The sequence below is a fragment of the Siniperca chuatsi genome, linkage group LG7, assembly GCF_020085105.1.
Source record: "Siniperca chuatsi isolate FFG_IHB_CAS linkage group LG7, ASM2008510v1, whole genome shotgun sequence".
NCBI lineage: Eukaryota > Metazoa > Chordata > Actinopteri > Centrarchiformes > Sinipercidae > Siniperca > Siniperca chuatsi.
Genome location: NC_058048.1, coordinates 6,001,018 through 6,289,375, shown reverse-complemented (window position 1 = coordinate 6,289,375; position 288,358 = coordinate 6,001,018). Strand labels below are relative to the sequence as shown.

Sequence of the window (288,358 nt, the reverse complement as noted above, 5' to 3'; positions counted from 1 at the left end):
CCCCAGGGATTACTCCTCCAGGGGCAAAAGAAAAGACGGACGCAACCTCATTGCTGAGTGGCAGAGCATGAAAATTGGAAAGGTACCACTTCTGTTTAAACAGACACAGTGACCAAGAAAACAGCCTCAATTATAGCAACAGCTTTAGAGAGGAGTCTCATACAAAGGGAGGTTGCAAAATTATAAAATAATGGGAACTGGAAGGCAACAAGGTGTGAAATCAGAACACTTAAGAACATGTACATTTTCATGTTTTTTAAATAGCAGGGCTTAGGATATCTCCCTCAAAGAGTAACTACACCCAGAGTAAAAGCTCTGCTGCCATCTAGTGTGTGAACTTTTCACCTTGCTGCTCAATCTGGCCCCACCCCAATTGTGATGTAACAGTGCACTCTGGTATTAGTGTTCTTGGTTTGTTGTTGTGTGGTTGATCTTCTTGGAGGACTACTACTACTGTACGACACAATGTCTGCAGTTGTAAAGCAGACAATTAGCTAACATTTGAGCTAATTGAGTTTTTCAATAACTTTATGCCACTAAATGATGACATTTAGTCATGACGTTTAATATTAATAATATTAATATGGTTGCAGTATCAGCATCAATAAATCTGTGACATGTGACTTAAACGTCCACTGAAGCTTCCACTCCACTGAAGAGATGAAAACATCAGATCTGTGTGGAGCGATGAGGAGACTCTGACCTTCCTCACATTAATGCATGAAACAAACATAAATGCCATTTTCATAAGTGCATACATTTTTGTTAATTGTTAAGCAAGTGTGTCATTCCTGACTACCACACATGTTTACATGCAAAACACTTAATGAAAGGAGCTGTTTGACAATTTAATCATCATAATGACTTTCTACTTTGGTATTCCTAAATAATGACCACATTTTAAAGATATTCAGTTGCTTATAGAGTGTAAAATTCTCAGCTTTTTTTGTCTTTTTATGCAATATTGATATCAGTGTATCACAGATAATTTAACAATAACATGTCATGGATTTTTAAAATTGCTACACATTAATTCACAAATTGTAAACAAAACACTGTCAGGTGAGAAAACTATGAGGACAGTGTACACTAGAACGTGACTCATACAGCAAAGAAAAGCTCATGAGGTGACTCACAACAAGCACAGTTACTTTTACTTTCTTCCTCCCACTCAGTGTGTGAAGGTTTATGTCTTGTGTGTCACACAGATAGCCCACTATGTGTGGAATAAAACTGATTTCAATGCTGTTGACCCTGAAACTACAGACTACCTCATGGGTGAGTTGTTGTTGTTTTACCTCTCTTTGCCTTCTTATGCTTTTCTTTCAAGCAGAGCAGTATGAAAGCAAAGCACTCCCATCAGATCCTCGAAGAACACAACATCAACAGACCTGTACTGTCCTTGGTTCACTCACCAGCTTACTCATTTCATCCTGTATTAGTGATGTCAGTCTTGAGTACACTACTAATGTTTTATCTCAAACCACTGTACCTGACCTACAAAATGTTTTCAAGGTGCAAAAACATTCACAGCATGAGTCTCTTATTAAATCTGTGGTCAGTACCCAGTTCTGTTTACTATAACAGACATGATGACATCAACATTTAGCTGTTAATTTCATATTATTATGATTGCTGTATTCATAGTATATCACAGTGACTGCATGGGACTGTACGCTTAATCACTTTCTTGCAGAGTTAGATGAGAAGATCGATACCACTCTCATGCCTGTCCATTTGATATGAAGCTGGAACCAGCAGCCGGTTAGCTTAGCTAGCATCATGACTGGAAACAGGGGGAAACAGTTAGCCTGGCTCAGTCCATAGGGACCAGCGACTACCAGCACCTCTAAAGCTCACTAACATGTTAGAACTTGTTTGTTTAATCTTTTTTTTTTTTTACGGACTGTACAAAAAAGTTACTGTTTCTAGTCATTAGCTTCATATTTATGGTACAGACATATGAGTGGTATTGATTTTCTCATCTAACTCTTGGCAAGAAAAGTACATTTTCCTAACTTTATCTTGTGAAGCAACTCTAACTCAAGATACTACTTAACAACTTATTTTAAAAAGCAATTAGTGACTTATTCAGACCATCAGGGAAAAGGTGAGAAATATATTAAAAATATATTATACTGTAGTTCATTCCCATTGTGGCTCTTCTGCCAACAGTGTCTCTCTTCCTCTCCTCTTGTGCTGTGCGCAGGCAGTCAGTGTGTGGTGTGTGGGGCAGCTTCACTCTTTCTCTCCAGATCTCTGGATCAGGATGTTATAGCTTGTAAATATGTAAATAGTTCGTTTGTGCTTCTTTCTCACTCTTTTTCTCTGGATTAAGATGTTACTACAGGTTGTAAATATGTAAATGGTTCGTTTGATCTTGCAAATATTTAAATTGGGCCACACACACACCCACACACGGAGCACAGCGGTCTGCAGATCAGACAGGAGATTACTCGAGTTGACAACAAAGCTCGTTACTGTAAGTGCAATAAAACCTCTGTGAGTAAAAAACTCTGTTCAACAAGCATAACCATGTCATGTAGAAAGCAACATTTTAAACTGCTCTGTCCGCAGTCTCTCGTGTTTTACACAAGCACAGCGTGCTAGCTCGGCTAGTAGTGAATTGTTACAAACAAGCTAAAACGAAGCTGTCTGTATGTAGTCTAACTGTTTATCTTAGTTTGCCACGAATCTTAAAATTTGGCAAATTCTTGTAAACTTACTGAGACAAAGCAGCCCCTCCTACCTCTACCAGGTAACTTACCTGCAGTGAATCACAGCAGCAGCAGAGGGAGGAGGACAGAGGACAGGAGGAGGGGCTGATACTGACTGATGTTTAGAAAGAATGAAGAACACAGACATCACTCTGTATTTTGAATATGATTTATTTTATTAACATTTTAGATTGGTTTCCAGTGAGATATTATTGAGTTTATATAGTGACTTTGCTGTTGTAAACACTGTTGCTGCTCTAGAAACAATGTTTATATTATTAGTTATATTTAAAATATTCCATTCTAATCTGTTCTGAATTTATTCTTTATTTAAATAAAATATTTTTTAAAAAGCAATTATTTAGTAATGAAATAGAACTGATAAGATCATCAATAAGAATAGCAGTATCAATAAAATCCTATCGATACCCATCCGTACTCACGAGAAAATGACAAATAACTTCAGTTTTTGTTGTTATTTGATAACCACTAATTAATAAAATAATTTGTATAGGAGCAAGTAAAAATTTACTTCAGGCAACTAGATTTCTGTCCCACTTGCCCGACTGGGCAAAAAATCCTTAACGTTGAATCCTGGAATGCAGACATTATTAAGGTTATGCATTACACCTGTGCTTTTCCTGTTTTGACAAACCAGAACAATAACCTGGTTTGGTTACCACATATTTGTGTGATATAAATGTGAGTCCAATATTCACTCTCCTTTTTGCTCCGTTTTGGTCTCTAACAAGTCCTGAGGGAAATATCTGAAGCTGGACAGGAGGAATTGTCGGTTTGATGTACAGTATCATGATGTCAGTAAACTCAGTGTCTTCTTTGTGGTGTGTGATGGTGTGGAGGAAATGTAGAGATTCAATCATACTTTTTCTGGACTCAGCTCACTTGCTGCTGTAAAGAATCTGGATTTTACCCTTACACTGTGGTTTATCACTTCCTTGTGTGCTGAAAATAGTAGCAGTAGGCGGAAGATAGGACTTTCCTATCCACTTCACCTCCAGGCTGATAAAACTGGCATACCATATTTTTAAATTAAAAAGTATAGTTGTTGCATCTTTTTATTTGACCTGTCCTTCTCTCCCCCCAGCTCTGTTTGAACCTGGTGATCTGCGCTTTGAGGCGGAGAGGGATCCAAACATGGATCCATCCCTCGTCGAGACTACAGAAAAGGCCATCCGCATCCTCCAGAAAAACCCTAAAGGCTTCTTCCTGCTAGTGGAGGGTGAGGACAACAGCTTCACCCACTGTCCATACACTCCCCATCACTTAATCAGACAAAGGTTGGATAATGAAATCCCCAGAGAGGTGGCGGATCTGCTAGAAATAGGGAAAAAACACGTGGCTGGTCTAGGTGGATCAATTGAATCATTGATCCTGTTAGAATCACAAAGGGGGACCAAGTGGCAATTAAATTACTACACTGATAATTGTTGTGGTTTGCTAAAACATCGGTATGTGTTTACATTTATATTATAGCGACTTCAGCACTGATATTGAGTTTGTTTGAAGTGATCGTCATGGTATCTGCAGTAGCGACAACCTCCAGAATACACCATGTTAGAGAACAGTGTGTACCTGCAGTGGATCCGGTGATTTGACATTGATTCTGCATACAGCTCAATGAGTTTGCCGCAGTGTGTGCTAGCGGAGTGTTTTTGGCTGACGTGTTTCTGTTCCACACGGCTGCCTCACCGACCTCCTCATCCATCTCTCCTTTAATCTGAGGCAGCCGCCTGGGGACTCCATGGTGCTACTGAGTGTCTTCACAATGACTTTAAAATAACAGGCAAATGTATAAATAGAAGCAGGCATATGGTGCACCCAATCACTGACAGCTCACTGAGACCACAACTTATTAACCGGCGTCTACTTCACTTTCCAATATAGCTGGTGGAGAGGACATGAGCGTTACCCCTTACCCTCAGCAAGAGGGTTGATTTAAAATTCTCTGCTAAAGAAAGTGGGTCCCCTTCCCCAATTTTATGTTTTATTCCAAGTGATATTTTTTAGACTCTCTTCTATATTAAATAATTTGTCTGCTCACCTCCAACAATGTAAAGGGAAATGCGTTGCATTTTTAATTGTTCAAAGGGTCAACTTTGGTCAAGTCTAAAGTCAGAGTAAAGTCTCAAGTAATTCAAAACATGTTTGGGTCAAGTCTCAAGTCAAGACAAGTCAGAGTCAACTTTCGAGTCTTGGTAGTCCCCAGCATGGGCGCCTGGTTATGTTTTAAAATGGGGGAGCAAACTTGGAAAGACACATGATTGGCTGTGGGTCTTCCCCCCTTAAAAAATATGGAATTTAAAACAAATTTGAAATCTGCATTTCTACACCACCTAACCTGACTTATGGTAACAATAGAGGATAATTTCCAAAACATAAAATAAACTATAAATGTCCGCTGGCTAAACTGTCCAGTGTTAGGTAATGGTAAACTCATATAAAGGTTGCATTTGAAAAAGATGATAAGTGTTTATGTGCGTTTACCCTCCGCTACATCCCAAAAAATATTGAAATCAACAGGGCTAATGCAAATTATTAATAGTATGTTACACTTAAAAGAGCCGTCTCTTTGATTTGGCTGCTTCATGAACATCCTATCTCCACAGATCGCAAATCGGTTCACCATTTTAGCAACATACCAAGCAGGTTCATTCAACATACGCTAGCCTATCTTTTCCTATGTTCTATTTTCAGCCCATGATTGCAGTCAGGCTAAATGGCATGTTTCTCACCTTTGTAAACAGTCAGACTCCTGTGTGGATTGACAGACTGTGACTGACTTACAAAGCTTACTGTGGCAAACGATCAGCGACGGGTTCAACCGAACCCACTCAAAGGGTGGTTCAAAAATGTGCGATTTTTTTATTACTTGTTTTTGTCAGTTGCTGAAAATAGTAAAACAATCATTGATGTAGGCTGCTTAAATGTAATCACCTGATTGCAGGGACTGTATGATGATAAGTTTATTTCCAAAAAGACAAAAGGTGGTGTAGCAAAAGCACAACTTTGCTCCCCCTAACTGAATAATGGGGATGCATTTGCTCCACTTGCTCGATTGCTCAGGCACCTATAGTCCTAAGTCACTGGAGACGGGTCAAAGTCAAGTGTCAAATCAAATGAATTGTCTCAAGCAATTTCAGACAAGTCCGAATCTAGTCTAAAGTCCAAGTCCAAGTCAGTTAATCAATTAATTTGAGACAAGCCCAAGTATAGTATAAAGTCATTCAAGACAAGCTAGCTGGTAAACATGTTGTAGCATTTAGCTGGTGAAGAGCCAGATATTTTCCTCACAATGTGGTAGAGAACAAAACAGAGCTAAAAGGGGGTGAATATTGGACTCATATTCAGATGTCAGATGGCCAGAAACATGACTCCAAAAGAATGCCCCATGTTGCCCCATGATAAGCAACTGTTACTGCATTTGCACAAGTCAGAGTCAAGTCTCGGGTCTTTCAAGACAAGTCTGAGTCAAGTCTCAAGTCATTTGAGACAAGAACAAGTCATTTAAGTTTAAGTTAAGTTTGAGTTAGGTCTCAAGTCAAGTCCCAAGTTTGTAAGAACAAGTCAAAGTCAGGTCAAAAGTCTTCAGATCTTTTATGTCTTTGAATGCTGTTCATTAAAATAACAGACATTTAAACGATTTCGTGAACAGTGTTTTTTACATAACTAAGACAAAATAAAAAAAGTCAGAATCAGTTGTCCTCTCTGTCACTTAAAGTACCAAGCAGTACCAGAAGCCTTAGCTTCACCATCTCTCCTCATTAACCCCTCCCTCTCTCTGCGGTCAGGTGGGCGAATTGACCAGGCTCACCACGCTGGCCGGGCGTACATGGCGCTCCATGAGACGGTTGCTTTTGACTACGCCATCGCCAAGGGCCTTGAACTCACCAAAGAGCATGAAACTCTCACTATAGTGATGGCTGACCACTCCCATCCTGTTACCTTTAATGGATACCCATTTCGAGGGCAGAGCATTCTGGGTAATTATGAACTGATTTCCTGTATGCAGTTCTTTCATTATTTTGTAGAATGGAATATATTGATTTGGTTAAATCAACTCACTTCAACCCTATGCCTCCTTTCTTCCCTCCATCCTTTGCTCCATCCATCCATTCCCTCCAGGTGTGTTTATATGCCATGACAATAGACACCCAAGGTGGCATTTTGTGCTTGTTGTGTGTGTGTAATGCCTCTCTTTGCACTGCCTGCTTCCTTTCAGCTTCAGTGTGCCTCTGCTACCAGCAGCTTGACATTTCCTCTGCCTTCTCTCCCCTGCAATTACAGCATGGGTAAACACATATAGCTGGCAGCCTTTCTCTCCCTCGCCTTTCTATTTCTGTCCCTCGCTTTCTTCTCATCTCTCTTCCTTCTGCCTGTCGCTGACCATCCACATCGACGCCTCTCTCTCTCTCTATTACATTATTCTCTCTAAGTTCTTCTTGCTCTATCGGTCTTTCTCGCCTGTTAATCTCCCTTTGGAGCGTCTCTTTATCGACCTTACTTGCTCCTTACCTCTTTTCCGTCAACTCTCTGTCTCCTCTCCATCACTGTTCCCTTTCCTTTACCTGGAGGCTTAAAACCTGAGATGAACCAAACACATTTGTGGAGGGACAGAGGGTGTTATCAAGGGTTAAGCTGATTTATTGGTTTGCCTGTATTATATTAGATGTCAGATGTTCACTTTTTATATGATGGACCAGAGCACATGTTATGTATTATGAAGACATTTTAACATTAGGACAGTAGCACAGATGTAAATAATAAAATGAATGATGGTTGAATTTAATTTAGCTGCTTCAGTTTCAGTGCCCTGGTATTGTGCATGCAAATATGACAAATATGTATGTACAGGGGTAGAAGACGGCAGGTTATAGAATAAGTGGGTAATATCTTATATAGAATTAAATGATATTGTGAATATTCTTTAAATTACAGAATACCTATGTAATGCCAAAGGTACAGTAATAGTGTTACTGGGGAAATTGGGGTAACAGTGCCTATACTGCAATGAAATTAGTCATGGTATCATTTATTTTATAATGATGGTGTACATTATTGTTGCTACATAAATCATCAGCTAAGCCTTGGAAAAAGGGTGTACCTCGATAGCTATAAAAAATAATTATGTTTTTAAAATGATGTGAAAATAGTGGGGAACAGTAATGTATATATAGGCTAAACCTTTTGGTGCCCTGTCTGTACCCTGAAAGGCTTTAATATGTACAAGGTAATTAAAGGTTATATTGATAACATTTTTATGTAGACAAATATAAAAAAAAAAAGTAATACATCCACAGAGATTTTAGAAAGGTGCGGAATAAAAGTATCACTTTCCCTAAAAAATATATATTGATTGTAAATTAATCATTTTAAAAAATTTTACGTGTTCAAAATTAATGTTTTGTTTATCATTGTATGAGATGTCTGACGTTTGGCTCCTGCTTCTAACAAGGCTTGTGAGCCAATAGTATAATGTCGTTGGTATCATGTGGTATAGTTACAGTTCTGTTAGTTACAGTTCTGCATATTTAAACTAAATAAACAACTACTACCTTAAATAATGTGTTGTCACCGGTTAGATTGTCAAAATTAGAAAAATGACAGCTTCAACTCCTGAGGAGCTCCGTTAGCATTAGTGACTGTTGTGTCCAGTTACCTAATGATATAATTCCCTCAAACAATGTAACGTTATAATGAAGATGCGTATCAGAGGTAATTTAGAAGTGGGCCAGGGTCTGACATAACCGATGGCCCGGGGCCAGTACAAGTTTATGCAGGGCAAGTTGATTGACCAGTCACTGGTCCGTCCAGACCAGACTTTAAGAACGGGGGGATGTGGGATCCCAATATATTACCAATGTGTCATGTCGAAGGTAAATTAAAGTTAACCTTCGACTGAACTACTGTAAATCTGCTCATTATACAGTTTAGACACAAATCGTGACTGTTATTGAGGGTGTCATCTCATATAGCAGTCTAACGTTAGCCTTATTATGAGACACTTAGCTGAGGTATTTGTGGCTAGCTAGCCATGTAGCCAGCTGCGTTGAGCTCAACAGCTACGGTACTCACATTAATATAAAAAAATTACTGACATGATCATACAGATTTGTTTTCAGCAAGAAAACACTTCAACTAATGTTAGTGTTAGCGTAGTGTTGACCTAACGCTAGCTAACGTCAACTTTTACTGTAGCTGTCTGTCTAATGTGGAGCGCTGTGGGTTTTACTAGCATCCCTGCAATGTTCTGTACTGTACTCTTTGACTGGATTAAAATGTAAATATTTATCTAATGTCTTATAGTGTAAGGATGATTGAAATGTCATTTTATGGTAAGTGTTGCAATATAGGGCCCCTACTAAATGATGGGGGAAAAAAGGGTTACCTAAAGCTAGCTAGCCATATCCTAAGATTACTATAGATAACGTTACATGAAACACCACCACATAAAGTAACCTAAATCTATAACTAATGTATAGTTATATGGTGCAACATGAATTCATTACTCTATCACGAAAGATTCATCACTTGATATGACTGAGTCTGAGTTTCACTCCACTCGACCATGAAATATGCAGGTTGTGCAAAGAACTGGCAACCACTGGAATGGAACGGAAGGGGGCAGGGGGAGTGCATCATCTAGTGGCTGGATGTTATCAATGTTATCAATAGCACCTTTAAATGCTTGCAGTGTAATTTGTTTCTAGGTCCCTCCTAAATGCTAAATTTGTTACCCCCTTACTCCATGTACTTTTTCCTTACCAGTAGGTACCCAGTAAGTATTTGATTGGCACCTGGTATGTACAAAATATTTACACTGTAATATACAGGCTGGAATCTAAAGTGTTACCAGGATTTTTTCTTGTTTGGTTTTTAGTGAAGAATTTTAGTGTCTCGTATAGGTCTAAATACTGTTTCAGAGATTTTTCCACCCAGAATAAAACCCTGGGGAAAACAATGATATTTCGGGGATTTTTAGGCATGAAAATATTCACTTTTAAAGATTCAGCCCACAAACACATCTGTATCAGCCTTCAGAGCCTGTATTGACTACTACTTGTGGTATGTCGTGCTGTGACCACCTTTCTACTGTTTCCTGTCATGTCTTTATTTTACCCTCTTCCTCCTCCTCCTCCTCCTCCTCCTCCTCCTCCTCCCAGCGGTGCAGCAGTGATTAATGTGCTTGTGAAACTCTGAGCTCTTCATCAGTGGGGAGATTCGCCAGACTAATGGCTCATCTGGAGAGAAACACTGAGATACTCAACAACCTCCTGCAGCACCCTGGGGATCAGAGACCCCTCCCCTTGTGTGTGTGTCTATTCATGTGTGCATGTGTTTAGCACTTTGAGGCAGAGAGAAGATAAATCAAAGATGATGTTTGATGGTCTTTCTGTATTTTCCAGGTAAATCTCCGCTATGGGCTACAGACATGCTGCCTTTCACCACGCTGATGTACGGCAATGGACCTGGACACAAAATCACCAACGGCAAGCGCCCAGACATCCGCAATGTCAGCACTAGTAAGACATGCTCAGTATTTCTACGTTTTCCTTACAGGACTATCACAGACTTCAGTTTATCAAATTCCCTGACCAGTTACAACACTCCTTAAACAGTCAGTACTATAAAGTTACTCATTTATTTTACACTGGAAACACACAGTGGGAAAGAGAAAACTATTTCAAAACAATTGGAATGACCTTTAAATTTCACCTTACTGTGTTAAGATCCATGTCCTATAATACAGTGTAACCTTTCCTTATAATATAATCAGTTGTACTTTCTCTTTCTCTGACATTTTTTCTGATTTAATTTGCATTATGTTTTTGTAAAACAAGAAAGAAAATGACAGTTCAGTCAAGGTAATATGACAAAAAAATCAATAGAAAGGAGTGTAACTGTTCAAGTAAGAAATGAAAGCAGTATTCCTCTTTTTACTTTCCCCACATGGATGATTAGAATTTCACCTCTTCTTTTCAGCATTAGTAAGAAATATTCGGTCACACTTCAGTTGCCCTTATAAAGTTGTTATGGTGAACGTGTTAGCAAACACTTGCAAATTTGCCTATTCACACATCCAGCAGACATGGTGCAACATTAGCATACATTTGGACTTGTGGGAATTGTGTAAGTGTGAATTGTAAGTCCAATATTCACTCTTTTAGCTCTGTTTTTGGTCTCCATCAACTCCTGAAGGAAATATCTGGCTCTCACGCTGCTAACTGCTCCACCATGTTCTCCAGTTAGTCACTAACTGTCTGTCTGCTGTTTGGTGCTGAGCTGAGGGGAACAACAGAGTTGAATAATAATCTGTGTGGGTTCATCACAATGACTGACTGCTTTCATATACACATAGTCATTAGATCCATTGTTAATATAAAAATAAAGTCAAGGAAACCGTTGCATGCAGTTGTAATGTAATGTAAGTGCACTTGTTGTGAGTTGGTTGGGACAAAAGAATCTGCCAAATGCATGTAATTTAATATTTCTGTCTCTTTTCCAGAAACTAAAGACTATGTCCAGCTGTCTGCCGTACCCACAGAGTCGGCCACCCACAGCGGAGAGGATGTGGCAGTGCTCGCCCGCGGACCCATGGCCCACCTTTTCCAGGGCGTACAGGAGCAGAACTACATCGCCCACGCCATGGCCTACGCTGCCTGCGTGGGCGCCGACCTGAGGCACTGCCAGGGGCAAACTGAAGCACCTGTGGTTCACACCACGTTCACCAGGGACAGGAATGGAGCTGGGGCAGCTCGTGGCTCAGCAGCTTTGCTCAGTAGCATCCTCAGTGCGCTGGTGGCTCTTAGAGTGCTGATGTAAGATCCCCTTTCTTTGGTGACCCCGATTAATCTCCCTACACTTGCCACATCAGGGAGGTCAGAGGTCAAGCTCATAGAGGAGTGGGCAGGGATTCAGTGACTTGCTCAAGGACACTTCAGCACTGCCACTGCAGCTTCTTGAACCAGGGTTATGTTGTCTCTAGCGGAGCATCTTGTTAAGACAGAGAGAATTAGATTATCAGAAGTCACAAACTAAGATATGGAGTTTTCCTTGTTTTATAAAATCAGAAGAGTAATTATTTAAACTTCGCTACAAAATGAAATCAAATTGACTCCAACACCATATTAATAAGAACCTGTTGAAAATCATAAATCATGAATCATCTTGTTTTTACTTTGGCAGTTTGTTATACAATAAAGCAGTCCTTGAATAGAGAGTCGGTTTGTCACTATTCAGTATAAACTGATATATACATACTAAATGTGTCATGTCATGTATTGACATTTATGGCTCCTTCCTTCCTCCTTGAATCTTTTAATCAGATCTACATTTGTTGCTTCTTTGTCTTGTGAAAAACATGTATCTCCAAACTGTCCATTTTTCATGATCTAAGAACAGCCCTGTTTCCAGCTTTGTAACAATGAATTTTAATCTAATCTAATGGGTTTTTAAATGGTTTATTTAGTTTAAGAAGTAAAGTAATCTTCTTAAACCATAATGGAAGACTTCAATTTATCGTAAAAATCCAGAAATTGGGGATACATGGTTTTCTTTGGACTGCTTTAACAACAAACCGATTCCATTTTATTGTTTAAGTTTCACATGTTTAAACATGCATATAACAGAATCCCAAATCATACAGAATTCTCATTCCCTTGCACATTTGAAAGGAAGAGTTTGGCATTTTGGGAAATATGCAAGTTAGTTTTCTTGCTGAGAAGAGAAGTTTTATACCACTCTCATATCTGATCACTATAAGTATGAAGCTGGAAGCAGGAGTTTCTACTTGTTGCTTGGCAACCTCACGGTGACGGAGAAGAAATAGTTCCAGCACATAACTCCTCATAAAGTCACAACTTGTTTTTACATTTGTGTACAGATTAAAAAAAACAAGATGTAACCACACTCGCCTTTATGTCCCCGCTTCCAGTCTTCATGGTAAGCTACGCTAACCTCCTGTTGGCTCTGGCTTCATGTTTAGCATACACACATGAGGGTGGTATCAATCTTCTCATCTAACTCTGAAGAAAAGTGAATGAGCATGTGCTTTAAGCTATGTTTATATTTATTTGAAATTTGAAATATGAATCTATTTCAAGATACCTTATTCATCACTATATTTACTGATATCTTAAAATAAGTGTGTTCATTCCAGGATGCTCACATACATTCATTTCCTCAGGCTTCACTTTGAAAAAGCTAAGTATATTTTCAAATACAGCATACTGTATGTCAGACCATATTTGTAAGATCAAATACCTTTTTATATTTGCCATGTAGAACAACACAGGATGCTGAGATTTCAGTTTATACAAACTATAATTGTGTGATAAATGTGATACAAGATGAGTGTAAAAATGACTCTTTGATCCTCTCTTCCAATATCTGCAGTGCTAATTGAGTTTCGAGGCGACTGCGTTTGATGACATTACTACAGCAGTCCATTAATAATTCAAAATATTTAAAGATCGCCTATTTTTATCTTTGGGTGACAGATTGTGGTAATTACTTTGGACATCTGTTGGGGTTTGGAGTGTATTAAACCTGATTTTGACTCTCCCTGTATGCATTCAGACTGGCCGGAAGCCATCAGTTTTGTTTGATGATGGGCCTGTTTTCATATTTTACACACATTCAGTCAAGACTCGTTTATAGATCATATGGTGGAGTGAAGCTCAACAGCTTGAGAGGAGATGTGTTATCTCTTTTGTCTGGTACTGAACTTATATTTAATAACTAAGAGGAAGCAATCAGGAACTGGTGACTCTTTGACACAGGGTCACTTTCATCATTTGATCTCATTACTCCATTTGCACACGCAGTAGCCTTAATACATAAACGGAAGAGTATTTTCATTAAAACGTTACACAGTACATCATTTGCAGTGGTGGAAAGTAATTAAGTAGGTATTTCATGCTACTTTATTCCTTCATTCTTTTTTTTTTGAGGGAAATAGTGTTCTTTTTACCCCGCTACATTTATTTAACAGTGCTGTATAGCTACTTTTACTGAAGTAAAAGAAAAAGATCTTCTTCCACCACCGATTTTAGCACGACATGTCTACATTTTGATCTACAGATACTGTATATTCACAGCTGGTTTATAGATCAGGTAAAACACACAACTGCCCTGGTGTCCTGGGCCAGAAAACATAAAAAAAAGTAATAATAATAGTACTACTGAAATAGCAAAACCACACGAGCAGGTTAAAAACAACTGAAAAAAACAAAACACACAAGAAATCAGGGAACACTTATGTATCATTACCAGCGTCAGTGCTGGGTGAAAACACTGTTGACTGTGGCACAACTTTAAATTCTCTGTGGAAGTAATAGTTATAAAGGTAGTTCTTTGCTTTGAAAATATCACGTATACCTCTTTTGGGGAGAAACAGAAAGGAGTTGGATTTGGGAAATAAGGTGGAAAAATATGTAATTTGTTAATTAAAATAGGTTCTAAATAGGTTCAGAAAGGGATGGGGAACTCTGGGGACAATGAGATGGTGGAGGGCAATAATATAGTTAATTAAAACAAAAAAAGAAAAAAGGTCTAGTTTGGTATTAAAACAAAACCAAAACCTATTTACAATACTAAAATGTAAACTGAAATCAATATGAAGAACTGTAGGAATTTGTCAGAAATGCTCCTTTATTCTTCTAGCTGTTTTCCTTCTTTTGGTTGGACTCAAGATTCCTCCTCCTTGTTTTCCACAATCTCCTGCTGCAGATGAACACTCCTGTCCATCACAGCTCTCCTGTTCAAGTCCCACAGTTTACTGCTTCTCCTCCGGGCCTTCTGGCTCCCGTTTGAAGCCCTGAGGGGACAGGACGTCTCCTCCGGCTTTCCAGCTGGTCCTCAGCCTGGCTCAAAGCATCTGTCACTCTGTTCCTCTCTTCTGTCCCTCTGCTCAGCCAAGCACATCTCCAAAGCCACTCGTCCTCATCTTCCTTCATGAGATATTCCTCCAAGAAGCCAAGACGTGGAGGAGCTCGTTCAAGATCTCCTTCTTGTCTGCAGTTTCACCACTGAGACTCTGGAATAGATATTAAGGCCTGAGACGGCTTCAATCTCACTGCTGGCCTTGACCTTGTTGGCTTGATGTTCTATGGTGTTCTGGGCTCACTGGAGCTAGTTTGCTCAATTTGGGTCAAAAGCCCTCGACCATTTAGCTTGACAGGCTCCAGCTCTTGGTCCTCTACTGCTGTTGATGGCTTAACTCGGAGGGTTTGCTCTGATGGCTTGCGCCGTCTAGTCAGTCTGGGTGTGCTGGCTTGTTCTTCAGCTGAGGGGCTGTGGGCTTGAACGTTGCTTGTAAAAGTTGCTATGGCAATGTAGATGCAGCGGCTGGTAGCTCATTCTAACTTGCTACATTTTTGTTTTAAATTGTTGTTTTTTTCGGCTTTCTTGCTGAAACCTCACTGGATGATGTCTGAGTGGATTTGATTTAAAGGGTTAAGCCAAATGTTTCTAATCGACTGGATCAGGAGATTTTGACGGCTGCGCATCCGAGATGCTGCGGCCTGTAGGCTCGCTCCTTCAAACTCCGCCACATTTTTGTTTTTATCTGGTAACATATTGTTTTTTATTTCTGAACCATGTATTACCTATTCATCGGAAAAGGAAGCCGGGTTTTGGATTAAAGAGCAGCAGACTTTGAGACGATCCAGCCAGCCAGATCAGCCGGACCAGACACCACGGCGAGTGCTGCGTGAGGAGGAGCCGGGATAGGAGCCATGCTGGCCCAGTTTGGATTTAAGGCTGCTCCTGCCTTAAATCCGGTCTGGATGAAATCGGACTCAGGATGGGCAGGATGAACTCTGAGACTGTTGTGCCCACATCTTTGCAGAGACCTGCTCCACCAACATCCAGGATCAAGCACTCGACGAGCGGACCGTGTTGCGGGCTGACTCCGGCGGGATGAGGGGAGGCGGACTCCGTGTTTCCATGGATGGTGCCTGGTGCTCAAACGCAGTCAAAGTGGATGGACACTGCTTCCAGATGTCAGACATTTTATGTGACAATAAGAACCACATTATTATCCTCACTATCTTGTTGCTGCTGTCTTGCATTCCCCCAGACGCAAATTCAAAAAATGAGTTCCTGTGTGTATACGTATATGTGTGTGTGTGTGTGTGTGTAAATAACTGTAGGATATATATATTGTATGTGTGTAGCACGAAGGGACTACTAACTTAATTTCGTTGTATAACCGTGGATTGTATAATGATATGATGAAATATAGCATACCATATGTGGCTGTGGATGGAGTTGGTCATCAGCGTGTGGAGTGTGTCAATGTCAGTGTCAAATTTATTTATAGCCTATAGCACATTTAAAACAACCACTTGACCAAAGTGCCGAACAGGATAAAATGTCAAATAAACAAACAACAATAACAAATAGCTTACATAAAGAGACAAGAAAACAATAAACATAACAAAAGAACAGCAGCACAGTAAAAAATGAAATCATAATTGGATTTTTTCCCCCACTTTGCCAAACGCATAGTTTAACTGGCTGTAAAAACTGAACTCTCATGCTCAGTTTTCAAGCTTGAAGAGGGAGAAAGATATATTTTGGTTGGATTATCCCTTTAAATTCTCCTTGACTGAACTGCTTTTATTGTAAATAGCTAAATAATCGCAGAACTAACGAGTATGTAAAACAATTATTTATAAATACCCATTTGCTGTCACTTTCATACGCATATATTATGCATTTAACCCGTGCACACTTTACTGAGCATACTTGAAAATGAGAGACGGCTTGTGATCTCATGGTGGCTCCACCATTACAAACTATATTAATATGCAAAACATTACATTTTGGCCAGTTTTACATGCTATGTACAAGTAAAACTATTTCTAAACACATGCCAGTAGTAACTGCACATGCGGATTATTTGCTTTTCAAATGGAACCGGTCTTTGTTTTACACAGCCTTTTTCATGCTCTCATGGGAGCAGGAGCCATGAAGGTTTGCGTTAGGCTCTGATGATGGCATCTCCTCGTGTTCTCCCAGCACAACCACGCGCTCTCAGCTTTGCAGTCACACACTGTAGCTACTGCGCAACAGGCTCTCCGCACTCCCGTGGCTCCCACAGCTGCCGGCTCCACAGCCTTCCTTTCGGTGGCGCTAGAGCACCGGACAAAGTAGCTTACCGTGTGGCATAGGGAGGGCTGATGGAGCTTCATAAGCTGTGGCTTTGCCGCAACTTTGATCTGTTATGAAATGGGAGTTGAGTGCGCACTGCAGAAAAAGAGGAGGCACAGAAGATTACAGTCAATACTGCTGCCCCCCCCCCAAATTGGTGTCTTGCATTTACTTTCAGGGTGTTTACTGTTAATAAAGTTTGTCATTTTTGACCACTAAATGTTCTCACGATGGCACTGAAGGATGCATTCACAGTGGGAAAACAGCAGTGGCACCAGCGACTTTTCATTCTCACTCTACTTCTGTCCTTTTCTGGCTCTGTCGCGCGCATTTACGCACACACAACGTCCGCTGGAGCGTCGATCCAAATTCTCTTTTGGGATCTTCCGGCACCATCGCCGACTAAATATCTTTAGGTTGTATTACTGTACAGATCAAACTGGTCTAACAAGGGGAAACATCTTTAACTGGTGCCACACATTGCACCACACTGCGCTCAGGATCAAAGTAAATAAGATAGCATCAGTATTGTGTGCGGGCAAATGTGGGGAATGTGGTTCATAGTGTCTTTAAATGTAACCAAGCACCCACTGAGCACCCATTCAGAGGCATCATCCTGTTTTGGGGATGAAGTGAAAATACCTCTCAGACGACCCCGGATCTGTCCTCTGTTAACAGATAATAGCCGTAGTGGAGGAGCGGCCGCGTGGGTCAGCAGCTCTGCAGATCTATGTTTAGAGTCCTGGTGGGCGTTAAGAGAGACGGAGGGAGAATGGAGATACTTAAGCGCCGACGTGCCTGGAGACGAGAGTAGTTGGCTTACAAATAGGCCACAATAGGCCTTCCTTTTTTTCTTCACGCCCTCTCCGAATGCGTTGCGCTATAATGGGTAACTTTGAATGAACATGCATGAACAGAGAATGTCAAAGCTCTTTTTTTTTTTGGAAACCTTGCCTATATTCGGGCGCATGGACTTTGAGGTCGCAATGAGCCTGCAGCTAGGCCACTACACAGTGTGGGGGCATGAAATTAGGTTCTGATGTCCTGAAAGATGTCAGACTGCGTGTGAAAAATGTCACTTTCCTCACATGTGCTTTTGCTGCCATAATCGGATGGTCATATTATTGCATCACTGCACAACAGCATGTATAAAGCCTGTGGGCATGTATAGGTCCGACACGACCTTTTCTCCCTCGGACTGTTCGATTGTTCTCGACAGGAAGAAATGAATTCATATCACACAGTCTTCACAAGTGGGTTTAGTTGCTCTCTTAGTATTATTTCTCAGCATCATAACCTGCTCCAGGCTGCCATCAACTCTGCTATTTTCCTTTTTAGACCTGTTGAAATGTGCAGTATGTTCCTCATTTTTTCAGCTGATGTATAGATGAGGAGAAACGCAATCCTTAGTTCACAACTTGCTTCTATAATGTGCGCACCGTTAACTCCTCCCTTCTCCGTATGTGGCATGCAAGGTGACACCAGCCAATCACATCTCATTCCGCTTCTACCTAGCCGGGGGAAACAGTACGAGGAGGAGGAAAGTCGTTTGGGCTGTATATAAGCAGTTGAACTTGGGGTTTTTGTATCAGTGTCACCATCCAGTGATTCACTGTCTGACCGGGCGACAGCCAGAGCGCAGAGAGCGCACGGGGTCCGGAGTTCCTTGCTGGTTTGTGGTGTGGACTTGACCGTCAGTGACCGAGAGGGGAAACCCCAGCCCCTGCAGCTGCCAGGCCGGGACAGAAACCCATGCTGCCGGCGCCGCTTGACAGAGCGCTGTCCGTCCGCTGTGGTGCTGAACCGCAGGACACGACCCTTCAACCGGTGACGTAGAGCTGAGACTCATCCAAGAATCACAAGACTCAAACTTCTAAAAAAATAAAAATAACAAAGCTACACAAACATTCTAAATATATATATATATATATATATATATATATATATATATATATATATATATATATATATATATATATGGATTCGAAGCTAATCAAAAACAAAGAAGAGTCAGAAAGCACGGAGCTGAAGTGATGGCTGGACTCCCCCGCCCTCGGCGTCACTCCGGCGGTCTGAGCACAGCAGCGCGCTGCCGCTTCCTACCGGAACCCAGCGGAGCCTCCGTAGATGAGGAGAGTGACAGAGGCTTTCGATCAGTGAGGTACGCTCTTGCACAAGGGAATTAGGGAAAGAAATGAGATAGATTGCTCTTCTAAAAGGCTCTACATGCAGCTGCGAAAATGGGCTGTATCAGCTCCAAAGCGCCAGTTGGTAAGAGTTGTTTTAATCTGCTCTCATTAAAGCACGCTGGAGGAAGCCTGACATTTTTTTCGCATTTGTTTTGCTGCAGCCTTCGCGGGTGCAGAGGCTGCGAGTGAATTTGGGTGCTTGTAGTGCACAGCATGCTGTGCCCGAGATGTGAGACATATGCGCTGCTGAGTCATATGCGTAGGAATAAGGAGCCTTACATATAACGCGCATTTTAGATAACTGGAAGTTATGACATTTCAGTCTGTCGGAGGTTACACTGTGTGTATGTGTGCAGGGGGGCATTTTAGTGGGGTGGTGGGGAAGAGCTCGAGGGGCTGGTATCCGCAGCCTAAACATCGCGATGCTACGAGAGTTGCAAGAAGCTTTTTGGTAAGCACGCCAGTCAGAGAAGACAGAGGTGCTCTTGACACCACTGAGGGATGCGCTGTTAAACGGCTTTTATATTAATGACGAGAAGACTCATCCAGACAAGATGGTTCTGACCGCGCTGACCCAGTTTAGTTGCAAGGTAGGACACCTCTTTGCTCGTATCCTCACGCATGCGACCGAGCAAAATCCTCGGCTTTATAACTCGTTATTTCTGAGAATGTCGGGATAATCTCTGCTTGGTATAAAAGTAAAATACATTTAACGATAACGATAACTTCGCAGTCGCAAGATGTCCAAATTTAAACGGACTCCATCAGTGCTTCAATGCGCACACATGCAGCAATAGATCATTATGCTTGTTGCCAAGAAACAAGCTCCCTGTTGCCACCGCATATATCTGCTCTCATGATTGTTTACACCTTTGCTGTACGTGTCTCCCAGCCGCTGCGCTGGCGGCTAAATGTCGCCGAGGGCCCCGTCCTCTATGTGCTACCCCGACCTCTGACGCGTGTCTCCCCCAGATATCCCCCCCATCCCGTTATTTATTTGACTGGGTCTCCTCTGTAGTCTCCATAAATCAAACCTGCCCCACATCCATCCATCCATCCATCCATCCATCCATCCCCATCTCTCCCACACAAACAGACGTGGTCGCTTTTTTTCTGGTGACGTAAATGTTACATGCAACCTTTCAAACTGTGATTTATTCATGCTCACAGACCCTCTCTCAGCCTCTAATTGGTTGTGTAATCTGTCGCTTCAGTCACTTGATGATTATGGCGCCTTGTCCCCGTCTCCTTGTCGCGGAGTGCGTAAGGACATGCCCTAGTCCCATAAACCCCACTTAAAGCGTTTCTGCACATCTATCAAGAGTGTAATATACATGCAGTTCAACAGCAGCCACCTGTTTGACTCTCATATTTAGCCTGTATATGTGTGACATCACACTGCTGCAGGTCTTGACCTAATTGTGTTGATTCGCTCATAAGTCTCTCAGAGAGCTCGAAAGCCATGAGAGAGAGAGAGAGAGAGATGCACGGCCGAGGTCTCCCTATCTGCAGTTTCCACGACAACGGGAACTACAGAGAGAGGAGTGTGTGTGTGTGTGTGTGTGTGTGTGAGTGAGAGAGACCTAAGTAAAATAAATAAATAAATAAAGAAGAATAAAATGAAGACTGCAATTCTCATTTGCTTTGAGGGAAGACGACACACGTTTGGAGCTGCAGCTCCGTTTTAGAAAGCTCACAGTCAGGGGAAGGAGATTAATTAAGATAAAAAGACGTCGACCAAATTAACAAATTAGCCACAGATGGAGGATGGCCGCAGGGCCTCGCAAGAGAGCCGCCACAAGTTTCAGTCTCAAAGTAAAAAGGCTAACTCAGTCTGATCAAGCCCATTACGGTTATATGTGTCACGTGTTTCATTCAGAATGCAACTCAGTCCCATCAATTTATTCCACTGCATGTGTTTATTTCCATTCCTGTTTGATCTATAGCCTACAGCATGTCACTTAAATTGCATCCTTGGTCCGGCTCAGGGTCATTGCTGCAAAACCACAATGACGTACCGGACTTGTGCATTGCAGACGTGAATGCAAAACATTTCTGTTGAAGTGCGCGCAGTGGCGTTTAAAATCTATTAGGCTACTGTGTGTCGCAGTAAAGGGCGATAAACTCGTCGACTGATAGGAAGAGGCTGTGGCGATCCACGCGAAAGGTGAGCATTTTCTGACCAACACTTGCTGACGTGTCGCCAGTACCCCTCTGGGATTGGGCAAACAGCGGCGCTGCAGCTTACCTGTACCGGGCTCAAATGACTGTCACATTCTGGACGTCAGTCTGATGCTATACAAAACACGTGCGCATCTTTCACTCCTCTTAACAATACTTTCATTGACCAAGGTGGCCTAGATTCAACGATACAATACACCCCGGGCATCTGATTTCATCACACCCAATTAAACAGCACATATTGAATTCTGCTGGTGGGCAACTTGAGCTCGGCGCGCTGAACTGCAGGTCTTTGACCCGGGGGTGAGTGATTGGTCTTGATATTGGACTCAGTATTTGAGATGGGTGCCGGCGACTAATCGAGCGAGCCCTTCTTTTCACAGACAGTAACTAGAAACGCCTCCCTGCAGTGGAGGGCGGGAAAGAGGAGCCAGGCACTGACATTTAGAGGCCCACCTTTTAATCTCGTTTTACAAATCTGATTTGAAGAGTGTCGAGCAGGCGCAGGATTGCACTTGTGTGTGTGTGTGTGTGTGTGTGTGTGTGTGCAGGGGGGGAGCTGTCCAGCCGCTGAAATGTTCTGCTGCGCTCTTAACTGTGCGAGGCTTCATCCACAGGGGCAGATTTATAAGCACCTTTGGTCCATCGTGGTCCACGAGTCTGTCAGGTCATGAGGAGGGCAGCTGTTAGAAAGGTTAAACTCATGTAGTCAACCTAACAGCCCTATAAGCAGTTATGTGACGTTTGCAGCCAGGAGGTTGCTTAGTGACATTTGCGCTCCTTGTAGCGCCGGTGTTTGGTTGTGTTGATGACGTGGCCTGGTCACGTCACATATTGTGTATTAATCAACAGGGAGGTAAACATTGCATAATGTTATCACAGGCATGTCCCTTATTCTATGCTTTTTGTGTCTTATACTGCTTCTCTCACTCCGACAAAGCAGAACCAACTTCATAAAATATCAAACAGGCTTGGGCTGCTGCCAGGGCCTGACCTGCATGACATGGCATGGCTTTAAAGAGCATGGAAGTAGGCCTCCCCCCCCCCCCCATGTTATCTCACTACAAGTAGTCTTTACAGAGTAAGCTGCAATAAAGGGCTCTGTGAATGCTGAGCCCAACACTTAGACTTGTACCATACATAATAAAAAAGGGTGCTCCAGAACTATTATATAATGATTATAGGCACTCTCTGAAAGTGCATTGTACAAGCCTAAAGACGCATTTTAAGTTCTATAGCACCCAGAAATAATACCCAACCTACATCTTGATGGTGCTGTAAAAACTATAACTAAAATGAAATCTTCAAACAACATCCTATTGAAATATTGATTAACACTTGATTTTTTTAAATCAGACGGTTCTTTGAGTCTTTTTGCTTCACAGTTGCCGTCAAACTACTCTTTTTTGTATGTGCAGCCTGTGTATCTTTTTACAAGACATTTAAGAATTGGCTGGGAGGACACCGTTTATTTTGGGGGGTTGCCAATTTCTATATTTTATGTAGGTGTTTGAATGTGGTTTTCTTTGGGGGAAACTGCAGTGAGATACGGCAACATTACATTCCCTTGTATGGTCATCGCCCCTCAGTGGATGCCCTGAGGTCCGCGTGGAGGCATGGGTTGGCATGGTGACTGCAACTTTGACCATAAAGCAACACGTAAGGATTATCCTAATCCTTAAAACTCATAGTTTGTAATTCATGCTCCAGTAATTAAACACAATTATGAACAATAGCATTTTACTTCCACATTAAAGTGGAAGTGTTGTCATAATATTAATTTTATTTCTTTATTGCCTTATTTATTCATTTTGGAGCTAGAATATGGTGTGGAGCTACTATGAGTTTTACGATTGTTTATTTGTTCTAATCTTCACGTGGCTCTCTTCCTCCTGACAGTGGCAGTTGACGGTTCATTGCGCGTGGACTGGAGCACTGCAAGCTCCTTGTCTGACCTCGCGCTTTTGGGGAGTACGCGGACCTGCTTGGCACGCAGACTGATTCTGGCAGCTCCTTTGGGCGCACTGGACTTCAGCGAGGTGCCCTTAACACTTTTTTTTTTTATTATTTCAGCTTGGTCTGGTTTTTGTTTGGAAGCAGAGGAGAGGACACTATTAAAATGATAATGTAAATTTGAAAATGAAAATGTAATTCCAAAATAGCACTATAATTTTCCACATATGTATGTGTTATTTGAGTAAAAATGAAAATGCAATAATCCAATTTGCATTGTCATTTTCACATACTGTATGGGCGTTCTATGACCTGGTCTCGGAGGATGTGTTCGGTCCAGTCCAGCCTTGTTCACTGAGAGGCTGCTGAGCCTAGTTCCGTTGCCTGCTCGCCCGGCTCCAGTTCTGGTGCCCATTCTGGCACCACACCCGGCCAGCATTCCCCAGAGCTGAAACCTCCTCCACCCTGCGGTCCAAAGCTCCTGTGCTAGAGGTGTAAACACCAACACTCCCCGGTGCGCCGAGATCCCAGTCTGGGCAGAGTCAGCTAATAGGACCACTAGCTGCACGGCTAACTGAGCTAACGGCAGCTACAGTTAGCGGTTACTTTAACAACAAGTAAAGCTATCTGTCCATCAGGAAACTCCGTAAATCACAACGAGTCGAGGCAGAGCAGCCGGAGTACATCAGCGCGAAAACCAGAAAATACTTTCTCCATGAAATATGATCCAGTTTCTCCAAAATCAGTGAATAAAGTGTTACATCTGTGTTTTTGTACAAGTTATAAAGTTGTGTTTTTGCACTGTAATCAGTGAAGCCCGGCCCCAGGAAACACTTCTATCGTTTTTCCAACCTAATTCTTGTCTCATGTGTGGTCTGACAAACAGTAAATTCATCTGTCATATGCCGATAAGGCTTTCCTCGTACGGAAGTGGGCGTGGTTTCATCTAGCTTAGGTTGGAAAAACAAGAGATGCGTCCAGGTTGGTAGGTAGGTAGAACTTGTAAATGACCCGCCTTGATGAGAGGACTGACAGATTTCATTTTCATTTTCATTTTGATACCAAAAGAGTGTGGTGACATGTAAATGTAAATGCAATAGACTGTTTCGCTTATTGCATTTGAATACTGTCCACTGTACAGCAGGTTAAGTCTTTGAAAAGGAAATGTCAAATGCTGTTTTCATTTTCATTTTGACTTAAATATTACAAAAAATGAAAATCAGGTTACATTGTTTATATTGCATTTTAATTTTCATAAATAAATAAACATATGAATATTGTCCACTTTACAGCGGGTACGACTTTGAAAATTAAATGTCAAACAGCTTTTCCATTTTCATTTTAATATGGTCAAAGAACGCCCATACAAGATATTAGGTAAGAAAAGAGGGGGTTTCGGGGACACTTTGGTGAGGGTGGTGGCTCTACAAAGAACCATCATAACCTAAGAAGCCCCCAAAAGGGGTTCTGCTGCGGTACACGCCATTTAATGCTACAGTTGACAGCCTGCTGTATTTGTGTCTAGACATCCTGGACCTTAAGGCAATGTACTGCCTGGGCTTTTTAAACCTTGGCTGTGGAGCTGAAGTTAGTGGGATGCTTATAATTGGCTCATAGATGATGAGGATGATGGTAATGAGGATGATGAATCCACCTTGCCTTTTTTATCCATCAGTGCACACAATCTGGGTGTGAATCTGATGTGTCGCAGTGAGCCAGCCAGGTGACGATTAGCAGCGCCTAAGTGATCCATTATGAAATGCAGCCTTTCACTCTTCATGGGCAGGCTTGTTATTGAACACTGGGCACTGTGAGAGACAGGTTGGCTGGAATGCTGATCTTATTACATCTCTTTCACAGAGGAAGGACTCCAAGGCGTTACACTTCAGGGACTGGGGATTTTGTATCAGGAAATAATTTGGAGTTTTGTTTTTTTGTTGAAGAAGTATTGGAGCAACAATTGATAACCGACAAAATAATTTGGTATTTGGTAAATTTGAAGTTATCAGACCTGTTGGTCATAGAACTGAAAGAAATTCAAATTTTCAAATAGATATCTGGCATTTTTCTGCTTCATATTTAATGCTACCAAAGAGATAAAATTTGGCTATGATGATGCAAATACCTAATCTCTGACGTGTTAACATCGCTGAGCAGCGGCGTCTACAGTAAATGAAAGGAGGAAGGCACGTGCAAGAGTCATTCATTTGGCTGTTGTGGCTAGCGTGTGGGACATCATGTGCGTGAATCAGGTGCGGATACCAGGAGGAATTGCTCCATGGTGACCAGTTGCCATAGAAATGTTCCCATTGTGGAAAAGTTGAGAGACAGAGAGAGAGAGAGGTACGCACATTCGGGCAGAAACGTGGCATGTTGAAGGAAGACAAGGATGTTCAGGTTATTTTCCACCAGGGAAGCAAATATTACAGCAGTCTGTTCCACTGAAACCATTCATGGCTTGCATTCTCATATAATTTTGTATAATGACTTCCGTGTATGCCTGTGTGTGTGTGTGTGTGTGTGTGTGTGTGTGTGTGTGTGTGTGTGTGTGTGACAGAAGAGCGGGCTACTGAACAAAGAGCAACCCAAGCAACAGGCAAAATGTGTCTGCACCATTGTGTTTCACAGTGTACAATTGATAAATAAGAAAAGGGTATTTGACTTAATCTGCTATACTGGCAGATTAAGTCAAATACCCTTTTCTTATGCCACAAATTAGATTCCTGCTGTAATGTAACCTCAATCAGCCCAAATAATAGAGCAATAAGTAGCCACTTAGGAAACTTGTGGGATTGAGTAACCACTGTACAATAACAAAAAAGGTTTGATGGAGCACTAACATTTGTTTTTCAGGCTTAATCGTGTCATGTTAATGGGTATAGCTAAACCTGAAATGCTGGGTTGGGTTATTAAATTAGATTTTTCAATTTTATTTTAACAAATCTAAATCCCCGATTTTGAATAAAGCCACAATCCTAAAAGACCCACACCCAAAAAACCCCTAAAATCCTTGAAGTGTGCTTTTTGTGTGTGTGCGCAGGCTTCCAGGTGACGCAGACAGGGAGACACCAGTTTTAAGTCACACACCCACTGTCTGCCTGCGCTCTGCCTGCTCTCAGCTCCTAACATGCGTGCTGTGTCGAGGAATCTGTTCAATCTCTGCGCTGTCTCCAGGCCGCATTCGTCCACCTGCACTGACTCACGGAGACAACAGTTAACCAATGACTTAAAAGCCAAAGGTGAACCTGAGCAGTATCATGACAGCCTCTCTACTGTCTGTGTTCACCAGACCAGGAAGATTTATGACTTCTTGACTTTATGTGTGTGTTTGTACTGCCATTCTTATGAGGGCTAAATATCTTGACTATAGAGATGAATCTTTCCTGATAAGTGTGATAATAAGTGTGCTACTGTGGGATATTAAGCTTTCTATTTAAGGGTTATAATGTTTAGGGTCATATTTGAGACTATTTGTGTATTTAATTTACATATGTGTATATGGATGTGCTGCATGTCGTTGGAATGTATGATGGAAAAGATGCGGCACAGCAGTCTAACTGAAGCACTCGGTCTGTTCCGAGTGCTGCTCATGTGTTCCTCTGCGTTCGCTCTGCTGTTCAGGCAGTGGCGGAGCAGAGGAGGGAGGGGAGCAGAGCCAGTGCTGTTAACTGGAGCTGTGTGGCAAGGTTGGACCCAGTTTTTAAAAGCTCATACTGATATATTTTGAATAAAATACTTATTAACATTTAATATAATATGTAACATTTACGCATTAAAATGACTAAAAACGACAAAATCTATGTTATATATTTTGTTGAGTTGTGTACTTACACTATCCCGAATGTTTCCAACAATGTTCAAACACAGAGAAATCCGTAATTTTATTCAAGGTAACAGCGCGTTTCATTTGGTTGCTTGTCAGTGTCATATCCCCTCTACTCCCTTTAGTTGCTATAACCTCCGGGTGAACATGAGATACGTCAGCGAGTGAGGAAGGAAGTTGTCGAACGCGAATAAACGTGAATAAAACTTTAATCTGTCACGTCAGACAGATTTTCATCAGCAATGGTGGTCGTTTAACAATGAAGACAAACTACGTCTTTTGTTATTGTTTTGCTGTGAGAGACACCTAGCGCCAGAAATTACATACTGTGCGTTTAAATTAGAACATTTTGTGCCTCAAAACTCCAGAAATGACAATTTGTCTTCCCAAATTGTATTCTTGTCCGGGTAGAATTGTCTCTTAAACTGCATTCATTTCATCATGGAATACTCCACTGGAAAAAATAGTAATGAAATCGCATTTAAGGGCATCAGGCAGGGTGAGACAGGAGTTTTTCAGTTGGATATCCCTGAGGATGTATAAAATCATCCCACACCATACTGAAATGATTTCTCTGGGCAACTATTTGAAAACAAATAAAACATATTCAGCTGTGGGTGGACAACATTACCTGCCTGACGTTTTATTTTTAATTTAAGTACCAACACAATATATATTTCTAACCCTCCTCGAGGGTACATGTCACATTATCTCCAGATTATCTTCCCTCTGATTTGTGAGCTGCTCTGCGGCACAAGAGGATTATCACGCCTCGTGGCAGCCGTTGATACCATCACAAGCTCGGGATCCCCCTTCGCTCTTGCAGGGCCCTTCTGATAGATCATTTTGTTGTTTGTTTGTTATTCAGGACGTTGCTATTAAGTCAGGACAAGGTCAGGACAAGGTCAGGGTGATGCTTCTGGTGTGTTTTCGAATTCACTGAAAATCAGATGTGGTCTGTATTGAGTGGTGACCCATTAATGAAAGGATGGAAAATAGGAAGATTTGACTTTAAAATGACTCAACAATCCAAACACCTATTATGTTCACTAGTGGTTCACTTGTTCTAGGGAGTCAAGTAGCTCAGTGTTGTTCCTCTAAATGAAAGCAGGTGAAACTAGAGCTTCAGAGAGCTGGGGTCAGTCACCATGGGACACAATCTGTACCTGTTGAGATATACTTGTCTGCCCAAAACCGTCATCAAATTGCTCAGTCAGCCAAGTGTGTTGACCCATATTGAGTAACAACATAGTAGCGTCAGCTCGGCATGTGGACTTTGCTGCTGACGTGCCCGTTTCCTACGTGAGTACAGGTACAGTCGGGCTATAAAAAGAGTTAGCAGACAAAGGAACTTGTCAACACCTGATACACCCTCTCTTTACAGAGCTGACAGATTTGATGGAGGACAGTCCGGGAGGAGGGGGTCCATCTTTTGTCTACTGTCTGGTTCTGTTAACTCCCTGCGGGGAAATTACCTGTCTAGCCGCCTGGACACAGAGCTTTAACAGTTTCCTTTCAAGAAGTTTCCCTGTGTAATTACTTGCATATTTGCAGTTGCATCAGAAATCTCCTAACAGCCACATCTAGTACCACTGGAGAGGTCCACTTGGGTATTGGTATGTGTAGATAGTGTGCAAATATACAGCAACCAATCTAGAACCAGAGATTTGTGCTTGTTTTTCTTTCTATGCTTTCTTGTCTGCAGCCCCAGATATAAAATCCTCTGAGTTATAGCTTCAACTCGGATAGCCACCAGGTTGACATGTGGCTACAACTAGCCACCAGCATCACTGGCTTTTTGTTTTTTCAACTTTTGTTTCTACTCTCCTGCATGAAATAATATGCAAATGAGATGTGTTTGAAAAGACAGCAACAATTAGTTTAACAGATGTTAGATCATAATTATTTATAACTTTAAAGGAACTGTTCAGCATTTTAGGACGTCAAACTAGCTGTTGTCTCCGCTGGTTGCCTGGCAACCTCCCGGTGACAACAAGACTCCAGGAAGTCACTGCACCCAGCTAAGAAGTAGTCCAGCACATAATACCCCGTAAACCACAATTTGCCATTTTTAACCTTTTGTTTTACGGATTAAACAAACAAGATAAAACATGTTAATTAGTGACGTGAGAGTGGTATTGTTTTCATCTAACCCCTGTCAAGAAAGTGAATAACTGTATTTCCCAAAATATCAAACTATTCTTTTAACATGCTATAACATGCTACGTAACATGCTTAGCTTACATGATTTAAACTTAAACATAGTCCTATTCAAGAGTAGCTGCTGAAATAATCATTGTTCAGCACAAGTCAGTATGTGCACATGCGTGCATGCACATACACGGTAAGTGTGTGGTTGTTGGCATACAGCTTGTGACTCATTAAAAGCATTGATTGGTGTGTAAAGAGAAAATCCTTCACTTTTCCAAGGCCTTGAAGTACACAGGAGTCCCTTCTCCATGAAAAGACAACAATTGGGGTTTTCTTGTGGGTCATAGCAGGATGTATTCAGAGGCGGGCTCACACTCATGCTGAGCTGAGCTACTGTACCAGTTTTCTCCTGAGTCACACTTGTTTTTCTTGTCGTTTCAGGTGAATGTTGATGACACCATTGAAATGTTACCAAAATCAAGACGAGCTCTCACCATTCAAGAGATTGCGGCATTAGCGCGATCCTCTCTGCATGGTGAGTGTAACATTTAACACATAAAAATGTGTAATCATCACAAAAGTTGTGCTGCACCATAACCCCTAGCTTTTTCCTTGTAGGTATTTCCCAGGTAGTGAAGGACCATGTGACGAAGCCTACAGCCATGGCTCAAGGCAGAGTGGCCCACCTGATAGAGTGGAAAGGCTGGTGTAAGCCTATAGACACTCCAGCAGCCCTGGAATCAGACTTCAACTCTTACTCCGACCTCACTGAGGGAGAACAGGAGGCGCGCTTCGCTGCCGGTAAGACTTCTGTTGTCCGTTTGTTTATTACATCAATATTACAGGAAAAAAGACCTGCTACACACTTTGCTACACACCTCGGGCAAGAGGGCTTGTGAAAATGTGCGAAATAATGATAAAAGATCACAGAGGGGGTCCTAATTAAATGAAAAACCATCATAACAAAAAGGTAAACATACGTAAAAAGGAGCAGATGAGTATTTATATCCCATGATCAATGTCAATTAAATCAAGATGTTGCAAATACTGAGATAATTAAAAAATGTATAATTCCAGCAAGCATTTGACAGAAATGGATGAGCAGAATTTAGCTTCAATCTAGCTAGTTTTTTCACAATATACAGCATATGGTGGATTGAAAAATCATATTAAATGCAGCTTTGGAAATAGTTTAGAACTGATATCAGAAAAATATTTAGATGCTGGTTTCAGGCAGAAAATTTCAGTTTTTGGATATTTTATATGGATAAGGAAAAATGCATGTTAATGTTCACAGAACGCTTTGCAATTAGAATACTGTCCACTGTACTGTGCTAGACCACACCTGGAGGTTGTTTGGTTCACACTATGATCCGATCTTCAAAACTGAAGCAGCAGAGGCTAAAATATCCTGACTTTCAGTCCCTAGTATGGTTCACGCTCCAAAGACACTGGATCCTACACTACTCATAATGCAACTTCATGGCATCTTTCAAACACTACATAAACAGTTTGTAACTTCTGTTATAAATCTGTTGTCTTCAAGCCTAAGCTGAGATAACCCTAATGATATCACTCTGACATCATCAGGGTTATTTTCTCAGACTTGACAAAGCTTCTTCAGAGCCACAGAAGACATTATACAACTGTTTCACAGGCTCAGTAGTACTCCTCATGACAAATAAACTGACTTTGACATGTGAAATAGGTGGACTGTCCGTTTAAGAAAAAATCCACCCAACAAGTTGAAAGGTCACCTAACTCTACGTCTTCCTGCTATCTCAGAGCTTTGGACAAGCCCTTCCTTGGCAAAGGCAAAGCAAGTAGCGTCCATACAGCTGCATCGCTGTCCGCCTACCGTTTTTTGAGATCTGATCACAAAGCAGGCAGAACCAAGATAAGAATATTATTATTATTACCAGGTGTAAGTGCAAAGGCCCATGATCAGATGTCATTATCCAGATATAGTTTCCAGATACAGATCGTATGTTAATACCAGGTGTAAATGGGATGTTTGATCCTGCAGCTACTGTATGCAGCCATAGTCGTTGCCCTTAATTCTTCTCCTCCACACATACAGATGGTTTGTTCCACACAAAGCGCCGCTCACCCACAGCTCCTCTGTCTCTTCTATCTTTCACTCACTCACCTCATCTTTTACTTTTCTTTCATTCACTCCTGGCCTCTCTATTCATGACCCCCTTCCTCTTATTCACACTGCCCCCTCTCTTATTGTTCCTTTCTGCCCTCTGTCTCTTTATCTCCTGTCTTTTTCACCCTGTCCCTGCCGCCTGCTCTCCCTTCAGTCTCTCGCTCGCTCCCTGCAATGCAGACTCTCAAGGTTAATTTGCACTGTAAGGTTTGCTCCTGGCTAGTGCCACCGTGACTGAGCGATTTTCCTCTGTGCCTCCACTCTTCTCGTTTCTTTTTTCTTTCCTCTTTTATATCTTACTATTTACATGACTTCTCTTCTCATGGATCAATTTCAGTATTCTTTGGTTAGGACAGTGGCTTTGTGTTCAACTGTAATGATGATTCAAACAAGCTGAATTATTAAAATGACAAAGTTAAAAGCACCCAACATTTTTTTGAATCAATCATTTCATATATTCTTTAAATCATTCTTAACAGCTCTATAGATGGTCTTTTTAGAACTGTTTTAACCTGGCCACCCACTGCATGCACTACAGTAATCTATTAAGCCTTGCTTGGTTGTAAATGGCACATAAACAGGGTCTAATCCTTGGCAAGAATTTCTGATGCTTTGCACACCCTTTTGTTGTATTCAATTGGTGTAATTTGACTGTGAATTTAACAGTGGGGTGGGTTGGGGAGTCATTACTATACATTATACTTCTCCTTGTGTCTTCATCATCAGTGTGCGTCCATTCCATCAGGGAGCTGCCAGTTTGCTGACTCTCTCGGTGATGGTGTTACTGTGGGTGACTGGACACACTGTGTGAATGTCAGCGAGCACGTTAGTACATGAAGTGAGCACGTGCGAATGTGTGAAGTGAGTGTTTGATGTGTTTTGGTGTGTGCAAGCTAGTTACAGTAGAACACAACTGTGTGTTTATGTGTGTGTGTGTTTGTGTGTGTGTGTGTGTGTGTGTGTGTGTGTGTGTGTGTGTGTGTGTGTGTGTAGGAGGCATCCTGAGAATTGAAAATGCAGGTGGGGTTGTCCTATTGATAGGACTGATTTCTGCCAACACACACGCACACATTCTTTGAAGTTAATCCTGCAGCGTCTCTCCGTAGTGCACTAAACTGGATGCCAGCCTTGACCAACACAGAGAGAGGCTTATGTTGTGTGTGTGTGTGTGTGTGTGTGTGTGTGTGTGTGTGTGTGTGTGTGTGTGTGTGTGTGTGTGTGTGTGTATGAATGAAAGCAGGAGACACAATGCAAATACCACCTAGAATTTTTAAAATAGTAATAATCTAATGGTAGTGATAATGACAGTCATAGGAACAATAATGACAATATTAGTAACAGAGCCAATAACAACAGCTGTAGTAGCAGTTGTCGAGCAGGAACATGGGGGCAGCAGGTGGCCCACAACCACAGATCCAGACTCTGCAGCTCCGGAGGCAGAAATACCTGCTGAAAGCAACAGAAGGAGAGAGGAGAGAAACGAGAAAGCACAGAACTACGGGAGAGAGAAGATGTCGAGTTAGTAACATGCAGAAATGGGATAAAAATGCATACAGATGGAGAGGAGTAACAGCACAATATAACTGCAGCAGAGTGTGGCAATGGTGAACTTTGACAAAGCCACCTTGTCAACCTGCATCAGTTTTTCTTAAAGTGGCTGTAATCAATATTTTTTATTAACAATGGATCACATGACCATGTATAATGTGAAAGGAGTAGCTCATAGGGATCAACCCACAGAGAATTATCACCAACTCTGCAGTTCCCCTCAGCTCTACAGAGCATTTTAACATCTGTTGGCTCACTGCTTTGTTTCTACAGCCTTCAACTTTACTGTTTTGGTTCACTCTCACTGCTCTCATCAACCCAGTTTCAAGCTGCAGCAGGCACTTGTCTTCAGCTTTGTAAAAGCACCAAACTGACAGACAGACAAAGTTAGCGGCTATACCACGTGCAGCCTGTAGCCTGCTACAATATATCCAAACTGTATCACTTTGTGTACACTTCGTGGACACGTTCAGAAAATGTAATGTCTTAGGTCTTAGTCGTAGTAGAAATGTAGCAAGGGTGCGTGTGTTTGTATGTGTGTGAGCGAGAAAGAAAGAATCTGTTTAATTTTCAGATCTTCATAGTGAGCACAGTTTTGCAAAGTTTTGCATTGCATTTAGTCATATTTTCATGTGAGACATTTAACTATTTCATTTTAATATTAATGTGACAATTTGAACCAATGAAAGTTGAGACTTCAATGCTATTTGTATTATGTAAAAAAAAAAAAATCTGAGAGCACAGATGTGGTTTTGTGTGTGTGTCTATCTCTTTATCCCTATTTTTGTGTGAAGTATGTAAGCAGGTGAAAACTCTCCTTCGTCAGTTAAAGGAATTTAAAAAAGGCTTTCAAAGGGGATCTAAAGAGCAGCCTGCACTATTAGATTTGCCGGAAGATGTGCCAGTGTTTGTGAGGAGAGTTCAGGGCCCAGCTACAGTGGAAGATGAATGAGAGCATCGATCTCTCTCTGTGGGAGACAATGCATGAATACTGAGCATTGACCAGGGAGTCAGAGAGAGAGACATAAAGAGAAGGAGACTGAGGAGAGAGTGTCAGAGAGATAGAAATCAAAATGAGAAGTGAGGGACAAGGCTGAAAGATTGCACGGTGAAAGAAAAGGGAATGGTAGGAATCAGAAGAGTCAGGTGAGTCGATAAAGCGTTTTATTGAGAGAGACGATTGGAAGAAAGGCGTGACATGAAGGAGTGAGTGGATGAACAGGGAGGAATACAAAACAGATGGATTGAAAGGAAGAGGACGAGGCTGGGCAGAGAGATGAAGAGAAAAAGAGAGAGGTAGTCTTACTCTCTGATTGGCCAGCTCCTGATGATGATTGGAGGTGATTGGTCACTTGGATCTTGTGGCTTACTGGTTCTGGCACATGCTGAGTCACCTCAGTCAGACACACACACACATACACACACACACTGATGTCCTCTCTGTGGCCTTACGTGAGCATGTTTTACATGCACATGTATGTGAATGTATGTTTGGTTACTTATAAAAATGTAGAAATAAGCAAATAAACACTACAGTAACACAGCCACCGATAAAATCAGCTGACTTTTTCTAAGATTGTGACTTAAAAATCTGTGGATTTACATACATACATACATACAAACCTTGTAAATAAGTACGGCTACGCAAACAGTTCACAACAGCATACAGCAGATTTTGAAATACATCTGTGCCTTACAGCTCTGCAATAAATCTTAAAGTCTTTTTGTGAAGCATGTAATGTTTAGTTTTTGCTGACTTTTAACAGAAAGGTGTTGATTTATGTTGTAATTTTTGAGGCTGCACTTAGTAAATGTATTGTTTTAGACTGCATTATACTGAAAGGTGCATTTAATCCCTCTCATGGATGTAATTGGGGTGGACAAAACAGGAAAGACCTAACACACACTAAATCAGCAAATACCGTAAATTCTCAAATACTGGCCAGGGCCTTTATTTACCTCAATTGCTAAGAGAACAGGCTTATGTTAGAGATAGGATTTCTGCTTCTCTGCACACACACATAGGGGCTACACAGAGGACATCAATGTGTGTTCATTCATTTTTCATTCACCAATTAATTCCAGTTGTTCCACTTTGCCTTTTTTTTTAATTGAACAGCTGCCGTGAATGAAATGTATTCCAGCCTTCCCTCTATCGGTGGGTTTTTGATGTGAAAGAAAAATTCAGGATGTGTTGAATCTTATTGTGAGTAGATTAACATCGATAGAGAAAGATGTCAAAAGACAAAATGCTGGCCAAATACTGGCTTATATGGTATAAAAACTTGACCTGATGTTATATCATCATTATTTCATTGAAAATGTCAATACTGATTACTTTACTAAAGTATTTTCTCCTGGTATTTCCATTTTTCTTTACGCTTCTACTAGCTTACTGTCTTCTGTCTCCTCTGCACTGGCTGGAATGCAACCTGCATAACAACACTATCAAACACTCAGTGACAGCCATGTCACCGGCCAAATGACTGCTGAAGAACAATGATTGTAATGGGAATGCTGTCTCTGTCCAGTCTAATACTACGGTGTGCACTTTGTTCCTCACACAGACCTGCCAGTCAACAACAGCTACATGACATGGAGACCCAATGGCCCGCTGCCTCCTTGTTACCATGCCAACCATGTATTTGCATGTGTACAAGTGCAGCTTATGTGTGTATGTGTGTGTGCACAGGTGTGGCAGAGCAGTTCGCCATAGCGGAGGCTAAGCTGAGGGCCTGGTCCTCTGTGGACGGTGACGAGTCCAACGATGACTCATATGACGAGGACTTTCTGCCTGCCAACGAGCCCACCACACAGAGCACAGGTACACACACACACACAGTGTACATCTACACCACAATAGCCGTGGTAAAGTCACATTTATTTCCTTCATATTGTCCTAATTCCCCATCACACACCCTCTTCCTCACCCATCTCTCCCTCTCTTACTCTGTATCTTTCATTGTCCCAGTGCCCTAGTTTTCATCGTCTCCCAACATTATTTTTTTGTTCCTCAGCGCAATTTGATATCCCTCCTGCAAGTTTAATATCATTTCCTTTGCTGCAGAGACAGTGTCTGTGTGAGGATGGCGTGTGAGCGGGTTATAAATACACCAATACACTATGGCTGAGTGTATGCCTGTGGGTGTGTATATTCCAGAGCTTTCATCTTGATTACACTGAACCACCCATAACCTGTACTTCAGCTCAGTGTTGCTTCTCTATCTTCATATATTCATCTATGGCTTCTTACCTTCTGGCAAAGGCTGATTAGTGAATAGAGCCTCAAACGTGCCAGCCTATATATGATATTAATCTCTCCAAATAAATCATATCACATTTTGCAGCTAGTTTCTTAGCACTACTGTAATTAAATAGTTTATTTTGTTACATATATCTTGATATTTTTGCATTTTTCCACTTAACTGTATTTTGCAAAAAATTCTACTTTGGTACAATGTCATATTGTATGTATTTCATATTTTATATCTTTATTAATTGCTTTTTTTTCTCATAATTTTCAACTGCTAGTATTTTTCACACTTGTAATGCAGTAGATGTCTTTTTCATTCTTTTCATCTACATATTTCTCTTAAACACATTTGACTGTGGACTTCGGTAGTTGCTACTGTATATACAGTGTTTTGCAGTTACAGTTTTTTGTGGTAACTAATACTTTAACATGCAAATTTTTCTTCCTTAAATTGTGTATTGGTTGCTTATTAAAAATAGAAAATTAATATTATTTTCAACAGTGGAAACTTAAAAGAATTCAACTATATCTGTTTGACATAAATTAGTTTGGCTTCCTATAGCAAAAACAGAGTAAAATTATCATCAAAGGTACCCTGTGTAGTACTTTACATTCAGTGTTTTTCAGCAAAACGCAGTGTGTATATCTTTGAGGCCTAACATAACGTGTTAAATGACATTCCTTCCTCAGAAATTACCTATAAACCTGCAATGTTTACATCTGTGTTTGCTAGCTAGCAGGCTTCTTTTTCCCTACCTTTTGCTGGTGCATTGCTATGTTTCTTGTTGTGTTACTGCTGCTAACTATTGACTTGTGGAAGAGCATGAAACTGGTGGCAGGCACAGGTGTTAGTCAAAACATTGCTCTGTAGCGCCACTAGTGGTCAAAAACTCCCCAGGGTATGAGGGTAGAAATGTTAATACGACTAGAAGGAGTAAAGTTTTTCAATGTAAGGATTTGCTACTGTATTTCCTACTAATATTTGATGCTGCAAACACTCAGTGACCCCACAGGAAACATTACAGTTTCATCTCATATTTCTTATCGTTGTTCGTTTTTCTTCAGGACTTCATGCTCACAGTCTGTATCATTTCTTCTAGATGTGCCATCATATCCTCCCTACTTGAAGGACCTGATCCACAGCCAGCTTTGCCAACACCTGGGCCTGCGAGGGCCCTGTTGCGAGGGTGGAGGAGGAGGCGGCGAGGGAGGTGGCAGCGGAGAGCCCTCCCCCACGGCAGGCTCCCCGGACACCCTGTGCTCCAGCCTCTACAGCCTGGACGAGCACCACCCGCTGCTGCGTGACCTGGGCAGCCACCGCGGCACCCACTCCCACAGCAACGCAGCCGAGCTCGCCGCCAAGATCCTGTCGGTGCTGCAGGGAGGGGAGGAGCTGCTGCTGGCTCGACTTCAGAGGGTGGGGCAGAGTGGGCCTGGTGGGGGGGACAGCGGCTTCCACAGCCTGGGTGGGGAAGGGCGGGGCATCAGGCCCTGCGGGGGTCAGGACTCTCCTTGCTACTCCATGTCTTACTCTGAGACGTACCTGTCACCTGGCGAGGATGACGACAGCCCCTGCAAGGACTATGAGAGCACCGTGTGTCAGGTGGAGGCGGAGGGAAACGGAGTGGAGCCCAACTACGATCCACGCAGGAGGGTCTCTGACGTGGCCTCCTCTGGGGTTGTGTCTCTTGATGAGGAGGATGAAGAGGAAGAGGAGGAGGAGGAGAGGGCAGGAGAACCAAACAACCAATGACTCCTCTCATCTCACCTGAGTGTTTAATCCCTCTAAGTTCTTGGAGGGTTTTCTTTTTCGCAACAACTTCCACTCTCCTCCATGGCGTCTGAAAAGTCTGAACCTCTACGCATGTTGCTTTTCTTTCTCCTCTGACTGAAGCATAAATCATCCGTCTTTGCCTTACTTGCAGCATTTCAACTCCTCCTTTCCACCTCGTAACTGCTTTGTCCCCATTCGATGTATGAATTCTGTTTTCTTTTAAGGCGTCCAAACAATCTTTTTTATCAGTGTGAAAACAGGTGTGCTGGACTTGCTACAGCTGTCCAGGGACTTACTTGTGGGTATGACGCTCACAGTTTTCGGCTCTGTCCCTACCTGTGAAGTGACTCTAAAAACGGACACCTCCAACAGGCAGACAGAATGACTCTGAGTCCAAAACTCTGACTTATCTTTGCATGTGTTTTGCAAGTGCTGAAATTGATGGGCTGACCCAGTCTTGAGCACGGTTTGTAATCTCAGCTGTTCTGTATAACCCCCGCCCACCTCTCCAGCGTCTCCCATGGGAGGGAGGGTTGACACTGCATCCCAGGACCTGCCCTTACCTCCCCCTCCCCCCTCCCTCCCCCCCCCTCCTTTGCAAGAGACAAAATAGCATCCTTTTGGGCATGGCTTGCTGAGTATGCCAAACTATTTAACCCTGTCACTACCAATTATGAGCAAATGCTGGAATGTCTTCAAAGTGACAGGACATAGTATGTATTTTAAAATAACAAAGTTTAAAAAAAGATTTGTCACAAATTATATGACAGAAATGATATGCTTTTATTGTACTAGTTTTCTATCACTCAAACATGTTGTTGTTCACATTATTCCAAACATCATTATGATGGACATCTGCCATAATGATCAACTATAGCTACTGGAAATGTTTGGGGTTCTGTGGAAGACACGAGAACATTGGTTGTCTTAAAAAAAAATACACAGCAGCAGCAACGACGACAAATAGTGACAGAATGTTCCTGAAGTGACCCTTCAGCGCTAGGTGTTCGGCAGGAAGTGGCACAGCTGTAAAAGACAGAAAAGTTTTTTCTGTGAAGAGATGACTTGCATCGGAGATTTTCTATATTTTTGTATGCGTTGTCTTGCTTTGATCTCTTTGCCTATGCGGCGTGCCAGTGTATGTGGTTTTTTGCACGAAGCTAACGTGGCTGTAGATTTCTCCTTTTCTTCGTTATCACTGTGTGATATAGTTTAATGGGAAAAAAATAACCATACAAATGTGAACAAAAAAGTTTTTATTTAATTTTTTATTTCAAAAGAGGATACTGTGATACGGTTTGTTATTGCCACATGTCATGATCCTCATGAAGAGCTCTTGTTTTTTCTTTTTTTCAAATTTCAAAATGCTCTTCTTTCTTTCCTCTCATACTGACTCCTGAAAAGCTATTGCCTTTTATTCTATATTTTCTCTTTTTACTATGATGTTTGCAAAATGGCATGTTTATGTGACACATGCAGAAACTCCCATCTCCATAGTGATGTGAGGAGCCCTGTTGAGGTTCTCCCAGAGGGACTGTCATTCATACAACTCAGGAAATCCCATTGGACCATAGCATCAGTGCATCCCGTCTGCACGCATAACACCACTCTTCTCTCATCCTCCGTGTGTGTGCTTGTGTGGGTGCATTTTTGTGTGTTTGTGAGACAGAAAGCCTGCCTAGTTATTTTCTACAAATAATTAAAGCACAGATTCAGTCCCCACATCCTTCTTTGATGTTGTTCGACTGTTTAGAAAAGTCTCTTTGTGCGAGTCTGTATGTTTGATGTTTTCTGCAAATGTGTGTGTGTGTGTGTGTGTGATTGTGTGCGTGGCTATATTGTAAGATGTCAGCAAGCTCCGTAAGCTTGCACAGTATATTCATTCCAAAACCCCTCCAATGCAGCGATTCCCTTTAAAGCAGTATCTGGTGTAGCTGAGCTCTGGTTGGAGGTTGAACTTTTACTGGTGCTGGAGATTTTAAAAAAGCATACAGTACATACATCTGGAAATTATTTTGAAAATACAGAAGGGATGACATTGCTAAATCGGCTGACTTCTGAACTCAAAACTACATGAAAATGAGGAGTCCCAGTCAGGAGAGTTGGAAAAGACAGCGACAACTCAGGGGGAACCATTGAAGCTGTGCCTTTCATTTGTCACCTTTGACCTCCCAAGTTGTACCATCATCATCATCACATCCTCCATGCTGTCACTCAGGCCATAGCTTGGATTTCTTCCCCTTCTCCCTTTTGAAATGAATGCAGTGTAAAATGCTACTAAAATCAGTTTGATAGTGGCACCAAATATCCTGTTGCATCTCCTGTGTGTATTCTCCCGCTGTAGCTGGAGGTTACAGCGGGCCCATTTGCGTCATTGTCCTTTTGGTTGACATTAAAAGCTGGGCGATGCTGGCGAGGCGAGGTTGTGCTTTTGTCCTGGCGCGGTGACGAGAGCGTGCCATTGTTCACCGCCCCCCCCTTCAACTTATCAGCTCACTCTGACCACCACAGTGCATTTGCTGTGTCTGTCTCTCTGAGTGTCCTCGTCCTCTCCCTGGGCAGTGTGTGTGTGAGATGGTGTGAGTGTGTGTGCAACTATGTCTGTGTGAGAGAGAAGACGGGCACCTTGGTGTGATACGTTTTTCATTCACCCAGCTATCTTGTTCTCTTTCTCACATGGACATGAGTGTGTTTTTATTATTATACTTCTGAGGACCATGACTACATTCATTCATACAGTTTTAACCTTTACCCTAACCCCATCCTAAATCTAATCTTAACCCGAAATCCAATTCTTAATCCCTGGCACTTTGGTGGATTTCCTCATCTTTCTATCCTTGTGAGAACATTTTGTCCTCATAAGAGTAGAAACAGAAGAATTCCCGCTGACACACACACACAGACAGCCTGATGAATGTCTACCCTCTCCATCCTTCCTTCTCATTCCTGTCATTTCCTGCGCCCTCAACCCTTCTCTCATCTCCTCCCACCCCTCTTTGTCTCCGTCCTTTCCTCTTTGCCTCCACTCCCCCTCCTCTCTTTCTTTCCCTCCCTCCCTCCATCTATCCCCACAGGTGGCTCATTACATAACCAAGAGGACGTCTGAGTGCTACCTATGCCCACAGGCAATCAGCCCACGATTATAAATCCGCCTGACAAACAGGAGATGCGTATCTCCCTCCTGTCTGTCTTTTTTTTCACCCTCAAGTCTTTTTCCCCTTCACTCCATCTGGACCCTCCCTTCCCTCTCTCTCTACCCCCTCCTCACCGCCACAAGCTTTTTCTAAGTGACATCTTTTGAGGTTAGCTGTCCCAGAAAACTCCTAGCAGTTTTTGGAAGCATTTTAGCGTTTCTCCCTCGCCTCTCTCTTTGGGAAGTGATTCGTATTTTGTAGCCCAATAACAGAAGAACACTCCGCTGTCAGACAGGTGTCTTTAGAGTGTTCTTTTTGTGTGAGTGTGTGTCTTTGGGCAGTGTGTTTTAGTCTGTTGCTTCAGACAAGTGCTGACATTGGATAGGCCTACTTATCAGAGAGATGTGCTCCAGATTGTCTCTGTGAGTGTGTGTGTGTGTTTGTGTGTGTGATAGTGGCAGGAGAACCCAGTGCTATAAAAAGACATCAAAACATCTGTCGGACAGTGTCAAGGCAGGAGGGCGTATGAATATTCAGTTGGTGGTGGCGCCCCTGTTACCCTATAGTCTACTTACCATTTTAGAACAAAGCTGAAGGGCCCGGGGACCGCTCTCACCACACCACCAGCCCCCAGTGGTGAATATTAGGACAAAACCTGTGAACATAACTGAGACTGAGAGCGTGAAAACTGGTTAAGGAACTGAAAATAGACAGTGTAATCTTCACAGAGAGCGAAGGTCTGTGTGTAACCCACATTAGCCTCCACTGTCTTAATTAAAACATCCCACAATCCCCGGGATGGGGGGGGGGGCTCGTGAGAGTTCAGACAGTAAAGCCATACAACTCACAAGACACTATGAACTAACAGGGAATAAGGAAAATAGATGACCCAAAATGAATGTACTGTCCCATCTACATCCTAATATCACCATCAGCATCGGTCAAAACACACACACTCAACCTTCTCCTCCCTCTGAAATTTGTTTGATCTTTTTTTTCCCCATTTTAATACTTTTCTTCCTCTTTTGGCTGAATGTAATTATTTGAATATTGCCACCTTGGGTTTGAAAACTGAATCTTTGTTTGCTGCATCTGATATTATTTCGAGTTAATAAAATATTGTTATTGTTCTTTGCAAAAATCTGGTGTGATGTGATTATTATTTACGTTATATGGACAAGAGTTAAAGGTAGATGGGAGGAGAAGTGTGGAGAGCTCCATTAATCTCACTGGATTCCATGTACTGTTTTATGGTTATGATTAGATAATGAACTGTTACATTCACCTCTTTCAACACCATTTACTACTGGACATTCACTGTGGTACACACACCATAAAGCCTGCTGTAATTAGCTCCCTGACATGACGACATCATCATCATTAAGTTATTACCAGTGCAAAGAACAGCAGTCAGAGACACAGCACAGAGTCGAGTGATTGTACAGCAGTAGGTATTTCATTTTTCCATGAGATCATGGGCCCCCAGGGAGCTCAGTCATCCATTTGGTGGGTCAGAAAAGGGAGGGGAAGGAAATATCAGAGCAGGATGTGATGGATTTCGAACTTGGGCTGGTGTGTGTGATCATCAGGGTTTTGAATCCTAGAACCCTGCAAACAGGTCTGGTTTGATGGAGTGTAAATAAGATGTTTCTTGATGAGGTTTCTAAAAATGTGAAAATGAAAGGAAAAAAACTCTACATGAAAAATCAACCAAATAGCACATGGGAGAAGTTTGCCCTCAGGGCTTTCTGCCAGAAAGCCTTACTACTTGGTTAGGTTTAGGCACCAAAACTACTTGGTTAGGTTTAGGAAAAAAGAAAAAAGCCCTCAAGGCAAAAATCTCCCACGTGCAACCAAATAATGGCCTGAAAATGTATCTTGCTTCACTTGAGAAAGTGTGTGAAAGTTGAAACAGCCAGCAGGCCTCTAAACAGACAGAAGCCTTGGTTCTTACCCAGAACGATAATTCAGATATGTCAGGGAAATTAGCACAAAGATTTCCTTTAATGATCAAAACATTTCATCTAATCTGGGGTTTTTAATACAGCCTAAATAACTTAATAACTCTTTTCTTCGTGGTACAAATCTCATCTGGTCATGGCTGTGGAAACAGGGTGGAACCACATCTGATCTTCCCAGCTCAGTCAGCCCTGAAAAGATCAGATCTCTGTCACAGAGAAATCCTAATATCTGAAGTTTTATTTCTGAAACTTATGATGTCTGTGACTGTTTGAATCCAATATATTAATACAGGACATAGAGCTATCTTATGTTCTGTATGTAGCAGTTTCATGTCAATAAATAATTCCTTTTGAGACGTTAGTGTATGCAAATGTGAACATGGCTAAAACAAGACGGGTCTACGGTTTTGTGAGGCTGTGCACAGCGGTGCTTTAAGCTAAATGCTAATGTCAACATGCCAATGCGCAAGACAATGCTAACATGGTGATGTTTGGCAGGTATAACGTCATGTCATTCAGACCATAACTACAAGCAAGTGAGTCAGAAAAAACATTCAAGTCAGCCTCCCAGTTGTACTTCCAAGTTGGAGATATCAGGAATTTGACAGTTACAATATCTCCCAAATTTTTTTGTGTCAAAATAACCATAATTGCAGTTATATCTAAATAAAATCCAATATTAGCACTAACACAATGGATTCAGCAGAAGTTAGGAGTTATATACACTTTCATTGCATCTGTATGTAATTTAGACTATTGAAATGATGTTGATACAAAGCTAGCAGTGTAACCATCTTGGGATAGTAACAATGTTGACGTAATGATGGCCGGGATCATGAATGTCTGTACAAAACTTCATGGCAATCCATCCAATAGTTGTTGAGATATTTCAGTCTGGACCGTTTGTTGGACCAACTGACTGACTGACTGATATCCCTGCATTTTACATTATCTCAAGGATTCAATTGAGAAGGAACTCCGCTGGATTCACACATGGATCAAGAAAAGTTTTTTCCAGCTACATTTCCAGAATTTCTGCCATTTGCAACACCCTGACAGCATTAAAAAAAAACATAGACATAAGAAACAGCAGTTGCTGGTCTTGACCATGGAGGATTTTGGCAATGATGGTTGATTTGACAATGATTAATTGATGCTCAAAAACGCTAATTGGAGCTTCTTTGATGTTCTTTTTCTCTCCTCAGCTGTTCTAACATCATTTCATCATTCCTTCTCTTCTGCCACTGTGTACCTCATGAAGATACATCATCTGTTAGAGGTCAGGAGAGATACTGTGTTCTGGGCTCTAGAGACCACAATGTGCCACCCAGAGACTAAAACTATTCCCAGTGGAGACACTGGACCTCTGGCAGGAGAGCTGAATAGATGTACTCCTCTACTGCTGACTGGGAAGAGTCGAAAGAGACAGCTGAGTCTCCACATTTTAAAAATGTGTCTATTTTCTATTACCCTGCACTTTTATTTTAGATCATGCCGTGTCATGGGAAGATTTTTAAAACTATGTTTTTTTAAAATATGCTGTGGAAGATTTTTTTTACGCATACTATTTTATAGTATTTCACCTCAGAGCACAAATTAAGACTGTCATATTGATATATGCTGCTTGTATTAACTGGATTGTTTCTGCTTTGTAGCTCACATATGAAGTGCCCCTGCTTTGACTGAGGTTACATTATCCTGAAGGGCAAAATGACATGCTGCTGAATGTCATTTTTCACATCCTAGAATGAAAAACATGCAGGCACACATACCATAAAAGTTTTATTATGACAGTTTTGAATGTCATCATTGACATGCAGCACTGCTTGGAGGACAACTGTGTTGTCAATAGGCAAATGTCACTTCAATTAAAGCTTTTAAAGAGGGAATGTAAAGGTCAGCTGGGGCTGTATATACTTTGGTTTTTATCAGAGTAAAAAACATTTTACACATTTTGTGATTTTGGCCTTGAATCTGTTCTATCAGGAAGCACTCTCCATTTCAGATTTGAACTTTAAATGTACCTGTTATTCCATTAGCAGGTTAGCAGAACTTAAATGGCCAATTTTCTCTTGCATTATTGATAAGGTGTTTCCATTGTGTGCTCGGTTAGTCTAACGGACAACCTGGCCACTCACCACTTTGCTATTTCTGACCACATGCTAGAAGCATCTCCAAGAGGCCCCCTTCAGCCTTATCTCTGCTGTGTGTGTGTGTGTGTGTCTGAATCAGAAGGGGTCTCCACTCCTTATCAGTCTGTCCGTTACATTCTTGGCACCAGTGGTTGGATAAACTGCCATTTATGGCTAAAGGAAGAATGCTATAGAGCCCACGCTGTGCTGTACTTACCCACAATGCACCAGGGCTTTATAAAAACCCACAACAAAGACCCCTGGACAGTGAATGAGAGGTTAATAGCTTTTGGTAACCTACTTCTTTGACTTGATTTTGCCAATATTTATTCTCAGGAGGCTTAACAGAAATCAAATCTGAGAAAAGGTCTTGTTTTCTTTGGCTAGGGTATATTTTGAGTGGGAGTGTGTTTTCCAAGTGTGTGTGCAAGTGTGAAAGGCTACTGCATATCCTCTGCTATGGCATCCCTGACATCCTCCAGCCGCAGATCCTCCTCATCCTACCGCTCATCGTCACGTTACAGCACCTCCAGTTCCTATCGGTCGGAGGGCTCACTGGGCGGATCGTGCGATTCTCTGGAGCCCCTTTTTGAGCCATTTCTTGACTCTGCTGATCATTCTAGTCGGTTTGGAGAAGAGGGCCCCGGGGGACCCAGCTGTCTGGCCCCCTTCAGCAGGCACAGCAGATCCTCCTATGGACACACTGGTAAGGGAACTGACTGTTTGCTAAGCCCTGTCCCCATTAGTTACTGTAGCTATGTCTATCAAGCTTGCTGTTATCTCACTGCAAATGCAGTTTGCAATGATAACGGTGGTGGATTTACCACTCAAAATTTGTAGTCATTTAATTACATGTAAGCTAAAGTTAGCTTGAATTGTTTGAAAATGCCATCTCCAGCTGACTTTTTAATGTTTCCATGTGACTCGTTTTAAAACAAGACTCCCGTAAAAGGGTCTTAAATATGCACTTGATGGCTACACACATAACATTGTGCTAAAAGTCTGCTAAAGCTGCATGTTCCAGGCAAAAAGTCAGCATCCTCACCATTTAGTGATCCATGTACAGTATATAACAGTATATTTTCACTTTTATTGTTACAAGAGAAAAGGCTTTTAGGACGAAGATGTGTTTGGCAAATGAAATGTTATTTTGGTTCGTGTTGGCTGGGTTGCTGGATTGTAAACGTCCCCAAATCCAATAAAGAACAGAACAGAGCCACTAAAGTTACCCTAAACTCTGATCCAGGACCAGCCTTCCACACAGTGAGGAAATACCAGTGGATTCTTTTTTTAACGTGAGCCCCACATAATAAGGTAATGCCTTGGAAGACCTTGGAAGTAACACACAGTTACAACTGTAGGTAGTAAGCTAGTTAGCCCAGCATGCTAACGTTTGCAGCTTACAGACAAACATACACATTCCTTACACTTTTCTTCTTGTGTTTTTGGTTTTGGAAAGGCTAAAAAAAAGACACCACCCTCAAAACTCTTTACATCCAGAGCATCACTCTTACTAGAGCCGCCTGAACAACAAAGCTTGACAGGCCTGCCGTGCCTAATTACGATTGCTAAACTATAACTGAACAATGTTCTGTGGAGGTCAAGCACCAAGGATGAATCACTGATCAGAAGGGTCAAGGGGTCAAAAGGCATCTTCGGAAAATCTAGACTAATAAATGTTATTTATTTTTGGTTATTATATTGTGAAAAAGTTACAGAAAGGCTAACTGAGTCTTTTTCTAGTGTCATCATGCTTAACCGCTCTACTGGAGCAGTTGAAGCTTTGGTACCTTGTTCACGGGCATCTTGGCAGCATGTTTTGAGGCATAAGGTGAAGCCTTTTTCATTCATTTTCTCCACCAGCAGGAAAGAGGCATTCGTTTCTCACATTACAGTGGTGGGTTGATAGAAAGAAAAATGCCGGAGAGAAGAAAAAGACCTGAGTCTCTTACGAGCCAGAGTCGTAAGAGCTTCTGTGCTCTGTGAGAAAAAGATCCAGACATTGTCTACTGGGCCACATAAAGAACTAATAGCAAGGTTAAAAAATAAAATAAAAAGTGCAAGTATGAAACACAGGAGCTTCTAATGACTTAATATGAAGTGTTACAACAGTTCTGCTGCCGCACAAAGTAACTACAATAAAAAAAAGGTTTATTACTGTTGTGACGCTAGATTAAAGCATATTCAATAATTGGGCTTAAATTTTATTTCACTGAGCCATTTGGAATATGTCACTACTCAAAGCAAATAAAAAAAGAAGACCCACAAGTGTTTGATGCTCCTACTGAATCTCTTCTTTAGTGAAATGTTTTTTCCCTCCAGACCGGCATTAAATCACATTTACAGCCAAACCAGAAGCTTCAGTCTCTCATGGCTTTTAATGGCCTTTGTGTTCCAGTCTGAACACAGAGTACAAAAACACCCCAAATAACTGCAATAGTGCTTGGCTTGAATATATATAAGATAAGACATTATGAAATACATAATTATGTGAATAAATGGAATAAAATGTAGAAATGAACCAGTAATTTGTGAAATAATTTAAGAAAACCATTATTATGAAATGTTATTTCATCATTCTTATTTTCATAGTAACATAATTTTATAGTTAAAATTTTCTATAATGAAATAAGTTATTTCATGATGTCCTTTTTCAAAAGTTCATAATGGCATTTCCCCCAATTATTTGATGTCGTTTTTTATTTCATAATGTCACTTTTTATGTCACTGATGCAACAACATCAATGCCAAAGTAATTCTGAACCAACCAACTAGAGGCTGCAATAAACTCCAATAAAACTCATTCTCATACTGTTATTATGAAAATAAGAATGATGAAATAACATTTTATAATGAGTTTTAATTATTTCTTAAATTAAATTCTTAAATTATTTCTCAATTTGTTGTTTGAAATGTATGAATGAAATTATATTAAGCATTATAAATTGAGTAGAAGAATTGCTTGAGAACATACTGAGAAAGAAAATGTTTAATATGTGTACAATGTAAATGTATTCCAAAAATACAAAATATTATGTAATTTATGAAAATAGATCCCACACTTATTCATATGGTGCCATGCTGTACATCATATTTCTCATACTTTTCATTTATACATTCTATATACTTCTCAAAATTCCCATTGACATTGCCATAATATTCCATTCATTGTATTCTTATTTATGTATATTTCTGTATGTATGAGCTGAAATGTTTGACCAACCATGTAAACATTCTTTCACTGCTCCAGATGTTCTCTCAAACCTCTGGATGTTGTTCTAAGCCTCCTGTGTTGTTTCTCTGCACCTCCTGTAGGTGGCGCTGTGACAGGCTGGCAGAGCAGTACAGGTGGTGCGGTGCGATGTCTGGGAGACAGCTACTACATGTCAGCTGACGTCAGCCAGTTCGAGCCGCATGACGTAGTGGTGATGGCCTACAACCACCATGTTGTCATTCACGCCCAGAAGGTGTGTGTGTGTGTGTGTGTGTGTGTGTGGGTGTGTGCATAGCTGTGAATATAAATGAGCAAAGGTGTGTTTTTGTACTTATGAGGGTGTGAGCGGGAACTAGCAGAGCATATGTGAAAATGATTCAAGTGTGTTTTCACACACACACTATAGACACACAACAGTTGTCATATGACTGCTGAAATGAATCAGAGGGAAGAAGGAACTTACTCATGTCTGCTATTTGACTGACAGTTTTAAGGGCAGTCAGTTGCATTTTGGATTGATCTGCAGCATTGACACCACTCAACATCATTCAATTTTACCATTTTCATGTAAAAATAAATCCAGGTAATCAGTGTAAAACCTTGGAATAATATTCAGACCGGCAAGTGAATCATCAACCAAATCTGCTTAAAGCCATTATTATATTACAAATACTGCTGATGATACTAAAAATACAAATACAACCGCAAATGCTACAAACCAGTGTCAAAATGATTAGTCATTTAATTGGTTAGTCGATCAACAGAAAATAATTCAACAAAATTTTCAATTTTGATTGATCACTTGTTAAAGTCATTTATCCCTTTTCTCTGTTTTATATAATTGTAAATGAATAGATGAATCAAATGATTACCAACTTGGGGTCACTAAAATGTGAGTTCACCAGATGATTAAGGGGATCAGAAAAAAAAAGTTTATTACAGTTATGTTTTATTTCTGGATTTTCTCTAATTTCTCTCGAAATTTTTTCTTGTGAAATACTGAACACTTTCACCTCCTCTGATCTCTAAAAATCCTTTAAATGTAACAATCTCCAGTCAAAGTGCTCACAACACATGTCCATTCTAAGGCCATAACCTCTGATGAGCAGTGGTTGAAGAATTATTCTGATCCTTAAACTATAAAAATTACAAATGTACTCTACTATAAAAAAATGACTACTATAATAGTACTTTACTACTATAGTCATAAAAATACTGTGTTACAAGTTAAAGTCCTGCATTCAAAGTTTTACTCAAGTAAGAGCACAGATGTTTTGACAGCAAAATGTACTTTAAGTATCAGAAGTAAAAGTACAGTATGAATAGCAAATTCCTGCTATTATGTTAGTTATATTATACTGTGAGATTTTTATTACTAATGCATTGCATGCAGTTTGTAGCATTTTAATGTTGCTAGAGATATAGCTAATATTACCTACGTTATATAATGTTGAGTAGTTTAATTGAAAAAACATAACAGATTTTAAGTTAATCATGTGTTTTGTAAGTAAAATCTGCAAAGTAACTAGTAAAGGTAGCTGTCACATAAATGTAAAGTACAGTATTTGCCTCTGAAATGTAGTGAAGTAGAATTATAAAATGGAAATATTCAAGTAAAGTACAAGTAGCCTACCTCAAAATTGTACTTTAGTAAATGTGCCCAGTTAATTTCATCCACTGATGATGAGGGATCACAAGTAGACATTACTTAATTTCTCAAGGTCACAAGCCAAAAAGGTTGGGAACCACTGAATTAATCAATAATGAAAATATCATCAGTTGCAGTCCTACTGTATATAGCATTGCTGACAAGCTGCAGCTGGCTGCTGTCCTGCCTTCTCTCTCGTTTCCCTCACAGTTTGACGTTAATCATGTTTAAAAGGTGAGAGAGTAGAAGAAGAAGGAGGGAGAGCCTCTGCAGCAGTAGCGAAGGAAGATCATTTTAACAGGGGTCAGCTGACAAATTGGCAAAAATCCACAACCGTTCAACTCGCCTTGAAGGAAGTTTTATAGAAGAAGAAAGACCACGCCTTGAACACATCCCATTTTCGTGCACAAGTATTTAAGCACACCCTATCCGTTCACTTGCCTTTCGACTCAGTTTTCACGATCGCTCGTTTTGGCTTAGATATACACGTTACTCGAGTTATAGTAAATAGTTCTTTGCTTACCTCACCATGGTCTGTGAGCTGGTACTCAGCTCCTCGGACCGCGATCTGTTTGGTGATCAATCCGTGGTCTCCGAATCTCCTCCGTTCATAATCACATCCACTCTTACGCAGCCAGCTACCCAGCCATCGCGCCCGCGCCCCGTTATCCATGTCCCTCAACACTGCATCACCATTACTCTCCATCCAGCAGCTACGGCCAGACACCAGCGAACTTACACACAGGCCGTAGTCGACATCGCCGACCTTTGGGAGAAACCTGCTCTTCCAGAAGCCTGGCTTCCGACCTCTTCTGGACCCACTCCAAACAAAATGTGGTTGGGGCAACGTACTTCGTCTTCCTGCCACCAGTTGGCTCCGGTCCATCATCGTACTCCTCCATCCATCTGTCCACAACCCAGATTTCTCCCCTCATCTGTTCACCACTCACCCTTCCTCCCCTCATTCCTTCATCCCTCTATCCCTCTACCCTCAGCCCCTCATCTGTTCATCCCTCGACCCTCACCCCCCATCCCTCGTCCCTCCCTCCAGACCCTCAATCCATCCCTCCTACATCATCTTGGCTCGCCTCCATCCGTAATACACAATAAACAATTCTAAATCCATATCTATATTGGCGTGGTCTTTTGTTAGAGAAAGGCCTGTAACAGCAAAAAATGTCTCCAGAGAGAACTAGTCAGAGTTAATTTCCTTCCCCTCTCCTCCCTTTCCTTTGTTTTCTTTTCTTTCTCTCTCCACAAGCTGAGCACATTGACTCTTTGTCTCTCTCTCTTTCACTGGCTCACACCCTCTTTTCTCGCCCTCGCGCCTTTCTTGGCCCTGTTGCTCTTTCTCACTTTCTCCTGCCGTCCTCCAGTGCTCGATGACCTTTCTTTTCATCGTCTTTTCTTCCCTCTGTTTACCTCTTTCCAACAGCATTCCCACAGCTCCATCTTTCTTTAACATTCTGTCTTTGTCCTTCAGGTACTAGACGATGGAAGCGTCAGTGACACGTTCACCCATAAGTCCCTGTTCCCTGAGGATATGGACCCCCTGTCGGTCAGTGGGACCCTTAACCCCAATGGTACCTTGGTGGTGAGTGTCCGCCGGACCACCCTGTCAGGTGGCCTGGAGCCACTGGGTGTCAACACCTACCGCAGTGAAGCTCACCTTTGACCTCTGGCCTTGTAGCAATTCTCACTGTATTTCAGCTACTCTTGTTTAGGATGTATATTTGATTATACTGTAGTCTTGTCAGTAGGGTTAAACTCATATGAGGCAGATAATAGCATAAAAAAATATGTGAATGAGGAATTACAGCTGAATGGATAGTAACTATTTGACCTACCATTCTGTCCATCCATCCAACGACTACTGGCCAGCTTGCTATGACATTTAGGATTAGTATTCATGATCCCCAGAGGCTGACTCCTCATGATTATAGTGACACCCTGACCTTTTGTCTAGCACCACTGTCTAATTAAAGTTTTCCTTTAATTTCTGTGACAAGGTATCTCATGAAGTAATGATCTAACAGGCAGAATGTTAAAAGATTGGTTGTCTGGAAACCTCACGATAAAGGCAAGTCTTTGCATCCGTCCAAGAAACTTGATGTTTTTACACTTTGTTTTTGTATGGATTAAACAAACCAGATGTTTTAATTATAGAGGTGCTGGTAGGCTGTTTTTCTTACCTTTGGACAAAGCCAGGCTAGCTGTTTTCCCCGGTTACCAGTCTTTGTTCTAAGCTAAGCTAAGCTAATCGACTGCTAACAATAGCCTCATATTTACAGTACGGACATGGGAGATCTATTAGTTTATTAGATCATGGTGTCATGGTGGATGGAAGGGGGGAAAAAAGTAGGTGCTTTATGTGAGTAGCATTGGTTGTATTATTTCTTTTGCTATGACAAACTGTATGTAGACTATTGAAACTGTCAGAAAATGCAATGAGTGTATGTTTAATTATTAGTTAGTATTTAACTGGTAGACTAAATACACTTTAAATTTGTGTTTTTATTTTTCCAATACAGTTTATCTACTTTTAAAGCTCATTTTATGTTGTAAATTCATAGTGTACATTAAAGTGTTAAAACTGATGTAATATGAATGAAGATTTGGTTGTTTTATAGATAAGCAATACATATGTGCATTTAATAAAATCTAAATAACAAATATATATAGATCTTGTTCATTGAAATAGTTTGTTTGATAATAATCAAGATAATTGGATTGACGCAAGGCTTTACACACAGACAAAATTAAATCTCATGCCTGTCACCACTCGTCTCCTCTACCTGCATCTGCACACACACACATTTGAATTACTAAACCTGTTCCATTATTCGGTCTTCAATTTTAGGCAATGTAATGGGGCGATCAGTATGAGGTCAGAGAAATTACGGTGGGTGGGGACACTTTTTTTTACCCTGTTATTCCACAGAAAGTGGGACAAGTAAGGATTTTCTTGATATTCTCTCTACAGATCAATATGGCAGGTAAATAAAATGTGTGTTGGGTTCATCTACTAAAGGAATTGTCCCAGCAAGTAAGTGTAGCAGGCCAGAATAAAGGAAGTATTAGGTTTTATTTTATATCAGAAATTTTGATTCTGATGCACCAAAATATGTCTTATTGTGGGGGGAAAAGGAAAGAAAAACATAAATGGACGAATGAAATAGCTTTTTTTGTTGTAATCAAGACCCCAATGTAATAATAATAATTCAAATGTAGACTATTTAATGACCTTTTAAAGCTTATTAGTTATAAAATTTAAATAATTTTAAAGAAAGCTTTAAAAAAAAAAAAATCATTTTAGATCTTGCTGAGGAGTTTATTTTCATTGTTAGCTACCAGGCTAGCCAGCTAACGCTAACTTCTGGCAGCTAATGCTAACATTAAGAGGCAAGCACTAAAGGATAGGTTTAGTTTTTGAAAGTCTATAACCTTTGTTTCAGTCACGGGCAAAAGGGTTATGGGCCTTTTTTTTAAGCTTGCGTTACTTTTTTTGGACAATGCACATTTGTTTCTTCTATATTTACATTACATTGTATGTTTTTTATTGTTCAGATAAACCTCTCTCAAAGTGTTCCCATTTGTTAGTTAACATTTCTTGGTGCAAGCAACCATTTTAACAAATTATGCTTTTAAAAAGTGATGGGGACAAAATTGGACATTTCAAAAAGTGGTGGGGACATGTCCCCAGCGTCCCTAGTGGAAATGACACCTATGCATGGTATCTGTCTTTTCATTGGTCTGAAAACCAGGTGGCAGAATGAATCTCTACGTGTTTGGCTGACATCTCAGTGGATGTCTGCTCACCAGCTGAAGCTCAACATCAACAAGACCGAGCTGCTCTTCCTTCCAGTGAAGGCATCTCCCCTCCACCAACTCTCCATCATTATTGAGAACTCTGTGGTGTTCCAGGCTTGGACTGCAAGGAACCTGGGTGTGATACCGGATGACCAGCTGTCCTTTGCTGCCAACATTGCTGCAACAACCGCTCCTGCAGATTCATCCTCCACGATATCAGATAAATAGGTCCGTTCCTCACCGAGGACGCGGTGCAGGTTCTGGTCCAGGCCCTTGTCATCTCACGCCTCGACTTCTGCAACTCGCTCCTGGCTGGTGTGCCTGCATGTGCCATCCGACCTCTGCAGCTCATCCAGAAAAGATTCTCCCACACTACACCGATCCTCCGCACCCTGCACTGGCTACTGGTGGCTGCTCGAATCCTATTCAAGATTCAATTTGCCTACCGTGCTGTGAATGGCTCAGGCCCATCCTACATCCAGGACATGGTCAAACCATACACCCCAGCCTGTTCACTACATTCTGCTACCACGAGTCGGCTTGCTACTCCCTCACTATGAGGGGGGCCCAGCTACCGCTCAACAAAATTACAACTATTTGCTGTCCTGGCTCCACAATGGTGGAACAAGCTCCTCATTGACATCAGGACAGCAGAAACTCTAGCTTCCGTTCCAGACTGAAAACTCATCTATTCCAATTGCACCTTGGCTCATAAAAAAAAACAAAAAACTTTTTCTGTCTCTTAGTGTTTCTAAATGTAGCACTTGAAGCAGTTCAGCATTTTTGATGAAGTTGATGTACTTGGATGATTCTTGCAATTTTTGGATTGTATCCACATGGTTGAAATTCACTTATTGTAAGTTGCTTTGGATAAAAGCATCAGCTAAATAAATGTTATGTAAAAAAAAAAAGTAATGGTGTCGATGTAGTACAAACAACATATACAGTACAATAATGACAAGACAGGGCCACCTGGCATGAATGTACATCATAAATGAGTTGAACAAAGGTAATATAATACCTTTATTTAACTATGAAGTCACATTGAGATTAAAACCTCTTTTACAAGTGAGACCTAGCCAAGACAAGCAGCATCCGACACATAACAGAAACAACAACATCAGATCACAACGGCAACAATAGGTACGACAAAGAAAAGATTACATAATACAGTGCATCAACAAGGCAGCAATATTTTGTCATGTGTTAGTTAGTTAATTAAATGAAGTAACTGCAGCTAGCAGTGACCACATCCATTATTCTAAGCTTAAAATCATTTAAAGAGATAATGGTGTTAAGCTTGGCCTGCAGATCGTTTCAGGACCAAGGACTGTAGAAGAACAGGCTTGTTTTGCCAGCCATTGTCCTTGTAGGAGGCACTTTAAACTGCAGCCATTTGTGCGACCTAAGATTATGACTTTTTTGCAAAAATAAAAATTTCCTGAAATTTGCCTGAAATGATCTTATAGACTGAAGTGTTCCAGTGTTGTAACCTACGCAACGTGAGGGATGACCATCCTACCATGCTGTATAAAGGTACAATGATGGGTCCTGAAGCTGTAAAAAGTATCACTAAAATTGAGTCAGAAAAAGGCCACCAACAAGGTAAATATTCTTCAAGAAGGTACCTATTTTACAGTACATATAACAACACATTAAGTTAAAGTTCTATTCATTTTTTTTTGGCCACTTCAGTCCAACAGATTAAGCTGAAAACACAAAATTACCTATTACGTTATTTAGTTGTTATGGCGAATGTGTTAGCAAGCAGTCGCCTATTTTACACATCGAGCAGACACAGAGCAACATTAGCATTCATTTGGAGTCTTGCTGCTGGCCACCTGATGAATGTAAGTCCAATATTCACTCCCCTTTTAGCTCTGGTTTGGTCTCCACCAACTCCTGAGGGAAATATGTGGCTCTTTAGCTGCTAAATGCTCCACCATTTTTGCTTGCACCCTCAGTTTGTTAAAAATGTGCTATCCAAGATAGGAAACATTATCTCACTGTACTAATAATTCAAATGTTAACCCATTACATCTACATGGAAAACTGCAGACAGCAAAAATGTACATAATATACTGACATATATGTTTTGACATTTTTCTATCCTTATTAGGAGATGTGGCATTGACACACACACACAGAGAAAGAGAGAACTCTGGATGTCTCCCAAGGCCTGTCTGCACCTCTTACCAGCGAATACATCAATCAGTCTCCAAGTGCGACAAGCACTTCCTACACTGTAGCAGTTACTGGGAGGCAGGAAGACTTTTTCGAGTGACACCTTTATTTAATATTCATCAGAACGAGGGCCGCGTCAGCACGGACAGATGGTAATCTGCTCAACAAGGCTCAATGCTGCTCAAGTGTTTCTAACCTCATTCATCGCAATCCAGATGAGCGATTGCAGCAGTGTTTTGTTCCAACTCATGACTTGACTTTTTCTGTCTCTGTCTTGGAGAACTTGCACAAGTTTATACCATTGCTCTCTCCACCCATTACCGTCCAGATGCTCTCCTCTCATCTCCTCTCACACACAACAACAGAATAAAGGAGTGTGTGTGTGTGTGTGTGTTGTGAATGAGGACGCAGCAGGAAGGGACAGGAAAACACTGACAAAGAAACAAATGCAGCCACAAAATTGAGAGTGTGAAAAACGTGTGTGGTTGCAGATCATTACTGAGCCAACTGTTGCAGTTAACCCTCCCTTAGGCTGGCAGTATTTTCTCCTCTTAATAGACTGTGATTATATAGCGGATTTCTACCTTTATAATTCCCCTCTTCTCTCACACACACACACACACACACACACACACTGATGGTGGCGGAGCTGCCACGCAAGGTGCTGGCCTGCCATCGGAAGCTATTTGGGGTTCAGTGTCTTGCTTAAAGAGAAGCCACCGATTTAACGCATCAAAGCCAGTTTACAGGATGTGAGGAGTACTACTGCATATGATTTAAGGTGTATAAAGCCTTTTGTCTCCAGAGGGAGCTGTGTGAAGTCTGATCAGTTGAGTCAGCTTCGCTTTAAAGTTTGAAAATGAAAAAAAAAATCTGGGGGTGTGGAGTTAGAAAGAGGTGAACCCAGCAGACCTCTGTAGCCTGCTCCTCATCTCTGCTTGAGGCTCCCGGCTTCATTAGCCACTACTAGCATAACACACCCAAATCTTTGATCGATCGGTCGGTGGTCGAGTTGCATTGCGGGTAATGTAGGCGGCAGTTTTTGACAAGGAAGAATAATGTGTGGAATAAAAAAGACGATACGTCTGATTCTGTTGCGTTGATTTTGATCCTTTTTTAAAAACTGTCCCACAATGTTGTACAGGTGATGAATCTGTGGAGTACTCCTTTAAAGACAGCACACTGGGTTCAGTTTAACAATACTGATTTCATGTGTCCAGCTTTCAGTGGACGGAGCACTGCTCACTGCTGTTCAGAAGACCGTTTGGGATTTTCATTAAACTGTATTAATGTTTGTTTTTGTATTTCAGCCTGTACATTTGTTATCTGTCGGTCAGCTGATGGCCGAAACACATGAATGTTTTTTCATTACATTTTTTTTCTGTCTTTGTTTTTGCATACAGTTACTATGGCTGCAAGTGCAATTCATTGTGAACCTTGAACCTACTGTATGTCACTGGTAGATACAAAAAAAAAAACACACACTTTATACACACTCCAATCAACAATTTGTAATGTGGATAAGATGCTCTTTTCTGTTCGTGTCTGCACATTTTCATAACAAAAAGGTATTGGCTAGTGGAAAGAAATAACCTTTGACAGGAAATTAGTTCTTCAATAGTAAGAAAAATCTTTCATTCAGTGAGCTGGTTTGGGGCAGATTGAATTATAGGGTATAAATATGGATACTGCAGTATTGAGTATTTATGGAGGACCCCTCATCCAATCAAAATGCAGGGTTAGGAGCAAATGTTGTATAAAGACTCCCTGTGCTAAAACATTTGGGACAAAATGAACTAATTTGAAAATGATTGTGGCATTACTGTGTTTGCTTCCCCACTGGGAGTATCAGCGGAAGACAAAAACAACACTCCAGGTGCTTTGCAGCTGTTACTGAAGGGAAAGAAGAGGACAGACAAGAAAGAATCACAGCTGCAGAATAACACAAGTCCTGGGAGATATGAAACAGAAAGTCATCTTCAACAAAAGACTTGTTTGTTAAAATCTCATTTATTCATCCCTGATATACAAAACAATGTTTCATTTTTCTGTGTGAAAAATAGCTCTGGATTTTGTTCAGCTCTGTCTGGTTTGGCCCTCAGGGTTTGCCGTAGAGGCCTCCAGTATGTACAATGTACAGTCCCTAAGAGCCCTAAGGAGTGGATAAAAGATAACCCTCAACAGCTGATGCGAGGATCAGGTCTTATCAAAGCCCCTCAGACTGAAGGAGAGGATAGAGGAGCATGATAAAACTGACTCTGCGTCAGTGCTTAAGGGGAGGCTTGTCTGAGAGCGCTAGCTACAATCCATGCAGCAGGATTCACCACAGAGCCTTTAAAAGACCAGACGGGGAAGGTTTCCCAAAGCCAAAATGAGGAGTCTAAGCTATTCTTCTTCTTGATCAAAGGCTAAATATCTTAATGCTGATTCTGATAGCTTTTATTGAGGCTTTTGGGAAACCTTCCCCCATAAGCCGTCATTCAAAAATCACTTTATCACACACAAGCTCCTGTGTGAGCGTCAGCTCTCCTCATATACATATATCTTTTTACTCTTTTCAGGTTTCTTTACAAAAATAAGGTTATCTTGCATTCATGTCATCAATTAAAACTGGGTTACAAAGTGAGATGAACAACCGTTATTGCACAAATTGATTACCTACAAGAAGATCATCCATAAAAAGAATGAGACACACAAAAGATTTTACAACTTCTACTTTGATTAATACAGACTAATAAATATGCATCTACCTCGGTCTATATCTGTCTGGTAGCAAAGGAGATAAAAAATTCTGAAATGTCTGCGGAGGGGAAGGCTCTGGCAGGAGGCAGAATAATGAAAATCGATAAAAGGCACAAACAAATGAACAGAACCAAATCAGACAAATGGATCTCAGTCGGTCCCTGGGGCAAGCAGATGGGCGAGGGGAGGGGGGCAACAACAACAGGTTGCCTTAGTGATAATTGCACACACCACTGACACATCATCCACCTTGCTTACATATTTGTGTGTGTGTGTGAAAAGTGCCTCTTCTACATGCGTTGAAACCAGATCCAAAGAGGTGCAGGCACTTGTGGAATGAACATATCACCAACAGACCACATGCTGGTCCCTTCGACATTAACTTCACAATTACATTTTTTTTTGCCTTCCTATCAGGCAGCCATTGCGAGCCTCCACCCGTTAGTGTTATTTGCACTTTACGAATGTCTTAGTCGAAATGACAGCATGTCAAAACATAAAAGACAGCATTACAATCAAACTGTAATATCATCAAATGTGAAAAAAAAAAAAATACAACAAACATCATACAACAACCCCCCAAAATCTCTTTCAAAAAGAGAATAGTCTACAATTTAAGATTGGTTAAGATATTAAATTATGATTTTATATTACAGGAATGATGTTAATGAATATATTAATTTGTAAGTATAACTTTGCTGACCCCTAGACCCCATCCCGTTCAAAATCAGTCCATGAATAAAGCTCATTGGATGAACGAAAGATGCCAATCAAGGTTAAATAATCTGATGCTATAATTATTAAATAAGATATTGTAAAGACACAGAACATACAGGCACAAGATGGCAAACATACTAAGACACAACATCATTCACTCGTACCATATTCATTTCCGTCAAGCTTTTGTTTTTGGTACATTTTGATCATATAAAACACATCTCACATGCACTCTGTCATGCAAAGCCATGCTGTTTTACTGTGTGCATTATATTTTCAATGGCGCGCAGCAAGACAAGACACCACCAAAAATAAAATCCATGCGATGCATCAAATGCTGGAAACCACAATGAAGTTGGGTATGAGTACATATTTAAGGCATCCAAACAGTAGAGCTAATTCTCTAGGTAGTAGTGGACATCCTTGCCTGGTCCAAAAAAATTAAATAAAAGATAAAAACAAAAAAAAAGGAGTGTCTTATTTGGGGTCAGTAGCCCACATAAGTAAAAATAAAAATGGAGGTGGAAGTGGAAAAGCTGGAGGAGAAGGAAAACATATCAATGTTTTTCTGTCGATGAGCACAGAGTGCACAGACAAGCCTCAAGCATTATGGCAGACATGAATTATTAAATACACAGTACCTATACATTATCTGTCATGTTAGACTGCTTACTGAAAAATGCTGTCATTAAAACATTAATGGCTTGAGTTCCAGGTTGAAACAGTCAATCACATCGGCCTGGTAGATGGAGCGATAATTTAGTAATGCTTTGGAGTTATAGTGGTAAAGGAGGTACATTTTAAATGGTTAAACTACATCATCGACCACTCACTCTGTCATTTATGGATTTCCTTTAGTGTTTTTACATTGGTTAATCGCACTGGATCATGCTTTTGTTCACTCAAGCTATTGGTCTGCATTAATCAAGCTGATTCTGCTCACATATTGTCATCTGGTGCTGTATATGTTGACAACAGTGTCTGCCTCAGCCCTGGACCATTACATCATATAGCTGTTGGGGGGCTTCTGTGTCTCTGATAGTAATGGAGCTAACATGGAAATCAAAGGCAGATTGATGAGAGGGCCCAGAGCAGCTGGTTAGGTAATGATGTCTTCATTCTTTCAGCCATCCATTTGCTCCCTGTTCTTCGTCTCTCGCTCGCTTCCTGCCCTCTCCATCCGCCCCAACCTTATCTGGAACGGTTATTAAGAGCTATATTTAGATAAGCAGAAAACCTTGACTCTGAGTGCATCGCCGCGTTTGTGTGTTTCCATGTGTCTTTGTAATGTAAGGCTATAGCTACAGTATGAAAGGAGTGTACGTACATTTTGAAAAGGGCTACAGGTGCTTCCGCCACTGCCCACAGCCATGTCTGCTTGCATAGACTGTACTCTCAACCTGCCCATTAAGACTTGCAGTGAAGAGATGAGAAGAAAAAAGACAATGGAAACAAGAAAAAACAGAAAACTAAGGCATCTGTCCCCTTAGTCCAATGCTTGTCAATGGGACACTTACAGGGTAATTTACAAAGAAATGGTGCCATGGCAAATTCCAAAACAAAGACTGAAATGTGTTCTAAAGGCAATAAAAAAATCGTATAAGAAATAGTCGTTTGCTACCTCCCTCTTCAAGCACACTCACATTTTTCATACACTCATACTTATAGTACACGCATCCATTATTCTTCCTTGTCATCATTGTTGAATTTCTCTACTCAAGTGGAAGACTTGTTCGAAAGATAACTTTTGCAGGTCCAGAATTTGATCCCAGCTCTAAAGACACACAAAGAAAACAAAGTATGCTAAAAAAAAAATCCCTTTTTAAAGATTTCAACCCATTCCCCCCCATCCACATTCGCTCTGCCGTGGGTTCCCGAGGGTAAATGGAGAGCAGGGCACAGGTTGAGTTGTGTTCCACTCCCCCGTGAAGTGTCTGGCTTGGTCAGTGCAAGACTGCTTGAGAAAGCACTGGTGGGTCCAAAGTGGATGGTGGAGAGAAAGAGGAGTAGACGAGGAGAGAAATGAGGAGTTATGAAGAGGCTGGCGTAGCAGTAGAACTCTTTCCAGAATTAAATATTGATCCTAATGGCCGGGCCACACTGCCTAACTGAGCAGCACGGGTGCGTCGCGGAACCTCTTGCTTTTCATTTCGGCGCCCATGTTAACAGGTTGGAGCAGCCACACAGCCTGCATGAGCAGCGTGGCTGCAGCGACGCTTCATCTAGAGAGTCAGAGTCTCGCCTATTTTTTCAGCGGGACGCGTGTGGTTCTCAGCAGAAATAGACAGTGAAAATAATCTGTTCATAGTCATATGGACATCACACCAGCAACATTTCACTACAGTTTCAATGTCTATATCTGTAGAATGTCACAGACATGAAAAAAATTATTATTATTATTTTTACTCAGATTAAAAGCCCTCTAGCATTTCTGTGGACAGAATCCCTTCATTTGTTAACAAGGCTTTTATTGTGTTGTATTCATCAAAGGAAAACTCTATGTAGAAAGATAGGGCTGGCAGTAGCAGCACTGCAGCAGCAATGCTGTCTGTGTGGACACCACACGAGCAGCAGCAGTTCAGCAAGGTAGCCGTCATGCACAGTTAGAGGTAGGCAGTGTGGCCCAAGCGTAAGCCCTGAGGATTTTTGCTTGTTTGTGGCTTTGGGGGATTAAAGATCTCAATGCCTCCTTCTCCTCCTCTTCTTCCACCTGCTCTTCTTCTTCCTCCTCTACTTTCCCTCACTGGGATTTCTCGTCGGACTCGGAGGGGGTGTGTTCGCGGGGCAGCGACATGCTCTTGTGGCGATCCCACAGCTTGTGGAGCTCGGTGGCTTCGTTCTCGCTGCTGCTGGTGCCGCTGTCCCGGAAGCTGGCCAGAGGAGGACGCACCTTCACACCTTTAACTGTCACAGAGCCCTCGATGGCCTTGCGAAGCTGGATGGAGAAAGACAAGACGGTTAGAGAAGAAGGCACAGAGAGCCAAAGTCTAGGCACTCACGCAAATAACACCCCAATGAAGCTATGTATGATCTTTATGCCTTAACCAACCACAACTTAAGGCTTTTAAGATCCTAATCTAAAGGGCCTGGACAGAGCTGTTTGTGACCCTGGCTTCTAACAGCACCTGCGGGTTGCATACACCTGCAGCACTTTTAAGGGGTGAATAGTCCACAAACAAGGGCAGTGGGACAGTGGGAAGCTAATGATCCTACCAGCACACTAAATTCCACAGAGAGCCAAGGAATCCTGGTCACAGCCCCCAAGCCGAAAGCAGTAACAGGAAGATTAGTGACCCTGCATACAGCAGATCAGGGGGCAACTGCTTGGCTTGAGGACTTTGCATTCGCTAACTAAAATAAAAGTGCACAAACGAACATGAATGCAGATGTGGACACGGTTCTGTATATACTACATTGGGTATGGCATACACAGACATGTTCAAATGCTTGTCAATGCAGTTGGTCCTCGCTTATAGTCCGTGCAGACCCTCGAGGACATAGGTAGATGACGAAATTTACATCACGCGGACCCCTGGGCCACATGGATGTGGAAATTATCATTTCTGCTTTAGTGTTTCACCAAAAAATTGCCAGTGGGGTGAGATGATGCATTCAAGATTTTTTTTTTGCTCGTTTGCAACAGTTTTCTGGTTAAACAATATTTTATCTCCCACCAGTGCAAAAGGTTTTGCAACAGCCTTTGAAAGATATTCGCTCACATTTCTTGGGTGTGTCAGAAATGAAAACCAATCTAACACACTGCACCAATTTTCATTAAGAATGTCTCTTGGTATACAATAACGTATGCATTCAGAAAAAAAAAATCCTATAATGCTATCATCACAAAAACTGTACAGATTGGGGCTTAAGGTAATTATTAGTTTTTGCAAATTGCCAATGGGAAATTACCAATTTTATCTCCCAGCAGTAGAAAAGGTTTTACAACAGCCTTTGAACTATACTTGCTCACATTTGTTGGGTATGTCGGAGATAAAAACCAATCCATCCATGGTGAAAACCCAACAGTTTATAAATAGACAGTTTTCCATACATCCATCAATGCAAAATGCCGCCAATTTTGGAACTGTTTGGAAATGTTTCCGCTAGGAGTCGCGAGTATCATAGTACGAGTGGACATAGTACAGTTTATTTTGTCTTGTTTTAAGATACTGAAACTCAGTTCTTGCAAAGAATTGAACTGGGTCCCTAATCCATACTACATACTAATTATATACAGTATGTACTACATACTAATCGTCACAGTATGTTTTAGCAGTTTGTGAACCAAAAAAAAATAAATTAATTAATTAATAAATCAACATACTTAAGCATTTTAGACAGTAAATTATACTATATGTGCAACGTCAGATGGCAATCAAACTGCAACTTTAGAAGTCCAATGCCAACTTCACATTGGAACATAAAAATGTCTTTCATTTTTTGTTTTCCCAATACCTTTTTGGAACTGTTTCACAACACCTTTGAGCATTGCATTGTGGTAGAATAGTGTGCATCACTAGTACACTAAAAAACTGACCGCATTTAGCATGCATACTGTCTTGTTTAAGTATACTACATATTTAAGACCTGCTTAGAATTAGTAGGTAGTATGGGTTTGGGACACGTCTTGTTTTAAGAAAAAATAAAGTAAGGCTCTTTGTGCCTACAATTGTGCTATTTGGTACAGGGTTTCATTCACAGTGCCTTATTATGCTGTGCTGCATACAGTTTTGGCATGGGTGGCCCCAGTGGAAATAGAACTGCTAACCCCAATGCTGTACTGGCCTTGCTGTACAGTGCAAGATAATTTCAGGAGTTTACAATCTGATGCAGAGGCACACAAGCTATTTTCTATTTTGAACTGGAATCTCTTTTCCAAAATGTAATGGAGGGAAAGATCATGGTCAGAGGGCAAAGTACACTGGAAAGTGAGGTCAGAGTGCCTTTGACTTTTGCTGCTGTTGGCTGAATCATTTCACAGAATAAGAGGAGAGGAGAAAGGAGAGGCGGAACGTCTGCACATGTATTATTCTCTGCAGCTCCCCTTGCCACCTACACACAGCAGAAATTAAAGTAGATCAAAAAATGTCCACTTACAGGTTCAGACCTGCTTCTGCCACAGTACATACCGCAGTCTGTCTTTTAGAAATGTTCCTAAAAACCGACTATTTATTAGAGGAAATCAAAGTGGCTGAGACTGGCAAAGACAATTCTTTTCGTTATTGCCAAAGGATTAGACTTGGTCTGGCCAAACAAAATTACACATATCGTTTTGTAGGACTTCCTGAAGTTCCTGACAAGAGTAATTGAGTACCAATTATAGGGTAAATAAAGACATGGTTCTGAGACTAGCTATACTAGCTATCTATTTTAACCATTTATCCATTACTTCAAGCTAACTGTTTAGACTAACTAGTTTTTACACACTCTCAATTACAACATGTAGTGTTCATTTAGCAGCTAACACACCAACCTCCTCCTTTTTTCCCTATGTAAAGGTACAAGGTGCTCCCTGTTTTGGTCCAGAAAGAAAAAATAAAATAAAAATGTACATCTTTATTTATTTAAAAAGGAAAAAAATGACTATAATTTTTAAGAATCGAACACATTGGGTTTATATGGCCTCTAAAAAATAATTATCCATACTTTTAAAAGTATAAAAAAAAACAATCTTAAATCTCATCAACACATTGGAGCTGTGAGAAAGTTTGTTGCGATTCTCTACAATCTCTTTCATCCCATCTCTCTCTGCTCCCTGTGTGAGAGACTATTATTGAATTTTCTGTTTGGCCAGGCCAAGTTTGTCATTTGGCTGATAGGGTGAAGGATTTGGGTGCTACACATCCTGCGGCAGCACTGAAAAGAATTGTGTCCACATGCTGTAGGGTGGAAATAATGCACTATAAACACGAACACAAACATCCTTGCGATTCTTCTCTTCCATATGGACTAGCGAGGCTGTGATATAACAGCGTGTCTGTGTGACAGACAGGCTGACTGGGAGAGGCTGGGCTTTATCTGCCTCGGCTGGGTTTTTGTCTGCTGGTGGAACGCAGAACAAAAAAGCCTAAATGTCAGGGACAGGCAAGCAGCGCTGCACTTCGCAAAAATCCTCTCACCACTTCCTGGCCAATTCACAAAGAGCAAGGGCTTTTCAGCTGTTTGTGAGGCAGGAGAGATGGAAAGAGAGGGAGGGGGGCAGAGAACAGACAGAGAGACAATAGATGAGACAGCAATATTAAGCAACCTTTTGTCTGTCACAGTACATAACAGGCAGAGAGAGGAGGAATCATTAATGTTGAAGTGCTGAAATGTCTTTGTGTGTGTGTGTGTGTGTGTGTGTACGTACAAAACAGTGACAGCACTCCTGATGATATTGACAGTGATTTCACAGTTATGAGAGCAGTGAATGTGCAGCCTGTGTAAATTATGACTTTTTACATGTGGCTAGGTGTCGAAGAAAGTGACAAAAAATTGATCGAGAGTTTAGGTTAAAGAGGTATGAAACCATTAAAACGCCCATTTAAGTAATAAAATATGCACAGTGATTATGTGAAAATGCTAAAGACCCCAAAATGACCTGTAACAAGGCTCTTACCTCTTTGAGGGAAACCACCCCGATGAGGCGTCCGATGCTGGTGACGTAGGCGTGGTCGAGGCCCAGCAGGGAGAAGATCGTGTGGGTCTGCAGGAAGACAGCAGAGGTGATTGGAAACAATCAGTGAAACAATCCCGTGCTGGGTGCCTACTTTAAATGGAAATTTAGACCACTGCACCACTGACAACTTCATTCACAATGAATTCATTCAACTAGTCAAAGGTTCAACTAAACGGGATGATCGCTTTGGCAAATGTGACACAGGGACATTCAGAGTGTTCTAGTTGCTCGAATATCTGCTTACACTGACGAGAAATAACTGAAGCTCCAGATGAGGGAGGTTCAACAGCTAATCAGACACTGGCACATTAGAGTGCTAGTCAACATCTGATATCAGTAGCTGATAGTGAAATGACCAAATAATCAAGGCAAAATATAGAAACAGAGGCTTAACAGAATAGGAACCTAAACACAAATACAGGGAGTGAGATAAAAAGTACTCGTGGTAACATGGAGATTGTAAAATAACACTAAACTATATAGTTTTACTGTGGCTATGGCTAACTCTAATAGTAGTATTTCAGGAAAGTTGGATGAACATTGTGATAACAGATTACCAGGATATTGTTCTCCACAATCAACCGGCACATCTCTCACTTCATGTTGCCAACGTTTTAACATTTTTCTGGCTACCTGGCTGATCAACTGTACCTGAAGCACAGCTTTATTTGGTACTAATTTGTAAATGTATGTAATTATATGGTTTAGCAGGGATGTGTTTGGAACTAGTTGCAGACTTGAGTCTCTACTAACGGTAATGACCACACATTAAGCTGTGACAGCTGCCTCGTGAATGGGGTCAAACGCAGGTTGAAGATGTTAAAGCGCGCTGAGTCTATGAGGGGTATAAATTTCAGGACCAGTTTCTAATGATAGTGTTGAAGTAAAGTTCATCATTTACATCAGTTCAGTTACAGGCTTTAAACTGGCAAATCCAGTTTTTTTTCCTGTTAAATAACCTTTCAAGCCAACCCATACTGATGGTGTAATGTGTTCAATATCCACCATGCAGAGAAGGACTGCCAACTGTCAAACTGTTTTTACATAATCTTTTTTGTAGCTGTATTTATGTGATTCATTTGCCTTTTAAAAAACAATTACTAATTTCTATGCAGTCAAAATAACAAAAAGTTGTCATGTGCTATTAGAATCATACATGTCTTTATTATTACATTTCTGCTTTGTTTTTCAACTTCTATTCTGTTGAAAATGTAGGTTTTGCATGTATATGACCCTGTTTTGCTCTATTTATCCGCTCTGCCCTATTAGTACTGTATTTGCTGATGCAATGACTCAATTTCCCCACGGGGATCATTAAAGTTTCATTTAATCTTATCTCCACTACTAGAGTTACCGTGGAGGAGTGTGGCTCTGTGTGGCTAAAAGCAAAAAGATCGAGAGGTCAAAAACTTCAATGGTGGATTAGAAAGGTTGCAGGACTGATGCCAACTGGACTTTTTGTTCTCGACCCTTTTAGTGTTTAATGGGACTTTCTGCTTCGCCAGAATGGGCATTTGGAACGTCTGAAATTGATCCCACTGTGCCAAGCAAACAGAAGCTGTGCCAAGAAAAAGATTGTTAAGTGTTTTTAGGCCAGGGCCAGTCGTAATGTAATCTGTCAAAGAGTTTCCCCACAGGAGGATATAGTAGCTTCTCTGGGGACAGAGTCAGCTCACCTCTAATTCAGTCCATTCACATCTATTTAAACTGTAATTCACTGATAAAAAGGTGCTGCAAATAGCATTTTAATCAATTGATCATCAGCACAGTAGTGTGAGACATTAGAGACTCTAAACAAACACGAGCTAGACCAGTAGAGCCCAGCTTCTGCAATGCATTTTGCACTGAATTATTGAGTCATATTTGGTTTGTCTTCTTCAGTCAAAAAGTGAAAACCTTTGGCACAGCGGAATGGGGGTTATGGGAAATGTGGTCTTAATTTGGAGAAGCACTGCTAGTACCAGAGGCTACAAATAATCGAATATGGGTATTTTCCAAAATGTTCAACTATTACTTAAATAACAAAACAAAAAAAACCCCAGCAATATGTTTTTTCCTGAAGAAATGTTGCTGTCACTCTGTAAAAGCCACAGAACATGATGCCAACATTTTTTACTGGAAAACTACCTTTAACTTTAATGAAGAAAACTGTTGATGTTGAGTTTTGAGGATTATGGGACATTGTTTATAAAACTGACAAGTTGTTGGTAAAAGTTTTAAATTAAAATTTTCAATGCTTTGAGTGCCACTTGAGTCCCCTTAAGTTTATTTGGGTGGCAAAACACCAAATAAGAGACTATCTTGGACAATCCATAAATATCTAAGGAGCATTGAAGCTGTTCTGGAGGCTCGCAGTGGACCAAAACCTTACTTAGACACCTGGCTTTATAATTTGTTATTTTGGGTGAATCAATACAATTTGTAAATAATATATGCAATAGCTTCATGAGTTCTTTTCTTTCATGAACATGTACAAAATCATGGAAGTGTGGGTTGCTTTGAGTCTTGTTAGCCACTACCTCAAATGAACTGACAGCGGCCCAGGGCCAAAACCCAGACCACAGTGACTGTAGAAAGATATTGTCATGTAAATATTCCAAGAAACAGATTTGTCCATTACAAAAGGGCCTGCAGACAAACACAGAACAACAACAACAGTAAACAGCATGGGATAAATGGTAGCCAGATCCAAAGAGGCTGAGCAAGAGAGCAGAGCAAGATGTAGAGAGAATAACTTCTCACACACACACACACACACACACACACACACACACACACACACACACACACACACACACACACACACACCTGCATACAGCAGAGGCGGCAGGCGGTGTTTAATATGCTGAAGGAGATTGTGCGTGGTATTGGGTTTTGGCAGTGTGCAGTGGAGGGAGGGGAGCGAGATGGATTGGTGCAGGATCCCTCTCTTTAATGTTTAAAGAGTATTCACACAGAGCCCGGAGGACGAGGGAGGGAGGGAGAGACAGAGAGAGTGAGAGAGAGGGTAGCATTATGAATGGAGGACATTAGGCGTTGCTACAGCCGCTGGCGAGCCAGAAAGAGTCAGTGTATGTGCGTTTGTGCGTGTATGCTTGGTAGGAAGTGAGGGTTTCAACGCTGAAATGTGTCTGTGCTGGAGACAGAGCCTCTTTCAGGTGCCACAGTAAAAAAACTAAAATAACACAAGCTCTAAAGAGCTAAAGCTCCTTTCTTTACGCTGCACTTTTACTTTCTCCTTCACTCTGTGGGGGAAAAACGAGTGTGTGTGTTGTTTTGGGTTGTTTGCATACTCCTTCAGTGTCACTACACACCACAGGAGCGCCGAGAGTATCTGGAATATTAGAACTGGTGGCAGTTCACTTTCCAAGTGCTGCTGTTCGTGTAGGGGAATCAAGATGGCCTCACACCAATACTTACATGACATAGTCTTTAGTGTAATAGAAAACTTTTCTATTGGGAGGACAAATGCCGTGATATAAAAATGCTGAAGATCTTTTGTTAACCTTTTACCACCCACAGGATAATAGCACTACAGAACTTTCATGTTGGTAGTATGAAAATGAATATCAAATATATGTATTGATGGATTACACTTATTTTTAAAATGAACATCACGCTGTAAAAATAATCTGGGTACAAACTTATTAGTACAAGAAGTCAGTGGTGCATTTCTACATGGTCCCTAACAGTCTATTCTATCTTATTAAGTGTGTGAATAAACTGTTTGACCACTGTATAAAAACACAACTTGTATCATAACTTCAAATAATTTGATTGTTGACCTAAGTGTATAATTGTAATCACATAAATCCTACTTAAAGGATAGGTGTCTACTTTGTGTTGTTCAGTAATTACACATCTGAGTTCCCCAAGGATCCATTCTCGAGCCTCTTTGATATCATCAAACGACTACAGTAAGTGCACTGAACAAATCAGGATTTTTGAAATGTGTCCATGTTTTTATCTTTAGTAGGCTCAACTACTGTAACAGTGTCTTTACAGGTCTTTCTAAAAGGTCTATCAGACAGCTGCATGTAAAAATCTACAGTTCTCACAAGAAAGTGGAACACATCACTCTAGTTCTCAGATCTTTACATTGGCTTCCTGCGCATCAAAGAGCAAAAGAACATCTCTGATCTGCTGCTACAGTATGAACCATCTTGACCTTTGTGGTCATCTGGGACAGGCCTGCTTACTGTCCCCAGAGTCAAAACTGAACACGGAGAAGCAACTTTCTCTATACACCACATATCTGGAACCAACTTGAGGTTTTGCTCCAATTGTCAGTTCTTTTAAATCACAGCTTAAAACTTTTGTGTCTACCACTGCCTTTTAATAAATTAAATTTGGAAGTACTTGCACAGCACTAAAATTTTTACTCTCCTGTTTTATCCAGTTCTGACTTATTTGTATCTTCTATTTGAATATTTTCTAATCCTATATGTATTTTTATATCAGCATATTTTCTTTTAAATATTGTCTTAATGCCTTTCTGTCGTATATAAAGCACTTTGAATTGCCTTGCTGTTGAGAGGTGCTATACAAATATACTTGCCTGCTGATGCACTTGTTCCCATATTGAAGCAATTGTTATGCACCAGGAATCACTCAATTCACTAAATTCAGAGGTATTTAGCTTTTTATCAGTGTGGATAAACTGAAAGACAGTACTAAAGTCACACACCTAGTAGCAAGAATACACATTTGTGCTCCGGTATGAGAGACACACACAGCTGTATTTACAATCAGACCTTATGCAGCGACGTGCGCTCCACCAGCTGGAACGGTGCAGGGTCGATCTTGCAGTTGCTGAAGTTGACCTGCTCATCGAGCTGCATGTCCTCCCACTCCGCAATCTGCAAAACACACAGAGGAGCAGGGAGTTCAGGGATGAGAGATAAACATCATAGATTAATTGCAAAAGAGGAACAAAAGAGAAGTTCCTTTGTAGCATTTAAGGACTTCCAACAGCCATTTTAATACTGATCAATTAATAAATAGGTAATAAAGTAAACGGCATCATATCCAATAATACCAGAAGTAGATGGCACTGACTTGACTTTAATCTTTAATAAAAGGTTGACTCCCATTGGCTTCCATTGTTATAGCCTGGCTTTGTTGGCCAAACATTTATTTTTTTTGACTGTCTGATTTTAAAACTTGAGTGACTGCGTGCGTAATAGATGCTGTTAACAGATGATGTCTTTATGCCTGGTGTCAGTCACTAATCAGAAGGCAAAGGCATCAAATCATCCCATCCCACCTCCTGACAAATCACCCCCCTCTGATAGACAATCAATGGAGCGGGCACTGCACTGAATGACTCTATAAATCATACAAAATCTACAACGATGGACGGTGAGGAAGGTGAATGGCGAACAAGGAAGGGAGACGTAGTGAGAAGCGCCGACATGGCAGACATAGGAGAGGTGAGCGATGAGTGATTCTGAGAGAAAAAAGAGGGGATGGAGGGAGAAAGTGGGAGGAATGTGAGGCTGACAGAGAGGAAATGAGAGGTGCTGTTGATGGATGAATTATGAATGATGTCATATCCAAAAATATAAGACTCCAGGGTAATCGGCCCGTCTGGCGATATTGAGGAATCTGAAAAGCCAGGTCTGTCATGGTGTGATGTCATCAAGTGCAAAATGAGATTCGAGTTGGACAAATATAGGTTTTTGAAGACTAATACGCATACCAAGAATCCAATGTATTTGATATCTGATATAAAGGAAAAGGCTGGTCATAATCTATCTTTTTCTGATTGTCAACCAAAACCAACAATGAACTGACCCACTAACAAGTACTATCTGTGTATCCAAAGCCCGATATCTTATTCTTCTGTGCCATAGAGCTCCATTGTTGTCTAAAAACTATTAAAAACACATCAGTGAGCCACACTGTTGCACTGGGTCACATGTTCCTTCATTACCATGAACACACACACTGTAGTTTGTTTTGAATCCCACATACACCATCCTGCTGCTGGAAATACTCATTAGAGCACCAAATGTGGATTAATCCACCAGTGAAAATAGTCCCAAACAAAAACACAATTTACTCCTATTTAAGTTATGTTTGTTTAAAAACTACTAAGCTGATTTAGGAAATAAGAGAGCCTTTAAAAAAATGTAACTACATATTTGTGACCTGGTTTATGTTCTCAGCAGGAACTAAGGGCTGAGGGCAACAGACAGGGTAGGGAAGTTAGAAAGCATAGATCAATAAACTGATGTATTGAAATTAATACTTTTAAATGTGGCCATTTTCAAGGCCTCACAATTGTTCAAGGATACAGAGTTGGCACCAGAAGTTTGTTTTTGGGCTAGGAAAAAAACCCAAACAGCATTTAGACTGTCATGGGGTTTGTGATTGAACTTTATCAGCTTGCAGCTCTTAAAAGCTTTAGAGCCACATTTTGAAATAAAAAAAGGCATTTCAATAAAAAATAAAATAATAAAAGGGGCACTCCAGTAATTTAGTATTGCACTTTGAGAAGGCTAGAGGAAGAGACAGTACAGTACAAGAGACAGTTTACAAAAAGAAATAGTCAAAATTCAAGCAGCAGAGGCTGAGATATCCTGACTTTTAGTCACTTGCATGGATCAAGCTTGATCTGTGACAGAGTGTAAGGTTTAACTGTATAAGCTGTTTCCTGATTGGCTGAAGACTAAGGCCTTGTTGAGACTGCCAGCCCAAATCCATTTTTTGGCATATCCAGATTGTATTCAGACTGAATTTCGAAAGTCTGGACAGCCAAAAACCACATGGAATGCGATATTTGCAAATCGGATCCAAGCTACATTTGGAGGTTTGAAATGTGATTCCAATCGTATTTCTACAGATGCGTCTCAGTCCGGATGCTCTGGCCGCTCAAATAGGATTTCATTTTGCGTCGCTTGCAACACGACACACAACATATAACATCAAATCCAGAGTGAAGTAAGGGCATCAGAGCGGCTCATGGATGCTCTTATAGTACATCCATGGAGCGGCTGAGCAGAATCCATGCTGCACGCTGTCAAGTCTTGACAACACGATTGTTTGGAGGGCGAGACGATGGATCTCCATAGCGTACGTAATTACTGATGCCTACGTCCTTACCACAGTAACCCATACAGATAGGTTGGTGATGTCTGGACACACAAACCGACCCGATCACTTGCAAATAACAATACGGACAGTCTGTCTTAAAGATCTGATTTGCCTGCAGTCTGAACAAAGCCTAACAGTCTCTGATAGCTTTTGATCCCTTGCTGCTGTACTCTAATTGGTTGTGTATATATCTGTTGTGTGACTGGCTGTCTGTCTTACCTCTCTAATAGTCATGTCATCCTCCACATCTCCATCGTCCTGTAGATAAGAAGCAATAGGAGAGCAGTCAGTACACAAAACAAAAATATTCAGTGTACACACTAAACATAGTAAAATGAATAAACCAAATGTGTACAACGCTAATACACAAGCAGTGATGGAATGGTAAACAAATGACAGATAAAACAGTGGTGTCCAGTCGGTTATTATCTAAATAAACATTTATTTGTACTTTTCAACTGCGCCCCCAGCACTACATCTGGGCACAGAAGGTAAAATGACATACTGAAAACACATAATCACCCATGCATCACATCATAAGTGTTATACAGCGCAGCCGTCTTGAGACAGATGGACAGAAATGGAATGAGTGACTAAAGGAGCGACTACAGTAGATTTAATGAGTGCGGGGGATGTGATGTATGAGATGTCAGAGCAGATGATCATTATAATGATGGATCTGCAGCGCGCTCAGAGCTCACGGCTCATAACTGACAGGCACTGATACACTGTTTGACAAGCTGGAGTCAAACTAGCAACCCTGTGCTTTGCAGTGGAGCAGTGAGAATAATGTAACAGGCTGGGTGATGGAAATATACAACTGAGTGTGAGAACGTTGCTGCAGGGCATATCCGCAGCTCTGTGTGTGTGTGATGGGCTGTGAAATACGATTTCAAAGTCTTTTGTCATATGCTTGAGTAAAGGTTTACTTTCTTAGGATTGAATGCAGGTAAACGTGCGCGTGTGAGTGTGTGTGTGTTAGAGAGAGAGAGAGAGAAAGGCAGAGTGAGTGTGACCCAGGGGCTGATGGGAGCCCAGAGCTCATTTATGCTCATTGCTGTGGTGGCCGACCTGTCTGTAACCCTAGCAACTGTTGCCGTGGGGTAGAAAGAGGTGCCCTACTGTAGCATTATACAAGCAGAGGCCAGACGTGCCTGGAGTGATGAGACAAAACACACACACACACACACACACACACACACACACATCTACAGCACTTTATCTTTGCTGTCTCACTGATCATTCTGCTTGTCACAAGGGCACTCTGAATGTTGCCAAGACTGTTGCAGCACTGTTGTTCCAGGGGTAAAATGTAAACTACAGAAAAACAGGAAGATCAAATCTCTTTGGTGTGCGTGTGTTTGCAGAAAAAACGTTTTTTTGAGAGACAAACACACACACACACAGAAAGAGAGAGAGGTTGGACTGTGGATGCAAAATAGGTGCTTTCAGAAAGATTAGCTGCTCTATTAAGAGAGCAAATCTTTCCTTCTGGATACATGAGTTAGGTGGAAATGTGAGTGTGTGTGTGTGTGTGTGTGTGTGTGTGTGTGTGTGTGTGTGTGTGTGTGTGTATGGGAAGTGGGAGAGTAAACTTCATGCATGTGACTGACAGTGAAATCAGAGGAAATGTGTGGACATATTCAAATGAGATTTGAATGAGCATGTGTGTGTGTGTGTGTGTGTGTGCGTGCGCGCGCGCGCAGAGGCATGTGAAAGGCAGAGAGACTCCAGAGTGCTGACAATAGGCTGATGAAGCTGTATTGCTTGCTACGCTGTTTCTGTGACCAGACAAAGATTAGAAAGGTCCGTTGCTCTTCTTTTCCCTCCCTCCTTCCTCCTGCAGCGATCCATCTTTATTTCCATCCAGCGACCCGATCACCCAATCAGTGGCAACCATCCAAGGCTTGGTCAGTGGGGAAAACACACAATCTACCACCAGAAACTGCTGTATCACACACTCACACACACACACACACACACACACACACACACACACACACACACACACACACACACACACACACACACACTGTAGGATTATGCAGTCAGATATAGTTTAGAATGAAGAGAGTTTTATAATTGTGGAAAATAAGGAAAAAAAGCAGCCTGCCCTTCAGGATACTCCTTCCTTTATTCAGACTACAGTAGATAGAAGGGGTGGTGGTAAGGCTCACTTACAATTTTTGTTAAAGGGTAGGCTTAGCATCTTTGTCCTCCAATCTAAATCCAAAATCTGCCTCTAGTTTAAAGGGTTGGCTCATCCAAATCACAAAAAAACATCTTTTGTCAATTACCCCTAGTGGTGTCTAGCCATGCAGAAGGTTTCGATTTTATGTAGCCAGGTTTGGTCAATATTCTTCAAAAATCCCATGTGCAACTGTGCGTTTCGGCACAGGCTCCATCATCTTTGCTGAATAGAATTTCATTTGTGTTGCCAAAAGTATTTAAAAATGGCTTTTGAAAAACCTTAAAAGCAATGTGTTTCTCCAAAACCAATGTCCTGGTTACTCAGGATAATCCAGAGGCCTTATTGTGGACAGTTTGTTTTTGTGACTATTTCTTTGGTAACAAGACTTAAGAGTCAACAGTCACGCCAGTGGCTCTGTGAGGCTGTATTTAGGCACAGTGGTGCTAAATGCTAACATCAGCATGCTAACATGCTCAGAATGATAATGCTAGCATTATTTTAGCATGTTAGCATGCTAACATTTGCTAATTAATACTAAACAGGCTGATGGGAATGTCATCAGTTTTGCAGATATTAAACCAAAAGGTCATAAACCAAAATATTGGAAAAACAGACATTTTGACCTGATGATGACGCTAGATGATAGGTCATGGGATCAAAGTTTATACAATTCATCCACTGGGGACCATGAATGACTGTTACCAAATTTCATGGATATCCATCCAAATAGTTTGAGATAAGGAAAAGCCAGGTCATCACCAAAGTCAGTAGGATTCATCCTCTGGGGAACATGAGAACAAACTAAATTGCATTCACCTCCATTATAATGGGGTGGCGGCAGAAATCTGAGACAGATAACTCAAAACCTTAGGAAAATTAAATCACAACCATCTGCAGATACCACTAGTAGTAAATGAGAAAATACGGAATTTGAAATCAATATGATAGGTTTTTTGTGTTAGGACACTGTAATATTTATTCTTTTACAACAACATCTGAGATTATTAGTTTTAACTATCTGTGCTGCTGCTGCTGGGACAACTCACTTCAACTAACTTTTATGTAAGGTAAAGCCTCCAACATGTAATGTGGGTCCTGCCTTGACCTTCTTTGACCATGTTCATACTAGAGCCTTACTGATATGTAAGGCTTTTTCTGTCAGCTGATATAGTGGTGATAATCCAGTAATATCAGCTGACCAATATAACACAGATGATCTCAAACACAAGCAAAATATTAGTGAGAAACTATTATTGATGAGGCTCTGATGCTCTGCAGTGCCTGTTGGATGCAGCCTGTCTAGATGTGGGTGGACTCAGTTGACATCAGCATCATTATCATTAGGACCCTACACTCTGCCCTCTGAATAACTGTTTCAATTGGTACAGCCATGACAAAAGATACTATCAAGTTTATCTCTCATGCTTGTGCCTAATATAATGATGTCTGTTGTTTCTCTAACTGCTGCCTGTATCACTCCAGTGAATGGTGCAATAGGGAGACATTGCTACAATAATTACATATCACTCATGTGCAGGCAGTTAACTGCTGATTTCCTTGCTGCTGATGCTCACTTTGCTCATTGCTTTCAAATTTTATTACTGCCTTATCCATGTATCTGATTAGATTGCAGAGACTTTAACACAATTGTGAAATAACATCATTAATGACTTTGTTCAAACTACAGTGGTGTGAGCATTAATGATGCTGTGCTGTGATGCAGTCACAACAGCTTTGGGAAAAGTTGTGAAATGGTGGGTGGTAATGTTAACGATCCATCGCGCTGTGACATTGGTCACCGTTACGGTTTGGGAAACACACCCAAGATCACTGGCTGCACCTTAGAAACATGAGAATATCTAAGTGAAAACCGTCAAAAGCCCAGACTTCTTTTTAATATTGTAAGTTCTATCATTGATGCTGTGACAAATTCTCCACCCTGAAAGTATCTGATGTCAAGCAACAGATCAATTCACCCTCAAAACAAATTATAGTCAGTATGTCACACTCATCATCTCTAGATAAGTTCACTCTCTCTCCTGTGTATCTCTTCTGTGTTGTCTGAAATGATTCAGGAAATGAAAACTTCATCCTGTCCCCTGAATATTCTTCTTATCAGATACCTGAAGGGCACTTTTAATGGAGTCAGTGTCTTTGTTTTGCAACTTATAACTTGCTCTCATTGAACCTATTCTGAAAGTGCTAACACTTGACCCTAATCATTTCAATAATTAATGCCCTATTTCAAAATTCCCTTTTCTTGCTATATAGTTTTTGAAAAAAAGTGTCCCATACTGTAATCTCTTCTATTTTATGTACGAGGACTGTTTCAGACAGAAAGAGATCATCACAAGACTGAGACCTTTAATCTTCTAGCCAATTCCGTCATTACTCTAAGCATGGCATTAATATAGTAAATCATTCTACCCTCTTCGACTGTCTTGAGCACTAGGTTGGCCTGGAGGTGAGTTTCTAACGCAGGATCTCTTGTGCTTTGGGGACTACAAATTTGTTGTGCTTAGTCTGGTTTTATCAGAGTCAGAAATACTTTATTGATCCCCGAGGGGAAACTCTTTTGCTACAGCAGCTCACTATCATGTCAGTGCACACCGGAATAGAAGTACTAGGCAAAAAAAAAATATATATATATATATATAATACACTATAATACAGTTATAATATATATGTATTATATACAGTATAATACAGGTCACGTTACGAAAATAAAAATGCTAGTTTTATCAGTTGGTTCAGTTAGCTGCACAACATTTACACCTGGCTAGTCTTTGTGGTGCAAGTTTTAATTTAGTGATGTGTAAATCTCCACTTGCTACAACTAGGCTATGTTTGGAACAGCTGGTGCAAATCCAAAACAACAACTTCCGCTGTTATGCTGATGACACTACAACATATTTGAGCTGTGTTCTGAACAATGGAACGAAAGACATTGCACTTCCTTCTAAACTGCACATTAGCCATGTAAAATTGAATGTCCCTTAATTTTGTGCAGCTGGATGCCAAAAAACACTGAAATGTGTGTAACTGGCCTCTGCAATTGGAAGCTCCAGATGTCATAGCGACTTAGCTCATTATCTTCCTGCATCACTGATAACTGTGACATTCTGCAGTTATTTTTCATAATAATGTTGCATAAACACATCAAAACAGTTGTGCAGTTCTGCTTCTTTCAGCTTGGAAAAATTACAAAGATCAAATCATTCCTCTAAAGTCATTCATTATTTCCTTTACATCCATCTTTACAACTCTGGTGGCTGTATTTTGTAAGAACATAAGAATGTAACAGGCTCCAAGATCTGCTCTTTTGTCGATAAAACATCTTTATCAGCATTTTCTTTGATTGCTGTCAAAAGCTGGACACCTGAAAATATGCATATCTATTCAACAAAACAAACAAACAAACAAACAGTTTCTTCACTAATTTTTGTCCCTGGGCCTTCTCTCACTCTCCACAGTGGGTGATACTGATGCAGTGGAGTGTGAACGGACAAACAGCTACTTAGAACTGAATTTAGGCGCACACACACACACACACACACACACACACACACACACACACACACACACACACACCATTGTTAAGACGACAAGCAAGGAGGACACATATTCCTCTACCAACACGTTAAGGCAACTTGTCTTTTCTCTCTTGCATCATGTGTACATATGTGTGTTCCCATGTAAGTGTGTATATGCCAAGAAAGAAAGAATGACACATATTCCCCAACGATCTAAAGAAACAAAAGAAAAAAAAACTAAAAGAAATAAAGAGGGAGAGGCGAGGTGCCAAAAAACGGAGCCCACAAGCCATCATAAATAAAGCATGGAGGCATTACAAAGACGCAAGAGTGGGGGGAAAATAATGAGAAAAACAGCCAGGAGAAACTGAGAGGCTGGGCGGCATCATTTCTCTGAAACAGACTACTGATGTCATTTACTCTGCATTAATATTTCACAGCCTAGATGGACGGAGAGGAGGGGTGTGGAGGGGGGAGGTGGACAGATGACAGAGATACAAAAAGGGGAAGAGGGCTTTGGAAAAGTCGTAAAGATGGACGAAGACAGTGAAGCAGAGTTGCAAAGATTAAACCACATCCAGAAACAAAGAATGAAAGAAGAACTGTGAGAGTGGAGCTGAAGGAAAGGGAGGGGAGAAGTAATAACTTGATGTCTCTTCTGCCGCGGGCGTGTAACTCCGAAGTCTTGGAAAAATTTTTTTTTATAAATTTCTTTGTCCATATGCCTGCTCGAGCCCACAGAGCAACGCTGTAATCAGCATCGCACTCTGCCACGTGCACTTATACACTGTTGAATGTTAATAACTCCTGATGACAGGGGAAACAAGCCCACAGGCTTAGTGTACTTTAAATGCACACACACCAAGTGCTGCAGGGGTTCATTACTAATTAGCTCACTGCAAGGCAATAATGACTAACATGCTTCTAGGCCCACATAACACATCCAAATATTCACTGTGCTAATAATGTACCATCTGTGTCAGCAATGACCATACAATATGCTCCTCATGGGTGCACTTAACAAATCACTGTACTTGATTAAATTACAACCAGCAGTAGCAGATGAAGGCCGTGAGAAACTTGACTTATGTCCGCTAATTAATGCTAAACACTATAAAAATGTATAGATAGGGCATAAACTCAAATACAGCCATAAAAATGGGGTGATTTTTTTTATAGCCTTTCACAAATTTGCCCCCTGAGCTTAGTTTGTAATGCCTAAATCATGGGCTATATGTTGTATGTGACAGAGGCCCAAACAGTTACAAACTAAAGCCACAGATTGATATTTTATATTTTCCCAGGAAATAAAAGATTTATACCGAGGCTGATCTTGATTGTGTAACGCTTTACTCAGGGATAAAAAGTGCCAGTATACACAGGGGATGAAAGTACTGAAATGAAACCTAGGATTAGAAAACTTATTACAACATCTTTCATGTCAACTATTTTAGGAGACAGATTTGTTCTGAACGTGCTTAATCTAAAATATTTCATGCACAGTTTGTCTCTTTCTTATTAAAAAGCTTGGTTTGGTTTGATTGTAGATCAGGGGATGAAGGTACAGCACGAGTGGTGATGAACAAGTGTGTGACTGCAATAAAGTTTGATGCACTTATCTATATTACCAACACATATACTGTATACTATACATATACTATATATAGATAATTATCCCCCAGCAGAACCCAACCCACCCAAGATACTAGCCACTGACCAAAACTGTACATTTTATTTATTTATTTAACTGTTCCATCATATTATTATTTTTTCATTCAATGTTTTATCTCCCTACATTATGGCCTCGTGCAAGATATTTCTGATGGATATAAAATTAAATTAATTTAATTAATTTAATTTCTGTCTTTTGTCCTAAAATGGCCCAAAGTGGTCTGAAAATATTAGAATCGGCCTTAAAAAACCTCATTTGTGTCATATTTGTGTATTTGTACAACACAAACTCCTCTGAGTCTATGACCCATTGTACTCAATGGATGGTACTGCCCTTAATGCACCTCTAAAAATGAGAATATACCATATACACATGTGACTGACTATTTGTCATCTTAAACTCAAACTACGTAACTGGGGCCTCCTTGTCCTAGTGGTTAAGACACATACCCTATAGCCACAACTGGCCTTTTGTGCTCGTCATACCGCCCTCTCTCTCTCCCCATATTTCCTGTCTGCATGTCCACTGTCACTCTAAACAAAAAGGCAAAATGCCTGCAAAATAAGATAGGTAAATGCCTTTTAGCTCTTAGTATCTCAGTGAATTGAATTATGATTCAATTACACAATTCCTGAAATCCTATTCACAGCCACAGACCTCATTTGAGGTGAAAACCCCATTTCTATGTTTTATATTCACACTTACTACTCTTGTTTTTCCTCAGATTTACTAACCAAATCCATTTAAGTATTAGTATTAAGTAGTACAGTTGTCCCAAGAAGTTTGGATTGAGCCTGTTAAGACAGAATGTTCCTTTATAAAATGCCATGCATGTGACTGCATCTCATTATCCTTCAGAATTTTACACTAGATTTCATTTTACTTTCTAACTGAATGGGTCTGTGTGCTGAGTATGTACAGTAGATGGCCTTCCTGAATTTGCTCTCATAGCTCTCATTAATAATGTCCACTGCAGCCTAAATTATTCTAACATATATGAGGAAGGAAAAAGTTGCAGAACCCCCCAGAAATCCCTGTTTAAAAGAAAATATGACACTAAATGACAAAATGATGAATCAGATGGATACTATCAGATGAACTGTGAAACATGTTTGGTAATTTGCCGTGCGGTTTTTACCTAACAGATAATAGAACGGTGTCTTGAGGATTATGAGGTCAGGCAACCTCTGCAATTGTTACAAATCACATGAGGTCCCCATGTAATATCAGTTCTGTGTAAGAAACCCCCCCACAGGACTCTTGGATGTCCCTGAACCCCCGCTGTACTGTGCCTACTAACTAATCGGCTGAATAAAACATGTCCTGTTGTAGGAATAATGCAGCATGCTGTGGCGAATCAATAATGAGATGCTTTACCCCTTTTGAATTCTCTAAAATTAAAAATGTGGTGTAACAGTTATGGCTTTTGAAAGTTTTTAAAATTCTGACCTTCAATGTGGCACCCCATCAGGACAATCGATGTGATTTTTAACTGAGAGTGCAAACGTGCTGTGTACTTGCACAGACATTGCCTCAAAAACAGATGGACCATGTAACGATCAGTACTCCTGCTGTATATGTGTGGAACTAGTACATTTTGTTTGGATTAATCTTTTTCATTACTACAGTTGAAGAAATGTGTTTCGTCATTCACCTCAAACTGAAGTTCCTCCAGTTTCATACAGTCTCTGTGGTCTTTTGCTTGCCACACAACTCAACATGGGCACTGTGTTGTCATGGTGTGAAATACACGCCTGAGGGTTCACGTTTTACGCCACCAAATGAAAAAACACTCCCAGCGCGCCTCCTCTGTTACTAATTTAAAAAGTTCCTCAAGGCAAGTCTGACTTCTGCTGTGAAATTGGGCACCATGGATTGAACCAAAGTGCTGGATTTTGGGACCATTTTTTGTGGGATTCATAGCTGAGGCTGGTCATTTCAGAAAACAACAGATAATAGAAAAATAATGCTGGATAAGGTGCTGGGGTTGAAAGCCCTTTGAGATCCATTCGACTAATTTGATGGGAGCAGTGCAAGATTTGAGAACACAATCTTGTCAGTGTTTTTCCTTACTTATCAACAAGATTAGGACTTCACAGTGTAATTCATCAGCTGTATACCACGTGTTTACACACGGGCCTTGGAGCGACAGATGAAGAATGACCTGGTACCACTCTGTGCTTGTGAATGATTTAAATACGTACGGACTTCAATAATTGTCACTGACAAGTGAAACTAATGGAGCTCCTTAAGTGACTCATGAAAAAAATCATTAATAGTGCTAATAGAGTTACACTGACACAATAATGACTGGGATTCAGAAGAAAGAATAGTGTGTCATTATATTTATATTCAAGTGATGGTGGGGACAAATAAACATTTCCATTAAAAGGTGTGTGGTTCAGACCTGTAGAAAAAGAGGGCTGCAACACATCCATAGACTTCTGTTGTAATCGGTGGAAGCAACATGTGTCATGAGCACCCAATAGTTCCAAACACTGAATAGTTCCAGCTTTGAACCCCATTCATCTTCAGTGTTTCCCAAGTACTCTCGTTGGTAAGTTGATGAATTGACTGCATTTTTTTTAAATTTAACTCATTAGCTGATCTCTCATTAATCTAGTCAATAGTAGTATTTTATTTAGCCAGCTTTAGTTAATGTTTATCGTAAGATAATAGCTAGTTAGGTTCTAATTGCAGTTAGCTAACGTAAGCAACACTTCGCTAGGCACCATAACCAGATGTCAGTTGGCCTACATTTACTTTAAATTACTTGCAGTTACTGGCATTTGTTGGCATACAAAGTTTATCTTGGGTTATTAGATTTATTGTTAAAGTTAGCAATAGCTGTGACCGTATTAGTACATCTGATTACAATGAATGGTAGCTAGCTCAACTAGATAACATGGATAGCTTGTATCTAGCAAGGTTGTTCCTTGGTTAATCCAGTCATTACACACATGGTTTGTTAGGCAGTGCATCAATGACAGGTGATAAGATCAGCAGCATAAATGCAAGGCCCGGATCTAGCACTACCAACAACGGGAGTGGAAGACCATGGGTGGGGGAATAGAGTGGACATGAGTGCTCGGTAGTGGGGGTGAGGTGTAAACGCCAATGAAAAGGGATATGCAGTAAAAGCAGCTAGTGGAAGAACAGATTAACAGCGCAGATTTGTTTTGAACTATTAAGAGCTACATGAAACACATGACTGCATGGCAGCGAGATCAAAGAGTTTCACAACTCTCTCTTTCAGGGGGTCTGGTGTGCTTATTTGTCAGAGAACCCTGCTACTTAGTGGATACAATAGCTTGATAGCATGATTTTGAAAGTAGCTACACTACTCGACACCTACCGGGAAATGTAGCTGAACTAGCAGCTTCGCTACATGTAGTGTCGCTACTCCCCAACACTGGATGTGAGTGGGCACAAACAGACACAAGTTTGCTGTAGGCAGTGTGAACTGGGGCAAAAACCCATCTGCAAGAGCTGAAAATCACCTTGAGTGAAAATTTGGGGCTTATCCCAGAGAAGAGAAAAAAGGGGAAAGGAGAGAATAACAGAAACAACTCAGGTTCCTGTTAAGTTTTGATATCAGTCTCATCTCAAATCAGAGTTTGAACCATCACATAAACTCAAACCGCCAAATTCAACACGCACACACACACACACACACACACACACACACACACACACACACACACACACACACACACACACACACAGTCTTTGCTAGCTGATGTCTGTACTGTTGATGCATTGGGTGTTTGGGGTGAATAAACACGGACTGCAAAAACAAAGGGCGAAATTCACTTCGGTTTGAACACACCTATGTCATTCTAGACAAAATGGAAGTACCAAAACATGTCTCTCGAATGTCTGGATGGTTAAGTGGCACTGAATCACTACAAACGTGTGGCGACACTTAACAGCTGTGACTTTAACAAACAGTATAAAACATGATCAAGACCAACATCCAGATAGTAAGCAAGTTTTAAATTGAAAGTCTTTATCTGCCTTTGCGTCTTAATACTGGATTGAAATAGAAGTAAAATGTTCACAAGAAATGTGGATAACATGCACACCTCAAAAACACTCTTTAAGCTGGGTGGTGGCTCCTAGTGAATGTGATGAGTGAAAAACAATCTCATGATTATTTGTAAACTTAATGTAAGAAAAGCTAGATTAAGAATAAATCACTGATACTGATAAACGGACAAAGATCAAATGTGTGAATGTATTTTGTCTGGATGCATGATTATGTAATGCTTAATAGTGTTTGATTTTCAGGAATTGATATTGTCATGCAACGCTGGATGTTCTTGTATCATGGAATTATTATTATTTTTTTTTTTCCAATTCACAAATCAGACGCTTGTTTCATTGATTGCCATGCATTGCTGCTGGAGCGTATGTGGTTGCGGATAATTGGACAGCAGGCTACATCCCAGTTTGTGGTGATATTTTCCAATACCTCCCAGCATTTCTCATGCATCATCATTTCATCTGAGCTGTTGCTGGAAGGCTGTCATTCAAATACCTGCCTGTTCCTAATGAAGAGATATGATGCTCCGATCCGGATATTTAACGCTGCATTCACAGAGGAACTCGCCCCTTCCCTTACACTCCCTCCCTTGCACATTAAACACATGGAATATCACAGTTTCTTTCATCAATTACAACAAATGCGAATTTGGGTCACTCCAGGAACAAGGTAAGGCCTGCCCTGTGAGGCTGTCACTGATTGGACACCTCGGGTGACACAGCTGATGATGGACAGAAACAGCATGCTTGGTTGAACAGCCTAGTCCTTGTAGACCGCAACTCAACCACATCTTGATTTTAAAATGACAGTAATTTGACCATAGTTTTACCAGGTGAAAACTGCTTTCTACAGGGTATCCTCAGGTTTGAGAAAAACTAAATTTAATAAGACTCAATCAAATCACAGTCATATTGAGTGTACAAATGGCTGTCATAAACAACAGCTTACAAAAGCTAAAACATATTCAAGGGTTGTATTATAAAAAGGGACATTGACATCAAGACTTTAGGGTCATGATGATCAATTCTTGATTTAAAGTGTAAATAAGGATATATAAATAACTAAACAATTATGAAATATATAATCATATGAAATAAATAGACAAAATATATAATCTAACCATGAAATTGTGAAATAATCAAGTACAGTTTTAAAGCTCATTATTATAAAATGTCAGTTCATCCTGCTCATTTCCACAAATCCTGCCATTTATATTTCACTCTGGCAAATGTTAATACAAAATAAGACGGTGTAGTCCCTCATTCGTCCAGGAGTGTTCTATCGTAGAAAAGGTTTCAGTCGTAGTCATCTGGACACTGTTTTCAGAATCAAGACGTTTCCAAGATGGCCCAGTAATCAGTAATCAGGCCTATTGTTTTCTGGCTGCATCTGGCTGCCTGATTACTGATTACTGGGCCATCTTGGAACTATTAGGTCAGTTTCAGGTGAAACTAGCTATTAACAGATACTCAGGTAGATTCCTTCCTGAGGGCGGGGCTTATGTAACTCAGAGTATCTTAAATTTCTAGTTCCCGTCCCATTTCTTCACAATTGAGAATGACTTCCGGATGGGAGCCGAAACGTCTTGATTCTGAAAACAGTGTCCAGATGACTACAACTGAAACCTTTTCTATGTTATTTCAAAATGTCCTTTTTTCGAAAGTCTGTTTTATTTCACAACAGCACTATCCCCAATGAGCAGAATGAAATAATAAATAAATGTAATTTTAAATTTAATAAATTATTTTTTGTTTATTTCATTATGAAAATGAGCAGGATGATATAACATTTAGTAAAAATATATAATGAATATATTTTCACACTTTCATGGTTACATCATATATTTTGTCTGTATTTATCCATATGAATAGTTTTTTCATAATGTCCTATTGATTTATTAAAGGATAACTTAACACCAGGCAGAAAAACTATTTCACCTGTGAGTGCGTTTTGTAACCACACCCAACAGTGATGTCACAGTGTCTTAGAGTACACTTTTATATGACTGCATCAAGGTGAGAAATTAAAACATTGGAGGTCAACAAAAACAAGATTTTCAGGGGGCGATACTATAAATTACTCTTAAAATTTTGAACACTTTGGGTCTCCATAACTAGTCGTCATATTGCATTATCTCTTGTTTTATATAAATTTAAGGTTGGTCAAGCATATGTTTGTGGTTTTATCATTATTTAATTTGCCTCTCCTTTTCAATTCTGCCTTTACTATATATATATATATATATATTAATAGGCTTCACAAAACATCTTATTGGCAACAACATTAATATGGACTTAAATATAAACTAGCCACCACACGGTAAAAAATAAGTCCTCTAGCAACAATATTTAGGTATGTTAAAGCCTTACATTTGGTCTACAGCGTCTTTTTTTATCCTACCAGTAGGAGAAGCAAATTTTTAAATTCTACACATAATGGCTTTAAGGACCCAATTATGAAAACACATGATACATCGTTGGCATTGCCAATTAGCAGTAGTGGTATTTCAGTTGTCAAATGTTCTCTATAACCTAAAAGCAACTAGAGGCAGTGGAAGGTCAGTAGGCGGGGTTACAGGTTGTACAAGGAGAAGGGTGTTCAACACTTTTTGGCACGATGGCACAGACGGGCTTTGGCTGAGCCTGGCCCAGATCATAGTCCATCGGCATTGGGCATTAGCCCTGGAATGGAATGGCGGGGTGACAATCAGTTGATTGGCTGATGAACCTGTTGCCGGGCGAATTCCAGGCATTTGGGTAGCCCCGATCGGTGGCTCTTACCACGACGGATATCCGGACTCGTTTGGACGGCCTCCTGAGCTCAGGAGACATGGAGCTCTCCATGTTGTTGTTTTTCTTCCGGGCGACCAGAGACAAGCACACAACATTAACAACAACCTCAATGTCAGTTTGACTTTGCAAAAAAAACCAAAACAACTTCTTTGCAATGCCGCATTGACGTGACTAAACTTCACTGCAATGCTGGGGGGAAAAAAATATTTGAAAAAATTATTTCTATGAAACAAGCCATTAGTGGGGGGTGGTGCAGGAGTGAAGACAAAGTGAAAAAGGTTTAATATTGAGGCTGACTGAGTATGTGTGTTCTGTATATGTGTTTGTTTGTGTGGGAGGTACTGTACTGTGGAGCGTGAAGGACTGTATGTGAGAGATAACATAGGACTGAGTGGGTGTACAGAATGTGTGAACGACAGGATGTGAGCCACTGTGTGTGTGTGTGTGTGTGTGTGTATGTGTGTGTGTGATGGTGGTGTTGTTGGGTGTATTCGTGGACATGGCTCTCTTACCTCCAGGCCTTCTGTGTCTGGACTGGCGCAGAACAGGTTCTTTAAAGCAATGCCTGAATTATCATGTGGGCCTGAAAGAAAGGCAGAGAGAGAGAGAGATTCAAAAACAGTGAAATGGACAGAAATCCTTGGTCTATGTTAGATACTCAAATTATGTGCCTTCTGTTGGCAGACAAATCTAGAGAAGACCAAGATCTTGATTTTCCTAAACAGGTTTTTACCTGGAAAATCAAACCAAAACCAATGAGCAATCAACTTTGTGTATAGTCTAAGTCAGTATTATCATTGCTGCTAGCCGTTTCTCACTGGAATGAGTCATGTTAGCTAGTCGGAGGTGACAGGCTAAGAGGGGCGTGTGGTAAAAAGTTTTGAAAATGCAAGGACAAGTGCTGCATACAAATTTACCTTTCAACAGTATTTTGACTGGTTTTCAGCAAGTTGCTTTATTTTTGAATATTGAAAATGTTCATAATTAAGCTATCATGATATTGTGGCAATGTGTTTTATACTCCCTTGCTGCACGCACATCCTTGATCGTTTGTAATTGGGAAACCTGCCAATATTCAAATCCATAATTGAACCAATTTTACTATATTGTAGTCAAGTGTGAGCCCCCTGACATACCTAACAGAAAACCCAATTGACAACTTGCATATTGGAATTTGTAAGACAGTCCACAGAAACACAAAAAGCAACGGATGCTGCACTGAATTAGACCAATTTCCATGGTAAATCATGATCCAAAAAAGAGCAAATAAGATTCTACCAACACAAGCCAGTGACCCCAGATCCAACTATTACAAAGCCCTGTGTTGCCAAGGGTAGAAAACGAGCAAAGTCTTCTTCACCAGTTCCTGGAACAAAATTTCATCATTGCAATGCAAGTTCTGGGTATTTGCATCTCACAACAAGGATGACTACAATAAACACAACAGTAACTACCCATGTTAGTACTGCATCTGTATGTACGGACCAGGACAATGGATAAAAAACAACAAAACAATCAAGAAAGCTTAGTAAAAGATCACAGTGTGCACAGTGGAACAAACTGAAAAACTACTAAGTGGTTTGACACACTGGACCGCTGGATGGCTACTGCTGGAATTCCAGCAGTGCCCTGGATTCACTGTTGGCATAAACTTGTTCATGTAAAGTGAAAGAAAAGTAATACTAAAACCATTTCTTCATCATTGTCTATAGAGCTGGAATGATTAATTGATTGACAGAAAATATAAATCAGCAACTATTTTGATAATTGATTAATAGTTTGAAGGTGGCACATCCTGTTTCAAAATGATGCCGAAAAATTAGTGCATGCATTTGTTACTTCTAGGCTTGACTACTGCAATTCCTTATTATCCGGCTGCCGCAAAAAGTCCCTTAAGGCTCTCCAGTTGATCCGGAATGCTGCGGCACGTGTACTGACAAGAACTAGGAAAAGAGACATATTTCTCCAATATTAGCTTCTCTGGACTGGCTTCCAGTAAATCCAGAATAGAATTTAAAATCCTTCTCCTCACCTACAAAGCTCTTAATGGTCAGGCACTACCATATCTTAAAGAGCTCATAGTACCTTATTACCCAACTAGAACACTGCGCTCCCAGAATGCAGGCTTACTTGTGGTTCCTAGAGTCTCTAAAAGTAGAATGGGAGCCAGAGCCTTCAGTTATGAAGCTCCTCTCCTGTGGAATCAGGTCCTAGTTTGGGTTCGGGAGGCAGACACCATCTCCACATTTAAGAGTAGACTTAAGACTTTCCTCTTTGATAAAACTTATAGTTAGGGCTGGCTTGGGTGAGTCCTGAACCATCCCTTAGTTATGCTGCTATAGGCCTCGACTGCCGGGAGACTTCCCATGATGCACCTCTTTCCTCCTCTCCATCTGTATGCATTTTTATCCCATTACTACATGTTACTAACTCGACATCTTCTCTCTCCCGTAGTTCTGTGCTTTCTCGTTTCTCTCCTCCCTCCTTCTGTCGCTTTCAGCAGGTATTTCTGCCTCCGGAGCTGCAGAGTCTGGATCTGTGGTTGTGGGCCACCTGCTGCCCCCGTGTTCCTGCTCGACAACTGCTACTACAGCTGTTGTTATTGGCTCTGTTACTAATACTGCCAATATTATTCCTATAGCTGTCATTCCTATTATTACTAATGTATTAATATTAACACTACAATTACTATTCTACTATTTAAAATTATTTTTTTATTTTATTTTTTTTTATTTTTTTATTCTTGCCACTGTCGCCAAATGCTTGCTCATGGAGGGGTCTCTGTAATTAGTATTATAACAGTCTAGACCTGCCCTATAGCAAAAGTGCAATGAGATAACTTCTGTTATGAATTGGTGCTATATAAATAAAATTGAATTGAATTAAATAGTTTGTCATTTCTTGAGCAAAAATACCAAAATATCATAATGGTTCCAGCTTCTGAATTATTAATTTTTGCTGCTTTTTATTGTCTTATGTGATAGTAAACTGAATATTTTTGGGCTTTGCACTGTTGGTCAGACAAACGAAGCAATTTTAAGACGTCATCTTTGGCTTTAAGAAACTGTGATGGGCAGATTATCTGGACACTGTGAGTGACCAGAAACTGAAAAAGACAGACTAAATGCAGACTGAGTGACCCCAGCCTGGCCATTGAGACAGACAAACAAAACAACCCAGAGAAAACAGACAAGCAGAGGTAGACAGGGCAACACCTCCTGCTACACTGCAGTCTGAAGAAAGACACAAAACCAAAATCAAATTCAATATTTACTTCGAGAAAATACTGACATTGCCATACAGCAGAACCTGTCAGAGCACGTCACAACCAGGGCAGAAAACAACACTTGAAACTGTGCTGAGCATAGTCTTGTCTGTACAATTAGTCATGTTTCCCAGAGGATGAATCCCTCTTTACCTCTAGTGTCACCAGCGTCACATTTTTGCTTTTTAGTGAAATATCTCTACAACCATTGGATGAATTGCCATGAAATTTGGCTCAGACCTTCATGTTACCCTCAGGATGAATTGTAATAACTGGTGATCCTCTAACTTTTCTTCTAGTGCCATCGTCAGGTCAAACTTTTAGTTTGTCCAATACTTTAAATAGCTGCAAAACTAATGACAATCCTATTAGCCTCAGCTGTACTTTGTGTTCAGTGCTAATTAGCAAATGTTAGCATGCTAACAAGCTAAACTAAGATGGTGAACTTGGTAAACATTATACCTGCTTAACATCAGCATGTTAGCATTGTCATTGTGAGCATGTTAGCATGCTAGACATTAGCATTTAGCTCAAAGCACCACTGTGCCTGAGTACATCCTCACAGAGCTGCTAGCATGTCTGAAGACTGAGTCTTGTTTTTACATGCTGAATTATATTTATGTTGTAAACCTTGTATAACCTGCTTTTTTGATACTGTACTTAATAATGCATTATGGTAATTGTTAGTATTATCATTATATATTATTAGTTATTACCGAATTTCAAAAAATGACACAAATTTGAATGTGAGAGATTGAGAGACATGTACTGTGTTGAGGTAAATTTGAGTTGGGCAAACAGATTTGTTTTTGGTCTTGTTTCAGTTAAGACAGTCGTAGTCAGTAAGTCATAAAATATTTACAGACAGAAAAACTAAGAGGTGCTATTATTGCTATGTTAGTTTAGAGACAGAGAGGCCATTACAGACACTCCTTTCGGATCTATTAAATCTCCTTTTCTTTTCCTTTTTGATTGCCTCATATGTCTAGTGTGAAACTCTCTCTAGTATGTGTGTGTAAATATGTGTTTCTTACTGGTGGGGATCTCGGTGTGTCGCTCCACCACAGAGGGTCTCTTCAGTGCAGGTTTGAGGGGCTTCTGAGGAACTGGACGAGCAGGACTGAAGGTTGACTCCTCAGTAGAGATCTACGCGCACGTGCACGCGCACGCGCACACGCACACACACACACACACACACACACACACACACACACACACACACACACACACACAGAGAGATAAGAAACAGCACTCAAAATACCCAAACCCCAATCCTGCTTAAGAGATCAACCCCTCTTTCTGTGGACTCATTAGACAAATGGATGTACTTCTTCTGTGATGAGATGAAGGCAAATCAAAAGGGGGAAACAGTAGAAAAGAAAAGAAAAAAACCCCAAAAAGAAGAGAAAGCAGCTGGAGTTGAGAGCTGAAAGACGGGTTCTCATGTTGGCCTTGATGTAAAATTCCATGACTTCAATGCCTTTCCATGCTGGTATTTCCATGAGCTAAAAAATATTTTTGCTGGGTTTGGCTATGTTAATGTTTTTCTGAAGTAGGGGAACTTTCTGGTTTCAACCATAAAATGTTCCACAAATGTTTGTGTGAAACTAGTTAGAAATATATTCTGTAATTCTGTGAAGTTGCCCATTTGGAAATTCATTAATATTCCTGATATACTGGGCTGATATTGTCTTTTAATTGAATATTGGACATCAGCTAGCTGGCGTTTCTGTAATACTTTTCCCTTGTTAAATTCATTCAGTCTTCAGTTTTGTACACAGCGATCCCTAAATTAAAGTACACACGTTTTTATGAATGTCTGTTTTCAGCGAGTAACAGTGGTGAGTGAGCATTGTTAACACAAAAAAACCCCAAAAACATTATTCTTGCTTTAAGGAAGGGGTTGGCAATAAAGGTTGGTATAAATATTGTTTCAGAGGATTCTCCACTATGATAAAAATAAAATACAGCTATCATGAACCACTTAAAATCATTGATGAAAGCAGCACAGGAAGGAATGGAGAAAGTGGGGGAAAAAGAGGGGAAGAAGACACGGAGTCAGAGGAATGAAGAAAAAAGAAAAGCAAGAGAAGGTAAATGTGTGTGTCACACACACACACTCCTTCCTCCCACCCCCACATCCATGCCTGAGGGTGTTCTACTCAGCCACTCACTGCAAACTGATGAAAGAGAAACGAAGACAGAAAAAAAGAGATAAAGCGACATTTTGAGCACTACAGTGCAGGACCTGGAACCAATTCAGACATCTACATTAAACCACGACTGCCTCTTTCGTTATATAATAACACATGTTAATAATGCTTTAAGCATCTGTCACACACACACAAACACAGTGTGTTTCTGAATGAATTTAACACTTTCAACATCCTTCTTGTTCCAAACTTCTCTTTAAGTGCAACAGATAAATGACGCTGAAACAGACCCTGTAATGTTGGTCTTGATAGAAACATTCTTCTCTTATGTCTTTGTTTTCCTAAAAGATCTTTCTCAATTTTCATTGTCAAAACTTAAAAGTTCAGGTAAACTAATATTGGATACTAACTCGCTACTGTAGATGGTGAACATCACCATGTTAGCACTGATATTGTGAGCATGTTAGCATGCTAGACATTAGCATTTAGCTCAAAGCACTGCTGTGCCAGGGTACAGCCTCACAGAGCAGCTAGCATGTCTGTAGACACTTAGTCTTGCTTTAGTACATCCACATCACATTTACTTTAGAGACTGAGCATCTGAAGAATGCTTTTTCTTCTGTTTTACTTGCCAGTCAATGGTGAAGTTTGAGTTTATATAGGTGGTGCTCCTTAGCTTGTTTTTTTTGAGTCACAGTGACCTTACTGCTCATGCTAACCCTGCAGCTGTGCTTTACTTTGTCTTTTAAAACATGTCTAAAAAAGCATCTAATCTTAAATTTTGAAGACATTTCTTCTTTTGGCTTTGCAAATAAAATCTGGAGAAACTGAAAAGCTTGGAATGGCTGGAATCATCTTTGACAGCTAATGTCTAACATTTCTGGGCAAACAAGCTTGTTGACCATCCGGCTATCAGCCCAGTTTCCTGGTCACTTATGGAGCCAATGTTTCATTTTGCACTATAAACAACGTGTAAACAGATATTAAAGCCCAAAATGTTTCCAAATGTCACTTGTTGTCCCACCACATCTCCTCTCTCCACTCGCAGCGACCTCTGACCTGGAAGCGGACCTCCTGACTGACCCGCTGGCTGCCATCCTCGCTGCCCGGGTTTGATACGACCGACAGGCGCTTCTTCTCCGCGACAGCTCGTTCCCTGATGTACTCTAACCGTCTGGGGCGACCGAGCTGCTGGGAGAGCAGCGACTGGAGCTGGGCCCGCTCGATGGAGCCCAACAATATCATGGACTCTGGGAGAGGAGAGACAGACAGAGAAAGGAGTTGAGGAGAAGAACAAAAAGGAGAAGGAAGAGAGCAGAAGAGGATGGAAGGGGTGGAGAGCAGTTTTTTGGATGAGAGGGCTAAGTAGAAAAAGAAGAAAGGGGAGGTGAGCAGACTGCAGGAGATTCCAAACACATGTTGCAGCACTGCAGAGAGCTCAGCTGACTTACATAACAAGAACCCAGAATGCAGTGAATGTGTATTAACTAGTGTGTGTGTGTGTGTGTGTGTGGCAGCTTGCTTGCTTTAAGTAATTGCTTTTGTGACAGTGCGTGCTGATTATGTATTTGGTTAAATGCCGCAGCTAATTGTTCCTGCACGATTGCATAAGTGAGACAGCATTGGAATACCAAATTTGCACTTCAGTGAGGTGGCGAGTGCAGCGCCATCAGCACACTGTGCCCTGGCAAGTTTGTCAATCAATCAATCAATCAATCACTTACCAAGGTCACTGGAATTTGTTTTTGGTACAGACTGGAGGGGACGCTCAGTCCAACAGCATCAGCAACATTGAACGCAGACATCAATATTACATCAGACACAGTGATCAACACACCACACTGTATTCACACACGGTAAAACTACTGTAAAAAACTGATTTTTGTATGGTTGATTCTTGTTGTTTTCACAATTTGGTGGGTACTTAGGACAATACACTAGTTTTTACTTCTTCCTATTGTAGCACATTAAAGATACAGTTTAGGGAGTATTAATGTTGTCAATCAAGGAATAAGTTATTTCGACTACTGTAACATCCTTCAAATATCTGATGAACGTTGAACTACCTAAAGATTAGAAGCTTAATAAAATGGCAGGAAAGTCAGTTTCCTGTAGTTAGTATTTCATTATACATTGATTTAATCAAGCAAGGTGATAAGGGTCAGCACTGTTTGGTTTGCTCTGAATCCTTTACATTTACATGCAATGTAAATGAGGGTTGAAGGTAAGATCTATCTGTGACGGTGGAGGTTTGACTTTCTAATATTTCTTTTTATTTGTGTCACACATCAAGCAGTAGTTCTGTATACAGACACCATAGGGCAGCACAACAAGCTGTAAACACAACATTGACATACTATGACCGTATAAAGTTGTTATGGCGAACTTGTTAGCAAACAGTTGCCTATTCAGACATCCAGCAGACACAGAGACATCATTAGCATAACTTTGGAGTCATGTTTCTGACCACCTGGCGACCCCATTTACATTCCACATAGTAATTTAATCTATTGTTAATATAAAAAAAATATTGATTAATTCAGTTTTAAAGAATCCATAAAACTGACCACCCATCGATACCAATAGTGTGAAAATATGGAAATCCCAAAAAGTTTGGAAATTATACTACACTTACAGTAACACTTTACCTGTGTAGAAATAACTGTTGTCTTCTAAATGATTTCGATGTATTCAAAGGAGACACCGTATTTGTACTTTACTTAATATTTCCATTTCATGCTACTGTATACCTGCACTCCACCACATTTCAGAGGTGATACTGTACTCTTTACTCCACTATATGACGGTAACCACATCTATGGTTACTAGTTACTTTTCAGATTAAGATTTTACATAAAAATCATATGATCAGTTTATAAAATGATACATTTTTATAGATCAAACTGCTCAACAGCATACAGTATGAAGTAGTTAGCTTCACATCGTCCAACTAAGTTACAACATTAAAGCACTGCTTACATATTAATGCATCAATAATGATCCAATGATACAATTTAAAACTCAGAGGGGCCATTCTGCATAATGAGTACTTTACTTTTGATACTTTAAGTACATTTTGTTGCTAATAGTTCTGTGCTTTTACTTAAATAACATTTTGAATGCAGGCCTTTTACTTGTAAGGGACTATTTTTATAGTTTGGTATTGCTACTTTTACTTAAATCATTTGAATACTTCTTCCACTGCTATTTCGGTGTCCATTAAACACCTCTTTTTCTCCAAACTTGATTAAATAATACTTAATAACATAATACATTCTTAACATTTAGAAACATTTAGAATCCATTTGATGATGAAATTATTTATATCTATATATGTTCCCATTTATTTATTTCCATGCATTTGTTTATGTCTGTATGCACTCGTTGGCTTTGACATCAGACCTTGCAGATGGATCAATACAGTGATGTGTGGTTCCTTGTATAGAAAGGTTGATGTAGTGATGAGTAAGCATTAGTCAAATTGGAAAGGAGTGTGTATGTATTGCATATAGATATATCGTAGACATACAGTGAAGGAAACTAAAAAAGTACAGAGAATGAGAGTGTAGTGAGTTACTATTTCATGAGTATTATACAATCTTTAATTTTTAAAGTTGTCACAAATATTTAGTAATACTTCTCCCTCTGTACAGTATGTGTACGTATGTGTGTGTTTGTGTCTCACCAACTGATTCCACCAGTGCCAGAGTCTTGAGGTGGCCCGGCAGCAGGATGTTATGCAGGTCTCTGTAGCAGCAGTTGAGTGTGATGTACCGCACGTCCCGTACCATGATGTCCTCCACACGAATATTATATTTCCTGAGAAGAGAATATGGAAAGGAGGAAAAATAAATGCGAGGAGGAGGAAGATGACAGGAATTTATCAAGTGGTTAGAAGAGATAAGGAATAGAGGGAAGTTGAGAAAAAAGGTGGGAAGAAGAAGATGGATCCATTAAAGAATCAAATAACATTTCCCTGAATAGTCTGAACATATACATTGCTGACTTGTGAAAATGTTCATTGACTATAATGTTTTGGTAATACTTTTTCTAATGAATTATCATGCCACTAAAGTCATTGAACTAGACTTTCAGCTTGGTCAGTGCAGATTCTCTGCACGGATCTATGACCACTCTCCTTCATAGCTGATGCTGACAGCACATCCTTCCATCAGCTGATCGGTCAATCCAATAACACTGCACATTGTCGACACGTCATGTGGATGTTAGCGGCAATTACGGCATGGCCATGTGTACAGTAGGGGGAAGTGGGTGACATTGTGTGAGCAGATCTTGCCTCAGCAGAATCGTACGCCCCGGTACACCAGTCATAAACACTCAGCTTTCTCTTCCTGCCTGAGCTTGCCAAAACCTGCAACACGACAGCAGCCGCTCGATGGTTTCTGCTGCCAAGCCCCGTAGCCATACCAGGACATAGGCTCCGGCCAAGCCTGGTGAAAACAATACACTGACCTCTCTTGAAATACAAAGTTAATTTGATGACCATCCTCCCCCATCTCCATCTCAATACAACAGAGCACAAAGTTGATCTAGGATGCCTGTATGCAGCACCAGAAAACTGCACCAATAGAATTCTACACTACAACAAAGCCTTATAGAAAGAAACCCCAATTATAAAATAGTGGTATCTTAACCCTATTGTAAGACAAGGACATTGAAATTGGTTCTGTAAAACCCCCAATTACATTCAATGACAGCATTTTTCTTTCAGATCCAATGCAGATGCTTTTAAACTTTCTACGATATCTGCGTATGGAAACTACGATATGGTTATGGTTAGGGAATTTTAGTCTCCCACATAAAAGTAGAACTCGCTACACACCCCTCCACCAACCTGACCTAAAGGCTGGGGTATGCTTGAAACAACCAGTTCATAAGACATATCGTCAGACCACGGCTGAATGGCCACACTCAAACGTGGGTCGAACGAGATGCGATATTCATGGGGATAAGGGCGCACACTTTTCTCCTCAGAAGTATTCATGATGTTGTCGTTTGTACATATGAAAAGTGAAAGAGCTTGAATAAAAAGTTCTAATCCTGCATACTGTACATTCTCCCCACTGCACACTTGGGCAGTCGCTACACGAAGTGGACGTGCTTGTCAGATTGCTGGTTTCAGTTACAATGATTGTCAGACGCAGTCACCCTAATTTCTACGTCACAAAGTTGTGGGGGGAAGGCGTTTTATATGCTGGGGTAGCTGGGCTGGGTGTCTAGCCTTGCAGACAGTGTTTATTTGTCTAGGTTTTGAGATATTTGCCTCCACCCCAATTCAATGGGAGTGATTGAAAAGTTTGTGGTGCTCACAGCATTGAAAGATCACATCACAGTCAACAGCTTTCATTTTTCATTGGAGCTACTTTTGACAGAAGAAATAGTCCCTATGTAAAGTCTTCAGTCAGGTCTGTGGATTTTCCAGAGTAACAGGGACACTGTTTCTGGAGAGCGATCTTGCTGTTGTGAGCACCACAAAATAAATTCCATTTACCTTGATTGTTAGAAACTGCTGTACTGAAAATCTCAGAACTCACCTGTCAATCAAACAGTGTAGGCCAAAACTTTTTTCATTGGATTTTCTGTTGACCAAGATTGAACTTTTGTAACTGCTGCTCTTTGTCTTGTCGTTGCTCATACTAACTCCAAAGTTCTTTTTCTGTTTTATCTAAACAAACCTCAAATGGAAAATATATTACTTCCTGGGCATCAGAAGATATCTTCCTCCATGACAGATCTACCAGACACTTATTCTTATCAAAAGCAAATAACATAGATTTAATGAACTGGATAACGATTGAATCACTACTATTTTCTATCAGTCTGTGATGGAAAGTAGAGAAATATATATGTAAAATGAACTTTTGAAAAAAACATAACAGTTAGAGAAAGCTCCCTTATTCTGGTGCATTGGCAACCTCTTTTAATTTGCTAGTGGAACTGAAAGAATAATGTAATGCATGCCTCTGAACTGGCCACAACCACTGCCAAGACTAATTTCCCTTGGGATATCAAAGGCAGTTGATGAAATCTGATTGGTTTCCTCGTAATTGAACCTTCCTCCCTGCAAGGCTCGGCAATACATCTGATCAGTTTGAGCTATCTTGCTTTAAGCCCGAGCTTATAAATTTGAGCCAAGACAAACAGACTTATAGGGTTATAAATCCAGGCTTACAGATCATCCATATTGTCCAGAGTGGAGTGGAGAGGCTGGGGGCGTTGATATATGTGTGTGTGTGTGTGTGTGTGTGTGTGTGTGTGTGTATGAGTGGGGTTGTATGTAGGGGAAGGTGTGGAAGCCAATAAAAGGACGCTTGTAATAATCCGGAGAAAATATGATCATCTCCTGTGGCTTCGCTCCCTGTCAGACGAGCAGAGACAACAGTGGACCAAGGACAATACAGCAAAGTGTAATTGGCCATTATGAAATGCTAACAAACAGACTGACAGAGAAACAAACGACACACACACAGACACACAGACACACAGACACACACACACACACACACACAGTGATGTTATGTAACTATTCCAACACTTTTTTTTTTGAATGCCACTCAATTGCTGAAGATGGATCCGTCATGAGAAGACAAGAGATGGATCTGCCTAAAAGAGGTGGAAAAGGTTTCATATGTTTTGCTGGGTATGAATAGAGAGAAGAGTTAGATAGAGTTTGTAACAGCAAGCCTGTAGTGGAAATATATATGTGATCTGTGTGTCTGTTTTCATATCTGCAAAAGCTATATACAAATACAAGATAAGATTTGGGTGGGTGAGCAAATGTACATGCCATCATATGTGTTTATTGCAAGGCAGGCGTTACACAAGTGTATCTGTGTGTGTGTGTGTGTGTGTGTGTGTGTGTGTGTGTGTGTGTGTGTGTGTGTGTGTGTGTGTGTGTGTGTGTGTGTAGGTGGATGGTTGCGTAGGCGTGACATGGATAATTTCCAGTTTGAGTGAAAAACACATTCAGCTTGGAGGGGGCCACGCTACCTACAGCGTCTCATTTCCCCCCCTCAGCCGCCTCCTCCACTCTCGTATGCTGCAGTAATATAACACACACACACACACACACACACACACACACACAGAGGCTTGGTGAGAGGCAGAAAGAGGTAAAAAAAAGTGAATGAAGGAGGGAGGGAAGTAGGAGCTTTCTGCACAGTGACTTAAGTTCATATAGTGTGTGTTATTAAATATAAATGATTCAAGGAGATTACATTTTTGAGTGGACTGAATGTTTACACACTAACGCACACACACACACACACACACACACACACACACACACACAGAGATGAGATTCTGGCAGTTTCATCATCTTCATGCCTCGGCAACTTTTAAAATTTCGAAATGTATGTCATTATGTCGACATAATTTGATATTTTTTGATGATAGATGATCATGTCATGATTTATTTTCACTTTGCATGCTTGCACACACACACACACACACACACACACACACACACACGAGAGGCTTTCTGACAGTTTCTCAATCATCTTTATGCCCGGGCATCTTTTAACATTTGGGAAACTTTGTGTTTATCATCAAGTATAAATGATTTGATTGTGTGTTGATGATCATTTCATGTTGTAATGACAAACCAACACCGAAGATTTCTCATGTTTCTAATTCAATTCACTTGAATTTGTTAAAGCTTCAATCATTAATATCTTATTAAGTCAAACTCGTCAAATACGGCTGCTTGGTCAGTGGCCGTACGCTTCAAACTATGACGCTGTAGGCACGGTGTCAGTTTTGCACATGCAGGGCTCCGCGGTCAAGTTAATAAGCAACGTCCGGTTAGACTTTCAAAATAAAGCTTGCTAAGAAACATTTCGTCACACAAGGTTAACGTTGTGAAAAGGTGGCGGTTTGGTTAGGTTTAGGCACCAAAAGTACGTGGTTAGGTTTAGGAAAAGGTCATGGTTTGGGTTCAAATTAGTACGTTAGTTGTGTACTTAAAATAAGTATGTTAGTTATATAAGTTATGTAACTTACATATGTAAGTTAAAAAGAAGTCAACGTTGACTATTTGTTTCACACGGGAATGAACAGCAGTCTCCTGGGTTAAAGTCCTGTGTTTGACCCATCCACCCCGACCTCCTCCCTACGCTGACTTTTCTCGCTCTTTAGACTACGTCACCTGACTTTTACGGCACATCAAAACAATACACTAGATGGGCTCGTCCGTAAACGACGCTAAGGAATAACTACAGTGTCATAGTTTGACGTGTACAGACATTGACAAAGCAGCCATATTTGATGTGTTGGAAGAGAGAGCGGGCTGGTTTAACTGACCTGGAGAGATAGAATTACAGGAAAGGTAAAGGATAATTCTGGTTTATTACAACTTTGATCTTAAAAGGTCCAGTGTGTAGAGTTTAGTGGCATCTAGGAGGTGAAACTGCAGTTTGCAACCCTTTGAAAACCGCTCGCATCACCCTCCCCTTCCAAGTATGTAGGAGAAACTACGGTCCTATCTAGAGCCAGTATTTGGTTTGTCCATTCTGGGCTACTGTAGAAACATTTCTGCCAATAGCTCCGCCTAAATGTTACACACTGGACCTTTAATATTATACTTACCACATGGTGAGTACAATGTTGTCATAACTGATATAATTGATTGCTTAACCTATGAAAATGAGTTGTAAACAAGTTGTAATAAAAACGAAAGATCCTTTAAAGCAAGTACATGCACTTATTAATATACTATTAATGATTTTGTAAGGCCTTTGGAGCTGATGTAGTCGAACCTGTGCATGTGCATTGTGTCCACAGTGTGAAGTATTTGCTACATTATATAATCAGCAAAGAGACAATAACCAACCATGCAACAGCTTATTGAAAACACGGCCCACATTACGCACAGCTTTCTCTCTTCTCTTCATTCTCTCAGAGACACAAAGGATGGGATGAAGAGGCCATAAGTTCGCAGTAGATAATAAGGAGAGACAGAGGAGAAGAGAGCAGCAAATATATAGTGAGAGAGGAATAGATAGCGAAGAGATGGATAGTGTGGGTCAACTGAGGTGCTGATGTAGAAAGTGAAGGACTCAAGTAGCAGACAGAGACAAAACTCATCAGGGGATGGCCACAGAAACTTATGAACAGATGGAGGGTGGAATAAAATGTTTCCTCATTACTCCCAATCTGTGGATGATGCATCCAAACTATTATCTTCACCTAATGATTTGCCAACATCCATAACAATAATCGGCTCAAAACAATTAAATGACAAGTGCTTCTGTGTGGTTTCACAGAGCTTGAGAACAGCAAGCAGCTGGTAATCCCATTCAGTATTGTGTGGTTGGTATACATTATTAATGGGGGTGAAAGCAATTAAAAGCCATGTAACGCTGAACCATTGAGCCAGGCAGCTCCAACATTCTTTGACTTTTTGTAAAGCAAATTCCTCTCTGTGATTCCACGTGTACCCTGAAGGTAAGAAGGCGTGCTATTTGGAGTTCTAACACCTAAATTAAAAGCAATATTTAAAACCATTAAGACTCACTGTGCACTCAGCTTTACCTATTAACACATTAGATTAAGACTGGCAACATTTACACAGTATCTAAGCCATTATGTGACTAATTAAAATTCCACAATGAAAGAAATAAACCCCTGCAGAGCAAACAAACAAAGACTTTCAACAACAGTCAAACAAAACTAAGAGGGCTTTAGTTAGAGATTATAGCTAACATGGCATTTCAACATGCTTAACTTAAGCTAGCTAGCTATAGCTGTTAGCTATAATCTCTAACTAAAGCCCTCTTAGTTTTGTTTGACTGTATTTTAGCAAACAGGAATACATACCATATATACTCACTAAAATACATGCAAGCTAACATGCTAAAAGTTTCACATGTGCCCTACAGATAGCATTTTTACATGTTATCATGCTAATCATCATGCTAATAAAAGCTAAATATTAGCATGTTAACATGTAAAAATGTTGCCTGTGGGCTAAGTGAAGTTCAGCTAGCATATAGTAGCTCTGTCCAAAGGTTATAAAATCTGCTTAGTATAACTTCTAAAGCTCCATCTTTGTGCTAAGCTAAGCTAACTGGCTGCTGACTGTAGCTTTATATTTTTCTAAAAATGTGTCTTATTCTTCAATAATTGGAAATTTTAAAAAAATCATACATTTTCTTAATTCACTTTTCCTCAGAATGATCTTCTGTTATTTGCACATCAATAATGCTGTAATTAATTCAGAAAATTATTATCTATTCTATTTAATAGTCAATATTTGCAATATATATAGACAAACGTTTTGTTTGCTGTTTCCCATTACTTGCTGCTAAAAACAACCTAATATTTGTAATGCAATGTAATGTTATGTGTGATGATAATGGTGCACTAGTGTTTCTCCAGCATGTTCCACTGTACGTACTCGTGGTGTCCCCAGCCCAGCTCGGGGAGGTAGGGCAGCTTCTTGATCCTGATGATGGAGTCGTAGAGGGAGGGCTGCAGGGACTGGGCCACGGCGTTGGCCAGGATCACTGCTATCATCACCGGCAGGATGTGGGAGATCTGGCCAGTCAGCTCGAACACGATGACTGCGGTGGAAACTGTGTGGGTGACCGCTCCTGACAAGGCCGCCGCACCTTTGGGTGGGGGAGAGGACAGTAGGGTGAGCAAAAGAACAGAGAAGTACTGTAGAGAAGCAATGGTTCAGATCAGTGGTTTTCAAGGTGGGGTCTGGTGCTAAATAAAGGAGGTCCTTGAGGGGGTTTCAGATCACCCATCAAAATGAAAAACTGTTAAAAATAAAGGGCAAATTATAGTTTTACTACCCACAGCATATGATAGAGAGGATGTTGAACAATACCAGCAGCTCAAGATCTTGACTACTACTGCTGATATTTCTCACTTTCAAACCTCACTTTCCACCAGACCTGCTAAATTCTGAAAACAGAAATAGTCTCAGCAATGGAGCATAGTGCCAAGAGTGACTAAAGTCGAAACAGATTTTGTTCTCAAGTTAAAAAAAATTGCATGGTGATATATTACCTCTTCACAGTGACAGAAAGCAACTAAGTACATTTACTCCTGTACTAAAGTTTAATTTTGAAGTACGTGTATTTTACTTGAGTGTTTCTATTTGATGCTACTTTTTTACTTCACTACATTTATCTGAAAGCTACTGTTAGTGGTTACTTTACAGATGAATACTTTACATACTCAAGTAGTTAAGATTAGCTCCAACTCCACCACCTAAATCCAGTACTAATAATAATCAAATGTTATTGAACATTGAAAAGGGCCATTCTTCTGCATAACAAGTACTTTTACTTTCAATATATCAAGTACATTAATTCAATCAATTTTAAATTTTCTATCTTACATTCTTTTTTAGGGCGACTATGTAACATCTGTCCAGGGACTATAGATGAAAAAAAAGCCTTTTGGTTAACTCTGGCACATTTACAGCAATGCTTATTAATGTGCGCTGTCCCTGTTAAATCAAACTTCAAACACATAAATAAAAATACATTTTGCTGAATTCTTCTGTACTTTTCTTTACTTAAACTTGGAATGGACTATTTCACATTGTGGTATTGCAACTTTTACTTAAGTAAAGAATCTGAATGATTCTTCCAACCACTGCCTCTTCACTACACAGATCTCTGATTTAATTTGTTTGCACACTCCTTACTGCGGTGAATATGTGACTTTATGACTTTTGTCTCTTATATGCTGCTGTAAGATGTACCACAGACATTGGGATGGTCACTAATAGTTTAATAAATGTCATATATAAATTATACCATACCATTACTGTATGAGAAATGTATAAAAACAAATGACTATCCTAATCATGGGTTGTGGTTTCATCATTATTATTTCCCCACACACGGTACAGGTGGTCACGCGGTTCAGTAATAATGCTACCAAAATAAAAAAAAGTACACAATATCAACATTTCTATAAATCTGTTCAATACTGGAACATTCCTGGTTCAGATCATATACACAATATACTGTATATACAGCATTATTGATCCAATCCACAAAACCACACTACAACTTTGGAAATCGATTTACTCGAAGATTGTAAGTCATCATCTTGTTATCAATTTCCTTGACCAGACCAAGCACTCTGTCCTTTATCTACTCTGAGCCCAACAAACTGAATTCACATTCCTCTCCACACAATTTCCTCTCATATGCCCATAAGGCAAAAATCGACTTATTCAGCTAATTCAATCCAAAAGGGAACCTCAATATTTCCAAATCTTTTTGCCCCAAATAAAGTGGTGTGAAAAGAGCAATACAGCAGCTGAATCAAAGCAGACAGAGCAGCATGAGGCAAAGTGAGCCTTCACTGCTCAGAGAAAATGGATGAGTCCAATCCAAAGAATGAGATGAACACTAGAAAAAAAACAGTAGAGAATGAAAGCATTAAAATAAAGTGAAAAGAGAGAGGAGAGCAGAGAGGAACAGATGGTGGGTGAGAGAGTCTACAAAGGCAGGTTTCATTGTTCTTCCTCGTAACTTAATTAAGCCTGTGTATGTCTGCCTATCCTCCTCAGATAAATGCTTCTGCTCCCTGTGCCCATCCCAACATTTAGACCATAAAGTGAGCTCCGCTGTGAGATGAAAGAGGCTCATCATAGTGTCAGGCCTGTAAAGGACTGAGTCATCAGCAACAGTGCACCACAACAACAACAGCAGCAGGCCAGAAAAACAGCCACCACCAATCTATAACAAGGGCATAATGAGCACGGCTGTCAACAAGTAGCACAGTGGAGGGAATCACAACACTGCATCTCATCGGACATGCAGCTTCACTAGCGATGGAAATTACGTGGTTATGACGCTACAGCTGGTGTTTGCAAGACATGAAGTACATTAAGGATTTTTCTGTTATAGGCCAAAAGCATCAAGATAAAGTCTCTTTTGTTCACAAAAATGAATAAGAAGAATAATAACACTTCTGACTGTATGTTCTACCTGTTACATAAAACCAGAATTTTATCTGATCCAATGTAATGGTACATTGGAAAGAACTTGTATATATCTGCTTGTATGTAAGTATCGCTCACTTAACCATTAATGCATCGCTTCTGTAGACTAACAGCTTGTCTACACAGGAGGCGTTTGGCGCAGCCAATATTAGCTTATTCCAGAGATATCGGTATCAGCATATGTTGCAGATAAGTAACAAGAAATATCAGTACATAAAAAGATATGTTTGAGGTCATTTAGAAACAGTTCCTCCATTACATAGTTTGTGCACCAGAAAGCAACTGGAAAGTGTATTTTTCAACTGTATCCTCTATATCTGAATGTTTGTTTAGGTTAAATAAAACAAAGCACTACTGGCTGATATTGGTATCAGCCTTAAAAATCCAGTATCCGTCAATCTATAACTTTCTGACATTTGAAATTTCAGTTTTCAACTTACAGCCCAATGCTGCTCCGGTTTTTTTTCCTGTCAGCTGTGTTTCACCTTTGATTGATTTAAGCGTCTGAGACTAAAGTCATGAAGCAAAGTAATGATGCCAAAAGGCTTTTACTGTGAAACAGCTAATCAGGGACCATTTAGAGTCTCAACCTGGAGCTGTAAATTGAGGCATTGGGCTGTAGTAAATATTCATCTTGATTCACTCATTCTTGAGTGGTGGCAAGAAAAGGTAAAATATTTTGGAAGTAATATAAGTGGAAGCACTGATGCCTCACAGAAACCTAATGAGAAGTTAAAAAAAGTGTTAAGAGTTACTTAAAAGCAGTTGAGTTGGTTATGAATGAGACATTTTTTTGTGCAGAACTGCCACAACCCCCAATTTTAATGATTTGAATGTGATAAAATGGTTTGAATGAGTGAGAGCAAAAACTAAAAAAAGAAGAGTAGTCAAGAAAGTGAGAATATAGAGAATGATAGGTGCAGACTCACAGCACCATGATTGTGTCTTTAACTTACCCACGACAGCGTAGCCTCCTGGCACTATGGGGTAGATGGTGCCATCTGAGTGAATGCCATCTGGGAACCAGGCTGCCATGCTTTCCCCAACCAGACGGCCGAAGGCTGCCCCTGACATATGTACACACACGTGCACAAAGAAACAGAGACTACCATCAATACTGGGCTTAATACTGGGGGCAGTAATTAATACTATTGTACTGTATCACTGCTCTGAGGTGGCAGCCGTATTTCCTCCTTAGAAACAAACAAAAAGAAAAAACAATAACTCCGCTCCCTCTCTTGTGAATGGTCACAGAAACACATTAGTCCAATGTTTTCGCATTACTAAGGTGTGCATATATTTAGACTTAGATAAAGTAAAAATGACTTGTCTCCTCAACTAGCTTGATGTTTAAAGATGATAGCTATTTGCAAGGAGAAACACTGCGTTGGTGGCGAGTAGTGATGTAAGTTTTTCATTGAAGGAACGATGCTACATTTTTGGGAAATAGAAGTTAGAATAAAAGTTTTCTTGCAGAGAGTAAAATTTTGTAATATTACAATTAATTTTAAAAAGTACATTTTCTAACTCCTCTAATGTGAATGGAATAGTTGGATGTTTTGGGAAAAAGAGCTTATTTGCTTTGCATGTCTGTCTGTTAAATATGAAGCCACAGCCAGCAGTTGCATGCACAAACACACACACACACACACACACACACACACAGGGCCAGTTGCTTCTTACCAATGACAAATACTGGCATGAAGGCTCCGCAGGGCACTGGGATGGTGGTGGCCAGGGCAGACATCCAGAACTTAAAGAGAAAAAAGAGGGAGAAAAAGAAAGAGAAGACATAAAAAGAAAGAACAGGGTGGCATTTCAATTAGCTTCAGAGTACCATCCTGTGTGCCCCTACATGATGGGCAAGGTGAATCCTACACCAGCAGTGAGGAGGCAGCCATGCGGAGCTTATTGCTGAGGTTCGATTGAGCTGCCACTTTCACTCTTCATTTGACAAAAACCCTGAAATGAACCCTGGGTAATGAGCGGGCTCTGCTGATTGGCCGACACTGTGCCAGGCGAGCGCAAGAGACTGCTAATTAGGGAAGACAAACAAAAAGGGAAATGTCACCACTGACACTGTGCGAGTATTATCGTCAGGTGTGTGTGTGCATTTGTGTGTGTGTACCTAAATTTAAGTTCATCAGATATGAGTCTTAAAAAGCTGGCATGCTTGCATGCACTGATACAGTATTAAAACTATAATGATCAAAAATGATGTTCACACATTCTAGTGTGGACTCATTATTAGATTAGATGTCTCATTAAAATTCAATTCAAGCTCTGCACAGCCAGTCTAATATTGATCAGTTCTGCAGTAAATATATGATCAATCAATATATCCTTGACATTGGAGGTGGACAACACGGTCTAAGCCAATTTTTAGTACATGATCAGGGTCTCACGATGTGTTCAGACATAGCTAACTTTAACGGCAGCTCAACTGCATATAAAGTCAATGCCAAGACGTGAGCTGGCATGAATGGACGCAAATTTGTTGTAGTCAATGCAAATTAAGGTGACGCTGCATCCATGCATGTTGAAAAATGTTTTAACTACCCAAGGTTTTATGACTCCAATGGGGCAAATACACACAAACCGCAAAAACAATCCAGCGGCCAAATTTTGTGGCTAGTGTGAGGAAAAAATTTGCTTCATGCTCAATCTGAAGACACCCGAAAGGAGTCACTTAATACCAGGCTGAAAAGCAGTGTTTCACTGTACAGCCAGCGTCACTGATGAGTGTGGTTGGGTGTGTGTTGGGTGTGAAAAAAACGACACATCGTGGTTTAAAGGGGGTTTTGTGCCGGACGATTTCTTGGCCGGGAACAGTGACTTGACGGTAGATTGAGCTGTTAATCTACAACTCAATCTCCTCATGGTCTTGTCAACCCTGAGACGTAATCATCAGAGACTCCAGGCTTGCTGTTTTCCCCTGCTTCCTGTCTTTATGCTAAGATAAAGTAACCAGCTCCTAGCTGTAGCACGTACAAAACATGAGAGTGGAAAGTGAATAAGCATAATCTCAAAATGTTGAACTATTCCTTTAACACACAGCCATCTGTGCACATACAGAATATACACACTAAACTGAAACACTCATGCATGCATGCACGCACGCGCACACACACACACTACAGGATTCAACGTTAATCGGTCGGGCAAGTGGGTCAGAAATCTACTTTATTAGTGTTTATCAAATAACAAAAACTGAAGTTAACTGTCATTTTTAATCTTTATAAATAAAATAAATGAATCAGAATAAAGACACTGTGTGTCATAGATGCAAAGCAACAAACATTCTTGCATATCGAAAATGGTGTGACAATCACTGCAGGTAAGTTACCTGGTAGGGGGAGGAGGGGCTGCTTTGTCTCAGTAAGTTTACAAGAATTTGCCAAATTTTAAGATTCGTGGCAAACTAAGATAAACAGCTAGACTACATACAGACATCTTCGTTTTAGCTTGTTTGTAACAATTCACTACTAGCCGAGCTAGCACGCTGTGCTTGTGTAAAACACGAGAGACTGCGGACAGAGCAGTTTAAAATGTTGCTTTCTACATGACATGGTTATGCTTGTTGAACAGAGTTTTTTACTCACAGAGGTTTTATTGCACTTACAGTAACGAGCTTTGTTGTCAACTCGAGTAATCTCCTGTCTGATCTGCAGACCGCTGTGCTCCGTGTGTGGGTGTGTGTGTGGAGGAGCTCAGCCCGACACAGGCATCAGGGGAGGCTGCAGCGGGCGTGATAATACTACAGTCTTTAATGATTTAGCCCCTCCCCCTCCCTACTCAACAGAGATAGCTACTTCAATCATCAGCTCTGGAAAAATGCATGTGTTTAATTCTTTTTTACCACTTGCCCGATCAGGCAAGTGAGTTGCTAGATTTACTTGGCTAACGTGGCATTTTACTTGCCCCAGGTATTCGGGCAATCCTTATTGTTGAGCCCTGTACTACTGAGTTTTTTCAGCTGAACACACACAAAAAAGGACGTTTAATGAATTTAAAAATCACAAAGTCACATCTTTTTCATTTCCATCCTGTCCTCCAAAACTTTATTTAGACACACACACACTTCAGCAGATGGAGACAGTTGAGAATCTGACATTCAGTGTTTGTATGCATAAAATAAGAAGTATGAATTAGAGTATTATACAAGCCATTACACAAACTTCATCGCTGTAATAATCTCATGGTTTCAAATAGACTTTTTAATTACACTCATTGTCTCTCTCCATCCCTCCATGCCTCCTGTTCTCTCCCTCTCTTTTCCGCTCCCTCTGCTCCGTCTATAGTTAGCTGTAATTAAGGCCGGCTGCCATGGGGAAGTAATGGATCTCCTTCTGTAACCCTACACTGCCGTTTTCACACCCCGCACTGCACACATGCGTGCGTAGGTGTTCGCACGCACCCACACACACACACACACCGTGACACAGACTCAGTGACGTGAATCAGAGCTGAACGCGGCCAGGCGCCAGAGAGCAACAGACACACAACCAGTTGAATACACAAAATAGGCCTCATGGGAAAATGAGACAGTCACTGGAATAATTCTTTAGACTTGTTTTGGATTGTCTTCCTCTTCCATCTCTTCCTCTCTTATTATTTCTCTTCCACCCAGCCAGTAAAAACGTAAGAGCTAGAAAGCTTTAAAGAATCTTGGAACTCATAACAAAGGGCTTAACTTTATTACAGCGGCCATGAACTCTGAGTGTGTGTGTGTTCCTGTGTAGCTGTGAGACAGATCGTCACATTTTAAAAACCACAATGAGAGGAGAACAATGCAATTTAATCCAGTTGTAAATTTACAGTTAGCAATGAAACCCACAGTAACTGAAAGCAGCTGTCAACTGTTTACTGAAGCCTCTACAGTACAGTAGATCATAACTGGGTGCAATAATGATCATAACAGGTCATAAAAATATGTACAAAAATAATTTTTATTGTTTTTTTAATAGGGTTGTTGAAACACTATTTGACAATTGCTGAATCATATATTTGCTCATAAAAATATAGTTAACTTGTTCAAATTGGATGCTAATATATAAAACAAAGAAACTGCCAACATAAATTATTTTAGGGAAAATAATGTATTATTTTGCTCATATATGTATAGCAATGCATTCCATTATAAGGAAAAAACGATTGAGACATCTGACATTATGTCAATTTGTTCATGACTCTCCAGCAGTCATTAGGCTGTTTAAACGAATTAAAGACAAAAGACCTAGAGGCAGCAAATATAGAAAATTAGACAAATTGTAATTAATCAGATTTTTTAAAAATGTATTTGTTGTATTCTTTAATCCAATCATATTGCAGTGAGTGTACTTCCACACTAAGCCACTATAGTACAGTAGATCATAACTGTGTAATGATGGTCATAACAGGTCATAAAGATGTGTTAAAAAACATTTTATAGTGCTTTTTTATAGGGTTGTGCAAACACTACAGGAAAAGTCCTGAGTTTATAATCTGTCCACATTGAGCCAGTGTTTTTACACCCAAAAACTGAGCTTTGTGAAATCCAGACAACTAGTCTTTTCATAGCTAAAATGTCCAGAGTTTTAGTCGACAAAAAATTGACTAAAAATCAAAAAGAATGAGGTTGACTAAATATGACTAAAACTAACATGGACTTTTGATCTGAGGACTAAAACTAATAAATCTAGAAAGTGGTGACAAAATTAACATTAGTTTTAAGCAGATTTATGGCTGTTTATTATTGGAGATAATATCCTTGGACAATGTAAGCCATGCTGAAACTAAAAATATGTATATCATGTCTGTATGTTCAGATATGAGTTATGACTCCAAGAAGGAGTACGTGTGGATGGAAGTCTTTACAAAAACTACTTGAAAACATTTTCACAAGTAAAATGCATTTTTAGAACTAACCAGTTTAGTGGGTGTAATCTGAGAGCCACTGTTCTGAGCCAACAGAGTGAATGAGGGAAAGGATATTTCCAGCAACGCCACTGTATGTAGATGACAGTGTAATCTGAACCAGCTGCATGTTTACCCATAATAACACAGTCACAGACACACTTTATCACAGGTGTGTGTGACAGGATGCTGGCTGCAGTTTCTTCTCCGTCCTCATGGGACAGGAGCCTTAACCACGGCAGCCACACTCATATAATCACTGTCTGCAGTTACAGTTACAGTTGCCCGTGGATCCTCCTCCAGATGTTTTGGGGTTTCCAAGGAGATGGACTAATAACCACTAAAGACACCATCACCTCTGGCTGGAAATTTGGTTCCATACATATTTATGCTGTTTTAGGTATTGTAGTACTCAGTAGTAATAAAACCCTGTAGAAACACTTCATTACAAGTAAAAGATCTGCTTTGAAAAATTAAAAATTAAAAGTAAAAGCACAGAAGTATTATCAGAAAAATATACTGTAGTATATTTATATATATATAAAATTACATTATGCAGAAGGGCCCCTTTCAGGATGTTATATTATTACATAATGTAACTATTATATTATGCTATTGTAGTATTATTATCTATTGCATTAACATGTAAGCAGCTGAACTCAAGAGCTTGACCATTTGTTGAAAACATCACTGTCATGAAACAGCATCAATCTCACTTCATCTAAACCTGCCTACCTGACAAAATCAGCATGATCTGATGTCTAACTTAATGGGTGTGCGTTTATAACCCTGTCCTGCTGAAGGCCCTCCTGGAGTTTATAGGGCCTTAGGGCCGAAGTCTACAGCACATTTACCATAAAGGGATAAAATCAGCTGGATAGCTTTCATGATTCCTTAAGCAGTTTGACATAGTGTGACAGTATAATTGAGAGTTGATCATTTTGGACAAGACACATTAGCATTTCCAGACATATTTCTATATACCCTTTATTTGCCCTATTACTATTTATGTCCTCCTAGCTATGGCTATATGTAATTCGTTGCAGCAGCAATGACTCACTATCCCCCGGAGGAATCATTAATGTTTCATCTAATCTAATGTAATCTACTAAGTGTACATCTCTCTGAGGTAGTGCACGACCATCAAAATTTATGAGGATCTCCGACCTCAAACTGAAGGGGGACTTCGATAAACCGTCAGAGGAAGCAGAAGCCTAAATGCAAGAAAATCAAGCCAAGACCTGAATGGTTTGTTGGTTAAAAACCCTGGAAGTGCTTAAAAAAAGAAAAAGAAATGAAGAAATGAAATCAAAACCTTGTACATTAAAATCCAATTAAAAATGACTTAATGAACCACATGAATTTTGACTGTGGCTTTAATGAGATTTATAAGTTATAGAGCTGCTTCAGGGGCCAAACTATTTTAGAAGAAGAAAATTATAAATTTATTCAGTCAATATATGTGATTCATATTTCAGAAGTAGACATTATTAGTAATGAGTTTGCTTGACAAACATACTAGCAGCTGCCTTTTTGTAATTCTAGTTAGATTTCAATGTGACTTGGGCTATGTCAAAATTGACAAAAAAATCAACTAAGAGTAAAAAAGAAAAAGAAAAAAAAAGAATTACACATGGCTGACCTTGAAGCCCTGCTGTCGGACATCAGGAGATGAAAACATAATAAATTTCAGTAGTCATATTAGGGAACCTACAGCTGTCAACTCTGTGTCAGTTAGTGAACAGGTGGTTCTTGGATGAGACCAATTATCTCCATGATACTCACTAAAGATACTGCTGAGACTACTAGCAGGTAATGCTTAAGCTGTCAGAGTTATTAAGGATAAAGCTACTGCTAAGCTAATTGTAAGAAAGGGCAAATTCTGGTGGAGAAATCTTTGGTCTTTGTGCGCTGAGGACAATACATAGCTATCCTTGGATCCTTTCCATGTTTGGCTGTGCAGGTTTGGGATGGTTGCAACAGACAGACCAGCATAGAAAGTAGACTTTCTTTCCTTACAAATTACTCAGGATGCTTGTATTTTTAAAAACCAGTGGATATTATGACTCATATTTTTACAAGTCTTGATTTTCTCCTACAGCTAGTGACTAACTCTGAACAGAAGACCAGGAATGGCCAATCAAGAGTTTGAGAGCTGGGGAAAATCAATGGAGTATGAAAAGGAAAATTCTGCATCTTCATGTTTGAATTGATTTCATAAGAATGTAAGACTGTGCAGTGCGGAGGCTCAGGTAGAGTGTGATCCAATTCCTCAGTTCATCTTCACCAGTCTGTTTAATTGGGCAGTTTGTCTTCAGCTTATGGTAGGAGACTGTTCTCAGCAGAAAAGGACAGCATTGGTAGTTTATTCTAACACTTAAAATGACCGATGTTCAAGTTTTCCTGACAAGCAATATTTTGAGTCAAATAATTATTGTAATCTTGCAGTAGTTAAGAAGAGCATAACTTTGTTGAGGTCATAGTGGGTGATTGGGCATGTGTCTCCTACAGTAGCTCAAAGTTGGTTTTCCTTTAACAATGAAGGTGATTTTGGTGATTGTTGTTGTCGTATTTGTCATTATTATGCTTAGTGTAAGAGCTGCTCCTGCTTATCATAGTCTCTGTACATAATATCCACACTTCACCAGGCCTAACATTGTGTTGTCATGCTATCTGTTGATTCTGTGTGTCATATTTTTCACTGCTTTTATCGTTGATTGTATTTTCAATGCTTTCATTCCTAATGTCTGTGCTTTCAACTTTTGCCAGCCTGGGGACTACAGATGAAAATTTACCTTTCTGGCTAACTCTGGCATATTTTCAGAAATACTGTTAATATGCACTGTCCCCGTTAAATAAAGTAATAACCTAATCTAAACACATTATTCCCTATTAACCATGATCATAACCCTCATCTAAACCTAATCAAGTAGATAAAGTTACCTAAAACTGACCAGACCTTAAAGTACCCCTCCACTCAATTTTTTTTTTCTTATTATGTTTATGTCCCCTAAAATGTCAGACCTTGACTTTACTGACTTGCATCTGTGCAAAGTTTGTCACTATTGAGGTGTTTTCACATTCCTCTACTGAAGGGGGAGATGTCTGTACACTTAAAATCTGAGATTCAAATGGACTCCGGGGCAAGCTAGAAAGCCAATCAGAACGTCACCGGCAAAGAAACCTGAAACCTCCAGCACAGAACCCTGACCCTGGAGCTTCCTTTCACTATCTACTAACGTTACATAATAACAATGTGAACACACTAACATTGTAGCAGATATTACTGTGTTTCATAACCACTAACGCTATGTCAGCCACTTCCAGTTACAAGCTAACAAGCAACATTAATTAAAGATGCTAACTTGACTTGCGCACCGCTCTCTCACCGGCACAGGTCAACCTAACACACAGCGGCGGTGGGCGGGGCATTCAGATCCAGAATTTCTTAATGAGGGAGAAAGAGTAGGTGTGCTTCCAGCCCCTTTTCAGAGTTTTGTTTGGTCGGATAACCATCGGATAACCATGTTATGCAAAATATTAACCATTAATATTAAGCAGTATGTAAGTATTTTTACATACTTTAAAATGTCTGAATGGGGAACTTTAACCATAGAAGTGACAAATAAGAAAACAATCGTGTCAGTGTTTTCGAACCAGACATTGGGCTCGTGACCTATTTTGTTGTTTAGAGAACTTCTTGAATGGTAAATAGGCCATACAGGTCACATGGTATGTTGCCTGCACATCTAATCAGCATGTTGAAATGATTACGGTTATGGAAAGGTGTCTGTTAAAACTGCTTCACTGATTTTTATAGGATCCACTCATAAAACCAAAAAAACCAAAGCAAAAAACCCCCAAACAAATTCATTAGGTATGTACAAGACAAAGACAAGCTTTCTTCTGAAACATTCTGCTCAAGAGTCAGAAATAGCACATTCTTAACATCTGAGAAGTAACAAACACAGAACAGGAAACTCATTAAGCCTCCAAGAAAGACCACCGGGAACTATACAACATAACCTTGGCATTATGATATTTCTGTATAATTTGTTCAGCTGAATAATGTCTCATTCATCGCAATTTCTGTGAAGCTGCACACTTGAGGTAAGAATTTTAATATGTAAAGACATGAGCTGCTGTACTGCTGAACTACAGTGCCTGCTCCTGCTGTAACACTTGAGGAAGAAACACAGTGGCAGACCTAGAGCTGCAGGTTTAGTTCAGTTAAATATTGGCCTTCCATTAAAGCAAACAGATAAGGTGCAGTTATCATATAATTGATCAATACTACACCGATTACCTATGGGAAGATGAATTATATTCCATTCGATTTTACTGACATATGCACGAACATGTTTTATCATTTGTTTGATCATGGCTCTCAGAGAATATGAGGCCAGAGATGGGAAGACTAAGAATAACATTTGAATATTAATAATAATAAATGTTGTTTTAATTGTCCATTTCCTAAACCCCACCCCCTTAATACCTGTTAAACTTTGTTGTCGCACAGCACATATGCAGTTTACAATGATAATGGTGGCAGATTTACCATCATAATTCACAGGTTTCTCTTTTCTAGCCAGCGACTGTCGATTCTGCCAGCTAAAATGACCACTGACCACTGTCCTCAGCAAATTTTATCATCTGAAGCTAGCTAGGTAACTAAGCTAACGTTAGCTCCATAAATTGGCTGAAAATGCTGAATTGATAAAAAGCCAGCATCCTCATCAGCTGATAATCCATGGAGAAGACATGAAATAAAGAACCAGTAGTATTAGTATTTTAAGTATGATATGGGAAATGTGTAAAATCAGACTGTTAATTTATGCTTTATTCTTTGTTTTGGAAAGGCCACCATCCAAACTCTTCAAATATGGAGTATTTCTCTTAATACAGACCCATCCCCCATGAGTCATCAAAAGTCATCTATCATTGCCTTCCATACAAATAGGAGCATTAGACTTCAAAGCAGGTCAAAGCCTGTGCAGCACAGCTTAACACCTATTACTACACTTTTTGCCCCTTGGGACTTAATTCACCTTGACTTTTTGTTGTTTATCACATTTTAACATTTCAGAAATAAGCTAAAAACTCTGGTGACTGATGTGAACAAGAGGACAAAAAGAACTAAAAGAGAGAAAACAAAAACAGGAGAACATAAGTGAGGTAGAAGGGAGAAGTGAAGGATACTCAGGTCAAGGGTATCAGTTATGACGCAGTATCCAGGACATTTATACTCTATTTAATTTGTCAGTCATGTGGGAGCCCCCTATGCTTGTGTGTGTGTCACATTCAGAGGACAGTCTATCGTCTGGGGGGCCTCAGGGGACCCTTAGGGGCCCCTCTTCTATTCCCACTCCAATTACAGTCCCGCTATCTCTCTGTCACTCTGACGCACCCACCCCACACACACTGACAGACACCAGAGGACTCAGTCAGGCTGTAGGGCACACACAGAAACACACCTGTATTAATAAATGCATGCCTCACAGAAAGCTGTTGATGTGCATAATTGCACACCACTAAAAATAGCATTTAACTACAAAGCATGTCAAATTAGTTTGCAGGTTTGTGTGTGTGAGAAAGAGACACACACATACACAGAGAGAGAGAGAGAGAAAGAGAGAGAGAGAGAAAGAGAGAGAGAGAGAGAGAGAAAGAGTTTTCAGGTGTGCTAAAAAGTTACAAATAAACAAAAACTTTCTCAACAATACCCCAGCTAACACTCATCTTCTCCACAACAGGTGCAGTGAACTTTACAATGAGCAACATTTCAGCCTTTTCACTAAGGACACATTGTTTGTTCCTCGTTTTGTACTGTACCAAAACACATAACTAAAGTATTTATGGCAGCTTCATCTGCTGACCTGCTGACATGGACTTCCTGACACTAGACACTTTCCACGCACCTTTACTTTTCTAAAGTTTAGCAGCTGGAATGAGAGCCTTCTTGACGTTTCAGCATGAAAAGGAGCAACAAGACAAGATGGCTGCCATGTTGAATAAAAGAACCATTCATTACCAAGAAGGAGAGGGAGAGAGCAATCTCCCCTTTGAAAATCACCAGGCTGAATCCAGGGAAACCAAAGGCTGTAATTAGACAGCCATTACAGCTTCACTTTGAATGGTGTGTGTGTGTGTGTGTGTGTGTGTGAGTGTGAGAGAGAGAATCTAAGTCAGTGCATGCCCACAGATGTTGAGAGCAGCTTGATGCTTTGTGCAGGTGGGTGATTAAAGTTAGAAAACTATGTATATGTGTGTGTTTTTGTCCTTATAGTGTTCACATTTAACACATTGTCTTTGTCAACCCTATACATGCACAGAAGACGCACACATTCACACACACACACACACACACACACACAGGTTAGATGTAGAGGAATGACGACAGCCATCAGACCATGGCTAGCTTCATAAAGTAAAATCAAAATTGTGTTTTTGATAGTCATTTTTTGAGATACGAGACAGACAAAAGGCTGTGAGAGACGTTCTGTATTGTACTGTTCAGAAACAATGACAAAGAGACAGTGAGTCAGTTTCTGTCATTACTGCAGTACAGACTGTCACACCATCAGTTCTGTGCTTACATAACTGACACTGGAGCTTCTGGCCAGTGTTGGATTCGCGTTTCACTGTGTGCTTTTAACCCCATTTTGCAGTGCAGGTTGCTTGGCAGTAGTTCAGCTCAACTTATCTGTGGGTACTGTTTTTTTTCCTGAAGTTTTTGTTGTTACATGAAGTGTTGCTAACTACTTAATCTATTTAATCTATCCACTTCAACTATTTTTGGCAAAAAAAAGCCCAAGACATTTAGAACCATTTTTTTCTTTATTAATCCAGTTAGGTTTATTTGGTTGAAGTTTAAAGCCCCTGTGGGTAGGATTTGATCATATCTGACTTTGGCAACACCTAGAGGTAGAATAAAAAAATATATATAATATAATACACTGCCAGACAGCAATGCACGACGAAAAGTAACAAAAGCACCAGTTTTCACAAAAAAATCTATTAGAATGAGGGAGAATGTGCACTGGGCAGTGGCCATTATGGCCACAAGTTTCAATTACCAGATAATAGTACATGCTGAAGAGTATATAGAGAAGAGTCAAAGTCAGCAAAATGAAATGAAATCAGTAAGGGACTGTATGAAAATTATAGGGTGGGGAGGGGTGCTCAACATTATGTTTCCACACACTGCACACAATATCTCAAGATAATATAACTAAATTATATAATTCATTTTATTAATAACCACAAGTGCACAAAGAATTTAAGGTGGTGTACCAATTTAAACCTTAATAACTTCATGGAATAATCATTTTTACATAGCCACCAAATTGGACAACAGAAGTGGAATTAGGAATTGCCAAAATGATGGAAAAAATAACAAAATTTTATGCCCATTTACCAAATATTCCAGCTATATGTCTGTTTTTGAACCAATTTTATTTTAATTTTTTTTTTCATTTTTGGTTATTTTTGAACATTGTTTTGCCATTTATAATTCTGTACTACATGAATTTGCAAATATATTTATGATCTTTTCTTTACCAACATTTTACCTTCATTCTCTGTGTAAGTTGACAAAACCACATTTCATTAGTGTAGTTTTCCTGTAAATAAACTTATTTTAAATGTCAAGTACCGTACCAGCTATAGTTTAGAAAGCCAGATTTCAAAATGCTTTCTCTAACCCAACTGCCCATGAACTCACCTACACACAAGCATACATAACCACATAACCTAGCTCCATTCTATTCTGTACCCACTCGCACTTTTGCACGGCTCTCTTTGTGTGATGTATGAAGTTCACAGCCACACACACACACACACACACACACACACACACACACACACCTCTTGATGCAGTGAGGGGAGATTTACACCCTCTGTTTTTTGTATTCGGAGAGGACATTTCATTTCAGCTTAACGGAGCAGCACAAATAAATAAAGGTTACATAAAAAAGCCAATCTAATCACAACACCAGCAGCACTCTCCTCCAGCAGCCCTTAAACAGCAGCCGTAACAGCAGCATGAAAGCTGGCAGGGCACAGAGTTCGTCTGGGCTCCCAAACTTCTGTTTGGCTTCTTCTCATTATTCGAGGACGAAAGAGAAACAGGAGGATGGGTGGCGAGACTTTGGCATTTTCTCTCATAAGAGAAAAATGAATATATAGTAACTGTTCAGGTTGTTTTTTCCACTGAGGTCAAAAGTGCAGTGGCTTGGTTCCAATACTTTATATCACAGTGGTTGTTTTTCCCCTCACTGAGACCCAGGGGAGTTAAGCCAGAAAGTGATTACTGCACATCCACCTTCCCCTCATGCCCTTTACCTCAGCAAAAATCAAATCAGCTGCGATCCAAAGATTTTATATGCATGTCTTTTGCTGTCTAATTGACCTCCAATTTACTGACATTCCCAACGTTTCTAAATATTTTTTGTTATTGAAATAACAGTTTCGAAGGATTGAACAGCCATGATTCTAGGCCTTCAGGTATGCGCCCTCTCGTGTGTGCATTTCAGTTTCTCACATTTTGCAACGTCTTTGCCTCTGCACCTGTTACCCGTGTGATTCACCCTGTGGGATACTCAAAGATATTGATATATTGAAACCACAAGCTGTCTAGCTGGTGGTATGCAAGTCAGCGCTGTATCACCTCTAAAACAGGTCAACTAAGATAGAAAAACAGATCCAATTCTTACTGTATTTTGAATAGATCTTGTGTGTTGCATCTTAAGCTTTTTTCCCACTCACTGTTTTTATTACTCTGACTGTGCACCGCGTCTCCTCGCCTCACCGTGATTGTATCAATAACCTTAACGCTCGTCAACAGCTGAGCTAGATTTAGAGAGTACAGACAGACAATATATATCATATTTTCTGTTATTTTCATGTGAATACATTTATGCTTTGCATCTTCAAGAAGAGCTAAGCTTGGATCCCTTTTACATATTTAGATCTTTCCCTTACGCACTCTGCAAGTGAAAGTAACTGGGCTATGATCCAAAAAGACCAAAACATATCGTAAAAAAATAAAAGTGCCATACTTAATAGAATTTTATCAAATCATCCCAGGAGCATAACTTTGTAACACAGTGAGGGGGAGATAGGCCACTTTCCAACGTTTTCTTCACAAGATCTCCCTTTGTTTTTCACCAGTGACGAGTGGAGATGGGCTCGGTTACGATACTTTTGCCATTCCCATTAGCCCAGGGCCAGTACTGAATAAAAAGGGTAAAACCCTCCCATTTATAATACGTTCATGTTAAAGTCACACTCTCCGCATGGCCTTCCTTTATCTTTAATGCCACTATAGCCATCAGCAGCATACTGTATATATGTATTTCACATACTGTACCAGCACACATCCTTCAATACAGAAGAAAAGTTAAGGAAGGATTGAATAACATTCAATGAAGGTGAAAATAAAGAAGGAAATGACCAGAGGGAAGACAACGATGAGGAAGTTGATTAAAAGTGACTGTAGGGCTGGGCGATCTTCACAATAAGAGCATGGACCTATCACAATATAGTATGTATTCACTGACATAAGTTAACCTAAATGATCTATTAAAATCCCAACATCTTTTCATAGGTTTTCTCTCTTACCTTCATGACGATGAAGAGGACCAGGGTGACGAAGACGTTGACCTGTGGGTGTTTCCAGGCCTGAGAGTGTCCGATGTAATCAAACTCCTCAGCGATGCCCTGTTTGGCCCACGTCCGGTTGTCCAGTAATGTCACCAGAGACTCCTTCTGGGTCAGCTAAAGGCAACAGGACGTGACATCATCAGCATATGCAAACATAGGTGGGCTGTTCTGTAGCATTTTTCTCTTTTTCCCCCCTTTTTCTTAAGAATTTCCATTAAGGCACTGAGTCGATTTATTGATTCTCTAAATATGACTTTGACCCTGAGCATCAATCAAATCAGTAAAGCACAGTGCTGCTGTGATAAAGATGTGAATACAAGATTATTTATCATAAAGTATCAGGTCTCTGTCAAGGAAATTGAACATTATCTTAATAGTTAGTGCATCAACAATAAATACATTTACGTAGCATTTCTATTTCTGTTTTTTGCTTGTTATACTTCAATTATTACGGAATGCACAATAACTAATTTCATCATCAATATTCTTTTCTTTTACTTCATTGTGAAGAAATGAAGAAAAGAAGAAATTCTATCCTTTTGTTTACTGTCAAAATGTTGCAATGTATTGAGTTTCTGTTATAGTAGTATAAACTGATTAACTGTGGTCTCATATTCTTTCCAGCATTACAGTATGATTGCAGCTTGCTGTATTTTAGATGATTACTGAGTGAACTTCCAAGTGATTGAAATATACACGTATGGTTTGGTGTCTTGAATACAAACAAACTTTGTTGTCAATGCAGAACAGAAAAAGTAACCTGATGCAGTTCCAATCGCAATGTAAGATTTACTGCAGTGTAAAGTCAGAGTCATTACCTACATTTACAGTAATACAATATATTCACTACATTAAATGGACGTTTTCAAAAATCATTCCTATTCTACATCGATTGATACAGATGGGGTTTTTTGCGTGCTGTTACATTTTTAGCCTAAAATTAGTGTGGCATTTTGAGACTTTTGCCAGCTGAACCTCTGCTGTGAAAATCTACTAGAAATACTGTAATAGAACAGGCATTAGAAATGCCTAATGGCCCACCATTGTTTCAAATTCATATGCAAACACTGTATGTTCAGCAAGGTGCTCCAAAATGTTAGTAGACCCTCTTCTCCTCTCCAGCAAGCTTGTTGTTAATATATACTATTCTCTTTCGTGACTGCCTGTTGATATACATTAATTTTTGCTATGACAAATTCTCTAGATCACTTTTTGAGAAAACTGAAATGTGACTTGATGTAGGACACTAACCTTTCTTTTGACCTTAAATCACATCAAATAGTATAGCATGACAGAATGGGTAGAAGATGTGCTGAAAGTGTCTTAAAAGACGTCACTGAAGATTTAAGATTTAAGGCAGGCACTGTAAGACGACAAATTCATCTGTTGCCATTTTAAAGCCAGGATAGCTGGAGACACTGGTGGTGATAATGTCGCCCACTGCCAAAAAAATGATGACTGAGGAGTATGAGAGCAAGACAGAGGGATTTGAGATACTGAATTTTGAGTGTGCTCTCTCCAGAGAAGGGATTTAAGAGCAGTCCGGTCAGTGTAGGCAGATTTAGACTCACCACTTAGGAACCAAAACTGAGAAAGAGTGTGTGTGTGTGTACACTGTATGTGTGTATAAGGCCTGAGGATGCACAGAATATTCCTTTTCTAATTCTGATAATTAGACAGATGAAGGGGGTGAAATTGGAATGTCACAGACACACACACACACCTGAGTCATTCCAGGAGCAAAAGGACTGTATGCTCATCTAAATCTCCAGTGTACACAGATGATACACACAAACACATTTAAACCAGTGTTGTGAGTATGAAAAAACAATCACACACTGACATGAATGGTAATCCAGCTGTTATGAAACATTATAATGATCTAAAATGGTTCAATTACACAGCTGCTCTGTATAGCTACATAAAAGTGTATCATGCCGAAAATATAAATCATGCTCAGAGGTGCTGATAAAGTTTTGATATCAGTGTAAGTATACTAAGTGAAGACATTAAAAAGGTTGGATGAGTTCATTTGATGTGTTAAATTCAGAGTTGGAGACATTTTGTGTCGCTGCAGACTGAACACATAACAGATAGATTAGGTCGACAGGTAAAGGCCCGTAGTGCCACAGGCTCTCTTTCACATTTTTGAATTACAGTAATGGCTGCAGTGCAATGTGTATAAAAAATAATAGCATGTGGTGAGTGGGTGTGCGGAACCTACCTTGCCAGCCATAAACTGTCCAAAGCCAGGGGGAAATGTTAGTGTGGAAACAAGTAAAGTGACCAGTGCAGGGTACAGCAGACGCCTGAGAGAGAGAAAGAAAGTAAGAGGGCAGACAGAGAGTGTATTAAAAGGTAGGAAAAACAAAAACAATATTAGACGCAATTAAATGAGCTTATTGACAAAGGCGCGTTTTCCTTGATCATTATACCCCAGCGTAAAACGCTGCAGATTTAGTTAAAGTCAATACATTTAATCAACTAAAGCATTTACATTAACACTGTTCAGAGAGTGTAAATGAGAGCGGTAAACACCAGTCATTAATGGTTTCATTATTAATGTCACTGCTACAAGGTTTCTGGCTCATGGAAAAACACTGGTGTTGGATTCACACTAACAGTCATGCTACGTGTTTGCATCATCAAACCCTTAAAAACCTCTGAAACTACCACGTGAACCTGTACAGTACACGGTGTATGTATGTATATGTATTAAGTGAGCAGCGTAGCATCATTTCTACTGGGTATATGTGCTCTTTTACAGCAATGCCCTGTTAACAGAACATGGACATACACCTTTGAACTGTAGGTGTATGTGATCACCTTTGCACAAACCGACTCTTAAATGAGAAAAGGAATAAATCACATTGTTTTACACACAGATCTGAAGAGAAGAAAGAATGCAATCATGAATGTAAACAACAAAATGTATCAACTTGGTTGGACAATTTCCAAAGCAAACATGGTGATCAGTTACAACGCCAAGTCATGTGTAAAAGAATCATGAATGCAAACAAATGCAATTAAAAAGACATAGGACACAAGCAGATTTTCTCTAGGCACTATGATTTGAGCAAAGATGTCTTTACTTGAGTTGAAAATTGTTGAGCTGGAGTGAGATGAAGTGCGAAAGTACAGCGACAGTCCCACTCTGAAAAAAGCTACAGCAGGGTGTTCCCACTCCACACTGCTCACATATCTATTAATAATATTTGGTTGATATAACAGTTCATTTTTTGGCTCCATGATATGTATGATAACATTTTTTTCATAAATCATAAAATATTATTACATCTTAGTACAGACAAAAGCTCAAGACAGTTTACTGTGCTACCATAAACTCCAATCTAAAAAATACCTCCATGGATGACGAGGGGTGGCTGTGGAGCTTTGTTACTGCAAAACTTCTATTGTTTGATTTTACTGGGGCTGAAACTAACACTAATTTTCATTATCTGTCAATCTTCTGTTTTTCCCCTCAATTAATTATTTAGTCTATAAAATAATGAAAAAATGCCAATAACAACTTCCCAGAGTCCAACATGACAACGCCTTCAAATGTCTTGTTTTGTTCCACCAAAAGTCCAAAACCCAAACACATATTCAGTTTACAATAATACATGACAAAGAAAAGTAGCAAAGCCTCTCTTTTGAGAAGCTGGGAGCAGAGAATGCTTGGCATTTTTTCACAATTTCACTATTAACAGCTACATAACTCACCACTGAACAACAATACATGTACTCCTATACGACTCCCTGTCACACTCCTATCAAATGATGGGGAATTGGTCTGAATGTGCCTGAAATCATGTATTTTCTCATTTTATTTAAGTAAAAGTAGCAAGTTACAAGTTAAAGTCCTGGATATAAATATTCATTAAGTAAAAGTACAGAAGTATTGTCAGCATCACATTTTATAAATGTGTCTTATGTTTTGTATGAAAAACCTTCATCTGAAAAGTAACTTTAGCACTCCGGTAAATCTAGTGGAGTACAATCCCTCTGAAATGTACCTCAAAATTAAAGTACAGTACTTGAGTAAATGTACTTAGTTACTTTCCACAACTGGTTAGACTTACTTTTTCATGAGGAATCTGTTAATGGCCTTCTGTTTCCTCATGAACTGGACAATCAGTCGGTTCAGGTAAACAAACAAAGCCCCGCCGAAACCACTGGCGATGCTGCAGAGAGACACACATATCAGAAAGAGGAGAGTTGGAGGCATGTTTCTACTTGGCATAAAAATGCATTCTGGGTGATCAAATTGAAACTGGATGGAATAAATTAGTCCAAGCATAAACAAACCAAAGCATCAAGCATAACATTTTTCCTCCATAGGTTGTCCCCAGTGCATATGGCCACAATAAAAACTATGTATGGCAGTTGAATCATATTTACAGTAGATATAATCCTGTATGAGACAAATGTAAAAATCCTAGGGGAAGGGAGGAAAAGACAAAGTCAACAAAACCTGTAGGAGGGACATGCTGTAGATGCAGAAAAGGAAAAAAGAGAAACAATAGAGGAAAACAAAGGCAGAGACTGAAAGGAGAAACATATTAGAGACAGCTGAGAGAGAGAGATGTGAGAGAGAGGCAGCGTAGTTAAATGGGGATGTGTGGGAGAGTCAGAGTCAAAGCAGAAAAAGAGGTTTACATAAGCATGCATATAAAAAGATCAGCGGGAGTCCTCTTTATGGCAGTAAAAGAAAAAGAAAGGTAGGGAGAGAAAGAATAGACTCCGACAGCTATGCAGACAAGCTAATGCTTATAAATTTATCTCGCTGTATTATTAATTCCATCAAATACCTCTGAATAAATAATGAACAGGATGATGAGGGAGTCTTTGCCCCCGTGGTGCAGCCGAGGAAAACACTGCATGTGTGCCTTTTGGTGTTCTTTGTAGTTGCACCCTTAAAAAAGGACCAAATGTCCTCTCCTTGTGGGATGGTTCAGGGTTACAATTTGGGTTTGTGGTGAAGATCAGAATGAGGGTCAGGGTACTATCTGAGGCCAAGCAGGGTTAGGGGTATGGTCAGGTAAAGGTGTTTCAGACAGACAGGTGCTTCCCCTAGGGGGAGACACTGAAGCCCTGCAGGGTGTGGTACAATAGAATAGAATAAACTTGATGATTTTTATCAGTATGGATTACTCTGACATTTGTTTTGATATATCAATTCATTGTTTATCAAAAAATGCCAGAAAATAGTAAAAAAAAAAAATGCCCATCATAATTTCCCAGAGCCCATGGTGATGTCGTAAAATCGTTTGTTTTGCCCGACCACCGGTCCGAAAACCAAACATTTTCATTTGCGATGAAATACAACGGAGAAAAGCGGCAAATGAACACATTTCAGAGGCTGGAAACAGAGATCGTTTGATATTTTTGCTTGATAAATGATTGAAACAATGTATCTATAATCAATCATCAAATGCGTTGTTGATTAAATATCTGTTGGTCGACATATCAGTTAACTAACTTACTGTTTCAACACTAATAAATAAATCATGTAAAGTAAAAAAAATCATCTGAATGGATAAATGAAAGAAATCAAAGAGAACCAACTTTATGAAAACATAAGCGTCTGTGCTGTAGCTCAATAACCAGCACTCACTATCGACCCGAGATGATGGCAGATGATATTTTTTCCTTATTGTCAACAAATCCTGTGAAAAGGCCAAAACCAACTAAGAACTGATCCAACTAACAAGTATTGTCTGTGTATCCAAAGGCTGATATACTGTATCTTATTCCTGAGCTCCATTGTTGTTTAAATACTATCAAAAACACACCAATGAGCCACACACACACACACACACACACACACACACACACACACACACACAGTAGTTTATTTTGACTCAGTCCCACTTAAGCCATCCTGCTGCTGTAAATACTCCCTAGAACATCAAAAGTGTATTAATCCACAGCTATAAAATAGTATAAAATAGTCCCCCCCAAAAATGTTCTATTTACCCCCATTTGAGTAACGTCACCAGCTGTTATAGGAAATTATTTTGCCTTTTTCTTTTGTAAATGTGACTATGTCTTCAACTTCAACTTTATCGTCTCTCGGGGGACATTTGGATAAAACATAGAACACAGACTTGAACATAAAACATAATAAATACGTAAACACATAAGACAGTAGTACAGTACATCCAGCCATTACCCAATCATCCGTGATTAAAACAAGATCACCATCATCACCCACCAATATTTTATGGAAAACGGATCATCAGCTGAGTCATCCTGAGCATTTAACAGTTTGGTAGCATGGGCAGGGACAGGGCAGGGAAGTCGGAAGGCATAGAGAGACTAACTAACACACTGTTGGTTTTGGTCGAACAAAAATATAGAATATTGCTCATTTATGCTATAAGGCCGGCCCATTAAATTGGCGGCCCGCAGCCCACATCCAGCCCAGAGGCAACATCTGAATGGCCCAGTATACATAAATCTGATATATGACAAAATAAGTAAACTACATATATAGTGTATGGAAATAACTAACGAGTTAGCCATCTCGCTTCCTTCGCATCTCTGTTGAGAGTTCCACATGCGCAGTACCGATCGAGCAGTTTTACGGATGTAGCGACACCGCCAACCACATCTTTCACAAATCAACGTTTTCTCATGCGAGTCCCGACCAGCTTAGTAGCTTTTCAAAACATCTGGCTATTGACAGTCCGGACAAACTGTTCCCGAGGGATCACAGGAGACGGACGTTAAAGTGCAGAGAGCTACAGCAGCTTCCCTTCGTGTATCCTGGATCTTGGCAAAGAAGAAAAGGCCATTCACAGACTCCGAAACCGTGAAAGAATGCATGCTGGCCGTCGTGGATGAGGTGACAATGTGTGTGTGTGTGTGTGTGGGAGAGAGTGGGGAGAGGGAGATACTGGTAGAGAGTGTTATTGGTTATTGTTACTGCTACTATAGCTCTTTTCTATATTATTCTGTACATTTTTTTACTATATTAATTTCCATTTGTTTAAAATTTGTCTTTACCAAAAGCAAAAAAAAAAAAAAAGGTTTTAAATAGGCTACTGAAAATGTCTATATATATATATAAAAAAACACCTTTAGAAATGTTTTACGAGGAAGGAAACATGTTTGTTAGACCTCAAGGGCACACACAATGTATTCTGGGTGAGAAACACTGAATGTAAACAGCTTTGTTTGTTCTCCACAGGGCACCACGATGCTTTTAAAACCTGAAATGCATTTGTTGCAACCACAATACAAAATACAACACAGTACAATGAGGCTATTGTGAACATGCCTAATTGGGGTGTGATGTGGAGGCTGTCATTGGTGGTCCTTACAACTATAGCAAAATGTTTATGTACATATATTGAAACATACACATACACTCCCACTTACATAGTCACTGTACTTCATGTGTGTATGTTTTTTTGAGTGTACGAGTCAGCTTGTATTTCAGCCTCCTTGTGTCCCAGTGAGCCTCAAGATGTAGACAGTAAGTAGAATAGTGTGTGGCTCTTCAAAGACGTGCCCTTGGCAGCGTGTAGCACAGAACAAACTCTTTCTGGCCTAGTTGACTGAGACACTGACCGACTTTCACAGCTATTGGCAGGGGAAGATGGAAACTACATGGATGCACCGTACCCTAATGTACACACTGCAGCACAGTGTAAAACTGGGGCTAAGCGCTCTGCTGCCTACTCTAGAGGCAGTGTTAAGTGTACTGTATGTGCAAGTTACTGATGCAGCAGTGGGTGTCAACACCTCCGGACAAAAAAAAAACAACAACAACAAAAAAACCCAAACAGCCAACAGATGAAGAACCAAAGACGAAAAGAAAAGAGGGATTTTCTTCTGTTGGGAAGCCTACGCAGAGTGCTTTCAGGCATGTGCTTTCATCTGAGAGAGAGTGAGAGAGGGAGGGGGGGAGCACCCCTCCCATCTCTCCACCAGCTGCCTTCCAGGAGCCCATGGTCTCATTCACAGCCATGGAGGAGCCCTCAGGCTAAGGCAGGATAAAATAAGACATGCCTCAGTGCGCTAGCAACTGTTGCAGGCTGAATTATCCATGTTAGGTGACTCACGCAGGCTACCCTGAAGAAACACCTTCACAAGCAACAGTGAGTCCAGCTCCTGAATAATATCTGAATTCATGTTGCAAACGGGAAATGGGAATACTTGTCAGAACAACCACATGGGCAAAAACAATGACTCTGTGTTTGAATTTATTTGAACTTCCTATGGACTTTTATGGCAAACCAAGCCTGTGTTTTTACCACTTTCCAATAAGGTAGTATTTAAATCGTTAAAATCATTAAATAATTGATGGTTTTGAATTGATGACTCACTTTCCTTTTCTTTTCTTTTTTTTAAGTTATGTAACCAAATATCATATTCCCAACTCCTTGCCCATACTGTATGTATTTGTGAAATCAGACATTGACGAGTCACCAGGGGACTCACCCAATGACGGCGAAGGCAGGAAGCTCCTGGAGGTCAAAGGGAAAGTCTAGCCGGAAACGGGTTTTAAAAAGAGCTGTGATGGTCTCTGGAGAAAGAAAAAGTACAGCAACAGTAAGGAAAGAAAACAAGCCTCTGACAAAAAAATCATCAATATCACAAGACCAGGTCTAGGGTCTTGCAATCAGATGCAGTGTACAAGTGTTACAGCAGTTCAACTTCTGTCCCTAATGAAAGGTAACTAGTGAGAAGTAAACAAAAAGTTCAGCTCATTGCGAAGGTGCTGACCAGACCACCCTCTTGTAAACAGAGGGTTGGAGAAAATGTTGTGAACAACTTGGGTTAACAAGGAACTGGAAATCCCGAGGAAGCCATTTGATTGGCTGTGACAAGAAAAGGTGTAATTAATAACATGAGTGATGGCAGCATTCCATTTATGTGTTCCAGGTCCAGGGTACTGATATTTTGAAAATTGACCAACTGTCATGGCTTACTGGGACATCAAAATGGAATGGAGCCAACATTAATGTTAGTAGTTGCACCTGTGCGTTTCCTGCTATGACAGAATGTCAAAATCTGCTGTGGAAAAGGCCTATTTTTTGCTTTCGTGGCTGCACAAGATTACGGAGTATGTCTATCAAATGACTTTTGCCTTCATCAGCTATATTTCCACCCATGTTAGTTTAGGTTGAATTTAAACATCTTTCTTAAAAACAGCCAAAATGATCTATGTGGCCTATTAGTGATATGCAAATCCAGTTGCTGTAATGTGAAGTTGAGGTGGACAACATTTTCATTTGGTACATTGTTGTTTATGAATTGTATACTAAAAAGTCAATATTATTGCATGTTTCTATTTTTAGTAAGTCATGTTTAGTTATAACATTTCCTATCAATAAAAATTCTATTGTATGGTTGACATTTTTTCTTGCTCTGAGCTGCTCTTTCCATACACCACACAAACCCCCTCCAATACAGAACATCTACAGTACAGAACATGTACAGCATTTCCACAGTTTCCAGTGTACTTCACGTAACATTAATCCTACCTCATGACGGTCTGCTGACAAGGATTCTTGGAGTTTTGGGCTCAAGATTTATTTGAACTTTTTATATTGTGAATTGTAAAGGTGTTGCACTTCCGTCCAGTCAAAACACAGTATTCTGAGTCCAGCTTACCTTCGTCTCTGTTCCAAACAGCCAGTACTCTGAAGATGAAGGCACTGAAGGTAGCAGCGAAGAAACCTCTCCAATAGTTCCTCACCGCAAAGAACGTGGATGTTACTTCAATACTGAACAACACACCTGGAACACACACACACACACACACATATTGAGTACAATTTAAATGTTAAAATGTATGTATTTATGTATGTACTACACACGATAAAGTACTCACAAAGGCCTGGGTCACACATGATTAATAGTACAGTACAAAAAGACTCATGTAATGTAGTGAGAATGGACATTTCTGGACATACAGAATCCTTGTGACTATGATGTCTGAAAAAATGTTTTCCTTTGGTTTTCAGAGCCACTTACAACTAACTGTGTTGGCCAGCATCTGCGCTGACATGTTCTCGGTGGTTGGAGCGTAATCTTTATTTCTGAAACCAAACTTGCACGGCAGCACCAGATACGAGTGTGTACTGACAGACTCCCCTCAGCTGCTTTTCTCCAACACAGTATTAGCTAGACAATGTCATGGTGAGCTGTAAAATGACTGAACAAGCACAGGCAGATAACTAAATTATGTCACTCACACAAACTCATCTGTACTAGCATGTAGTGAGGCCCTAAAGTTAAAAAGGAGATGGTATTAGGTGTACAGAAAGAGATACTGCCTTCACTGTAATATCCCCACTGAGAGACATAAAGCTCACTATGTGTTATTGTATGATGTACAGTTGATATTATATATGATACAACATATATTAATTATCATACACCTCCAGTGTATCGTGTGTCAGACTTCTGTTACTACAGTTCTTTTACTGAAGACTCACCTCCTATGGGGGCAGCAAAACAGCAGCCCACTCCCACAGCACAGGCTGCTGCCAGCATCTCAATGTTTCTCGACTCATTCTGAAACACACACACACACACACACACACACACACACACACACACACACACACACACACACACAGAGTTAAATTTCAGTCAGTGTTTAATACGTTCAGTCATTTAAGTAATTACTGAAGGTGCAATCAGAGCTAACATTAAAACATGAAATATAACACATTGAACATACAATAACTATAGTGACAAACTACTGACGAAACTGTAGAAAAGGTTTCAGTCGTAGTCATCTGGACACTGTTTTCAAATTCAAGACGTTTCGGCTCCCGAGAATGACTTCCGGATGGGAGCCGAAACGTCTTGAATTTGAAAACAGTGTCCAGATGACTACGACTGAAACCTTTTCTACGTTAGAACACTCCTGGACGAATGAGGGACTACACCGTCCTACTGACAAAACTGACTTTGACACCAAGGGGCAGTTCAGAACAGAGCTATTTCATCACATTAAAAAGGCTGGTGAAGCAAAAAAAGTTGACCAAGTTACCCAAAAAAAAAAAAGAAAAAGGTAATAAAGTAGCTTCATGCTTTCAAAGCAATTAAATAACTGCACAGTCCACACAGAGACATCCATAATGCTCTGTCTTTGAGAGGATAATACCGAGGTTCTCATCAGATGAGGAGCTGCAGTGTGACTCGCAGTAAGACAGAGAGCAAAAGAAGAAATGAAATGACTGACTGCATGACTGCAGGGCAGAGGATCCTGTGCATCCTGGGAAATTGAGGTTTTTTTGACATGCCTGATGTTACTTACCTTCATTCCTATGAGACTGGTTTCCTTCAAGTAGCATGGCAGTGATAAAGAGAGGTTAGTGTGTGTGTGTTTGTGTGCGCGTGCACTCTTTTCAAAACGTACCCTAAATTCTTCCTAAAGTCTTTTCGTGTTCCAAGTGCACACTATTTGTACGTGACTCGTACGTCAGGTCTGGATCACTCACAAATTTACTTTGTGCCTAAAATTCTAAACCCAAGTTCACTTAAATCACTGACCACTGTTTCTTGCATTAGGCCCACTGTTCACACCCACAGGAATCATCTGAATACTTCTCTCAGTGTAAACTTCATATAGTGTCAATGATGAGTTAGAACAAGCTGATATAGAATGTACAATATATGATTTGATGATACAGTAATGGTTTTAAAAAAAACTTAAGGGGAAAGGACAAAGGGAAAACGTTATAATAAGGGGTTAAAAACATGTTCCGGAAACAGGATATAAGAATAAATATTTAGCTGTAGTTATATTATTTAACTATATTGCAGTGAGGGGACATGTGGAGCATGCTGGGAATTGTGCGATTGAATTACCTTTGTCCCGGGCTCCTTCAGGAAGCATGGGAGTAAGAGACAAGTGTTTTAGCACCAAAATTTATGCTAAATCAAAGATCTGATAAAAAAAAACCCAGTTTTTTTTAATTATACATTTTTTAAACAATGGCATTCTCCATGTGTGTGTGGAGTGCTCATCCCTCTAAGTACAGAGCGCTATCTAAAAACACACTGAAATAAAAAGCTGGTTTTACAGCCCACAGGCTACATTAGCATACTGTACTTCAAACTCTGGAGAGGACGAGATACTGCTGCAGAGGGGCACTTCACACACTCACACACACTCTCAGCATTAAAATGCAATAAAATGCAGCACAACACTCGAAAGGGAGGGCAGAGCAGGAAAGAGTAACAAGGGGGGTTACAGGGAGACAATGTGGATAATGATGATGATTACCAAAGAGGGAGATGAAAAGGTAGATAGGCAGATGGAAAAATTAAAAATCTAAAAGAGAAAAATGGAGGCGATGGAGGCACAGAATGTGTTTAAGGAGATGTATAAACGAATGCCTGTCAACATTTACAGTCTGAGGTAAGTGTCAACAGGTTTTTTAATAGCAAGACCACAGTAAGCAAAAGTAGGCTGAATTTTCCCACCATTTATCTTCAGCCAAAGCAAAACTTAAGTATTTAAATGGATGTCAGATTATTTTCATTGGAGATAATGTGGGGAAACATGCAAGAGTCTGCTGATGTGACTCACATTTTCTCCAAGACAGCAATTTTCAAATGCTGAAATCATTGTAGTTTCCCCTCCATCCTCTACATGGAGAGATTGAGCTCCTTCCTGCTGGATGGACATTTAGACTACCAAAAGCCTCGTCCAACGGAGTAAGAAAGGTCTTTATCTAAAACGTCTGTTACTGTCCATGTTCATTTACCAGCTGATGAGTCTTCCATATAAAAATTGGTGGGTTTAAGGTCACTGGACAGCGATGACGTTTTAACCACTGATGTTATTACTTTTCTGTACATTGTATTTTGTGAGAATTTATGTTGTAAGCCATATATATATATATATATATATATATATATATATATTCTATGTTCAAGGTTGTATGTGTTCTATGTATGCAGGGCTTCAGGGTGCGGCCAGAAATCTGTCAAGTGCGACTACACATTTTCATTGGTTGCACTGGTGCGCCTGAAATTTAGCAGGTCTGATTAAAAAAAATTACGTATAAAAAACATTTTTTAACAAACACCAACTGGGTATGCAGTGGTGATGCGCGTATCTGCTTTGACGTGATCCGAATCCGCATGTACACGTTAATCATCCACCCGAACTAATTATTTTCTCCGATTTAGAGACCCGCACCGGCATGGACATTTCTCTCCACCTCTACCGGTGCCTGTAGGCTATTGCCGTTGAAATGATGTCGAGCAGCGCGAGCCTTCCAGGTGTTTCCTTTATTCTGTGTTGTATTGATGTGTGAGTGTTTTCTTTAACAACTTACTTTAATGATTAGAGAGGCTGCTGTCAGTCATTTTAAACGTCTCTTTGCACGCAGTAATGTCACAGCAAAGAGGCAGAGGCTTCACCCTATTTCATCCACACAACCCATCTGCTGTTAATCAGAATGTTCCTTTTTATGACCCGGCCCGCCCAATCCGCGGATATAACTGCGAGCCGAGCATCACTACTGGAAACTGTGTTTTTGCTGTCGGAGCATCGACGTTCCTAATTGAAACGTTTAAAAAGCACAATGTCTCCAATAAAAACGGCCCTGTGCCGTGACAGGTGCGTGGCCGGCAGAGCAGCGCCCCTTCCCACAGCGTTTCAGCGCCAGGCAGCAGCAAACCGAAGCAGTGAGGAGTCAGAAACGCTGATAAAATTTAACACTGCTCATAATATAGCCAAAGAACAGCATCTGTCGTTTCAGCAAGTGGCCCAAAACTAACGTGCATTCAAGTGACAAAGACATGTGGCAGCTGTAGAGTCTTGTTTGTCGGGAGCGACGGAGGACGTCAGGTGACACTACTATAGAGCCGCGTTGGACTTTGATATGGTTTCCGGTAGTTTATTTCCCGTTACTTCCCCAGTCAACGTTGGTTTCACTGTTAACCACTTCATTATTACTGTAACCATGGCAATGAAGGTCCCCTAACCTTTTAACCTAAACCATGATCTTTCCAAGTCGTTTTTGTGCCTAAACCTGTTGTGTGTAACGGTTTCATAAGGCGATGATCAGAAAACGCTTCTGTGTCGGCCTACAGAGCATGGACCAACTACGTACTTCTTACTTCTGACAAGCTAACGGCAGCTACAGTTAGCGGTTTCTTCAGCAACAAGTAAAGATATCTGTCCGTCAGGTAACTCCGTAAATCACCGAGAGTCGAGGCAGAGCAGGATGCCAGGGGTGCCAGGAGCCAAACCCGGCAAGAAAACCACCTTGGTACTGTATTCCCTGTCGTCAAACTGGCCTCCATTGGTCTCGGAGGCCAGTTTGGTCTTGCTGCTTTGTTCTGAATCTGTGAGATAACCACGCCCCATTCATTTGCATATAACAGATGGAGTCCCCTGAAATATATAAAAGTAGTCCTTTGAAAAAGGTATTTTTTTAAAATAAAACCCTTTTTTTATATTGAACTATATTGACTCATTTATATATTTACATTTATTTATATATTTACATTTATTTATACTGTACTCTCTTCAAACCCTCCCGTCTTCCCACCCTTTCATCCCCCAAGAGAGGCGCTCACATCTTCAGAAAAGAGAGAGATGAGAGTCAAGATTTTCTCTGCCTTCCTCAAGCTCCCGGACTCCTATCCCAACGGACAGAGAAGATGGAGAAGCAGAAAAAAGGAGGAGAAGAAGAGGGGGGAGATGATGATGAAGAAAATGATTTGGCTTTCCTTTTTCCCCTCAATCTGAATCTTTTTCATCCTTCTCTTCTTTTCCCTTACTGAAAGTTTCATCTCTATCTCGCTGCATCTCTCTCTGGGCAAAGTTAGTTTTGAATATGAAAAAGATCTAATTTGCTGACAAATAACAGACCGATTAATGATTTATAAAATGGGATATTACTGGATGTTAACTTTACATGGGATGAAAGAAATTGATTCTTATGGAAAAACAGAAAAACTGTGTTTGTGTGCACAGCTTATTTTTTTTTAGCTGAACAAATGGTAGAGGGAGAAAGAGAGGGAGACTAACTAAAAAACAAAAGCCTCTTCTCAGGTGTTAAATCTCCGGTCTTATTTTCTCTCTGCTCTGAGCCATCAACAGACCAGACCAAAACAGACAGATGTACTGTGTAAGCATCAGGCTGCAGCCCTCAACTGTCCCCGAAAACATCAGTGTTGGAAATTATTTGCTACACTTCTCAATTCTCATTTATTCTCTCTGTTCTTCTACCCAACCTTTTACTTGCCAAGTCACCTGCTGTCATCAAGTTTCTTTACCCTTTCACTCAACCCCAACTTCTGTCCAGCCCACAACTGTTTTGCAAATGTTTAGCAAATCACAAATCATTTCAAAATGAGTTTTTGTGCTTTCCATAATGGTAGTATACCAAAAAATAAATGCTATGTAACTGACTGATGTTCAAGTCTAGCATCTTTTTAGGAGAATATTAAATGTCAATAAAAATATTACCCAAAAAACAAAGTAGTCAGAGCCCCTTTCAGCCCTGAGTAGTGTCTGCAGGTATTCCCTTCAGGTTTCATAGGGCAGCTCGTAAACAGCATGAAAGGCGAAACCCGCGGCACCACTTGCTGCTGCTCGTTAAGCTTATTGCTTTGAGCGCACGGTAATAACTGAAGGTGACTCAGAGTTTTACCCCCATCCCCAGTGGAAGTTATGGCCTTGTGCAGATGCTATGAGCACTACATTTGGTGTGTGTAGAGGTGCAGCAGATGGAACAGAAAAATAACTTGAGTTGGAGGTTGAAATTGTTTCTTATATGATGTATGCAGTGTACAGTGTATATGTAAAATGACAAAAAGAAAAATGAATAATAGATGTTTTAAAGTTTTGCCAGTAAAAACCGTAAAACACAGTGAAATCAACTGAGCAGCTGGGCATAATGGAGAAAGAGCGACATAAAACGTGAGAGGAAGGGCACTGACATAAAAAAAAAAAGAATAAGACTTACCTCATAGATTCCTCCAAACAGAGACATGAACTTGCTGAGGAGAGCAGCACACAAACTGGCGATGTGTACGAATGGACCCTGACAGGACGAAAAAGAAAACACAAAAGACAGGTGCAAATGTTACAAGTTAAGAAGCACTCTAGCCTCCCGTTTGTTGTGTGCGTCACACAAGATAGCACATAAAAACCTGTTGAAAAAACAACAACAACAAAGTCTGCAGTGAATATTAACATTCTGGGGATGAAGTTCAAAGTGGAACTAACAGGATTAAAAGTGAGAGCATCACATCAGAGTGACAAAGTAATGCTCGGGTTAAAAGGAAGTGAGAGGCCTGCGCTGAATCCAAACTGTGGATGCTGCTGCAGAAGTAGGCAAGCAAAAGAGCCTGAGGCTTGTGTGTGTGTGTGTGTGTGTGTGTGTGTGTGTGTGTGTGTGTGTGTGTGTGTGAGAAGAAAATATATTTTCCTGCGAGTGTGTCTCCAAGCTAGGTCTAGCTAAGTCTTTTGGGGGATGCCATACGGGATCAAACTGTTTTTGCTAAAAAAAACACTACGTACAACGTTGAGTAGATTACTATTTCTCACACACAAACGAGTCCACAAGACATAAACAACATCTGCATATCTAGGTTGGGGGCCTTAAACTCTCCAGAAAAACATTTTTCTCTCTCCCTTTAGGTTTAGAAAAGGTCTCAAGTCAACTCTGCACACTCTTTCCTTCCTTCCTTCCTTCCTTCCTTCCTTCCTTCCTTCCTTCCTTCCTTCCTCATATTTTTCCCCTTCTCCAGATTTCACATTCGCTGCCCTCGACCTGAACCTAAGTATATCGGCCTATCGTGTGCCATTTACAATCATTTGTAATTCATGCTGCTGGGATGTAGGGAACTGGAATGTGAATGAGCCGGGGGTGGTTATGTTTCCCTGGGAAGTTCATGTATTACAGCAAGTTAGTTCCGTATGCATGCACTGATTCGAGGCATGATACAGTTGTTGTAAAATCTGAATTACAACCTGCTCTACCAGTGTTCCTGCCCTTCACTTTGACCTACATGGGTTTTTGATGACTGATAATGATTTGAACCGAAGCCGCATACTTTTGTTTAGTAAGCTGGCATTCAAACCTGATGGCAGCGCGGTGGTCTGGATTCTGGATTTTATCACAAACAAAGATTTAATGCAGTGAATCACTGAAACTGTGTTAGCAAACATCATACCTGTTGAATATGGGTCAGCATTTGAGTTTTGCTGGCATTGCTAACATAAAGAAGCAAAGCTGAAAATTTATTTTGTTTCACAAAGTCCGTGATAATGAGGCGGACCTGTAATGGACAGTCTGTGTGTAAGTAGCTGAGACACACACTTACTTGCACTCACACCAAAACATGAAAGCATGAGTAATTGCACCTCAAGTTTTCCTCAACACACGTTTGAGCAGTTTGCATTTCGTCTTCGTCTTATGAGTCACATATTGATTTACTCATTGATTAACATGGTTGTCAGCCTGTGTTGTGTGTGTGTGTGTGTGTGTGTGTGTGTGTGTGTGTTACCTCCTTGCCCAGGGGCATGCCGCTGCCCAGAGCGCAGGTGAGGCCAATGACTTTGGCCACAAAAGTTTTGAAGGTGAGGTATTCCTTCAGCACAACTCCTCTCAGGATGGTCTTCATCTCTGGAATACCTGAACCTGCAGGGGAGCACAGCGGGCGCTTACAGCTGACTGTCAACTTAAAGAGAAACCAAACGCATTGAGCAACTGACCTATAAGTGGACACCGACTGACTTCACCAACAAAACGAATACTTTTACAATTACATCACAGCCTTAAAGCGATAGTTCAACATTTTGGGAATTATGCGTATTCATTACTTGCCGAGAATTAGATGAGAAGACTGATATCACTCTTTTTACCAATATGTCAAACTATTCTTTCGAGATAAACCTCAGATCTGGCTGAAAAATGTATGCTACTTTCAAAGAACTATAGCTTTGCATTGCACATGAAACTACTGGAATAATTAACATTTAGTTGCCACAGCTTTTTGGATTTAATTTGGACTCTCTCTGACTGGACATTACATATTTTTAATTCTAGAGAAAACCCCCTAGAATATCATTATCTTAATTAAAATGCAAGTTAGGCTCGTCTGAATTCAGTGCAGTACTCCATCATTTCAGAGTATTCTACAGCTTTGAGTTGTGCACAGAACTTGTGGAGGATTTCTCTCTCTCTTCCCCTCATCTGATAGTGAAGCAGAGGAGGCCCTAGGGGAAGAAGTAGAGCCTTTAGGGGTCGAGGCAAAAGAGGCGCAGAGGAGAATTACAGTGTGTCACAGTAGAGTTGCACTGTAGCAACTACCATTTACAAATCTATGTGTTTAGGAGTTCGTTACAACACATGGGGGGCATCAGTCTGGGAGCTCAAGTGACAGAAAGCTGAAAACGCTATTAGGAAAGCGATCAGGGTTTAATGTACTTCACTGCGAATGCAAATATGGCAAAAACTTGGATCCGTTATACGGTTTATACAGTAACTTTATGTATTTATAGGGATGGGGTTTGATAGCAATTTATATCTAAATTCAGTATTGAATCCACTTATCAAATCTGAACACTGTACATATGAAAGCATCTTTGTTGTTGAAGTACGAGTGTAACTACAGTAATATGGGGCTGAAACTGATGATTATTTTCAATATACTTTCATCTAGCAATTATTTTTCCATTACTCAGTTAATTGCTTAGTCTACAAAATATATAACGAAAATGCTCAAAAAGCCCATGGTGGTCTGACCAACTGTCAAACACCCAAAATATTCAATTTACAATGATATAAAAATGGAGAAAAACAGCAAGTCCTCACATTTGAGAAGCTAGAAGCAGCAAATATTTGTGAATGTTTTTATGTGATAAGTGACAGTTCATTGTCAGTTGTTGCTGATTTAATTTTCTGGCAATAGTATAATTCAGCACTACTGTAATATGCACAATACAACATACTTTAATGTGATTGTATAGCCCCTTTTTTCAGTGTCTTTAGTGTACATGTGTTGTACAGTACGTGTGGTTTATCTATATGCTCTGTGTGTATGTTCTCTTTTGTGTGTGTTGGTCGTACCGACGGCCTGGGGGGCAAGAATCTGGGTGAAGCCGGCAGAGAAGGTGATGAGGACTACAGGGTAGGTGACCCAGGCCAGATACTGCAGAAACACGTTACTGTCCAGACCTCCGTACATCCATTTCTGTGCTGTGGGCACACGCACACACACACAAAACAAGGGAAGACATGTAAACTACAACTGCAACAGAGATACACACAAAATACACAGTCAGAGAGACACTTCGCAAATGACAGACACATTTACAGTAAAGGTGTCAGGAGGACAAACTGTAATGCAAATACACACTCACAACAAAACACACACACAGGGCAAAATGTACAAGTGCTGTCTCCTCAGGAAAGGTGGTTAGTCATGTTTTGTAGCCAATTAAAAGAACTGTACACCATAACTGGAACTGACAAGACTAGGTTGGCTTCTCCTTAAAAGCGCAACGCACACACACACACACAGCCTGAGAAATCCATTTGAATTAGAGCTGGTCGCGTAAGGTTTCAGATCAGCTCTCACAACTTCCTTTAATCGTTTTAAGACGTCTACTTTCCTCTTCCTGGAATGTAGAGTTGACTTACTGATAAATCCCACATTAACATCATCTCCTCCCTCAGCTTCCTGCATCCACTTTGCAGGTATATGATTGATGCCATAAGAGGCCTTGCATCCATCCCGCCTGCCATCCTTTGATCAGGCTTGGCTCCTTCGTTCTGTCTTTAATCCCTCGCTTTCTGCTTCCTGTATTCCTTTCTTTGTCTGTCACTTGTTCCTCTAACTTCTCCAATCCCTCCACAGCCATCTCTATTTCCTTTTCCCAAAGCTTCTGCCCTTTGTGCCAACCATCCCTTCTTACTTCTACCCTTTTAAGAACCTTTTCAGTCACCACAGGCAACACATTGATATCTTCTGCACTAATTTCCAATGGTTGCCCCCAGGCCTCAATCCTCTGTACAATCTTTCTCTATTTACAAGCTCCTGTTGGGCCAGATTATTCAGAAATATTCCATGTAATTGCAATGTTTTGCAGATGTCTCGAAAAAGGCAAGAAGAGTTCTTCCAGAACTCACTACAATAAGAAATGTTGATGGCTCATATATTTTTCTCCAGCTCAATGAAATAAATCAGAGAGAGTTGCAGTATATAACAGTTTATATAATTTGTCTTTCTAAGCATATACAAGTACAATTTTCATATATAATACATTATCAATTTGTGTTGAAGACACGCTATGCATTTCCTAGATGCGCTGCATGTTCCCACCAGTCAAACATAAAACACCTCTTTTCACTGAGAAAATACTACATAGTCTCCAATCCAAAAACATATATTTCTTTTTACAATTTAATTGTCTCTTAATTGTTTTGAACGGAACCCCTAAGAGGCAAGTGAGAAAAAAAATTATTCTGGTGATCCCATTTTTTAAAGTCTGATATAAATTGTTTTTAAAATTCTCCCCCCCCCACCTGTTTCACAGATGAAAAAAAGATTTAAGCAACTTAGAAAAATTATCCTGGCACCTTTTTTTTTTAACCTGTTCTTAAGTCATAAACACAGGAGAGAAAACTATTTAGATCAGACTTAGAAAATGGATCACCAGATTTCTTTTCTCACTTGCCTCTCCGGGCTTCCGTAGTTTTGTCATTGAACCATACATATTTTGGATAAGCTCTACTGTGTATGTGTGAGAAAAAAATTGTAACTTGTACATGTATTCCTTATATTTTAATTAATTTAATTAAACTTATTTTATTACATTTTTCTTTGTTATAGTTTAATTAATTGGTTTTATTTTGTACAGGAGCAACAATAACTGTAAAGCATTTTGGGAAAAAAATTGTTTCTGTTTTCCCCCTCCAATTCTACAACCCACTATCCCTTCCTCCCTGTCTGGAGGCATCCCACCTCTGCATCCTATTATCTATTATAAATAACTCCTGCTCTCCTTGTTCCTAACAATTCCTCCTCCTCTGCAATCACCTCTCTTTGCCTCCTCATTTGTCTACACTGTTCATGCTCCAACCTGTAGGTACAGAATCCAATCCCTCCATCCCTCCCTCCCTCCATCCGTCCGTGCCTTACCTTGTAGGCAGATGGCGATGCAGAAGTCCACCACCCAGCTGACCAGGGCCATGAGGAGTCCCAGCAGGATGAGGAAGATCCAGTCCTCCCCGACCCGTGAGATCAGGAACTTCTGACAGCGAACCGTGCAGACTACAGGGATGGTAGGAACATAACATAACGAGTTAGCGGTCACAAAAAACACACACTGAAACTACATTACCCAGAAATTGGCACTGAGGTTTAGAAATTTCTAATAGTATTTAAACCATTAGCCAGGCTTGGCAACATTAAGTAACAGTTGCCGTGTCTCCATCCACCAGCTGTTAAAATACTGAGCAACAGTAAACATGCTGTCTGCCCAATAGTCCACTCAATCCTAAATCCTGTTTTACTTTGTTTTTGATGAGGACGGGTGAGTCAATGCAATTTTGAAAATGGTGAAATCTATAATTTCCCCCAAATTTAATCACTGGTGTCTGATGTGTGAACAAAGAGATCATTCTGAAGTGCAAACACATGGACACCACCCATAGACACTGAAAACAAAGAAACAGGAATGAAGGAGCCTGGCAATTTGGGTAATGCTTTTTATTTATTTATTTATTTAATTTCTTTTAAACAGATCAGTAATTTTCTAATAATTTCCTTGAAGGTTCCTGGAAAGAACTATGTTTGATACCAATTAAAGGGAAAAAAGAGAAAGCACTAGGTTTATAAGCTGTTACTGATTTTTAATAGAATTTCCTTAAAGATGAACTGCCCCATTTAAATAAGTAAATATTTATGCACTAAATTCTCCATAATGTTGAATTGTATACTTGCCTACAGACAAACATCACATTTTTGCATGTTCAGATGATTAAAAGACCAGGTCATGCCAGCAATTAATTGAAAGTGTACCAGTTAAACTCTATTTTCCCTATAATTAGTACCAAGTGACAGTGTCCTTTCTGGGAACCGTCCTATGAATTTAAAGGAACATATCAGTGAAATGATAGAAATGATGGGACCTGTAAAATACTGCTTTGAAGCAAATTCTATTTGAAAAGGTTGTGGTTTCAGAACCTTAGTTTAAAGGGTCAACAACAACAAAACAACTTCTTTCCTCACTTACCCCTAGTGGTATCTAGTTATGCAGATATTGCATTTTTCCCTCGTTTTATTTGACCATGTTTCACACTGTCAACAGTTTTCATCTGGTCTATTTCTTCAGTAGAATGTAGATTATAGATTATTCTGAGTAATTGGGACACTGTTACTAAAGGCGTACAGTATGTTGCAAATTGATGTGAGCACCACAAACAAAATACCATTCACTAGGGACAAATAAAACCACAACAAGGCTAGATACCCCGAGAGGTAAGTGCTATTTATCCAAATATTTCCTTGCATTAACCAAAAGTCTATTTTCGATTAAAGCTGGGATGGAAAGCCAGCTACCTTCGATGTAGAAGCCAAATGCCAGAAAAGTTATATGACCTCTGAAAAAAGCTGTTTATTTTTACCAGTGCCAACTGTATCCAGCAGAGGTTATGACAAAGCACGATGTTATGACAGACACTGACAGACTGTGTCATCACGTTGTGTTTAGAATATATTACCTACAATGTCATGGGGCAAGAGGCTGGAGACAAAATGGACTACAGTGATCTACTGCACAGCACACAAGTCACAGCAAATGGAGGCACTACAAAGCAAAACACAAAACACACACACATATATACACACACACCTATACTCACCTGCATGACACTTGGGAGCAGTGGGGTGCCCCTCACACTAATGACACTCACGACACACACACACACACTCTTTGTTTCTTGCTCTCTGTTTCTTCTTTAATCTCCAGCATATAGAACCGATGTTTATGTAATACTCAGACTTTTTTTTTTCCAGTAGCATTTTGTATGTCAATGTACGTCAAATGTGTTTGTTTAAAGATGCCGATTATTTTCTTTAGGGAGAACAAGATGACTAAAAGGAGGTATTCTGTTCACACCAGCTATCCTTGATGCCTCTTAAGAATCTTTTCATCTGTTGTTTTTGGGGAACTGTGCCTTTAAGTCAAGTAATATGGCAGAAAAGAGGAGGGTTTACCATATTCTTTGGCATCCTCCTCCACCGAGCAAACATCTCTCCACCTACTCCTCACTCCCGCTGCACATGTTCTCTCTTCAAAGCCACAAGCCAAAAAGAGGGTAAGCTCAGCTGTTGATTTTGATCTACAAGGCCCTTCTAGGCTCTCTGACATGTGGCAAAAGATGGTGCAAATAAAAATGCACATACAGTATACTTTATATTGCTATCATCTGTTCAACTGAATCAAGTATTCCTGTCTTAGTAACCGTGGTAACCGTGTGTTCCAGAGACATAATTATTTTCTTGATTTAGTTTCTCTCCAATTTACACATAAATTGATACACAACTAAGCACAATCATTCAAACACTGAGGTGAATGTGTACCACCACACTTTGTCGCATCCTATTACTGACCTCATCCTAAGAACAGACCAGAACTAAAAGGAAACAATGTCTCTTCTTTTTTCCCCCCTCGGTCTGGAAAATTAAACTGATAACAGGTAAGTAGCATGATGGCAGATTTTTGAGTATTAAAGAAGTGTTTAAAAGTGTTAGCATGGAGCACCAAAGCCAAAGATTTACCAGAGATTTGTCTATTATATTTAATGGGTAAGTGGCTAAAATGTATAAACCCATTAAAAAAAAACATTTTGAAACCAAAAAACACGTCGTAAAAAAAAAAAAAAAAAAAAAAAAAAAAAAAAATACATTTTCAAAGTCGAGGCTTGACTGACACTTCTGTTTGGCATGAGAGAAAGACACAGAAAGCGAGAGAGAGGGCAGGAGGTGAATGACAAATGCTGCAGGGATGGAAAGAAAAATACAGTTACACGCCAACACACATACATGCACACATTCCCCAATCAACACCTTCAGGAGCTGTCTAACACACACTTGCTGACAAAAGCTGTGACAATCACATCCACAAACACACACACTCATTGATTCACCTTTCTATCACTCCACAGACAGTTATGTGACAATTCTGAGAAACAGGCTTTGTGCATGTGTATATTTAGATTTATGCGTTTGAGCATGTGTGTGTGTTTGTGCGTCATCTCACCCACGGGCCGTCTGTGTTCTTGGACCCCTTCTGTCATCCAGACACTAGTCAATGTAAATGAGTGTTTGTGTGTGTGTGTGTGTGTGTCTGAGAGCATGCATGTATGCAGACATGATTTCTTTGTACTGCGAAACATGGTGTGTGAGCATGCGTGTGTCTAGCTGCAAGTGTAATCTCGTCTTTTTGGAGATGTAATTTAGTTAGCTTTGTCTGTGCTGTTATTGCTTAATAGCTTTTTCTGCAGCCACACACACACACACACACACACACACACACACACACACACACACCCTGCTGCAGACTGGTTGCTGACTTTATTCTTCATGGCATGCAATAAGCAGCATGCTAGTTCCCAATCACTCTCAGTGCCTTCTGACTCACCCTCTGCACCACTCTCCCCTTTCATCTCTCCCTCCCTGATCCAATCATCCCTCTCTCCCTCTCCTTCTGCTACTAACATTCAACCTCTGACTTTACCGCTCATCTTCTCTTCTCTCTCAGGCCTTATCTGCTGCCCTCCATTCCTCCTTTCCACACTTTCTTTGCACTCTCGCCACACCACCCCCCAATCTTTTCATTCTTGCTTGCTCGCCTGCTCACTCTCTCCTCAGCAAGAGACATAATGCCCACATACCTGCTGAGACAAATTTAGGTTGCCTGGGATACACACCACATCTAGTTCCTTGGCCTGGCATTAAGAAATTGTGTGTGTGCATATTAAAAGAAAAGGTTGATATTGATTCAGCAGAGCTGATTTGTGCTCTGAAATGATTTAATTTGTACTCTTAAATTAATCATTTGTTTGTGTACGGATTATAAGAACATAATGTTAAACAATATTGGTAATAACGGCCCTGCACACCCACACGTGTTTTCAATTACTCTGGCTAATTAGACCTCTAGTCAGGTTGACGTTGGTGGAGCTATGCTGGGAATTACATAATGTCACCAAACTCTATGACCTAATAATGATAACAGAGTCAACTGTCCCGCCCTAACAAGTGCAACAAAACTAACAAGAGAGTGAGGGAGACATCAATGCACAGCACAGTCTGTACATTCCCACACAGCCTAACATGAGTGAAAACACCTGTGTGAGTGGACCAAGACTAGTGTGTGGGGGCTTTAAGGAATGTCTAAGATTGCACAACATTGTTGAACAGGAAAGATCCAAAGATCCATTATTTCTGTCCAAAATCAAAACAAAAAATACCTGGATAGAAAATACAGTTGCAACTTGAGAAATAAACTGAGAATTAAATTTATTTATCGTGCAGAAGACAGAATATATTTTCATCCAGACAGTTAGAAGAGTCTTTGAGGATTCTGGAAATACCCTCAGAGTATCGCTGAATAACATTCTGGGTTTTATAAAGATCACTGGACCCCCCCCCCCCAAAAAAAATGTTGCTCTTCAAGTCAAATAAAATGGTAATGGTAGCAGCCACAGCTAGCCATTATTCCTGAAAAGTCCAATGTAGCATCACAGGGTGATATCCTGACAGTTGCTGGGCTCCTTAGAAATTATATTCCTACATACTTGCATGAAATTTGCAATAACAATGGACCTTTTTCCATGGAAGATATTTTGACATGTCACATTAAAAAAAGGGCTTCACAGAGGCTGATCATTACTGATCATACTGATCATTTACTGTACATTAAATGTGTAATGACTCAACCTATACCATATACATCATCTCAGAGGTGGATGAAACCAATGTATTAATAAGCAATTTTTAATAAAAGAACAGTATCAGACAACCAATTAGAAAATGAGGGCAGGAGTTGGGAAAGTAAACACACACATCTTAGAGGAAAATCACTACCGGTGCAGATTCCCTGCTACAGCTCCCACATAAACCCCAATTATTCAAATCACCCCTCATTTGTTATGCAAGGTGACAGCTATATATGGGTGTAAAGGGTAAAAGAGCCTACCATTACTGCCTCAGTTTTGCACAGTCATGCCAATGAGGCCTATCTCCATTTTGTGTTTATGTGCTCCCACATTAATTTTGTAGCTTCATGCGTAAGGGAGAGATTCAATTAGAAATACCTGGCTGTGTTTTAAAGCACCATCTTAATTAGATTAGAATTAATATAGATAGGCAAATCTGACCATTCAGCTCTTCGGCTTTTTAAATAGCAACTTTGAACGATAGAGGCAGGGGTGAGATACTGTATGTATAGAATAGTATACAATGTATGTACAGTATAGAACAAAGGGATAAGTGAAAGGTCTTTAAAGCCGGATGCCACAAAGTTTGGATCACAGATTTGGATAGCTGGTATTTAGTGTCAATATTTAAAATCTGATTACTTTCATTTCAAAAATATGTATTACTTATTTTAATAACTACTTTGGGATTTTCTTTGGGATTTAGTAGTGGTGTTCACGCCCATATAACAGCTGCACTGGATGAAACGTCACTTTCTGCAACAATGTGTCAGGCCGATTTAGTTCAGTTGTAGCGTAAGTACAATGGCAAAAGTGAAAATGAACAAAGTGGAAGTTTAATACGCAATTAACTAGTTATAATATAGCAGTTAATGTTGACTTTACAAACCCTGTACACTTTGTTTAGCACTTCAGATTTTTTGGTGCTCTGAAGACATTCGTATGTGACAGATTACATTCGATAGGGCTTTAACTGCATTTGTGCATTTGTCTCATGGGTCAGTTGTTCTTTGGTTTGAATAGCGAGCCTTGACAAATGGAAAGAAATACTGCCTTGACAATTACCAAAACACATTGACCAACTGTCAGATTGAGTGACTTTTGCTGTATCTTCTGGGAAGTTAGGTTAGCTGCTCTTTATAATCGGGGTTAGCACATCACAGTGGAATAATTTCACTTGTCAGTTATCTGACATAAAATAACAGGCAGTAACCTCAATCATATTTTAGATGAACAACTGACTCATGCTGCAGTAGACTTTTGTCCAAAGCCAAGATTGGCTAAGTGATAAATTGGTCCTATTTGATCAGAAAGTGGCACAGCTAAATTCTTTGGTGCCTCCTCCAAAAATAGGTAGTGCTGGAAGCTTGCGGATGCAGTGACTACTCGCAGGGATAGTTGGCAAGCTATTGTGGCTGGTGTGCTACTGTAACTAGAAACATGCAAGCTAGTCTATAACATCCTAGCGCTAAATTGCCACAATAGTTCGCCAAGCTAGCATGCTTGGAAACTAACTGGACAAAATGTTAACAGTTTATACAAGAGATGCATTTCTACCATAGATTCCTGTCTGCAAACTATGCATCTTTATATGTAAGTGAATGATGGGATCCAACTAATATGATAGCATCCTCTGTTTTGGACTCTCTGGCTCTCAATTCCCTCCAATTCAGCTGGTGGTTCAGATGGTTTGCAATTGGTCAATTAAACAAATTAGCATATCAAAGTTGACTCAAGTTGATATATACACGAAAGCTCAGCGTGGATTTACCTTGCCCTGAGTGAATCAACTGAGTTTGGAAATTATTCTGACTATGCAGCTGCAGCTGCAGATAAAGAGAAAAGAAAAGACAGCATAGGAGAGAAGAAGTGCAAGAAGAAAAGGGCAAAAACTAACAAGACAAATTGGCCCCTAAAGACAGAAAAGAAACGTTGTTTGAGTAATAAAACCAACAATGCATCTGTAAATGTTTCCTCTGATACTTAATATGGCAATCTCCATTCCCTCAGCACACTATAACTGTAGCATCTCCTTCTTGCTCTCCCCTCCCCTCCATTCATTAATGTATCTATCCCTCCTCTGCTCCTTCCTTCATGTTGATGTGTTCTCTATGCTAATGAGATGTAAAAGGAGGTGATTTTTATGTAAATGTGTTGTAACGGCGTCGGTCCCGGGCGAGCAGGCAAAGCGCCTCGTCTCACACTCAATCACTCCGTTTGCTCGTCGAGTAACGATGGCTGTGACACCCGTCTTATGGCTGCAGTACGATGTCTGCTTAATGAGGTGTAATGGTGTATATGCATACGCACACATCCACACAGACACAAACACAAACAGACCAGCACAATTACCAAAGTTATTATGCAAAAACAGCCTCGGCATCTCTCTATAATCGCTTCCAGAGAGTGTGTGATGTATGTTTAACGTTTCTTAAGGGAGTAACACTAAAACCCACACACTCAACTGGGATATTTTTCTGCCTTTAAAAGCAGTGCAGGGTAGAAAGAAGAGAAAAGTCATCAAATATCATCAAGTGGACTTGTTATAAATGTTGCATAGCTCCGATTTTTCCAAGACCCAAATGAGGTTTCTGTTTGGGGTCAGTCATTTTGGCGAGCAGGGTATGTTAATCTGCTCAACATCTAAGGCTAAAGTCTGAGTCTGAGGTCAGTTGATGTTCCTTATTTCAATTTTTTTGTCCCCATGTTTGGTGCTTCACTGTTGTGTGCTGTTACATCTTTTACTTTTCTGTTCATGTAGTTGACTTTAAGTGGGTAGTTTCTGTTTCTGGTGACTATTGCAGCTGATACTACCGCAACACTTTTTCTGCATCAGGTTTACTTATTGTGCAAAGTTTTGCATGGCAATTTGAAATTATAATCCTGCAGAAAGTAAGTGGACACTTGTCACAAATATCTTCCTTGTAACACAAAGTTGAAGTTGTTGTTGTGCACAAAGGCTTTTAATATCCTATGATATATAAAACATTAAAAAAAACATGCTGCTGTTTTGGCTGTGTGCAACCTTGTCCTCGTGGTGCACTGGTCTAGGTGTCTGAGTGACCTCCTGCTCATATTATGTCATCAGATGCTTGATATCTGTACAGCATAATACAGTTAAGCAATTAATGTCCTATGATGTGGCCTTTGCAGTCACCACACCCTAAAACAACTGAATACCTAAGGTAGTTTTTGGAGCGACATTATGCGGCGTGTCCCCTAAGGGTTAAGATTAGAGTTTAGAGTTGGCCACTCTGCTAACATGCAGACACGGTGTTAGACAGCGCTCTGCACATCATCAAAACTGTTCATCCTTACAGTACAGTTCAGAAACTAAGAAAAGAAGAACGGAAGCTGTTCTTGAGGCTCGTGGTGCAGAAACACCTTACTAAGGCATTTATGTTGGTTTTTCCTTTCATTTGTCTTTCATCTGTATGTAAACTATCTACAGTAATGGACAACTTGAATGCTGTGTATGTTGCTCTTTGCCAACAAAAAGGGAGAGAAGAGACACAAGATTTCATAAGACATTTGTTACAGTCCAAAATGGAACCGAACCTTAAAGGACCAGTGTGTAACATTTAGGCAAAGCTATTGGCAGAAATGGTATATGATATTTATAAGTATGTTTTCATTACTGTATAATCACCTGAAAATAAGAATCGTTGTGTTTTCATTACCTTAGAATAAGTTGTTCGCAGTCCTATTTAAATAAAATTGTCAAACGTTACTCTAGCAAGAAATACTGGCATCAGCATGCGAGTGAAGGCTAGGAGCCTAATAACAACAGAATATAACAGACCTTTCTGTCCCTGGTCAACTGTCTAGAGCAGTCTCACTACTGAGCCTTCTGGTCCGAGCGACTGTGTTTAGCATTTACAGAGCCAGGGCTGTGTACAAACACCAGATGTTTTCCAGCACACACACACTAAACGGACAGCTAGCAGATGGTGAGGAGACTGGATTGGATCAGAATCGCATACCCCACCTTTACTTAGAGTAACGTGTTACCTGCACATCCATGTACAAACTCTAGAATCCTTCCAGCAGTGCCTCCCTTTTCTAAATCTGTCAATTTAGGTTTTTGTTTTCAATTGCCATTTCATAATATATGTTTATTATTTCAGTATCGCACTGATGAAACTTCTTGGATCAGTGGTGAAACGCAACAACTCTACTTGCCCACGACTTACTTCCACTACACACGATGATCCCATGACCTGGACGGCTGAGCATTCTCAATCCTTTCATCCAAAATTAAAACGAATAGAGAAATTGAAATCTGAGCAGAGGTCGAATTAGCCAGAATAACTAAAAGCGCCTGTGTGGGGTCGCAGGGACAACTCAAAAACAACAGAAAACAATAAGCTAGAGTCTGAGCACTAAACTTTTTCCAACAACTTTTAACTCTTCCACCAACAAGCTTTTCATCTTCAACCGAAGACACACACACACACACAGATCTGTGTAACATCTTAGGGCGACTCTCTCTCCATGAGGTCACTCCTCTCTTCTGTCTCATCAGAGCTTTGGAACCAACAGAGCCAGCCAACCACACGCTGACACCTGGTTTCTAGGAGTGTGAGCCCAAGCTTTGCTATCATGGCAACCCCCTCTCCTGGAACCAATTATTTGAAATTAATTGATTATGAGACAGGAAGTGAAGTGATCAGTAGTGCAGCAACTGAGTGCAGTGGCCATTGTGGCTCTTGACTAAAAAGGGCTTTTGTGGACGGTTGTTTTTACATAAACACAAAACCAACAAACATTTTTGATAAAGATCCCATGAAATTGTTTTTTTTTAATGAATTGTGACCAAAATATGTATTAGGTGGGAAATTTTACAGTTGAAAACTAAACTTCTCAGTGCTGTCTAGTGGACAAACTATGTAAATGTTATGCTGTTTTTAAATCAACTCAAAGATCTATAGGATCTCTTTATATTAATTATTTTCACTTATTTTCCGACACATATGCCAAGCCAATATCGGCCCACAATATCAGCCAGTTAGATAGTTCTTATATAACATAAATGTCTATGAGCTAAGACGTGTGTTTACTTGGCATTAAAAATGGTTCTGAGTGGGACTAAATGTTTGAACTAATACTTCTTCTGTTTTATGATTCTCAATTGAACAACATTGGCGATGATGACAGTGAACAAAATTAGCTCTGCATCAACACTGAGGCTGGGATGATGTGACTGAGAAAGCAGCGGCATGATTTCTCCAGTGGCAACACACACTATGGGCACACAGACACATATGCAGAGTCAAGAAAGGCAGATGGTGGCACTGATGATGACAATAGCAGTCCATCAACATAAGTATGGGTGAGTAAGTTTGTGTGCATGTGGTTTAAATGTGCTGGGGAAATGCGTTTCTTTCTCTGTGTGTGCGTGTGTTTAGCTCGATTACACAGGGGAGAGGCAAGTCGTTTCATTTCCTGGATGAAAGCCTGGTGAACCAAAAGCCAAGGATTCTCTGTCGATCGATCGATCCTCTCTCTCAATCCCCAGACCTTTGCCATCAACTCCCACTCCATATCTTTTATTTATTTCCCTCTCTCCTCTCTTTTGTTTTTTCTCCCTCTGCCCCCCTCCTACGTTAAAAGGGACAGTTCACCCCAATATCAAAAATACATATTTTTACTCTTACCTGTAGTGCTAAGACAATCCACAGATTTGTTGTGAGCAGTTTAATGTAGGAATTATTTTCTTTCTACTGATAGCTCCTACATGAAACTGCTCACGACAAGGTCGGTGGATTATCTTGAGTAACTGGGTCCTGATATCTCCAAAACCCGCCAACTCACACCAAAACAATCTAGATGGATAAATAGCACTACAGGTAAGAGGGAAAATGTGTATTTTTGATTTTGCGGTGAACTATCCCTTTAAGTTTTCCACCTCCTTCTCCTTTAAATCATCCTTCCATTTCCGCTTTGCATCCGTTAATTTCTCTTACTTGCTCTCTCTCTTTATTTCATCCACCCACAACCCCTCCACCCATCTCTGTTGTTGCAGAGTCAGCACTTCCATTCTGCAATCCTCTGCAGACACACAAGTGCACTGATTTACACTTTTATACCCTGGCATAGCCCATTTCAGAGCATTTCCATTGCACATACATTTGCTATTCTTTAAACTGACAGCCACACACACTTACATACAGTATATGTACAGTACACATAAGGTTACTTGCAGTGTGTGTATGCATTCATATATATGGAAGTGGAGAAATGAAAAACACACCATCAATCTTGGGAGAAACAAAAAGTATTAAAAGTTGCAGGCGAATGCACAACACAGAAACACACAGAAACACACAGAAACACACACACACACACACACACACACACACAGCACACAGTTGATGAAAAAACCTATACATATGTGTGTGGCCATGGCACATTTGTCTGTTCAGCAGAGAGAAGGGAGACATTGATCACCATGCTTGTCTGCAGCTTGCATTGCCTAATCAGAACCATTCATCTCCCCTATCACACACACACACACATCCACACACACAAAACACACCACTAAACTACGATAGAGAGAGTGATATGCAACATTTTCTGATCGACAGGTGATGGATGGTGACCTTTGACCTTTGATTAAATATGAATTAAACCGCGCCCCCTTGACCTCTAGACCGTCCCTCCCTCCGAAAGTGGGTGGCGCTATGCGTGGACCAATGAGCGTGAAGCAGGCGTGGTGAGCAGGTGCGAATGGGAGTGAAGAAGGCGTGGGAATGAAAAAAAACCCTGTAAATGAAATAATGATTAAATAATTCAATCATTTAAGTGAAATCAATAGTATCAAAAGTATAAAAAACAATTTACAAACTTGCCATCTGAAAAATCTAATCTTTCAGGAGAAAAAGACACGTCCTTCTCTGTCTGTCTGGTGCAGAGTGAGGTGTGAATGAATTGGAAGAATGTGGGAGGGTAGGCGTGAACCAATGGGAGGGTTAGCCAATGGGAAAATAGGTTAGGAGGAGCTTGCGTGAGGCAATGATTTTGTGAAAATGTGAACTAAAAAATAAATGATTCAAGTTTTGAAGCTGAATAAATGTCCGGATATGCGTTGACGAATGTCAACGTGCGGCATCTCTTGCAGCTCCTGTGCAGCCTGAGATCTGTGGCTAGCATTAGCAGGCTAATTAAATTACCAATATCTTTAAAACTATATTTCATGCGTTTAAACCTTTAGGCAAAAACATAGGGAGTTTTTTCATTCTTTACAGTGACTCTAAACGGAGGGCTGAACCTTCAAGCAGAGGAGTCTGGTAAGTACAGGTCTAATATGTGTATTTTTAATACAGAAATATTTAAAGACTTTTGTTTCCTATCGTGATTATAAATGATATCTTTCAGAGTCATCAACTGACACCTCAACATATTAGACCTCATCTGATACTGACTCCTCATCTGTGCTTTCTGAGTATGTGGTATTACCCGGTGAGTTGCTACATTTTTTTTTTTTACCAGTTTTTTTTTTAACCTAAAACTTACACAGAATTTTTAAATCAAAAACCTTTTCTCACGCTAGACCTGTGGGGCTGTTTGGACCAATATGTCCAAGAAGGGCTATCGCCATCATCACAGCCACAAGATGACACAATTGGCTGTGGAGAGGTCTAGTGCTCAACCAGCAGACAGAGATCCAGGATTCTCACCGGGTCACAACCACAGGAGAACCAGTTCCAGTTTTGAGAATCCACACCTGAGACCCTGTAGGGCTTCCAGCGAAGGATTTCCATCGGCACGCTGTAAGTCTATTTGCTTTTAAATTGTTTTACAGTGCATTGTGAGACGATTCAATCAGGCCATATAAATGTAATAATTACCCAGCAGGAAACACATGTATCTTCCTTTTCTCTACTTTTCTCTCATTTTACATCATAAGCAAACACGGAAGGTTTTGTACGTGTGAAATTAAAGAGGTTGTGTTTTAAAATGTAATTTCTACAAAGCTGACTCTTAGGTTGTTATAAGCTATTATTGCTTTTGGTTTGAGTTATATCTCTTCAGTGTTTTCTCATAAGTATTATCTTGGTGTTATATATATATATATATATATATATATGTTATTCTCATCAGTCTCTCTTAAAGTAAAACAGCTGTTTCTGGTCCTTACCCCTTGTCTTCACAACAAGTTGTGAGACACACACTCACACACGTTTATGAGGTCTGTCTGTCTGTTTACATACCAACCTTATGGGGACTGTTGTGGTTATGAGATCTGTCCGTTTATGAAGTTAATGTTTCTTTTTGTTTCTCTCTCTTTTTTGTCTCCAGCAAACAGACCCAGGTCCAGACTGTCTAGGTGCCCTCAGTGTTGCAGAACTACACGGCAGCAGTTGGTTCTGATGTCTGTCAGAAATTAGATGTACGCCGTGACAATTTGTAAATGAATCATCACTAGACAAAACAATCAGAATAAATAATGTCCAACTTGAACAAAGCCCCGCTTTATCAGACCCTCAGACACACACAAACCATATCGATCTCAGCATACCCAGTCCTCCTGTGCAGCAAGGAGGTGCTCAAATTTCACCACAACCAAGTGTTGTGCGGCAAAGTCGATTTGCAAATTATCAAATCAGACAGTTGTTAAACTTTCCAGCCCCGCTTAACACAGATGGAATAGTGGACTACGGTGAATATTACAATATAACTTTGCAACAAGCGGGTGCGTTGCTACAGCAAGCATTGGCATACGCGTCCACTATTCCATCTGCGTTAAGCTGGGGTGGAAAGGTGGACATTATTTATTCTGATTATTTTGTCTAGTGATGATTCATTCACTAACTGTTCAAAGTTAGTGAGAGCTTGATTTAAAGCAAGGAGAGGATCTACCGGCTGTTCAGAGCTGTTAGATGTAGTGGCTGTGTCATTTTCATTCAAATAATTTTCAGTTAAATCATTTTGAAAACCTGACTCATTCTGAAGATTTTGTGCTACTGAGTCTGCTAAACTCTCTAACAATTCAATAGCTACTAGTGTGTGTTGATCCATGACCTAATAATAAGCAAATGCTATTAAAAACCTTAAAACAACATCACTGGAATTTATCCACATGATAAAAATCACTGTCTGAAACAATTTACAAATCGCATTTACAAATTGTCACGGTGTACACCTAATTTCTGACAGATGAGCCAAAAGGCTCTAGACATCAGAACCAACTGCTGGCGTGTAGTTCTGCAACACTGAGGGCATATTGTGAAACTTTAAAGTATAATCTTTTTCAACATAAGAGTGAGTAAAGGTCCTCAGATTCCAGAATTTACCCTTATTTTGTGCAAATATATGGTTTTATTTACCCTGTGTGAGGAGTTTCACCCTCCAATTTCAAACTGCCTTCACAGATGATTGAGCAGCAAGGGTGATGGTATTACAGGGGAAATCTGATACCCTCATTCCTCAGTCTGCCTTCACACAGTCTGCACAGGAGCTGCAAGAGATGCTGCTCATGCAGGCTAATGCTAGCCACAGATCTCAGGCTGCACAGGAGCTGTAAGAGATGCCGCACGTTGACATTCGTCAACGCATATCCGGACATTTATTCAGCTTCGAAACTTGAATGATTTATTTTTTAGTTCACATTTTCACAAAATCATTGCCTCACGCAAGCTCCTCCTAACCTATTTTCCCATTGGCTAACCCTTCCATTGGTTCACGCAAACTCTGCCTACCCTCCCACATTCTTCCAATTCATTCACACCTCACTCTGCACCAGACAGACAGAGAAGGACGTGTCTTTTTCTCCTGAAAGATTAGATTTTTCAGATGGCAAGTTTGTAAATTGTTTTTTATACTTTTGATACTATTGATTTCACTTAAATGATTGAATTATTTAATCATTATTTCATTTACAGGGTTTTTTTTCCATTCCCACGCCTTCTTCACTCCCATTCGCACCTGCTCACCACGCCTGCTTCACGCTCATTGGCTCCTGCTAACCACGCCTGCTTCACGCTCATTGGTCCACGCATAGCGCCACCCATTTCCGGAGGGAGGGACGGTCAAGAGGTCAAGGGGGTGCGGTTTAATTCATGTTTAATCAAAGGTCAAAGGTCACCATCCATCACCTGTCGATTAAAAAGTGACAGAAAGTGTTGCATATCACTCTCTTACGATGTTCAGAGCTCTTTATTATTTTCCATTAGTGCTCAAGGCTAGCTGTAATAAGGCCAGGCTGGAAGAGTTAAGCTTTTTTGGCACGCAGACACACAGTGGAATGGGAATAATATGTGCACGGAGATATTTTTCATGTTGGCTGTTGATTAATATGAAGCCACAAGGTGAGTGTGTGTGTTTGTGGGCGCCAATTTACACACTGCAATACTTTAGCTTGTGGTTTTAATTTTTTTCTCCCATTTTTTGCCCTAAGACACACACACACGGAATCTGCAGAGACCAACCGTGTGACTTTGTAACTGATGACAGCATTAATATGTCGCAAAGCAAAGGAGACATTTCTCAAGCGCATGATAAAGTTGAAGCAACACTTATTGACCACTTATTAAAGATTAATGATGGAATAGTAATGCAGCATTATTAGCTGTAGCAGAATTGAGTGTGAGGGGTAGTTGGTAGTTGAAAGGGCACACTGGGAATAATACAGATGGTTTTTTTTTGTTTGCTTGTTTACCAGAGATAAAGTCCTGGGCTGGAGCTTCCAGAACATACGGGTACCCTAACCCTGGAGGACAAATAGACCACATAACATAGTTAAACACAAGCAGCGTCCCCCCTGTGATCCCCGCACAATCCATCCTTCATTTTAAACAAGTTTCCTTACCTTCAACATAAAAAAAAAAAGAATCCCTCTTTATCCATTTTTCTACATAACATTATTAGTTTGTGATTGATGTCAGCCCCGTGCAAACTCAGCAGCACGATGGTGATGAGACGAAGAGGCGGAGCAGAGGGGAGAGTAGGAGATCGGGACAGAGGAAATGAGAGTAGGAAATATAAAAGGAGAAGAGGAAATAAAAGACAGACAGTTTAATAATAACTGTAGGTAAGGAATGATTTAGCGCAGTTGACTTTATGGCATGATCATGTAGAGTAGAATATACATTAATATTAATGGATGAAAGCTGCCACTAGGTAATATTTATTTTTGAAACTGACCGTCTGCTAAAAACCACACCCAACAGTGATTGTCCAATCACAGCTTAGCAACCATAACTAGGCACAGAAGGCCTGTCAAGCTTTGGGTTTTTACACATGCTGAAACAGAGTGCATGTGGCTCTAATAAGGGCAATATTCAATATCTAAAGAGCTTATGCAAAACCAAACACACAAGAGCAAAAGTGTAACAAATGGATTCATAAGTGGGTTTATCTGCTCTAACATGATGCAAAAAAAAAAAAGTTAGCAGCTCTGTCCTGCTCTTTATTTTGTTTGGGGAAGTTTACACTCCAGCAACTCCCGCCAAACTCGCATTAGATAGTGTTACATTTAGCAAACACCAGTTTGTTGTCATACTCAATCTTTTTCTCTTGTAAAAGTGAAACATACTGTTTGAAAGTACAAACAGTAAAGCATAAATCAAACCACTGTGTTGCTTGTCCAAGTATGTTCTTCTATAGTAAGCACCAAAACATCCAAGGGTTATGTTAGCACAAGTAACATTTTAATAACATTTTTGTTCATAGTACTATATTATAATACAATTAACTAGCTCTGCACTGCAATACACGAACAACGCTGCTGCTTTTTTCCACATCTTCTACATGGATAATCAGCTGTTGTGGATGCTGACTTTTTGCCTGGGACATTCAGCTTTAGCCTCTTAGCACGATATCATGTATGTAGCCATCAAGTGCAAATTTACAGTAAAACCCTCATACAGTCAGCTGTAGACAAAGTTTTCAACCAGCTCATGGAGCTAACGTTAGCTTCTTTAGCTAGCTAGCGAATGTTGATAAAATTTGCCAGTGGCAGTTGTCATGTCGACCAGCAAAATCGACAGTTGCCGGCTAGAACCGAGACTGCTTTTGTTTACATCTTTGTGAAATCGGTGACTTGTTGTTTAAAAAAAAAAAAAAAAACTGCAAACTTTGTGTGGTAAGTGTGGAAGATTTACAGCCGTTATCATTGTATACTGTATATGTGACATGATAGGCGTAGCAACAGTGACTAAAGAGGATGGGGCTTAGCCAAGTCTGGTCAATTATCCATTTTTATGCCAAAATATTTTAGGTATTAAGCACTTTCTTCAGGGTTCAAAATTTTTATTAAAATAATTTTTATATGATCACAGAACAGTAAACATCTCCCCTGAAACATTCTAACCATAAAAACAGGTCATGATGATATGGAATCTAATCAAAATTCAAATGAGAGTAATTTCAGGCTACGGTCTTTCAATAGTCTGCCTGTGTACATTAAATATCAGTCAAATAGTAACATCCATCATATCAGGTGTCAAACACAAGTAGTCATCCACTTGAGTTTGACACCTGATATGATGGATGTTGACTATTCAATTTTTAAAATAAGTCCACTAAGGACAAACTGAGTTACTGTATTTGATATGCAAATATATCACAGGGAAAATTTGTTTTAAATGTTGGTCCCATTGGTTTCTCCCATATACATTTCTTATGAAGATGATTTGTATGTTGTCTTTTTATGTAAAAGATAGAGATAAGTTTTCTGCTCTCATCCAAGTCTGGATACACACCTGCAAAGTATGGAAAAATACTGTATGTGTGTGGGGTGAGTGTGGCTCTGGGCTCACTGATGATTAGAGAGTAATAACTCAGAATATGGGGCTCAGATGGATGGATGGAGAGAGAGCGAGAGAGAGAGAGGTGATGGATTGCAAACAGAGAGGGAATTGAAGAGATTGGAGTGGAGGAGGAAGCAGAGGAAAAAGGAAAGAAGGATAGGAGGAGATTGGGGGAGAGCTGGAAAAAAGGTAGAAAAGAGGAGATGAGGGGTAGAGGAAAAGGAGAAGAAAGTGGCTGAAAAGATTGAAACAAAGAGGAGGAAGAGATTAAATATATGATCAGTGGATAAAAAAAGGAGGAAATTATGAGAGGAAAAGGAAAGTAAAGGAGGACATATTAGAATATAAGAGGAAGGAATGAATGAAGGGAGGATGGAAGAAGGAAAAAACCACAGCAAATACTTGAAACCAGAGAGTAGAAAATATCAAGCAAGATCGAAACACAGAAATAAAAAAGCTGTAAAGTAACCAAGAAAGGAGGACGCTGACTTCACCGCGAGACTTTTGGTGTTTAATAACCATCGATTTTAAAGTGAGAGGAGCCGGCTAGAAAAGCCACATGTCGATACCACAATCCAAACACATAAAAATTAATGATGGCATTAATAAAACTGTGGCCTGCATGGTTACAGCTACAGTAAAGACTGTCAACAACTCACACAGAGCTTAGTGATTTATATATCTGCACTCAGAAACTGTAGTACCTCTGGACAAATCCACCTCAAACTGTAGTTAATTAAGAAATAAACCCGCTTTTACTGTATCTACCCACTGACTCAGTGTTAAGTCTCAAGTGACAGTGACCATAGCAAATCAACCATTAAAAATGAGAATCTGTTTCAGAGGGCTGAATCAATGTTGTTTTCTCTTTAAAATTGCATATTTTAATAGATGTGCATTATTCAAATACTACTTACTATGGTATTAATATAGTAGACTTTTACAGCAACTGTATTTCTCTCCCGTCTTTACCTCTTCCTTTATCAACGACGTGGCCGAACCCTGAATTCCCGATGCTCTGCCCCATTCTTCACCCTGAAGAATGGGGCATTTTTCAAAAAACTTCCAGTAGGCGAAGAGAAACTCAACCTGGGTACAGCATTACTCTTTAAAACTGCTCCCAGCACATTTAGAAACTTGATGACTTTGGCAACCCTGTGAGTCCCTCAGTGACAGTATCACTGCTGGAAAAGTCAGATCGCCACTTCTTTCCCCACAGACGAGAGAAGACAAGTGTTTCCAGAAGTCAAGTGAAAATAATTTACCCAGAATAGGTTTTATTCAGTCAAGCTACACTCATACCAAGAGATACTCAACATCTTCAATTCAGTAGAACCCAAATATATTCCATTTCCAATGACATGAAACAGGGAAAAAAAAGCAGCAAATCTTCACATAGGAGAGGCAGAAATCAGCGAATATTTGGCATTTTTGCCTGATAAATGGCTTAAACAATTCATTAATAATCAAATAGAGTTGCCAATACTTTTGCTGTTAATTGACTAACTTGATTAATCGACTAATTGTTTAAGCCGCAATTTAAAGAGAGTTTTCTCTGTTTTGGTAAAGATCCTTCTTTAAGACAAAAATGACAGTAATCCTGCTAATCTCCCGCAAAATCTCACCTGAGGACAAATGGACTAAAGGCAGACACAAAGTTTGTCATTTAAATAATAGTTAATAAGAGTATGACTAACAGACATGCAATGACAACTTTTGGTACTTTACAGTTTCAGTGGTCAAGTATTGAGGTTTGATATCCAGCCCTAGTCATTACACAATGCTTCTAACATAAATATGAGAATAGGAAAAAAATTGAATTGAGGTACACTTACATATTATATAATATAATAATGTAAGTGTACATGTAAGTGTAAGTGTTTTTAGGGCCTTTAAAAGGCCCTAAAAACTTGGTTTCAAATCTTTAAATATTTTTACATGAGATTAAACATTCATTACTAAATAAGCAATAATCAGTAAAAGTAAAAAGTTTCAGTTCAGGAAAATAAAAACTGTTATTATTCAGTTTAACAAAAACTGCTGATCAGCTTCATTAGCACTGTATGGGTGTGGTGTGATTAGATTTGATTGCAACATTAGCAAACAACCCTACACAACTGTCATCAGATCCTGATTTAAATGTTGTTAAATCCTGATTGGTGCACGGAAGTACGTTACCTCACCATTTTCCCACTGAACCCCACCCACTTCAAACAAGTGACATGAGATCAGACAAAAACACTAAATATAGAAATCTCTCATGTAAAAAAACAAACTGTTCAAACTCTAAACAGAAAAGTGTGTGCTCCTGTTCACTGTAAATCATTTTAAACTGGTCACACCAAACTTAAACTCCCCTGCTGCCTTAAAAATGTGAGTGAACTGAACTTAGGTTGAATAATTAGTTCAAAGTCGTCTTATGAGTTGTGAAAATGTAAAACCATCTGAGTTAAATGAACTGAACTTAAGAAAACAAGATCAATTACAGTTTAAGTTAAAAATTAAGTTTAAGTGTAGAGGGTAGGGACTGAATTCAGTACTAACCTTCCTCATGGTTCACATTGCTTTCATTATCATGAAATCACACAAAAAACACCACTTACAACTTATCTTAACATGTATTAAAAACACACAGCATCATGTACAGTATGTTTTCTTCGAACTACAAAAAGAGGGCTTTCTGTAGAATTTTGACTCTCAAACAATGCATGCTGGGAAGTCTGCAAATATGCCGATCATGCTTCTTTAAACACTTAATTTAATTGTTGACTGAATACTCAGCAGTAAATTAATTCAAGAAATGTTAAGTTGAATTAACGTTATATATTTACATTAAGTTAATGATAAAACATTAGTTGATTCCACTTCCTTCCAATTTGATTCCAAATTCCTGTATAATGTTTAATGGTGTAGAGCCCCATTGCTGAATGAGAAAAGGGTTTTCAGGGCTTTTAATTGAGTCAATTTAAGCATCAAACATCACTAAATTTATCATCTGAAGAAGACAATCAGTGTGTGTCTTGTGCCTGTGTTGACGAGCAATGACAGTGAATAAATCGGCATCCTTCAGCTGTCCAAAGCCCATCCCACACACTGCACCAGCTCGTATCCCAACTGATGGAATTGAATGTCTCTGTTTGGCAGCGTTCCCTCTCTGGCTGTACGTTGGAATAACCACGGGAACCCTAATTTAGACATCTGGCACCTCGGGACAGGTGTAGCAATATTAAATATGATGTCTCCATCTTAATGCTCCCAGCTATTGTCGTTACGGGTGCCATCTTGGCTCAACCTGCTGTCCCTGACATGAGAAAATTTATGTAAGCTAACACTGTGGCTAGTGACTATTCTCTCTGCTGACACACACATTGGACAACCGCCACAACCTCTATAGTAAAAGCAATGGAACAGAAGTCCAAGATCACCACACACACACACACACACACACACACACACACACACACACACACAATCTGCTCGAGTGGCACTGAATCAAATATTGATCAGTGGCCCAAGTCTCCTTGGTTACTTGATATATTAAAGTGAAAGTTCCCTTGCTCTCTCTCCCTCTCTCTTACACACATACACACACAAAAAACACACCATCAACCACATAAGCAACAGTTTAACACAGTGTGCTCGTGTGTGTGCATCAGTTATGTTACGTCCTGGACTTGGCTGGCAGCTGAATGTGAATGACGTCTGAACACCCCCGCACAGCATCAGCGTGGTGGCCAACACACACGTGGGCAGGACACACACTCAAGGGGCTCCCATATATATTCAAAAAGCACGTGCGTGTGTTTTAGGGAGTGCGTGTTAATGGTGGAACAGCGTGTGTTCTTCAGTCATTTGCTAGGTTAATGTTGCCCATTCACTGCTGGTTTGGTAAATGCAGTCCACGTTGAAGTGAAATGTGTCAAACCATAATCCAATCATGCTCCGGACTCCGGTACATTACCTTGATCACAGCTATAATTTGAAAACTTTTAAAGTGTTTCAAGTGGCCACAAGTAGAAAATATGAAAAAACCACGAGCTCTCAGTTGCGTAGTGGGAACATTATAATGTCAGTGGGTGCATAAGTGCCTATTATGTGTGGGTAGTTCACCTTAAGGGTCTCCATTGTGAACCAAAAATGCATGACTTTTCTGTGTACGTTGTTCACCAAGTCCAGCAAGCTGACAGATACACATCTGATGTATAGCCTTAAAACGTTTTCATGGTAAGATGTTTGGAGCTGAAACATTTAACATTTAGTTACTTAATAAATTGCCAGAAAATTAATTGTCAACAATTTTGATAAATCAATTAAAAAAGTAATTTCTTTATTATGAAGAGCATGTACCTTAACAAAAAATTACTTACACTTTACATGTTATCTATGTTCCAGGAAATATAAATTTGAAAAAAAGATATTTATTTTTGCTATGAAAGAAAAAGTGTGTGAAGTATTGACATTCTTACACACACTTCTATATTGATTAAATTGCATCCCGAGTCGGGAACACCTTTTATGGATCAAAAAAGTGAATAGTACTGTACCATTTCACCATAAGTATTTATCTGGGCATTTTATGCCTTACTAGACAGAGCCAAGAGATGAGGGAGAGAGAGAGATGCAACAAAGGTCTCCAGCCACGTGGTTAACTGACTGAATAATCATTGGTTTCAGCCCTAAACATAGTTTACTTTCATTAGCATTCATTTAGAGGTGCATTTTTGGCTACATGAAGTATTGAAATCCAATATTTCTTTTTTTTTTTAGCTCTGTTTTGGTCCCCACCACCTCCTGAGCAAAATATCTGGGTCTTTAGCTGCTAGATAAATAGTACAACTATCAAGATATGTTGTTGTGATGTTAGCTATAGCAGCAGGAGAGTTGTGAGTATCGCTGTCTGGAGCTGCTGTGCTGGCTCTGGGAAACCGTCTCGTCCTCTCTGGCTGTTAGCTTCACAGCAGCATCTGTAGCTACAGTCTGCTAACCCCCAACCTAGCTAACGTTAGTTACATGACTTGCTGTGTTGTTGTTTGCTCTATATCATGGTATTTGTCATGGCATTGGATTTCTCCAGCATGCCCCACCTTTAATGGTTCAGAAAGTAGTTTGCTTTCTGTCTTAGCAGGGCTGAATTCTTTCTAATGCACTGAGTGTGTAAATAAGTTGGAAAGTAACTGTTGCTATTTTCCTGTAAAGTGACCCAACTATAAATTTCACAGCACCCAGTTGGTCCTTATAAAAGCAGGCACCCACCATGGTTTGATTTGTGTGTTTATGTCAGTTGACAGAGAATGGGGATGTGTGTGTGACCAGCATGGCTATTGATGAAGAGGCAGACAGCAAGGACAGGAGTTAATCTTTTAACTTTCAGCCTTCACCAGAAACACTACACCTGACAAGTGAAACTGACTGACTTTAAAAAAGGCAGCTAAACAGCATTAAGGCAGTCTGAGAAAGAAGAGAAAACATGGCTTTCCTTCCATCTTTTTATCATCTTCTTAATCTCTTCATCTAATCACTTAATGTTCCCTTCATTTGTGCTGGTTTATTAACCATTGGCTGGTTTATTATTCTCGTTTACTCAAGAGGTGGAATGTTTTTGGATAGTTATTTGGTAGTGTTGTTGGTTTTACTATCCAATAATGGTAATTCAAAATTTTAATTCCAAATGTGTTTTGCCATTCCTTGCTAAACTGCTGTGACAACATGTCAGAAGGAATTAGAAAGCTGGGAACACACACGTGCATGCAGGTGCACTCATATGCATTTACGAGCTCACACACTCCAACACACCAGCACGCATAGGTGACAACACAAAATACAGGAGCCTGCACCTCACGCAGGTCACCAAAGTGGCAACATGGGACCTGTCGTTGGTTAACAAGTATCAAAGTGTACGTGTGTGTTTGTGTGTGCATGCATGCACGTGTGTGTGTCCCGTGACAAATATCTCCATTCCCCACCTGGACCTGCCACCAGCCCATCAGGTGCTTTTCAGCTCTGCCATTTCAATTCAGCTTTCGGGGGAATATAGACAGGGAGAAAGAAGTGAAGAAGAGGAGAAAAGGGGAAAGATGAGGAGATGAAAATAGAGGAGAGGAGACAAAGAATGTAGAAAATGGAGAAGAAAGCAAAGAAAAACAAGGCAAAGAAAGGAAAGATGACAAGAGCATGTGAGCAACTGTTGGTCGCTAGGCGCCTGCCGGTCACCATAGCAACATGTGGCACCATGCTGAGCGCCTGCTGACATCACACCTGTTGAAGCAAAACGCTGTGTGTGTGTGTGTGTGTGTGTGAGAGAAAGTGAGTGTGTGTGTCTTGGAACCAATTAAATAACATAGCAGTGCAGGTAGACTGGGGGAGAGAAACAGAGAGAGACAGAGGGGGGAAGAAAAACGAAAAAGACAGCTGTGTATATTCCATCAACTTGTTGACACAGCTACTTACACTGTGTGTGTGTGTGTGTGTGTGTGTGTGTGCGTGTGTGTGCACGCGTGTGCATGTGCGTGTGTCTTCTGGGATGCTGGGAGCCCATGTGGGAACCCGTGACATCAGCAGTGAGAGTGAATGACAGCAGCCTGAAGCCTGACTGTTTCAGCGCACACACACACACACACACACACACACACACACACACACGGCTACAAAAGCTTGAGGTGACCCCCCCTTCCAACAGCAACACAGATAAAGGGAAAAAAAAAAAAAAAGAGAGATTGAGGAGGTAAAAATAGCCATTTCATTATCTGAATGTTTCTCCTTGTTTCTTTTTTTGTTACATGATCTTTACTCTTTTTAGACAAATGTTTTTTTTTTATTCAACTGAGAAAAAGATACAGACAGAAAAGAGAAACAGAAAAAGTAAAAAAAGCCAATGGGATTGATGTAAATTTGCTTTGGCAACTCCAATCAGATCTGACTGGGATTTGAATTGGTGCATCACTAAGAGTTACCTTCTACCGTTGCACGGTGTGTGTGTGTGTGTGTGTGTGTGTGTGTGTGTGTGTGTGTGTGTGTGTGTATGGCAGGGCAAGTTCCTCTTGTCAGCTGAATATTTCATGTCCGTTCTCATGGCTGAGCTCTTTTAACAGAATTTGTTACGCTGCACAAACACACACACACACACACAGTAATGTAATTACACTGCTTGTGTAGTCCTTACCTTTTAACCCTATCTGTTGCAGGGATTCGATTTATAATGGTCAGTCTCAAATGAGACGCAGTATCTTTATGCCATCAACCTTTAGAGCACAGTAACACACACGGCAAATTCAATTGTTTCACCTGCGATGATCAAATAGAATGAAATTACTTTGGTGGCTGCATAAGGAAATTACATTAGGCTTAACCTCACCCCAACATTTAAATTAAATGTGAAATGGCAAAAATACTAGATGGATTATGGAAGAATATACAAATATTTGTGTGTGTCCAACTGATGCACCGTGAACAGGCAGACTGACAGAGGCTGAGAAGATGCTCCCTGACGTCCAGAGATTACACACCCGAGCACAAGCGCGCACACACACACACAACAGAGGAAGAGAGGACCGCCGGGATCACACTCCCTCTCTGAGGTCCCTGTCTTATTTCTACCCACAGTCTTCTACCCTGAGCTTCCTTCTGAATGTGCTGCTGTGAAGCTCAATGCTGCAGCCTGCTGGTCAGCTGACACAATAACAAGCTTTCCCAAAGGACTATAGTGGGTGGTTGAACAGCCAACAGTCAATGAAAACACCGTCTGTTCATCCTTGTGGCACTTGTTTTCCAGTTTATGGTCTCCAAATGGAGGCATTGTGGGTATGAAAACCCATTCAGCTTTGCTGCTCTAAGCTGCCAGTTTCCCTTATAAAGGCCAAAATGTTTTACTCCCTGTATTTATCAGCAGCCATTAAGTTATCCAAAACCCTGATATACAGAAGTTATTCTCTTATATAAATCTAATTCAAAACTGACATAATTATCCCAACTTTCATCGACACTAATGGGACAGAAAAGTTGACATACCAAAAAAGCATTTCTCGTAAGAAAGACAGGCAGTGTGGAAAGTAACTAGGTACATTTATTCAAGTACAGTTTGGAGGTACTTGTACTTTACTTGAGTATGTCAATTTTATACTACTTTCTACTCCACTACAATTCAGAGGGAAATATTGGACTTTTTACTCCACTACATTTATTTAACAACTGTACTTACTAGTTACTTTGCAGATTTAGGTTTTACATTAAAAAACAAAACAAAACACAAGTATAAATTTTAAAAAAGATGGTACGATGTGTCATCTGGCTAAATTTTGCCTTTGACTCCTAACAAAACTCAGAATATACTTCAGTAAAACCAGTTGTTAATAGTAACTCAACATCAACAACATTGTGAAACTTTTAACAAAAATGGTTAAACCGTAAGATCTCATAAGATTACAGTAATCACAATCACTAAAGCATCATGTCCTGAAGACACTGACACATTTCAGTTCCAAAACTGAACAGCAAATCTTGTTTGCAAACTGCTCCAGCTGTTACATAAACTGCATGTTGAAAACTGCAGGTAAAGCAGCTTTATGAAATTATCTCAAGGATTACCAGTCCTCCATAGATGTCTATTTTTAACAATCAAGTTGCTCTGATTGTTTGACCTTGAGCAAATGTACATTTCTTACAAAAAGATCCACTCAGCTTTTCCACAGCAGGAGAGGGCAAAGGTGCCCTGGCTGTTGATGCAAGACTGGGCTCTGCCTCGTAAGGGAGTGATAGATGAGGGGTGAAGCTGTAGGGGAAGAGCCAGTCAAGCCTTTCAAGTCCCCAGTTAAAAGCTAAAAAATTTAAATACATTCTACAATTCACAGCTCTTACATTGGGCTCCGGGTTCAGGAGCAGCACTGCAGTGTTTAAGCTGCAGATTTGTCGGAGAGACCTTTACCTGAGGTAAATAAGTGAAAAGAAAGTTAACGTAAACTCTTTTACTTTTCCAAGTTGTACAGATGAAATGACTGTTGACTTTTACATTTTAACAGGCAACACTACAATTCATCCACAGGACTGAAACGGGCCCTCGAGAGTTTTGTTTTTGATTCTAATCTGTGTTAAACATATGATTCATTGTAAGACATAAGAATGATTAAATAGGCTACTTTACTGCGACTATGGTAATGCTGTCGGTAACTCTACTCGTGTTGTGAGGGTTCTTGAAAACAGTGGCATACAGTCAGAATTTCTGTTTTTGTTACGTGTTGCTATGTAACACATTTTTGATGTTGAAAGAGCTTTTTTTTTTTATACACCTACATGCCTGCTATTGGTTCACTCAATTGTAGTGCTAGTTTATGGGGCAGATTGTAGATAACAGAAGGCAATGGGAAGTTGTAATTATGCACACTGGTAGCTCATTTGGTGCCGGTAAAACAGAGTCTTAGTTTATGAAACATGTATCTAAAATATAAACGAAGTGTACATTACAGTGTCCACACCAAGGGAGGACAGCATCAAGATGTTTTAAAATATTCTACATCATCTGAATGTGAAATTTGTGTATAAAACAATAGAGTGGCTTAAACATAATGAACAGAAACCCAACAGTTAATTCCAGGCTATAGCTACTAAATCTTGTACTACATTTTGGAATATATTATTGTATTCTAAGTATAAATTACAGTATACTGCCAGAAAAGCTGCCAGGCAAGCAGTGACTACAGAAAAGCTTAAGCTGATAAAAGATGGTTTAAAGATTTCAGGTTGAATAAAGGTTGAAATGTGTTCTTTCAGCTTTCTACCAATAATTACCTTGAAATCAATGTAATAAATAAATTTACAATGTATTAGATTTAAATGTGTGGTTTAACAGTAGCTTAACCTTAACACCAAATTGTGTATCCCTAAAGAGTCAAAAGCTGCGATGGCAGTTACTGCTACTCCGTTAAGCTAGGCTAGCAGAACTAGTTTAGCTAGCTTTAGTTTAGCATTTTTAGTTTAGCGAATTTAGCTACTGCCTTACTTATGTGGAATAATACACTATATTATTAAGGTGTTAGTTATATTATATTATATATATATATATATATATATATATATATATATATATATATATATATATATATTATATATATTTCAGTTAGAGGAAACAAATAGCAGGAAAAATAAGTACATTTAGCATCAGCTGAATTTAGTGTTGCTATAAGTCTGATTCTGGTCGTAACTTAAATTAGACCAAATATGTAGTTACTGTATTTTGGCTTTGTAGGGCAGTAGGTACCTTGATCTACCATCACTGTCCAAATATGATAGAATGTGGAAGTTAAATGGTTATTAGACCTCAGAGCTGTTTCTTTATCAACAAAATTAGCAAAACAAGCACATTTTAAAAATCTGCAATCTAAAAAGAGCCATATTTTTCATACTGTTCCATATAAATTGACAAGGATTAAAGCTGACATTGCATACATATTAACAGGCTCTGAACTGCCAGCAGCATCTTGTGACTGAAACACACTCTGTCTGCTACACTGCTGGCCATAATTACAGAGACACTACCTGTTGTACCAAACACACACACACACACACACACAGAGTTAACATGATGATAACAGTTTCTACGGGCCAGCAAGTGCAGATGATAGGCTGGAGTTTCTGCTGTTGGCTGCACCATTCAGCATCATTAAACACTAGCAAATGAAAAGGAAGATGTGCATTTGTTTCTCCGTGTGTGTGTGTGTGTGTGTGTGTGTGTGTGTGTGTGTGTGTGTGTGTGTGTGCAGGCATGTGTAAAAATATGAATAACAAAACAGTATGTGTGAGCAATAATAAAGAGAGATTGCGCCGATCTAAGGGGAATACTATGTATTTGTGTGTGTGTGTGTGTGTGTGTGTGTGAGAGAGAGTACCTTCCTGTCTCCCACAGCAGCAATGAAGAACAATGTGTGTGCGTGAGTGTCACTTTATATTTACATATATTTTCAGCCAGTCGCCTGTTTTACGCCTTTACCTCACCCTGTGTGTTTATATTTCCGTTTTTCTCATGCTGAGAGAAAAGTAGTGTGTGTGAGGCCGCAGTGAAATCCAGATCAAATCTCTTGTGCTTGAAGCTACCTGCCGAGGGACAAATCAATTCATCGGCTGGCATTTTGGTGTCCTGATCCTTACAAAGAGGATGAGAGGAGGAGGAAGAGGGAGATGGATAGCTGACTCATCAGCTGCCAGGGAAACAACAGCAAAACTCATCACCGAGATGAGAGCAGAGGACACACACACACATACACAAACATGTACACATACTCACAGATCTGCAGCATTTAGGACAAAAGAGTATCTATGAGAGATTAGTGCTGGGTGCATTGAGCACTTCAACAGCAGAGGGCGCTGCATTTACACAGAACAGCAGCTGCACAGAGCTTTGTATATCATCTAGTTACTTCAATCTATCCCAGACAAATCTAAAACTTCTGATCATATTTCAAGCAACTACTGCCTGCTGTAGGCTGCTCTACTACACTGCTGCTACCCCTGCCTGAATTGTTTTGATTTCCTTTCTCTTTTAGTTACTGTAGGTGTGCAGTATATGTACAGGAATGTGATTTATTGTGGTTCCTATTTTGTATATTATACAGTCCCCTACTTTCACAGTGATTTGACTTTATGAAAATATACAAATGTGCTTGCACTTAGTTTGAATGTATGTACATGTATGTACTGTATGCCCTTGCGGAATACTGCTGTATCAAGTGCATGACAATACTCTTTCAATAAAATTATAATTCAATACAGTATTTCATATTATACATTCAGTTAAATCTTATTTATATAGCACCAATTCATAACAGAATTTATCTCATTGCACTTTTCCTATAGAGCAGGTCTAGACCGTACTCTTTATATTATACACACACACACACATATATAAATAAATAAATAAAATCTATATATATAAAATATGAGAGAGAGAGAGCGAGAGAGAGAGAGAGAGAGAGAGAGAGAGAGAGAGAGAGAGAGAGAGAGAGAGATTCTTTGGCCAAGTCCCAACACCTCACCAAGTCAGACTTGAGGACAAATAAAGCTTGACCACAAACGCACACCATCTGCAACTGATGCTGTGTGTTTGTGTGTGTGTCTGTGTCAGAAGTAAAACGCCTTCTCTCATCTTCCACATGCATCTGAATGACATTCCTTACTTGTGTTTATAACCTGTTTTATCTTGTTGTGTGTCCTATACACACTCTTACCTAATCTCATTATCATCTGCCTCACACACACACACACACAATTATTATCACCACCAACAGTCCAAAGAGAGAGGGGGGGGGCACATGAATCCACCAATGCATTTAAATGCTGGATTCATTCACATGCCGTCCACAAATTCACTGCAAAGGATTTTTGCTGTGATGATTGTCCAGCGCTGCAGCATTTCTTCTCCTTTCCTTTCTATCCCACTGTTCAACATGATCAATGCTCCCACAGCAAAAAGCAGTAAGTTATTTTAGACCAGCAAAGTTCCTTTAGTATTACATTTCCAACACTAAGGTAATGTTCAGATGTTGTTCCCCCCTTGGGCAGTGATGGTTCAGGCTGCTATATGGAGCGTAAACTGTTACTATTTCTTTTAATGGGGCTGATATAAGGTACTATATAATCCTAAAAGTTACCACTGTAGCTGTGATGTAAAATTACATGACTTTTCTGAACTGCAGTCATCACCGAAGACCATTAATGAGGTGATGCGATCCTGTATTCTTTGTAGTTCAGAAGCAGTCTAAAAACGAAATTTGTTCTCCTTTCCTGTACTTTAATATTCCTGTAAACCTGTTTATCCAAGTCTGTGACATTTCCAGACTTCCCAGAATTTAATAAACCCGTCACCTTTCGCTATCTGGAATACCTGTCTCCAAAAGGCGCAATGACCAGAGTAAACTTAATACCACCGTTTCATACTGGAGTCATCTGGTGTTTTAGTCCCATTAGAAGTGCTCCAGAGAAATCGTCCTGAGCAGTTATCCAATCAGTGGACTGGAGCTCAGAATACAGTAAAATGTGATGTTCAGTGACATTAAAATACACATGAAAGGTTCAGTGAAACACTGCTCCTGACCTTTTTAGTACGGCAGTGCACTCTGTTCCAAGGCACACCTCATTATTGACTGCTTGGAAATATCACAGACAAGTCTGGTATATCACATATGAGGAGTTAAAAGGTAAAGATAAAGAGCTGCGGGCCGAGAAGCAGACTGTATTAAAACCTTATGGGTGAAAGGGCGATTGTAGGCTGATTTTATATGATGGTAATAAGATAGTGTGATGTTTTCCTGTTCTAAAATGATCTTCCTTGAATTTGACAGCCGAGGAGCTTGTTAATACAATTTTTTCTTTCAAATTGAGGCCAATTTCAGCTGCTCCACATGAGTTATTGCCACATATAAAGTGGTATGGTGAGCAATGATTTATAGTACAATGGTCTTAAGTGCTAAGTTACTGAATTGAGATAGTGTGTGAGTGCTTGTTACATTGTATTTTATGAATTTGTCACATAATAGGAAAGTTATCATGGGTTTTTGATTAGGTGGTGAAAGTATGACCCAAATCTCTTGCTGATTTGAAGCATTTCAGGCTTTCTTTCCTTATTTTTGTGGTTCACACAGAGCCGTAATGGATTCACGTAGTGCTATTTAAAAGTAAAGAGATATGTTATAAAATAGACCCTGGAAGAACTAAAATAGGCTCTTCCCACCAGGGCTGAGCAGTATTTGATTATTTCTTTGATCAATGATGTGACTGCCTTCTGTGATTCAATTGCATCAATATTCATTCCGCATAAAGCTGCAGCACATATTCTATCCTTAAATGTCAAAACTTTGTAGAAACTTTGTTTATATTTTATATTTTCAAAAAGCCACAAAAAACATCCATAACAGAAGATTGATAAAATCGCCTGGACAATTCAGGACAATTATGTATTGACGTAGTGTATCCCAAAAATATCATAGAAAAGGTTTCAGTCGTAGTCATCTGGACACTGTTTTCAGAATCAAGACGTTTCGGCTCCCATCGGGAAGTCATTCTCAATTGTGAAGAAATGGGACGGGAACTAGAAATTTAAGCTACTCTGTGTTACATAAGCCCTGCCCTCAGGAAGGAATCTGCCTGAGTATCTGTTAATAGCTAGTTTCACCTGAAACTGACCTAATAGTTCCAAGATGGCCCAGTAATCAGTGAATCAGGCCTATTGTTCTCTGGCTGCATCTACTTCATCACTGCTAAGTACCTGATTAGCATGTGATTGGCGTGACCAAGGTGATAATACACTCTGATAGACTTTGGGCAGATTAAATCTCAGACCACCATTTCTGTTCAAAGAGGGGTTCTCTTTTTTAACAAAAATGGCTTCCTTGACGCCCCGTTCAAACCAACTCTTCTCTCTACTTAGAATCTTCACCTCGCTGTCTTCAAATGAGTGGTTTGTAGCTTTTAGATGCAAATGCACGGCGCTCTGTAATCCTGAGTTATAGCTCAGCCCTACTGCCTACAAGCATAAAATTCTTCTTGATTTTATATAGACTTCCTACTGAATGACGCTTTTTTATACAAATGAATATTTTGAGTTGCTGAAGTTCCATACAGAAGCATTAACGCCATTTGTCCTAAATAACAGGAGTTGGATCATAATTTGTAGAAATTATGACAGGATTAATTTTCAGTTACTTGTCCATCAATCTTAGTGTTGACTGTGTGGTATGAAACTCACTGCGACATTTGGCACAGCGTCCCTTGTTGTACTCCAGCAGGTCCAGGGTCCGGCTTCGCTCGCTGACCGATCGCCTCTGCCCGCTCTCCCTCAGCCGAGCTGCCTCCTCTTTGGCGTACACCCCAAGCTCCTGGGTGTAGCGCCCATACATCTGGAAGCCAACACAGCAAGGGCATTAGCGTAAGTATTAAATGTACACATACATTCCACACGCCCCACCAACAAGCAGAGAAGAGACAGCATTTATTTTTCCAAAGGTGCAATTCATTTGACATTTAAACAACTATATTGCTGGTTCTGCATCTTCTCCACTAATCCAATATGGCCACTATGTGGATGAAGTGAGTTGGTGAAAAAAACAAGGGGACATAGAGACCGGTGTGGTAGAGGGAGAGACAGTAGCAAAGACAGATAGCGCAGTGCTGCTGACTTCTTTACTTTTCTTCAACCTTTTACTGACCTGGAAGACCTCTGGACCATCAGGGCTCTAACCCTGTCTGTCTCTTAGGGTCTGTCTCTTATTCTGTAAAGTAACCCCCTGAAAAAGATAAGTCTTTTTGCTTTGAGGAAACACACACACACAAATACTTACCCCGAAACTACATACATACTCTTACACACATACAACGGAAGTCATTTCAGCAGTACAAGAGACAGGAAGCTCCAAGTTTTGTACACAGCCCAGACACCAGCTCTCCCTCCCATAATGCCCCTGGGTGCTGGACAGGAACAGGGGTGCTAATGATTTCCTCTTGGCCACCCATCACAACACAGCAAGGTATTTAAACCCGCATCAACAGGTCAATTAAGGTCATCAAGGCAGATTTCAGCAGCATGAGAGTTGCTGATTTGGATATTAGTAACAACAACAATCAAACATCACCACATGCAGCCTAAGGATCTTTTAAGTACAGATTGTTCTTCACTTAAAGTTCAGAGAAAGAAAGTCAAATCCTGCCTCCTCATAAGATGACAGAAATTACAGACTGGCTAGATGGAGGCCCTATAGGAAGCGACATTACTGTAGCTTCTTGGCCAATACGTCCTGAATCAGAACGTCTACAAATACATTTATTTTCCTGGGATTACAAGAATAATAAATAAAGTATAAAGAATTTGATTTGTCAGCCATTCTGATTTCATGCAAAACCTATTATTCAAATCCGTCCTGCAAAACTGATCCAACTGTGACGCACACAGTATATTTGAACTATCTAGATTACAGCCATTACTCTTCAAAGTCCAAACCCTGTGGGTTCAGTCCAAACTGTTGAAGTCCACAGTGAAGGGGGAAACAGGGAATGGAACATACAGTACTGTAGCCTCTTTCCTAAATGCATAGTGCTAGACCATCCAACTTAATAAGAGTCTATCTTCTTGTGAGAGGGCCCAAAGACTGTGTCAGACTACATTTGGTCATACTGAACAGAACCAACACTGGAACAAATCTGCAGTTTTTCCAAATGTAGTACAGGCTGTCAGGCACATTTTCAGCTGCATTTGCAAGGCTTAGCTACAGTTTATTCTCATTTTGAAATCATGATGCACAAGCTTCGAATTCTATTTTGCTTCGATGGTAGTGTTGTTGTTGATGGCGGTGGTGGTGGCGATGTTATTGGCGATGTTATAATAATGATAATTGTGTTAGTTTCTCAATGATAAAGATGAGACGTTGAAGAGACAATATAGCCAATATCACTGACGAAAATAAAATAAAATATATACATCTGTTTCATTGACGAATGAAGAGGAGACAAAATTACTTTTTAGTCACACAACAATGTAAATCCAAAACTTGTTTTCCTGCACACCTGGATCATCTTCCCAGTAGTACACCTGCAGTGGAGCACCAATAGTGCTGGAGCTAACCACACACCTTACGGCCTCAGTTTTCTTTCATCTTGTCACTTGGCATAACTTCTAAGATAGCAACAGGGGGGCTTCACAGAAAACAAGACTTATAAAATTCATTTTTGGACCCACTAATGTGTGCGGTTGTGTCAAGAGAGAAGCCCTTCTGCTAAAACATAGCTTTTAAAGTAGGGCTGCACTTAACGATTATTCCTTCGATTAATCTAACGATTAATATAACAATTAATTTACCCAAAATGAATATCAAAAACTTGTCTCATTAATGTGTCAATTTTATTCAATCATTTTCTCTTCAAAACAAACAAATGTAACAAGAAACAAATTACGCACTGCATGGCATTATTCTGCAACAAAGAATATATTAGTCTAATGAAAATATTATAATATTTGAAAGAATAAATTATTATTTTATTAATAGTAGGTTTTTCGAGGGGAGATTGTGGCCGAGGTGTTTAAGCTGCAGTTTCTTCTCCGGGGGAATCCATGCTTTGACCGGGTGCAGCCACACTTCACTGCAAAGCATGGACGCACGATATGCAAATCGATGTATTTCCGTAATCAATGACGTTGATTACATTGATGAATCGTCCCAGCCCGATTTTAAAGTTTTTTAGGACACATAATCTTACCAAAATTATTTCCAATCGATGTTTGCTCAAGTTTGACTAAAATATGCTCATACATGGTTTTGACTAAAACTAGACTAAAATGCCAAATGTTTTTGACAACTAAAAATTTGACAAAATAAGGAGTAAAGCAAGTAAGTAAATATGACAGAAACTCATTTGGACTTCTAATCTCAGAACTAAGAAAAAGACAAAATCTAAAAATAGCTGACAAAATTAACACTAGGGCATGGAATAAGTATAAACGTTATCATCATCAGTTTCAATCTAAAAATACCGGTATGACCTTGAAAATATGCATACTCTTTCAATGTCCCAGCAGTGGTACTTCCCTTTTTACTTTAAGACTGATATGGTTGTGTTTATACAGCAAGGCAGAAGGTACACTGCTATTTCTGTTTTTATAATGAAGCGTCCAGATTCAGTAAATTTCCATGCATGTCAGGATAAAAGGGACACTGAAAGCAGGCCTACATTTCTTGGAACGTGGCCCCTATGGCCTGATGGAAGAAAGTGTTTAGATGACATACACACTGGCACGCGCACACCCACGCACACACACACACACACACACAATGCTGAACTGTGAATGATGGCATGAGATGCACTTAGCACCTTGTAAACACCGTCTGCCATGCACACAAACAGGAGGCCTGCTGGCTATTTTTAGCCACACACACACACACACACATTCTTTTTGTCAAGTTTGTGTGAACCATAAAGCTCATTAATTCGCTAGTTGCTGTTTTACTGGGGTCAACGATCACAGCGGGTTGACTGACAGCGGTGCAGAATTTTGAGTTGCAGAACTGTCAGTCAAAACAGAGGACCAAGGACATTTACATAAAGGGCTGGTACCAATTCACAGAAAGGATGGGTTCAAGTCACATTCGAGATGGGCTCAAGTCAAACTGTCAGAATACATGTTTGACACGGCCTCGTCACAACCATGCTGTGGAAAGGTCCACTACTGCTGTTTCCGAGCACTACAACTCTGCCTTGTGCAAGTCCCGTCCATATCAAACTTGGTTGGTATTTGTAAAGCTTTGCCAATTATGTCACTTGGGTCAATCAAATTTCAGCAGTCTCTGTCACTGGTATCAGCACTAGTGCTGACTTTATTAAATGGATCAGGCAATGGCCAGACGTGACTGATCTACAATAAACAGTTTCTCAGTGTCATTACAAAAATGTCTGTAACGACATTCTTATAGATATAGACCAAAGTGCAGTAGGACCTAACTTTGCTTTAAAGAATAGATAAGTAGGATCAAAAAGCTTAGAAAAAAACCAAAACGTTTGTTGATGAATCCCTGTTCTTAAAAATGTGGAACTGGTTCCAATTCAAAACCATTTCTCAATACCAAACACTACTCGGTATAAAAAGGATTAATTGACTGACAAGCCTCAAAATACTTTGCCAGATCCATGTAAAAGTCCAATATGGGAGTAGGGAAGGAATGAACGTAAACAGTGGGAATGAACACAGAGGAAAAATCAAGGGAAACATTTGGGGAGCGATTTGGGGTTTCTGACATCAAATGCCAACCACTGTTCTACCCAAGATGCCATTCTGCATGGCATTCTCAGCCACATTCATGATCGCCAACCCTAAGTTTTAATTAAGTAAGGAGACTTCAAACGCAACGGAAACTCAAAAGACCCGAAAACAAGAGGGCAGAAATAGACCTTCTCAGATGCACCCCCTTGAAACTCGCATCTGACTAGAGGAAGAAAACAAACAGACCCATCCAGAACAAAGACATTACTGGTTGAAAGCCTATCATTATGTTGAGCATAGTCAGAAACAGGCGCTCGGCTGAGCCTGCCTGCCTGTGTTAATTGATCCCAGATGAACGGGTTGTCCTGGACTCATTGTCCTGGCTGCTGGGGCAAGGGAGAGGGCACGGGTGATGAATAATTCCAGCACATATATTAAGAGTATTAGTCGCTGGAAGAACCAGGAGAGACAATGAAGCAAGATACTTAAACATGTTACTTGGTGCGTGGCCATGTAACATTTCCAAACAAGAAGTCCACTTTAAATATTTAACATGAAAGAAACAACACAGTTCAAAGACTAACAAACCTGTAATTAACAAGTGACAGTTTTTCCTAGATGGAAACCATAAATACGCCTCAATATGTCAAATGACCTTGTTTAAGGACAATCAAAATAGTTGAGATAACAGGTGAGATAGAGGTGGGAGATAAGCCCCAACTCTGTCCTTGACCTGTTTTTTTGATGCAAAAGAGTCTTCCAGAAATTCTACTAAGGGTAGGTTGGAGGAGGGAAAAATCTATCACCTGTTTGGGCATCTGAATATTTGAAGTGTGTGAGATGAGGTGCTTTACTTGAACCAGGCAGGGTAAATTAATCTAAATCCACTAGCCCTGTCTTTCTTTTAAATTTTTGATAGATGGACCCATAGATGACATAAGAGATAATAGGAGACTATGATAACCTTCTCGGAAATGTGAAGTTTTCAGGAACTTAAAGATACAACCTTGTTTCTAATTTTACTACCATGCATTTGTATTTGTTTCACAAACTCATGAGTCTTGGATTTTATGATCCCTTGTGTGTTGAGAAAATTTTTTCAAGTACCATACACCAGTACTGAGGTCATGAATTTTACACACAGTGATGTAGGACTTCTCTGGCAAAATTTCAAAACTGTTTTGATTCTGAGCTTGGCACTAGGATAAAAACAACAAGTGCAGGGGATAAGGACAGGAAGTCATGTTTTATTTATAAGAAGTCCAGACAGGGAAAACAAGTCAAGGAAATGAGGACAGAGAAAGACTGTACAGGCAAAGGTCCTGATTGTCTCTGGGAGCCAATCAAGGAGCTCAGCTGGAGCCATACCTTCCCCTGGTTCAGCCACTCAGAATGGTTAATGAGTGAACCAGCCCAGCTGCACCTTAATCAGCCTAGCAAATTAAGGTGGACAGTAGATACACAGATACACACGCACGCACACACTCAACAGGGCTTGAGACTAACGGCGAACCGGGGACGATTGAAAATATGTTTGGGACGAACAGAGAACTTCCCGGGGAAGGAAGGGATTTTTGTATGTGGGTATGTATGTATGTATGTATAACTATTGCTTAACTAATGACAAACTGAACCGAACGCTGACTACAGCGGAGAACATCTTCTTATGCTGTTACTATAGTTACTATCACTGACTGACTACTCAGCGTGAGACCCACGGAAAATATGAAGATTCTGAAATGTTCCCGCGGTACCGGTCCATCTATTCCCTCAGTCACAAAGGGCTTGCTGGCTTGACTTGTTTGTGTTTGTATGGGCCATGTGGTCGTGGTGGCATAAATGCTGCTGCTGTTACTAAATTGTGTCCTATTTAATTTTTTTTAAAATTCTGTTTATGACAACTTACAGATCATTTTTCAGGTTTAGTTTTAAATCTCTTTGAATGGAGCAAAAAAATATCTATTTCCTCAACATTTTAAATGGTGTTTTTATTACGCCACTAACATCTATGGATAGATAAAGTAAAGAAACAACATTTAGATTTTGGGACGGTTTGTATTCACTTCAACAAGTTCAACAACTGCCAATTGCCCACCCCATACATTTGCACAGGTGTATGTGTGGCAAGTTGAGGATTTTGTTGGATTTAAAAACTTTTTTTGGGTGATGAAGTCATAAAATATGACAACAGATATTCAAAGCTTCACTTGAAAATCTCAATATAAGCTTCAAATGTAAAAAACTGGTACAGCACTAAGTAGGCTAACTGCATCTTAGACACAGCATTGTAGGCTAGACAGTGCCATACATGCTACAATGACTTCGATCACCAGCAGCTCTTTTTCCGCTTTCTTTTTTAAAAAAAAACAAAAAAAAACACAAATACCGTCAATTACCGTATACCTCGGTGAACTGTGAGGACAGTATGAAGGTATGAAAAAACAGATACCGCCCAAGCTTATTAGCCATTGCTAAGTCCCATCCCTTTCAGTACTCTGTACATTTATCTGTGACTCTTACTCCATGTTGTGATTAAAATCGTATCATATGGAGAGCTGAGGTTACAGAACTACTCGTTGCCGTTTGTTTTGACAGTCTAGACATTTGTCCTCAGCACATCTAGACCCATGAAAGAGAGACAGCTAACGCTAGCTCGACTCCCTCCTTTGTATAATGTGGGACTAAAACAGCACTGAGTGCATGGGAGCTGCCGATGACTCAACAGGTGTTGAAATAACATGACCGAAAACTAATGTCTAGAATCAGTGCCAACATTAGCACTAGCACTACATTAGCTAGGCTAACTTCCACTTTCCCCGAATGGAAGCTAGTTAGTTACAAACTTAACAGCACGATGGGTCCTCCCAAATGTTATGTGAATATTAAAAGGTAAAGGGACAAACATCTTAAATGTAACCAGCCCTACATGGGCTTGTTGAAAAAGAGGAAAATAACGTCTTGTATCAGCGTCCCCAGGCAATACAGGGCTATGAAATGCTCTTGTATGTAGTGCACCACTGAGGTTGAAAGCGTGTCTCCTAGCAACGCCGGCTCTCAAATGTCAGTCAACCGCTGCCATGGGAAACCCAGAGGCCTCAATCGAAGACGCTGTTTCCACAAATATGTCCAAAAATATTTTTATTGTGTTTTGTTATTCCCTTTTGAACAATAGAAAATATGGACAATAGCTGATTAGGATTTATATTACCTTACACATAAAGTGAGGAAAATTAAAATTTCAGTTTCACTTTAATGCTATTCCTTTTTTTTTGTAGGGACAAATAACTGTACTAATCAAACACACACACACACACACACACACAATAGTACTGTTAAGTGAATAAGTGAAGAAACAACTAAAGGGATACAGTAGTACAAAGATCGGCAAAGTCAGTTTTTGTACAAAGGAAATGTGGGGCCACTTTAAAAAGACAAGAGCTTGTGTGTGTGTGTTTGCTATCTTGTGTGGCATTGCGTGTGGTTTGATGCCAACTACACACAAGTCAGGTGGGGACATAGTGAGGACCCCAAATGAGGGAACAAAAGCCTAAAATATACAAGAATAGGACTAGAGCTGATATCACACACACACACACACACACACACACACAGCTGGCTACAGTCCAAGTGGTCAACCCCAAATGACCAGGAGCGTCACCATTTCAGCCCAGCATGCCACTACTCACTTCAGCTAATGAGCTCCCTGACAGAGTGTGTATGCGTGTGTGTCCATATCTGCGTGTGTGAATGTGTGTGAGAAGAAAAACGGAAAAAGAACATTGATTTTGATCACTCAAAGATTCAGAGTGGTGCAGCAAAAAGAGGCAAAAAGCTGATTGTGTTCTTCCTTTTAAAAACATTCATCCATACAATAACAGGTAGAGGAGGGAGTTCAACACACAGCTTTTCCTGCTGTTTTTTTTATGTGTGTGAGTGCAAGTGTGTCAGCACACTTGTGTGGGAAGGAAGGAAGAAGAGAATTTGAAAGAATCATTGTGCAATTAATCTAGAGGAGGGACTGTGTGAGGGGAGTGAAGGAAGAAAGGGTGAAGAGTGAGACTGTGTGGGACAGAGGAAGGAATTTGATGGTGTAAAGACTTTTTCGCCCTAACAACACTAAAATTGTTAGGGAAAACACTGCATCCTTGTGAGATTTTTAGGGCTAACAGAATGTTATTGAACACAGCAGTCTTATTGTGAAGGCTGGCACATTTTGGGGGAACTCCTAGTTCAACACATCTAAATGTTAATATTGACATTCCTACCAAATTTATGAAAATCTGCATTTCATGGGTTGAAAATGGCTCAACATGCCATCTACTGTTTTAAATCACCCTGAACCTCGCAAGGCCAATACTAAAAACCCGCCCTGTTAACGCCCTCTAATCAGACGTGGCCGACCCACCTCCCCCTGCCTTTGAGTGGGAGTCCGTGAAACAGCGCTCATTTTCAAATATATGCAGGTCGAGACGCATTATTCACTGCCGTTTACGCTAGTTTTCGCTAACCCTCTACTTCGTATTTTTCAATTTTGGCGCAATGGTTCGGACTTCATTCTTCCCCTTGATGATGATAAACAGCAGGGATACGGCTACGTACTGACACGCACTCACCGGAGAGCCCTCAGTCACTCTGCGCCGCTAACGTTAGCTCAGCTACCACACAGGTACCACACAGAAACCTTCACAAAGGGCCATGAATGTGCTTGTGACTGCGGACACGGAGTCTGACAGCAGCTGCTCATGGCCGGTTAGCGGTCTGTCGCTTACGCTGGTCGCTGTCTCCTAACCTCCACAACGGTAGGGGGCGTGGCACACACGAGGCCACGCCCCCTACCGTCCTCTGCTGCATGTTTTAAATATGCTGGGAGGGAGGCAGCTGGCAGAATTTGGGCTTAAGTTACACTTTAATGATAAACTTGTAGAGAGTCATCTCCCCCCTGTACGACATAAAATTTGGTTAACCACCAGAGCAGGTAACCTAAAAGAACATAAAAGTAATTTATAAATTGCAATACCTCATATGTGGTTTACAAACTTGAGTGTCCATGTGGCTGTTTTTATATTGTGAGAACAAAGCGTAAACTCAAGGCAAGACTGGCCAAATTTAATTATGCTATAAGAACTGGCAACCCCCTAAAACCCCATGGCTCTACATTAGAATAGGTTTGACCACGGCAGTTGCAATTCGTTAAAGATATCAGGCATAGACCAAATACAGAAGTCAGTCAGGGGTGGAGACAGATTAAAAAGGCTCTTATAAAACAGAGAATCATTTTGGATATATACATTGAAAGCTACACAATACCCTGGTTTGAATGGGGAATTGAGTGCCTCCGATTTCTTCAACAATTCTGACATCACATGAGGACCTTTATCAGATTTCATGTAGCTCCCTCTGGAGCCAAAGAGGCTTTGTGCAACTTTCTTTGCTCTAAGTAGGAGTAAGATGCTTATGTGTCTTATTTTTCACACTTTTTTTAACCCCTAAGTTTGCTATTTAGAGCATTCTTAGATGTAGTTCTTAGAAGATGGATAAATATGGGACAACATTTACCCCAAGAACAGCAAGACTGTACTTGTAAAACAGATTCCAAAATAGACCTGAAAAGAGAAAGGCTGAAGGAGTGAGATGTGGAAGGATGTACAGTAAATAAAGGTTTCCACATCCTCCTGTGGGGCACCCCAGGGGTCTAGTAGGGAGTCTTGTGTGCTTATGCCAGGCTGCCATGCCAACCCCTCTGGGCCTCTCTTACACTGACCCAGAACTTGACAATCGGATGTAAGAAAAGAAGGTAGGATGGATGGACGGATGACAGAAATATAAGAGGCAGGAAAAGCTGCAGGAGGTGTTTGAGAAAAGCAGTGGGGCAATGATGGACAGATTTTAAAGAAAGGGAAAGGAAAAAGAGGATGGGTTAATGTGTATGTAGGAGGGGGCGTTAGGAAGTTTGGCACTATATACAGAATCCAGTCTACAATGTGAGCTGAATTTAGATTTTAACTGTGCATTCGGAAGGAGGGAGGAGGAGGGGAAAGAAAAAAAAGATGAGGGAGGGAGGAGAGAGGAAGAATGAAAGAGTGCAGTTGTGAACGTTGGAGGAACGGCTAGTGATTAATGATAGAGCCTTCACACCTGTCCAATGTTAGCACTATAGGGAGGCAGTGAATTACAGTACACACACACACACACGCACAAGTGCAAACACATCTATCCTACAATAGTCTCCTATTTAAAAAAGACAACTATTTCTACTCCAGCTTGTGCAATACACATATTAATGTTCCAGAGTTCCAGTTAAACAATACGATTATTCAGTCCAATCAGCTACAATCTCCCAGAGGACAAACTAAGCACAAGCACACAATCAAACATCTTCCTCTCATGTCTCTTGTCTGTATCAGTTGTGTGTAGACTGAGGAGCACTGATATCGCACTACAGTGACAGCATGAATCTCTCGCCCCCTTTCCCTCTCCCTCTCTCTCTGTCTCTGTCCATTGCTGCCTCGTTCCCTCGGTCCAGTAATCAGTTCCAATGGCAGGCTGGCAGCTGCACATTGGTATTAGTGCCACGTCTTGACCACTGTCACAAGAAAGATCCAGACCCAGCAAAGCGCTGATATTCACCTGTGGATGTGTGTGTGTGGGGGGGGGAGTATGTGTGTGTGTGTGGATGTGTGTGTGTGAGAGAGAGAGAGAGAGAGAGAGAGAGAGAGAGAGAGAGAGAGAGAGAGAGAGAGAGAGAGAGAGAGAGAGAGAGAGAGAGAGAGAGAGAGAGAGAGAGAGAGAGAGAGAGAGAAGCAGGTGCACTCTCCTGTTGCCTCATTAAAAAAAAAAAAAAAAAAAAAAACAACAACCCATATTTACTTGGGCACATTCAGCTCTGCTGGCAAACTGCACTCCTGCTCTCTTTCCAAATACTTGTCTTCTCTCACTCTTTGTCCTTCCTTCCAAGGTTTACAGCCACATGTGGTTTTGAAGGAGAAAACTGATATTGATTTCTATTTGAATCTGCCTTTAGCCAATTAACTGCACCAATACTGCATAACTTTAAAGCTGCTATAATCCAAATTTTTAAATTACAATGGATCAAATGAGAATGAGAAAAAATAAATAAAAGCTGTCGCTCGTATTGATCAAGCAGAGATAATTATCACTCGACTCTGCAGTTCCCCTCAGCTCTACATTTTAGTGTCTTTCAGCTCACTGTTTTGATTCTCCAGCCCACAACTTTCATCAGGCGGACACAAACACGACTTCAAATGAATGCTTCCGTTGCTCTGTTTCTACTGGATGTGTGAATAAGTAACTGTTTGCTAACAGGTTAGCCATATCAACGTAAAAGGTAAAGGCAATGATGTGCCACCAACTGACGAACAGCCACGGTTGGCAGTAGTTGGCAATAGCAAAATACTCTCCCATCTCACTTTAAAAAAGTAGTTTCTCTCTTGTAACAAATATGATGCACCACAACATCAGATCCACTAGAATATTACACGTGATGGCACACAGACCCATGACCCGTTGCAACAGAACCCCACCCAACCCGATTCGGCCAAATCAGAGCCATCTTAACTTGGGTCCCGAGTCAGTTCTCAGTTACTTGGACCCGATTAGACCTCGGAAGACAACAGGTACAAGTGCATCTTACATGTGTTTGTTTAAAGTAGAATAAGCATAAGAAGAGCCCAGTAATGATACAGCAATAGTTTGCCTGACTTAACAGATTAAGAACACACACAATCTACAGAAACACGGTCGACAAAGACTCCCCTCTCTTTGCCATCCATCCCACACTGTACACACATACGGGGAGTCAGAATGAGGACACTGCAGCGAGCGGAGAGGGTGTCATGTCAGCAGAGAGGCAGATCTGGTGGACAGATTCCCATTAGGGGAATTGTTCAGGTGACGTGGCTGACAGCAGTGCACTGTACCTTAAACCACACTGAGCTCAACATAGCACACATTCAAAGACACACATCATGACTTGCAGAGTGAAAATAAATGGGAGAGAAAACCATTCCCTCATGCACTGTGGCCCTTTCGTGGAGTTTATAGCAGTTTGTAGGATCCATGAAAAGCATCACTGAAAGCAAAAAGAGCAATGTTCAGGTAATGTATCAAAATTAGAGTAATGTGTTAAAAATGTTCCTCGTATCACTCCAGTTACAAATGCTCATAGGAGGTCCTCTGTGGCTGTCAACAGGAAAATAAAGTCAGTCAGTGGGGATCACACTTTGCACTCCATTTGATGTTGTCAGACTTCATAGTTTACAGCACTTAAAACAGGCTTCTACAGCAGAAACACATTCGCGTGAAGTAGGAAATTAAGGCAGTGCACAGCAGTATTATGATGGAAAAATCTAGTAACTATTTTTGAGATTAATGGATTAAATCGTTTCATCTATAATTTGTCAGAAAGTAATATCTTTGTTTTTGGACTCTTGGATATCCAATTTAGAATGATATCACATAGACAAAAGCAGCAAGTCCACACATTTGTAAAGCTGGAACCAGCACGTTCTGCATCTTTGCTTGAAAAATGACTTCAACAATCAATTCTCAAAATTGCTGTCCGTTAATTTTCTATCAACTGAAAATTAATTAATCACCTAATTGTTTCAGCCCTAGTTTGCACAGGGGCCCACCATACACTTACTTTGTACTATTTTAAGCTGGACTCCAGGACACTTCTTGAGACGCTCAATTCAACTCTAACAACAATGTCAGACTCACAAATCAGGACCAAAAGCGGAAAATTAAGCATAAAGTAAAATAAAAAAATCACTTGACTTATTGTCCTCACGAAGTCATCTATCACATCTCAGCTCCTCTCTGGTGAAGGTCCAAACTGCCTAGTTTTCTGCTTCACTCACATGTTTATGTGAAAATGTATCCCAGTGATCAGTAGATAACACAGGCCCCTATAATTTCAGATTTGCTGACTCTGCTGGGATTTTTCATATTTTTATTTTTTCAGGATTGGAATGGAGGCCATTCATAGAGAGATAGTAAACAAAATTAACCATGTCACCTCATTTATTGCCCCAGGGCTTTCAACGGGGTGAACCTGGACAAATGAACTACCACTAATGTCACAAAACATGAAAGTTTAAAACCCAACATTCAAAGTATGTACATTAGCCCATGATACAACGAGGATAGAAAGAGGATTTATCAAAGGGGATGTTACAAGATGAGATGAAAACATCATCAACCAGCAAGGGAGCCAGAGAGCCAAAGTAACATTTTTAGATATCGATAATAAATTACATCAATGTGTCAATAATGATACAACATCTTTGCTTTGTTCCTCATTTTCAAATGATGGTACCAAATCTAAGATGAAGTGAAGCAACAGTAACAGGACAGACAATGGAGTCCCAGTGAGAATAGGGGTGAGACTGAGGGAGAAAAGACACAATGACTCCCAGTGTTTCCTGCTCTCTTCCTTTTTGTCTCTCACACGAGCCCTGTCGTGATGTGGGAAGGCATCGCCATGGCACTGCCCTGTACCGGCCCCGAAACACACACACACACACACACTGAGGACACACTGTCCAGCAGACTCATCACTGACATCCAACTGAGAAAACACAGCTGTGACAATAACTGGCCTGAGAAAGTGATGGGCCAAAGACTGTAAGAGAAAAAAAATTATTAAAAAAACAGAAAGAAAAAAAAGAAAAGACGTGAGCGAACAAGTGGTGTGAACCCTCTAGAGGTGGAGAGAGCATGAGAGAACATTATGCACACACAGAGAGGCAGAGAGACACAGAGAGAGAGAGAGAGAGAGAGAGAGAGAGAGAGAGAGAGAGAGAGAGAGAGAGAGAGAGAGAGAGAGAGAGAGAGAGAGAGAGAGAGAGAGAGAGCATAAACAGAACTCTTCAGAGTGTGAGAGAGAGAAAAAAAACAACACAGAGAGCAAATGAGTCTGATACAGACCCAGGTGAGAGGGTAAATAATAGAATAAGAAAGTGTCAATGAACGCTCAGAAATTTAGCCACTACAGTGTCACACACACACACACTCAAATACACACAAACAAATTCAGACAGACAAGAGGATGAAGAGGAGGAGGAGGGAGACAGCTTACTGCCAGGCGGGCCAGTTTTGTGTCAATATCTGTAATGGAATAAAAGTTGCCTGAGACAGTATCCAATCAACTTGTGTGTGTGTGTGTGTGTGTGTGTGTGTGTCAAATTTGCAGCCATCAGCATACAGCTGCATTGCACACCGCCACCACCCACCCACTACACCTATCACTTCAATTATTTTAATAAGAGCCTTCGCACTTTGCTTATTAAGCTTCTTGTGTGTTCCTATGATAAAATCTGTTACACATCAACTATCTTGAGATAAAAATAATGTGATTAAGTTTAAAGAGATAGATAGATAGATAGATAGATAGATAGATAGATAGATAGATAGATAGATAGATAGATAGATAGATAGATAGATAGATAGATAGATAGATAGATAGATAGATAGATAGATAGATAGATAGATAGATAGATAGATAGATAGATAGAGAGACAGACAGACAGACAGACAGACAGACAGACAGACAGACAGACAGACAGAGGGACTTCCAGATCCAGACTGACAGAATGGTAATGGCGAACCAGCCTGACATCGTGGTGGTTGACAAACAGCAGAGGAAAGCCGTTGTGGTTGACGTGGCGATACCAAGCGATGGCAACATCCGGAAAAAGGAACATGAGAAACTAGAGAAGTACCAAGGGCTCAGAGAAGAGCTGGAGAAGGCCTGGAAGGTGAAGGCGACAGTGGTGCCCGTGGTCATCGGAGCACTCGGGGCAGTGACCCCCAAACTGGAGGAGTGGCTACAGCAGATCCCTGGAAGAACACCAGACATCTCGGTCCAGAAGAGTGCAGTGCTGGGAACAGCGAAGATACTGCGCAGAACCCTCAAGCTCCCAGGCCTCTGGTAGAGGACCCTCGAAGGATGAGACCACCCGCGGAGGGTGAAGGACAAAGTTTTTATATATATAAAAAAAAAATTTTTTTTTTAAATAATGTACTTTATATGCTACATTCTGTAATCAAGAAAGGGTTCTCATCTAAATATTTAATGAATTCAGTGATATAAATATAGTTTAGATATACTAAAAACAATATTTTAGATAAACAGAAGCTTCAATCAGGGTCTCACAGGAATAACTGCATAAAAAAGTGTTAATTGAATTTGAAATGAAGTTGGGAGTTCTGCTTAATAGCACCAACAGTCATACTGTCAGTACACAAACACAGGGACAAACGAGGCTCAGCGTTGTTGCAAGACACACATACACACACAGAAATTACTTTTATTCCATTAAAGGGATTAACTTTTTTAGCTTTTTCATGTGAGATGAGATTAGCTCAATCAAGTTTACTCGCGCACACACACACACACACACACACACACACACACACACAGGAGGAACAAAGAAAGCATTTAGCAAAGCAGTGTTGAAATAAAAGTGATGGAGAAGTGGAGAGAGACAAAGTGCACAAGCAAGGAGAGGGGGAGTGTGCTGAAATGATTAAACTAGCAGATCTATTAGGTGTGTGTGTGTGGGGGGGGGTGTTAACAAATCTTACACTAGAGCAGGCAATAAAAGCAGGTTTTGTGGTGTAACATCCCCACTAAGGTCCAAAAAACCCAGTATAATCCCTATTTCTAAACCTTGCCTATCTACACATATTGATCTGGCAACAGTGTTGCATGGCCTTGTGGAAATGATTTTGGGAATGCCCCCACCGAGCCCTCAATCTCCCAAATAATCACGGAGCTAAAGCACTTGGACAGGTGACAATGAAAATGCTCCACTCTGGTTCCTTGGCAAATCCATTTAGCTGACCAGTTACGTCAGTGCATTCTAAAAAGACTAGGGGATATTAACAGGGAAAAAAAACACAAGTGCACAATAACATTTATATTACAATACTGTGTGACGCATTCCACTCTACAGTAAAAGCTGAGAGAAAGGAAACAGCAGAAAGCTCTTTAAGTTTTCTGTAAATATGATTCTGAAACCCGCTCTGAATTGTGCCAATGGAAACAAGAGTTTGACTGAGAGAAGTTGTTCTAGACTGAAATCTTTGGATTAAAGTTGCCAATATCCATAATCTACGTTATCATGCCAACAGGCTCACACTGACAATGCTAACATGCAGATATTTAACAGGTAAAATGTTTACATGTTCACCATCTTAGTTTTGTGTGTTAGCATGCTAATTAGCACATAACACAAAATACAGCTGAGGCTGATGGAAATGTCATCAGTTTTTTGGTATTTAGTCATTAAACAAGGTATTGGACAAATTGAAATTAATTAATTAATGGCACTAGATGAAAAGTCAGAGGATCACCACAGATATTACAAGTCATCATGAGGGGGACATTCATTGTGATCTAAATTTCAAAGCAATCCATAAAATATTTATTGAAACATTTTACTCAAAGCCACAAATGCGAACCTCATGGTGGCACTAAAGAAAAGTCAGGGACCACTTATGTTACTAGAATTCATCCTCTGGGGACCATGAATGTCTGTACCAAATCTCATGGCAATCCATCCAATAGTGAGGTAACAAGTGGTGGACTGACCGATCGACATTGCTAAATGGCTAAAAACAGCACGGCTGCAGATTTGAGCTTCTGATCGTGATGCTCAAACAGGCTATGAACCTGTCAGTCATTCCATTGACAAAAAATTGGGCTCATTTTAATCCAGTAATAGCTACTCAGTACTTGATACCTTTCGAGTCCTCTCCATTCATTGACACATGTGGATTTTAAACATTGACCAGTAACACTGATAAACCCTTAAAAATATTTTTTGTCTCACTCTGGTGGTTTTTTTTGTTGGATGTTTTGGCAACATTAGGTCAATATTTCCATCAAAGGTCAGTAGCAAGAAACAGATATGCTGAGGTAATGATCAAACTGCCTGAGGCAAGAGTTCAGTGAGGTTTAGCACCAAATATTTCCAAGAACACAAATGAATAATTTGAGTGATTTGTCTTCCAAAACATGTTCAATCTTTAGTAAAAGTCAGCTTTCCCATATTATCACTGCAGAGGTCTGTCCCTTCAGGGGGTGAATCTTGTGATCATGTGAGTCGAGTCAAACCAGCAGCTGAGAAGCAATGTGTGACTGTACTGGTCCCAGTCTGAGGTCACCAATAGTGTAACAAGAGGTCAGAGTGCTGCAGCTGTCTTTTGTCATGGAGTACGGCAGGACAATAATATAACTGGTTCAGTCACATAGTGGTTATGTAACGGAGACAGCGAGGGAGTGACACTGCATTCATGTGCTATGGCTTCAAGAAGACATCATTCACCTTAATGTCTCCTCACTGACAATCAGAATCAGCTTTATTGGCCAAGTATGTGTACACACAGAAATAGATACAGAAACTGACATTCAGCTGAAAACAAGGCCAACAAAGCTGAACAAAGACAGGTAAAAATAAACATTATATACATACAAGTTGATGAAAATAAATAAATAAATAAATAAATAGGTGTATATATAAATATATATAAAAAGCAACAATGACCAACATCATACAATGTCTATATACACAAGTCAAGTATTTCTGTAAACGAAACAAATAGTGCAAAGAAATCAATATCAAACAGATATACATGAAGTGGGTGGTTATATACAGTATATGTATATGAATGCAACAAATGTGTACTCATACGCTTTCAGGTAGTAAAGGCTTCGAGTTGTTGATGGCTTCCTGTATCACCAAAATGGTGAACTCTGCCCCACTCAGACAATGCAATAATCGATACGAGTTACTATCCATTGTGCCACAGTTCGAAGTGTGCACTAAAAAAAAAAAATTGCCCAACTTAGAGTTGATGATATGCTACCATGCAAATGAAATAGACCGCCACATTCACCACTTACCTACACTTGCATATCAGTATTATTTAGTGGATGTTGAGATATTTCACACCTGCTGGTGGCGCTAGACGTAAAGTCAGGGGATCACCAAAGTTAGTAGGATTCATCCTCTGGGGACCATGAATGTTTGTACAAAATTTTAATCACAATCCATGCAATAGTTTTAATATTTTAGACTGGACCGAAGTGGTGGACCGACCAATGGAGAGCGTGACAGGCCACCAGACCAGCAATGTCATCCCTACGGCCACATTGCAATGTACTGAAGGTTAATGCTGCATCAGAACACACATTCTGGAAGCCGCAGCAGTTTGCGAGAGTTAAATATTGACAAATTTGTGTCCTTTTGGTTAAACCACATTAGGATGCACCTCTTTCTGTGATCCTGGATTGAAATCCCATGATGTCATATAGAAACCTGAGGAGAGTTTGAAAGTTTCATTCATGGATGTTTACTCTTTACTACAGGATCTGTCTAGACATGCTGTCTATACAAGAATGCAGAGAGCTGATTTCACTCTGGGCACAGAATGAAGGATCTCATCTACAGAATATTTCATGTTTTCAGGGCACAATGAGATGACTGTTTGACCAGGCTCTGCTCTGTGGGACCCCAGGGACCTTCACTCCTTCTAGTCCACTGATCCAAGTGAATAATACTTATCCAAAGTGTCACACACACACACACACACACACACACACACACACACGTTGCTATTTGTTATTGTTGCACGCTTCCTTCTGCGCGGTGATATGGTTGCCGGGTGTAGTTTGGTAGAAAGAAAATAGTTCCGACCTGAAACTGCTCACAACAAGGTCTGTTTATTATTATATTAATAATTATGATTATATTATGATTATCTTGAGTAAGCAGGTCATGATTTCTGGATAGAGACGTAACAGTTGAGTTTTTCAAATGTTTTTTTTTTTTTTTTTGGTGCATTGAACACCACAAGCTGAGTGCCATCTAGTTCCATTATATTCCAGAGAAGGCAGACATCTCTATGGCCGATATCTCCAAAACTCGGCAACTCGCACCAAAACAATTTAGATGGATAAGTAGCACTACAGGTATATTTTGATTTTGGGGTGAACTGTCCCTTTAATAAAAGTCTTAAGATAGAAAAGTTGTTTTTCTACAATAGTGGATTTACTGTACACATAGGTTATCTTGAGACCAGTGGGTTCCACGTGTCAGCCTATGTTTGCTTACGTCTATGCAGGCGAGCTATTAAGCATTAAGTGTAGATACCATGATGCTATCTACATGGTTACATAAGAAGATATGTGTGCATACATGTCCTTGACGTATACTGGTATGCAGGTAACAGGGAGCTACCTAATGCTACCTGGGGCTCTACTGAAGACAAGCGTGTCAACCAAAGTCAAGACACAAAAAGCAGGAAAAAGTGACCTGTTCTTACAATTTCAGATTGAAAAACACTGTAATACAGAAACTTTTGAAAATAAAAACAAGAACTCAAATTAAGAGAGATGAAGTCCACCTGCGTTTAGTAAAACTGGTGGGACATTTATGGTACTGCAAACCATGATGTAATGAAGTACATCTTTTTGCATTGAGTTCAACTTGGGTGAACGAATTAATGCTATTGACCAATAGCAAACTGTCTTGACAGTCCAGGATACAGTTGAAAATGGAGGAAGCTAACGTAGCTTATTAGCTGTGTTGCACCATCCACTTTTATTTAAACTTCTGTCAAAGTATAAACTGCTCGACAAAAGAGGCATGTTTTTTAGACAATTATGAGACAGGAGCTAACATGCTTGCTACTTGATCGTTAGCAAGCTCACTAGCTTGGAGAACTTTTATCCCTTTTCAATAACATCGAACATCGATCTTTTATGATTGCCAAACACAATACAGACATACAGGCGGAGTAGGAGCTCTGTTTTTCTTCGATACACCCCATCTTATATACTATATCTGCCATTCGGAGCTAAGAAACTTTCCAGCCTCTTATCTATGGAGCCTTGGACTGTTTTTTCCTGCTTTCTGAGCTGAGATGATTTAACTTTTGGCTTTAAAACAACATACCGTGCCAGTTTGAATGTACTCTCACTGTATTATACATGTTCACCTGCTACACCCTTGTCTGTCACTGCACTGTTTTCTCACTGCAGGGAGTGCGATTCCTTTTGAATACATTTCAACTAGAAAAGAGAAGAAAAAAAGGGAGCGAGAGCAAGGGAATGCAAAGTATTCTAATTAATTTGAGGTTAATGATACCCATCTATCTTAAAGCAAGTGGGCGTCACTGGTATAAGTGTGCACACACACACACACACAGATTTAATCAATCTTCTTTGATTTAGCTAGCCCCTCACACAGGCCATAGCTACTTGCACTGGTGATTGTTGCTGATACTTCTGAGGTGTGTGTGTGTGTTTTGTGCGAGAGAGAGAGAGAGAGAGAGAGAGAGAGAGAGAGAGAGAGAGAGAGAGAGAGAGAGAGAGAGAGAGAGAGTGTGTGATTCTTGCTGCATGGAGTAGAATATAAATAAGCGATTACAGGCTGTACTGACAGAATATGCATACATAATATTCTGCTTAGTAAAAGATAAAATGATTCATTGCAGGCAGAAACTGAATATGTAATGAATATACCTTTGTGTGTGTGTGTGTGTGTGTGTGTGTGTGTGGTCAGTGGGGACCTTGTATACAGGCTTAGTGGAGTCATCTTGTGCCAACAGGTACAAGAGGCGATCAATGAAGTTCACAAACAACTGCCACACACAACCTGACACACACACACACACACACACACCTTTGGCCCAGTGGGAGTAATACCAGTACTGACTCTTAAAGCAAAAAGTAAAGAGGCACGAAGCGCATTATATTGAAGCTTGTTGGGCCAAATTGATCAACACACAATCAAACACATACACACTTAAGATGTTGGCAAAGGAAGTGAACTGGTCTAGTTTTATTGAGTTCAAAGGGCGTGAGTGTGTGTGTGTGTGTGTGTGTGTGCCTGCCTGTGTGTAGAACTAGACCACTCCTGAATCAACAGACTCATGATTACATTGTTTACCTCTATCTCATTCCAAACTTGTAAATTAAATCTGTCTTCTTTCTCCAAATCCCTCTGTCCAACCCTGCGTAGTTCAGTGTAATCACCATGTGTTCATAACGTGTGTGAGATATAGTGATGTGATGTTGCATGTTTTATTACATGTAAATGGGCTGTATTCTAGTTTTATTGCTTAATAGTTTTTACAACTTTGAACTGTTTTGAGTGATCACTAACGATTTGTACATGTTTTTAGGCACCTGTGTCATTTTTCTTGCACTTTGGGTTGCTGGCAGCTTTATACTTAGTTAAACTGAAAGAAGTCAGACTTATAGCAGAGTTTGAGCTGAAAAAGAAAGGATACCATGCATGTGGGGTAAGGACAGTCTAAAAGGTGCCAAACAAGGCTGAATGAAGGGGGGTTAAATTTGCAATTTCCATTTGACTGCCATGTATCAGAACTTTCTTTTCTACCAAGTTTATGTGCCTTATGTGTCGCAGCACAGGTTGATTTCTAATAAAATCAACTCTGATGTCATATTCATCAATTATCCACCTGCGAGCTTCTACAATGATAAGATGTTTTGATCTTATCTAAAACTAACATAACAGATTATCCACTCCTCTCTGTCCTGTCAGCATGGAATCTTTTTATGATCTGACTGACACGACCTGCAGATAACCTGCAAAGAAAGTGGATTACAATTTATGTTACAAGTACTGCGCCACAGAAATTTCCAAAGCTGTAGGATGTATGCCAGAGACATAGACGGACTCTGTCAGCTTAAAGCTGTGTGTGTGTGTGTGTGTGTGTGTGTGTGTGTGTGTGTGTGAGAAACAGAAGTGTTGACAGGGCTGCTGCATGGTCAATAGGGTGATTAAACTGAAGGAGGCCGTGCAGTGATACGTCTGGTGCAGGTTCAGTGGCTAGAAACAGATCTGTTGGTAGTTCAAAGCAGCTACTACACTATATGGCCTCTGCTTAGCAATGATAAGGCTTTGAAACTACATTTGAAGCTACAAAACAACCTCTGATGGGTATCGACACACACACAATATATTTCAGAGCAATTCACTTCACTTTTCAGTCTATATAGGATCTACAGACATGGATAAACACACATACATGTAGTTTTGTTTGATACAGAGGTCAAGAAATACACAGTGACTTAGTACAAATAATACAACACTTTAATAGTCTGCTTTCTCACACATTCAGATTACAACATCCTGTACATGCTACTGTTATCAAGTCAAAAGCTAATAACTGCCTAATGAATTTCCTGTTTTAAGTTCAATGCAGAGTCCAATTTAGGGTTAAGTCATCTGCACATATGAATCCATTAAGGTTTTGGGGAAGATTGATGCAAATCACTGAGCAGAGTATTGGATTTTTGAATCAATCTGATGAAGTAACTAGATTTGTCAGGTATTTTGTTCTCTGGATCAACCAAAAACTATAGAGATAGCTATACGTAGCTGATTATTGTATCCATAAATTGTTTCTTAACTGACTTTCCAGAAATTTTACTATATCACAATATATACTGATATCTGATGTAAAATGACACGTACCATGATTAATGGGGAATTTTATCCATATCGTCCAACCCCTAGAATCCATGTTAAGATCCCATTAGATAAGCTCAACTGTTCATGGTTATCTAGCTAAAATCTGGAGAACCAAGAAAAGGTGACACACTTGAAGCCTCACTTGACAAAAGAAAAGAAAAAGAAAAAAAAAAATAATAATCACACTGAATCACCACAAAAATGGGTGCCTCATCTGTTCCCAGAAGCATAATATGCACACATGTTTTTATTATGAGTGGGAATGCCGGAAACTCGATAAAACTCTAAATACTGCAAAAAGGTTCTATGCTTGGCTGAAGTGGAAAAGTTGATGTATTGATAAAAGCAAAATGTGAAAAAGTGCAATGGAAACAGACTTAGCAAACAAATCATGACGTACGTGAAGCATGTGACTTAAACATCCACTAAAGTATCCACTCCACTGAAGAGACGAATCATCAGATCTGTGTGGTGCGATGCGGAGACTGTAACCTTCCCCACATTAATACATTAAACTAACGTAAAAGCCATATTTCCATCATGTTTTCTACATTGTTTTTGTTTGTTTGAGGTTTGACTGGCGCTCTTTTAATCAAGTCATCTTGTTGCGCCCTCTTCTCATGCAGTGGCAACTGACTAGAGAATTAGGGCAACCACTAATTATCTCAATGAGCCCAACTTCTACTATTCACATTACAATACTGGATGGCAAAGCACATGCATTTATTTTTTGCAGATTTTCTGGAAATTTGGTTTAAATTTACGCATAGAAACCCGGCTACAGACCAGTGCAGAGCAATGAAAAGATCTGCTGGGATCTGAATCCAATCCCAATTTGGGTTCGGGAGGCAGACACCATCTCCACATTTAAGAGTAGGCTTAAGACTTTCCTCTTTGATAAAGCTTATAGTTAGGGCTGGCTTGGGTGAGTCTTGAACCATCCCTTAGTTATGCTGCTATAGGCCTCGACTGCCGGGAGACTTCCCATGGTGCACCTCTTTCCTTCTCTCCCTCTCCATCTGTATGCATTTTTATCCCATTACTGCATGTTACTAACTCGACATCTTCTCTCTTCCGTAGTTCTGTGCTTTCTCGTTTCTCTCCTCTCTCCTTCTGTCGCTTTCAGCAGGTATTTCTGCCTCCGGAGCTGCAGAGTCTGGATCTGTGGTTGTGGGCCACCTGCTGCCCCCATGTTCCTGCTCGACAACTGCTACTACAGCTGTTGTTATTGGCTCTGTTACTAATACTGCCATTATTATTCCTATAGCTGTGATTCCTATTATTACTAATATTATTAATTATATTAATATTATCAACACTACAATTACTATTCTATTAATAAAATACAATCTCTCTCTCTCAACCTAACACGGCAGCGGAGGATGGCCGCCCACCATTGAGTCTGGTTCTGTCCAAGGTTTCTGCCTCTTAAAGGAAGTTTTTTTATTGCCACTGTCGCCAAATGCTTGCTCATGGTGGGATTTGTTGGGTCTAGACGTGCTCTATAGGAAAAGTGCAATGAGATAACTTCTGTTATGAATTGGCGCTATATAAATAAAATTTAACTGAATTGCTCTGGTGCTTTCACTAAATCATCTAATGTCAAATTTACCAGTTACTTCACCTAAACAGCTAACAGGGAAAATACTTCTACTACTGTGAATGCATTCCTGATTAGGGACCTGCAGGTTTAACACAGCCAAACTTAAGTTTTAAGACCGTTTTTAATGCTTAATGCGCGGTGGCACATCTTGGACAGTGTGGCCGTCAAGGGAAGTTGAAGTCTGGTTAACTTTATGGTAATGAGCTATGACGCGGTTCAGCGGCAACCAATCGCAATTTAGAAGTCCTGCGCTTGTATTTTGTTACCAAGCATTTGAATGAACTTTGCCACCAATTTCAGCTACGTCAGAGCATCCACGAATCTTTCTACAGTGTTGTTGGCAGGGCAGCCAGAGCGAAATTCCAAGCTCTCGCCAGTGGCGGTCTGAACACACAGTTAGGAGTTAGGCAGTGTGTGTGTGTGTTGCCAGGTTAACCTCTCTTTTTGTGTGTTGAACTGAAATTGCTGAACGGGTACAAACGGTGAGATATTAACACTGGTTAATCTCCATCAGTTGATGCACTGCCATTACAGTATGTGATACAGTGACCAATGTCCACATTCATATCAGTGTGTGTGTGTGTGTGTGTGTGTGTGTGTCACACTGAACACAGAAACATTGCATCATCAGCAAGGTGCTTCCAAGGTTGTGGGATTTGAGATTGTACAGTATGTCTGTGTGATATTACGCCTCATATCGCGGCTTGTGTTCAAACTGCAGTACAGCGAAGCCAGACAATGTATCAGACGGTGGCTGAACGCGCGCACGTGCGTGTGTGTGTGTGCGTGCGTGCAGATCCCACGCAGCTGTCGGTGTGTATCAGTCACTGCTCTCACATGACTGAGCCTAGTGCAGTGCACCATAGCATAGCCCTGCGGCACTTTATGGGAGCTAAACCCCCAACAGGTTTTCCTCCCTCTTTTTCTCTAACTCCCAGGGAGGGGGTGCAGAATTGCTGAGGCTTGGGCCAACTTATTAGAGTGAGGTCGATGTGTGTGAGCTCTCAACACTGGCAGCGGGACGTGGTAGGACGAGCCAACATGCACATTTCTGAGCGAGGACGAGAGAGATGGAAGTGAGAGAAGGTGAGGGGGGGGGCTAAAAAAATAATATGTATTGATCCAGCTTTAACATGAATATATTGCAGCAAAGGGGAAAAAATGCAGCACTCATATCAAATTCAATCAAGCGCCCCAAAGGCCCGGTCGGCATTTTACAAATAATACATCACACACACCACGTATACTATAGAATTATACACACTATATGGTGCACACACACCTGCTAATTACCACTGCATTACTACCACTGCATAACAACAGAGTCAAACATAAAGGGGGGTTATTTGGATGCAGATGCACAAACACAACAGACTCCTTTCAGTCTGACAAAAGATCTATGTTCATACAAACATTCTTCCACTTCATCTCACACACACACACACACACACACCAAAATCTAAAAGGAAAGCTTCATATCAGCTATTTGGACTCGGTATGTCTCACCTGGACAGGGAGAAAACAGAGATGGAAGGGAAGAACAAAGACAGAGGAAAGGCAATTTGAGATGCCTCCTACACTCATATCTGTCCTACCTCAGAGATTGGGAACTGAATAAACACATGACGCAGGGAACAGGACTGGCTATGGGCGAGTGAGCACAGCCGTAGGTGCCATACACACTTAAAAAAAACAGACACCCACCTGCGGTAAAAATAACATGGAGTGATATTTCTGCTACAGTATAAACACACAGAGAGAGACAGAGAGAGTGGAACAAGTACAGAGCAGAGTTGGGTTGGCATGATGACTCCTCTTCATAGTCACAGGCTTCTAATATTTCAACTGGTCATGTATTAATAACCATAAATCATTTTGTCTACCTTTTAAAAATTCTGTCAGTTACTCAACATGTTTAGTGGTGTCAGTTATTAAACCTGTGTGTCATGACTGTGTCATGACAGAGGTCACTTTTAGAGAAAAAAAAAAATGATTTCGAGAATCACGTAGTAATATTTTGAGAAAAATGTAACGTTATGAAAACGTTTGTTCCAAAATGAGAAATATGGGGGATCTGATCTTGTGTTTCACCAGTGAGCACCTCTGTTTCATTATCATTATTCTGTAATATTATAACTTTTGTCTCATTACATTCTGACTTTTTTTCCCCGTAAAAATGTCATCAGAAAGAATAATTTAACTCACCTAAGATGGTCTTGCAGTTTTAGTCTCCCAAGATTTTGTCATACAGAAACTTTGAGTGAGATGATGTCAGTTCTAGGCCATGCAACAGTAATAAATGTAATTGAAACTGACTGTTTCTCATCTTACAGTAACTGTTAACTATCATCTTTGATACTTAACTGTAAAATATCCTGCATCAAGACACATCTGTGTCACAACAACTTAACCAAATCTAATGGCATAGTTGGCAAAAATAATTTGTTCTTGTATAGTGTCTGTGTATAAATTGAATATTGACTGTTATATTTGTATTCGATTTTAATTTCTTTAATCTATTTATTTAGTTTACAGTTTAATATCTGTTGGCCATACTGGTTGGGCTCTAGTAGGCAAATATAGTGAACAGACAAGGTGGATTACCACCTTAAAAAAAGTAATGAATAATGGGGCATCCAGTGGTCTAGTGGTTAAGACGCATTCCATATAACTGTAATGACCGAGGATCTTTTTTTGTATGTTGTATCCCTTTTTCTCTCCCTGCATTTCCTGTTTGTATTTCTAAGAAAAAAGGATGGAATATTGATGAAATGCATCAGCCAGCATCAGTCAATTGGAATCAATTTTGTCATCCTTCTCCTCTGCTCTCCTCTTTTTGTACCTACATCCACCTGTGTCATTCACCCTCACCTTTTCAATCACCATCTTTTGTTAGATGTCTTAGCCTGGTCGCCCTAGGGTGGCATCAGGTGGCACTGCAGTCTAACCAGCACAATGGTCCTCATTCTGCCATAATGAACCCTCTCCCGTGTGAAACTGAGGAGAGAGTGCATTACACCAACATGCCTGCGGCCGTGTAGGTGTCATTGCAACTCAAATGGGTGCCCACAAACCCCGAGTACCAGTCTGTCTGACTGACTGGTCCTCCTACTGGTCTTCTCTGGTCTCTCTTTCCCTGAAGAACAGGGGAGGAGAGGAGGAAAAAATGGATGAATGACTTCACTGTCAGGTGTTGAGGGAAGAGGAGAAGCTGCTTGTTCACACCAGCATCCATGCACACACACATAACAGACATGCACTGTAGATACGCCAACTTGTATTTTTTGGCCTAAATATGGATGACAAGTTGTTAGGCCTTAGAAGTATAAATCATACTTACCAGCATTCATTGTATTTTGGATAAAATTCTCCAGAAATCCATCTTTTTCTAATTTGAAAAAACGTACAAGATCGAGGCTGTTATGTGTCTCTACATGTGTCTTAGATGAGTCGCATGGTCTTTTCTGTAATAAAAAAAAAAAACCATGATGAAGATACATCACAACCAAGATGAACCACTCCCCAAATTAAATTAACTAAAAGAAACAACTTAAAAAGGATTCAAATGATATACAGTGGTGTGAAAAAGTGTTTGCCCCCTTCCTGATTTCTTTTTTTTTTTGCATGTTTGTCACACTTAAATGTTTAAGATCATCAAACTAATTTAAATATTAGTCAAAGATAACACAAGTAAACACAAAATGCAGTTTTTAAATGAAAAACAAAATCCAAACCTACATGGCCCTGTGTGAAAAAGTGATTGCCCCCTAAACCTAATAACTGGTTGGGCCACCCTTAGCAGCAATAACTGCAATCAAGCGTTTGCGATAACTTGCAATGAGTCTTTTACAGCGCTGTGGAGGACTTTTGGCCCACTCATCTTTGCAGAATTGTTGTAATTCAGCCACATTGGAGGGTTTTCGAGCATGAACTGCCCTTTTAAAGTCATGCCACAGCATCTCAATAGGATTCAGGTCAGGACTTTGACTAGGCCACTCCAAAGTCTTCATTTTGTTCTTCTTCAGCCATATCTGGCATTCAGATATTCACACACACACACACACACACACAGGCTTGCCTCGCCTCTTCTGTTTCTCTCTTGCTGTCTGATACAGGGACTGACACATACAGGCTGTGATTCTGTTTTCACAACAGCAGGTGAGCCGCGTGTGGAGTTAAAAGGAGTGAATTGAACCAACATGGTACCAAATGACAACCAGGTGTGTTCACGGTTGCTTTACCTGGTCTGTGCTTGTAAAATATTCACAGTGTCTGTGTGATGTCAGTTACTCTCTCTCGACCATGAGCCTTAGTCACCAAGTTATTGTAACCATGACAAAGGTCCTCTCACCTTAGTGAAGAAGTAATTGTAACCCAAACCACGGTTTTTCCCTAAACCTAACAAAGTCGTTTTTGTGCCTACACCTAACCAAACTTTAACCATAGTGTTATCAAATCATAAATCTGATTTTGTTTTGAAAGGCACAGACAAATGATGTCATCCTGCTGACAGGGGCGTCAGATCAGAAAACGCTTTTGTGTCGTTCTAAAGGGCAATAAGGAAAAACCTATTTTGTTGTTTAATTTGAGAGTTTGTTGTTTAAATGTCTGGTCCTCGAAAATGATACAACCCCTGCTTTTTGGCTACTAGTTTGGCCAGTGTGGTATCATTGATCCAGGGCTGATTATGGCTACAAGCAATACAGCAAAAGCTGTACATTTTAAGACCCTGTAGTCATGAGGAATCAAACACACAACATAGTTGGAAACCAAGCCCATGTAGGGCTGCAACTAACAATTACTTGCACTGTCATTTAATTATTTTCTTGAATAAAATTGATTAAGAAAACAGTGACAAATGTCCATCACAAGGTCATCATCATAATGAAACTTCTTGTTCTGTCCGACAAACAGTCCAAAACCCCCAAATATTCAATTCACTATAATGTAAGACTTAAAAGCAACACATTCTCACATTTGAGAACCAACAAATCAAATGTTCAGTGTTTTTGCTTGAAAAAATGATAAACGATTAATCGATCAGAATTGTTGCATATTAATTTTCTTTCAATCGACTAATCAATTAATCAATGTATTGTTGCAGCTTTAAGCCCATGTAAAGTATTAGAGATACTTTAATTTAAAGTAAATTAGTTTACACAACAGAATACACACTTGAACAGACAGTTATTTCATCAACAAAATGTCCATAATCATTTGAGCAGAAGCAGTTATGCAAGCCTGATAACTGTCATGAAAGAAATGAAAAGACTACAAAAGACAAAAACAGAAAAATAGTCCACTCCTCTTTTCTAGAAAATAGCTGAGAGGAGAAAATACCAGCCATTGTATTTGCAAAGAATTCCACTTTTTTGTCATCTCGGGATCTCTCTTGTCTGCAAAGTGATTTAAGCAGTGTGGGATTTGGGGGTAGAAGATATTGGAGGGGAGAAGATGCAGCAGTTGATATTCTGTGAGACATTTCACACTTATTCAGTATGCCTTCCAGGGCCGGGCTGTGTGAAGCGCTCCCCATCAGATGAAATAAATAGGTTGGAAGCTTGGGCTATCTGGGTTTAAGTATTTGAATAATGCCTCATGAGACAGTATTGGATATGAGATATAAGAGAGGTCAAGGAGTGAATGGGTGAGATAGAGGATACACACACACACACACACACACACACAAACACTTTTCAACACAGATTTGAATGCCAAATGTGTTCTCACCCTCCTGTACTCGATGATTCTGATCCTTGAAGCCAAAGCTATCTAAAAGGCTTGACATAACACACACACACACACATATTTGTATGCCAGTCAGGTCAGAGATGGGTACATGATAACACTATGCAGTAACATTAGCACCAGACGTATTGTTGCCAGCGTCTCCTACAGTGCCCGCTAAAGTTAGCAATTTGCTTATTCTCGACCTTTAATACATGTCAGATATCATTAACATCTACCTCCAGTATTTCTCCCTGAACACATAGTCCAAGTCATTATGCTAGTCTGACCTGATTTACTGTGGCTTTTTGATCATATTCAGCAAGTGCCAAAAACAGATTTACGAGGAAAATCAATACATTACTGTACATGACAAGCACATGCTTCATTCAAATGAATATATTACCATAAGAAATGCTACAGAGATTATTTGCATAACCATGAACTATAACGGAAAAGAGGATTTGATTCTGTGAGAAATGAACACACCAGCATGTCTGCTACCTGCACTTAGCTGCTTAGCAAACACTACCTACCCTGTAAGACCTCTTCAAACAGGTTCCTGCTGGCTGATAAGAGCTCTCTTAAAAAATAAATAAATAAATAAAAAAGGAGCTGTATGTGACATTCACTGCCACTAAATGTCGCACTAGAGCACAGGCATCTCAGACCATCGTGAAACACATTTCATTCAAACTGGACAGAAACAAAATAAAACTCACCAAAACGGTCCTTGTTAGTCGGCTTAGCCCGGTTAGTCAAGCTCATGTAGTGTTGCTGCCTCCGAATGGCTAACACAAATGAGAGACCAGAGCTGGAGGATCCTCCCGTGACATTTAGAGCCACTGTATGGGAACATTACGGTTTCCTGGTATCGTTGCTCATTTTTGCTGAGAAAATGGGCAGCGATACCGGGAAACCACAATGTTAGTGTCAAACTGTATGTCGACGTTCAACTGAATTCGGATATGTCTGTGGAAACACTTCAAACATGACATTTAGGAAGGCATCACCTGAATGTGTCAATTAGCGTAACGAGACAAAAACAGACTGGACAGTGCCAAAGTAATAATTAATGCTATAGGAGCAGAGGTGTCACGATTTTGATTCTAAATCTAAAATCAAAATGAGCTTTTGATTTCGACCTTCGACGATTCTCCCAGTATTTTTTTTTCTCTCAAACCCCGCCCCCTCGCGCACATCCGACGCGTGTCCAAAGAAAAAAATAATAAAAACAATTCAAAGACACAGCGTAGCTTAGTGGTAGCCTGCAGCTACACTTCGAGACACCATGGCCACTGCCGGACCAATGAACGCATCGTTGACAGAAAAACTACAGTGGTGATTAGGAATTCTAATCCTGATGGCTTTTGACAGGTGAGGAAACTCAAGCTGTGACTTTTATTTTTATGTTGAACAGATTGTTCTCAACTGAAATAAGTTAGTTATTAATTTTAAATGAATTTAAAATTTGACCATATGGCCTTAGTGTGGTACATTCCAAAAAATAAATAAAAATGATGGCGGTCCTCGACAGTCTAACGATGGCATAGCGGTCAGTGCTGAAAAATAAAAAAAAAATTTGAGAATTGTGACACCCCTATATAGCAGTGTGTATTATTTTTTTTTTGTTATTGACAATAATCCAGTTTTTGAGTGCATTAACTGTTACAGGAAAAATTATGGCCAATGAGCCACTGTTGAAGGTTTACATTTTTCAAAATAAAATGTAAAACCGAAAACGTACTGCACCGTGACCCCAAAACCGAGGTACATACCGAACTGTGAATTTTGTGTGTTATTACACCCCTATTAAAAGGCCTTTCTAATTTTGGAGGAAATATTATTTGTTTGGATATGTTAAAGGTCGACTCAATATCAGCTACTGGTTTATTGTACGTTTGTCTTTAAAAAAATCCACATCAGAAGGAGCCTATAGAGCCTGAGCTACAACAACACCAGGCAAAGTTTTAAACCTGCAATAGCTGATTTCTTTTTCTGGCAGCAGAAACAAGGTGAAACACAACACAGACATAATATTATCACCTTTTAAGCTTGACTTGTTAGCAAACAGTTGCTAATTTAGACATCCAGTAGTTACAGAGAAACATTATCATTCATTTGGAGTCGTGTTTGTGGCCACCTGGCGACTGCCAGTCCAGTATTCTCTCTTTTAGCTCCGTTTTTGGTCTCTACCAACTCCTGAGGGACATATCTGACTCTTTAGCTGCTAAATGCTCCACTATGTTCACCAGATAGTTGCTAGTCGCAGGACAACTAAACAATGAGCTCACTATGAAGCATAATTTGTCACGGTTTTCTGACATTTTACAAACTAAAAAAAAATATTCAAAATATAAATCAATAGATTAATCAAACATGAAAATAATTGTCAGTTGCAGCCACACAATATTTCTAACTTTGTTGGTCAAACTGTGTAGATTTACTTTGTTATAACAACCACACATCTATTTCACAACTTTTTTTTGCCACAATACTAGATTACATCACCATATAAAACTTTCACTTTCATGTCTCTTGCGCCAGTATTACCATTTAAAAATCACTTGAAAAAAAATTATAAAAATTGGGTTGCTAAATGCAGATCTCTGAAGGCTAACTTGAATACGCAACCAAAAGCAGATATTTGTTCAGGATAATGTGTTAAGAAATAAAAGAAGGGGTGGCAGGGTTCCCAGTTTGGTGGTGGAATGGAGTGGCTGACATAAGTGAAAAACCATACAGAAAGAAAAGTTATTAATAAAAAAAAAGAGAAGAAAAAGGGAGAAGTGGGCGAGGAAAGAGAAAGAGAGAGAGGGAGGGAGGAGATTGATGGGTTAAAGGTGGAATAACTCCAGAACGAAACCAGTTAACAATCCAGTCACACACTCACACTGCAACTGGGACCCAACGGGCAGACCTTCAAACAAAGTGTAGGCGTGTGTGTGTTTAATGTGCGTCTTTGATGCTTTATGTTGCACCGTTTCTGCATGTGTGTGTCCGCATGCTTATGGGTGCAATGAGTGTGTCCTCCCATGTTTTGTGTGTGTAGGAAGACTTCGTATGTTGTGGTGAGTGTGCAGAGGGGCGTTCAAAGGCACGCAGGCATTCTCCCAGGGGGTAAAGAATGTTGTGGAATCTGTTTGCAGAAACAGAAAACAACAGCAGTGAGGAAACAAATGCACAAACGTTGTAGGAGAGGGGAAGAAAAAAAAAAAAAAGGAGGGAAAATTACATTGGACGTAGAGAGTAAAGAAGTCGCACCCACATCCAGAAACAGTGTAAGTAGGTGCCGGAGCGAGTCGCAAACCACAGATATAAGTTAAAGACCACAGCAGAGTTACGCCCCATTGTAATGTGCTGCTAAATTAAACAGGAGCATCACAGTAAGAGCTTTTCTTTTTATACATGCCAGAAAAATAAAGAAATTAAGCTGAAAGTCTCTTAAAATCCATTTTACAATCTATTAGAGCTGTTATAGCTAAAGATTCACACAAACACACACATATCTTGGCACCACCACCATCTATTAGCATTAAACATTAAACAATAACATAAAACACAGATGACGCTATATGTTTGAACACAAGACAGTGCTTGTTCAGTGAATAAGGAGACAGAAGGCGTGTGTGTGTGTTTTTAAATCGCTCGTTGATGTGTGTAAGAGGGGGTCTTTTAATAGCTGAGCTGTTAAAATGAGTTGGCCAACTCTTGAACTTAATCTGTCAGAGTTAGACACGTCGTGGGTCTGGTTCCTGGAATGACTGCACAGAGTTTGAGAGGGAAACTGACGAGAACAGCGATGGGATTGGTCAGTACATCGTCATGGCGCACACACACACACACACACACACACACACACACACACACACATTGAGTAGTAGTGCTGAATTGCAAAGTACTGACATTAAGCACTATTTGTATCAAAAGTCCCTAATCTAAATCAGTGAAGTGAATTATAGTTATAAAGTGCTGACGTGCCACATCTCTCAAATAAAAAAACACCCCTTCCATCCTAAGATCCTTTTCCACTTAACGTCAGATAAGTACATTAGGACTGAGCATAAGAATCAGTTGCACTCATGAACACGTAAGCCTGGAAAGTCTGAAATGCTTTGCTTAACAAGGTTGATCAAGTGTGTGAACACTAATCAGTGGATGTACTGTTCCAGAAAAGGTTGATAAAAATAATGTTAATAAAACACCAACATCACAAGATGCATATCTTTCCCTTTGTACTTAAATATTTGCATATCAACCGGACATACTTTTAATCTAAAACTAACAAAAGAAGACTTTGGATATTGTAAACTACATAATCTTTGTACTTTAGAGATTCTGTACATATCTTATTTCTACACCTCATGGGCATCAGACATCTACCTCTATTGATATTAAACTAGAAATGCTAATAAAATGACACATTTGCAATGGAAGTATCATTGTGTAATATAGCTTTTTGTTCATAAGCAGCTGTTAATCTATAACAAAGGCTCACATACTGTGCACAGCTGTAGTACAGTCGTATGCATTGCCATTGCAAACACTATTTACAGCTACTACTGTAATCAGTTGACCCTTGACATATGACGTGTTTTGCCTACACCACGGATTTTCAAAGTCGGACACTGTGGGGCCTAGGACTGGATTGACCGAAATAACCCAGGACCAAATAGTATCGAAATGTCTCCAGTCAAATGATACCTGCATTCAATCCTTTTTGTACCCAGATCTAAAAAAATAAATAAATAATAATAATAATAATAATAATAATAATAATAATAATAAAACAGGCAATGCCAATCACTGCAAGCATTTTTCGATTTAATGCTACATGTGATTGGCACACTACCACACCTACAGCTAGCAGCTACATACAACGGGCTGTCCCCACACACAAACACACACACACACACTGAGCACTTATTCGCCTTGCACCCTGGCAGGCTGGACCCGGACCCAGCTCCGGACCAGTGTTTGAGCCAGCGTACGGCAGCCTGCCCTGTGGACGCCCGGCCCGTTCGCTCTACCTAGCCCAGAGACACTCAGAGGAGAAGGGACCGCGAGAGGAGCAGCAGGCAGGCCTGTTTGCAATGTATCCATGGATGTTCACACAAGTGTGTACTGAAGAAAACTTGTGTTGTGATTAAAAATGTGATGATTCTCAGGCAAGTGGGTTTATGGATCGGAGATAATGATATCCTTGGAAAGTGTAAATCACACTGAATGTAAAAATATCATGTGAACATCAGGGAGTCACGGTTTCAAAATAAACTTACATATTGTTCATTAACATGCAACTTTTTGCATTAATGCACAACATCAGACCAACATGCAGAATATGCAAACAAGTCATTGCATCAATTATATGCAATTCAGACATGTAGTGTAGATGCCGATTATACCTTCACTGTTATTTTTACAGTTTTTAATGTTTTCTACGTGTCTTAGTGTGCCTCACTCTCTTTGGTTTACAGGATATGCTGAGTCAGCACACACATAGCGCAAAAACAAAGAGGTTATAGTAATGTTTGTGCAGGAAGTCGTATATAATCTCTTCTTACCTAAATGTTTGCTTGGATAATATCAAAATCTAATTTTGTACATAATAAAGGCCTTCCTAAAACATTTCAGTATCCATTGTTTACATGCTCAACAAGGTGCTCAGTTGTGACTAGAGACACATGGCGATCTTGTAACAGAAACCCCACATCAGAATCATCTTATCAGCGAGTCCAGCCAAATCACACTTAGTCCCAAATAATCCAGGAGTAGAAAGTAAAGGTGAATTTGTCTGGACTGGGCTGGATAGCACGAGGCAAGATTGCAAAGATGTGGTCAGAGGATGGGAAAAGAAAGACCAACAACGGAGGTGAGAAGTTCAGAAAGAGGACACACACACTCACACACAGAGCAGGCAAACTGCAGACATGACATTAACAAAACACCATAAATTCACATTTATATAAAATCCAGTGAAACCAAGAGACAGAGATGGAAATAGAGGAAAGAGGTGAAGAGAATATGTAATTAATCCGCCATGCTCTGATTGGTTGCTCAGGGCCAGGCTTCACTAGCACCAGTTCAACCCTCTTCATCACTTGACGAGTAGCATGAGTCACTATGACAGAGCTCAGAGAGGGTAGAAAGAAACAGGTGGGATCTGCAATGTGTGCGAGGGTCGATGTGTTAAATGTGTTGCGAGTGTATCTCACACCTGTCTGCATGTGCTCACTCAAGAGCTGCATGTAAGAAGAAGGCCAAGTGCCTATTAGTGGAAAAATGTGTCTGTGGTATACAAGGACACGTGTGTGTGCTAGAACGCTGTAATGCCTGCTGATAACTAGCGTGTCCATCTTGCCTTCCAATCTGTCAGCACGGGGACCGTTGTGCCTCGGCTGCCAAGAGCAGCGCTGATCAACTCTATCAGCGGCTAAATGCTGCCAAGCGTCTGTTTAATTACACTCCATCAACGGTAAACTAACAGCAATTAGACAGCAGGCAGGTGAGGGGGAGAGCCATTGTAACTCTGGGTTGAACGGTCCAGTGATTTCACAAGAAAAGATACAAAAAGGTGGAGGAACGCCATGTTTGACACCGTTTACAACATAAATAATGAAACAGTTATCCAGAACTTGATGTCCACTGTGATGTAGGACCATTACAAGCACATTAGACGCATACCTGGGGATAGATTTGTCTTACTAAAGACTAGTGATACAAATTATTTGATATAAATATTTGAAGCTCATCAACTCAACAGCTTGGAGCTATCAACAGCATTATATAGCAACAGTCACACTTTACTGTAGGTCTCTTTGTTAGACATTACTTTCTTGAAGTTTGTCATTCGTAATAGTCATCAATAAATAGAATGCCACTTTTGTGTGTCATGTTTTCGAGAATAATTAACTAATTCTTAGTATCCTAGTACCGAATTAAAAATGTGAGCTACAGTACGTTCTGGTCCAGTTACCTAACTTCAGATGAACTTAGAATTTTACTAAGAAAATGAAGAATATCAAACTTGAACACTGACGAGCCCTGGTAAAATAAAGGTGTGCACTGTCTTTTAATCATCCTAGTTTTCATACATATGATTCTATAATTTCAAAAACCTTCTCATTTGTTAGTGTAATACAAAAGGGCTATGACTAACGTCAGATATCTTACATCAATTATTATACCCTTGATCTGAATTGTTTATTGTCCCACAGCAGTGAACACCCATAAAGTAGTAATAAGTCAATTTGACAACCTTTAAGATAATCCTGGTTCAACACTGAAGCAGTGTGGAATTTTTAAATCACATACTGATGTTTTTGTACATAAACAATATTTTTTGGAATTGATTATAGCTTCCTTTGACTATTTTCATGCGAAAGATTAAGTGTCCTGACCCACCCGTCACCCAAAAGGTGGTTCTTGTAATTTAGGTGGAAAACCCTCTGAATCCATGTTTATCATAGGATTCTATGGTATTAGCAGCTCTGTATCAACGCAGGTGTGTCATCGGCATAGCTTGGTATTTACGAAATTTTTCACTGAAGCATTAAAAGTGCAGCTGTGGGAGAATATAGCTCTCCACAGCCCAACTAGGAACCAAAAAAAAAAAAATGATGTATAAAGTCTGATAGTGTCATAATGTTGACCTCCTGACACTCATGACTGAACAGAGGGCTACTGGTGAATAATCATCGTTGGTATTCAACAGTGGAAAATGTGCTGATTATGTAGTATGGATGCAAAAACACTGAGGCAGTCAACCACAATGAGGAAGATCAGTAGTGACAGCAGATAAAGACAGACAACACCAGAGATCATCCTGTCAAACCACAACATGATGATGATACAGACAGCTGTACTGATCGCTGGGTGAGAACCGGTCTGAAGAGGAAGGGATCAGCGTCTCACCATATCCCCTTTTTGCTGTGACAAACATCTGCATGAGCAACACACTGCAGTTTATTCCTGCAGCCACCCACTATATGAGGCACTGTGTACAGGATGTTTTTGTGTGTGTGTGTGTATAAAATATAGAAATATATATAAAAAAACAATCCAGTATTACAGTATAGTAGTCTGTATAAAAATGCAGAAAAGTGTGAAAAATGTCCATCACAATTTTCCAGAGTTCAAGATGACGTCTTCAAATTGCTTTTTTTGTCCGAACAACAGTCCCAAACCCAGAGAGGATATAAAACAGACAAAAGCAGCAACTCCTTGCATTTGAGATACCACAACATCAGAATGTTTGTGCTGATTAATTTCTGGCCATCAACTAATTGATTACTGGACTAATTGCTTTGACACTAGTCAAGTTCAGTTGACCATGTGCCACAAAAATCATAAGAATTCATTGAATTTTCCAGATACTGTATTTTTCAGGATGAAAAAAAGCCTCTGAAAAGGCACTAAAGCTCTACATGGAAAGTCAAACTAGTTAAATTGCTTGAGGTCATAAACAGGCAGGTTTTGTGGAATATATGCTAAAATCCATTAGGGTTAGAGTTCCAGACCAATATTCAATGCAGTCTAAATTTCATTTTAACAGAGTGGCACATTAAGATAAGGCTATCCTTCCAAGGTATAAATAACGTGGCAAAGCAGAGCAAAAGGCATAGAAGAGAAATAAAGGTGATTTAATATGAGAGCATACAAAGTTATGATACATTAGGACAGAAAATAAAGTACAGTTCGACTCTAGTTTTGCTGCCACTAGCCCTCTCGCTTTAGCTCACCGTTATTGATTGCTGAGTTTTCTACTTTCTCTAGGCAGACAAAAGACACACACACACACACACACACACACACACACACACCCTTGTAAACAATTAGGCAGAGACACTCGAGCAGCTCTTTAAGCATCACCAGCATAGTGCAGACATCATTCAGACAAAGAAAGGGGCATTTAAAAAGATGGCTACACAGTGGAACCTTTTTAAACAGCCAAGGTAAATGTGACAGGTTGATTCATTCTTACATCTGGATCTTTTTCGTGACACGCAGTTGATATATCAACAAGATCACCTTTGTCAAAAAAAGGTGTTTAGGTAAGAGCAGCTCTAAATATGGAAAATCTTAGAGCAGACACACACATCCACAGCTGATAGTGAACTGAACATCCTCTGATGTGTCAACTCTGACTTTGTAGTTTTATCATGACACACAGCCACCTCAAGGTGACTTTGCCGTATTTGTCAAGACTGCTCACCTGTTTGAACAAGGAGGGACGCAAGGAGGTTGAAATTGGTTATCATGCGCTCCATAATAATGGTAGTATACAAAAAATGCAGCATTATTAATACATTACCCCTTATAACCAGTAATTCCCTTAGACTTAGATATTGTATAATAAATCAAATTCAAACTAAACTACTATTTCCAATGTCAACAATGAAGCTTTTAACTCAATAAAATGTTGTACTTCCATCTCATAGAGCACTGTCCTTCACTGCATTATCTTGATTGATGACTAGTTCTAGTGTCTTTAAGAGAATTTTCTGGAAATAAACTCAGATTACATGACTGTTCTACTCTGAAAATGCAGAGGCTGTGTGTGGGACTTTTTTCAGCCCTGAGTATTGTCTGCAGTCTCTCTCAGGCTGCAAACAGTCCCAACAGACGCCACCAGGAGGATCAGGCCACTTGTATGTTGCCTGAGAGGTGAAACCCAGGTCAAAAAAAGATTCCTTGCTGCTTCTCGCAAAGCTTAATTGCTGTGATCCAACAATATTACTGAAGGCGACAGATGAGCAATATCCACATTTTGATCATCCGGGGCAGACACGTTCAACTTAGGTTACCTTCTTTTGACTTAGTTCTTATGTATCTGTTCATATCCATCGCAACAAAAGTAAGAAAGGCTTATTGTACAATAGCCTCTGCCCATTTGTGCGTTGAAAATATGACAAATTGTGAAAAGGAAAGGAATGTCTGCAGAATATCGCATAAATTCTGTTGCATTTCAGGCCTTTGATGGATGGGAAAACAGAAAGCCAAAAGTGAGATGTTGGGTGGCAACAGTAAACACAAGTGAATGTTTTTGGTCAAGACATTCTTGTGAAAATAACATTTTCCTCTTATTTATTTTATTCTTCTATTCTTCTATCTCTGAGAAAAAAAAAGAGGGATCTACATTTATCTTGCATGTTTACCTTGTTAACTATTCTGCCTATTCAGTTTACACATGATCAGTTTTTAAGTACTATTGTACTTGTACATATTCATGATCATCCCTTGTTTAAAACTGCGAGAAATGTCTAGGTAAAGTTTTAAATTCAACATTGATGCAAAAGTGTAAAAGAAGTGAAAATGTCAATTTGGTTTGTTTAAAAAAATGTTTTCATTATCAACTATTTAGTGTCAGAGCCTCACGTTCTGCTGTGTGGGGGTCTTCAGATTGTGACTGACAGTTCAGAGTTTGCAGAGGAGTCATGCATCGATGCGTGTGTCCACACATTGTTGAAAAGATAGCCAGTACAGCGGAAAAGCTGGCAAATATTTGCAGCTTACTTTTCTATTGATGTAATTTTTATTTTAAAAAATAAAATACAGTAATAATGATAATTTAAAAAGTTTGTTTATTGTGTTTATTACCTATTTCGTCACGGTTAGGGAGGGGCCAGTGAATTCGGCTTAACCGAACTTTCAAACCCAAGCAGACACATACAGAAGAGGTAGAAAAATCTGTTAAAATCATATGCCAACAAGAATCTGATTATGTGTACACTGCAAAAAAGAAAAAGAAAAAAGAAAAAAGGCTGCGTGGAGTTCCTCTGAATATGTACCAATGGCTGCCTACAATGTGGTAACATTTGTTGAAAAAGTATGGTACGATCTAGAAAATGGTTGAAAGTATGTAGCAGATTTATACAGTAGAGTTGATTTTTGGCATCATGACGTCTTCAGTTCTCTAACATCAGTGCAGTGGACATTTCATTTTGACTGGACAGAATAAGATTTACCTACAGACATTATGTACTGTTCTACTCTGCTCTATACTGACTTTGCACTGCTGAGTACTAATCTATTAATTAGCACTATTGAGGGATATCACTGAATCAACATCTGCTTGCCTTAGATCTGTTTTCCGTCTACTTTGTAATCCATATTTGTGAAGGAGACAAGAGGGGGAAGAAATGATTGTATGGCACTAATCAAGAGACACGCCTCAACACTTGAAGCTAGCTCATCTGTTAATCTATTGACATCATCTATCCATGGAGCTTATTCTCTCGTTCCCTCGTTCCCTCTCTCCATCTCTCGGTAGTTAATCATCAACACGACGCCAGCCTGTGATCAATGCATCTTAGAACAAAGCCACACAAACACATTCCAACTTTGGATTTACCCACATAGTTAACATTTCTTCTGTCTTGTGGAGTGTTTGCCAAATTCACAGTTATAACGAACAGTTCATCAGTTACAAGCTTGATTTTTTTGCCTCAAGATCCCTCCACACAGAGTCCCGACTGAGGAAATCCATTATGGCTATTTGTCCAGAAAGTAAATAGGGGTGGATAGGTCATTTTGGCAAAAATATAAAAAAAGTGACGGTTGATCATTTGTAAGGGTTAGAAAGAAAAAAAAATAACTGTTAGAGGCTTTTGATGCTTAACTGCAGCAAAATCCAGCCTATTCACAATTAGTTCAGAACAAATGTTATGCAAGCACCCCTGTCTCCACACGCTAAAAGCAGGAGTCAAGGAGTTGTTGACCTGTCTTGCAAAAATAAGTCTTTACCCACAAGGCGTGATGAAGTGATAGTGAAATAAAGGAGTAGAGAGGGAAGTAAAAGGGAAAATTCCACTACGACAATGTTACAATCTCCGGGGCAGTTTGTTATATCCTCATGCTGTACTGTTTTACTGTGGTGCAGTCTTTAACTGTCAATCTGTCAATCAGGGCTGATCAACACATCATCCGTTCCTCCTAAGGTATTCCCCTCCTGGCCACACCTCCGGACAGCCCACCTGTGTTTGCGCACCAGTCTTCCCTGTTCTCGGCATCGGTTCCAGCTGCCAATCCATCACTCTAGCGTGTAAAAGCCGCTTTGTGAAAATGCCAGGGCGGCTGTGATTTAACTTGAGCAGTCCGTCTCTGTCTTTCTGTTAAACGATTAACTTGTATGATGTTAGCTGTAATGCTAACTTGCGTTTCTTTGTGTGAATAGAGTAATGTTAACTCGTATGAGGCACTAGTTTTGTGGCTTTGGGATGTGGGCGGTTTAGACTGTTTTTTCTTATAGCTACTCATTGTTTCACCTCACGTAGGTAATTGGTCTGTCTAGTAACACTAGTTTATGGAGTGATTCTGCCATAAGATGTTTTTGGTTTTGACAGATAAGATCAGCGCAGCCAGGTAGGTTTTTTGTTTCGTTACTTTCGGCTACTCTAGCTATAGTGAGTCAGTGTTGTTCTGTCGTAAGGGTTAGGACGCGTGTTTGCTTTTGTTTGTTTTATGATTTGGCACCACTCGCAGCCCTTCCCCCCTTCAGGCATCGCCTCACTGGTTTCCGCTTAGTTTTTTCTGGTATTTAACTATTGAAGCAGACTGTGTTTATGTAATGTAGTTTGCTGACGGTGCACTGAACAATAAATGGCTGTGCTTGCCTGACTACATCGGCTGTATGTTGCTTCCCTTATCCCTAGACACCTGCAGGGTTGTAATAGACATCAAACGGAGAGAGCCGCAGCTACATAAAGCCTTATTACCACAGCAAGGCGAATAACACAGGGTTACAAATTACCCTGTGCCACAGCAAGACAGATGGCCACAACGCACACAAACACAGGGCAAAATATGAACTCACAAAATGATTAAGTTCCCATTCTTCTGACACATTCACTTCCCCGTTACTTCGTTCAAAAAGTCTGCAGTCATTATTTCAATATTAACACATTCCCAATCATAAACCAGAAGTCCTGCAGACAGAAAAATATGCCTGACTGTAGGGCTGCACAATATGGTTAAAATCATATTGCAATTATTGACAAATATTACGATTGCAATATGATTCACGATTAGTGGGAATGATGATTTTTGCATCACAATTTTCATTTTCACTGAAAAAAAAAAAAAACTATTAAAATCATGATGAGGTGACATTTATTGGGGTCTGTACCGAACAAACATCTGGAGAACAAGACATGTAGGCCAGGGCATCTCTGCAGCACTACAGCACTCCACTATAATGCTGTTTTGTCACACATCTTTATCAAATAATTGGAGCTTCTGCGATTTGGACATTGCACTTGGCCATATTGCGATTTCGAGAGTATTTCAATTAATTGTGCAGCCCTACCTGACCGTAACTTTCTTCCACATGAAATAGCCTGTACCAACTGCTACAAGTCACAGTGAACACTTCTGCCATGTAAAGAGTTGTAATACAGCTTCTGACACAGCCAAGAGACAAGTAACACATGGAATTAAATGTTTTTACAACTTCTAAGTGTCAGAATGGGAAACACCAATAAACACATTAAAATCAGTGATTATCCTTTGACTCAGTGTTTGCTGGTCACCTTATCTCTTATCTGAGCTGCTTAACATCCTCTACACACAACACATAAAACATGCAGCGAAGACACAAGCAATGTTGACACACCATCACAAGCTCTAAGATATCTGGTCATAAGCCTCCAGACAGACTATGTCACCTTACACACACACACCATTACCCAGCACATTGATATGGCCTGGTAATAAAAACAACAAGCCATCAAAGCCAGCAAGCGAGATAAAAAGGGGAGGCGTGACAATCCGCTGTCTGTCCACCAGGGATGGGATGAAGAGGAGGAACATAAAATGCAACGAATCAAGACTCGCAGGAATGAGGGGACATCACGGGCGTAATGACACGAGCAGGACGTAGGGACAGAACAATGCCCCAGGCTCCCACACACACACACACACACACACACACACTGTACATCCACAACCACCACTTTGCAAAATGTCTCATAATCTCAAAGACGCTTAGCTCAATCTGATGCTGGAGTGCTGTGATTCCACATAAATCAGAAAAAAAAAAGACCATCCTGGGCTGCAGTGTCACCTCAGGGTTAGGCATTATTGTCAATGTTGCCCACAAAATGATCAACTGTATGTAATCCTCGCAAACTCTTTGGCAGGGAACATTTGGTTTTGTATGCAACTTGTATTGGTTTGGTACGTCTAATATGCCTCTAATAGTGTGCATATAGTTATGCAGTTTTTCATTGCTTAGGAAAACCCTGTCAAATATTAGCCTCTCACTCTCACTTGTGATTGGGTCACAGTTGATGCTACTGTACAACACCTAATAAGACTGTGCCGTCCGGTGATTATTTAGTGACATAAGGATACTATGTTACGCAAACATACTCACACCTGTGTCCACATTTCAGTGAATTTATGCTCACCTAAAATCCCCACTAAAACTGATACCTGTTTAGCTATTGTTTTCCCATTTTTTTCTGCTTGTCAGAAAAAATTATATTGAATTTCAACATATGTAGCTAAAATTCTGATTCTGAGTTACATAATCTGCAAAGGACTGTGATTTGTGATGATCTTCTAACAGTGAAGAGAGGTCTATATGGTACCTCGTATTTGGGGCTCTTTAAGTGACTTGTTTCAATGCCAAAAAGTGATCATTCCAAAAATTCTTTCGTCTTTTAATCTTGAAAAAGCCTCTGAAACAGTATTAAGATGATCATGGGACACTGAAACCCTGGAAAATAATGACAAAAACATGTGTGTATACTTGTGTAGCATCTAAGCAGACTTTGCAGTTTAGCATAGAGGTATATAGGCAAACATATGCATAGTTTATGTCATTTTGCATCAATACTGGAACAGCATTGTGTCCATCATATCCTATACAAACAAGCACAAATCTGACTTCAGGTTCTAGCAAAAATTAACTAAAATCAGCTTTATACAAACTGATGCATCAGTCTGATGTTAACCGACAATATGTGGAGGCTGGTTTTATTTTGCATGTGCTCCTTGCTCCTGGCCCTGCTAACATTTCTGTAGCCAGCCTTTAAGCCTCTCTCACAGCCAAACTACACTGGCCTCTTTGAGCATCCACTGCCCACAACAAACCCACACAACCACCATGACTGCCAATATCACACAAAGACACCATGTTACTACAACCCACGGCGAGGAGATGGGAGGCAGAGAGAGAACTCATTTATGTTAAAAGAGGCTATTCTCACACTGTAGATATTTTTATTTGATTCTATTTAGATGCTTTCACAATTGTGTTCATGTAATCGTCGTCCAACCAGCTGAGATTAACAGAAAAGGTGGCGCAGATGGATTTTTTGCAGAGCGCTGCTTGCACGTTCCTTTCAGAGAGCCGGAGGGCCGAGCACGAGACCCCGCCAGGGTGACAGAGCATCCAGCGCTGAATCAGCAGGTCGCATGTTGTGTAATCTCTCACACAAACACACACACACACACACACAGAGAGAGATTAACAGCACACAGAGAGGCAGATGGGGGGGGCTCTATACAAAGAAACTTTTTCAAGAAAAGGAAACAGAGGCCCAAAGAAGTGTTACAGTTGTGGCTCTTTAATTTAAAGCCTCGCTGCCACTGAATGGGTCCAGTTGGCCTATAAAACTAGTAACTAGTCTCTTCAAATAGCAGATTCTTTAGGCTTGACAGAAGTTTGTCAGGAACTAGAGACTCTCTCGCTCTCTCACACACACACACACACACTCTCACTGTCAAAACCCCACCCTTAATCATCCTGAGGGGCACGCTGCAACTCCATGCTCCTCAAATCTTGGAACCTCAGGGGGTCCTGTAGGAGGATCTAAACGATGAATAGTGTAATTTCTCTAAATTATAATTCAATATATCAATTTGAGAATGTATAAGAATGAAATCATTTGTTTGGCCCTCACCACTGTTATCTCCTAAGTAATATCAATTTAAAAAAAACAAAAAAAACCAGTCCTTATGGAGATCCCAAGGACAAAATTGTTAAGTGGGTGTCCATGGACTCTGATTTGTATCGGTTTGAGGGCCTGTGACATGCAAATGTTTGAGAGCCCCCTGCTGTATAAAACAGGTCTAATGTCGAGCCATTCCCTCAACCGATTCATCTTCTAAACCACATACAGACCATCTATGAATCCCAACAATTGCCTGCTTGTTATGTAAGCTAAAAAATGACCTTATGTAATGGTTATGAGGCATACAGTAATTTATGAATTCAATCATTGTTCACACTTGGGGGCCCTGCATAAAGATTAGCCGGCATAGCACTGGACACCTGCACAGCTGTTAGATGCATCTCATCCTGCAACACATCATGCATGCACACAGCAGCTTTTCCCAGCACCCAAGCTGCTGAACAGCAATGAATTGATCTATTGTTGGATGGTGGTTGATGATATCAATGCAGCCTACACTTACTGAGGTCCTGACACATACAGTAACCCCAATGACTACAGTACTGTTTGTGTAAAAGATGACATCATCCTCTTACACTTAGTAGGTATTTAATTTATGATGGCAGACAGGTTAGAACATTTGCCAAATCACGGCTCTGAATGCACAGATCATTAAGCAACATTCCATTCAAAAATCTATTAAGGGAGAGCTAATTTTCCTTTTTTTAATTATGCTTATTATTAAGCACCAAGCAGCACGTCATTTCATAAAACTCCAACTTTTAAAACCTTCGCACTACTCGCTACCGCCCATCATGGTGTATTCTGGTCGGACTAAGACGGTGTGTGGAAAAGGGAAACCGGCTGGAAAAGTTGAGATTTTTTTGATACATAAATAAATACTTGATGAAATCATTTTTATGCCGAACATATCAGCACATGTTTGAAATTCAAAAGGAGGCATTAAGTCACTTTCTAATATGCATTTACAACAGTATACAAGGCTTTCTTAAAGCGCATGGAATTTTGACATTGGAGTTTGGTCAAAATCTCGCCATACAGGACAGAGACTACCTGTACCGGGTTAGCCAAATCTAGATGTTATGACAGCAAGCCCCTTTACTACCTACACTGTTGTAAAGCTAGTAGCTAAAGACGTAGTAGCTAATCAACGTGTGGTGTTTGACAATTTAGAAACGTGTCCTTAGTTACTTGTGTCAACTCACAAGTAAGTTACACAAGAAGGGAAATTAAGGCACATAAACCATACACAGCGGCTTCCGATTCCGAACACCGGTCACTTGCACATAATCGCAGGAGGTTGAACTTCGTTTAAAATCTGACAACTTAGAGTTGACCCTTGGTTGTCGGCAAATACACACACTCCAGTAGAAACTTCCCGAATCACATAGGCAGGCTGCTTGATTCGGCGCACACATATTACACCAACAAGCATGTATTTCAATTTAAAAAAAAAAAAACTTTTGACCACAATTCCTCCTCACTACTCGCTATCACGTAGCTAGTACCAGATGTGTAAATTCAGCCAGACAGCAAGCCAGGCAGCGTTAAGTTGAAATCTGTCAGTGGAGTCTGGCTTCCCCCTCCATACGTACTGTGGGACCACCTAACAAAGTTCAGAGTGGCAACAAGTCAAACTTACCAGAGTTTGTTCATACTGCAGCGCCCGCTGGTCTGACCCGTCCCCTGCCATGGCTCTGCTCTGTCTCTACCCGGCGACTTGATGAAATCTTTTCACTTGAAAGTGAGAGGAAGCCGGCAGCGATATCTCTGTGTGTGCGCGGTGATTAAAGCATTGGACTAACTTTAGTTTCTGTATGGGAGTTCACAAAGGGAACTCCAACTACAGAATGCGCCCTGGTTACAGTAAGTTCCTTCATTTTATAGTCTCAAGTCCCCAGCAAGATACACACTGTAAGGCGGGACTTAGGTGGTTTGAAGTGGAATCGACCCTCCCATCTGGAATCAACTGTCAATCAAGATAGAAGGATTTATGCTCTCTGGGTTGTTCAAAGCTGTTCATGAGAAGTTGTTCCTCACATTTTTTGACAGTTTAAAGGTGAACATAATCCAAAAGAAACATGAAATTTGTGAGTTACCTGAGTCCAGGTGGACTGATCCTCCACTGCACCCCTGGATGTTGGTTATTCACTACTTCTAGCCTTTTTTATTAGAGCAAATCATTTAATAGTTAATGTATGAATTTGTGTTGGTTGTATCTATTGGCAGTGTATAGACTACTCTTGTGGCAATATTGTTTATGATTTGAAAACCATTCCCATGACATCACTGATTTCATTCTAAAAAATAATATGAAAAACTTTTTAATTAAACCCTTCTGAGCTGCCTCTTCTGGGCTCTAAAGACAGATAATTATTCAAGACATTCAAAGTTAACCAATGTCCTTTAGGACAAGATTCACACAAACAATTGGTATTAACTTTACCCTTCCCCTTTACTCTCTCTCTCTCTCTCTCTCTCTCTCTCTCTCTCTCTCCCTCTCTCTCTCTCCCTCTCTCTCTCCCCCTCACCCCCCTGTGGGGTGGTATGTGTCATCCAGCAGATTCCAGGTACATCTGAAGTCTCTGTCCAGAAGAGGGCAGTCCTAGGAACAGCTAAGATACTGCGCAGAACCCCCAAACTCCCAGAGACCCGAGCTTGAGGATGACAGATACCACCCCACAGGGGGGTGAGAGGGGGATTTTCTATATCTATCTAGAGAAAGAGAGAGAGAGAGAGAGAGGGAGAGAATTTTATCCTAAGACACATAACCTGTATGTACAATAGCAGCTACTAGCATAACATACCCGAATCCCCACCAAACTGTTGGCAGTCGAATTGCATTGTGGATAATGTAGGTTTTGATAAGGAAGAAGAATGCGTGGAATAAAAAAAGATGATATCTCTGGTTCTGCTGCTCTGCTCTTCTCTGCTTTGAAACTGTCCATCATTAGTCCGACAATGTTATTCTGTAGGAGTGCAATGCTAAATCAGTGGAGTACTCTTTCATGAGTCAGCCCCTATTGATGCAGTGAAAGTTGTAATTGTAGTGTAGGTGGGAGCTAGAGTGGGCCATTTGTAAGCCCTCTTAAGGCCCCTGGTGGTGCCCACACCCCCCTTGGGAAATACTGAGGTAAGTTCCAAGGCACAGGTGCAAGGTAGGTTATAACATGAAATACTCCTTTTACTTTACTGCAATTTTTAGTCATGCTTGCAACCTTTTTAGATGGCAATGTCAGTCGGTCCACCACTTCAGTCCAAACTGAAATATCTCAACAGCTATTGAATAGATTGCCATGAAATTTTGTACAGACATTCATGGTGACTCCCTATAGATAGCCATGCTGCCCAAATAATGAAGCCTACTGACTTTGGTGGACTTTTCATCTAGAGCCACCAGCAGATCAAAAATTTCACTTATCCAGTGACATGCCTTACCATCTACTGGATGGATTGGCACAAAATTATGAACTGACATTCATGGTTCCCAGATGATGTATCCTAATCACTTTGGTGATCCCTTAACGTTTCATCTAGCACCATCATTGGGTCAAATTTTAATTTGTCAGCATTTTATATTTATACAAGAAGAAATGTTTTTGTCCAGTACTCTGGTTTCTGACCAAATACCTGCAAAACTAATAACATTCCTGTCAGCCTCTGCTGTACTTTGTGTTTACTAGCAAATGTTAGCATGCTAACATGCTAAACTAAGGTGGTTAATATTTTAAACATTATACCTGCTCTGCATTCGCTTTTTAGCTTTGCCATTGCGAACCATGTTGTGAACATGTGAGCATTTAGCTCAACGCAGCGATGTGTACAGCTTCACAGAGCTGCTAGCATGTCTGTAGATTCTCAGTCTCATAAAGTATAACATGATATTTCAGGTAAAGTTTATTGTTGAGCAGATCAATGAGGTGCACATGTCATCTTGTGATATAATACACTCATATGAGAGCAGAATCACATTTGGAAGATCATGCCTTGAATGAAAAGTCAGAAAAACAGCATTGACCTGAGGTGAATCCACGGTGCATCAGTGGGCAACAAACTGCTGCTGCACTGCTCTGTATTACTTTGAGATGTTCAGACGTTCTCAAGATATTAACTGCTGGCCCCAAGCAAAGGATATCTCTTCCTGAGGTCAAACACATGCTTGATTTAATTCGTCTTCAGAAATTTGATACTGAGAAACTGAAGTGTTTGATGTTCTTTTGCAGTGATGTGAGACAAATACAGGGAACCTGAGATGGAACTCTACAAAGATACACACTTAAGCCTGCAAAGATATTTTCCACTTTAACAGAAAGTGTGTGTGTGTCGGACAGACTAGGTTAATCAGTGGAATAGCCCTTCTTTGTGTGACTCTTGTTTGAAAGTGGCAGCCTTTGCAGTTTAACCCCCACGTCTTGTGGAACTGCTCTCTTCAAGGTTGTACAAGGTCTTGCATTTTTGATACTCATGATAGCTCTACTTCCTCACAGTGGAAAATGACTGGAGGTACACGATAAGCAGAAACACTGATGATCAACACATCCATCCATCCATCCATCCATCCATTTTAAGCCACTTATCCGGATCTGGGTCATGACGGCAGCAGGCTAAAACATTTTTTTAAAGGAATCTTTCTTCCCAGCCACAAAACACAGTTTTGCGGTATTTATTTATTACATTTTTTTATTGCAAGACAAAAGACAGAACATTGACAGGACAACACGAGGAAAACAAAGCAATAAATACAGGACAATTAACAAAAGTCTAGCCTGAGAACAAGGTGACATTAGTTGTCGCCGTTTGTGTTTATGTATGTGTGCCTGTGTGTGTGTGCGCGTGTGCACACGTGCATGTGTTCCTGTGTCCCACGCTGCCGGACTAGGACGAAGTCTATAAAGTGGATGGGAGAGGGAGAGAGGGAGGTGGCGAGCTAAGGGAGAGCACGGGGGAACAAAAAGAAAATACCCCAAAAACAAATAAATGTACGCTAATGCTAATGCTAATGCTAATACTAATACTACCTTTGCCACCCCCAATACTACCACTGCTATTATTACTACCACCATCACCACCACTAATAATAATAATACTGTAGTCAGGGAGGGTGCTAGCAGCACTTCTGCCCCGGCCGCTGGCAGTGAAGCAGGATGGGGGCAGCATCCTGGAGCTCCAGAACGGGTCAGCAGGACGTTACATGAGCATGATATGAGCAGAGCACAAGTTACCACTATATACCATAGACTGTATACAGCTAACCTACTTTACATTGCACTGTAGCACGCTAAACTGTTAGCAATGATAGTTGTGCTAGTGACACCAAACTAGCCTTGTCTCGTTTTTGGGGATGATATTTGTCATTTTATTTTGCTTATTTAATGGTCTGCCTCCAAAGAACGAGTGAGAGCCGCTGCTGAGAGACAGACTCTCTCTCAGCTAGCACAAAGAATTCCGAACCATAAGTTTTTCAGATAGTAAAGTCTTATTCAGAGCCACTTACACAAAGGAAACTTATTATAATATAACATGGGATGTTCAGCATTCCAGAGTCAATAAACTATTAGCTAATTCATACACTGAGTAAGTGATAAGTGTGTTGCACAACAGAATTGGCACATTCCTGGAATGGTAATTGAAGAATGGAGGTCAATGAGAGGGAGAGGCCTGAGCAGTGACACTGCTAAAAGCCATTCATCTCCACATCTGTGTGTGTGTGTGTGTGTGTGTGTAGGCCAGCACTCTTTGTGACAGAAGCCGCTCAGCTGTGACTGTCCTGCTCTGCGGCCAGCTTACACCTTTTCACATGGTCTGTGTTGACAAGACAGATCAGTCCGGCTGGATGAAAAGCCCACCACAGTTCACTATTTCTAATCCTCTTTTGATTTCTGTGGAAGACCCATCTGACACCCTCCAGCAGGTCTGTCTGCACTCTAGTAGTCAGGGACAGTCTGTTTTTTACCCTGCTGGCTTTCAGTGGTGGAAAGTAACAAAGTACATTTACTCAAGCTAGTTATTTTGCACATTAATCCTTTAATTTCAACTAACCACAGTTTTTGTTTTATTATGAGCCTCTACCAAACGGCTGAGATATCCATTTACAGTAAAAGTGCACTTTAAACAATTTGCATTTTTTATTTGACCATCTGGTTTTAGAAACGCATGAAATGTGTAAAACATGAGAAAAAAATACATAAAAGATTTTTTAAAGATGAATAAATAGAATGATCAGAGCAAGGTGCTTAGGATCTGTTACTGTACTTAGCTTTCACTCTATCGAACTCCCAGTATTAGCAGTATCGCCCTAGATTTACCTGATTAGTCACCATATTGTCATTGAAATCTGAAACAAATGTCGGAAAAACCATGCTAACATAATAATGTCAAAAATGTACAATAGCATTATGATTTATGAAAGCTCTGGTCAAGCATACATTTTTTTGCTAAAGAATATATTAATTTCAACCACACTTTCAAAAAGGAGGGGATATTTATATCAATCAAAGGTCAATGAAGGGCTGTTGTAGCTTAAACCAACTGATAAACTTGATTGAGTCAACTTTATCAGTGGTGCATTGCAGACCTGTTTTGTTTTTTTTATCTTGAAAGGACCGTTCACTGCTGGATGTACGTCTAAACGCAGGAAATTGAGCCTGCTTCACCTTGTGCTCACCCAACCTGTGCAATTCTACCAGAGGAGGAGGTTTTCCAAGACATACCCCAGTCTTTAGTCCAGTAAAGGGCAAAGCAAACGTCCTGGAGTGCAAAGCAAACTGACACCACATATCATCAACGAGAGAAGACAGCACAGTCTGATAATGTTTGCACAGACTGTAATGACAGTGGTAAAATTCTAATATTCAAGTTAATCATTTTCACTATGCTGGGAAATGGTTTTCATAACCACAGATGCCAGACCTGTCAAAGTTCAGCTTTTCATTTCACTTGGACAAATGAACCTTATCATAATACGGCACTTTCCAGGAATTACATCAGCAAGGTTTTTTTTTATTCTTTTACTGTCACACAAGTTGTGACACAACCATGACAATGGATTATCTTTGCGCCAGTGTAAGATGGATGTTATTCCATCAATGGCCATCGTGGGCATAGAGAAGAAGAATAAGGAGGAAAGGGTAAAAATCTCAGCAGTGTTTGAATTGACTGTTAGTTTTGGGCATCCCGAAGGGAAAAGGGGGACCCGACATGACAATATAATATTTTAAATATAGAGAGAAAATCAATCATCTCTTTTCATTACGGGAAGTAGCAAACAAACATTTCTGTATATGAAAAACCCATTAACTACAAAGCAAACTCGTTTTTTATCAGCCTTGTGTCATCAGTCTGTGAAAAGGTCAGGCTGTTTCCTGGGTGCTATTATCCCCTCAGGCTCTGTTCCTGTCTCACTCATGAGTGGCTCATTGCGGTAAACCAATTAAAAAGCCTTTCTTTTAACTCTAACCACATGTCTCACAGCTGAGGATTTATATCTTTACTAGTACTTGTACTTGTTTTCATATTTGTTCTGCTCATATGTTGGCCCTCAGTACACCTACACACACAGAAACACGCACTTTCCTTTAACCAGTGATGTTTCCCTTGAAGTAATAATATTATTCCTCCACGCTGCTTTCCAGCTGCTCAGTCTACTTTTGACCTTTTCTGAGTTTAAACGATTTTAATCCCTCCTCCACCGCTTAATTTGTTTATTCCTGGTTTGTCTCAGTGTGTTTGTGCATTCACACATTGTGTGAGTGTATGTGTACTCTTTTGTGCTTGTTCCATGAGAAGCTACTCTCTGCTAAAGCATGTGATGTTGTTTGTTTCAGCTTTGGCACTTTTTATTTTATTTTTGTGTCTTGTGTTTTATTGTCTGCAGTAAAATCAAACTTGCGATCTCTGAGGGGTCCACCTCCTCCTCGCACCATGTGGAGAACTCACAAATATCCTGGAACTATGTGGTTTTTGATGTGCATCTCAGTTCACAAAGCAGTTCAAAATATTGCCAGACAAATAGACCATTTGTAACAGTGGAGTACAAGCCAGTGATGTTCTGATCAGGCTCTTTCATCCACTTGTGCAACACTGCAACACTGACCCCTTTTGTTGGATATATCCAGATACCCCAGGTATAGTAGATAACCACAGAAAAAGCAGGATGCATAAGCAGAGCAGATAAGGTTAAAAGGCATTTTACTTGAGCAGTCAGTGAAGGCAAACAAGTCCAAAAAGGGAGCATGCATGCAAACAAAAAGCAGAAACAGGCTGAGCTCAACAGAAGACAGACAGACTAAACTAGGGCTTGGACTGTCTGAAATGACCAGCCCGCTCTAACGCCCAACGCGGCAAATACGGCCGCTTTGTCAGGGCCTTATGCATCACGCCATGACGCCGTGTGCCCCTTAGCGTCACTTCTGGATGCGCCCGTATAAAGCAATGTTTTGCTGTGCCGTCGAAGTCAGGTGATGTAGTATAAAGAGCGAGAAAGGTCAGTGTACGGTGGAGGTCGACGTTGACTTATTTTAACTTACAACTTAATATAAGTTAAGTAACTTAACTTACATAATAACGTACTTATTTGAACTACGTAATTTACGTACTTATTTGAACCCAAACCATGATCTTTTCCTAAACCTAACCAAGTAGTTTTGGTGCCTAAACCTAACCAAACCGCCACCTTTTCACAACGTTAACCCCGTGTGACGAAATGTTTCTCAAAGCAAGCTTTATTTTGAAAGTCTAACCGGACGTTGCTTATTTATCATTGCTAACTTGACCGCGGAGCCCTGCACGTGCAAAACTGACACCGTGGCTACAGCGTCATAGTTTGAGTTTGAAGGCCGCTGACCAAGTGGCCGTATTTGACGAGTTGGTAGCGAGAAGTGTTGTAATGACTCTCTTTACTATATGGTACACTAAAATTACTGTCCACCATTTTATTTGAGTGTCCGAATTCTGCGTCTGTAAATGTATCCACTTTATAGTGCCCTCAAAGATGCTGCTCACTATTGAGTAAACTCAATTATATAGGGAGCAGTGAATGACTGAACAAGGGAGTGATTTCGGAAACAGTCGTAGTGTCCACGGCAAGTCCACTACTTGCTGCTAACAATCCCACAATGCAATACGTCGCATTTTATAGATGCAAAACTTTCATTCATGTGATACTACACCTGTCAGTGATGGCGCAAAATGACGATGAAGTGTCCGAAAAATGCACTGCTGACTATAGAGTAAACTACTGAGTATGTATTAGGGACTAGTGAATTATTATGTGATTGGCCTAACACATTATAGCTATATTGCACTTTGTCTTCTATTGTATTGTACAACTTCTTTGTCTATTACAACTACTCTACAATGTGTAGAATATTGAAAATGTCCGACTTAGGTGGTAGTGTCAAAAAAGACACTGTGAGAGCGATGCATGCTGCTGCCACACCGATCTGACCCAGGCACACAGAACCTGTGGGTTTACAGCAGGGGTGGGCGATATAACCTAAAATGATATCCCGATATTTCAGGGTATTTCTGCGATAATGATATTACTGACAATATGACAAAATACTGGTATTATACAGAGGCCATTACACATTAACAGTGTTATCATCAATTATGGATTGCAACATCCAAAAGCTCACATATTTTCCTCTGAGCTACCTGTATGTCCACATGTCTGCTGTTATATAGATTTGTATTTCTATATGTCTGCGTGTGTATATTTTCTATATGCATTTTTGTGTGTACATGTGTGTCCTTAAGTGTCTTCTAGTATATAGTCATATATACACACATACATAAGTGCACACAGTGTGTGTGTGTGTGTGTGTGCGTGTGTGTGCATTCCATTTCCATCCACACGGTGATGGAAGCTGAAATAAAAGAATAAAAGGTCTTCTCAGGGGGGTTCAGGGTGTGATTGGTGAATCCTACCTGACGTTGGGCTGCAGCTTTGAGGTCGGCCAATGGAACGTGTGGTGGAAAGAGAGATGAAAGACCATGATACACACACACACACACACACACACACACACACACACGTTTTTTTTCTCTCTGTTCTCAACCGTGTCCTGTCTTTGTTTGGATTTTCACCGCTGCAGCTCAGTCAAACTACTTTACAGTGGTGATGTGCTGCTGGGTAACAGTGATAGTAAGACATGTTTTCAGGTGAGAGATGAACATCCTGTAAAGAGATGATAACACAGACATAAAAAAAACATTCATGTGTCACTGGTAGCAACACTTGCAACACTTTAACATAACACAATGTTGAGTGATGGCAAATAATACTTCAAAAGATGGAGTTAAGTTGCTAAGTCTGGCAAATTTACATTAAATATAAATTTGAACAACAAAAGCAAATAAGGATATTCTGAGCTGGCAGGGACTACAGTAAGTTTCCTATTTCCACAGGAAATGAAAGTGGTGGGAAACTGGAGACTGTGTAACTAAAAGTTGCTCCATAGCAAATTAATATGTGATTAATTACCTGAAATAGTTCCCAAAATGAACCTGGCTACATCCATTTAAATCATTTTAAACACCTTAACAAGCAGCAGGCGCTTGCTACCTATTTGGGATGGCATCTGGTTGAATCCTCACTCAACCTTGGCTGTACTATACATTGTTTGAAACCACAATTCTTCACGATTCAATTTCTGTAAACCATTTTAAGGTGCCAAAATCACTGTGATAACAGATTCCTATTTTGTATCAGCAGTACATACAAAACAGAGCAGTAAAATGCAATTTTAAAGAAAGTTTTGTTTTGGGTATATCATTTTCTGGATTGTGCACAAAAGAGGAGGTGATTAATACTTGTTCAGTTTCATCAAATTTGTGAATTCACAGGATATACTACTACACAAGACTTTTCATCAAGTTATTTTAAGACTTTTTGTGTAACAGCACCCATGGGAACCACAGCACTACCTCCATACTGGAGAAAATTAATAATTCAGACCATGATCAGGCAGTTGAAGCAGCAGCAGACTGACCATCTGGACGCCTGAGAGATCTGCAGACTGCTAGCTCCAGGATGTCTTGGCTCATTGGCGCAAGACACATTGTTAGAATCTAAGACCAAGAGTCAGGGTTATTTTTATAACAGAAGACATTTTTCCAGTACAGAATGTGAAGAAATATCAATACAACACTGAACTAGCTTCATCAAGTTTGAGTCAGTTTATAAATCCTGAGAGCAATTAAAACAAAAATGATACTGAGCAGGTGGACAAGAGTGCAGACAGTGCTTTAAAAGTGGTTTTCAAAAACTGTCAACACATTTTAAAAGGCCTGTCATGCATACAAAAATATGCTCATTTACACTGATTTATATGGTTCACTGTGAATGAGTGTTTATATAAATGAAGGGGATCAACAGATGTGATCATTCCTCCTGTTCATACTGGCCACTAAGAGATCCATTCCTAATGTACTTTCAATGTAAGTGATGGGGAACAAAATCCACAGTTCTTGTTTTGTGCAAAAAGGTATTCAAACGTTTGTCTGAAGCTAATATGAGGCTTCGGCCGTCCAAATTAGACAAATCAAGTGGGTATCCTCCAAATTTACAGGCTTTTTAGTGCAATATTCCATCTTTTTAGTCACGCTAGCAGCCTTGATCTACTGGTCTGTCGGTCCACCACTTTGGTCCAGTCTGAAAAATCCAACACATTCTCATACCTAAACGACAGAATAGGTTGTTTGCCAATGACTCCCAAAACCACATATATGACATTTGGAGAGTAAGAGAGAGAATCTGGTGCTATAAAGGCTGTAACTTTGTAAAATATCCACTTAATTTGACGGACTCAGACTGCTGACGCTTCATATTAACTTAAGATAAACTTTTGATTGCCTTTTTGCACAGAATTAGGACTGTAGATTTTGTCCCCCATCGCTTACATTAAAAGAACATTGTGGAGAGATCTCTTAATGGCCAGTATGAACAGGAGGACAGATTGCAGCAAGCAAAGCCTGTTTCAACGCTTTATCTGAAAGCATATCCTGATTTTACCTGAACTGGCTGTTTATTTTATTGTTTATTTTATTGCTTGTGTGTATATTATGTGTTTTATTTCTTGTGGTATTTTATTTCTCTTGTTGTGAAGCACTTTGTACTTTGTTTTGATAAGTGCTCTGTAAATAAAGCTTTATCATTATTATTTATATGGGCACCTGAATATTGTTTTAAGACAATTTGAAAAATTGTGAACCTATGCTTTAATGTAAGTTATATATAACAACAAGTCTGACTCCTTCAGCAAGATTCCCAGCTCCACCTGGTAAAATAATGTCACACTATGACTCATGTATTTAGTATTAAAAGGCAGAGTGTCTGACTCAGTCCATAAAGTATGCAATAAAGGAACATTCAGGCTTTTTTTGGGAACATGAGTCTTGTTCTTGCAGCATACCTAAAGAAGAGTGTAGACATGTGTGCTCAGCTGGAGACTTACAACAGAGGTAAAAAATATGATCCCCAGGCAGCTTTTTAACTATTCCAATCTTCACCCAAACATTAAACATTAAGGTATGTCTCCTGATGACACAGAACCAATTGATTCTCTTTTTAAATGTATTTAGATATTATTGTATGGATGTCACAAAACCTTTTACAGCTCAGCCAGGACAAAACTGAAAGTTTAGTCATAGGTTCTAAAGCTCAGAGACAGAAACTGGGTGCAAAATTTATCCCAACAAGTAAGAAACCATGGTGTGGTCTTTGACTCAGACCTGAACTTTAAAGCTCACATGGCGTTTGTCACCAAATCTGTCTTTTTATCACCTGTAAATATCACCAAAGTGCGACTATTTCTCTATCTGAGTGGCAGAGAAACTAATGCACGCTTTTATATCGAACAGGCAGAACTACTGTAATGCTCTCCTATCGGGTCCACCCAAACAACAAATAAATCAGCTACAGCTGATTCAGAATTCTGTGGCCCAAGACCAGAAGGAGATAACACATCACGCCTGTTTTAAAGTCCTTACATTGGTTGCCAAAAAAAAATGTACTTGTTTTTAAAGCACTTCACGGTCTGGCACCAGCACATCTGTCTCACATGCTTACAGTATATGAACCAGTGCAGCCGCTCAGGTCTGTTCGTTGTTCCAGTGCAGGACTAAAACTTTTGTTGAGGCAGCTTTTAGCTTTTGTGCCCCGAGCCGCTGGAGCAGTCTGCCGAAGGACCTGAGAGCAGCTGGAAGTGTTGATATTTTTAAACATAAACTTAAAACCTACCTCTTCAGCCAGGATTTTGATTAAGACTGGTTTGTAGACATTATTTACTTTATTTTATTCTCGTATTGTATTGTATTTATGTTGTAAAAATTTTATTTGATCTGTTATTTTATTATTATCTATTGTTTTTATCCCTCTTATTGATTTTATTTGTTTTTACAACCCGTTCTCATTCCCAGGTCGTCAAATACCGACGTTTTGTCACGCCTCTCATACAGATGCACAAGGTACCCTTTAGTGTCCGTATGAGACGCATCAGTCCCATTGGAGAACTGAGGACCCGCCGCCCGGATGTATTTACCTCACTGTTAATTCCCATGTTAAAGTTTTCTCTCATTGAAATCCTCAACATTTCTCAAAACTAGAACACGAAAGTGTCCTTGATAATTCAGCAGTACGATAGGTTAAAGTTACGGCTGTCAGTTTAGATTATTTCTCCTTTGATTCTGAGAAATAAAGTATTTTTGTCCTATTCTTTTCTATTGGCCTGCTTCCACATCAAGTTTTTTTGTGAAAACCAAAATGGTGGACATTTCTTGAATTCTCAGTGGAAAATGCAGTATTTTAAGATTCTGCATTAAAATGCGTTTTGATAACATTTCTCGCAAGAAATGTACATTTTATTTTCATGATCTTTGTTCAGTGAATGTATACGATCCTTAGTTTTGTTGTCGTTGCTATGGTGGTTGCTATGGACGCTGCTACGCACACCTAATGCATGGCGCGCTTGACTCCTGTTTGGGGCTGTCTGCCGTCAGTGGGCTTCATTCCATTTCAAAATTCTGCCGGTCGACCGTAACCTGAATCCAAACGCCACTATCTCTGAAAAAGGCGCTTTATAGCCTGCGATTGTAAAATGTGAAGTTGCTCATTTAGTTTTATATTTCCAAGAATATGTGGCTGAGGATATTTAATTATGAAATCACCTTTCTTAAGAAGGGGCTATCAAACTGGACTTTACCTTTCACATCCCTCATTTAATCCCTGCACTTGTCACCTTCATATATTTCATACACTTAATTTCTTCTGTGTTGCGCTTTTTTGGGAGCAAATGCCAAGACACATTCTTTGTATGCTTGCACTGGCTAACAGATTCTGATTGAATGGGCTATGTCATGCTGACATAAAATCCCAAAAGAGAAGAAAAAGAGAAAGAATCATAAAGATACAAAAACTCTCCAGGGTTGTGGAAATAGTAGCCTATGCATGCCTCAGTATTTGATGACCTGTGAATGTCTTTTCAGCCATAACCCAAGCACTTCAGGCCTTCCTCCAAGCCTGAAGTAAGGCCTTAGATTGTCAGCAGTATTGAACAATAATCACTGAATTTCCACTAAAAAGAAAAAAAAACAAAAGCTTCATTTTAAATGTCGGAGCTGAACCAGATACATCGTTGGAAAGGCCGCGACCTGGAGAGTAAGATTAGTCAGTGTGAAGATTCTTCATGGCTCCTGCTTTGAACCTTGAGCTTGGTGCATGTTTGAAGGCTTATAATCCAGCAACAAAACCAACTGTTATAGAGAGCTCTTGACTTCACATGTCATGTGAGCCTAGTCAACAACTGGGGGTGCCGTCAAATAAGACAAGATAAGATATATTTCATTGATCCCACAGCGGGGAAATTGGCTTGTTACAGCATATATGTGATGGATAATTGCACAGAATACTTGCACTGATATTTTAATAAAACACATGGTGTGAGGCTTTATACTACTATGAGAGATGGATGAATTGCACAAAGATGTGATTGCACCCATTTAACAATTAGATATTTACCACTAAGCCACAGCCGCTACATGCCCTCGTTAACTTGCCCTCGGGGGGAATCCCCGCTGCCATCAGAAGTGTCGTTTCATTTGTTGGAAAAGCTCAAGTGAACTTGGTGAGATCGACCCTTGGAGGGCTGAGGGAGCGAGTCAACGATGGTCACTCCAGAGATGTATATCACCCACAATGCATTGCAGTTATGTATTTAATACATCCATGGTTAGGTGGCAGTAATTGACATAAAACTCCTGTTGCCTAGTTAGCAGACAGTTTCTATCAAGAGAAACTCATTGATAGCTTGAAACTTTTTCTGAAAAATGTCATATAACTAATTGCATGGAGAAATGGCTGTTTTGCAAGATATCATAAACCCGTAGCAATAATAGTTATGATAATCATGATGCCGATCACAAACAGAAATTTTTCTGTTTGAAATTTTCAAACAGAAATTTCTAAATCAGAAACTGATGCAGCTAATTACAAAGTGCCTGCATATTGCAATTATCTGCAGAAAACGCCTTTGCCTCATTGAAATGAGTCAGCAGATATTTCTGATGATTTGTAAAAAGCAGTACAGCCCTAAGCCTACAGCTGGGTGATGATCCATGATAGTTTGGGTGTGTTCCATTTAAATCCCCACTCCTCCCCTGCACACTTTCCATCTGCTCTCCAAATGGCCTCCGTGCGACGTATGCTGTTATGTAATACCAAGGGCTGAGAGGAAGTGAATGACGGGAAGTGAAACTATTAATGAAATGCAGCCATAGTTTAGCCAAAACAGGAGTCGAATACCCTGTGGTTTACAGCTTCTGCATGACATCACTGACTGACAGCCAATGGGACTGATGCTCACAGCGTCTCATAGTGCCGCGGTCAGGTTAATATTGGAGTGGATGGACGGCCAGAGCAGTTCATCTGAGCGTCTAACCGTGCGTTCAGACTGCTGCCGGCGAGAGCTTCAAAATTTGCTCTGGCTGCCCTGCCAACAACACTGTAGAAGGATTCGTGGACGCTCTGATGTGGATGAAATAGGTGGCAAAGTTCCTTAGAATGCTTGAAAACAAAATACAAGGGCAGGACTTCTAAATTCCAATTGGTTGCCGCCAAACCGCGTCATAGCTCATTACCATTGGTTGTACATTGAAGTTAATTGAAAGCCCAGTGTTTCTCATACAGACGCTCAAGAGTACCTTGTACATCTGTAGGAATCGCCAAGGGGTGTGACAAAATGTTGGTATTTGACAACCTAGCTTATATCGAATTCTATTTTATAATAATTATTATTATTATTATTATTATTCAATACAATATTATTTATATAGCGCCAATTGATAACAGAAGTTATCTCATTGCACTTTTCCTATAGAGCAGGTCTAGACCGTACTCTTTCTAATATTATTTACAGAGACCCAACAAATCCCTCCATGAGCAAGCACTTGGCGACAGTGGCAAGGAAAAACTTCGAACAGAACTATTATAGCTTTTAATCTTTTTCTCATTATCATCATTTTTATGTTTGTTCCGTTCTTTAAACTATTTTATTTCACTCTACTAGGGTCTACACTTCTGTCTTATTATCGTGTTGTCAGTCATATGTTAAGCACTTTGAACTGTTCTAACCTGCATGAAAGGTGCTATACAAATAAAGTTTGATTGATTGATTGATTATAAATCCTCTAAATGAAGGTGAATATTAAAATGCATTGCCCAGATAATCCACTACGATTGCACTAATTGACAAAATCTCCTCAAAACTTTGTATTCATCTAAGGACACTGGTCCTCATTCATCAAGGTATTGTAAAAGAGCCAAATGTACTATGGAAATGAAAATCTTGCCACATCAGACTAATGAAACTCTCTAACAGAACTAAAATAAGCACAAATAAATCAGAGGCGGCTGTGGTTTAAGAGCTCATTATTTAAATATGATAAACACTAATTATGTGAGTCTTCACTTCTTTAAAGAAAGTCTTGGCACAGTGAAATATGCACACTCATAAATATCATTATGTAATTCCAATAATCTTCCATGTGCAGTGCAAATACTGAATTGAGCAGAGAGATGTTCTCAGCAGATATGAGTCAGAGCTTTGTTTATGGCAGTTTGACAGTGTAACAAGCAGAGTCCAGTAGTTAGATGAACGAGGGCCACTGTCTTTCCAAGAACCTTGAAAGTCAATTGTAGACTGCTTAGAGATAAAACCATGAAAATACTGTCTCTCTCATCTGTGTCTCTGTTTCCTTCTTTTCTCATCATGTCTGCCTCTACATCTCTTCAGTCAATTTTTCTTCTGTTGCTTTTAAATCTGTTTCTCTGTCACGCATGCACTGACTTACAGTCATTCACTGAAGACTAACCTTAACCATACCTACATCATGCCTAACCCCAACCCTTACCTAAACTGCAACCTGACCCTAAGGCCTAATGGACACTGCACGACTTTTGCCATGATTTGCTTGTCTCACATCCATTTTTGAGATCTGATGCAAAAAGTCAGCACCCTCTCGTCACGACAGGTCGCAGTTCCAAGATGCGTCCTGACCTCATCATGAGCTGTCCCAGATGCTACTACAGTTTTCAAACATGTTCTTGAGTGTGTCGTTGCCAAAAACAAGATTAGTTGAGGGATCTTATGAGTCTCAGATGGGAGATGAGCAGCATCCAAATAGAGCGCAGCATGAAACAAGGGTGAGGAGGGAAGGATGCAGTGAACACACATACAGCGACTTCTCACTCTTTCATTGAATTTCACAATCATTTGCAGTAGTTGTAGATATCCAACTGAAAACATCTTGTAATCAGTACACCTCGTCATCAGTTCTGTAGGTTTTGCACCCCCATGTAAACATGATAATAGTTCAACTTTATTGCGAGACAAGAATGTCAATACTGGGTCATTCCACAAAACCCCGGAATTCATTCATTCATTCACTCTCTACAATATATCAAATAATGACAACAGTATGGTTAAGGTTAGGGAAAGATCACTACGCCTAAACAAAAGAAATGCTATGAGCCTGATATTTATCCTGATGAAGAGCCTCTTTTCTCATCATTTCCCAGGTTTTCTCAAAGTAACTGGGTAATTTAAATGTTTCATCTTCCGTATTTTCAAAATCAATTTCTGTTTTCATCTTTCTAAACACACTATTGCGCAGTTCCAGCTAAAAAGGACCATAGAAAACAAAATTAAACCAGTTTTCTATATCTTTCTGACAGGACAAATCCACTATTCTTCTTCAAGACTGACTTACTGCCCAGTTTCAGCATTAAGTGGTAAAAGACCAGATTTCAACTGGGCACACAAAGCCCTTTGTTTCTTAGATAAGTTACATACAGTACATAATAATTCTAGTACTATATTTATATTTAATCATCCTAAATGTACACAGTTTTGGTAGTTTTCCCCACACCCCACTTCCCCCTCACTATATAAATTCAATTCAATTTTATTTACATAGTGCCAATTCATAACAGAAGTTATAGTTAGAGCAGGTCTAGACCGTGCTCTACAGAGACCCAACAATTCCCACCATGGGCAAGCATTTGGCGACAGTGGCAAGAAAAAACTTCCTTTAAGAGGCAGAAACCTTGGACAGAACCAGAGAGGTTTGTAGAGAGAGAGAGGTTTGTGGAGAGAGAGAGGTTTGTAGAGAGAGAGAGGTTTGTAGAGAGAGAGAGAGGTTTGTAGAGAGAGAGAGGTTTGTAGAGAGAGAGAGAGGTTTGTAGAGAGAGAGAGGTTTGTAGAGAGAGAGAGAGAGGTTTGTAGAGAGAGAGGTTTGGAGAGAGAGAGAGAGAGAGAGGGAGAGAGAGGTTTGTAGAGAGAGAGGTTTGTAGAGAGAGAGAGAGAGGGAGAGAGAGGTTTAGAGAGAGGACACACTATGTCTTGCATTGGCACTGATCGTTGGCATTGGAAGTAAATTGTGAGGTGTGGATTCGGCTCTGTAGAGCAGGTCTAGACCGTGCTCTACAGAGACCCAACAATTCCCACCATGGGCAAGCATTTGGCGACAGTGGCAAGAAAAAACTTCCTTTAAGAGGCAGAAACCTTGGACAGAACCAGAGAGGTTTGTAGAGAGAGAGAGGTTTGTGGAGAGAGAGAGGTTTGTAGAGAGAGAGAGGTTTGTAGAGAGAGAGAGGTTTGTAGAGAGAGAGAGAGGTTTGTAGAGAGAGAGAGAGAGGTTTGGAGAGAGAGAGAGAGAGAGAGAGAGAGAGGTTTGTAGAGAGAGAGGTTTGTAGAGAGAGAGAGAGAGGGAGAGAGAGGTTTAGAGAGAGGACACACTATGTCTTGCATTGGCACTGATCGTTGGCATTGGAAGTAAATTGTGAGGTGTGGATTTGGCTAATATGGATGTCATTTTTATTCTACTAGGCTGAACAGTGTGGGGAAAAAATGTCTTAAAGTGTAAGCACTCAAACAATCCAACAAGACTGTAAAAGTCTGCACTAGCTTTAAACCTAACCTTGACCAAAAAACAAGTCAGAACCCTAAAATTGAATGGTTTACAAATGGGAGGTGAGTCATTGCAATGTAACTCTGTGAACAGATTTTTGTACCCACAACGAGATTAATACAGGTACACACACAAACAGCATAACACAGTGCAGGTAGCTGTACATCTGCAGTAATATATGACATGCATTGCCAATTGGTATCTGTCTTATTCTGCCAGTCATGTACAACAGCCTGAGGCCATACATGCACACACACACACACACACACACACACACACACACACACACACACACACACACACACACACACACATGCTCACACTAGGAGCAGCCCTAAGCAACAGCTGTGTGACTTCACTTTTCACTTTCCACTCTACCACAAACTATACAACACCTCAGGGTGCAGCCACATTTTCAGCCCACACTGGGTGACAGTGTCTTAGACTGGATATGAGCACGAGTTTATTCTCCATGCTCAGCTATCCATCACAATGCTACACTACTCCCTCTTTTATTCCATTTGTCATTAGCAGTGGTTGTATCCAGCCATTAAGCCAACCAAATGTAAATGAGTTGTGTTTCCATCATCTGGTCTGAAGTGAATAAATCACCCAGTAAATCCCCCGGGCCAGACGGGTACACTGTCGATGGTATATCATTTTGTAACACTGGTTAGTTTGAGATTAGAAACAAAACTTGATGGGGCCATGCTACCATGTCTTCTCACAGACAAGCTCCTACACATTCCAGTGGATGGACGTGTCCGACAACTATGGTCATAGTTTGGAGGATGAAGAATCTTCATCAGCAGAAACATAAGGAGACAGCACATTATCTATCTATGGTAACATCCTCAGGGAGAGACATTTTTTATGCTAAGTGCCATAAGCAGCTGATGTCATTTTTGTCAGACCTTAGTTATTCACTGTTATCTTTAGGCTAATAGTTAATGTCCATGATGTAATGACTTGCACTAAAATTCATAATGATCCTCCCATTCTCTTTGATCCGTTCGAGTCGACACAGGTTAAGGGAGTGGACGTCACAGTCCACTTTGAGATGTGGAATGCTGGCTGAGGACTTGATGTTGACTGTAAACATGCTTCATTGTGGCAACAACTGTTACAAAACAGGCTTTGTTGTTCTGCCCCATGAACACAGGGTGTGTTCCAACACCTCCTTATGTGATTACAAATGTTTTTTGGTAATAAATTACCGAACGCCACTTTATATTGCATAGAAGTATTACACCATTGAATTTAGCCATGTTTATGTTAAATTATAATCTACACAGGCAACTACTGCTGGGGTTTCATCTGAGTCTGAACTAACATCAGCTGCTGCGCTAAAGAGGGTCTAAGCCTAATCTGAAGTTGTCATTTTGCCAGTCACGTGTCACAGGTGGAACTATTCCTAGTTCTATTCTCCTGTTTATGTTGCAATGAATGAACTAGACAGTATCTACATATTAACTGTTGTACTATATATGTACTATCATATGTATTGTAATATCCTACTGATGGGTTATGGAGTAGTAGATTTGATATTTGATTTGATGCTATTTAAACATTTCCAATGACCTTAAATGGGTTCACCTGTCTCATTTCTGTGTGAGTGGGATCTGCACTTCAGAGGTAATGAAGGTCAGATGGCTGAAAACCCCTTTGTCTTCTTTGAATGAAGTGACATCTTGACATTGAGCCTGTCGTGTCCCCATTAAAGGTGCCCTGTGGAGTTTTATTGTATACAAACACAGTTATGTTTACATTCAAGGAGTACACCTCCAATTTAGCATTGCACTCCTATAACATTGTCACAGTCACGATACACAGTTAGAAAAAAAGGATCAGAATCAATGCAGCAGAACCAGAGATATCATCCTTTTTGTTCCATGCATTCTTCTTCAAAACATGGCGCCTACATTGCCCACAATGCAACTCGACCGCCGACAGTTCTGAGATACAGGTGTGTTATGTTAGTGGGGGCTAATATAGCCACAAAAGGCTTTATACAACTTTCACATATGCAGAAGTAGGCTACTCCCCAACACCTGGAAACAGACTTGTGTCTTTAACCTTGAGGTCTAACAAGGTGTTGAATGCATTTCCTTGTTCCATCCATGTTTGCTAGCTACTAACTAAGTTGCCTTTCGGTGGCACATTTTTGTTTTGTTGTCAAAACAAAAGTTGTTTGGTGGCACCTTTGCTTGGTGTATTTCCTGCCGCCAACTGTAGATCAGCGGTGGAACAACACTGCCCTAAAACCTGCACAGGGTACCTTTAACTCACTAACCCAACATTTCTATAATCACAGAATAAACCACCATTAGCCACCCAACAAAAACAAAAATGTTTTAAAGGTGCCTCAAAATTTAACATAACATTTTATAACACAGACATGCCCTTGTTAATATTGTAAAACACTATCTAATTACCACTGTGAGGGGAAATGTTACACATGATAATATGTCTGTAATGATTCTACTAACGTATAGAGAGTTTCCAGGCATTTTGAAATCCCCGCCTGTCATAAGAACTGATGTAGCCACTTAGATGAGCGAAGAATCATCTTCAACACTAAAACAGCAATTCATTTTTACGTCTTTACTTCTTTTACTTATCTTACACATGGTGTAACAGCAGAAATGGCATTTTGAGGTTTTGGCGAGGGAATTATTTTTTAAGCTTTTCAGAATGTCCAAAATCCCTCGTGAACTGCTCTGTAACCACACTGGTTTTCAGTCCCTGGTTTTGGTGGAATTTCTTAGCAACAAAAACTTTTCCATTTAAAGCAAACGTAAAAACACCTGCACCTGCACCTGCACCTAAACCTGTCCACCTCTGTCTGATGTCATTGGCATCCAAAATAGGAATGTAAACCCTGTGGTTTCACTCGATGCAGCAGGATGTCCTCTCTCTCCACAGCATTTCTGTTTGTTTTTGGAGTAAATCTACTTAAGCCATTTAATCAGTTAAACAGTCGAAAATGTGTGTCAGCTAAATCTGGGTCTAAGTCATTTACAAAGACAAAGACTGGAACAAAGACTTCAATCTGCTATGACTTGCTGCTACTTAGGTGCAAAAAAAAATATGTCTTGTCATTCTCAGCACCTGTTTGTGCGCAGCTGTGTGTGTGTGCAGCGCTGGCATGGCAAACAGGTGACTACTGAGCATTCATTGTATTTTTGAGCATCTGTGTGCATCTGTGTGTGTGTGTGTGTGTGAGTGCTGATAGTGACCTTGGGTGTACATGCTGACTAGTCTCTGATGGGATTTGAAGCTAACTGAAGATGATTCAATTACAAGAAATAAAGATTCTCTGAGCTATCAGAAAGTGTGTGTGTTTATCTAGGTGTGTGTATAAGGATGAGTCAGTTCAACAGAGAAGCAACCTCCCAGTGTGTTCACGTATGACTGCCCTGTGTGTACAATATCTGAATTGCGTGCACGTCGACGTGAAAATCCTCTGTTTATGAAAAGTTTCCTCTCCAGACGAAAAAAGCTTAATTCATATGCTGGGAGCTGAGTTCTTTGTTTTACCCATAAATTCTTGTACTCGCCCCCAACCCCATCTGAGTAATGTCTGTTGCACCTGAGGAGCCACTAACTTACTTACAGTCTGGAATTAAAGTACACAGAAAAACAGCCTGCTGCAAACACTGATCAACATGCCTCACACTATGGACCTCATTAAAACCATTCAAAGTGAGCAGGTTCGACAGGAATCTAGGTGATTCAGGAGTCAGTAGTGTTTAAATATTAAAGATGGTCCATAAAATGTGGCAGCTCTGGCAATTTTTTACCAAGTCTCACTTCTCTTTTTTCCTCTGCCTCTCATTCTTTTTTTCTTCCACCCACCGTCTCAGTGCTGAGGTGGCGGAGGCGCCTCTTTTCGATTTTTGTCTTGAGGCAGAGAATGAGGAGGAAAAGAAAGGCCATGAGCACTGGCTCATTTTTTATAGAACGGATGGGTTTGGGATTCCAGTGATGGGAAGCCACAGGTCTGAAGATGCCTAAGGTGATGGGGAGAAGATTCTGAGCTTGTCTGCTTTCTCCTTGGCTGCTGTGCATATATAGATATACTGACTACGGAACTATCTGTTTCAAGGGTCAATGGGCTTAATCAGGATGTGCTGGCCTGGGGGCGCTTGAGGCAGCAAAACCTTTATTTTCTTAGCAGCTTTAAATGTGATGTGTTTTTATGAGATGAAGAAGGTGTTGTCTGATCCACATTACACACATTATGATGAATTTCAATATTTCTGTAATGGTGACCTGCATAGATTTCTGTTTTGTTATGAATTCTGTAACCACAAATCCTGGAAGAATGTGTTTAGAAATAAAGTAATTTTCAGACCAAGAGAATGCCAATACCTGTATTCATTTATTTTTCCAGCTACTTGGGGGCAGCACAGCAAGCTTTAAACATAACACTGACATATTAGCACCTTCGAAAGTTGTTACAGCTAATGTACTGGCCACCAGTTACCTGTTTACTAGGGCTGCCCCCTAAACGTCGATGATTTGAATCATCAGTCGATAAGCCACTGAGTTGACTCTCGTTTTGTCAGTCGAATCACTGCGATACATCGCCTTGAGGTACCAACTCTCGGTCCATAATGTTGATTTTGGTACAGCCCTATTTTCACATTCAGCAGAGACGGAGCAACATTAGCATTCATTTGGAGTTGGGTTTCTGACCACCTGAAGATTGTAAGTCCAATATTCACTCTCCTTTGAACTCTGTTTTTGGTCTCTGCCAGCTCCCTGGGGAAATATCTGGCTCTTTAGCTGCTAAGTGTTCCACTATGTTCGGCAGCTAGTCTCTAACTTTGTCAGTCTGCTGTTTGGTGCTGAGCAGATAGTGTACAGGTAGCCTGGGAACCAGATGAATCTGCCGAGCTCATGTTTCATTTGCTCTGGCTGATACGTCTGGCCCCCCTCCCATTCAGACAGATTTCCACCTGTCCTGGATTCAGTTGGGCCAATTACAGCCGTTTATCTAGTATGGGGCTCTGATTGGTTGATACAGTGAACTGTCAGTGAATTGTCAAAATAGGCAGTGCAGATCAAATTTGAATCATGATTTTGTTACTGGATTGTGTATTTCAAATGTTTTCAGAAACACATTTTAGTGAACTGTTTAGCCTTAATTTGAGAAAATTTGTGACCAGGCTGCCATTTTTTTCACTGTATTACCAATAAATATCATATATAATAAAGAAATACATTCATACATACAGCTGAACTCCCCTCGACCCTCTTCCCGCTTGTTGTCACCCTCCCAGAACTATTAATAGGTGTGCGACTGTTATAAAGGCTATGTCTGATGTATGTGTCATTAAATTCGTCTATTTACAGCCTGTGTTGTCTAATTAAGCTATCATAGGCCCATGTGGGCAGCATTAAATGTGGTGTCTGATATAGCATAATTTGGTAGTAAGGGTAGAATAGCGTCTAACTGTAGCATATTTTGGATCTGATATGGTTTTATATTTGATTTGATTAATCTTGTAAAAATGGTGTCTAATTGTGTATTATGATCTCCCAATTGGTTCTAATTTGAGAATAATTTGGTATAATAGTGTCTAAGTATGGTATATTTTGGGTCTAATATGGCATTATATGCGGTTTCTAATTAGATTAATTTAGGTGTATGGTGTCTAATTAGGGTATAACTGTGTTCGTTTACTGTCTAATAACATATTATTTCTAGTTTCTAGTCTAGGTCCAATTTGATACAAAGTACGACTTATTATGTCTTATTAGTGTACTGTAAAATAAAGTGCGACCAATTTGACCACTATTTATATCAAACAAATTGCCTCATGTCCATGCTGATATCCAGTTTTTTGTAATTCAAATTCCACATAGTTACACTATGACTGTAAAAAATGATGAAGCCAAAGCCAGAATGATATAACCACACAAGAATTAATCAGGTATGATCGTTAATAGCAATCTCAAGATTATTATTCCTATCCTATCCCTCCTGTCCTTCAGTTTGTGATGTACAGTCACATTTTGTGCAGCCAACTCCTTCTGTTTTAGCACAAATTGTTGTTTTATTACTGTTGCCCCCCTTGTCTGACGGATGAATTAAACCAGTCTGTTATTTTGATATTTATCACATTTTAACATTTTAAGTGCCATTATCTCATATTTTTTGTTGTAACAACGTCATCCTTCTTCTATTTACTAGCAAGGACTTCTTGTAGTGTCCTTCCTCTCTGGCCAGACTGTGGACACTGTCTGAATGTGGTCAGGATCTGTCTGGATCTCTTACATTTAAGAGATACTCTGCTTATTTGCTTTGGCAATGTAATGTTGATAAGACCGCCTGGTCTAATGTCTGGGCTACAATTTAGTGGTCATGTCTCACCTGATATTCTTGATTTGGTCTTGGTTTAAGATGACTCTGTAAGTACTTAAGATTTTTCATGAATCATTTACAGAATCTGTCATTTCAGGATTTATATGAATCATCCAGGTGGCTATCAGTGGTCTAAATCCGGCATTCCTGGTTGCCGAACTCCTGCCGGAATTGGCTCAAATAGTCAAATGCTGGGTCCAGACACTGGTCCAAAGCCAGCTTGTACTGTGTATAGTCCAGGACTCACATCTGGTCCTGAACACAGGACCAGAACACAGTGAAAACAGTGCACTAACAAAATTGGCTCAACTCAGACGGTAAAACACAGACAAATTAAAGCTGCACTATATACTGTGTATTTACGATGAATCAACCCCCCTGTGCGCTACCTGCCTAGCACTAAATGGCAAAAAGACAAAGTTAGCAGCTAGCTAGTAGACATAGTGGAGCATTTAGCAGCTAAAGAACCAGACATTTTCCTCAAGTATTGGTGGAGACCAAAACAAAGCTTAAAGGCGAGCGACTATTGGACTTACATTTGTCAGGTGTCCAGAAACACGACTCCAAATGAATTGTTGGGCTGATATTGTGCATTTTGAATTTGGTACAAGAACGTGTTCGATGCTGCTTACAGGGTTTTAGGTAGTCTTACATGTAATACAACACTAGAAATCATAAAGTTGAGATGACAGGCATAGGCATTGATAGCTGCTACCTGTACAATTGTACATTTTGTGAAATATTTCGGGTCTCAATTCAAAACCATTTCCAAACCAGTTTTAACATGAATTTCCTCCAGTCTGTGGGCACCACATGCTGCATGTAAAAGTGCTCATTAGGATGGACCACACTCAGTTGCCGTTCTTTGTGAGTCTCTCTGCTGCATGTCATTACTTTACCATCAGTGTCCCATCAACAGAAAAACTGTAATTTGCTCAACATTGCGACCCATTCAAGTTGTTCCCCAGTGAGTGTACAATCAAGGGAAATGATTATCCAGCACAAATTGAACAAGAATGTCAGTAGCATTGTAAAATGCACACACACACACACACATATATACATGAACACGCAGATACACACACATAAACTTTTTTGGTTGCTCTTTAGACAGCAACATGGAATGAAGGCAATCTCAACCAAGCCCTCATTTCTAAAGCTCCACCCACAGACTGAAACGGATTAACTTCATTAAAATTGCTTTTCCGTTAGCAAAAGCAGTTTCATTTGAAAACAAAACAGGCTATTTGATCCCCTTCCCACTTCACGTCTTCCAGCACTTCATACGGTAACACACTCTGGCTCGCTCTCTCAGGCCATCAAAGTGGAAGCAGGATTCAAAGATCAATATTAAACACTAGGAGCAATCCTACCGCTCTCCGACACTCCATCCCCCACTTGCCTCCATTTGCCTCCACCCATACCTCACGCCTTCCTCTCCTTCTGTCTCAACAAGTCAGGTACTGTCCCTCGAGTGGTGAACTTGGGCAGCACGTCCGCTGATACACTTGGTGTTTATTTGGTGGTAGACAGCTCTATTAGTCTCGTGGATATGTTGGACTGATTTATGCTTGAAAAACCCGTCTGGCCTGCAGACCTGCAGCTCTTTGCCCACTCAGTTGCTGCTTCACCTAATTGTTTCCCACTTAAACGTCAACTACTGCGTTAATGGACTGTGTCGACAGAGCCCAAGAGTGCAGTAAAGTGTAGTTTTACTAGAGTAACTCAGTCAGTAACTGAAGCACAAGACAGGACAAAGACATTATCCCTCAACACAGGTTCCCTAGGTGATCTGATCAGAATCATCATGTCTGAGTATCACAATGCATTAGGTGTCCCTGGAGGTGTATGTGGGAAATGTAAGTGGAAAAAGTTTCATAAAAGAAAGTTGATCTTTTTAATCATACAAGCAGATACAGCAGAGCAAGCTCTTTAGTCATGGTCTAAGAGACTGCCTCAGTCATCAGTTTGTAAGGACAAAACGCCAAAATCACTCTTAGGTTTGAAGGTAGGAAAGAAATGTCACCCACTCAATTCACTGTCTTATGGTAGCACTACAATGACGTTTGAAATATGTTCTTGTATTTTTAATGATAGAGAATTAAATATGTAATTTCCACAGAGAAATGCTTCGGCTTTCATCTCTCATTTCCCCCCGTCTAAAGTAATCTCCTTCCCACCAAGGACACTTCAGACATATTCATATGTAACCCACCCTTAAAGAATCCCCATCCTGCTTTAAACAGCAAGGTCCCAAATATGGATTAACAAACATTAAAAAGAGAAGAAGAGCAACAACAACGAGCGCCCTGGAATAATCCAGACTCCAAGATTGCACAGATAAACCTGATGCAATTAGTTGATTCATTGATTAGTCGAGCCACAGAAAACGAATAGGGTACTGTTCTGTTAATCAATCATTTATGCAAATCCTCAAGAAAGAATATGCCCAATATTCCCCAGTTGTAGCCCTTCAAGTGTCAGGACGTGTCGCCCTTCCCTGTCCCATGTTAGGAATTTTGAGGATAAATGTTTCAGTTTTGATAAACGGGCCTATAGCTCATGCCTAGGATGTCATCACATGACAAACAGCAGCAGCTGCTCTCATTAAAAAGATGGAAACAAAACGTTCATGCTCGTTAAAAAAATAACATACGTTTCTTTTCTTTTGAATTGTCAATATGGAATCATGGATGAAGCATCTTTTTGGGTAGCAGCTACTGTGCCACTGTTGTGGCTGCTGGAAAAACAGTCGATGGTTAACAAATCAATCAGTGCCATGATGATGATGAGACTCAGTAAAACAACATGGTCTGCAAGTTAATATATACCACTATAACAGAACTAGGCAGCATATTTTTATCACTTTGTTGCATAAAAGATAAGATGATAAACGCTGTTGACAATAACGGGGCCCGCTCTGGCTGGGGCCATCAGTGCCATTGCTGTGATGGAAGTACTTTATGACTTTGTACTGAACTTTGAATCTCATTAGCAAGAATAAATCTTTGTAAATAAAGTTCTGCTTAAAAATGTATTTGGATGATGTCAGTCGATGAGATTTAACTCCCAAAACAAAGTGGCATACTGTTGGTTTCTGTATCACATTTATTCAAGGAAATTTTGTTTTTCATGAAAAATATATAAAGGGCGGCACCTGCATACAAAATGATACCAGGCTGGCCCTTTATAACATAAATGGGCGAGGGCATGAATCTGCCTCTTATTTTTCTTCTTCAGTCATCTTTCATTTAATAATTCAGAGCAAAATCTTTGTGTATGGTTGCACCCGAGCATGTCGATTCCTCTAACCGCCGTGTAAAGCATCCAGAAAGTGGCAGAACTTGCTGGGTCAGCCGTTAACTTATCAAAGCATTGTTTGTGTTGTTTTCCTAAACCCACTGCCTCTGAGTTCATCAAAAGGCAACTTGAAATTACAAGTATGTCCGGTACATCCTGAACATACACTGTTTTTTTTTTTGTTTTTTAACTGACATCAAATTTTGTGTTCAATTCTTTGAAAAGCTTTGCATCAAAATTAGCAGAGGCACCGACAAAGTGTAACGTCACATGCAATCCAGCCACAGCACCTGTTGAGAAGAGGGACGCAGCTCTGACAAGAGGGAACACTGACTTGCAACTTGCAACACCTGATTTCAAAAAGTGCACAGAACATGAAGCAGCTTCTACATGAGCAAGTATTGTCTTGTTGTGTAACAGTGTTAAACCTGGGAGGCGCAACATGGTTGCTCTGGGCCCCCTAGTGGAACAATCCAGACATGGTCGTGGTCTTCATGTAGCCATTCAACATTCAAAGTGTTCACTCAGTACCAGGACCTGTGGAGTGTTCATGCTCTGTGCTGCAGGCCAGCGCTTTGCCTTTGATTCTGCTGGAAGTGAATCAAAGGCAACTGGTCGCCTCTGGCCAACTCAGCATCGTGCCCAACTGTGTGTGTGTGTGTGTGTGTGTGTGTGTTTGTGTGTGTATGGAGGCATGACCGAAGATGCAAGCCTCACAAATTCGAAGAGGTTTGCCGTTTCCTGAAAGCATTAAGCACATGATCACTCGCCCATAAAAACACAGATAGTGTGTGTGACGCGCCGGGCCACTCAAAGAGCCCGTCTTGTGATTTGAGAGCCCGCAGCTGATGTGCAGATATCGTATCTGTCTTGTGACAAGCAAAGCCGTGACCACCGCGCCAAAACCGGAACACGTTTGAACGTGTGCGTGGCGTGGCGTGGCGTGGCGTGGGGTGGCGTGGCGTGCGTGGGCGCGCGCGCGCGTGAGGAATGGTGGAGGTGAGGACAGGGTAAGGAAGTTGACTGAGATGCGACGTGAAGCCGTTAAGGGCAGATGAAAGGCAATTGATGCTGTTGCTGTTTCAAACGCACGCGCACACACACACACACACACACACACACACACACACACACACACACACACACACTCTCTCTCTCTCTCTTTAATCAGACATGCGGACGCGCAGTGCGCAGCCTACCCACCATCCTGCCCGGAGCCCCTGGGTATCCCCAGTATGTCCAGTAAATCCCCAGCAGGCGTCCTGAAGCGGCGGTGAGCGGTCAGTCACCTGCGGCTCTCCATCTCCCACCCTCCGAGTGCTGGGGGCGGAGGAGGGGGGGTGTCGGGAGGTGGCGTCGGACAGGTCAAAATCCCGCAAGTTCAAAGACAAAGTTTGATTCAAGGCAACAGTTTATCCTCCACACGAACTTGACTGCTGCGGATGCAAAGATTTCTGATTGCTGCCAACTAGCCCAGTCCGGATCCTTCAGGCTGCCAGCCCAGCCAGGCTGGATACAAATCCTATTGGTTGCAACAGCCCAACTTCCAAGACGCATTTAATATCCAGAAAACACACCCTCCCTGTAATCTTATCAAGAGAAATTTAAAAACTGACACCAGTGGAAGCGGTGACTGCGCACGGCCAGCGTGCTGATCTGTCTGTCCACTGCTGGTTGGGATCAAATAAACAATGAAAACAATGTAAAGAGGCAAGAGATGCTTCTCAGGCATTCAACAGCCGGTCCTCAGCATCGCTCCCGTGTTGCAATGCGGGTGCTGCCGCTGCAAAAACCGCTTGCTCCCGTCTCATCCCCCCGGTTCCCCGTCGCTGCTCCAGATGTGCAGAGCTGAGCCGGGCTCCCGCCGATTGGAGAGACCGGGATGCGGTGGGAGGGAGCGGAGTGCGCACTGCTGGGGGAGGCAGGCGACGCAGGGAGCTGGATGGGAGAGAGCTACCTGTGGGAGGCTTTTGTGAATTCAGTTTAGAGGCTAACACCGACAGGAAAGCACAAAGCTCGCAGATGTGAGGAACATCTGTCTCAGACGCGCGTCGAGGTGCGGCACCGGTTTCTTGGATTTATAAAGATTTGAATCCAAATCTAATTGACTTCTGTCTGGTCATTAGTCATCACACCAGCTCGTCCGCAATAGTTGAATCACTGAAGAAGTGCTGTGGTTTAATATGGCCGGATATAGACAGTTACAGCTAAGCAGTTTGACTCTGCGCATTTGACGCGTGGAGCTGGATGGAAGTGAGCACGCTGTACCACTGAGTTTTTAAATCCAATTTAAATACCAACAACAGGGAATTCTCACACTTAAGATCGAAAAATTTGACTTCATAAATTACAATGCATGAATTTGGTCAGTGTTTTCTTCTCTTTTTTTCTGCTGATTTAGTAGGCTAGAAAGAAAACAATGGTACAAAACACCATTTACACAGGGTTTACAAGTTGTAACTAAGGACTTTATTAATCTTTACTAATGCTTTATGTGTCAGCTGTGGTGCCTTTAAAAAGAAGTTTTCATGTTCTGTTGTTTTACAACATGGCATCAAAGTGCATTTAATGTGGCCAGTAATTACAAATATAAAATACAGAATCCATGTTTGCATTCATCCCTCCAAGTCAGTATTTAGTAATTGCAAATTTGGCAGCAATTACGACCTTGAGTCTCTGTGAAAAAGTCTGTATCAGCTTTGCACATCAGGACACTCAGCTTTTCCTATTCTTCTTTGCAAAATGGCTCCAACTCTGTCAGGCTGCATGGGGATCATGAGTGAACAGCCTTTTTTTCGAGATCTGGACTCCAGGATATTAACATTGTTGATTGGAAGCCGTTCCTGTGGAGCTTTGGCTTTTTGCTTGGGCTCGTTGTCTCGCTGGAAAACAAATCTTCTCCCATGTGGCAGGTGTCCTGCAGACTGCATCAGGTTTTCCTCCAGGATTTCCCTGTAGCCTTTTTTTGCTGCGTTCATTTTACCCTCACAAGCCTTCCAGGCCTGCAGCAGAGAAGCATGCCCACAGCAAGATGCTCCCCGGGCTACTATGATTCACGCTGGGGATGGTGTGTCTGTGATGATGTGCAGTGTAACATGGTGTTTAGTCTGATGGCCAAAAAGCTCAACTTTGATCTCATCACACCTTCTTCCAGCTGACTACAGAGTCTCTCGAGATGTCATGTGAGTGTTTTCAAGAGTGTCTTTCTCTTTCATTCTCTCCCATAAAGCTGCGACTGGTGAAGCACCCGTTGTCTGACTGGTTAGACTGGTAGACCACTTACTGCTGAAACATTGGTCTTTATAAGTTGAAATAAATGCAGAGTTATGAGTGTGCAGCTTTCCCAATGTCTTTTTTTGACCACTTACCTGGACCAAAATCTATTTATTAAGAACTTATTAACATACACAACTGCATAATTGCATTGCATAATATTAGAAATAGTACGGTCTAGACCTGCTCTATAGGAAAAGTGCAATGAGATAACTTGATAATTGGCGTTATATAAATACAATTGAATTGAACTGAATTGAATTGCAGACTTGATGGATTACAAACCCTTTATAAATTACTTTAACTTCAGATTTGATATTAGAAAATTAGAAACCCATGTGTATTTATTAATAGATACCAATATTTAAAGATTTTTGAGGGGGTATTTCTTGCCTTTATTTGATAGATGGACAGTTTAGAGATGTTGGTGGGTAGAGAGAGAAGGCATGACATGCAAAGGAATGTTCCAGGTTAGAACTGAACTGCGGACATTATGATTATGGTATGTGCTAACCATCAGCCTACCAGGACAGCCTGGATTACCAACAATTATTACTGCCTTATTACTAAATGGAAAGAAACATTTGCTGTAAGCATTTTGCACAACCTGGCAACCCAAACGTTGTTCTTATTAATGGCTTATAACTGACCTGTAGAGCATTAATAAATCATTTCCTAACCTTAATAAAGCCATTAGTTACAACTTCTAACCTGTTTAGAAATGGTGATTTATAAGAAAATGGTTCCGAAAAAAAGAAATACCACTTTCGACAGCACCGTAATAGCTCTGACTTTTCTTTGAAGCATTTCATGCATTCTAAACAGTTCACTACAGCAGCATAACAGGTCCATGTCGAATTGTTTGAGCGTGGTGTTATAGAGAACATTTGGGCCTATTAAAAGGTTTCTGTCACATTAAAATGCTCAAAGAACCTGACTCTAGATCAATAAACCTTTTTGGGAGGTTGTGTCTGATTAGAAGTTTTCCTCTCCCCTCTTGCAGAACAAAATCTGCTTCTCTGATATAAAGCCTTTATTTAATGGCTCTCTGGGTTGAGACATATCTACAGTATATGGGGACATCAAAAAGCTTATGAGAGCCTAGTTTAAAATCAGCACACTACAGTGGTTTCATATTTCTAAATGTGACACTCTGCTATAGGCAGTCTGGTCAAAAGTAACACCTCAGCAGAGCGTTTGGAAACGGAAAGAAAAAGAAGATGAATGTGACGGTGGCCTAAAGGGGATATAATACCCGAAGAGGCTGCAGGCTGGGCCATGGAAAGAGAACGCTCAAAATGCAAGGGACTGACGTTTTATTTTGGCAAGTTCATGGCGTTCGCACATTTTTCAGTTACGCTGTGATTAAGAATGCATTAGGTTTTATGGGACTTACAAACTCACATCAGACAGCAGCACGTTCGCCAAACTCATCAGTTTGTTCTCATCCTCAAATCCTTTTCTCTCGAAAAAGTGAAGCGTGAATCCAACAATTGTGTTGCTTAATTGTCCAAGCATATTTTTCTACAGTATACTTTCAAACCAAAAAAGTGATATGTTAGAAAAATTGTCTTTTAATTAGATTTTATTTATAATACTGTACCACAATACTGAGGCTAACTGCAATATACGAACAATGCGGCTCTTTTATTTCCATGTCTTCCAAATGGATCGTTGGCTGGTGACAATGCTGACCTTTAGCCTGGAACATGTAGCGTTAGCCTCAGTCTTTTAGCATGATGTCTTATGTGTAGCCATCAGGTGCCTGCTTAAGACCCTTTTACAGGATTCTCGTCGGCTGGAGACAGAGTTTTCAACCAACGCATAGAGTTTTAGCGTTAGCATTAGCTTACACTAGCAAGCTACAGTTGATAAAATCTGCTAGCTACGGTTGTCATTTCAGCAGACAAAATCCACGGTTGTCGGCTAGAAATGAGGAGCTTCTTCCACCATTATGACGGTAAACTGCATCTGTTGTTAAAGTAACTGTGAGGCAGGACTTAGCAAACGAGTAGCATGGACACCACTAGCGTGAACATCTGACAAATAATGTGATAGAACAGGCTGCTGAATTTCCAGCCAGTAAGCATGTGAACTGAGGCAGTTGTTTCTGGGCCCTCGACCTTGTGATACCGGACTCTTCTTCTACAACCCTTCTTCAGACACGAAGCAGAGAGCGACACAACTGTGTTGCCCCCTCGCAATCTCACTCAATGACCACATGGATCAGCAAGCCAGCTACCGTGATCCCAAAGCAGATTCCTCCGTTGCACTTTAAAAGTCAGAGAAAGGTATATTGGAATCTGGAATCTATAAGCACTAATTAGAGCCTGATCCCAGACTGAGGCGTCTAAGGTTGAAAGAAGGAAACTTCCCTGTTGTGCTTCTCTCGGCTGCTCTTGTCTCATTTACGGCACCTGAGTCTGCTTGAGAATCTCTTTGTCTTTCACTCACCTGACTTTTCTTCAGCCTGTTGAGCTAACTGCTAGTGCATTATCTTTTCTAGGCTTATTTGCATTTAAAGGTCCAGTGTGTAACATTTAGGAGGAGCTATTGGCAGAAATGGAATATAATATTTATAAGTATGTTTCCATTAGTGTATATTCACCTGAAAATAAGAATCGTTGTGTTTTCATTACCTTAGAATGAGCAACTCTTACTTACTTACTTACTTTACAGGCACATTCTGGCACTAAAATAACTATTTTCTGTTTGCTCTGTCTTTGCCACCTCTCACAACACCAAAATCAGCTCCCCACCTCCTACCTTTAGACTTAACTGGATCCAGACAACCCTGCATTTATGATATGTATAGAAAGTTGAAACATATTTTAGCTCTTTGCTACTCTTCTCCTCTGCCAGAGGAAGATATGACCTAATTTTGTCTGTCTGCATGGTTCGATAAGCACAGTGGAAGTGACAGAGCCCCTCCACAATAATAGAGTGCAACACTTTTGGACTTTTGGAATTGAACAACTTGAATTGCAAGTGGTCTGCTATAGGGTATTACAGTGGCTGGAAATGAATGCGTGTCATGGGAAAGGTCACTGGATCTCTTGGACTAATGCTGCACGTGAAGCGCCTTTCATTCGTGAACGACGATTGCTCACGGTTCCGGTATAGCAGAATAGTCAGAATCATATAGCAGCAGCAACAAACTATTTAATTTAATTAATCTCACTGTGTCTGACTGCTAACATGTTATTGCTCTCATTTGGCTTCAGGCTCTTATTTGCGAGGAGCCTGCTATGGTTTTTTTTGTTTTTGCTGAATCAGACTTAATGAGCTGGAGGTCTTAATGGAGTCTGTAATGCAAATGTTGCTTACTGTATGTTTCTTCTTCTTTTACTGCAACTGTAACTTTACTTTTACAGAATTTATTCATAAAAATGGTTAATGAATTAATTATTATTGTTTATATATATTTTCTTTTCATTAATTCAGGTATTCTTACTCTGATTATTATTGTGTTTATTTCTGATTAATTTGTGATTTATTTTTATTTATTGAGATTTATTTACTCTTACCTTAATTATTTTAGTTTCTTTTGGTTAGCCTTGGTATTCATTGATATTTTTCTGTCTCGGCTCCCTTTTAAATCCCATCTATCCATCGTTCTATATCTCCCATGATGCCCTCCGATTTCTTCTCACACACACACACACACACACACACACACACAAATGGCGTGTAAATGGGGCCAGAGGACAAGGATAGATAAATAATCAAGTAAAGTGGCTCCCTAATAAAGACTCTGTACCTGCAATGACAGGCCCCTCTCAAAACCATCAATTCCACACCTGCCCTTAACCAAACAAAGCAGTGTTAGAACTAAAAAGAAAAAGCCAAGAGGAGAAGCTGTTTGCACAGTGAATATCAAGAAAAACAACAGTAAAAATCGAGAGTAAAAAACACATTTTCATTGAGTTAAAATTGCTTGAATATGTGTCATTTCAATATTATTTTAGTAAAAATATGGAAATATTCATTTTTGTTTTGGATTTTTTCACACCAGCACACCGTTTCATAAAGTTCAATCATTGACATAAATTTAAGCTGAATTCGTGCTGAAAAAAAAAAGACAGGTAGCACTACATGATACTACAACATGTCGCCCTTTTACAGTCAGAAACAGCAAGCCATGCTGACTTTGTCACTTTTAGACTTGGGTCTTAAAGGGTATTAGGAGGATATCATTTATTTACAACTTCCATCAAGCTTCCTGAAAGATCTTTTCAGATGTGTAAAAATTCACATAAAAGGCGGTTTTCAGGCATTTTAAATGTGACATATAATATTGCACATGTGACATTTGAGTCCTAGCAATCATCAATCGACGCACTTCCTCTTTAACTTTAGCAGGCCATAATGAAGAATCACACTCAATTTAATAAAACACACAAAAACAATGACGATGATTTTCTAGTATACTGGTTTGACAGGTCAATATAAATCTTGCATTCTATTTTCATTTTTGTGAGCGGACCACTCTTAAGTCTGGAAACCGTAATTCAGTACATGTAATATATATTATGTCTCATACAATATCAAATCATCAACTTAAAAAGCCTTCCTTCTATCAGAAAACATGAGGAAACATTTAGAAAAGTGAAAAAGCAAATGCATCTCTAATCTCCTTGTGTTCATCATTCTTGCCATGCCTTTCCCCCTCCTTCTGTCTCAGCAGATGTCAGCAGTGTGTTGGCGAGATGATAGGAAAAGACGATCCTAGCTGTCCAGCCTCTGGCCTTCTTAACCTCTCTGCTCAGGCAGCACATAATGACCACATCAGTAATAGAGGTAGTAGGACTAATGATGTCTGACATTACCATATCTGGCCCTGCTGTCACTGATGAGGGCGCAGCAGAGTTACAAGCTGCAATAAACCCTGCGGGAAATGATGAATGATGCCATATCGAGCTGGCAGAGGAAACATGTTGCGAGGTTGCACCGTCGTGTCCAATAACTGCTCGTCTTACTCATAAACATCCTTCTTCCACCAATAAAGGGAAAATGAGAATGAAAGTGATTTGTTGTGATGGTAAAAGGGAACATTTTCTGTCACAAGCTTTGAAGTCACATTACAGCAGCAGTTCATGTTAGGATTAGACTAGTAAGAAAGGAAGTGTTTGATTTTCATGTCTTTTACATGGATTTGGTACTACCTATCATGCAATATACAGTAAATCTGCCTCACAAGGTGTGTTCAGACGTGTTTACCTTCCACCGCAGCCCTGCTTTGGGACCACCAGCAGATTAACACATGGATTTGGTTGGAAGTGAGCACCATTGTTGCCCCATTCTGTCGCACTTATTTGACTAGTTCTGCTTCCTGCACACGGCAAACGTACAGAGTTATTCTACTAATCTGTAAATCCTGCCTGCCTGGCTGCAGTCGTCAAAAAGCACAGTTACTAGCTACAGCCTGCTGGGAGTGGGGGAAATTGAGCAACTAACAGAAGGATTTCTTTGCTCCCTGTACCGTTCAAAGCCAATGACCTATGTGAGAGCGGAACAGCACTGAGTTTGAGGTGGGGAAAGAGCTCCTGAGGCAGTTTCTTCCTGGTAAAGTTTACATCCCATCAGGTGCACAGAAGAACACAATCTTGTAGTGAGAAGTAACATATTCAGGCTCAAAACTGTGGAGATGACAGTAGACTTCAGGTCGAGCCCCCCAACACTGCCCCCCATCATCGTACTCAACAGCACCATGTCTGCTGTGAAAACCTTCAGGTTTCTGGGAACCACAATCTCCCAGGACTTAAAGTGGGCGTCCAAACATCGACACCATCATCAAAAAGGCCCAGCAGAGGATGTACTTCCTGCGTCAGCTCAGGAAGTTCAACCTGCCTCAGGAGCTGCTGATCCAGTTCTACTCTGCACATCCATCACAGTCTGGTTTGGATCGCCCACCAAACAGGACAGGAACAGACTACAACGGACATTCAGGACTGTAGAAAAAAGCATTGTTGCCACCCTGGCCTCCATTCAGGACTTATGCAGAGTCAGGAAACGGGCAGGAAACATCCCTGCAGACCCATCACACCCTGGACACAGCCTGTTCCAACTTGTCCCGTCTGGTAGGCGCTACAGAGCAGAAACAACCAGACACAACAACAGTTTCTGACCACAGGCCATCACTCTGATGAGCCGTTAACATCAGTCATACAGTGTCAATAACCCGGTAACACCAAAACATCTACTGTAGCTACAAATTATATATTATATATTTTATAGTTTAAATGCACACTTTTTAACATGTACACATTATCATCATTATCATTATCAAATAGAAATCTAAGCACGCCGTGTATACTGTACATAACCACCTACTGCATGCATATAAAGTAACTGATTCCATTAATCATTCAATATTTATTCCAGCACTCTTTGCACTCTGCACCCTTGCATTGTATTCTTGTTTACAATTTACAGCAAAAGTTGACTTGTATATAGACTTTGTATGTTGATGTTCATTGTTGTTTTTGTAGGTTACCTGTGTGTAAGTACCTTCAGAGCAACGAAAAACAGAAGTCAAATTCCTTGTATGTGTAGAAATACTTGGCAAAAAAAGCGGATTCTGAACACGTCAATGAAATTAAGGATAACAAATAACATAACAATATTCATTTAACATAGCATGACATAATGTAATGTAACATGGCATGATATAACATTACATAACAATATGACATGAAATGACCAACATGACCTAACATAACATGACGTAACAACATAACGTGACATTCTAGCAATTTAAAATGCACAATGTATCACAATGAGAACCAAACTCATTGCATCAATGAAAAAAGAACTGCACCGATTTCACATTTGAACTCTTTTTATAAGAGACCAACATCACAAGAGATTACCTTTAATGTCAGTTGGAAAAACTGCTTCTGCAAAAGAAAAATAAAGATTCTTGAAACGTGCATCATGTGATGCACTTTAATCTTTGATGGTCAAGATGAACTAAAACCTGGATGGGTAACTGACGGGCTGGCTGATGTAACCAGAGAAACATCATAGGACGTGTAGCGCATAAATCTCACCTGAGAGGAGCAACAAATTACCTGAGTGGAAAGTCTGAAGTTTGATCCCCCAGCACTCCAAATGTCTGCTGCCTGGCTTAAGTGTCCTTGAGTAAGATACTGAACCTTTAACTTTGCCCTCGGATTCAAGACTGCATCACAAGTAACAGCTAGATCAGGGTCCATTGGTATATCATTTGGAGTAAGGGAGCTGCTGAAAACAGTTCAGTGGCATTTAAAACTGCACACCTGTGAGGTGAGTGAGAGCTATGAGAAATTGAGTTTTGAGAAGTGCAAGTCACTGATGTCATGTACGTGATTTTCTGGGTAAAAGTCCTTCAAGCATTACCTCTTACAGCCAGTTGGAGCTGATACATGCAACGTTTCCTGTTGCAGCTTTAACCAATGCAAAGACTGATCATGGAAATTTTGTTTTTTTGTCTCAAAGTTAGAATTTTAGCTACTTCTTTATAACCAAACATTTATTGTTACACTTATTGTGAACAACCTTCTGTCCTAAAATGATACAGCTGAACACATTCTTGGCCCTATAAAACTGCTTTAGAAGTTTTCCAGTCAGGATTTTGACCACACCACAGCACTGATGCTGCTCTTGTCTTATATACAGTAGTAAAAATATTCCTTTGTTTATATAGCGCTTTTCAACAAATTACAGAGCACTTTACATATAATTGAAAAAGACAATAAGCAAACAATTATGATAAAACACAACGAAAGATAATAAAACAAACTGTAAAATCAATAAAAAGCAAGTTTAAAATGAGTGAGTTTTTTAAAGTGACTTAAAAGAAGGCAATCTGTTAACTTCCCTGATTTCCTCTGGCTGGTCATTCCACAACTGGGGGCCTTAATAGAAAAGGCCTGGTCACCTTCAGTTTTAAGGTTTGATCAAGGAATGGTCAGGAACGACCTACCAGAGGATCTTAGGTTGCATTTAGGATCGTAGAGGGTCAGGAGGTCAGGTATATATTCTGGCGCTAACCCTCTACGAGTCTTAAAAGTGATCATTAAAATAAAAAAAAAAATTTATTCTAAGACAGACTGTGAGCCAATGAAGGGATTTTAAAACCGGTGACGTGTGTTCTCTCCTGTTGGACCTGGTTATGAGTCTGGCTGCAGTATTTTGAATCAGCTGAAGTTTATTGAGGTTTTCCTGTTTGAGGCACACTGTTTCTACATTCTTGGCAGATAAAACTGACCTGATTTTTGAGTTAATATGCTGGTCAAAATCTATTCAAACAAAGACAATGGCAAAATTTCAGTCTGGAACTTAGTGCTTCATTTATCGAGATTGACCACAAAATATTATTAGACAGACCAGAAAACTTGGTGGAACATTCTGCCACAGTTTGCATGATCAGGACTACTTTATGTCAGTCGGTAGGTACTCATTTGAACCAGTGTGTCAACATTCATAAAACAGAGACCTGAAGGGTGCCAGAGTTGTTAACCCTGGAAATAGATTCATTAGCACTCATTGACAGGTTGGCAATGTTGCAGAGGAATGTCCAGTTCACACTTTAGCCTGCACTGTTTTTAGATCACCAGATGTCACAACCCCCTCCATTTGAATTTAAAATGTTTAAATGGGATTACAATTATTCTTGTTATTGAGGTCTGCTCCAACTCTTAGTACTTTTAAATCAAGGCTTAAAATGTTTGTTTACCTTTTATATTAAATTAAATTTTTATTCTCCTGTTTTATCTGTTTCATTCAATTTTAGCTTGGTTTTAACCTTTAAAATCCATTCATGTGTCTTTTTATATTGTCTTTCTTTTACATATTGTGCTAATATCTTTTTATGTTTTATTTAAAGTACTTTGAATTGCCTCATAGTTGAAAGGTGCTATACAAATAAACTTGCCTTGCTTTTGCTTTATGGGTGTTGCTAGTCCTGGTTTTCCAAAGTCATTTCAAAAGAAACTTTATATCATTATGGCACTCATATAGCAAAGAGTCATAACCTTGTAAAATCTCAAATGTCAGAACACGAAATAGAGAAGATGATGGGAGTGTGGAAGTGACCTCTTCAGGTTTGAACTTGGCTGCTGTTGGTATAAAAGTCAAGTAGAAGTTTTACAAAGGGAGAAAGTCAAAAAGCAAACTTTTGTTCTCTGTAATACAAAGTGTTTTTTTATAATATTTGGCCATGTATAAAGCATCAAGTGCTTTACTTTCATCCTTAACCCCAGAGAGTGATTCTTCGCTCCAGGCACAGGCTGAACAAAAAGGTGAATTTCCAAGAAAATTACAGTCAGAATCCTTTTGATATGATAAAAACGGGTTTTGTGCAGCTTTTCTGGATCTGCTCCCAGATGCTTTTGTATGCCTGAGGAACCTGAAGGTTAGACAACTGGCCTGGCTGAAACAATCTGCACAGGGAGGAGAATTTTGTTTTTTGCCTTGAGCAATTGCTGCAGCAGTGCCCTTGAGCAAGTTATTTACCCCTGCAGCTGCACCAGTGGAGCATGTAAAGTGTGTGAAAATTCAGTGGCTGAAAGGCAGTTTGAACCATCTCAGAACTGTTCTGAAAAGGTTCTTTATGGCACCATAAAGGCTGCTGCTGCAGCAGCAAATGTACAAGCCTAAAGAACCATTTAATGATGCTAAACAGAGCTCATGTGGATATATGGTCGGTGAAAATGTCAGTTCAGCTGTTCACAGCAGAGGGCAGCAGAGATAAAATATTGATGAGCTCTCCCTCTCTAGGATAACTTAAGCAGTGTGTCTAAGGGAATCCCAAACAACTGTGTTTGTCATTCAAAATAGTATAGATTTTATTTTTGACTTCCTAATTAAGAAGTCAAAAATGTATCTACTTCAATCCCACTGTCCTGCTGGTGAGTCATTACAAACTCATGCAGTGCAGCCAAACATTGTTCAAACCCACTGAACTTTATTGTACTATAGATTTAGTGGAGATCCCAAAGTTTCCAAAGATCCCAAATCTGTCTTTTGGAATTTTGGGGAAATGTGTCTAAAGTGATGCACAAGACGTCTAGAATATTTCTATTTGAAAGAATGGTACAGCCATAAAAAAACACTGGGTAAATCTGATATTGTCAGACAGTGTGGATTAAGATAATTTAACAACCTTTTAAGCTACATGAGGGAATATGAAAGGAAACTGGATGTTAAGGGGTTAAAAATATTGTTATTACCAATACAGTAGAGTGAATATATCCATGTCCACCAGTGGTGGAAAGTAACTAAATACATTTACTGTACTAAGTACAGTTTTGAGATACTTGAACAATTCCATTTCATGCTGCTTTATAATTCTACTCCACTACATTCACTAGTTACTAGTTACTTTACAGATTCAGATTACTAATACGAAATATTATCAACAAATAAAATCTGATATATTATCATAGATTAAGCTACACAGCAGTATATAAAGTAATTATACTTTACCAGCTGTAACATTAAAGTGATATGTACATTAATCTATCAATAATTCCAATAATATAATATAATCCAATAATATAATATATATCTTATTCTGAAATGGGCCATTCTGCATAATGAGTACTTTTACTTTTGGTACTTTAAGTACATTTTGATGCTAATACTTTTTTTTACTTTTACTCAAGTAAAATTTTGAATGCAGAGTGACAGAGTATTTCCACACTGTGGTATTACTGAAAGAAAATGTGAAAACAGATCCAAAGAGAGAATTGCAAAACAGTCACTGAGTATTTTTTTTAAATGTAAGAGGTGTATATAGTATGTGTGTGTGAGAGAGTGAGTGAGTGTGAGTGTGTGACAGATGAGACCTTCTTATGACTGTAACACCTGTTTTCACACCATACCTCTACTGCCAATACATAATAAATGTGGCCGTGTTTGTGAGTGTGTGTGTGTGTGTGTGTGTGTGTGTGTGTGTGTGATGTATCTGCTTACAGTGTGTTCTCTATTGTTATGATGCCCTCAGTATATTTCAAACTGTGCTGAGTTTTGGTTTTGCTGATGTGTTATTGTAAGTGCTTTGGTATATAAAAATGAACAAATGCCAACATCACTTAAAGGTGCTGCAATGTATTTGTCAGGAACCTCTCTCTCTCTCACACACACACACACACACACACACACACACACACACACACACACACAGTTTATTCGCGTTTCTCTCGGCAGTGTGAAACATGAAGATAAATAACCCTGGTCACACTAACACAACAGACCAACCTCCTCCTCCTCATCTCATTTCATTATTTCCTTCATCTTCTAAACCAACGTTTTTCCTTCAAATTAGCCTCTATCTTTTCTCTTAAACCACCCTCCTCTCACCTCTGAAGGACTGCTCTCATGACAACACCTGCATGATTCTTACTTTGTTTGTTTTTCTGTATGAATTCAAACTAGTTTCCTCTATAATGTGCTGAGGAGTCGCTAATTCACTAAACTACACAAGCTTTAGCAAAGTCCTTGCATCTAATATCATCGACACCCTTAACTTTAAACCTGCCTAATCAAGCCCACTGATCTGCTTCATTACTCTAAAATCATGTTGCGTCAACAAACTTTGTTCCAACCCACAGAAGGTTATCTTATCTTCTATTTGAGGCTCCAAATTTAGAAAATATGTGTCATATAATATCAGGTCACATTTTGGATTTCATGTATCGGTGCAGCCTAAAAATACATGGTGGAAGGCTTGAAGTGTTAAGTCTGCTAATTTTCTCACAGGTAAGATAAGATCGCATCACCAAGCCCTGAAAGTGAAGTAAAAGTCCCTCCTCCAATAATAATGTTGTTTTCAATTTTACTGTGTGTTTTTGAACCTCTTTACTGAATACACCCAGAATTGTTCAATATGTTGGGCAACATGCTTTTGTGCTTTCTTGCTGAGAGTCATATGAGAAGGTCGACACCACACTAATGTTTGTATGCTAAATATGAAGTTGCAGCCAGCAGCTGGTTAGCTTAGCTTAGCATAAAAACTGGAAAAAGGGGGAAACAGCTAGCCTGGTTCTGTTTGAAGCTAAAATAATCCAGCACATCTAAAGCTCACACATTAATGTGTTAATCCATACAAAATCGCAGTGAAGTACAATTTGTAGTTTCAAGGGGGGTTATGTGCTGGGCTGTGTTATTTCCAGGCTGGGTGCAGTGACTTTCTGTAGTTTTGCTATCACTTCCTGTAGTTTTGAAACCAGCAGAGACTCCAGTGACTTTCAGGATCTATGAGGTGCTTTACATCCAAAAAGTAATTATGAAGGTGATCTGTCCTGTGTCCTTCTGCAATAAATGAATAAACAAATAAACAAAGATTTAGACTAAGAACAGAAATGAAATGAGAATGAAGGAAAAACAAACCAGAGTGACATCCATGTTAAATGAAACAGTGTGGTGTTTTCTTTAACCCAAAAGAAGTAAAAGGGACCAGAGTCCAGTTCATTACATGTGGCTCTGATTTCAATTTTATTACAGTAATAAATAAGATGAATAACTCACAGTGCTGGTCAAATGTTTCATATCAGTAATAGACTAAACATACATCTGATGAAGTGTCGGTGAGAGACAAAGAAGAAGCCATGGAAAGAGAGTTTTTATCAACAAACCTTTTGTGTCATCATATATTAAGATAGATTTTTTTCGCATCTCTGGCATGTTAAAAACAACAATGTTGTATACATGCTACAACGGAAAGACGCCCATAACAAAATTGTTAGCATGTGTCAAATGTTCAGAGAGAAAATTGTTCTGGGCTGTTTGGATATTTCACGTTAGTTCTTGGTGCTTTATCATTTCTTTTGGGCTTGTCTTTATATGGTACTGTTCAAGTGACTGACCATACACACACACAAACACACACACACACACACACACACGCATATATATCTACAGATGCAGGGCTCAGGCTGGTACACATCTCATGCTTCTTCACAGGCTGCCACAGACTGTAGCTCAGAATGCTTAACCTTTGACCTCCACCATTCGGCTCTAACACCCCCCACACACACTCACACACACCTCTTCCTGCTGGCCTGATGATGACTTTCCAACATGGCTTTAGTGCGTACACACTCACACTTACACACACACACACACACACTGCTCTGTGCCTCCAGGAGGTCAACAGGTGCCATCAGAAGCACTGTCAGCCAGCTAGTTTTTAGAGGTACCTTTGGTGTAATAATGTGTTTTGGCCAGCAGAATGCAGTAGCAGATGTGTGTGTATCTGTGTGTGTATTCGAAAGAATTCTGATTGCCCTTTGGCAATGTGTGTGTTCCTGATTCAGGAGTTTGTACATGTGTACATCTGTGAATATGTGTTTATGTTTCAGTCTGTCTGCACTCTGTGTGTGTGTGTACATGGGGAGGTATGTAAGGGACAAAACTTTGCTGAGCACATGTGGTGACTGTCGGAGAAGGAAAGCAAGTGAGGAAAGGAAAGGAAAGAAAGGAAAGAAAAGGAAATATGGTGTAAAAAGAGATGAAATAGGGAAAAGACAACAGTAAATGACACGACAAGAAAGTCAGGAGTTCAGAGGAGAAACGATATAACAAGGACAGAAAGAAAGTAACAGGAGAAAATGACAAATGGAAAAAGGAAAAGGAAAAAAATGCTGAAGACGATCAAGGGAATCAATAGAGTGTAAAGAGGCAAAGATAGAACGAGAGAAAGAGAAAAAAGTGAAGGATTAAGTCGGGTCAATCTGGCAATCTTGTCATCCCTGCGTAATCACAGCTCCATATGTGAAAAACTGTGAGGAAAAAGAAACACAAAGGGAAGGAAAGCGAAAGAAGGCAACAAAGTGGAAAAGTAAAATCCCAAGGACTCAAGATGAAAAATGAAGATATAAATGCAAAAAGGGAACAAGGGAGGGATTATTAGGGGAAGCTGGTTAGAGTCAGCGTCCAAAACAAACCCACAGGCATTCTCTTACCAACAAACATCTTTTTTATTTTGTGTCCACACCATTCAATAAATACAAAATAGAAACCAGCTTCATCTTCATAAACAATGATAAAAAAATTCATAAAATATTACTTAATTTGAAACAGAAATAGGAACAACCAAAGCAGAGAAGCAATGAGATCAACAGGAGGTGAAGGCAAAGCTCATGTCTGTTTAAGTATTACGCTAAAATAACAACCAGCCGAGCCATTTCAAGCTTCTCTCCCAATCAAATAGCACTGATCCTGACGCCCCCACACGATGGATATTGAGTGGAAATATAATTTTACAACAAATGAAAGTTGCAGACTGGCAGGAGATGAGGAACAACACTTTTTCCAGGTTTTCACTGTGTGTTTTACAGTTTTTGAACTCTGTCTTGCCACCCAGGAAGTTTACTGTGTTTTCTGTATTGCGATTAGTCGTATTCTTTACTTGTAAAAAAAACACACACAACCACACTCACACACATACGCATTCACACAGATTTAAGCAACACTTTCCTCTCTATCCAGTGAGAGCGGTGAGAGTTACAGTAGCTATGGCTGTACTTCAACAAGAAGCCCTGTCACTTGCCCAATCTTACCGAAGCTTGCCACTCAAAACAAAGCTGGATCAAAAGTAAAAGAATCCCGTCGAACAGCTGTGTTATATTTCTACATAATACCTTTAGTCCTACTGAGCTGTTTTGAAAAACTGAGCAAAAAAGAAATTCCAGCAAAAATGGAAGGCAGGAAGTGGAAGGCAGCAGGTTTGTAAAGTCTGGTTGGTCTTCTTCATAGCTTCATCCCTTCACTTATCGAGTCTTTGAAAAATTTCTGTTTTCATTGTATTATTCCTTCGTCTCTGCTCTTCTCTGTTCATTACAATCCTGAAGCTGATAACAGGGTGGGTGTGAGGTGAGGAGGGAGGGTAGGTGGGAAGACCCAGTGTGCAGCTCTGGGTTTGGGTCCATCAGGGAGGGGATGGGTTAAATGGGTAGAGGAGGGTTTGGTGTTGTTTGTGTGGGTCCCCACAGGTCAGTGTCTCCAGGTTCGGCTTTTGTCTGGAGCTTTCATCATCAAGTCGTCTTCCTCTTTGGAATCTATGGAGAACAGAAACATCTATTTAGGACCCAAGTAGTAGAATCTTTGTATTACGTTTGACTGATAATGCTTGAGGTTTGATATTAAAATTGTGCCAATATTTAAAACTTTTTTGTCAGGGTGGAAAAAACTCTGAAGCAGCATTTGAATCATCATAAGACAGGAAAATTCTCCACTGAAAGCCAAGCACTTGCATTTTTTAGCCAGGTTAGCAGCTCCCGAAGGCAACTTTTTAAATGATTGTATAAATGAAAGAGATGTCACTGCATATTTTAAAGATTCTCATTACATGTTTCTGGCCAGGCAATATATCTTCATCATATCGGAGGTAAAGTATGCTGCCTTGTAAAATGTTCAGATATATCAGTCTAGCCCCTGCTGATGAGTGTGTGTGTGTGTGTGTGTGTGTGTATTCATTGCTTACCAAGGCATTCAGGACAGCATGAGCCCTCTTTGCGGGTGATGTTGGAGCAGGTCAGTACTGGACATTGCTTCCTCTGACACTTAGTCACACCGTGCTGTGGAGAATAAGAGAGGAACATGGAGGGTTGGTGAAAAGAGGCAAAATGTAGAGGTACAGGTGAAAGAGACACAAGGAGGTATGACAGGATGTAGCTCACAGTGTGAGATGAGGAGGGATACTCAACGCATCTTAATGCCAGATCACAAAGCTCAGGATGTAAGGGAGTACAGACTATGGCCCACGGACATTCAGCTTACTTTCTAGTTTGCCAAGATATGCTGTTGTGATGTTAGCTATAGCAGCAGCAGAGTTGTGAGTATTGCTGTCTGGAGCTGCTGTGCTGGCTCTGGGAAACGTCTCGTCCTCTCTGTGTGTTAGCTTCACAGCAGCAACTGTAGGGACTGTTTGCAATTCCAATATTCACTCTCCTTTTAGCTCTGTTTTTTGTTTGTTTTTTTGTTTTTTCTTTAGCAGCTAAATGCTCCACAATGTTCACCAGCTAGTCGCTAACTTTGTCTGCAGTTTGTTGGTGGGCAGATAAAGGGCAGTGGGTTTTTAGAGCTTTTTTGCTGAGAAAATCTGCCTGCTGCATCTGGAAACTATCCATGAGAGCGGTGAGAGTGAACCAAAACAGTAAATTTGCTGGCTGTAAAACCAAAACAATGAGCTAAAAGACGCTAAAACACTCCGTAGAGCTGAAAGGGATTGCAGAGCCGGGTGATAATTCTCTGTGGGTTCCTCACTACAATTGACCCCTTTCACATTACACTTTTTTCGTCTTTTTCATGGCCCATTGATCACATTAACATATTGATTAGACCAGCTTTAAATTTTAATTAGATAAAAAAGTGCAACACATCTGCTAAAGTACTGGATTTAAATCATCATTATCAGAGCACTTTATTTTGTTATGTTAAAAGAATTTAGTTTGAACTCTCTGTGAACTGTGATTCATCATTTTAGTACTGTAATGAAAAGAATGCATTTCAGTATACTATTCCAAAACATAACTTCAGTTGAATTAATCATTTTTTAATGAGCTACCTTCAAATAATTTTCATAACCAATGACTTTACTTATAGTTTCAATTTCAGCAAAAATATTTGCACTTGGGTCGTATTTCTTGGCAGCCACAATACTTACATCACACCAGCAGTTGATGCATTTCATCTCCCCCACCAGCGGTACCCAGGGATGCCAGTTGTCACTGTTCTGGTAATAGTTCTTGCCAAATTTGCAGTGCCTTGGGCCATCAGCTTGCATCATGTCGCTGTGCTCCAGGCCTGCAGGAGTCCTGTCCTCCTCTGGACACTCCTTACAGCAGTCGGAGGGATTACGTCTTACGGGATGACTGCAGGTTAACACCGGACACGTCACCTTCTCACAGTGTACTTCCCCTGAAGATCCCTGTGGATAATATGTAGCATTGGCAGCAGGTTAGCAGCCATTCTTTTTTCTAGCACAAAATGCAGCTGACTTATTGCTTTTTTTCCCACATAAATAGTTGAAAAGTCTGAACATTCCCCAAGGTTGAACTGATGATAAATGTATTTATGCCCCAGTTTCTTTGGAGTCTAATACAAGATAAATGATCCATTGAGGGATTTTGGAAAGTAAATCCAGCCAAATGTGAGTGGGTTTATTGATGCATATTTACCTTGCAAGTGCAGACAGCACATTTAATGTAGCCAAAGGGAGGTACAAAGGGATGCCATGTTGTTCCTGGGGAATGCATCTTCTGGTCTCCTTCAAAGTAACAACCTGAGAGAGAGGAAAGAGGAGAAACAAGGTTACTGAGAACAGTCAGCAAGAAAATGAATGATGATGAGTTAACTTTTAACTGTAGGCAGAAATTCAATGAAAGAAATACAGTATAGAGACATGTAGAAAGTAAAGACACAATAAAAGAGAAAAAGCCTTCAGAGAAAAATAAAAAAAAAACTAAAAAAAACAAAGCGTGAGAGAGAAGCTAAGTTGGAGACAGTAGAGCTAGTAGCTACCCTCAGGATGTTCATCCACCCTCTCTGGAGCTTTCATGTCCTTGGGCTCCTTCCTCTCTGAACAGAAAAAAGGAAATGGAGACATAAAAACAGAATTAGTTTTCAACTTTATGACTGGTGTGGGGAGCACTTTGGGAATTCACCCAAAAGAATAAAATCTGCACACAACCAGGGACTCAAAGCAGCATTGCCACTATAAAACACAATATTACATTTATATATCTCATGTACAACATCTCACCATCACAGATCGGGCAGCACTTGTCCTCAGGATGAATGGTTCGGGAGCAGGTCAACACCGGACAGATGACTGGATCACAGATCACAGTTCGCTTCTACAGACAAAATGCACAAAGATGACGAGGAGCACGTTTTATTTGTGACACAAGATGACATACAATATTCAGTCCTTACATGCACTTCCCAAAGACAAACCAATTCATTTACCAATATTCTCTTCAAACATTTTAGTGTCAAAACATGCCTCCTTGTTGATTAAAGCGTCAAAGAGCTCTATTAACGAACACATTTAATTGCTGCCTCAGTGTTTGTTGTCTTTACCTGGCAGCTGCAGGAGAAACACTTGTCGTAGCTGGGAGTCCAGCGGGAGCCATGAGCGTGGTGCTGGTTCTCAAAGAAGCAGGTATGGGGGTCTTTCTTTAGCTCTTCGGGGTCCTTCACAAAGAGGTCGTCAAACTCAGTCTCCTCCACCTCCCCCATGGTCCCAAACTCGCAGTTGTTTGGCACATGGACCTGAAGAGAGGAAACGTTTGGGAAATGAAAAGAAGGGATAGATGGAGGTGGAGGGCACGAAAGAAAAATAAGAACAGATGTAGAAGTGGGCGAAATGTGTTAAGATAAAAGGGGGGGGAAATGAAAGAGAGGCAGAGAAAAGAAAAAATAGAAAGGATGGTTAGGACAGAGATTTCTTGGCCACACCTGACTCCAGGCTGGTGTAAGCTGACTTCTGTTCCTAAATGGAGCGTTTCTGTGCTCCCAAGTATATGCCTGTTTATGTGTTGGACCTGTTTGCTATTAAACAGCTGGACCCTGCTGTTGTGTGTGTGTGTGTGTGTCATCACTTTCTTTATAAGTACCTGGCAGCCTAAAAGAACTCATCAACCACTACACCTGCAACTGTGGCCTGCGTTTGTGTGTTTCTGAACCCCAATAAAACGTTTACTTTTCAGTAAAGTCTCTCCAGGCAGACAGCACCTGCCAGTGAAAGTGTTTGGTTGTGTGGGCTAGTGAGTGCTAAGTGAGCAATCGCACAGACACATAAACAGATGGTTAAAGGAGGCCCCAAGGACTCTTACCACTCACTCTTCTTCTTTCTATCATCTAATCGCTTATTCTACTTTGTCTATTCTGTTTTTCAATGCTATGAGTTTATTTTGCTCTACTGTTTTTGCTAAAAGGGCATGAGAATGTTGCAAAAGCTGAATTATAGTAACGTCTAATATAAACAAATTTATTTATTTGATGCATCTTAGGTTTGGGGCTACAAAGTGATTTTTTTTTTACATGGTCCTCACTTTTGTTCACATTCGAGATTGGACATTTCTAATATAACTTATGCCCTCAAAATTGTTCCTGTATTATAATGAATACATTTTTATAAGCCAAAGTTTGATCACAAACTGATCTAACCCCTCCTTGTTGGGCCTCGTTGTACTGGTGGACTAGCTTGCGCTGTTAGCATTTTACTGTGTTACGGTTGTCTTGTAATAGTAAAACAGTTGTGTGGATAAAGCTGTTGTGCTGTGGAATTTGTTCCTGTCAGAACCACCGCCTCTAAAATGTTTGGACCATTGTGGGAGACTAAAATCCTTCACTGAAACAGAGACTGATGAAATTGTTTTAGAAAAATGTGCAACTCTCCAGGCCTGAGTGGAAATCCCGGCCTATTCTATTTGACAGAGGACACTGCTTCAAATTGAATAATGAATTATTCAAAATCTGAACCACAAATGAATGTAAAGTTGTAACTTTTCTTTACATACCCGTCCTCGTATTTCTCCTCGGGGGTTCATCTTGGTGCTGACCTGGATGAAAGCTGTTCCTTGGTCCAGGTGTTGCAGTAATTCAACACTGATGTCCTTTAACACTCCCTGAGCCTGGAGGAGAGGAGAGATTGTTTCTGTATGAGTGTGTCTATGTGTGCACATATTTGCATTCATTTGCATGTGTGTGTCCACTGATGTACCTGTGAGCCGTAGAAGCCAGTCAGCAGCCTCTTGTGAGTGGTGCTGCTGTCATCTAGTTCTCCAATCTCAGCCAGTCCGTGGAGGTGGGCGTTCACCGTTAGGTCATCGGCCTTGCTGAGGCCCGCAACAACAATCTCATAATGCAGGTGACATTGTTTGTCCACTGACACCCAGGCGTGGCCAGAGGCACCAGTTCTTACTGGTGGAGACACAAAGTGGCCGGCCAGAGGAGTGGGCAAATCTGAAAGAAGGGAAAACGGTTCATTAAAGCGTGCATCCAGGACACACTGGTGATTTTTTTCTGCTATGTGCAGTACATTTAGAGAGCAATTCCATGTATTTTCATGTAACATGACTTTCCTCCCACCCCTGCCCTTCTCCCTCCCCTGCTTCCATTGATCCGTACCATGTCTGGGTGCCTCCAGGCCACTGTAGAACAGGGCCTTAATCTGCCCCCTCAGCTCCCCCTCCTGGCTGTGTGCCGTGGCCACATTGATGAACAACTCGTTCTGCAGCAGCATGTGGATGTGCCGAGCCTCCAGACGACTCCAGCTGCCCCGCGCCTGGCCTGTGGCTTTGTCGTACTCCGGAGTCAGGTCATACAGCACAGAACGCTTGTTTCGCCGCCGCGGCTTCAACTCAATAGTGAGGCCAACAAAGTCACTGGTGAGACCTGCGACCTGAACCTGGAGGAAGGGGATGAGGGAGAAATGGTTAAAGTTCCAGTGAAAAGGGAAAAGTGTACTAATAATTATTTTAATGTGTTCTGGCCTGGTTTATTATTGTTTAGTCAGTTTAATCCCATTTTTTTGTGGAGAAGAGCCCGTAAAACTCATTTTGAGTAAGACCGGTGACATTCAGCTTGACACTGAATGGAATTACAGCTTGTGGGTTAATGATTTCTTTCCATTCTGATCCAGTTTACACCATAACCAACATTTCAACCAGGACAGGTACAACCCACAACTATCTTCCTCGTAGGGGACAAATCTATACCTGGTAGTCCAGTGTGCCATTATCATGGAGGTTGAAGATAGCAGATCCCATGCCTCCTGTCTTCCCTGGGGTCAATGCATCACCGCTGGACATCACACTCTGAATAGCTGCGCCAGACAAAGACAGATTTATGTCAATAATCCACTTTAGCGCACATTCCTGCTTAAATTACTTATCTGAAACTATCACTTTTCTTGAAACTTCCCTCCCTTAAACCATAGTAGAGCCTGACAGCATGCGAGATGAGGCAATGATTTCTGTCATGTTAAAATTTGCCAGTTGGTTGCAGGAGCGAGAAGAAGAGGGGCACATTACATTCCCTCACGTTCTGCAACCACACACATATAGACGCCACATACCCATAATGTCATCCCTTCACCAAGAAACAGTCATTGAGGGGACAGATTCAATTGAACCACTAATCAGGAGGCATGTCTGCTCATGTAATTGTGTGCGTGACCTTGGGCCAAAAACATACATGTTGTCTGGCGCACACACATTCACTGCACAAAAAACCCACCCAAGGTTAAGCCTTAGAATGAGGTAACGCTTGTTGAATGCAGCAGGCTTAAAAAGATTGAGCTGAGAGGACAGGAGGGAATGAGTAACAGAGAAGGATGAGAAAAGTGCAGAGAAAAATGTGGGAAATGACATGGAGACAGAAAAAAAGCCAGAGAGGAGGAATGACGCCAAAGATACACAAAGAGGACAGCAGATGACGGGATCGAGACATGAAGGGAGAGAGCGAAAGAATGAGAGAAGGAGGAAGGGAAAGAGAAGGAGGAGAAAAGAGAGCGAGGGAAAGGAGTGTGTTGGGTTTGAATTCTTCTCACATAACGTCAAGCTGTTAATCACAGCACTGGAACACCAGCATGGAGAGTCAGGTCCAGCAGACTGTGACCTTGGCAGCACCGCTGTGTGTCGGTGTGTAAAACTTGGACTAAAAAAACGTCTTGATGCATATTTGTGTCTGCTTATGTGCATGTCTTTGTGTGTGTTAGACAATGAAAGTGTCTTTCAAAGGTGCTGGGCACCTTGATGTTTGATGCTCATGGTCAATTATGCCATGTGTGCATGCTTTAACGGTTTCAGACAACTGGGCCGTCCACAACATTCCCCAAATCTGTGTCTCTCTTTCTTTGTGTCTCTCACACACATACAAACACACACAAACATGCATATACAGTCTTGGTGGGCCACCAACAAAAGAGAAGGTCTATAAACATGGGTTTCCCCAAGTGATAAGATTTGAAAAGATGGAGACAGAAAGAAAGAGAGCAAGTATTTATAGAGGAGAAAGACAAAAACAGCCACAGATAGACGAGCACAAACCAGCTACAACGCAAAACAGATTCTTAGCAACCTCTGTGTGTGTTGCATCTGCCGTGTTTGTTACCACCTCGCTGGAATAATGTGAAGAGAGACATGGGGGGAAAAAGTTTTTATTTCACCCACGTAAAGGTATTTGTTTGCGAGGACACTTACTGTCACAAGATTTCCTGCCGGTGATGAAGCCAGAGATTTGTCGGGGATCCTGACCCTCTGTCGCCACAGCGATCTCCAGTTGACCACGAGATAACCAGAACAGTTCGCGGCTGTTAAGGTCTGTCAGCACCTCTGCAAAGTCGGGGTCCTGCACAGAACAGTTAGCTTGAGTTGGTATATGTGGTTCAACAAGTGGATAAATATAAAACCATATTCCATTGTCAACAAATGCCTTTTCAATACCAGAAATAAAAATGTCATATTATGCTGTTAAGAGTCACTTGTTGACATGATGTTTAGTACAACACTGACATGTTACCGGAGTAACCAAACCCCAGCTTATTTAGATGAGAGACAGACTGGTGACATGTTTCCAACTATTATCCCTTTCAGTTTATACTATACAAAGATGAGATGAGCACAGAGAGCAGAGCAGATCCCAGGACAGTAAAATCTCCTCAAGATAAGATTAATTCAGTAATCACAAAGTCAGAAACCATTAAGGACACAAACAGTTACATTACTTAAAAACACATGATTTTAAATCACCCCACAAGCGCACACTTAAACCCTGGGCAAAAATATGGCTTGCATTGCCTTAACACGTTTCATATTGAGTGAAATTTAATTTCATGCAGGCAGACTGGACTCCAGGAAGACTGGGGGAGTTGGTCAGGACGTTGAGAAATGTTAGATTAATAGGACAGATGTACGAGCGTGTTGAAGAAATGTTACTTTTATGACCTCAGGGCCTCAGTTCAATATAAATATAAATGTACCATAAATCCACACAGCGAGGAGCCAAAACAGAGTGGGAAAAGAGAAGGTGCTGGACAGAGGGAAGGTGACTTATATTGGATAGAATAATGAGGGGAAGTAAGGTGCAGAAGGGTAGATTGGGGTCCTGTGTAAATCAGGCAGAGCAATAACACTGTCAGGATTACTGGTCCAATAAAAAGTGACTTCCCACATTTAAAAATCAGATGTGTTTGCTTGTCTGTGTGTGTATTTAGAGACGGAAAAATAAAGGCAAGAATCCTCTTCAGCTAAAAATGACGTACACTATGTTGTTTATATGTCTCTGTTACTCAGCTAGACTTATAATGAGTCAGCGGTTTGGGTTTCAGCATTTAGCTCGAGGACACGTTGAGGGGTCATGTGGCAATTGGTGAGCTCAAACTTTGCACATATTTTTCACGGACGGTCTCTCTCACCACTAGGCTCGAAAGAGGCGCATCGGCCCTTCACGCAATTCCTGGCAGAATTCAAAACAGACCCGCCTTTCATCACTCCTCCTCCCTCCTTCCTCCCTCCATCCAGCTCAGCCCACAGACCACTAACCACTGACATGTGTGAGGAGTGTGTACGCAGTCCATCCTCTCTACCTCCCCAGTCCCTCCCCTCTTTCCTCTGTGTCTCTCATCCTTGCTCACATCTGTCTCCTGCAAAAGCTCCTCTCACACACTTTCTCTCTTCTCTTGTTTTCCCCTAACTCTTCCTCTCCATCCATTTTCTTGTCATGTCTCAGGGTAGTTAGCTGTGATCAGAGCAGCGGCGACAACAGCACTAGGATGTGGTGACCACACCACATCCGTCTCTGAGAGGAGGGGTGGGGGGACCAGGAGTGTGAGTGTGTTGCTGTGTCATATGTTCCTAACCAACAACAACACAGCTCCTCCTCACCCCTTAATTCACCGTCTGTCCCAGATAACACTTTTCCCTAAAACCTCCCACTTATTTAATGCTGAATATTGGGTTTTTTGATTGACTGTTTTTCCAAATAATTTGTGGGAAACACTAAATATTTCTATTTTTTAAATAGTTTTTTCAAACATGAAGATTTGGTACAAAATATTGGCCAAATCACAGCTTTTACTGTTGGAATCAGCCATGAAAAGCCCGTGCTAGTCCATGTTAATGTGTGTTATTACTCACGTGAGAGGTGATGTTGGCTCGGATCTCTCTCAGGATGTGTTGGTGGTACACAAGTTGGACTCGGATGGGCACCAAAAGGGGCTCTGAGGAGAGAGAGACAGTTTTCGCATTAATGTCACCCCTTCAACAGTGACTGAAATGGCAACAGAGAGGCAAAAGAGGATACTTGTCTCGGTGGTTTCGTTTAACCTGTAGTTTCAGTGGAGGAATTGGTAATCAAGTGCTTTTTTTCAAGCGCTCCATAATTTTGCAGGGGGTGAGAAATCTCTGGACTTTTGAAATACTTCTTTCTGTCAAACCTATATTATCTCTACATGTCAGAGCACACCCTCTCGTCCTTCTCTGTCTTGTTTCTCACCTTTGTCTTTGTGTTTGATGAGGCCTTGGAGGATGAGGATGAAGTGGAGGTTGTTCTCTGTGTCACTCAGCGTCAACATGGCAATGCCTCCCATGCCTGAATTCTCCTCCTCCGACGACAGCGTTGAACTGAATGTCTCTGTACACAAGACACATGCACATTACCATACTGAATATCTGCATTCTCTTACAGGACTTCTATACAAATACTTCTCTGTAAACAAAGCCCACATTTTTTAGCTACATTAATCCACACAAGGCTTTTTAAGATTACATGAGAACGTATACAATTCCACTGCTTTGTAAATATTGAGTTTAATGTGCACTACAACACAAAGACAAAGGCATACACATGTCCAAAGGAACATTACAAAAAAGTAATGACCCATCAGAATGCTATAATATTCCACACGCACCAGCAAATAGCGCCCGGTGTTTGATGATCTTCCCCTCCACTTCTTCCCGTCTGCTCGTCGATGTGGTCATGCTGATGCGCATCTGCTCAGACTGCAGCTGTCGCATTAGCGGCTTAGCCATGTTCTTCCATACTCCACAGATCTACACACACACACACACAGGCAGGTAAGCTACAGTACAGTCGCAGCAAAGATGGAATTGTGCATGGATGTCAAACCATACTGTCTATAATCTCCAAACATTTTCATATATCTCTTACTCATGAAAAAGGCACATAGGAACACAGACATCCAAACAGACAACACACGCACATCTGCTAAATACATCAAACCATGTGATTGTACTCTCAACCCCAGGCTGCAAACCTTCAACATAAAACCGCTACTTCTCCCTGAGACTGGAGGGAAGAAATGTGGCAGTGTGCCGGCACCTCATAACTTTAAGTTCAGGGGTAATCTCCAATTTAATTAGCGATACTCTCTGTCCCCCTGTTATGCAGTGATGTAACATGTGAAAAATTCTCTTTCCAAAAGTTTTGCTCCTTCATTCCCCCCTTCTTCTTTTTTTTGTGCTGGAGTGTTTTCTCTAAGGTCCTCTGGTGCTTGACACTGACATTTATCTAAAAATAATAATAGACCAATTTCTGGGACCTGTATTTAGGGGGGCTCCTGCCTTGCAGAACAGTTCGGATCTGAAATGGCATGAGGAGATGTGTGTATCTTGGCAGGAAATGATGTGTGGTGATCGAGCCAGACCCTAGGGAGTATATGGACATGCATGCATGGGTACTACTGTTACACCAACATATCAGTTTACTGATTTATCAGGATAATATTGGCCTTTTACTAAACTCAGTCTTGTACACCTCTGACTTGATGGTGGATTCTCCCTGATGTTACATTGTGAGTGAGTGATTGAGTGAGTGAGTGTATGTTGATGTTTACAGCAATCAGACTGAGTTTCTGATGTTTAGAAAGAGGCAACGAAGCAGAAAGGAAGTGTCACTGTGTATGTATGTGAGTGTCTGTGAGTGTGTTTATCGTTTATTATTGCAGAGTGAGTTATGGAAAAAAGTTGGAGGATAGAGTCATGGAGTGAGAGCATTCATCACACCAGTACATAATTTCTCTCTCTCTCAGGAAACACACAGACACACATAATGATTTCTATTTATGTGACATCTTACCATGTCTGACTGTCCCTTGGGGACTCTGTACTCAAAAGCAGTGGTCCCATCTGAATCCAGGAAGATTATTTTACTGGGGCGGCCCATTCTGAAAAGTAAGGGAAAACAGACGGATAAAAATTGATAGAAAATTAATGTAGAAAGATATTATCCCCTGTATTTTCATATACATAACTCAGTTTTTCTACAACTCAATTTTGCTACATCTTAATGCTGACCACTACAACAGAATTATGGTTGAAACAACAGACAGATTGTGACGTCTTTTATATTTGCTACTCTAAATACCTCAAGTTTGTTTGGGATATACAGGAGAAGAGCTGGAAAAGGGGAAAGGATGAGCAGTGATGCTACCGAGGCTGATCAGAAAAAGAAGAAAGCACCACCTTCAGAGACTAAAGCTACAATAAAGGAAGTCGATTTTTCAGCTGTGACACACTGTGTGTTTTACCTCTGGTATGTGATGGAGAAGGCCAGGCTAGTTCTGGTCAGAGAGAAGCGAGCTCTGGCAACACCACTGGAGCTGGGCAGCCATAAGTCTGTCACTCCTGTCAGCACTGCTACAAAGTCTGCAGAAGGGGAGAGGGTTAGATAGGTACTTACTAACATATGCCATGATAAGCACTCCTGTTTATAGTGCTTTTATTATCCTGCGGGTTGTGTGTGCACATGTTTGCATGCATGCGTGTATGTGTAAGTGATGCATGAATGTGCTCTCTTGAGGCATAATTTATATTTTTAGTAGTAAGTAAGTTTTAGTAGTTACTTATAGCCGTTTATGCTGGCCCAACAAATTGCAGTCCACTATGTAGACACTGCTTTAATGTAAGTGTGTTAGTGGTCTTTCCATCTGTCTATGGGTGCTCCTACTCACCAGTGCGGCTCTCCCCGGGGCCCACTTCCTCAGAGCTCAGGTAGGATCTGTCGTTGTAAGATTTGTGGAGGTCATCCACCTTCCCTTTGCCCTTCTCATGGAAATACTCAAAGCTGTCCAACAAAGAGTCTGTCTGTTTCTTGTCATCCTCAACTGTAGAAAGAAAAAAACAGTTAAAATATTAATAAAAAAGAGATACCTGCTGACCACCTGTCGTAGGGCTTATAATACTAACAAAGTACTGTTAATGTTATAGTTAGATGTAAATACTGTAGAGTTGCACAGAGATATATACAAAGACTTATGTACATAGATTGCCAGTATTTATGGCTAATGTTAGCCTTTGAATGTTGGCCTGAATCAATTTGAATGTGACACAAATATTATTTTATTATTTCTGATAGGAAGACTATTAGCAGTACTTGTATGCTACTTCTAGTTCTAATAAAGACTTTTAGTCTCTGCCTTTGAAACTGTTTCAGTATGTGGCAAAATAAACCAAGTAAACCCAAACATTTCAAAACACATTCAGCTACATCGTTCTCAAAGTCTGGTGCACAGATGAGACTAAAGCATCAACTGTCAACTTCTTTTGTCACTTGATTATGTTTTAAGTATGGATGAAAAGTGTCAAATGTGGGGACATAAGCAGCCAGAGAGAAACTGTGACAAATTTAGGTTGTGCAAGACAGGCAGAAAATGACAGAAGAAAGAGCAGAGATGGGAAGAAGGAACGATTTAGAGGACGTCAGACACCAATTCCAATCCACTGCTGAAGGATACAGCACTTCTTCCTCACCCCCCCCCCCCCCCACTCTCTCTCGGCCAGGGGTAACTAACCAATGTAGTCTCTTGCAGCTGAAGAGCTTAAAGAGAATTGGGAGTGACACTGGTGTGTGATCCCAACAATGACCCGCTGTTCCACACAAACTGTTTTGCGTCTTCATGTAATGTGTAGACCTCACTGCTTTGCACACACATATGCAAACACACACAGTGACACATGCAGTGGTGCTCATTCAGCCAAATACAGCCCCACTGACATGGTCTTGAGAAAGAGAACCACACACTGGCTCTTAGTCACCTAAACTTTATTTCTCCAAGGCAGTTTTCTGAGGAGCTCAGCTGGATTGTCTGCTTTCTTTCTTGGTGTGTAATTCACAAACACACACACACACACCACCCACAAATCTCATCATTCCTCTCTCACTCCGTCACTCCTCTGCTCCATTGGGCATGCTCGAGGGCTTCTGGGTAGTGTCACTCTCACTTCTCCCCACTTAGCAATACTGTATCCTCAGGTGCACCAGTCATTACACACACATATATATAAACACACAAACACACACATACACACACCATTTTCCATCACTTAAACAAACATACTAGCTGCTTTGGTGCCAAAGCTAAGACAAACACACTCAACCTTTTCCTTAAAACCTGACCACAACACACACACACACAGTCCTGGGCCTGTGCAATTCTTGACACACACACACACACACACACACACACACACACACACACACACACAGCACAGTGTTGTCCACACAGTGCTTTACCTTACCTTTACTTTCCATTCCATTACCAGTCACACAGCGTAGAAAAACACCCAATCTGCTGAATAACAGCGCAGCATGAAGACCCACCCTGTGTGCATGTGTGTGTGTGTGAGCATGTACAGGGGAGCGCTAATTCTCTAATAAGGTGGAATTGTGTGCGCAGCAGTGTGTAGACAAGGTAAGTGGCAATGTGTGAATGAGGCTAAATAGATGGGTAGTACTTTCAGTTGTGGCTGGTTAGAGAAATAAATGTGTTTATTTCTCTAACCAGTTGATTGGGGGGGTTGAACAGGGAAAGATGGAGATAGAGAGGTAGATAAAAGTAGAAGAAAGACAGTAGTGTGAATCAAATAAAGAATAAACAAAAACTCTTGAAGCTGTTGATGTGACAAAGGGGAGGAACTAAGAGCAATTCATTTTTGCAGCAATTTAAGCTGTGCTTGCTTGTTTTCTCAGCTGACTATTTAATGCATTTAGGACAGCTAGAATTTGGATCACAAGAAAAAAAAAGACCTGAAAGAACCAAAAGAAAGAATCAGAGGGCAGCATGTGATGAGACTGGGTCGGCAGATGATTACCTTTAGAGCAGGTTTTACAGCACTGCCCTGGCAGAAGGACGGGATCATCACAGTCCAGGTCCGGACAGTCCTGTTTGATATTCTTACAGTTTACTTTCCCAAACACCTTGCCACGACGGCTCTTTTGCTGCCAGAGAAACACCAGAGAAACAGACACATCAGTCACTCATCAAATCCCATCTGAAAACACACAGTAAAAAATTCTGCCTTTCTGGGGCAACAGTTAATTACAAATTCATCTGGAGATGAGTTAGTTCAACCTGCTACTGCACAGATACTGAGTGAGAGAGACACATATAGAGAGAAGTCACGTTGAGACAAAACTTACAGGCTCGCAGTGGCACTGGACACAGTGCATGACACCGAAGGGCTCCCCCAGATCTGGGTGCCATGTGTCCTCCAGAGAATAGAATCGACCTCCGAATGAGCATCCTGTAACACAAACACTGCTGATTATACATGGCTGTCTTCAGGGTCAAACACTGGCTAGTTATGATCACAAGTCTTTGGCTCTTTCCAAACCAAAGGCAGTCTTGATTAGAAACTAAGTGAAATTATATGTGAGGTTTGTCCTCTTTAATTGTGTTAGTAAGTAATTATGGCGAGCACAGAAGAATTTTGTTGAGGCATTTTAAGATATGAGCTGACTTACATAAGGCTTTTGATATTTAAGAGCAAGAGAAAGTGCAACTACAAGGCTTTTATTTAGTGTCAGTCATGTAGGATGACAACTATGCAGACTGAGTCACTGTACCCATTTTCAGATTTAAGAACAAATAAATCTTGCATAGCTCATTGCTTAGGCATGTTGGAGGCAACTGAAACTCCCTGGATGCCTCATAAGTTTTGGGACTCAACCTTGCATCCTGTCTCATCTAAATGATCCATGAGCAGGCATGGGAGACATTCAATTTTCCACCGAAAGATTATCAGAGATTCCCAGAAATATACACGATGAAAGCTTGTTAAAAAGATTTTATAAAGTAATTTAATAAAAGCATAATGTAAATGCTACATGACAGTAAGCAAAGTAAGCAATATGGGGTAAGAAATACTATGAAGTGCATCCAGTTTACAATAAACTCATCACTAAGGATACATATTAAAAGGATTATTACAGTGAATACCATAAATGTGGCTCTGTACTTATCGGAATTGAAATGAAACAATGACTATGAGGCTACAGAAGCTAGAGTGCCGACTTTGTGTGTGTTTACATCCACATCAGATGAACCATGTAGAAACTGAAGCCCTTTTTATAGATAGATAAGAAGGGCTACAATTCCTTACCCAATGTGGATGTGAACAAACACTCTCAAAGCTGAAAGACAGCACATTATAGTTGGTTCACTTGAAATCCAGTGTGCTGGAATAGAGCCATACCTATAAAAAAAACACATCACTGTTCTAATATATAGGGACTGCACTGTTTATTGATGTTACAGGAGATAAAAATAGCTTTTAGCGTTATTATTACTATACTAAAATCATAATTGAGTGGGTTAGGTTGGCTAGGATAACTGCCTGTAAGCAGTGTGTGCGGTAAGCGCCCTTGACTGAGTGTATACACACACACACACACACACACACACCAAACGTGATGTCACCCCTCGCCAACTGCACTCGATCTGATGGCTTGCCTTGCTCACTGCTACCAACCTGGTTCACATTATTCTTTCATTAAAGTGACAACACACTTTAAACAGTCCAGTCCAGTTAAAGGGAGCCAAACTGTGAGCCGCTCGCTTTGCCTGCCACTTCTGCCTCTGCTGAAATAAATCAACTCAGAGGAGCCAATGCTTGTAATGGAAAGTCGATTGATTACAGTTTCCAACATTGAATTACACGTTAAGGCGGTGGTTAACGTGGAGTTCCCACAGTTTTAAACTCCAGAGTAGTTACCTTAGAAAAACCGCAATGAGCGTTGTACGTAGGGGCTTTCACACATAAATCAAATGGCATCCACTGCGGTTATGACTCAGATGTTTGCTGCTAGTTTAGGCTACACATGAAGCAAACCAGGCACTGAGAAACATTTCAAGGAAAAATAGAAATTCACGAAAATGGTGGATGCATGAAATTACAGTGGGATAAGTTAGGTAGACCGTTCTTTTAACTCAACTTTAAATGTTAACATTATGTGTTCCTATTTTTTTAAAAGCTAGTATGCTGTTGGGCCACTTCACCTTTGCGTGCAGCTTCCAGGCGGCTGAACTCAGGCTGAACTCATAACCCGGCCCCGGTACGCGCATGCAGCCCACCACCCCAAATTTAATGAGAAAATCTGGCAATTTCAAGGTTTCTTGGGGTTTTTTTCAGAAAAAAAGTACACGTCATACTTACACTACAGCTGGTAACAGTAATGGTGTGCTCACTGCAATTCGGCATAATTGTGATATCAAATTACAGCATTCATTTAAAAAATATCTGGACTTGTAAATTGTTTCTTAGTGCTCACTGCTGCCCCCTCGACGTGTGTTGGGTCAAACACATTATGGAAAGGAGGGCTTGTTGAAGCTTGAAGTTGTTGTTAAAGTCAGTGCTGCTTGTTGTATTGGGTGCTAGCCGAATTGACTGACTCCTCTTAATTCATTAAAAACATATAGCCACTTTACAGTCACATAGACCCAACGTGCTCAAGACTGGTCACATTAAAAATTACACATTCTGAACGGAGTTTTGCTACTGTCTTGTGCTCGTTTCATGGACTACCTCATACAATGGTACCGTACATAAACTGACATAAAACGTTTGGAACTATAGCAAACAAAGTTGTCATAACTTTAATATAAACATGTTGTTTTTCTTACCTGACACGCCTTTGGAGGGCAGCGGTTCGCTCTCTGACTGGATGGGCAGAGCGGGAGACTTGAGCCGCGAGGCCGCTCCGACGTGCAGCCACGCGCAGCTCAGTACGCACAGAAAGGAGCGCAGCGCGCGGGGAACCAGCATCCCAAACCTCCCTCTCTTTCTGTCTCTCCACAAACTATTTCTCTCAAACCTCCGATATCGAGTAGGCAACTTTATGAGGCCACTGTCGAACTTGAAGCGGCAAATTACACACCCTGACAAAAATGTAAGTTTCCACCTTACATCCAAGTGTCCGTTGGCATTAGTTCGAAAGTCCCCTGTTTTGAATCATCCGAGTTTCAGTCAGGCAGAGGTCTTCCGAAAACAGGACATACTCAGCTGGACCGAATGTCTTTCCTCAGCACCAACAGCCTCCTCTGAGTCCCGTCCCTTTCTGTTTTATAGCCTGCTTCCCTGACAGCTAGAAGCAGCCACCGGCCGGGAGGAGGGGGAAGGATGGTGGGGGTGGGTGATGGAAAGGGAAATTGACGCCCCTATCAATCCACTAACGCTTAAGATAGGGAAACGAGCCTGCGTCGGATTTATTTTGTACCAATACTTTCACAACACTGTTTTTACAAAAAAAAAATTCTACTGACAAGCTGCACAAATAGCCTATAGGCTGAGTGGCTTATTTACCATGAACCTTACACAACTTTTGTTAATCGGGCACTTAACTAGACAGATATTAGTAACTAGACCTAGCCTATATTCAGAAGCGACTTTTACATCATTTTTGTTTTCATAGTTTGCTCTGGTTCTGGGCAGCTGTGGGTTTTCTTGGTTTACTTGTCATATTGAGTTTATTTGACAATTTAAGTAGTTAAGATGCAAACAAAATGTTATATTATTATTACCATCATCATCATCATCATTATTAGTTTGCTGGTGGTGTGGTCATTGGTACCAAATGCTCCCTTATTGATTTATTTGCTGGTTTGAATCTCCAGATCATGTACAGTAAGGAATGTGTAAGTGTCTGCTGCAGTGTCTGGCTGCACTGTCTATTTTTTCAAGTGTGTTTGGAGCTGAGACCTAAGTGACTTAACAGAAACAAATGAAAATAGTTGGAATACCTCAAGGCAACCCCTTTCAATTTGTCCTGGCCCTCTGCAAACCTCTGTCCTCTTTCAGACCTCCAACTGTTTCTTTTGGCTTGCCTAAAAGCCTACCTGGATGACTTAAAATCCTATGTATTATGACTTTGTTAAATTTCTAGGCCCTCACACATGGATAGGTGCCAAACGCTATTTAACCTCAAAGACTTACTTACTGTGGCCTGTGTGGAGCTTCACAACATCAACAACAAGTGAAATTTATTAGGGCCTATTTAGATCTGGGAAATGTTCCCATCAAACAAAACAGAGCAGTTGAGCAACAGTCCAGCTCCTCATAGTGGTCCCTTGGGGGCCAGAACAAGCGCTCTGCGGTTCAAGTTTACATTACTGTAGTGCTGCTCGTGGGTGATTTATTTCAGAGAGTTCAGCAAAGGTCAGGCTTATTATATGGCTGAGATGTTTGGAATAAAGGAGTGATTGATTTGGGATTTTTTTTTATAGGATAATAATATGTAATGATTATGATAATGTAGCCAAGTGTATTGCACATGTTGTGTAACCCCATGGTTTCTTACATATGATATAGAACATGCTCAAAATAGTGCCTTTACAGTGAGAATAAAATGTTCCTCATTTTGCTGTTTGTTCCCATCAAACCGCACTTTGAGAACCACTGAGGTACAGCAGCACTTGTGTACTTCATTGTCTTTGCTTCTAGGTCCTACTTAGTCCACAGACAGGATACTAAGAGACCCTAAACCCTGTTTCTTTATACTAAAACGTCGTGTAAAAAGGTGCCAAATCTAATCGGTTTTGTGCCAAAAGTGCAGGCCAAGGTGTGAGCGCAAGGTGTTATTTTTATGCATTATGCGGCCTGTGGGAGCCACTTCCATCCGGGTGTGTATATTCACGCGCCCCCCTTCCCACTCCCCTCCAGCAGCAATGGGAATCGATGATGGCCCGTTTGCACTTCATCATAGGGTGATAAGCGACACTTTTCTTCTGCGCTGCACACGGTGATTCATTAGGCAGACTGGATGGTAAATTGTCTATTGGAGCTAACAAAACCCCAGTGCAGGGATAGCCCCACTGGGATAATGACTGCAGCGTGTTTGTGTATTGGAGTGGATTCCAGCGCATGTTTAGAAACGGACTCTCTGGGAGGCTCCAAACTTTATTTCATTATAAGACCGTGTATGAAAAATGAATTATGGTAGAAGATCTTTCCAGCACATGAGGCCATTATTCAATAACCAATCACTCCTTTTAGTTACAAGGCGTCCACTCTGCTCCAAGCGTTATGTTATTTTAGTGAAAGTTGACTCTGGGAATGGCAGGAGAAACAATGTTAGTATGCATTTCTTAAAGGAGCATGCTCACGCCGAATTCAAGAGTATTCCTTGCGGATTGGGAAAACAAACTTGTACTTTGTAGCATCATGCAGTTTTAACTTTTCTGATGATCAAACGACATATAATTGCCAGATTTCCTAACAAAGTTCGGACTTTTCGGCTCCAAAAAAAGCAAAATGTATAATGTATGGAATACAGCACACTATGCATGCACACTTTATCATCAGGCCACAGATGAACCCGCATTTAAAAAAATCAACATTTACAAATTATTGGACATGTTATATATTGATACAGTACTGAATATAACCTGTTGAAGATAGTGAGATGGTGTGCAATTAATTTATATTTATGATAAATATTTTGATGTATATGAGTTGAATTTGACCCCAGAGCCCTGGACTCCACTAAACTGTAGGACTTTCATTAAAATGGTAATATCATGGTCATAATATTTTATAAATTACAGATGCTTTATCTTTCAAAAAAACAAAAACATTCATCCTGAACTGATCCACATCCTTATAAATCTCGCTGTTTGTGTTTTAAGCCAGGAGAAGTGTGGGGGGGCGGAGAGAGGGATTACAGTAAAAGAGTGAGAGTAATCTCTGAAACCATCTCTAATATGCCAGAAACAGTACAGCGCTTTATGACTGAATAAAAGTACGATTCCGATCAGGACTCAATTAAAAGCAGACGCTCCGCAGTCCAGGACCCTCTCTGAGGAGAACACAATAACCCGATATGAAACACTGCTGGCAGATTTCTACAGGCCCAAACACAGAGACATCATTAAAAGGACATTATCGAAATTTACTGTGTGTGTGTGTGTGTGTATATGTGTGTGTGTGTGTGTGAGAGAGAGAGAGAGAGAGGGGGGGGTATCGGCTGTAAATCATCCACAATGGCATAATGGTGCAGCTGGATGGATACAGACATGGATACTTCACTCCATCACCGC

The 288,358-nt window shown here is 40.3% G+C and overlaps 5 protein-coding genes and 1 pseudogene across 18 annotated transcripts in view; 4 read left to right on the top strand and 2 right to left on the bottom strand.

The window, feature by feature from the left end:
- alp3 (alkaline phosphatase 3) overlaps positions 1–11,995 on the top strand; it is a 19,382-nt gene extending 7,387 nt beyond the window's left edge. The window contains exons 6-11 of the mRNA XM_044203174.1: positions 1–82; positions 1,209–1,278; positions 3,823–3,957; positions 6,527–6,718; positions 10,142–10,258; positions 11,242–11,995. The exon at positions 1–82 is cut by the window's left edge and continues 59 nt beyond it. Of these exons, the coding sequence (XP_044059109.1) occupies positions 1–82; positions 1,209–1,278; positions 3,823–3,957; positions 6,527–6,718; positions 10,142–10,258; positions 11,242–11,558 (913 nt within the window). The 3' untranslated portion in view covers positions 11,559–11,995. The remainder of the gene's footprint in view (positions 83–1,208; positions 1,279–3,822; positions 3,958–6,526; positions 6,719–10,141; positions 10,259–11,241) is intronic.
- A 6,880-nt stretch (positions 11,996–18,875) lies between these two features.
- On the top strand, positions 18,876–42,191 carry zgc:165508 (uncharacterized protein LOC100101652 homolog). 9 transcript variants are annotated; one of them, XM_044203014.1, is made up of 7 exons: positions 19,477–19,671; positions 23,162–23,301; positions 26,256–26,454; positions 29,631–29,724; positions 29,808–29,990; positions 35,582–35,713; positions 37,243–42,191. In XM_044203014.1, exons 4-7 carry the CDS (start codon positions 29,655–29,657, stop codon positions 37,893–37,895), a joined length of 1,038 nt encoding a protein of 345 aa, XP_044058949.1. In that variant the 5' UTR covers positions 19,477–19,671; positions 23,162–23,301; positions 26,256–26,454; positions 29,631–29,654; the 3' UTR covers positions 37,896–42,191. The 9 variants fall into 9 exon arrangements, with proteins under 9 accessions (XP_044058950.1, XP_044058948.1, XP_044058943.1 ...); XM_044203015.1 differs by lacking the exons at positions 19,477–19,671; positions 23,162–23,301 and adding an exon at positions 18,876–19,053; XM_044203013.1 differs by lacking the exons at positions 19,477–19,671; positions 26,256–26,454 and adding an exon at positions 18,876–19,053.
- A 3,194-nt stretch (positions 42,192–45,385) lies between these two features.
- On the top strand, positions 45,386–53,905 carry LOC122879382 (heat shock protein beta-7-like). Of its 2 annotated transcripts, XM_044203413.1 has the most exons (4): positions 45,386–45,849; positions 48,459–48,610; positions 51,489–51,599; positions 53,770–53,905. In XM_044203413.1, the coding sequence occupies exons 1-4, from the start codon at positions 45,603–45,605 to the stop codon at positions 53,779–53,781; spliced, it is 522 nt and encodes a 173-aa protein (XP_044059348.1). In that variant the 5' UTR covers positions 45,386–45,602; the 3' UTR covers positions 53,782–53,905. The 2 variants fall into 2 exon arrangements, with proteins under 2 accessions (XP_044059348.1, XP_044059347.1); XM_044203412.1 differs by lacking the exon at positions 53,770–53,905 and having other exon boundaries at positions 45,388–45,849; positions 51,489–52,678.
- LOC122879065 lies at positions 53,782–54,601 on the top strand (annotated as a pseudogene).
- A 3,389-nt stretch (positions 54,602–57,990) lies between these two features.
- Positions 57,991–253,062, bottom strand: clcn2c (chloride channel 2c). 5 transcript variants are annotated; one of them, XM_044202134.1, is made up of 24 exons: positions 250,963–253,062; positions 174,844–174,994; positions 142,562–142,693; positions 140,488–140,616; positions 138,923–139,056; positions 137,377–137,454; positions 131,872–131,950; positions 131,045–131,170; positions 129,869–129,953; positions 125,500–125,601; positions 123,642–123,726; positions 121,376–121,531; positions 107,543–107,612; positions 106,816–106,926; positions 103,283–103,496; positions 96,551–96,684; positions 93,925–94,115; positions 91,747–91,858; positions 87,960–88,030; positions 87,436–87,510; positions 73,434–73,472; positions 70,871–70,975; positions 66,057–66,143; positions 57,991–62,393 (listed from the first exon to the last, which is right to left on the bottom strand). In XM_044202134.1, the coding sequence occupies exons 1-24, from the start codon at positions 250,963–250,965 to the stop codon at positions 62,199–62,201; spliced, it is 2,664 nt and encodes an 887-aa protein (XP_044058069.1). In that variant the 5' UTR covers positions 250,966–253,062; the 3' UTR covers positions 57,991–62,198. The 5 variants fall into 5 exon arrangements, with proteins under 5 accessions (XP_044058069.1, XP_044058068.1, XP_044058070.1 ...); XM_044202133.1 differs by lacking the exon at positions 250,963–253,062 and adding an exon at positions 222,265–222,565; XM_044202135.1 differs by lacking the exons at positions 87,436–87,510; positions 250,963–253,062 and adding an exon at positions 222,265–222,564.
- A 13,036-nt stretch (positions 253,063–266,098) lies between these two features.
- Positions 266,099–285,395, bottom strand: chrd (chordin). Its single transcript, XM_044203084.1, has 21 exons — positions 284,948–285,395; positions 282,466–282,569; positions 282,138–282,264; positions 279,998–280,150; positions 279,575–279,692; positions 279,124–279,211; positions 277,937–278,078; positions 277,522–277,659; positions 277,164–277,246; positions 275,229–275,376; positions 273,744–273,850; positions 273,154–273,433; positions 272,747–272,988; positions 272,544–272,657; positions 271,102–271,293; positions 270,782–270,875; positions 270,541–270,597; positions 270,198–270,301; positions 269,684–269,947; positions 268,502–268,595; positions 266,099–268,076 (listed from the first exon to the last, which is right to left on the bottom strand). The coding sequence occupies exons 1-21, from the start codon at positions 285,087–285,089 to the stop codon at positions 268,012–268,014; spliced, it is 2,856 nt and encodes a 951-aa protein (XP_044059019.1). The 5' UTR covers positions 285,090–285,395; the 3' UTR covers positions 266,099–268,011.
- Between the last annotated feature and the right edge of the window lie 2,963 nt (positions 285,396–288,358).

Coding starts and splice junctions, on each gene's coding strand:
- zgc:165508 (XM_044203007.1), top strand. CDS start 22,879: ATGGGTTGGCATGGTGACTGCAACTTTGACCATAAAGCAACAC. Junction 23,302..29,630: donor GCGCACTGGACTTCAGCGAG/GTGCCCTTAACA, acceptor TTGTCGTTTCAG/GTGAATGTTGATGACACCAT. Junction 29,725..29,807: donor AGCGCGATCCTCTCTGCATG/GTGAGTGTAACA, acceptor TTTTCCTTGTAG/GTATTTCCCAGGTAGTGAAG.
- chrd (XM_044203084.1), bottom strand. CDS start 285,089: ATGCTGGTTCCCCGCGCGCTGCGCTCCTTTCTGTGCGTACTGAGCTGC. Junction 279,212..279,574: donor TTCTCCATCACATACCAGAG/GTAAAACACACA, acceptor CTTACTTTTCAG/AATGGGCCGCCCCAGTAAAA. Junction 272,658..272,746: donor CTGGCTTCTACGGCTCACAG/GTACATCAGTGG, acceptor CCTCTCCTCCAG/GCTCAGGGAGTGTTAAAGGA.
- LOC122879382 (XM_044203412.1), top strand. CDS start 45,603: ATGGCATCCCTGACATCCTCCAGCCGCAGATCCTCCTCATCCTACCGC. Junction 45,850..48,458: donor ATCCTCCTATGGACACACTG/GTAAGGGAACTG, acceptor CACCTCCTGTAG/GTGGCGCTGTGACAGGCTGG. Junction 48,611..51,488: donor TTGTCATTCACGCCCAGAAG/GTGTGTGTGTGT, acceptor TTTGTCCTTCAG/GTACTAGACGATGGAAGCGT.
- clcn2c (XM_044202133.1), bottom strand. CDS start 222,315: ATGGCAGGGGACGGGTCAGACCAGCGGGCGCTGCAGTATGAACAAACT. Junction 137,455..138,922: donor GCATGCCCCTGGGCAAGGAG/GTAACACACACA, acceptor TCGTCCTGTCAG/GGTCCATTCGTACACATCGC. Junction 96,685..103,282: donor CTGGGCTGGGGACACCACGA/GTACGTACAGTG, acceptor TTCTCTTCTCAG/GAAATATAATATTCGTGTGG.